Consider the following 288,358-nt stretch of genomic DNA (forward strand, 5'->3'; position numbering starts at 1 on the left):
CTATAGTCCAGACATGTGAAATCCACTATGAGAATTTGACTGCCCCAAACTCTCTCACCGCCTTTATGTTTTCCTTGAGGCAGTTTACCTCCTTCTGGTTGAAATGTTCTTTTCTCTCTTGATCGCCTCTTCCAAAAATCAACTTAAAATTTGATCTAAACTTTGAGGCCTTCTTTTATACTTTATTCAGATTTTATTATAATAAAGTTATGCTTCTCTTGGCATTTTATTTAACTGACTATGTTCCAAGAGAGTTAAAGTCTGCTATTACTCAGAAGCATAACTGGGGTGTCTGGGAAGTATAAGGGGATTTATCTAACAAGTATGAATCAATTCTTTTTTTCTTTTTTTTAATTAAATCTTTATTGTTCAGATTATTACAGTTGTTCTTCTTTCCCCTCCTCCCATAGCTCCTCTCCACCCAGTTCCCACCCCACCCTCTGCCCTTACCCCTCCCACTGTCCACATCCATAGGTGTACGATTTTTGACCAGTCTCTTCCTGCACCCCCACACCCCTTTCTCCCCGAGAATTGTCAGTCCACTCCCTTTCTATGCCCCTGATTCTATTATATTCCCCAGTTTATTCTATTCATCAGATTATTCACTTGATTTTTAGATTCACTTGTTGATAGATATGTATTTGTTATTCATAATTTTTATCTTTACCTTTTTCTTCTTCCTCTTCTTAAAGAATACCTTTCAGCATTTCATATAATGCTGGTTTGGTGGTGATGGACTCCTTTAGCATTTTCTTATCTGTGAAGCTCTTTATCTGACCTTCAATTCTGAATGATAGCTTTGCTGGATGAAGTAATCTTGTTTGGAGGTTCTTGCTATTAATCACTTTGAATATTTCTTGCCACTCCCTTCTGGCCTGCAAAGTTTCTATTGAGAAATCAGCTGACAGTCATATGGGTACTCCCTTGTAGGTAACTGACTGTTTTTCTCTTGCTGCTTTTAAAATTCTCTCTTTGTCTTTTGCTCTTGGCATTTTAATTATGATGTGTCTTGGTGTGGTCCTCTTTGGGTTACTTTTGTTTGGGGTTCTCTGAACTTCCTGGACTTGTAAGTCTATTTCTTTGACCAGGTAGGGGAAGTTTTCTGTCATTATTTCTTCAAATGGGTTTTCAATATCTTGCTCTCTCTCTTCTTCTGGCACCCCCATAATTCGAATGTTGGTATGCTTGAAGTTGTCCCAGAGGCTCCTTACACTATCTTCATATTTTTGGATTATTTTTTCTTTTTGCTTCTCCGGTTGGGTGTTTTTGTTTCTTTGTATTTCAAATCTTTGACTTGATTCTTGGGATACTGTAGTCTGCTGTTGGATCTCTGTATATTATTCTTTATTTCAGTCAGTGTATGCTTAATTTCTAGTTGGTCCTTTTTCATATCCTTGAGGGTCTCACTAGATTTATTGAGGGTCTCACTAAATTTACTGACAGTTTCTAGAAAATTCTTGAAGAACCTTATAACTGTGGTTTTGAACTCTGTATCCAGTAGTTTGCTTTCCTCCATTTCTGTTATTTGTGACCTGTTTCTTTGTCTCCACATTTTGGCTGCTTCGCTGTGTTGATATAGTGTCTTTGTGTGCTAGGCATACTATAGGGCCTAGTGGCTCAGCCTCCCCAATTACCCGAGGTGGACACTCTTGGTGCACCCCTTTGTGGGCTTTGTGCACAGTCTTGTTGTAGTTAAGCCTTGATTGTTGTTGGTATCACTGGGAGGAACTGACCTCCAGACCAATTGGCTGTGAGAATCAGCTGTGTCTACTGTGGGAGAACTTCTGTGCTGGAAGACACCCTTCTGGGGCAAGACTTGCTTCAGTGGAGCTTTGGTGCTCACTGAGTCTTCCCCCTGAGTGTGTCCCTTATGGATATGAGTAGTTGTAATCTGGATGGTCCCACTCTGACCACTGGGTACACTGGCTCTTGGATCTCTAAGGAGGTGCTAATTTAGCCTCGTCCTGAGGCTACCCAGCAGGAGGTATGGAGAGATATGCAGATTCCTCTTCTTTGTTTGGAGTTTGGAGGTTCCCAGATGAGGCCCAGCTGTGAAGCAATGCAAACTGCTGTGTGGCCTTGGGCCTTCTTTTGGATGTTCTGGGTCTGTCTGACCCAACTGCAGTTTGTTAGGTAATTTTAGATTGCAAAGGGCCAGGCCATTCATATGCAAAAGCCTCTGTGCACAGCTTGGGTGGGGCGGGGTCTCAGGGAATCAACAGGGTGGATCAAACAGCGATGGCTGATCCTCAGTCCTGCCCTAAGAGGCCCCGGTCTCAGTGTCCTGAGGTAATCCCTGCAAGCACCTCTGAGAGAAAGCCTCCCTCGAGTTCCGCCTGATGCCAGACAGTCCAGTTTCTCCCGTATGAGTCTGGGTCCCCAGAGACTCACCTGGAACTGGAGGTCAGAGCAGTCAGGAGCTTGAGACTCCCTCCCAATTGAAAAAGACAATGGTGTCCTCAGTTGCCAGCCCTTTCCCTGTGTGCCTCCGTACTTCTGCACTTTACTTCCGTACCTCCTCTGAGTCTCAGTGTGCTTTCCTGTTTCCTTCTAGTTGTAGAATTTCCACTCAGCCAGCCTTCCTGTGTTTCTGGATGAAGCCCGTTTTGTCTTTTAGTTGTAGTTTTGAAGTGGTTGTGCGAGGCAGCAATTTCAGGTGTTTACCTATGCTGCCATCCCTAAGTGGCTTCAATCTTTTTTTTCTTGTTGTTGTTGCAATAAACCAACTTGGGTTAGAGTTTAGGTCCAGGTGACATAGGTTTTTGTGTTGTGGGATGACTTAGCTAAGTTTTATTACTGAGTGTATAGTAAATTTCTGCTGCCTCTTTTTCCCCACTGCCATACTGACTGCAGTTTCTTATGATAATGGCTGATCTATGTATTTCTTCTCCAGTCTTATGTCTCTTTCTAACACTCAGTGTGGAATGGAGTTTAGAGATTGCTCCCCAGCCTATCCCATTTTCCAGAAGGATTGCCCTGGGTAAAGTATATGTCACTGTGTCCCATTGGACCATGCCACCTGCTTTGGGAGAACTCCAGGACTAACATGAGATATGAGTGCACTTCCCTTACCCGGACTTGTTAGTTTGGAAACTTTATTGTATTCAGCAGCTATTCCTCATAATTTGTGGTTTGGAATTATAGCTGTTAGCTATATTTAAAAAGTTTCCTTTATCACTTTATAGGAGGTTTTCTTTTTAGTTTTTCTTTTCTTGGCTTAAAGGAAGAGCAGAGTAGAAATGCCTTTAATGCGCCTTCTTAATGGCAGATGCCCTTTAAGTCTGACTTTCACAGTCACTGTCTTCCTCTCTGGCAAAGCTCTGAAGATTTCCCAATTGGCAAATCCAAAGTGTCTTCTTTGCTTACAGCCTCTACTTTGGAAGCTCTCGTTCCCGTCACTCCTTTCACAGTGCCAATCCCAGGTTCATCTCCTTTCTCATTCTCCTTTGTCTCTTCTCTCCCAGCCTCACTCCACAGTATCTCCCTTAGTTACTAACGAAAATACATCCCTTTGTTTTTGTACTCGTCGCAGGTTTTGTACCACTCTTAATAGCCCTTAGCACAGGCAGCGTTCTCAATTTATCTGTACGCAGGACAGCCTTCTTTCTGGAGTATTTGGCACTTGAGCATGAGGTTTTATCTGTCTTTACTGCCTTTACCATAGTAGACAATAACATATTATTAAGTTAATGAATTAGATTGAATTTGCATTGTCTCCATTCGCTAGGATCTATTACTACCAGATAAATTAGCAAATTAAATATATTAAAATATCACAAATTGTAATCAAGAGCAAAAAACACATTATGACAATGGAATAGGAAATTAAAAACAAAAAAAAACCAAACAAATTCTGAACCATGAACTTGGGGTCTGTTTACAGTCTTGACCCAACATTACTAGAAAAGAACATGGGACCTTAGGATAAGTAGGCCCACATGCAGTAGACAAAGGAGAAAGTTGTTTCACACACATTTTGATCTTAAGTTTTAAGTTCCTTTAACTTCAAGGATTTACTTTTGTTTTTCAAATTAGAAAGTATATTAAAATACTGCCATGTTGTTAGTCATTGATCTGAAAAGACTATTCTAGTCTATATTTTTACTAATAGAAAACATTTTAGAGTTAAAGGCTGAAGTTATTTTTTAATAAAACAGAGGAAAAACTCCACCAATAAAATCAACATGCCTTTTTCAGATAAATAAAAATACCCACCTGCTATTAAACTCTAGCTGAAGAGGAATCTTCTTCGTCAGAGCTTCTTTTGTCATATCACACCTCTATTATGAGCCATCAGAGGCATGGTTGGGGAAATACTCACACATAGTAGGAACTAATTCTCTTCAGTGTATGCCCACAGAAAGTATTGTGCTTATATTTTTAGTTCATGAGATTTTATGAAAAGCTTATTCTCTGCCTCTTTGCCTAAGAGTTGACCCAGAATCTGCTTAATAATTAATCTCTCATGAATTATGAGATAATATAACTAGTATGTATATTCCTATTGCTTCTTGTCCTGAATTACAGTACAACTACAGCACAACACAATAAAAGAACACTTGTTTCTGAGAGCTGAGGCTATTGACATATTGTTTACAGAACAGTGTGCTATAGAATAAGACCTTGTTAATAATCCAAACACCATAAGAGCACACTTTATTGCTCACTGAATTACAGAAGAGGGTTAACTTAGCTGTAAAGGCCTAGTGCATACACACTCCCTAAGTCCACAATAACTGGTAATCTACTTGATCAATTAATTAAATTTATTGATTAATATAATAAAGGCCCGTCACTTGTTTGAAACTTCCAATAAATAGTCATTCCATATTTATATTTAATCTATTAGATCTCCAGAGAATATGATTAGAATTAATTATTCAAAGTATTCTGAAAGTATATCTCCATGAAACTAGGAAAATGTAGTGATCATTCCTGGGGGCAGTCAGAGAGGGTTCTAGAAAAGAGTCTACATATACATAAAGCTTCTCATTGTTCTCTTGCATGTGCCAGTCACATTGACATAGGCCAGTAAGCCAGGACAAGTGGCATAGGGCAACTGAGACAGCTGAACAAACTGGCTGAGCATTTCCCAGCCAGATACAGAAGTTTACCTCTTTAGAGATACTATCTAGGCCTCAGTTGTATTTCAGCTCCAGGCTCAGTAAAGCAATAAAACCAGGTGGGTGATCCCAGAACCCTTTGCCCAATCAATGGAGACCAGGATGCAGAAAGAGCACATTTAGAAAACTGATGAATATTCTGCTGAAACTATCTCCTGAGACCTCCCCTAAAATTCCCACCTGTAAGTAAGCAGGAGATAAGACCCTCAAGACAAAGGAACCAGCATATACATGTCCCTCTGGGGAACAACCCACACCATTCCCTTCTGCCTCTTTCCCCCCCTTTTCTTCTCCCACAGACACACATTTCCTTAACTCTAAGGGTCCCCAGAAGGCTTTCCACTAGGGGAGCAATGGGTAGCAGCAGCTCATCCCAGGCTAACTCCTGAACCTGTCCCCTAGTTTTCTGACTTCCCAGAGAGGTACAGCAGCCCAGCCTAGGCTCTCTTGTTACTTCTTCTATGCTGAACTTTTCCTTGTTTTACTGTTCCCAGCTTAAAAAAAACACACTCTCATACTCACCTGCACTCCTGTTGTAAAATTTTTCCTGCACAAACTCAAGAACCCACACGCTATAAGCCAGCCCTGTGTAGAACCACTCAGGGCCTGTCCCTTGTCCGGTAACAACATCACAGCCAGTGGCGCTCACACAGCATTGATGTGCCTTGATGTGCTCTTTCATCTTATCTGACAGAGGGCTCCAGGAACTAATTTTAAGGGATGAAATTATAAATTGTTACTGTTATTAGGCAGTTATTAGAAAACAAACACGCAAACAAGGGAAGGCAGACATGGTTGAGCAGATTCAGCTGGGAAGCAGAGGCCTGTTTGCTTCACCAGGAGGCTACAGCTTCACACACTCCAGGAAACCACCAGTCCATTCCCTGCAGGTCACTGGTGGGAAGGATAGAACAAAGGAGGTGGTGCACACATTCACAATAAAGTCAAAATGATGCAAAGCGAGGGGTTCAACCACAGAGACCTGTCAGTCTAACCCGGGAAATATATAATTGGCTAGGTGGTGGACCCCAACTGCAAGCCCAAGAAATCTTGGGAAGCTACTTGGTTCTTTTGAAAACGCTCCTGGTTAAAACCACAGGAGAACAAAGCTCACTCTCTCTATCTCCCTCTCTGTCTCTCCCTCAGAGATCCCCGTTCTCCCCATGCATTCTCTCTCCATAGCCATGTAGCCTGAGCAGCTGCACGGCTGATTGCCACAGGGACTCCAAAGGCAGGCTCCACATGGGAGCCTGGATGCCGCAGCAGAACAATGGATTGCTGCTGGGAACACGAGCTAAACTAGCCAGATGCTGGACGGAACTAAGCTTTAATATGGCACAGAATCTCTGGACATTGACACTATTTTGGACCCCTGATTTGCCATGGCAAAACGGACAGAGGTGGGTATCAGGGGACTTCTTTAATTTTGCTTTCCAAATAAAGTTTGCCACCAGGACTCATCGTCTCTTGTGGGTCCCTGGCAATGCTTTTTCTCGCACACCACAAGAACCCCACATCCAGTGGGAACAAAATGTTTTTACCAACCTAGACTGAGCATATACAGCCAGGGAAAATGCACACCTTAGACTAATCTGATATATATAAATGAATATAAAATATCCCCCAGAACTCCTTGCTAGGATCAAATTTGTCTGAAACAAAGGTATTGATTGAAAGAGCCAAGAAGGGACACTGGAGTAGGAATTTATCAAACACTAGCAATTTACTGTAAGGATCATTTCCTGAGAACTTCTGAATATTTTCATTGTTTAGAGAATATTTTTAGTAACTGAAAGGAAAAGTTTCTGCTAAGAGAAAACTCTATGCATTTATAAGGACATTTCAATTTCCCCATTGTTTTCCATATCTATCTTTATTTGCCAATATCTATAATACAAATTTTAGGAAACATATTTTGCCTCATGAATTTATGAATGATTCTATTTCCTACCATGACATTAGCATTGTGCCTTTTCCTTTTCTTTCTAGGTTCCTCCTCAGTAAAAACAAACAAAACAAAAACAGACACAACTTAGACAATGTATTTTATGATACATTTTTTTTCCAAAATGTTTTGACATGTTGGGTGATAAATCATGCCTTAGGGACAAGAGTAATGACAATGAAAGTGTTGCAGTTTTGAAAATATATATATATATATATATATATATATATATATATATATATATATATAGCTTCAATTGTGCCCAAATACAGAGGGTGTGGGTCCCTCCATCATCGGCAGGTCAGGTGCTTACTGCAGAAAGGCAGGTCAGCTTGAAGGACAGGGTCTGCTTCCCACTCAGGCAAGAGCACCAGGCTAATGTGAGTTCAACAGCAGAGTAATGGGTCCTGGTTTCCCAGCTGCACCTCCTCCGTCCATCACTATAGTGTACACCTAAACACCCGGTGTCTAGCCTCAGAATTTGGTCCAAAATTAAATATAGTATATGACAAATCATTCCATCTAGACTAAATAAAATTTAAATCTAAGTTTACATATATATCTAGGTCCAAATACATATCAGTTTAATCTGAAAGAGGCTTAATAAGTAACTACTATGTATTGAATCCTCACTGTCAAATATTGTATGTGTTTTTTTCTGTATTATCTCATTTAGTCATTAGGGGAAGAAAAATGGTTACAAATACTATTACTGTTTCTAGTTTACAAAAGAGGAAACTGAAGTAGAGATAAAATAGATCCCTCTAAGAGAAAAGTAACAAATTAGAAAAAGATTAATATTGATAATATTTAAGGAGGTTCTGAGGAAAATAGAAAACACAAAGAAAATGAGTAAAGGATTAAAGTATGCAATTCACAAAGAAAAAACCTGAATAATAGGCAATACATGTTTGAAAAGATGTACAAATACTTCAAAGACACATTGATAGAAATTAGACATTCGAATGACATCTAGAGCTGGAGAGAATAAAGAAAATTAGGAATTTCTGTGCACTTGGTCAGTAAAGACACTTTTGGAGGCCTTTTTGTAATTTATTGAAATGAAACAGAAACATACCCTATGACTCAGCAATTCTATTTTGGGGGATCTATTGTTTTTTTTATCAGTTCGGATATTTAGACTCACCCAGACCCACTTGAGGCTTTTATTTAGAGAATGCAGGCAAGCATCAGGGATCTCAAAGACAGCCATAGTATGAGCTCCCTTGTTGGTCCAATTTCTGCATGCTGGGACTGGACTGAGGCTCTGACTTGAACTTTCAAGGTTTGCATGAAAAATTTGGTCTTTGGGAGAGCTCTCTCCCACAGAACTCAGTAGCTCTTTATGTAGTAAAGTCAGGATTATTTAACTGGTTAGGCCAGTTACAAACTATCGGTAAAGAAGCTAACTTAGGGTGTCATCAGGGGACTTTTCAACCATGAGTAGAACACTATAAAGTCCACTGCCCTTATCTTGGCCAAATTAAAGGTCAGACATCAGGGTATCTCCAGAGATAAAGACATAGCTCTTCCTGTCCAGTTGGCAATCAGCTCCATCTCCCACCTGAAAAAGAGAAATGTGTGATTATGTCCACCTCAGCATGCTTTGCAAAGCAAAGATGCAGAAATGCTGTTGAAAGGAATTTTAGAGACAGGACAGGCAGTTAGGGAATAAGGGGTGGGGGGGAGTCCATGGGAGAGGAAGACATGCATTCATTGAGGATAGAGAAAAGTTAAAAGATAAGAGGAGAAAAAGACATACTTTCACAGAGGACTGAGGAATGTTACAAGATAAGGGGAAGAGGAAGAGGGGGGCACCAGGTGGGCTTTGAACTTTGAAACTGATACTATGCAGGAGAATGATCAATTAGGAAAGCATGGGAGTCATAAATTAAGGAAGCGTCCAATTAGAAAAGGTCATGAAGAGACAAAGAGCTCCCAGCATTTATAAAGCCATAGACAAAGAAACTCAGGGAACAGAACTGATTTTTTCCCATGAGAGAGAGAGAACAGGTTTTTCCCATTTGGGGAAAACTCTTCAGAGGGAGTCTGTGTATGCTCGCAATAAACTTCTACATGGTTGCTTAAAAGCCTTTGAATCCATGAATTCTATTCCTCAAACTTCGTAGACAAGAACTTACAATGAGATAGTCTGAACTTGCCTGTGCTCACCAAACTCCACTGTCAAGGAAAGGAAGTTAATAGACATAATATATGATATGCATAGGATGGAATACTACCACTATACAATGACAAAAGAACATTTATCTATATAATCAAAGGTAGACATCAAAAGTGAAATGTTTAGTAAAAACCTGAATCATGACATTTTGAGATGTATTACATAATGAGAGGTATTGCATAATGCAATATATGAGCTCAAAGCACACAGACACATACTATATATTATTCAAAAATCCACATGGAGAAAAGGAAAACCAAGATGTCGGTGTAGGTAAACACCTTGCCTCCAACAAGCACATCAAAATTACAACTAAAATGTAGAATACTGGTAACCATCATTCAGAAACACCTGAAAGCTGCCTGAATGGAAGTCCTACAACCAGAGAAGTAAGGAAGAAAGTGCATCAAGACCAGTAGGAGAGTACATTGGTAATACTCTTAACAATAACGATTTTAAAACAATCCACATGGATGTAAGTCATGGATAGTGGTTTAGGAAGGATGTGAATTAGGAAAAAAGAAGAGGTGTTTATAGTGGGAAGAAACTGGGATTATGAGTGCATCAAAGGAAATAAAATAAAATGTATATGTGTGTGAGGGGAGGTGGAACGAAGTCTACCATGTCCTATATAGATCCCCAAATCAACAATAGTAGATAATATAATACAAGAAAAAAACAAAATAATCATTGCAGGAATAAAAAAATACACAAATATTTATGTGGATAGGAAATAGAAAACAGACAGATAAAGGGCTGAAGTTACAGGCCTACAGGGCTCTGAATAGAGAAAACAAAAGAAAGGATACAAGTTTGGCTCTGATAGAAGACAAAAGTTTCCCTAGCTTTAAGTTGGGTTGCCAGAAATATGACCTGGGGCTTTGAAAAAAAAGAGGGGTGAGTGGGTGGGCATGATTTGGATAAGGCAACTTAAGTGGAGAAAGAGAATATGAATAATCACATAAAATTATTTTTCTCAAAATTAGTTTGCAAATTAAAATTCAAATTGTATCAAGTAGTATGGCACTAGGAAAGACATACACAATGATTACACACATGATAAATTCACTTTGCATAAAATTATAACAGGAATAAATATGTTTTAGATAATTAAAAATTTAAAAAAAACATGAAAATCAAAACAAGCAGATAGAACATAAAAGTATATCAATTAAAATCTTGACAATAAAAAAGGTGGACACACACAATTTACAGATACAATAACTTGAGGCTGAATGCAATTGAATAGAGAATTAGTACAGACTAAGTCTTTGTTCCCTAATGAAAGGATGTAAGCTGACCAAACAATCTACTTACTATATTCTACAATTTGACTTCTGGCATCCCCAAACAATGCTTTCCAACAAACACATAATTCTAAACCTGTGGACCCAATTTGACTATTCAATGTGTGATTAAAGCACAATCACCCTATTTCCAGAGACAAGCTAAAATCTACCCAAAATGAACTTTCCTTCTGAAAAGCAGCAACTCTGGGATATGAGCATTCTTCTTGATTTTTACAAATAATTGTGTCTCATTTTTCTGACATTTATGACTAATCCCCAATTTAAGGTAAATTGGAGTAAAATTACATCATGACAATACTAACATTTATTGAATGAGAACATCATGGCCCTGACATAAAACATGCACAAACGCTGAAGGACAGGAATTACAAAATCCACTCTTCTTGCTCAGAAGAGCTCTCTTGCCCATAGTCCTCCATAAAGATACCTGAGAAATCTGTTTCACTTTTTTATTGTTTAAGTTTTAAGTCCTTTCTTGAGTGTTTCCTCTGATAGGTATAGAAAAATATTTAAATTTGAACATTTAAATATTAACAGATATGCTTCTTTTTTTTTTTTCTGGCGGGTGAATGATTCTGAGCTGGATATAGATAATTAGATGTCAATCCTTTTCTTTCATTAGCCTGTTGATGCACACACGTATTTCCTTTGGTATTGGAAAGAAAAAGCTCAAGGACAACCCAATTGAGTTTCTTTTGTAAAAAAAACCAAAACGTGTTGTTTTTGCCTGAAAGCCTTTAGAATTGTTTCTCTATTTTCAGAATTCATAAATTTTGGCCAAAGCATTCTTGGCTGTGTGTGTGCATGCACCCATGTACATTTGTGTGAGAAATTCCTCTGTATTATTTCTCTAAGTATTGTCTCCTCCCACATCTTTCATTATTTTTTTTTCTCTATAACTCCTGTATTTCACACATCAGGCTTCTTGGATATGTCCTTTGTCAGTGTCTTTGTGTTTTTACCCTTACAAGATTTCAGGATCATTAACCTCATTTTTAACAATCACCATCCTATTCTTTTATTCTTATAATAATTTTTAAATTTGAAAATTATATGCTTTAGTACCTGAAAGTCTTATTGTGATATAATTGAATTAATCTCTGTGTTTTTATTTCTGTTTCTGTATTATCTGTTTCTTCCAGATTCAATTTCAAAGCTAGATTCAAATTTAAATTAAAATCCAGACTCAAATTCACTAGAATAACCTGCCTGTTTGGATTTTATGGGCTGGCTGAGTTCCCTTAAGCATGCATCTACTATTGGCTTTATTGCCTTTCTAACTCAGATCAAGAGAGTGAGATAACTCAGTGGATACAAGTGATGGGAGGCGCTGTAGTGTCCACAACCAGGCATTGGTGATGGACCAGCTGGCAATCTGCCTGCCTTCATTTGAGGCTCCATCAAGAACACTTCACTTTATAGTCTCTTTCATTGAAAAATTTGCTCTTCTCCAAAATTCAAATTCAGGTGCATCCACTGGTATAATGCTCCAACTTCCAAGGCCAGAGTACTCCTAGGATAACACACGTGTTCAGGTGTCACCTGCTTCTCAGCAGTCTGTGGATTTCTGAGGGCAAGCTTTCTCTAGGAACCTCAGAATTTGACTCTCCACACTTGGTCCCCAGGCATCTATTTGGCTAAAATAAGATAAACCATCTGCATACATTTCTCTTTCTTTCCAGATTAGTTTGAGTTTGGGGAGAGAAGGCTGGTATATCTGGCCTCAGGGTTTCATGTGGAGGAGCTTCAGCCTGAGTTACATTTTCACTCCAACCACCTCTGAGTATTCTCTACTGCTCACCTGTGGAAAAGTCGCTCTTTGTTTGGCTCACTCATATGGTAAGATTATCAGGTCAAGGGTAAGGTCTGGTTCAAAAAGGGCAAAGGCTTATGTCTTAATGGGGGATTAGAGTTGATACATTGCAAAGGGTCTTGTAAGAGCCCACTGTCACTACACTTTTAGCCAGCTGAGCAGTAACAGAGAAATTTTAGAGCTTAGATAGTGGTGCGATTCACTATTTCTTCATTGTCTCAAAATCCATAAGAGCCTGAGACCTTAACAATTTATTCAGTAGTGATTCATTTAGGAACAGTAGTTGAGAATATGATTGAAATTGATAGGGTAGGGTGGTAGGAACTTGGATTCAGGCATCATTTTTTCAGAATCTCTTTTGATTTATTACTTTTAAACTTGATGTTTGTGGAGTCCCAACTCTTTTCCCCACAATAACAATGTATGGCCGATTCACTTTTCATAGATGTATTCCTATGAGGAATTCAACTACTTGCTGTGCTCATCATTGCATAGAGATGTTAGTCTGGCAGCTACATTTACAGACCAATGTCTCTGTGGTCTTTCCTTCCCTAAGCCACCTTAGGTTTATTACAAATGACCTCCTTAAAACATAACCAAAGAAAATAGTGCTACCATCATGCCTCATGTATCTTCTTCAGTAATAGCTTCAAGAAAAACACACATACCGATGTACAACACAGCCCTGTAATTACAGACTCTCACTGTGGTCCTAATTGGTGCTTTAACTTCAAACTGAGATTGAAATTAACTTGTTTTTATGCAACTGGGCTTATTCCTTTTTTAAAACACACACTCTCTCTCTCTCTCTCTCTCTCTCTCTCTCTATATATATATATATATATATATGTAAATATAGGTATATATATGTATCTATATTGATTTCAGAGAGTAAGGAAGAAGGAGAGAGAGATAGAAACATCAATGATGAGAGAGAATCTTTGATCAGCTGCCTCCTGAATGCCCCCCTACTGATTGAGCCTGCAACCTGGGCATGTGCCCTGACTGGGAATGAAAACCTCATCTCCTAGTTCAGTGGTTGGCAAACTGCGGCTCGCGAGCCACATGCGGCTCTTTGGCCCCTTAAGTGTGACTCTTCCACAAAATACCACGTGCGGGTGCACATGTACAGTGCGATTGAAACTTCGTGGCCCATGCGCAAAAGTCGGTATTTTGTGGAAGAGCCACACTTAAGGGGCCAAAGAGCCGCATGTGGCTCGCGAGCCGCAGTTTGCCGACCACTGTCCTAGTTCATAGGTCAATGCTCAACCACTGAGCCAGACCAGACAGGAGACTGGGCTTATTCTTTATTATAAAGTTGTTTATGTAAATGCCTCTGAGTTATAGTTATAATGGTCATCGATTTGTATATAATATACTCTTCTTAATGATGATAATTGCAGGCAGTGCTAAGAGAAGTCTTTATTATTACTCGGTTACAACTTGAATCTGTTCAGATATATGCACTATATAGTTCAGCTTTTTCAGGAGAATTTTATCTTACTTCTTTGTTCAATTTAAAAGTTTGATTTTTCCCTACTATTCAAAACATACTTAAGTGCATCTATGGATAAAATAATCATAAGCCTGCACAAAATGTTACAAAGAAAGAAATTGCATATAGATACAAAAAAGTTCAGTTATAGTTTATATAAATCTGCTTCCTTAAAAGCCAGATTTGTTACAAACATTGCGGAACATTTCATGGAACTCTCATTAGAGGGAGAAAATTACTTTTACAACTCAGGAAAATAGAACAGAAAGGTATAATCCTTTTGCATCAATATTCAATAGAATATTTTCTCTTAAAAGAAAACAATTTACATTTAAAATACATGAGCTTCAGAGGCACATGCAGAAACATAACAGCACCTGCTTTGTACCCTGAGGAAATGTACTGTACTTTCTTCTAATCTGTATTACAATCTATTATCTGGCTCCTGTATGAAAGCTATTTTAGCAATGTTGTTTTAAATATTAAACTATTATAATGTAGCTCAAACAAATGACAAATCTCAAACTCAGTATTCAGAGTATGGTTCTCCACCAGTGATAGAAAGTGATCATTCTAAATGTCCAAAGTCAGAACACATTCAGGGGAGAAAAGCGACAATTTTACTTTTAAAGTGGCATGTTTTATTCTGCCCAGACAATAATTCGCTGGTATTGTTTGGACACAAATTATGTGCAGAGTGTCAACAGACTATCAGTATGACACAGGATTTTATAGTTGTTTTAATTGCAGAACTTTTCAGTCAACAACTTTTGCTATTTGTCCCTTGAATTGTGGCCCCTGCACTGAGTGAATCATGACCTTTGATTGATAAGCAGGTCTTCTGCTACTTCAGGTTCTGTCTTGATGAAGGCTTCTCTTAAGTGAAATCTCATTATTTCCAGAATATGTCATCTCCAGTCTTTCTTCATCTTCTGCTTTATTGGTTTTCACTTCTCATAATACGTTACATTTTTTGTTTCAGAAACGTTCTCATCTTTAATTCTACTACAAAGTCCTAACCCTTAAAGTCATAATGATTCCATATAACATCACTATTCACCTTAATTAAGTGTCATTGTTGGCTCTTAAGTTTTAATTATTTAATAAACATTGGAATTTTGGAATATTTGAAAATATTGGAATAAATAATGGATCTGAAAATCAGAACTTTTAAGGCAAGAAAGGCCTGTTATCATCTCTCATGATGCCTAGCATGGACTCTGGTAGGAGCACCAAGTATCAGTGCTGACTGGTTCATTTGTTGTTTCTTCTGTTTTTCATGCTGTCATTCCCATTCTCTTCCTGCAGAAGGACTTGCTAAGTTTTCTTTTAAATCAAATTAAACTTTCTTTTATTTTAAAATCTTTATTTTTGAGGGTATTACATATACTCTCCTTTGTCCTTCATTGACCCCCATTTCCTGGTTCCCGCCCCATGTCTTCACTATCCTATTGCCTGTGTCCATAGGTAATGCATATATGTATGCAAGTTCTTTGGTTGAGCCTGAAACCTGTGCTCAACCAAAGAACTTATGTACATATATATTTTTATATGTCAGTCTGTTCCATGCTATCATGCCTCTGGTTCTATTTCATTCATGAGTTTATTTTGTTCCTTAGATTACTTGCTCCTTTATTTTGATTTTTATATTCAATTGTTCATAAATATGTATTTATTTCCATTTTATTGTTCATATCTTTTATCTTTCTTCTTCTTCTTTCTCTTTTTTAAGAATACCCTTCAATATTTCATGTAATACTAGTTTGGTGGTGATGAACTCCTTTAACTTTTTCTTGTCTGTGAAGCTTTTTATCTGATCCTTAATTCTAAGTGATAGCTTTGCTGGGTAAAGTAATCTTGGTTGCAGGCCCTTGCTATTCATCACTTTGAATATTTCTTGCCACTCCCTTCTGGCCAGCAAAGTTTCTATTGAGAAAGCACTTGACAATCACATGGGAACTCCCTAGTTGACAATCACATGGGAACTCCCTTGTAGGTAACTAATTGCTTTTCTCTTGCTGCTTTTAAGATTCTTTCTTTGTCTTTAATCCCTGGCATTTTAGTTATGAGGTGTCTTGGTGTGGGCCTCTTTGGGTTCATCTTATTTGGGACACTATGCTTCCTGGACTCTATTTTTTTCACCAGGTAGGGGAAGTTTTCTCTCATTATTTCTTTAAATGGGTCTTCAATATCTTGTTCTCTCTCTTCTCCTTCTGGCACCCCCATAATGCAAATGTCGGTATGCTTGAAGTTGTCCTAGAGTAGTGGTTCTCAACCTTCTGGTCCTTTAAAGACAGTTCATCATGTCGTGACCCAACCATAAAATTAATTGTTGCTACTGTTATGAATCGTAATGTAAATATCTGATATGCAGGATGGTCTTAGGCGACCCCTGTGAAAGGGTTGTTCAACCGCCAAAGGGGTCACGACCCACAGTCCTAGAGGCTTCTTACACTATCATCATATTTTTGGATTCTTTTTTCTTTTTGCTCATCTAATTGGGTGTTTTTTGCTAACTCATATTCCAAAACACTGATTTGATTCTCAGCATCCTCTATTCTACTGTTGATTCCCTGTAAATTATTCTTTGTTTCAGTTAGTGTATGCTTAATTTCTGACTGGTTCTTTTTCATATCTTTGAAATTCTCACTAAGTCCCTTGAAGCTCTCATTAAGATCCTTGAACATCCTTATAACCGTTGTTTTCAACTCTGTATCTAGTAGTTTGTTTGCTTTCATTTCATTTAGTTCTTTTTCTGGAGATTTCTTCTATTCTTTCATTTATGACATGTTTCTTTTTCTCTGCATTTTGATTGCTTCCCTGTGTTTGTTTCTATGTATTAGGTAGAGCTGCTATGTCTCCTGGAATTGGTAGAGTGACCTTGTGTAGTAGGCATCCTGTAGGGCCCAGTGACTCAGCCTCCCCAGTCACCTGAGCTGGGCCCTCTAGATGCACCCCTGTGTGGGCTGTGTGCACAAACTTGTTGTAGTTGGCATTACACTGCAGTTGTCATTAGTGAGAGGAATTAACCCCCAGACCAATTGGCTGTCAGGACCAGCTGCACCTACAGTGAAAGATCTGCTGTGCAGAAGGTACCTCTATGGAGCAGGACTTGCTTCAGTGGGACTTTGGTGTTCACTGAATCTGCTCCTTGAGTGTATCGCTCATGGATTTATAGAGTTGTAATCGTGTATGATCTGAAACTGTCCACTGGGTATATTGGCTCTAGGGACTCCTGGGAGATACAAAGTCAGCCATTTCCTTGGGCCACCTGGCAGGAACTACAGAGAGAGCTGCAGATGGCTGCTACTTGTGATGGTTTTGGAAGTTCCCAGGAGAGGCCAAGCTGTGAAGCAAGGCAGGCCACTGTTAGTTCTGGGTCTTGGGCCTCTTATTGAGAGGTATGGGGCATGCTGACACCAACTGCTGCTTGTTTTGAGAGATTTTACAAAAGTCTGAAGCCTGAACTAGGACAGGCCATTTGTTTGGAAAAGCCACTGTAAACAACTTGGGTGTGGCTGCAAATTAGGTGTGGCAGGGTCTCAGGGAATCACCAGGGTGGAGCCAGCTGTGTGAGCCTGGTTTAAGGATGCTCAGATATGGTGCCTCCTAGTCAGCTCCTTGTCAGGGGAGGTCTCAGCATAGGAACAATGATCCCTGTGAGCACCCATGTCTGGGAGAAAGCCCCCCGTCCCAATTTCTTGCCCCAATGCCAGACAATTGAGCTCCTCCCTGTATGTCCCTGGATCCCTCCAGAGCTGAAGCTCAGAGGGAAGGAGTGATTCCCAATAAGCCCATGTGTCAGCCCTTTAAATGGAATTGCCTGGGACTCCACTAGTCTCTGTATCACTCAGCCACAATCCCCGCTGGTTTTTATAGCCTGAAGTTATGGGAACTTGTCTTCTTTTCCTGGCACTTAAAGCCTGGACTGAGGAGTCTGGTGTTGGGCTGAGACCCCTTGTTTCTCACAAGAGGCCTCTGCAGCTGAGATATCCCTCCTGAAATTAAAAAACACCACATATGGGTGTTGGAGCATCATGTTCTGTACCATCACTCCTCCTATCAGCTCAATGTGCTTTCTTATTTACTTATCTAGTTGTAGGACTTCCATTCAGCCAGATTTCAGGTAATTCTGAATGATAGTTGCTCTGTATTATAGTTGTTATTTTGATGTGGTTGTGGGAGGTGATGAGTACCGCATTTACCTAGGCCACCATCTTGGTTCTAGTTAAGTTTGTTGCTGATATCCACCTTTAGACCTATACCACTTTGCAAGGTTAGGTGCCCAAAGGATTTACTCAGCATTGTAGAGCTGGGACTTGAGATTTTCATATTCAGTATCATGTCATATTGAAATTATGTAGTCATAAAGATTTGAAGAGAAATCCACAGAATTTTGGCATTAAGTGATGTAGGGAAATAAAAATTTCTTCTACTACCCATTTCGTTTCTCCAGCTGAGGACCTTTATAGTAGGCTGGCCAAGGACAGACTAATAAAAGAAAAAGAAACAAAAACTTATCAATATGTACATTATGCATATGGCATATGAGACTACCTGGAGATGAGTACCTCAAAGTTTTGGTTAGAACTTAGCCTTAGCCCTATCTGGTTTGGCTGAGTGGTTAGAGTGTCAGTCTTTAGACTGACAGGTCATGGGTTTGATTCTAGTCAGGCACACCTACCTTGATTGTAGGCTCATCACTGGCCTGGTAGGGACACACGTGGGAGGGAACCAATTGATGTGTCTTTCTCACATCAATGTTTCTCTCTCCCTGTCTCTCCCACTCCCTAAAAATCAATGGCAAAAATATCCTTGGGTGAGCATTAAAAAAAAAGAAAAAAGAATTTAGCCTTAGATATCATCTTAAGAAAGGAGTAATAAATGTTAAATGTTAAAGTGGAAATGACCTTGCATGTCTACAGGGGGAAAATTATGGAAAGGCAAATATATGAGAAACTAATGGTAGATAAAGATTTGTTAGTAAGGCTTGGTATGTAAATTCCTCTGGGTCTGTCTCCAGACTGCTAGAGTCTAAAATTGTTGTCAATTATTAACTTTTGTTCTTCCTGGTAGAGGCAGGAGGAGGGACAAACACCTTTGTCAATCTATGTCCTGATCTTGGATAAATAGGAGAGGATAGAGAACTTTTTGTATCTAATTTTTCTCAATTGCATTCAGCTCAAAATAATACCTATTTTTATTTTATTTATTTTTAAATGTTTTTATTGATTTTGAGAGAGAGAGAGAGAGAGAGAGAGAGAGCGAGAGAGAGAAACATCAATGAAGAGAGAGAATCATCAATGCTACCTCTTGCATGCCCTTTACTGGGGAGTGAGCTGGCAACCCGAGCATGTGCCCTGACTGGGAATCAAACTGTGACCTCCTGGTTCATGGGTTGGCACTCAACCACTGAGCAACACTAGCCAGACATTAATACCTTTTTTTAAAGTGGTACATTTTGGGGTGGCATAGTCTGCCTTCCTACAGTAATTAAGTAGAATAACTAAGTTTCCCTGACCATCTACTTATAAGACAGAGTTTAAAGTATCCAAATTGTTAAGATTGGGACAATTCATGGATAGGAAATCAAGAAGTATAAGTGTTACACAGCTTTTTTCTTTTTAGATTGACTTCTTTTAAAAAAAACCTTCAAGAGACGTTCAAAAAAATAATCCTCTTCCTCTCATTTCAGAAGAATACTAACCAAAAGGACTGTCCCACATATACAGGAAAAAGTTGAAAAAGCAGAACTAAAACTTCAAAAGTGATTGAAGGGATTAACAAGAAAATGTTAAGAAATATCTGATGAGTAATAAGAATCTTGAAGCAGAAGGAAGATGTACAAGCAACAAATCCATCAGACCATCAGAAAAACTCTGGCCAGTGGTTGCCTTTATTTCTTTAATGGGACAACTAAAGGAGATAACATAATACAATGTGTGGATAATATGGTTCAAATATTTGGAGTAACATGTACTCAACTCTCATAACAGATATTGGTTCAGTTATCTTCTACATATCATTTATTTCTTTTTATACAGCCTTTCCAAAAGCACTTCCAAATTTTGGTATGTATAAAGTGTTCTGGTCTGGCTGGACACTGACTTTCTATTAGGTTCATGTTCTGGTATAAGAGGAGTAGTAAGTAGGAGAGTTGCAGCCTGAGTAGAATGCTCATTTTAAGACAATTTCCTCAGCCTGCTACAAGTGCTACCATGCTGAGATGTCAAATGTAACATAAAAATAAATCCAAATGATGATATTCAAGAACCTTTGGGAATTCCACAGTTTTAAAATTATCTCCTATTCGTTAGCATGAGCTACCTATTTAAATGAAACTACTCTTTTTAACTGTGCAAAATGTCCTTCCTATTTTTCTCCTACCACATGCAGTCCCTCCCCACACAGACAGATGCCGCCCTGTCACATTCTTTCTATGCCATCTATCCCTGCTTTCCTAGGATGGCGTCTTCTTTCCTCTCAGCCGTCTGTGTTCTGATCCTCCTCTGGAAGTCGTAGGTTAGGTAACATCCACTTGTCAATACCGCTGCCTCTTTTTCCTAATCCTCTCTTATTGTTGTCAGTCAATTACATCAAACACAGTCAAGCGGATGAACACAGGACACACTCAGTCAACTTTACGATGATTTATTCCTTTGCAGATGGCATCATAAAAGCAGAGGCTGTGCATATAAGTCAAAGTATGATATTTGCCACACTGAGTCGGTTGGGCACTACCCTTATCAAACACTGTCACTTAGTGGGGCATAAAAAATGCTATGGAGAGACATGGTTGTACTTGATGCCAACCTCACATGCCAAAGAAGAGTCCCCGGAACACCACTGTTTTCCTTGAAAGCCTGTATGGAACCATCATCAGTGCATTTTTCACATAGTCACATGCCATGTATTCTTCTTACTTGCACAATTACTTGATTTATGAGTAAGGTCAACTATAGGAGAAATCATGAAATGGAGAGGCCTCTTTGGAGGTATGCTCCTTAATTCTCCTCTTTCTCTCACTTCAATCTCTAGAGTGCTCCCTTCCTGCTTGCCTTTCCAATTACGTAGGAAACTTTAATAGTTTCTGTGCTCTACTTGTTCCCGAAATACTAGTATTTGCATCTTGAACCATGAGAAGGAAGTTCCTAAGGTGAATGAATGCATTAGGATTGGTGCAAGGTGGAACTCAGTAGTTCACTGAGCTCTGTGACCTTGCCAGGTGTGCTGGAATTTGCTTAAGAGGTGATGATAAGACATGAGGAGAGAGTGCAGACTTTAAAGTCAAAATTAGAATTCATACAGAGAATCTGCCCCTTTCTAGTATGTAGCCTTTGGCAAAAGACAACCTCTTTGGGTCTCAGTTTCCTCATCTACCTCCCTCGGTCACAAGATTGTTGTGAGGATTACATGAGGTAATATATATGTAGGAATATCCTCATGGGAGGCCCACTAGATGAGTCCATGACCATAGGAGCACGATAACATGCTCACAGAGTGTCTCCTTCTACTCTGGCACATCCATCTCTTAATAAAAAGTTTCTATGGTTCTGGCTGATGGGCTCAGTTGGAGAGTCATCCCACATGCCAAAAGGTAACGGGTTTGATTTCTGGTGAGGGCACATACCCAGGTTGTGAGTTTGATCCCAGGTTGGGATGCATGAGGGAGGCAACCGATCAATGTTTCTCTCACCTCAGTTTCTCTCTGTCTCTCCATTCCTCAATCTAAAAATTGCCGGGAGCTGGTCCATCCTTGCTGTTTCAAGGGACCTGGCATATATGGCATACTGTTCTTAATATGTTTGCTCACCTTCTTGGCACTATGTGTTTTAACCAAGGTCTCTGAGAAAGGTTGTTTCCCCAGGTAGGGATTTTCCCCTGAAGTTAGGGAGGGAATAAAACCTCTTAACTAAGTGCCAGGCGGGTAATTAATCACTTTAACTATGAACAATCATGCTTAAGCTACATAATCTTTACTCCCTGGAATGGAGATAAGAAACGCCCTAACCTTTGGAATAGAGATTGATAGGATTGGAATCAACTGGTATAAATACAGATGTAAGAAGACAGAACTTAGAAGACAGAACCAAGAGGCACAGAATCTAGAGAAGAACCTAGAGACAGAACATGGCAAAAGATCCTGGACAGAAACTGGACACAGAACCTAGAGACAGAACCTAGCGAGAGAACCTGGCTGAAGAACCTAGAGACAGAACCTGGATAGAACATGGCAAGAGAACCTGACTAGAACTTGGTGACTGAACCTGGCTGGAGAACCTGGACAGAACCTGGCTGGAGAACCTAGCGAGGGAACATGGCTACAGAACCTTGCTGGAGAACCCGGAGAACCTAGCAAGAGAACATGGACACAGAACCTGGCTGGAGATCCTAAGCAGAACCTCTCTGGAGATCCGAACCAGAACTTCACTGGAGATCCTGAACAGAACTTGGCTGGAGACCCTGACAAGAGAACCCGGCTATGATGATCACCTGAACGCTGCCTCTGTGTCATTCCTTCTTCGCTGACTCCGTCCACGCCTTTGGGGACCCCTGGACCTGCTGGGGTTGGACCCCTGCAAAAAATCAATAAAAAAATGTTGTGGCTGTGAAAAATGAAACACCAGGTCTGAATTGAGAAGGATTGTCTTGGGGAAGAACTCACCTTCAGAATGTGGGTAATTTTTTACCATAGTCTCCTTTGAGCCAAAGGGAGTAGCTGTTTTTCTTTTAATAGTATGGCATAAGGTGTTAATGATATAGTATTTTATATATGTGTGCTCACTGGTTGATGAATCTAAAGTTATTGATTAGTTTTGCTTTGTTTTTCCCTGTGAGAGGAGAGGAAATGGAGAAGATTGGGAGAGATAAAGTAAAATACATTAAAGCTGTGTTGTGCAAGAATTTACCCTAGCCTGAAAAGAATAGTAGTCAAACTGACTTAATTTTGGCCTTGTAGATTTTTTTCTGTTATTCTACCAATAATATCAGAATAGAGGGACATTAGTTTCTGTAAGAAGGGCTTCTATAATCAGATTAAAGACTTCTGCTATTTCCTATTGTTCTCTGTCCACTCCCCTGCCTTTCACTCCACCATGTATGTGCAGGTGCACGTGTGTGTATGCACACATACATACACATACACATACACACAAACACAAGAACCCCACTAAAACCACCAAGAAAAATTTGTAATGTGTCCCTTACATCTATCTCCACAGGTATGAACACTGTATAGGAGAAGGCAAACACCAACATCTTTGCTGAAGTGGTAAACAGTGTTAATACTAGTACTAGCTGGTATGCCCCAGTACTAGTCAATCTTGATAGGTCAATAGCAAAATAAGGGAAAGAAATAGAAACAAAAGACACATACATTTTTAAATTATTTTTCTCAGTGTTTGGTTAACTATGACTTTAACAAAATCATACCAAGCCAGAAAATTCCCAAATACAAAACTAATTGTTCACTTAAAATACACACATGCTCCAAACACACCGAATATACATCACACTCATACATTAACTCATAAATGTGAATATTAATAGGTAAATAATGAGTATTCCTACCTCTTTAAGTGATTTATGAATTTATCTTTTTGAAAGTAAACTTAGGATTTTCACCAAAAGCAACCTTATATATTGCATTGTATTTTAAATTTAATACAGTCAAGAGAAACATTTGTAATAAGTATGTGTATTTTTATCAGATCATTACTTTATGTAATTACAAATTTTCTGAATGGGCAGTGTGGCAGAATTTTATTATATAATGATTTTTAATTTAAGAAAGGTAAAAGTTGATTAACTACTATATAAAAGTTCTGATAAACTTTAGTAGAAATACCAGTGTAAATTTCAAGGTGAAAAATAGACAATCATGCCAAAATTAAAGTTTAATGCTAAATAGAGTGAAAATATTAAAGAGATGAATAAGTTTAAATGGAAAGAAGAGCATAGCAAAAGGCTATAGAACTCATCAAATAGAAGAACTAGTAAAAAAAATAACCAAAATATATGAACATTAGTAGAAATTAATTTTAAAACTGAAATTATACAATATAAAATCTAAGGTATGATAGCTAAATGCATAAAATTAAATTAATATCAGTTAATGGTTATTGGAATCACTTAAATTTGTATCTTATGCTAGGGACAAAAAGTGCATCAAGTGTTATGTAATCTTATTTATTCAATTTTATGTTCTGAAAGCATATACTGTTATTAAAATAATAGTGTTAGTAAATAATTATATTTTAAATTACCATTATAGAAAAAAAAAGTTTTAAATGGAAAGTTGGTGTTTCTCTACCAAATTCTTTTGAAATTTTGATCATCCAGACAACCAACATATGGTAGAAAAACTATATAGAGTATTTTTTTCAGTCTTTGACTTTATTTTTTGTGTAGAATTTGGGTAAAGTTACCCAAAACACACAGGTGATTGTCATAAAACTTTTTAGGAAGCTCAAATGCAATGCCAATGGTAAATCCAGGTTAAACACTCTAAAATTTGGGTACTACTTACCATAGTGTAGATTTAGAGTTGATCCTGCACTTCAAAAGGTGATGAAAAATGCATTAACAATATATTATAGTTAACTGTATTTAAATCACAAATTGTACTACCTTCCTTGTAACTCTGCCCCTGGAAGCTCAGGGATCCTGATTCCAGCTTTCAGTATAATTAATGATGGCACTTTTCTATATCTACTTGTTGATGCCATCTACTGCCTGTGATGTCTCACTTAGATAAAGGGCTAGCCAATTGCATTTATGTATTCATATATATATATATATATATATATATATATATATATATATTTTTTTTTTTTCCATCAGAAGTAGGATGTGACACTAGAATGGAGAACAAGCTTACCCTGACTTTATGAATGGTAAAAACTTCCTTGCCAGAATGTGCAATGGTAAATGAAATTGTTAATATTGATTTCTATTCATGCAATGGTAACAATGTCAACAAGATCAATTCTTTTTGTCACATCTGTTGTTGTAGGATAAATAATATTTACTAAATGCCCAAACTGAATTTAATGTAACATTGTGGTTTAGATTTTAAATTTACTTTTAGCCCATCAGGTTTTAGTTTTTTAGGAGGAGAAAAAAAGTGAAATATTAATGCTTTTTACCATTTGCAATTGACCAAGGTCGATGTGCAATTCCACTGAAAAGAACTGAAGTAAACTAAGATTTAGGGCTATTTGTACAGAAAGTAATATCCTTGGGCTGGAGTAACTGTCATTAATTTTTTTCCCATATCCAGGAAATTTTAGGTTAGTATTAAAGAAGTGAATAACTTTTACACAAAAATTAACTTAATAAAATAAAAATTGTATTTGCAGTGCACATGAGTACAATCACAAAATTGTGACTTTTAAAGCATGGAAGACTATATATATATATATATATATATATATATATATATATATACTAGAGGCCTGTTGCACGATGATTCATGCAATAGGCCTTCCTTCCCCTGGCTGCCACACCAGTTTTCCTCCGGCACCTGGGACCCTGGCCTTTGCTCCAGCCCACAGCGAGGCTTGGTTTCTCTGCTCCGGCTACAGCGAGGCTTGGCTTCTTTGCTCCAGCTGCAGTGGAGAAGCCAAGCCTCTTCAGTCTTCAGTCTTCAGTTGTCTTCAGTCTTCGCTCCCTGCCTGCGTATGCAAATTAACCCTCCATCTTTGCTGGGTTAATATGCATACACATCCTGATTGGCTGGTGGGTGTAGTGGAGTGACAACCAATTTACATATTTCTCTTTTATTAGTGTGTGTGTATATATATATAATTTGTAATGGTAATTCAGCATATTATTTTTGTCACAATTTCTCAATGAGAAATATAACAGGAAAAAACCCTATATGTAATAAAGATATCCCTTCCCCCACCAGTACAGACCTTTTTCTATACACACCAGGGATATTTTTTAATGTGCGAAGTAAATAAAGATGTGTTACAGCATGAAAACTTCCAGCAAAGTACAGTGAACAAGAAACAAACTCTTTCCATAGTCAACAAGGCACTACATGACTTACCTGTTACCTTTCTGACTTCAACTCACATCACACTCCTCTTTTCTCAGTGATCTCCAGCCATACAGGCGTTCATTCCATTCCACAACCATGCTCATTTTGCTCCTCTAGTCTTTCATATTTGTTTTATTTGCTCAGAAAACTCTTATCTCCAGTCTTCTCATAGTATCTGCAAGTTCTCCATCACAATCTCAATTCAAGTCACCTCTGAAGACTCAAGACTCTTCCTAAATAGCTGATCAAAAAAGGCAAGATCCTCATTCCTCCCCCACCTTAAGTTTTCATTGTGTCTACCACTCTCTGAAATGATTCAGTTTGCTTGTTTGTTCACATGTGTTATTTGTTCACACGTGTTTCCAGGAGGGCAGCAGTATTTTCTTGCTTTTTCAGAGCTATATGCTTGACAGAGAGTAGATGCCAATAAATATCTGTTGAATTGACTATATGACTGTCACATTTGAATATTTTTAAAACCCTTACATAAATTATTTTCCTAGTGTTTTTCAACATTATATTTTAATAAAATATGTAAGTAATCAGAATTACTTATACACAGAAATTCAGAAATTCACTAGGCTTCTATAGGAGAAAGGAGTGATTGAGAATATTAAATGGGGCTACTTATATTGAGTGTTTAAAAATACATATGAAAGTTATTTTAAGAATTCATTCAAGATTATTTATTTTAAATTATCAAATTATTTATTGGTTCATTTGTGCACTCATTTACTTGCATATTCCTTGGTTTAACAAATATGTACTTAGCCCTTATGTGAAAGGTAGCATTCACTTTGTTTGCGATTCATCAGATAAAAAACAAAACAAAAAATGATCTTTTGGAACTTACCAGTTAGTGGGAATAAATAAGCTATACACTTTGTAAATAAGAAATATATATAGGATTGTTGATTAAAACTCTGGAAAAAAGGGCAGATAGAGGATGAGCAATGGGCTACTCTACTGGTATTGGCTCTTGCGTAAGCACAGTATTGTTCATATGCTGTATACTTTACTATGTGTACCTCGAAATCAATACTATTTTCAAAAGATTCACTCATACACACATGCCAAATTTGCCATTTTATTTACATATTTAATTATTTTTATTATTCTCACTTTTAGCTTCATTGTAGTGAATATTTTAACCTAGTATTTTCAACACTTACCCAGCTTCTGTACTGTTCAGGCATAACAGAAACAATGATATTCTCAAAAACAAGATCACAGCTCGAAAACACTGTTTAACCACAGAGTGGCTGAAAGGATCCCACGCCATCCCTAATGCCATCTGTTATTATTCTGCAATGCTCCCTGTCTCTTTCATAGAACTTGTAGCAAATCATATTCGTTTTTAAATGATTTTTTGTTTCTCTAACACATTTTAGCTTCAGAAGACAGGCTCATACATATTTTTTAATTGCTTTTTTTTTTTTACAAGTGCCAAACATATCTCCTGCAGCTAAAGAAATTTTTAAAATAAAATAAGTACATTTGTAAATGTTTATAATGTCCCATAGTGTACCCAACCATTGCTCTGTGGGAAGAATGTCTATTAACCTAAATGCAGAGGATTTAGATGGAGAGGCTAAATATTCAGCTTTGCAATATAAAATTGTGTACATTTTGTTGAGGCAGAACTTTCTGTCTCCACTGACTTTATTGCTGTTTTCTGCCTGTATAAAAAGAGAGATGGTAGAGTGTTTCTTAAAAAACAAAAACTAAACAACTTGGAATGGATTAAACTATATTAGATTATATTGTTATATTGTAGAGATGAGAGTTTTTGTTGAAATTTGCTCAGAGGAAAAGGCAGATTGCAGGATAAAAATGAAAATTCAAGACACAAGCCTTTGGTTGGAGTAATGGGAGACTTTTCCTCCTCTGGGCCTCATAATAATGAAACCAAGAACAGAATGTCACACTGCTTTTTTTTTGTTTAATCACAGTTTTATTTTTGTGTATACACTTGCTTAACAATCACAGAATTTCTAGGACAGGTTCAGGGAAGTGAAGAACCTTTCTAAGTAGTTTATATTGTCTAGAACCGAGGTACTTGCAAATCCAGCCTGGAGCGAAATGAGAAAGATCTTTCTAAAGACAGGCTTAGAAATTCTGACACAGTAGGGTACGATGTTCCTTTCTCTGACAGCAGGACGGAGGCATACCTGGTTCCTAGGCCACCATTCCTAGGTATAGCCAAGAAAAAGGTACAGACCACCAAAAACAAGTCCAACCAATCCTCCTTGTGCATGGTATAGATTTCACAATTTAAATCACCTGTATTCAATGGTAAACTTAATAAACCTTTGTAAGATATGTCCACTGTCAAAAATAGTAGCACTGCCATTGTTAAAACAGCAGCTACACAAGTCACATTTAAGATGCACTGAAAAAGACTTTGCTATTAGGCCAGAGAGCAGCATTAAGTCCAACACATGTCGATCCATGTTCAAGTAGATCCCTTCCTGCTTCTGAAAGTTGGTTGGCTTTTCTAGTCATTATATCAACAATTTGTTTTTCCTTGACAGTAGCATCTGGTTCATGATTTTCCATCTTAAACCTTATGCTCTCCTCCCAGCTGTCCCAACTGTCAGTGCTTCCCCCACTGCTCTTTTGATGGTGAGATCTTGCTACTGATAGGCAAGTGGTCAGCTAGAATGCTTGACTGTTAGGGAATTCATGAGCCTAATTTTGGGTCAGTGGGCTCTAAGAACCACATGGATCAATTGTTGTAAATACTGCTGATTATATATACCTTTTTTTTTTTTGTTAACCATGAACTTTCAGTTAATTAATTTTAAAAAATTAAGTTTTAATTCAGTCACAATCCAGCAGAGGGAGTTTTAGAGAGGGACTTACTTTAACCCTTTGTCAAAATGTTAAAGTGCAGAGCTGTGCCTCCCTTCCCCCCAACCCCCCTCAATCTGACTGTAGTTTCATAGCTGCAATGGTCCACAGGCATTGGGGCCTGGACAGGGAGCAGGAGGGTGAAGCAGTCATGCAGGCTGACGTTCAATACTGATAATTATAGCTAATTATAGCGACAACAGCTACAGCAAGAAACAAAAAGAGCTAAACTGTTAATGCAATTTGAAACTTACTCTGTTCTAAGTGCCATAATGTATTAGTTTATTTAATTCTCCCAGGACTGTATTATTAACATGTGAATTATGAAAAATTGAATAGAGAGGGAAAACGCATTGGATGAGGGCTTGCCACTCTGACCTTGACTCAAAGTCAACACAGTGTTGTTATTAATAGATGTGCATTCAAGTTGATTCTCATTAGGTTGTGAAGACCATCATACTTGCTGTAGAGGACTGTTTGTTGAGGGTGCCTTTGAGTCAGCATATAGGCAAGGTTAGTCTACTAGTAAAACAGAAAAGTGGGAAAAACTTCTATCAAAATTTAAAAGTCCTAAATTATCTAGATTAGAATATTAGTTTTCCAAAGGACTTTGTCTTTATATATATACTAGTGGCCCGGTGAATGAATTCGAGCACATTGAAAAAAAATTAATTAGAAGGTGGCCAGCGGGGTGGGACTGGGTGAAACAGGCCAGACACACCCTGGAGCCAACCTCCCCCCGCCGGTCCCTCCCCAGCCAGCTGCACCTGGGGCAGCACCACGGCTTGAAGGGCGTCTGTGGAATGAGCAGGGTTCCTCTGGCAGGTGGGTCCCTCAGCCTGGTCTGTGGGGATCAGGACAAAACTGTCTCTCCAATATCTCCTGAGAGGTCCCAGATTGCGAGAGGATGGTTCTCAGGTGGTGCACCCTGGAATCGGGCTCCCTCCTCTCTGGTTCAGCGTGTGTCACCCAAGAACCGCAGCTGCCAAGTCACCAGAGCTTGGCATCTCCTGCATTCAGTGTATGCCCCCTGGTGGTCAGTGCATATCATAGCTACAGGTCGGACGGTTGGACAGTCACTTAGACTTTTATATATATAGATCAATTTTTTTATTGATTTCAGAGAGGAAGGAAGAGGGAGAGAGAGATAGAAACATCAATGATGAGAATCACTGATCAGTTGCCTCCTGCATACCCCCTGCTGGGGATCAAGCCCACAACCTGGGCATGTGCCCTTGACTGGAATCGAACCTGGGACCTTTCAGTCGCAGGCCGATGCTCTATCCACTGAGCCAAACCAGCTAGGGCAGGACTTTGTCTTAATTATTGGTTACTCTGCATCTCCCATTCTCCTGGGAGCTTCTTTATGAACTACTCAGAAGAATAACTACTAGCATCAAGGCTGTAACTTATGAAAGTATTTGTAGCACCATAATTGTTATCTCTTAGCTCATAGGGCCTTCCCAAAGAGCATGAACCTTGCTGATCAATTTACCTTGAGTATAAACAAAAGATAGTTGGGGGCTAGATGTCCTGGTTCCTTCATTTTCTGTTTTTACCACATATCAAAACCAAGAAAAAGTTATTAAGGACATTTGAGCCTCAGGTGTCCCTCCTTATTCCTTCTCATATCTTCACCTGGGTCTAGGAAAGAGAGAAAGGCTGTTTCACTTTTACGTTTCACTTTTACATTGAAACTCTAGTCTCAGAAGTGGGTTATATCTGGAACCGTGACCACCCAGTTATGTAACTGAGTTAGGATGCAATGTAGTTGGAAGGGTGATTCTGACTATTGACATTCACTGCTATTGTCAAATGGATTTGGCAGTGATCTCTACTGATTATTAAGTTGGCTTTGTAAGCAGAATCAACTAAGCTTTAGTGATGTTTTGGTATATACTCATAAATCCACCTCTTTATTTTCATTGTTTTAGTATTTTATCACAGGAAAATATGTGTTTATTTTCTAACCCACAGGTTGAGAACCACTGCTTTAAGGGAACCTAAGAAATTCCAGATCCTACAAACTTCCTTTCCTTCAGAATTTATAACTTCCTCCTAATGATTGAATGTTTCTCTGATTTTCATTGCAAAGTTTTTAAAACAATTCATAATTCATCTACTTCTTTGTATGGATCATAAAAACAATTGTGATTTCTACATGTATCCAATAAATATGTACTAGTCTTAATTGTTTATTCAAGCTGACTGAACATTCATGTTTCATAAAATGGTCAAGGGGAATTTTTATCTGTGTAATTTTATTTATACAATTTGAACAATAGACCATTTCAAATGCTTTCAAGTATGTTTTTTAATCAATAAATAAATATTTACTGAAGGTTTCTGTGTACTCAGTAAGGTACTGGCTGAATCAAAATAGGGTGGAATAAATCCTTGAAATCCAGTTTCATCCCAATTTAATGAAAAACATTTTTCTCCCTATTTCTATTCCAATTGCTAGATGAATTTCATTTTTCCATCAAACGTGACATTTTTCTAATGTGGTTTGAGATGATCATTTAATGTTGTACCATTTTTAAGAATAAAAAATAAAAGAATCAGTAACTTCTGAAAACAGGGATAATGAATGGTTGCTTTGCCCTAGAATATATAGGTAAAGTCGAGATGTTATATCCTAATTAATTATTTAATTTGGTTACTAAGTAAATATTGAGAAAAATTAATGACTAATATAATATTTAATTTAATTCTGTTTTTTAAAGAAATAGTCATTGTGAAATCTATACATATAAAGAGGTAATATGCAAATTAGGCCAGGACACCGTAATGGGTCAAGACTAGATAGGAGGAGGTTGCGCACGCAGGTGAGGCCCGGAGCGGAGATGGAGACAGACACAGGGGGGCCTGCCCGAGCTGGCAGCCCAGAGTGGACACAGGCAGAGGGGCAGGGGGTGCCTGGGGCAGAAGTCAGGCGTGGGTCCCGGCTGCCCATGGTGCGGATCTGGCCTGATTCCTGCAGTGGCCCAGCACTGCACGAGTCAGGTGCAGGTCCTGGCTGCCTGCAGCGTGGGTCCGGCCTGACTCCTGCGGCGGCCTGTAGTGTGCTTCCTCACAGGGCGGGTTGTGGGGCGCTCCCTCATGAGATTTCAATTGCACGCTGGGCCTCTAGTACTATTATAAAAGTTAATGGACATATCAGTTAAGCAGAGTAAAGTGCCTAGATTCAATGTCTGTGTCTGTGTGTGTGTGTGTGTGTATGTGTGTGTAAGTACTGAATTCATATATTATATTGAATTAGAGGCCTGGTGCACAAATTTGGGGCCGGGCCAGCCAGGGGAAGGGGGCATAGGAGGTTGGCTGGCTGGCCACTCCCCCCAGTTGAACTCCCGGTCAAACTCCCAATCGAGGGGACAATTTGCATATTAGGCTTTTATTATATAGGAGGATATGTTATAAAATTGACATCTTACAGCTGTGTAGAAAAAAGATCACTTTATAATACACAGTGACAAGTGTCTGACACTTAGAAAATGATAACTTAGATACCCTACTTACCACATAAATAAAAATAAATTCTAGATGTAGTTAATTTATATTAACAATGAAATTTTAAGATGACTTAAAATTGCATGCATCTTAGGTAAGAACATATCAACAGGAGTCAAAAAGAAAAAGATAAGCCGAAACTGGTTTGGCTCAGCGGATAGAGCGTTGGCCTGTGGACTGAAAGGTCCCAAGTTCGATTCCAGTCAAGGGCATGTACCTGGGTTGTGGGCACTTCCCCCGTGGGGAATGTGAAGGAGGCAGCTGATCGATGTTTCTCTCTCATCGATGCTTCTAACTCTCTATCTCTCTCTCTTCCTCTCTGTAAAAAAATCAATAAAATATATTTTTTTAAAAAAAGAAAAAGATGAACATTCAACCATATAAAATTAAAACTTTTAATATGGCAAAAATTTTAGAATAACATTAAAAGTCATAAACTTTCAAAATATGTACAACATGTAATAAAGATCTAATTTTACTACAAAATGAATATGTTAAATACTTTGGAAACCATTTATAGTTAAGAAGAAAGGACTCTATTAATTGTACAAAGGCATTAAGAACAAAAGGCAACACAAAATGTTGATTTACTTGCATGGAAGCCCATTGATGACACTCAAAGCAACTTCATCTAAATTGATAAAATAATATAATTTCATGTTTGTCAATTACTCATTTCAGAGTCAAAACGCAATAATATATAAAGAGCAATTTGAATTTTGTAAAAAACATATGCATTCCCTTTTTTCATCTTCCTTAGACTAGAATTATCACTAGTCTGTATATAAGTGACTTTGCAGACATTGTAATTGAATTCTCTTCTCTGCATAGATAAATCCTACTTATTTTTTATTTACTATCCCCAATTCTTTGTGTATGTTTTAGTTTATTGTGATACACACTAAAAGGGAAAAGTGGAAAAAAAAATAAAAACAGTGAGTAGGAATTGTGAAAAACAAGAATATGAAATTATATAATGTGAGAAAGTTGCATTTAGGTCAATCATGGGGATGCAAATAAAGAAGCTCATAAAAGGCTTGGAGAAGGGAGTGTTTTAGGCAGAAGTGGGAGGGTAGCAAACATAAAGGCCCAGAGCACCAAGGGGCTTGTTATGCTTAAGGAGCTGCAAGGGAGGACATGTGGCTGGATAAGTGCTGAGATAATGCATGGCTCTAGGTCAGTGGTTCTCAACCTTCTGGCCCTTTAAATATAGTTCCTCATGTTGTGACCCAACCATAAAATTATTTTCATTGCTACTCCATAACTGTAATGTTGCTACTGTTATGAATCATAATGTAAATATCTGATATGCAGTATGGTCTTAGGCGACCCCTGTGAAAGGGTCATTCGGCCGCCAAAGGGGTCGCGACCCACAGGTTGAGAACCGCTGCTCTAGGTGAACTAGGAGAGATTGCCAAGGTTTGGATTCTGCAGGTCAAGGCTAGGTATCTGAATTTGTTCAAAGTATAGTGAGCAGCCATTAAAGAATTTTAAGGTTGGGGGTGGGGGAGTGGTGACAATATGATTTATGATTTCAGTTTCCTCTGGTAACCTTGTTTGTAGCTATGAAGCCCTGGAAACAATTACTACCAGATATGGACAAAGTGTGCAAAGCAGTTGTTGGTAAGCCCTAGAGAACAATCGAGACAGGCAGGGAGCAGGGCTCCTTTCTTTAAGAGAAGGGAAGCAAAACGGATGTGACTCTGGTATTTTGGCTGTTTAATCTGAAGGTATTTTCCAGTGTTCAGTTCATGGGAATAGAGACAAAGCAGAAAATTTTAGAGGGATGAGTTTGGTCCTTAGAAAATGGATTCAGCTTTAGAGAGAAAAATCCTGGAGAGAAGCAACTTCAGAAAAGTGAGAACAACAAATCTGCATGCAAATGTCTCCCAGTGTTGGCTGGTTCTTGAGCTATACACAGTGAAGCAAGGTTCCAAGAGACCTGGCAGAAAACACTGGCTAAAAGCTATACATAGTAAAGCAAGATTCCAAGAAACCTGGCAGAAAACAGTGGCTAAAAGCTAAACTGGTGTGTAGGGGTTTGAAGAACACAGGGCTGGAGAGGCAAACGCTGGCCTTCAGACAGTGCCAGGATGGACGGGTCCTGTGAAACTTCAAGTGCCTCCAGCTGAGTTCACAGAAGAATATAGTCTAGCAATAAGACTGTTGCAGGAGTACAGCCTTAAGGAACTATGGATAAATGGAAATAGCTGCTTGGAAATAGATTTCATCAAGAATAATGGCTTAGGACAGTCAAGAAGGAGGAAGGTGGTGGGATTGACTGCAACCTCATACTGATTTTTCTTGTAGTCGAAACATTCAAGATTTTCTTATAGTAGGAACATTCACAGAGAAAAATAAACAGTATTTCCTGGCTGTCTCTGAAGTGTATACTCTGAATCTTAGTCTAGAATAAAATCTATAGACTTCAAAGGATTTTCTTGAACTGGTATGTTTCTAGAAAATTTGCTCTGTCTTTTTCTGGATATGAGATACATATTAGTGCTTGCCTGCGAAACAGAACCAATAGAATGGGTGTAAGGGGTTTATTTTAAGGGATTGGCTTACATACTTAAGGAGACTGGCTGGTTTAAAATGTGCAATGCGGTCTGGCAGCCTGGAGACCCAGAAGAGCTGATGGTGTTATTCTAAACACCCAGCAGCCTGAACACCCAGAAGAGCCAGTGGTGCAGATGAAGTCAAAGGCAGGCAGTTGGAGAATTCCCTCTTGTTGGGGGGAGGGGACAAGTCTTTGTGTGTTATGCCTGCCTACACTCAATTGAATGAGGCCTGCCCATATAGGAAGGGAAATCTGCTTTACTCAAAGTTCACCAATTTAGATATGACTATATCCTCCCGTTAAACCACACTTCAAAAACACTTTCATCCCCTCAGAATGTTTATCCATGCACCTTCGTATTTGATCTCTCCCAAGCCAGGTAACCATTGCTTTGATTTCTAGTATGTTTTCCCAGTTCTGTTGCTGTATGTAAATAAAATGTTCAATATCTAGCTTCTTTGCCCAAAATAGTTTATGTGGGATTCATCATGCTGTAGTATGCCTTAATTATACTTTTATTTATATTTCTGAGTAATATTCCCTTATATAAATATCCATAATTTGTTTATGCATTTACATTTTAATTTATGTCCAGTTTTTAGTATTATAAATACAACTGTAATTAACATTCTTGTATAAGTATTTTGAGGTGCATAGTTTTTGATTCCCCTTGGGAAAATGTCTTAGAGTGAATTTTCTAGACCCTGGGGTAGGCATATTTTAATTTTACAGTGAACTGCCAAGTGGTTTTCCAAGTGATTGTACAGGTTTCTCTTTACCATAGATACATGAAAGTTTGAGTGGTTTCACATGCTTGCTTACACTTAGTATTGCCATTCTTTCTATTTTTAGCCATTCTAGTGATGTAGTCTTGTATTTCCATGATGAGCAATAATATTAAAACACTTTTTATGAGTTTACTAGAGGCCCGATGCATGAAATTCATGCAAGAGTAGGCCTTTCTTCCCCCGGCTGCCCGCACTGGCTTCCCTCTGGCACTTGGGACCTGGGCTGGCTTCCCTCCAGCCTCCGAAGGCACCCAGGATCTGGGCTTCCTTCCAGCCCTGGCTTTGTCCAGAAGGATGTCAGGAATGACATCTGGTCTAATTAGCATATTACCCTTTTATTATTATAGATTGACCAGCTGTATGTTGTTTTGGAAAATGTCAAGTCTTTTGTATATTTTTATTATGCTTTGCTTTTTACTATTGAGTTTTTGAGATTTAAGGAATAAATTCTAGATATAAGTTCTTATCATATATATATATATATATATATATATATAATATTAATATCCAAGTCTGTGATTACATTTTAATTCTTTAATGGCTCTTATTGAAGAGCACACCTATTGTTGTTAAGCCTTATTTACCATTTTTTTTAACTAATTGTTAGTGCTCTTTGTGTTCTTTTGAAATCTTTGTCTAATTTAAGATTACAAAGATACTCTTTTCTTTTATTCTAAAAGGTTTATATTTTCAGCCTTTACATTTCTATTATTCACTTTGAATTATTTTCTTTACTGCTTTGTTTGAGTTTAATTGGTAAATATTAAAGTGCACATATCGTGCAAGAAGCCAGGTATGGCAGCTTAAGATAGTTTTGTGTCTCATTCTAATGGAAATTATGTGTTTTCACAGTTCTAAGCACACATTTCAACATATACCTGCTAGGCATGCTAGGCATTTTTTATTTCACCAGTCTGATGTATACTTTCAAGTCTGGAGGCAGCATTTTATTTCGTCTTTTATCCCAAGCTTTTAAAGTGAGGCAGTAGTTTTATCTCATTCTATTTGATAAGACATACATTAGTCAGGAAAAGTGGTTGTTTTTCAAAGAATCAATTACTTTTTCTATTTAATTGTGGTTAAAACATATGCATATGACATAAACTTTATTATTTTAATCATTTTAATGTATTGTTTATTGGCATTATGTACATTCACATTGATGTGCAACTATCACTACTATCACCAGAATATTTCTCATCATCCCAAACTGAACTCTGTACTTATTAAACAATAACTCCCCATAATACCCCCCCCCCAAAAAAAAATCCATGGTAACCACTGTTTGACTTTTGACCTCCATGAAATTACCTATTGAATTATCTTTATGTATTGTATGAGATAGAGAAGTCCCCCCTCCCCGCCTCCACCATGAATAGTTATTCTAGTACCTTCTAACTTATCAATTTTTACTAAAAGTGGCTGTTGAGATTTTGATTGAGATGGAATTGAATGTATAAATCAATTTGAGGAGAATTGAGAGCTTAAAGATATTGAGACTTCCAATCTATAAACAAGGTTCATCTCTACTTATCTAGCTTCTCTCTGTGTATTTTTACACTTTTCTACACATTCATTTCTCATTAAATTCATTTGTTGTTTTTTGAAGCTATTGTAAATGGGATTTTAGAAAATTTACTTTTAATTGCTTCTTTCAAAGCAAATTGAAATCTTCAAATATGCCTCCTGTAAGCACAAGGTAAAGCATAGTTATAGACACTGAAAAATCATACCATGCCTGGCACATGAAAATGATTTTCTGCCCTATTTGGAGTAGCTAAAATATGTGTCTTTTAAAAATGTCGTAGGAGAGAATGGAGAGTTTAGGTAGTGTTTCTCTAGTAATATATTAAGCCAACAACATGGCCAAGAAAGTATCCAGATTTTCTGACTCCTAGTCCAAGGTTCTTAAGGGGAACAGTTATGAAATCGTCTAAATCGATGTGAATGCACTGCCAATAGAGATGTGGTGTTTATTTGCAGGTGGAAAGGACTAAAATCCTTTCAATTATACTTATATAAAAGCATCTAACATTTCTTGTTATAACTCTTATAACTGTTATAATATTTAAAGGTCATTCTGACATAAGGTTTTTTGTTAAATACAGAAATGCATTCACAGGCCCTTTATCACAGGGGCATTATCATCCGTGTCTTTGTGTTCGAGAGAACATTTTGATACCTCTTTACAGAGGTTGTGAAAATCTCAGATTGATTGTGTACTACTTGACATTTTCCCATGTCTGTAATTCTCTGTCAAAAAGTAAGGAACTTAAAACTATTTTGAACAATTTATCAGCAATATCTTATTTATTAAATAAATCACAATATCTTACAAGTTATAATGAGTGGTATATACTAATAAAGAAACTTTAGCCCAAATGGTGTAGCTCAGTTATTGAGTGTCGACCTATGAACCAGGAGGTTACGGTTCGATTCCTAGTCGGGGCACATGCCTGGCTTGATCCCCAGTGGCCTATCGGTGTTTCTCTTTCATCAATGTTCCTATCTCTCTATCCCTCTCCATTCCTCTCTCTGAAATCAATAAAAACATATTTAAAAAAGACAAGAAACTTTGTCTTTCACTGCCTCCACCCATATAGTAGTGGCTACATCTTCAATCCCTGATTTTGTCCAATATGTCACTATACAGTATAAATAGTTTTCTGGTCACTTTGAGTAAAATGCACCACTTCAACTCAGAAACTAGCCCAATTATATGTAATAAGAAAAATGTTGAGTTGAATTTCACATCAGATCTTTCCCCACCATCTCTGGCTGAAATCTGTTTCAGCGGAATAGACCAGCAATAGGAAAGAGAAAGTGGCTGGCTTTCCATCGGTCTTTTCACGTCTCCTCCCCGAACTGGCTCTAAGCTGTTTATGATGCTGGGAGGGGGACTCCATGGGGAAGAAGATGTGTGTGAACAGAATGGAGAAGAGAAAAAGGAAGCCAGAAAGTTCTTATCTACTTGATATACTTACAAGCTGGCAACTCACTTTCTGAGATCCGTGGGTATTTAACTCTGTCTTTTTCTTCTGAATGCTTTTGTGTCTGTCTCTGAGCACGGGACTTGGTTGGAAAGTCTGTAAGGAGGAATCTCCAAAAGGTCAGGGCCTTTAGGGGGACCTTGCCAAAGGTAGCAACTCCTGCCTTGACTTTTCCCTGGGTGTTATACTGGAATCTTTATATTTAGACTTAAAAACATCCTTGCTTAAAGGACACTACAGATGTATGTGTCTTCTCAAGGATGCTTATCCTGCTGATAGTATCTAACAGTAAATTTTAGTTCAAGCTGTTGCTACAATAAAAGCCTAAGGAGGCCTGTGAACGAGACTGCCTGGTTCCTTTAGCCAGGCAGTCCCTTAGCCCTCTCTTTCACAGAAATGTGTGTCAGAGTAATCATTCATCCAGTGCTCAGGGTCTGCTGGTCAGCCTCAGCAAGCACCTGGAATATCATTCAATCTCTCTTGATGTGGGTGACCACATCTCCATTAATATTAATATGGGCCTTAAATATCTTTCCTTCCATAGTTTCCCTCTGCTCCAGTCAATTACCATCTCAGCAGCTCTCTTATAGAATCTAAGACAGTCTCACAATAACTTTCCTTTATGTCCGTGGCCCACAATGGGTTCACAGACAATATTCATGCATTCTTACCCAAAAGACTCTGAATGAGTACAGAACTCAGGCTAATGCACTTACGTCCCCTCCAACCTAGGTCAAAACAAGTAGCTGTCACTTTAGACGCTTTAGATAAGAAAAGACACCAATCCCCTATAATATTTAAAATAGAGACACACATTTAACTCTCTAAGAGACATCATAGTTCAAATAAGGGGAGAAGTACCAATGCGAATGATACAAATTATAGCAAAATCATAATTTACTCCAAAAATTATTTTCACCATCTTCTCTTAATCTTTTGATCTTTTATATGGATGAGGGGTGTGAGGTGTTTTGTTGTTGTTTTTTTTACTATTTTTTTTAACACATCTTAAATTTCTACATGAATATCTTACTTCAGAATATATATTGTTTGTCTTCATTTATAGAAATGAAGTGAGACAGAAAGGTTCATTTTAATAGCTTTATTGATTTATAGTTGATGTGCAATAAACTACACATATTTATAGTGAACAATTTGATAAATTTTGAGATACGTAAACACATGTGAAACCATCACCACAATTGAACCATGAACACATTTATCATCTGAAAGTTTCCTCATGAATATGTATAATTCTTCCCTGCTTCTCTCCATCTTGCCCTCCCAAAGATCTGCTTCTGTCACTACAGATCAGTTGGCGATACAAAAACCAGATGATTCAGTAAAACTCCTTTTTTACTGGTTTCTTTTACACAATGTCAGTCTTTTGAGATCTGTTCATATTGTTTTATGTATCAATAGTTCATTCTTTTTATTGCTGAATCCTATTCCATTGTATGGCTATAATACAATTCATTTTCCATTCACTTTTAGGTATTTTTTCTAGTATTTGGTTATTATCAATATAGCTACCATAAAATCCATACACATGTCTTGAATGGACATATAATTTCACAAGTGTAAATTTCATGGGTAAATAAATATCTAGGAGTGTAATGGCTGGTCTTTACGGTATGTGTATATTTAAATTTTTAAAAAAGTGCCAACTGATTTCCATATTGCTTGTTATGTTTACTTTTGTGTTTTTTAACCATTCTAATAGACATGCAGTGATATCTTATTGGAGTTTTAATATGTATTTTCTAATGATTAATGATATTGAACATGTTTTTTTTGTGCTCTATATTATCCATATACCTCCTTTGTTTAAGCAAATGCCTGTTCAAATCTTTGCCCATTTCTTTATATAAGATTTTTGATTTGTTATTAATTGTGCTTTTGACAGTTAAATATTTACCCTTTATCTAAAATGTGTTTTATAAATATTCTTTTCCTGTTTGAGCCTTATTTTTATTTTTTAAACAGTTTCTTTTAAAGAGCAGATTTTTAATTTTGAGAAATCTGTTTAATTTTTAAATAACTTTTCAACATTATTGAGCTATAATTGACAAACAAAATTGTAATATATTTAAAATGTATGATGTGATGATTTGATATACATATACATTGTGAAAGGTTATCCCCCATTGAGTTCATTAACGCATCTTTTGCCTAATATATATATTTGCCCTTTTCCTCATTTAATGTTTTGTGGCTGAAAATATTTAGCAAATTTCAATTAGACAGTGCAGTATTGTTGCTATACATTAAATCTTCGGAGCTTATTCATCTTATAACAGAAAGTTTGTACTCTGAAAGTTTGTACCAACTTGTCTGGTGGCTTTACTAGATATAAATGATAGAAATTTATTTAAGGGTCTTGGAGTTTGCAAACTAGGTACACAACTAGGCAAAACCCCAGAAGTGTTTCAAAGAAGAAAAAAAAAGTTAAAAATTCTTATTGAAAAAAAAATACATTCTTGAGAATTATCAGTCCTGCATTCTTAGCCCTGGGATTGGTACAAGACAATTATTAGTCAGGTATCAGGAAGACAGAACAATGGATGACAGGTGGTCCAGAGATGATTGTCAGGAGGTCTGGTCAGGTCCTGGTGGTCTGAGTAATAGTCAGGTGACCTGGATATGTGAGTCCTTCAGGGGGTAACTAGAAGGTTACCTGGAGGTACAGACATTGACACAGGACTGCAAAGTTAAAAAAAAAAAAAGTTCCTAGGTTAGTTAGAACAAGAATGGGATCTTTCCTTATGCCTCAAACTTCAAGATATTAATAATTTTAGCATCTTGGTTAAAATGATTCCATTTTGTTTAGTACCTATATCTACTCTTTCCTCACTCTTATAGTTCTGGAAGTCAGCACTCTAAAGTGAGGGTGTTGGCAGCACTGTTCCTTCAGGAGGTGTTCATTATTAAAAATATTTAGTTAATATTTATTACATGACAAATGTTATGGTCATGTAAGAATATGAATATGATCTGCAGTTACTTTGGATGAACTTACATTCAAATATATTTATTTATTTTTAAAAAATATATTTCTTTATTGATTTCAGAGAGGAAGGGAGGATAAAGAGATTGAAACATCAATGATGAGAGAGAATCATTGATTAGCTGCCTAATGGGAATGGAACCCGCAACCCAGGCATGTGCCCTTGACTGGAATTGAACCTGGGACCCTTCAGTCCACAGGCTGATGTTCTATCCACTGAGCCAAGCCTGCTAGGGCACATTCAAATATATTTAGATAGTGTGATAAATTATAAGGCAAATGACTAATAACATATTTTTTAAAAAAAGGAGACCTATGTGGGTCAAAGGAATCACCCATCTATGCTAAAGGTTTTAATCTAAATTGTAATGTGTAAAAGACATAATGTGTTATTTTACTTACAATAACAGAGGAAGATATATTGGAGATCTTATTTAACTTACCGATTTGCTTAACATAGTGACTGGTATATTTCAGCTATTATGATAGTATATTTGCTACTATGGGTGGGTATTTTTCCAGATATAGCTCAGTTTAAGTCCTCTCAAGTGAGATGTTTGAAATGTAGGCCTGTTAGTCGACTGTAATAAAATTTTCTATATAATTGATGAAGTTGTATCTTGTAAGACAATGAATTATGGCATAGCATTTCTTTATAGCACCATGCTCAATATTTGGAATCTAGAGTTGGAGGCAACTGCAACTGTGTTTAAAGCTATTTATTCTAAGGCAAGTCTCTTTATATCTTGTGAACTAATAGAAACTATATATTGGTTTCTGCTCCCGGTTTCTGACACAGAGCCCTTAAAACCCTTGTAAATTCCTAAGTTGTGAGAGCATTAGGAGCACTCTTGTTCTACTGAAGTTGATCTGTGTGAGATCCTGGGAGAGGGCTGGTCACCAGAAAGGCCACACCATGATTAAAAGCTTGGAATTTCCAGCCCAACACCCAATCATCCAGAGTGGAGAGGCCTGGACACGGAGTTAATAATTAATCAAGCCTTTGGGAGGGAGCTTCCGTAAAAGCCCAAGACCGAGGGGAGGAGCTGGAAGGAGCTTCCAGGTTGGTGAACACATCTATGTACCAAGACAGTGATGCACCCCAATTCCATAGGGACAGGAGCTCCTGAACTCGGGTCCCTACCAGACCTCACCCTGTGTACCTCTTAATCTGGCTGTTCACCTGTATCCTTTATTGTATTTTTTTTAGTATGCTGGTAAACATGAGTACATGTTTTTCTGAGTTCTGTGAGCCTATCTAACAAATTAATGGAAGCTGGAGAAAGGGGTAATGGGAATCTCCAATTTGTAGCCACGTCAGATAGCGTCTGGGCAGCCTGAAGACCTGCTATTTGTGATTGACATCTGAAGTGGGGAGGGGACACTTTTGTGAGACTGCGCCCTTAACCCCTGGGATCTGACATTATCTCCAGGTAGACAGCTGTAGAAGTGAGTTAAATTGTAAAACCCAGCTGGTGTAGTGGGAATTGCATGGTGTGGGGAAAATCCCACACACATTTAGCGACCAGAAGTATCAGAAGTGAAGTATCCTGTGTAAAAATAAAAAAAGAAACACACAGGAATAGAACTATAGGTTTCTTCAAAACAACTCCCCATATTACTTTACCTGGACTCTGAAATATTACCCACTTTATGGGATTATTTTATGATCCAATGAGGTAATATGTAGGGAATATGTAGTGCTTTAGTTATGCATAGTTACACTGATGCTTAGTGACAAGTAGTTATGGCATGAAATGTTAGATGTAGTTAGTACTATTATTATGGACTGAACATTTTGACTTTTAGATACAAGGAAGTGTTCAATTTTTGTTAAATCATTGTAGAAGATACTTCATTGTATTAATTTTCATGTTAATGGAAGTAATCTTAGACCTTGAGATGAGGTTAATTTTTTTTTAAATTCTTAAGATTAACTAATGTTCCCTCTGCATTAGAGTGCATAAGAAGGAGAGGAAACATATGAAAATTATTTTAAAAATTAATTCTGTAACTGTGATTGGATACATACGCAAAAAAATCTTCAAAGTTTGGTACCTTTCTCTAAATGTCCATATATCATATTAGTTATTCAGCAATTGCTTTTTACAAAATTATTTAGCATTAGTCAAATGTATACAAAGGCATATAAGATTATCAGTAATTACAAAGGCATATAAAATCAGTAATTATCTCATATATGGGTAATATTAAGATCTAAATCTAAAGAGAAAGTAAAACATTAACTTATTTACATTAAATTGTTTAGCAAATAGGTTATTAATTTTACTTATAACTAAAACATATATTCCAAATTTAAATAAGAGGAGAATTGCAAAGTTAAAGAAAACCTCTCTTTTTGAAAGTTTAAAATATAAAAACATAACCATAGCAATTTAAAAGAAAACAGAGCAATCTAAGTTTCAGTAAGTATGATACAAAAATTAGACTCAAACTTCTGCTGAAAGCCATCACTAAATTGTTTCATGTCATAAAATAAATGACATTAAAATTTCTCTTAAACTATGTCAGGATGGAATGGAAAACAAGAAAAGCTGGAGAAGAGAAGGATCAAGTTTGATTTCCTTAACCCTTGCCTTACCCTATAGATTGAAAATATCTCTCCCTGGAAATCACAGATAAGTGTGCTTGCTCCCAGGTATATATTTATACTTTTAAATAGATGCCATCCTGTCCTTTGTCTCATTCGCAACAACTATTGCATTTATATAGAACTTGGTATTTTTATGTAAAGATTTTTTTCAAACACCTAATTTATTCATTCACTAGAGACCCGGTGCACAACATTCATGCACTGGACGGGGGGGGTGGGGGGGGGAGGGCCTCAGCGCAGCCTGCATCCTTTCGCAGTCCCGGACCTCATGAGGAGCGGGCCTAAACCGGCAGGACATTCCCTAAGGGGTCTTGAGCACTGTGGCCGAGACCAGAGAGGCTCCCGCCACCACCGCTTTGCACACCAGCTATGAGCCTGGCTTCTGGCTGAGTGGTGCTCCCCCTGTGGGAGCTCACTGATCACCAGGGAGCAGCTCCTGTATTGAGCGTCTGCCCCATGGTGGTCAGTGTACATCATAGTGACAAGTCATTCCACAGTTTGGTCTATTTGCATATTGGGGATTATACAAATATTTTTATTGAAAACTTCCTGCATATCAGACACTTACTAGGAAACAAAAGTACAGTAGTAAAGAAGCCTGACCTATATTTGCTCTCATAAAGATTATGCTCTCTCTTGAGAAAAGGCCATAATAAATAAAGAAATAATATAAAATACTAATATAATGCATGCTATGACCACAATAAGGCAGAAGCAAGTGACAGAGAATGACTAGGATGCTGCTTTATATGTGGTGGACAGAAAAATGACACAACTCACAGTTTCTACTTAATTGTAGTAAATTTTACTCTTCTATCAGCAAAGAGACAAACAGTATACTTTATTTGCTTTTCTAGATTTTCCAGAAGGATCATATTATCTCTGGTTCCTGAAGAGATAGTTTCATTGTTTTAAGAGTTGATATTATATTTGAGCTTTTATAGATCATTTGAAAGTTGATATTTGGATTGCATTGCCATATCTTTGGTAAAATAATTCCTATAACATTATGTGCCATGTGAATTATTGTTTTATATATAATAAAGCATACAAAAAGTTTATTAAAATGTTTGGGATATGGTTACTTCTGCCAGGTAATTTACTTCCTACCTAATTTTGCATTTACTTCCATTTTTGCATTTGTGACCAGCAAAATAAAACAAAATTGCATTGCTACATAATATCTCAGAAATTTATGTCACAACTAGACCTCTTAGGTACTACCAGCCAGTTCATGTCCTATGATATTACACTTTCTAAAGGGAATTTAATCTAACTTTTGATAAAAATCTATCACTTTATTTATTTTTAATTTATTTTAAAATATGTGTTTTTATTGATTTTAAAGAAAGGAAGAGAGGAAAAGATATATATATATATATATTAATGTGAGAGAGAAACATTGATTGATTGCCAGACCCAAAACCCAGGAATTGAGCTAGTGACCTTTCAGTGCACAGGACAATATTCAACCAGTATGACGAGCGCAAAGCCATAACTTTAAATTATGAATTGTATTTAATTGATTTTAAATTGCTATTTAAGATTCACTGTTACCTCTAAAAATGGTGCCGCCAATTAAACTACAATTCAATGCTTATTTTCACTTAAATTCATATTTTATACTTTTATACTGAAAATCTTCTCTAGACAATTACATCTGTGGTTTTATTTTTATAAATCTTATTATAAATGCATATAAGGAAACTATAATAAAAGTAAATTGGCTGAGTTGTTTCTAAAGTTTTACATAATCAGACTGCAAGTTTTCTGACAAATTTTCAATTCAGTCATTAATTTCTGCCTCAAAAATGTTGATACAGCATTCTTACAATCTCATGCAAAAGAATTAAAACTCTTTAGTAATGGGCTCTTAAGACAACTTTGCAATTATGATCTAGCTTACTTTTAAGTACCGTGTCAGGAATTGTGCTAAACACTGTCCGATTCGGTGTCTTGACCGATGTATCTGTGCCAGTATTAAGTCTGGGCTGTCTGACAAGGCACTGCAAGCTTTTCTGCAGGTTTTTAGAATATCAATTTTTATTGATTTTAGAGAGAATGTAAGGGAGAGAGAGAAACATTGATGTGAGAGGAAACATCCATAGGCCGTGTCCTGCACATTCCCTATAGAGCATCGAGTCCGCAATCTAGGCGTGTGCCCTGACTGGGAATCGAACCTGTAACCCTGTGGTGCATGGGATGACACCCAACCAGTTGAGCCACACCGGCCAGTTTTGAAATGGCATTTTGGTAGTTGCTCATGTACAGACAATAGCATCTATTCCACAATTGCTACCCAGCTGACTGCTGTTTGAAGACATTATTCATTTCCACACAATCACTCATTCAGCAGTAGACTCTGTTGAACTTTTTATCATTTACAGTAAGGTCTTAAAATCCAAGTCTAAAGTGTTATATTAATATACTATCTTTTGATAGAATATATTCCCTTTAGGATCAAAATAACAATTTCAGTGTACTTTAGTTTTCCTTTTGGTTCCAAAGGTTAAATTAACATCAACTTTCCTTGATGCTCATCTCTACAATATCAAATCACTAATTTGTCCTAATATATCTTGAATTCTCTGGAGTAAAATCTACTTGCGAAATGTATTTCTCTATCTTCTTTTTTTCAAGGTCTGTGAAATTTCTAGAAAACAAAATCCTCAGTAAGCGACTTCTCTAGTCAACTACGTTTCAATCTGGGCTAAGCTTCCTTGGCCGAAGTCTCTTTGTTTAGCTTGTTCTTTGCTAGAGGCTGTGAAGGGTGAACAAATGAAAAGGTACACTACGGTATACGGAAAGAAACTGAGTTGGGTAAGATTGCTTCCTTGTGCGTGCACCCGCAGGAAGATGAATGTGAAAGACTGTCAACCTCAGCCAGTTCCACATCCATACACCCGCTTCCTCTTTTGCTACTTCTTCTTTCCTGCTTAGAACATCTAAACAAATACTTTTGGAAAGAGCGGCCCTTACCTTTGTGCCTTTTCTCTTCCAACTTAAGATTGGGTGCATTAATTCTCAGTTCCAAGTATTTTCCCCGTCATAGTTTGAATACTTGAATGCAGGTAGATGCTGAATCATAGATGTTTTTAGAAAATGTCACAGGGTAGACTGGCTGGCTGGTTGCAAAGAGACTCCCTCCAAAATCCAGTCTTTTTCTCTTCCTTCTAGTCTACATTCAAGATCATAATTGTGCATGGCAATTGTGCTATCATACAGAGAGAAGGACGCCTAACCACACTCTGAAGCAATGATATAGTAACTGCACTTTTTATTATTAATTTACAATGAGATCTAGAGCAGTCATATATTAAGAAATATCTAACTCAATTGTAACATATTCAGCACAGCTCTTGATCATTCACCCAAAAGTGATCCTCATATCCTCTTTAGTTAATTGCCTTGAAATCCTTACAACTGATTGGACTAGTCTCTGAATTTCTCGTTTCTTTAAAACTTCGCAACCATCCTACATTCAAAACACATCTAGAATGTTAACAGTTTTTTACCAACCCCTTGTCATCACATCAGTCCAAACCATCATCTTCTCTTTCTTGGATTATTGTAGTAACCTACTAAAACTTGTCATTTCCACCCTTGCTCTGTTTTAGTGTATTCTCCACACAGCACCTTGAGGGATCTGAATAAAATTTTCTTGGCTTAAAACTCATCAACCACTTCCCACCTAACTCAGAGTAAGATTCAAAATATTGAGGATCACCTACAGCAACCTAATCACCCCGGTGCCTACCTATCATTCTTAATTAATCTCTCCTCAAATTTTGTTTTCCCCCTTTTTACTTAGTTTTTCTCCATATAATTTATTACCATCAACATTTTTATATATTACCCTACAATACTACTTTACAGGGCTAGAACTATGGCTTTTTTTGTTCAATATTAGAGCCCTATTATGCAGAACAGCAACTAGTGCATGGTAGACATCCAATACTTAGTGAACAAATGAACTTATTCTGTCAAGCTAAGGTTATTATTCCCTTGGAGGTAGATACCCAAATCATAAAATGTAAGGAGAAAATAGACTCAGAGGAAGAGCAATTATGTCCCATGCTATGACAATCTGGTGCATTCATTTCCATGAAGATATAATATATATTACATTAATAGTCCAAGTTAAGTGTGGGATTCAAGCTTCCACTTCCCGGAAAGTGCCTCCTTGGTCTTATTTAGTTATATCTTTATTTTATAAAATTACATAAATAATATGTTACTGCATTGGTCTTTGAAAATAATATAAATATTACATTTGAAACTTAAATTCCTTTTGGTCACTATCCTCCCCTTTCTTCATTCTTGCTGGAATATGGTGTGTCTCTTCATAGCAGAAACTACAAAGACTTTATATATACAAATACATGAACCAAAAATACAGAACATTTTTGTGCAGTTTTTTTTTTTATTTTTACATGAACAACAATGTAATGCACATATGATTTTGCAGTTGCTTTATAAAAACTATTGTTGAAAGTATTACATAGGTCTCCTTTATACCCCCATTGACCTCTTTTAGCCTGCCCTCCCCCCGCCCTCCAAGAGGCTTTCACCACCCTATTGTCTGTGTCCATGGGTTATGCATATATGCATACAAGTTCTTTGGTTGATCTCTTCCCACCGACCTACCCTCCCCCTGCAGTTTGCTTTTTCTTTTATTCAGATAGGTTTTGAATCTGTTTATGCTAACTCACATACGTCTAGTTGATTCCTTATAGCTGCTTTATAGCATTCCATCAAATGAACAGATTAGATATAACTATTTATCTATTTTTGAAATTATTGTTTTATTATTTAATTTTTGTAAGAAGTCTTCATAAAACACCTTAGTATATCATCACATGCATTTGTGAATTTGCTTTTTCAATCTAAAGACTTAAAATCAGAGTTGTTAAATACAGTATATGTATATTTTTTATATTACATATATTGTCAAATTCTTTCCCAAAATTATTCTACTTCAGGAATTAAAAATCACTATTTCTTACAATTAGTCAATGCATTGTTGGCATATGAATATTTATTTTTTTCATTTTCTTAATCAGAAATTTCTTAATTCTTAACAAAGTAATATTATTTCTATAAATTTAAATTACTATGATTAATACTGAGAATTAGTAAATTTATATATATATATATAATGTCACTTGAGTTTTCTCTTATACATATTGTTCAGATTCTTTGCTATTTTTTACTTCTCTTTTATTCTCAAATATTACCAATTATATATAGAGAGAAAATAAGTTTGATCATCTATAATGTACCTTTTAAGAAAATTTTTTCTCCTATTTTATAAAAACATACATTTTGATATTATATTTATCAAAAATTTTTGAGTGTATGTGGCAAGATCCATATTATAATACAAGAAATGATGACAAAAAAACAGGATAGTATTAAAATCAAGAAAGAGTACACAGGTATATAATGTTATAGGTTTTATGTTATTGGTGGATGGGTTCAGGTGTGTTTCTTAATGTACATATTTTTGTATGTATTAAGTACTTAAAAACAAAAGCTCACTAACTTATAGTTTTCATTTTTTTCAAGCACCTTCTAATTCTCACTGCTTTCTTTATGCACCTTGATGCCCTCATTAAAATATGGCCAGATCTTGTCTTATTTTTCTACCAGTCTCCACCATCAGAATGTTCTTTCTATGTTGCCTCCTGCTTGAAATTGGTCTCTAGGTGTTTTATTTGCCTCTATTATTCCTAAAACAACTGTATTTTTGTCTCACTTCTTATGATTTCCTTAAGCAGTTGAAAGTTGAGAGAGAAAACAGAGAAGCAAAGGTAGTGAACTGCAGCAAAAAGAATCTGAACAGAAATCAAGGAAGTTATTTTGTGCCCTATTAGTGTTTACCGCAGGTAAAGGATCAATGCTTCCACCCTTGGAGAGTTTGCATTTCCATTGTTATAAAATGTCTTTTCCATTTCTGTTTCAGCCACATGTTCACTGCTTGGGAAGGCATGTGTGAATTCTGCGCTGTCCTGGGTCACTTAAATCAGTTTCTTCAAGGCAAAATAAATGTTCACAGATTGTAATCACAAGGGACAATGGGCATATCTCATAGTTTTCTTTGTTTATTGCCTTGGACAGTATATGGTAGTGAGTATTTTCTGTGATTTACAGTAGTGAGGATTTTCTGTGATTTCTACTTCTTCAGAGTAAATAGTGGTTATTAACTCACCAGAATTTTCTCCTCTCTTTCTGCTGTGATGTACCCAAATACCAAAGCCTTTATTCATACTTTTACTGGAAAAGAGTCAGAACAAGTAATGCTTTTAAATCTCATTGCTGCCTTTATGAATTTAATATTAACATAGCTTGTAAGGGTGTCAGAGAAAAGACTTATGAATGTCAAATAGCTTTATTTAATATTTATGAACTACATTGTGTTAAAATTCCTATGGAGTTATTTAGCTATCAAACTGCTCTAAAAACAATATTTACACTATTTTAAAATCCAAAACTCAATATAGGAAAAATTCAAATACTCTACTTTTACCAAAACTGACCAGCAGCCCCTGAACGACAGATGAACTGATTACTCAAACACAGTTTGACTGTGAAAGAGAGGGCTAAGGGGCCCCTGGCTCTAGTAGCCAGGGGAGCCTCGATTGCCTGCCTCGTTAGCCTTTTATTGGAATTTTTATCTTTAGATACAATCAGTAGGGTGAGTAATCTTGGCAGGACACATGTGTTCACATTGTCCTCTAGGTGAGGGCATCCAGGGATTAAGCATAAGGATTCCAGTAAACACCTGGGGGTCTGCACATGCACAGGTTTGTTTAGAAAGGTCAAGGAATAATTAGGTGTGCCACCTTCGACACTCCCCTAAATCTCCCCTAAGTTGGAATTCCGATAAACAGGGCAGGCGGCCTTTCACACACTTCCCTTTTATCAGAATGTCCTCCTTACAACTTTCCAACCAAGTCTCTTGTGCTCCCCAACATACCTTTTATTAGGAACCATATAAATGTTTTTTAAAATGTTTTTTGGAACTAATCATATGAAAAAAATAATAACACATGTTTCTTTTGAGTTCCAAATTATGACTTCCTTAAATAGCAAAAATATATTTTTATATTTAATCAAAGCAATTTATATTAATAAAAATAACCCAGTTTTCAGATAGAAAGAAACCTATGCATAATCATTTCTTCTCTATTCCATGTTTCCTTTTTCTATTTTATTAAAAATTAGTGGCCCAGTGCATAGATTCATGCACATTGAAAAGAAATCAGGAGCCTGAGCCTGCATGCCCAGGGAGTTTACATGTCCCTGTGAGCCATCTGGAAGTAGTGTGGGGAGTCTGTACTCCTCCCAGCAGCTTCCTGAAAAAATATTTTCAAGTGTCCCTTCTGTAGCCAGAGTCAGGCCTTGACAACCAGGAGATCCCCAGTGGATGCCTTGGGCTGTGCTGGACACTTTCCACTGCTTGGAGCTGGATAAGAGATGCTCCAAAGTGAACAATACAAAGTTGGGGATCTTGGGGGGTAGGGGTGCTCTGTTGCCCACACTCCTCCCCTTCAGATCCATCTCTCTTTACATTTACCCTGATTGTCTGTCGCTGCTTGTGGCCACTGTTATGTTGCTGTCTTCCTCTGTAGCTCCGGGGCAATCGGTGAAGGATGAGATTTGATCTCGATGCCCGAGACAGAGTTCCAGGAGCCCGGCGGCAATATCGGGCTCATCCTGGTTACTCTGAGTGTCCACGCTTCAACCGTTCTCCGGAGATTGTACCTTCAGGCTTATGGGATTCGAGGGATGTAGCAGTGCGCTAAGCAGCAGGCAGCCAGGGAGGAGCCCGCGCAGGGGCTGGGAGCTGCACAGCCCTGCGTTGAGAGTATGCCCCCTGGTGGTCAGTGCACATCACAGTGACTGGTCGACCGGTTGTTCCAGTCATTCCGGTCATTTGGTCATAAGGGTCACTTAGGCTTTTATACATATAGATTTTTAACACCCATCCCCCACCCCTTACCATGGGCCATAAACATGAATACGTTTATTATGTAAACCAAGTAATCTACTAGAGTTAACTTTATCAATGTGGGAGACAAAATAGAACAGTGATTCTCAAAGTTTAATGTACATTAGAGTCACCTGAAAGGGTTGTAAAGACATATACTCCTACTTCTGACCCCAGGGGTTCTAATTAAGTGAGCTAGAACTAAGAATTTGCATCTTTAACAGATTCGTAGGTGATGCTGCTATTACAGGTATAGGGACCACACTGAGAATCACTGATATACAGAAAATTTAAGCTTAGGCAAGGCCAATAATATTCCCTTTACTGCCAATTTGAAATTAAGGAATATTACCAGTTATCTTTGAATAGCATCTATAAATTTGGGGCTGAAGTAGCCATGTTAGGTTATGTGCAATTACAGAAAGTCATTTTGCAAAGAAAGGAATAGAAAAGCACTCATCAAGCAAAACACAAAGCAGAAACAAAGAGACAATATAGCTTGAGGGGAAAAAAAAGAAATGGAGAATGTAGTTTTTGGGGTTTTCTAATTTTTAGTTTCAGTCACTTGACATGTCTGGATGCAGTTCTTACTGTTGGCTTCTAAAGGATAACCTTGTAATTTTCTAGTAAATGCCAACCTTTTTTGTCAGCAGGTACTCTGAAAGACACAGGAACTCTTTTAACAAAATTATTTATGAATGAACCAAAAATACTTTTTTCTGAACTAACTTCACAAGTAAACTAATTAAGATATGTATCTTAGCCCTGACTGGTTTGGCTCAGTGGATAGAGCGTCAGCCTGCGGACTCAAGGGTCCCAGGTTCGATTCCGGTCAAGGGCATGTACGTTGGTTGCAGGCACATCCCCAGTAGGGGGTGTGCAGGAGGCAGCTGATCGATGTTTCTAACTCTCTATCTCTCTCCCTTCCTCTCTGTAAAAAAATCAATAAAATATATTTTAAAAAAAAATTTTAAAAAAAGATATGTATCTTAATTATATATACACTAGGCACCCAGTGCAAAAATCTGTGCACCTTGAAAAGAAATCTGGACCGCGAGGCTGTGGTGGGCACAAGGGTGGGTCTTGGCCCATCCTCCATGCTCCCTCCCAGCCCCTCCCACCATGGACCCTGTTCCCCTGACAGGCAGCCCCCGCTCCTGCTGCCGCCACTCCCACGCGTTGATGGTGCTAGGCCTGCACATACCCACTGATGGCACAGAGCGATTGGGGCCAGTGCCAACAGGGGGTGCGAGTGGGGTTGGCATCTTCAGTGAGCGCGAGAGGCCGCTGCTGCCCCAATTGCCCCTCAGGAGCAGGGGGAGGTGGAGAAACCCTTATGGGTGATCAGGTCCAGCAGCCGCAGCTCGCACCCAAATGATCAGGACCGGTGCCAGGCGCCAGCAGATGGTTTGAGTGGTGGCTCCAGCTGCGGGTGTGAGCGGGACCAGGGCTGGCAGTGGGTGTGAGCAGTGGCTCTGGTGCTGGCAGTGGGTACAAGCGAGGCCGTTGCTGGCACCAGGTGCGAGTGCTGGGCGGGACTGCAGCAGGTGGGAGCAAAGAATTTTCAATAACCACAAGAAGCGACCGGTGTCCCCCTTTGGTCTGGTGCCCCCACTCACCTGAGCCACTATCCCGCCGTGGCCCATGCCCACCATGTTCTGCACGTGTCCCCTGGTGGTCAGCACACATCATAGCAACCAGTTGTTCGATTGTTCAGTTGTTCCACCATTTGGTCTATTTGCATATTAGCCTTTTATTATAGAGGATTAATAATATTTTATATATAAAAACTAAAATTAGTGTATACACACACACACACACACACACACACACACAGATTCTATAGTGTTTACTACAACTGTAGTAGAAGGTCAAAGGTCTTCCCTGATTACCTTGTCTAAAACAGCCTATGGCAATAAGTTAATTATAGATTTATTGGTTTATTTTTTTGCAGTCTGTCTTTACTCCTAGAATGAGAACAGTGAACTTCATTTGATTTGCTGTTGCATCCCCTATACTTGAAATAATGATAAATGAATAAACAAACAAAGGATAATGAATTTTTAGTTTAAGCAGGATCTAATATCTTTTTTTTTGAGAAAAGATATTATTTCTTGAAAGTGTTGTACAAGTCCTGAAAAGTTAAGCACATTTTCATTTCTTAAGGCTCTAAGTGAAACCACCAGACGTTGTGTAGCATGTCACAACAAGTCTGAATGGTTAGGTCATGGTTATAGAAATATTGATTGCAGGGATTATCTATGTCAGCAAATACATAGAGAGAAGTCAACAAGATAGGAAAAGCTAAAAGGTGGTAGAAATCTATGGCATTGGTAGCATTGTCTACCTATCAACAAATTGCAAAACCTCAATGGCAAATGACAGCTTTTATTCTCATGCTCACAGGCCTGTGGATTGACAGAGGCAATTTCACTTCATGCTGCAGGTGTACATGTTTCATGCATGTTCACTCTGAGTTCCTAGGCTATAGGGGCTGAAGCCAACTGGGGCATGACCTTATTCCAGTAACACTCATGAGCTCCCAAAGGGTCTCACAGAAATATGTGGGTGCCTCATAAGACCAAGGCTCATTAATGTAATGCTATCACGTGAACCAAAAGAAATCAGGTGACCATGCTCACTTCTACAGTATATAGCAAAGTAGTCTCTATTTGGAAGTAAGAGGGAATGGATTTTATTTAAAAAGACCTCAATCTACTTCAAGTACCTTTGGGGAATAAATATGTTGCTAAAGTTACTAATAAAACCAAGGCAAATATTTTCTGCTGTTATTTCATGGGCTAAACCAGAGTTGGAACCAGATTCTTCTGGGAAATATTTAACCTGTATTAGTCAGGATTTGGCCTCTCTTTGCATCTCTAGCAATCTTTAACAGCTACCAAATTCAAGGAGCCAGAAGTAGGAAGATTCTCTCTTCCTCCCACTTTCTGATCTCCTGTTTCATTTTCTAACTAGAGGCCTGGTGCACAAATTCATGCACCACTGGGGTCCCTCAGCCTGGCTTGCGGGATCAGGCTGAAACTGGCTCTCCGACAACCCCTGAGGCATCCCAGATTGCGAGAAGGCACAGGCCAGGCTGAGGGACCCCAGCAGCAAGCTAACCTACCGGTTGAAGTGTCTGCCCCCTGGTGGTCAGTCATAGCAACTGGTTGACTGGTTGACTGTCTGCCCCCTGGTGGTCAGTGCATGTCATAGTGAGCAGTTGAGTGACCTTAGATATCATTAGCATATTATGCTTCGATTGGTTGAATGGACCACTGGACGACTGGACACTTAGCATATTAGGCTTTATATATATATGTGTGTGTATATATATATATATATATATATGCCTAAGTGACAGTTATGATGGAAAGACTGGAACAACTGGTCAACCAGTCACTATGATGTGCACTGACCACCAGAGGGCAGATGCTCAAGGCAGGAGCTTCCCCCTGGTGGTCAATAGGCTTCCACAGGGGGAGCGCCGCTCAGCCAGAAGCCTGGTTCATGGCTGCCGAGCGCAGCTGTGGTGACAGGAGCCTTTCCTGACTCCGCGGCAGCACTACTGAGTGGCATCAGCAGGTGCAGCAGGCCAGGATGAGCGCGAGCAGTGCGGCGCCCAGCCCAGGTTCTGACTCCTCCCTGGCCACCTACCGCTTGGTGCACTGCTACATCCCTCTTGCAATCCAGAACCCCTCGGGGGCCTAAACCAGCAGTCGGACACCTCCCAAGGGGTCCCGGATTGTGAGAGGGCACAGGCCAGGCTGAGGGACACCCTCCTCCAGTGCATGAATTTCGTGCACCGGCCCTCTAGTAGGATAATAAGACCTCATAAAAAAAATTCAGCTGTCAAAGGGACATGGGAAATATAATGCATGTACCTGAAGACTTTTACAATATATAGCACAGCCAAGAAAGAGTTTAAAGATCAACAGAAAAAGATTTACAAAAAGGATTGTTATCTTTTAGCTGGAGGAAGACAAGGGAATTCTTCAGGAATATTTAATTGAAAGAAGAGTAAAGTGACAAAATTTATAATAATAAAAGTGTAATATGCTAATTAGACCAGATGTCCTTCTGGATGAAGCCGGAGCTGTGAGTGAAGCCCAGGTCCCAGGTGCCTGCCAGCAGCCAGAGGGAAGCTCGGTTCCTGGGTGCCAGAGGGAGGCCAGTGCTGGCAGCCGGGGGAAGGGAGGCCCACTCTTGCACGAATTTCATGCATTGGGCCTCTAGTATAAAAATAATGAGGCAGCATCCACTGCTGTACCAGCCAGTTGGATAAGTTTTGATCTCTGTTTTCTTTTGTTTTTGTTTTTTAAAAAATGACTGAAGCTAGAAGTTGAAATAATTCATTAACTGCACTGAGCCCCCCGGAATTAGCCTTGATATTTCAGGGTCAACGTGATAGCATGTACGAAGTACAGATTTGCAGAGATTTCATGGACTGGTAATGAGTCTCAAGACAGATATGTCTCAATGCCTAGAAAATAATGCCAGTGTAGAAAAACTATGCTAGAAAGAATTATACATGTGAGATACCACCAACTTCATATTTTCTACAATAACAGTTTGGGAGTACAGGGATTTTAGAAGGGATGCATGTCTTGCTTAAACTGATGAAAGTTTAAAGCCAGTGGAAATTAATATTTAATATGATACAGTGTTACTATAGCCTGATGAAATCTGAGACAGTTTCAAAACTATAGACCTTAAGAGATGGAATGAAACTAGTCGTTCTAATTTAAACCTTATTTATTATGACCCAAAGAAAGAAATATATCTTTGGTGGATTACATACACTGATACATAAACATACACTTAGAAAAGTTTCATGGAACAATACTTGGCCTGACTATGTGACACACTTTGATATTTCCTATTTTATACTCTTTCATTTTGTAAAAGAATGCTGGTGTGACCCATTTAACTGATTTCATAACTACTAAAGGAGGTGTCACAGTCCGGTTTAAGTTTAAAAACACTGATCTAATTCTCGTGTTATAGTTAAGAAAACTGTTTGATCAACAACCTCCTACCAGTTTCCTAATATTCCTATGTACACAATTGTGTCATATTGTTTTCAGTCACAAAGTCCTTAAATAAGTAAAGCAGTAGTTAAATTGTTTCAGGAGCACACAATTTTTCACCTTTGTTCTTAGGGAATGCTTCACAATGATTACAATTATGTATTTGAATCACACTGCCTTATGGGTTTATCTTATCTCCTCATATGAAATTGTTAGTTAGTTCTTGGAGGATAGAACCATCTCCAGCAGTTCTCTTTATCTCCCACAGTAATAATATGATTCTAAGCAGAGAATTATAGGGTTCAATAAAGGCATACGTAATTGAATAATAGGAAAATACTGAGCTTTTAAATTCATAATGGATCTGTGTGGTAGCTGACAGATCATGTCACCCTTTCAAAAATAAAATGTAAACCATAGGGTTTTCTCAATAACATGGAAAATTTAACATTTTATTTCTTTGTTCAATATAAACTATTGACATAATGATTCAAAACATTCTGGGTCTAGAGTCAACTAGTAGTAAGAAAAAGCTTTTCAAATAGATAAGAACAGAATGTAGACTAGCTAAACCTTCAGACAGTTTGACCAGCTCACGTTTTCTTAGACTAGGGGAGTGCTGGTACACCTAAACAACTGGTGTACCTCAATAGTTACCTAAGATTCCCGATCTGCTAAAGTGTTTGAAATCCATGCAGAAAACAAACAGGTAGCCTGATTTTATATGAAAAGGGGAAAATAAACAATCTCTATGGGTCTTTCAATTCTGCCTTTCTATCAAATAGAATTTTTATAGCTTATACATAAACCCTTGAAAAGCTGGGATTTTAATAGAAATGCCGATGTAGTTTTAAATATAGCACCCCGGGGCTATACTTGTATTACAGAGAAATTCAATGTCCCTCATAGCAACCAAATATTGGAACTATCGATGGCAGTGTTCCATTCAATGTTTAGCTATTTGACAATCTTCCTTTCGATAAAAATTGTGTTTGTTCCAGTTTACGTTTGTCAAGTACTGGATAATTTTTAACATCATTATAATCCTTTTAGGCCTGTACACTTACAACTACTACTTAGGCAAATGTAAGTTTTAAAGTGCATTAATATGGTGCAACAGTGTATTTATTACCCATGAACTGTATTTATGCATATGATGTAGTACAAAAGGCACAGCACTCTGAGAAAGAAAACATGATTGTTAGAACTAAATTCAACATTCACTATTTGTGCAATATTGGTAAATCACTTTATCAGTTTAGGTCTCAGTATTCTGTTAGAAATGTGGGAATAATAATGACATTCTTGGATGAGTTTTGTTAAAACGAGACATAGTGAGAAGTGATTTTTAAGCATAGACAATGTTTTACAATGTAAAGTATATATTTTACATATATATTCTTATCTTAAAATATATACTAGTTGTATATAAATATTATGATATATTGTAAAACATAGGACATACAAAATTATAGAAGTCACTAATTATAAATATAAATTGTAAACTTTATAAATATTGCTATTTTATTTTTTATATAACCACTCATTTTTTCTTATATATTTAAGTAACATCTGGATTTTTATTAGCATGAATACCCTGTGAACAAGTATATATGTATATATTTGTGTATATATGTGTGTGTATGCATATATATGTGTGTGTATACACACACTTACAATTATTCTTTTAAGAAAATATTTGAGGTGGATTTATTAAGTCATCTTATAGTCAATTGCCCCCTATAACTTCATATCAACTTTTCATCCCCTAAGTAGTGAGTCACCAGTGCTGGGTATTTCTTACTTTTTAAAAAAAATCTTTGAGCCCTGGCCAGGTGTCTCAATTGGTTGAAGCATCATCCAGTACACTAAAAGGTTGCAGGTTCGATCCTTTAAAATCAATAAAAACATACCCTAAGGTGAGGATAAAAAAAAAGTCTTCGATAAATTGGTAGTCAAAATAATATTGATCTTTAAACAATATTGGTCTTTAAGTTTGCTTACAAGGATAGTTTAATATTTAAAAAATTATTAGGCATTTCATTAATTTTTTTCTGTTTTGCAATTAGTTTCTTTTTTATAAATTTGTAGGAGTTCATTATTTGCTTATCCTCAGTTTTCTTATCAGAAACATGGGAAAATAATACTTCATGGATTTTTTAATTGTGATAATTAAAGAGATAATATAACCTAGCGTGTAGAGAAACTTATTGGTAGCATGTCAAAGGTATTATAGCAAATAAGAGGTAGAGTTTAAAGCTTAATATTTAGGTTCCACATTCCATAGCCTTTTCAAAACAGAGCTCTATAAAAACGACATTATGACATCAGTCACTATATATTGCTTCACAAAATGAATTAATCCACTTTTCTCATTTTTCTTTTCTGGACATCAATTAAACTAATAAATTAATAACCTAGTAACCTTGCTAGGAGTTGAAGATTTAAGGAAGCCCATATACTCTTATAATTTTAAAATAAATACACATATCTTACTTTAATATTATTAAATGTCAGTTATTAAGTATTCTATAGATGAATGTGTGAACAAACTCTGATATATCTATAAAGAGAATGGTATTCAGCAACAAAAAAGACCAAACTATTGGGACATGTAACAATTTGGGTGGATCTCAAGGGTATTGCACTGAATTAAAAAAAAAAAAATCAGTTTGAAAAAAATACTCTACGATTCCACTTCTATAGCATTCTAAAATCATAAAATGCTGAGGAACATATCAGTGATGGTCAAACATTAAGGTTTGGGAAAATGTGACAATAAGAGTGTAACAACAGGAATTTTGTGTGGAAGGGGGGAATATTAATGTATACTGGTTGTGGTGGTGGTTGCAAATCTATACATGTGACAAAACTGTATGTAACTATACACACACAAAGGTATAAAACCTAGAGAATTCTAAATAAGATCAGTAATTTAGTTAATAGTATCACATTAATGTCATTTTTTTGTTTTATAATTGAGTTATAATTTTTATTTTGTTGATGGTTTCCTTTGCTTTAGAGAAACTATTTAGATTGTTATAGTTACACTTGTTAATGTTTGCTTTTGTTACCTTCGCTCTTGGTGTCATATTCAAAAGTCATCACCTGCACCAATGCCAAGGAGCTTTTCACCTATATTTCTCCTATAGATGGGAAGCTCCTTGACATAGTGTATTCTTTCCCAATTTTGTATTATTGGCTGCTTTATTATAAATTATTTTACTATATATGTGTGAGTTTATTTCTGGGTTCTCTATTCTGTTCTATTGATCTGTCTTTGTACCAATACAATACTGTTTTGATTATTACAGCTTTGTAATATAAGTTTGAAATCATGGACTATATGTCTCCAGCTTTATTCTTTTTTTTTAAAATACATTTTATTGTTTTTTGTTTGTTTTTTTTACAGAGAGGACAGGAGAGAGATAGAGCGTTAGAAACATTGATGAGAGAGAAACACCGATCAGCTGCCTCCTGCACATCTCCATCGGTCAGCTGCCTCCTGCACATCTCCCACTGGGGATGTGCCCGCAACCCAGGTACACGCCCCTGACTGGAATCGAACCTGGGACCCCTCAGTCCGCAGGCCAACGCTCTATCCACTGAGCCAGACTGGTTTCGGCTCCAGCTTTATTCTTTTATTCTCACAATGCTTTGGCTATTTGGATTTTTTGTGTATGGTTTTATACAAATTTTAGAATTGTTTGTTTAAATTATGTGAAAAAAATACAATTGGAATTTTGATATGAATTCTATTGAATCTGTAGATTGCTCTGGATAGTGCAAACATCTTATTGATGTTAATTCCTCCAATTCATGAGCATTATTTGTATATTTTATTTGCATCTTCATTTTTTTTTCATTAATGTTCTGTAGTTTTTAGTGTACAAGTCTTTCACCTTCTTGGTTTAATATATTCCTAGGTATTACATTCAATTTCCTGGTTTTGACAGTTGTAATTTGGTTATTTAAAATGTTATCTTTGAGGTCATCAGGTGAAAGATGCATAATAATGCTCTGTATTATATTTGCAACTTACATGTAAATATTTTTAAAGTCAATGTTGAATAATTTATAACGATTGTTCCATGTATTTCTACAGCCTTCAAGATTATCATAATTGATGGTGAATATGTAGTTACTTACAACAAAACAGGCACCATGAATAATATTATACCACTTTACCTCCAACACTTAAGACATTTCCTGAAATAGTGAGGACAATAAGCTCTTGTTAAATAAATAAATTAATGTGAAAAATTTCATTAAGTAGGGGCATCTGAAATTAGCAAGCTAATTGCATATTGTTGGAATTTTTGTGTTGTTTGTAACATCTGTAAATATAAATGTTACAACAAAGAGCATCTTCATTTTATTCAGTTGATCTCCCATCACTTATGGTCTTTATATATTTTATTAAGAATCAATTATCAAGAACAAAATTACTGAGTTAAAATTATTTAGAACTTGAAGTTAATGAATTGTTTTCTAAAATTTTTGTATAAATTTTCTTTCCTTAAATATTATAATTTACTATAACTATTTTATTGAAACTGCCTCTTTCCCCACTTCATCCTTGAAATCACACTGTATACCTGAGCCTTACCTTACATCCTCTACTCAACTACACTCTCAAACCCATACCCAAACCTGAATCTCATTTAAGCACTATACATCATGATTGGAGAGGTGATGAGGAACTCTATCATGAAGATTACATTACCCTGTGTGTGTGTGTATGTGTGTGCATGCTCATGAATATCACCTATGGAAAAGTAATTAGGCAAATAAAGTTGAAATTCCTTAATGAAATTAACTCCAGGAATGTTTCAATTGAACTATATTTAATGCTATTAACTGACAAGTTCAAATTTAAAATCCTGAGTAAGTCTTGAGGATGAATGCTATTAATGTTATGAATTGAAATGTATAGGCATTTTATTTGTAGATAATTTACTAGCTAAGTGTGTCCTCAAGATAAGGTTAACACTCTTAGTTTACATACTAGTAGTTGATTATTTTTCTAGATTGTCTATTTTTATACCATTAATTGCATTTCTTTTGCAGAAAAAGCTGGCTTATATCATTGCCTTAATATTTTTAGCAATTTTAGAAAGGAACTGGTATATATTTGAAAAACTTAATTTTAAAACCAGGTTGTAAGGAGGCAAGAGCATACATTGGAGTCAAGGCAGTCTCTTCAATAAATGGTTTTGGGAAAATTAGACAGATACATGTAAAAAAATGAAACTAGATCACCAACTTACACCATACACAAAAATAAACTCAAAATGTATAAAGGACTTAAATGTAAGACAGGAAATCATGAAAATCTTAGAGAAATCCACAGGCAACAAAATCTCAGAAATATACTAAAGCAATATCTTCACTGATACAGTTCTTAAGGCAATGGAAACTAAAAAGAAAATAAACAAATGGGACTACATCAAAATAAAAAGCTTCTGCACAGCAAAAGAAACCATCAACAAAACAACAAGAAAGCCCACTGCATGGGAGAACATATTTGCCAATGTTATCTCCCATAAGGGTTTAATCTCCAACATTTACAGGGAACTCATATAACTTAACAAAAGGAAGATAAACAATTCAATCAAAAAATGGACAATGGACCTAAATAGATACTTTTCGAAAGAGGACATAAGGAATGCCAAGAGACATATGAAAACATGCTCAAAGTCACTAATCATCTGAGAGATGCAAATCAAAAAGACAATGAGTTTCCAACTCACACCTGTCAGAATGGCACTCATTAACAAATACAAGTGCTGGTGAGAATGTGGAGAAAAAGGAAGCCTCTTGCACTGCTGGTGGGAATACAGACCAGTGCAGCCACTGTGGAGAACAGTGTGGAGTTTCCTCAAAAAACTAAGAATGAAACTCCCATTTGACCCAGTGATCCCACTTCTAGGAATATACCCCCAAAAACTAGAAACACCAATCAGAAAGGATTTATTCTCCCCTATGTTCATAGCAGCACAATTTACAGTAACTACAATTTGGAAACAGCCTAAGTGCCCATCAGCAGATGAGTGGATTAGAAAGCTATGGCACATCAACACAGTGGAATACTATGCTGCTGTAAAAAGGAAGGAACTCCTACCATTCGCAACAGCATGGATGGACCTAGAGAGCATTATACTAAGTGAAATAAGTCAGTCAGAGAAAGATAAATATCACATGATCTCACTTATTTGTGGAATATAATGAAAACCATAAACTGCTGAACAAAAACAGAGACAGAGAAGCATCGATCAGTCAAACCTCAGAGGGAAGGCAGGGGAGGATGGGGGAGAGGAGGAAAGATCAACCAAAGGACTTGTATGTTTGCATATAAGCACAACCAATAGACAAAGACACTAGAGGGGTGAGGGCACAAGCGGGGCGGGGGGGTGGTGTCGGGGAAATGCGGGGGATAAGAAAACATATGTAATCCCTTAATCAATAAAGAAAATTAGTTGGAAAAAACAGGTTGTAATATTTTAAAAACATATATATCAATTTTTACTTTCTATGAAAACTATCATTCAATACTATTTTTTTCCTGAATCAGAGAAACCATTGAGACTTTGATTTAAGGAGAAAATTTTACTGGAAATAGTATTTAACTTTTCTGAGTCATGACCTTGCAGTATCTAAGGTGCCTTTATGTGATCAGGACATTTCAATTAGCAACTTCAATTGATAGATGTGCACACCAAAATTAATTTCTTAGTAACATATATTAATCTACAAAGCATTAAGGAGTTAAAGTTGATTCATTTTTCAGAAACATTGTGTAAGAGTCTATCTTTACAAAAATTCATCATTTCTTCATTTTAATGGGATTTTATAAAAAGTAAATTAAAAATGTATTTAGTTTCTTGAATAGTCAATGGAAGATACACCATTTATCATTTGTATGACAAAGATATGTAAAGAACACTTGACTGCTTGGACAGAAGACATTGAATAGTTAAAAGTTAAGGTCATTAACTTATAGCGCCAGATATTGTGGCAGTCTGTGAAGGCAGGATACACTCATTTAATAATGCTAATGCTCCTAGCATGAGTTTACTAATTATAAATCCAATATATGTGCAATGTTTAGTATTGAGACTAAAATGAGACTAAAACTCACAGAAGATAACTATGGGAAGTCATGTTCATTATCTGCTCATTCTAGCAAAATAATGATCATCAGTTTGTTAATGAATTGTCTCAACTGAATAAAGTAGATATTTTTCCCTCTGACAATTGGTCTTTATGCATTATTAGTGAAGAGAAATACCGATGCTGAGATGGGTGGATAAGCTCAATCAATATTAATTCTATCATTCACCATTATTAATATCACTAGGGGCCCGGTGCACGAAATTCGTGCACTGGGTGTGTGTGGCGGGGGGAGGAGTGTCCCTCAGCCCAGCCTGTCCCCTCTCACATACTGGGAGCCCTCAGGCGTTGACCCCCATCACCCTCCAATCGCAGGATCGGCCCCTTGCCCAGGCCTGACGCCTCTGACAGAGGCGTCAGGCCTGGGCAGGGGACCCTCATTTCCCCCCATCACTGGTTCTGCCCCCAGCCCAGGCATCAGGCCTGGGCAGGGGACCCCCAGACCCCTCCGATTGCTGGCTCTGCCCCTTGCCCAGGCCTGATGCCTCGGCCAGAGGCGTCGACCCCCATCACCCTCCGATCGCCTGATCGGCCCCTTGCCCAGGCCTGACGCCTCCGCCAGAGGTGTCAGGCTTGGACAGGGGACCCCCATCTCCCCCCGATCACTGGCTCTGGCCCCCACCCAGGCCTGAGGCCTCTGGCCCAGGAATCATGCCTGGGCAGGGGACCCCCATCTCCCTCTGATCGCTTGCTCCACCCCCCGCCCAAGCCTGACGCCTCTGACCCAGGATCCAGGCCTGGGCAAGGGGACCATCATATCCCCCCAATCCCCGGCTCCGCCCCCCGCCCAGGCCTGATGCCTCGGCCAGAGGAGTTGACCCTCATCACCCTCCGATCACCAATCACCGGATCGGCCCCTTGACCAGGCCTGAGGCCTCCGGCAGAGGTGTCAGGACTGGGCAGGGGACCCCCAGCTCCCTGCGGTTGCAGGCTCTTCCCCTGCCCAGGCCTAATACCTCTGGCCTAGGCGTCCAGCCCGGGCAGCGGGGACGCGCAGCTGCAGCGGCCCCGCGATCGTGGGCTCTGCTTTAGGCCCAGGCAAGGGACCCCTAGCTCCTGGGACTGCCGGCTTCAACCGTGCCCAGTTCCCATCGCTGGCTCCACCCCTACTTCCTGCTATCACTGGCCAGGGCGGAAAAGGCGCCTGATTCTCCGATCATGGCTGGGGGGCAGGGCAAAGGCCGTCCCAGGGCCGCCTTTGCCCTGCCCCCCAGCTCTTAGCTCCCCCCTGGGTTTCCGATCACTGTCAGTGGCAGGGGGCTTCTTCCTGCTTTCCTTTTCGCCTCCCTGCATTGTGCCTACATATGCAAATTAACCGCCATCTTGTTGGCAGTTAACTGCCAATCTTAGTTGGCATTTAACTGCCAATCTTAGTTGGCAGTTAATTTGCATATAGCCCTGATTAGCCAATGAAAAGGGTAGCGTCGTATGCCAATTACCATTTTTCTCTTTTATTAGTGTAGATTATTAAAATAGTATCTCAAAAATTGCTTCTTTCCGATGACTTCATAGTAGTTATTTTTCTACATATAAAATAACAATAATTAAGTCTTAACAGAATGACAGTATTATTTTAAAACAGTTCAACTAGAATACATAAATGTAAATGTAATTTAGTACACACATGTTTTATTAAATTGAGCATTGGAAACTTTCTTCCCTACCAGCTTTTCCCATTCAAAAATTATTTTAAAATGCTTAAAGACTTAATACACTTAGTGGCCTCAGGAATTGAACTGTAAAGAAACTCAGGACCAACATGTCTCACTGCCACGTTTTATTTACTCTGTTGTGGGGAGTAGTTCCATCTTTTAGATAAATGGGATTATGAAAATTTTAAATTGCTCCTGCCTTATGTAAAATATGAGCAAGACTGCTTATAACCTCAGTACATTAGAGAGGGGTATTGATGAAATGCTTCTCAGACATTCCAAGTTTCTTGAAACAAAAACTTCACAAGTATACATTTTTGGGTAATATAAAAACAGTTAAGCATCAATGGTGGCGTTAAAGATGTGCTATTATTAAAGTGCTATAATATTAAGCTCTGTGTACTTCTGATCTGATTTGAGATTTTGTCTATCCTCTTTTCTCAAAAGAATTCCAACGTCACTTAGCAAATATCTCTAGTCACTACATTCTGATTAACCATAAGCTTGCCTTCATGTTATAGGCACATTTATGGTACTTTTTGTCTGTAGTTGTTGTTGGAAGTAACAATAAATAAACTTGGCAAAAATTGACTTAAATAGTAAGAGAAATTTTCTAATTTATATAAATAGAAAATCTGATGCAGCTTTGTCCTCAGATGACATTTAATTTTGAGATTCAAGGACGTTCCCAAGGACAAGGCTTTTTTTTTTTTCTGACTTTCCACTTTGCGTTAGATTTTCTCCACTCATGATATAAAGATGGTTCCTAGCAGCTCATGGCACTGCATGCTTCCTTCTTCATATTTCAACCTCAGAAATCCTGAAAGACTCCAGACATTCAATTAGATTGGATAATCTTGGGGCTGGCTCTTATCCCTACACCCATCACTGGAAGAGTAGAATGTACTGATTGCCTTTGCATTGGTCCCAAGCGATCCTGGCACCATGGGGACAGTCAGCTTGCTAGGATAACATAGAACTCCAAATGCATTTCAGGGCCTGTTGTGAAGATTGAGTCCCTTTTTGACATGGGAAAAGTATATTATCAGCTTCAAAAGTTAATGTCTATTCAGAACAAGTTAGCTACTATCCTTTATTAAATGATACAAGTGTAAATGCTATGACCTGGGCTTGCTTGCCTATGAGTATCAAATTAGTTCATCATTTCCCTCAAAATTGGATTTCAATAATTACAAGCCTGATTCTTACTATTAAAAATATTTTTTCCAATGAATTCACCTTTTAGAGCAGTGATTTTCAACTCATGGCACACATTAAGTAATTACTGAAAAGAATTCTGCCACACACCAAAAAATATATGATTTTTTACCAGTCTGACAAAAAATAGGTATTATTTTGATTTATTCACACTGGACAGTTATTGTTGTGTTGGCTGTTGTCATTTTTAAATTTAACATCAAAAGGAAAAGAGATCAGTGCCCCTGACTAAATAGTCAGGTGTTGGATGTTTTAAAATTTCTTGGGGCCCACTGGTTGAAAATCGCTGTTCTGAAAATTTCCAGAGTTTACCTACATATTCTAGAGAAAAATCTGTTTTTCTTTTTTTTTATTTATTTTTTTTTATTAGTTAAGGTATTACAAATGTGTCCTCATCCCCCCCATTAACCCCCAATCTCCCCCCCACACACAAACTCATGCTCCCATCCCCCCGTTGTCCATGTCCATTGGTTATGCTTATATACATGTATACAAGTCCTTCGGTTGATCTCTTCCCCTTACCCCCGCCCTCCCCTACTTTCCTTCTGGGGATTGATAGCCTGATTGCTGTTTCTCAGTCTTTGGGTCTGTCCCTTTTCATCAGTCTATGTTGTTCTCTATAATCCACAAATGAGTGAGATCATGTGGTATTTTTCTTTCTCTGACTGGCTTATTTCACTTAGCATAATGCTCTCCAGTTCCATCCATGCTGTTGCAAAAGGCAAGAGTTCCTTTTTTTTTTACCGCAGCATAGTATTCCATTGTGTATATGTACCACAGTTTTCTAATCCACTCATCTGCTGATGGGCACTTAGGCTGTTTCCAAATCTTAGCTATGGTGAATTGTGCTGCTATGAACATAGGGGTGCATATATCCTTTCTGATTGGCGTTTCTGGTTTCTTGGGATATATTCCTAGTAGTGGGATCACTGGGTCAAATGGGAGTTCCATTTTTAGTCTTCTGAGGTAGCTCCATACTGTTCTCCACAGTGGCTGCACCAGTCTGCATTCCCACCAGCAGTGCAGAAGGGTTCCTTTTTCTCCACATCCTCTCCAACACTTGTTGTTTGTTGATTTGTCATTTACTATTTTACCTCCATATCTGGTTTGGATCTGTTAATTCTAGTTCTACCCACCAATTCAACATTACTGCTCTGCTGGTCCTCAAGGCCATGGAATCTTTTTACTTAGCTCCTCACAGGTCTCTCTTCCTTTCAAGTCTCTGTTCAACAGTCATTCCTAAGAGCGGCCACCCTTGACAAGCCTATGTAAATAATGTCTCTATCATGCAGTAACTTACTATATATTAACTAATTTTATTATTCTTTTTTAAAAAATTTATTGGGGTGACATTGGTTAACAAAATCATACAGGTTTCAAGTGTAAAATTCAACAAAACATCATTTGCACACCACATCATGAACCCATTGCCCAAAGTAAAGTCTCTCTGTCACTGTTTATCCTCCCTTTGACCTCTTCCACCTCCCCCATCATTTCTGTGGGTCTATTACCATACTGTGCTCTATGTGTTATACTAGCATCCTATATAATGAAGATGTAATATGCAAATGGTCATTATGTAATGACCAACCATGTAATGACTGGATCACGGATCAGCAGGAGCGTGGGGCAGCAAGCTACAAGCGGGCAGTGGAGAGCTACAGGACGGGGCAGGGAAGCAAGCTATGAGGGGGTGTGGGGGGCTGGGGGGCTACAGGAGGGTGGGGCAGCAGGCAGAGAGCTACTGGAGGGCAGCAGCAAGCTACTAGTACATGGATTCGTGCACAGGGCTACTAGTATGTATATAATACCTTCTCCTTTGTTTTCATCCAGACCCCTAAGTCCCTACCCATCTGACAGCTATCAGTCTGTTCTATGTATTTATGCTTATTTCTATTTTGTTTTTAAAATTATTTTGTTTATTAGATTTCACATATAAGTGAGATAATATGGTTTTTGTCTACCTCTGACTAGCTTATTTCACTTAGCATATTTTCTAGGTCCATCCACGCTGTCGAAAAAGGTAAATTTCCTCCTTTTTTTTTTACTGCCAGGTAGTATTCCATTGTGTAAATGTACCACAACTTTTTTGCCCACTCATCTACTTATGGGCATTTGGGCTGTTCTCAGAATGGAGAAATTCTAACACAGATGACCAATAGACATATAAAGAGATGTTCAAAGTCACTGATCACCAGAGAGATGCAAATTACAACTACAATGAGATATCACCTCTTACCTGTCTGAATGGCTATCATCAATTAATCAATAAACAACAAGTGCTGGTGAGGATGTAGAGAAAAGGGAGCCCTTGTGCACTGTTGGTGGGGATGCAGATTGGTGCAGCCACTGTGGAAAACAATTTTTCCCTCAAAAATTAAAACCGGAACCAAATTTTGACTCACCGATTTTACATCTGGGAATATATAAAAAATACTTGAAACTAATTTGAAAGAATAGATGCACCCCCCATGTTAATTGCAATTTTATTATTCTTATAACACCAACTAGAGGCCCAATGTATGAAGTTTGTGCAAGGTGCTCAGCCCTTGAAGGCCCTCCCCAGCCCCACTTTGTCCAGAAGGTTGTCTGGATGGTCGTTCTGCTATTCAGTCTAATTAGCATATTAGCTCTTTATTATATTAGTATCTGAAATTCTTTATATTATTTGTTTGTTTAATTTTAAATTTCTCATTCTCTATTTTGTGGGACTTTTGGAATAATAGCTTTATGAGAGACATTGTCTCATTCATCAAGACTATTTTGTTCAGCAATCTGTCCATTTTATCTGTAATAGTGCCTGGTATATAGCAGCTGTGACAAACATTTACAGAATCAACAAATGAGTATGCTGTCTCCGAATGTGTTTATTCCCTCTTGTTTCATCGCAAGCAAGGCCATAAACTTTCTCTTAACCTCCCACCGAGGTCATCGAAAATTAAGATATAATAGAAAAGAAGCAAACATTGGGTGTGATATATTTCTAGTACTAGATGTCAGTTCAAAGTATGCTGAACTAGACTTACTGTTAGGACATTCCTAACAAGATGGCTCCTATTCAGCTTTAAGTCTGTATCTGTGTGCTAATGGCCAATGTTGCTCCCTTCTAATTCCTCTGCTTCCCACATACTTAAAGGAGTGTTTTGAACATGACTATTCTCCCTTGTGTAGGGTAGACAATGTCTTTCTTTCTTACTAATCTATATTTACCAAGTTCATTGTGCCCAGTTTGACTTCTTCTTAAGATGGTTGTTATGAGTGTTTCTAATTCCTTTAAAGAAGATTTTATCACCAACCATAGAGATGCATTCTGGCCCAATGCATTCAATAGAACAATTGTCTTAGCATACCATAGAGCTGCATCAGCTGTTTTTCTGACAGATTATTTATCTTGAGTAATAATAGTGTGGGACATCAGCAATTCAATGCAACAGTCCAATGTTTAGCCAAGCCCGATTTACTGCCATTGTACAGTTTATTTTCAAGCTCGAGTTAATTGGCTGTTCCCATCTTTCATAAGTCCTCTGAGGTCTCTTTTGCTGACATCTTGTGGCCATTATTTTTACAAAAATTTCCCCCAAGGGTTTGCTATAATTTTCAGAGACAGCACATTCTAAATCCACACTTGGAAAAAAAAATTTCCTCAAAGGGAAGCACAATCTGCAGATATGCAACTCTACTTGCAGCACAGCCAATCCCTGCACATTATCTTACAGAGCAATTGCATCCCCTGAAATCACCTCTTTCCTTTACATCTTCAAAATTAGCAAAAGCACATTTTCAGTGCAAGGTCTTCCTGGAACAATTAAACCGGCTCTAACAATTAGAAAGCATAAAGTATCCTGAGTGCTGTAATGGACAAGTTTATTTAGTTTTCATTTGTTTGTTCTGCTCTTCTTTCAATTTTACTTATGCCAGCTTTCGATGTCAAAGGTATTAGTATGAAGTTTGCTTCTAAAGCTAAATCAAAATATCTGATACAGCAGTCCTCCACAGACATCTCTGCAAGTAGTTGTAGTTAAGTCCTAGTGTGCCTTCTCAGGGATCACACTACATTTTCTATCTCCCTAACTATTCTTATATTGTAATCAGCTAATTATACCACCTGGGGAGGGAGCATTCCTCCATAAATTTCAGTTTCTCCAGAAGAATTCAAATGTTTCCCCACAGGAAATTATGAGGGTTGCTCTCCTCTGAGAATACAGAGTTGTTAATACTGAACCTGATATAATTTGGAAGTTAAACAGGGAGGAAGTTTTAGCAAATGGTTTTTCTTCGGCTTTTAATGATAAAGCCCAAATACTTGAATTTCACATTTGGTAGCCTTTAAGGCCAAAGGTCTTGAGAGAGAAGAGCCCATGTTAATGGCTTAATGGAGAATAGTAGAAATATTTGACAAAGAGAATTCATTTTAGTAGCACTTTAATGAAGTGAGAATTTGGCAAAAGACACTGAAAGGCTGATGAGTCAAAGGTTGAGGTGATAATGGACTGGATGTCTCTTGAATTATTAGGACTTCAGTCTGTATGATTTAGTGAAAGATATACTTAAGGCCATTATGGATAGAGTACTCAAAGGTGTCATTATCTCAATCCTTTAAACTGCTATTTCCATACTTCTTGAAACTGTACTTCCTCTCACTTCTCACTGCCTTTGCCCTGCTTGCATAGACTACATTATATTAGCTTCTGAATCAGCATCCTACATATCACTGTTCCTTGTCATGTTCCAATTTCACACAGAAATATTTTTCTAAAACACAAATGCTTAAAATTATATATGGCTGACAGGAATATAAATTGCTTCTAGCTTAATGGACAGCTATGTGATAATATCAATCAACATTAATAATTCACATAACACTTAACTGAGCAATTTCACTTTTTAAGAATTTATCTTATAGAGATATTCACTCATGTAAAATGACGAATGCATGGAAATGTGCATTGCGGTGCAGTAGAGATAAAAAGATTTAGAAAAAGCTGAGAGAACCAAGATGGCGGCATAGGTTAACGCCGGAGTTTGCTGCTCTGAACAACTACTTCAAAAGTGAAACCAAAAAACGGAAGGGACATCACCCAGAACCACAGGAACGCTGGCTGAGTGGAAGTCCTACAACTAGGAGGAAAGAGAAACGCATACGGACACTCAGAGGAGGCGCAGTGCTGAAGTCAAATTCTGAGGTGCGGAGTGCGCGCAGCGGGCTGGCGGCGGAGGCGCGGTTGGCGTTTTCAATCGGGAGGGAGTCCCAGACTCTGAGCTCCAGATCCGGGCGAGTCTTTAGGGACCCAGACTCAAACGGGAGAAGCGGGACTGTCTGGCTTCGGTCAGAGTGAGTGCAGCTTTCTCTCTGAGCTTTGCAGCGGGTGCTGGGACTCAGAGAGGCAGAGCCCCTGGGGACAGGACTGAGAGCCGCCATAACTGCTCTCTCCGGCCCACCCTGTTGATCCTGTGCGACCCGCCCCGCCCAAGCCCTGCACAGAGGCATTTGCCGGATAGCCTCAGGCAAAGGCTAGATTAGCACCTCCCTAGAGGACAGAAGTTCTCTCACTGCTGACACAGCTGATTCTCATAGCCACTTGGCCTGGAGGTCAAACCCTCCCTGGATTTAACTACAACAATCAAGATTTAACTATAAGACTGCGAACAAAGACCACTAGGGGGTGCACCAAGGAAGCATAACAAAATGCGGAGACAAAGAAACAGGACAAAATTGTCAATGGAAGATATAGAGTTCAGAACCACACTTTTAAGGTCTCTCAAGAACTGTTTAGAAGCCGCCGATAAACTTAATGAGATCTACAAGAAAACTAATAAGACCCTCGATCTTATATTGGGGAACCAACTAGAAATTAAGCATACACGGACTGAAATAACGAATATTATACAGACTCCCGACAGCAGACCAGAGGAGCGCAAGAATCAAGTCAATGATTTGAAATGCGAGGAAGCAAAAAACACCCAACCGGAAAAGCAAAATGAAAAAAGAATCCAAAAATGCGAGGATAGTGTAAGGAGCCTCTGGGACAGCTTCAAGCGTACCAACATCAGAATTATAGGGGTGCCAGAAGATGAGAGAGAGCAAGATATTGAAAACCTATTTGAAGAAATAATGACAGAAAACTTCCCCCACCTGGTGAAAGAAATGGACTTACAGGTCCAAGAAGCGCGGAGAACCCCAAACAAAAGGAATCCAAAGAGGACCACACCAAGACACATCATAATTAAAATGCCAAGAGCAAAAGATAAAGAGAGAATCTTAAAAACAGCAAGAGAAAGAAACTCAGTTACCTACAAGGGAATACCCATACGACTGTCAGCTGATTTCTCAACAGAAACTTTGCAGGCCAGAAGGGAGTGGCAAGAAATATTCAAAGTGATGAATACCAAGAACCTACAACCAAGATTACTTTATCCAGCAAAGCTATCATTCAGAATTGAAGGTCAGATAAAGAGCTTCACAGATAAGGAAAAGCTAAAGGAGTTCATCACCACCAAACCAGGATTATATGAAATGCTGAAAGGTATCCTTTAAGAAGAGGAAGAGGAAGAAAAAGGTAAAGATACAAATTATGAACAACAAATATGCATCTATCAACAAGTGAATCTAAGAATCAAGTGAATAAATAATCTGATGAACAGAATGAACTGTTGATTACAAATAGAATCAGGGACATAGAAAGGGAATGGACTGACTATTCCTGGGGGGGAAAGGGGTGTGGGAGATGCGGGAAGAGACTGGACAAAAATCGTGCACCTATGGATGAGGACAGTGGGTGGGGAGTGAGGGCGGAGGGTGGGGCGGGAACTGGGAGGAGGGGAGTTATGGGGGGAAAAAAAAGAGGAACAAATGTAATAATCTGAACAATAAAGATTTAATTAAAAAAAAAAAGAAAAAGCTAAATAGCTATCAATAAAGAACTAGTTAAATCAATTATGATACATTAATAGAATGGAATTTATGTAGTCATGAAAATGAATAAAACAGGTCTAAATGTATAACAATGTACTGTCAGATTTGGAGGGAAAAGGTATAGAATAGTCTGTGGAGAAATATGTATACAAAGGGTAGAAGGATAAACAAGTGTTCATAGCATTTACAGTCAAACCTTGATTCTTGAATGTCTCCCATCACAAACAATTCAGTTCTCCACCAAGTTGTTCATGGAAGAAATGTCTGCATTGTTGAACAAAACTTTGGTTCTTGACCTGACAACCCTTTCATGCTAATACATCAACATGACAAAAAACATCTCTCAGGCCTCAGACAAAGGAGAGAATGTCACTCACTTTACCCCTAAACCTTGTTAACATCTCAGGAAATTGTTCTGTGAATATTTTTGTGTGTTTTTTTGGCTTTTGTTGCTGGTGAAATGGACAATTAGCACAATTTTAAAACATAAAGAGGCAGGCCATCATAGCAAAGTGCTACTGTTGCTAAGAGTGTGAAAGAAACAATTATCACAGGCAATTAAAGAGGTAGAAAAACTGTTGTTGATTTGGATAAAGTAAAAGCGGTTAGCCAGTGACAGCATTCTGGAAGCAGTGATGTGCGAAAGGGTGAAGATGCTGTATTTGACCTTCTGAAAAATACCCATGGAATGAATGTTGAAAGTTCCTTTAAGGCTAGTAGGGATTGGTCGATAAATTTTAAAAAAAAAAGTGTTTATTTATAGATTAAACAGTACAGTAGATATAAACTGTATATAAGAAAGATTAAAACGGAATCATTTGGAGGTCTGGAACAAATGAATTCAATTTACATTATTTCAACTGGAAAAAATGATTCGGTTTTGAACAAATCACTTCTCGAACAGTCTTTTGGAATGAATTAAGTTTAAGAACCAAGGTTTCACTGTTCATCCAGAAGGGATAGGAAAGAGACTAACTTGTCACTTTTGTTTACTTAGAAATTGAGCTTTGTACTGTAATGCTCATTAAAACATAATTTATTTTAAAATCAATGACTTTCAATAATCTCTTGGATAACCTTCAAAATATTAGTACTTATAAGTATGTATATGTGCTATACCTAATACAATAAAATAGTATCTATATATATAAAGAGGTAATATGCTAATTGCCGTTACAGTGTCCCCATAATGACCAATTTGCATATTGATGCGCTTGCAGCAGGGGGCAGGTGGCTGGAGCCAAGTTCCTGGGTTAGACAGACACCCTACCCCAGCCCCTGCACCCCTGGGGGAACAGGGAGACTGACCCTACGGGGAGAATACCCAGCCTCGGGGGTACTCCAGCCCTCACCTCAGACTCCTGATCTCTTTCCCTGTCATCCCCGCCAGGGGTGCCCACAACAATAACATGCTGGCGACCACCTGTCAGAGCCCGAGGCACCCCTGCTGGGACCACCACCAATGCTGGGCCCCCTCCACGGGGGCTGGGCATGCCTCTCTCTACAACTCCAGACCCAGATGGAGGCAGGCCTTAGTGGCCCCCCAGGGTCAGACCCTGAAGCCTGGCTGAACCTCGCTGGGGGTGCGGCTAAACACGCCCTCCTAGCCCAAATGGCTCCGCCCTGGCCCAGCCCCCACCCGGCTCCAGGAGATAGAGGCACCTCCCTGAGCAGGTACAGCTGCGAAACAGCCACCTACAATTTAAAGAATGGGGCCAAGCGGGAAGGTTTGACAATTACTCCCCCTTGCTGCCCCCAGAATAGGATAAATACATACACGGAAAGTCAGTTCAAACAAGTTGAATTCAGGAAACTGAGTGCAGTAAATAAAATGTTGAAAACATTGCAAATTCTATATATATAGAATTTAGAATTCTATATATATAGAATTTAGATTTTGAAGGCCTCATGCCCCATGGAAGAATGTTATGAGTGTATGTTTTATATTGAAAGTCTTTATCCATAAAAGGACAGACAAAAATGCCGTAAGTTAGAGATTTACTCATAGCAGGATAACCTTATATATTTTAACTTATTGAATCAGAACATCACCTCAAGGACTAAGAAAACAACAGTGGTGCAGAGAAAAGGCACTCTTTGTTCTCAAGATGAAACTGGAATTTTTCATTTGATATTGTAAATTGAAACGTGTCATAGTTTGGGGAAAACTGCAGAACACAGAGAATCAATATTTTTTTCAGATTTACAAGCATGGCACACATTCATCCATGGGTTAAATCTGTTTAATGTGCAGTATAATCCTGTGGATTTTAAAGAACAACATATAAAGTTTATTAATATAATTCTAATTTTTACAATGCAGTGTGCCTTTAAGCAATGACCACTTGTTGAGTTTTGTATAACCTCCCAGAATATCCACAATTATCTGAAAAGGTTATTAAACTACTCTTATTTTTAATTATTATCTCTGTGAGGCTGTATTTTCTTGAGACACATCAATCAATACAGCATTTAGCATTAGATTGAAGTCAAATTACATGAAAATCCAGTTTCCTTCTTTTATCAGATGTAAAAGACACTTGCAAAAATGTAAAATAGTATTCCTATTTTACTAACACTTTTATGTTGGAAAATAGCTGTTTTATCAAAATGTTAGCATATAATGAAATTATTGTCATTATTATTTTTTAAACCTCACCCAAGACTATTTATTTATTTATTTATTTATTTATTTATTTATTTATTTAGTCAAGGGAGAGGGAGAGAGAGAGAAAAACATTGATGTGAGAGAGAAACATTGATCAGTTACCTCATACTCCAACTGAGGAGAGAATCCGCAATCTGGGTATGTGCCCTGACTGGGAATCAAACCCATGACACTTTGATGCATGAGATGAATATCCAACCAACTGAGATACACTAGTCAGTACTGAAATTATTTTAAAACAAGTAACAAATGTTTTCAAACTTTCTCAGATTTAATTACCTATTTAGTAATATTGACAGATATTAATGACATGAATGAAGGTCTTTGGATTCCTCAATAATTTATTTTAACAGCTTTATGGGGATATTACTGGTTTACAATAATTTTCACATATTTATATGTGTACATATTTAGGGTATAACTGATAAATTGACATAAGAATGCACTTATGAATTTCTCACCACAGTCAAGATAATAAATATATCTATCACCTTAAAAGATTCTCTATGCCTCTTTGTAACCTTCATCCCTTCCCAGTGTAGTTTCTGTCCATCCAGATTAGTTCTTTTCTGAGTCTCAGAATGATGGCTATTGTTTCAGCTGTCTGCACCAGAGATGTTGTAAACACCAGATGATAACTGGTAACCAAATTCAGCTCACTAATTATAGTTATGAAATATCAAATACTGATTCATGCATGAATGAAGTAGAGGATCAAAGAATCACAGAATCTTTGTATAAGGAAGATAATTTAACTCTGGAATATAGAGATTATCTTGTCCATTTTGTTTTATTTTAATTCTATAGATACAACTAAACAATTTCTAAGAGTTAAGATTCAGTGATTTTAACATTTCAAGTCATTGTTACAAAAATCCATGAAAGAATCAAATGAATATTATGACATTTTAAAGAGACACATGCCTATAACTCCCTTTACTAGTTAGGATAAAACAATCAATTGTGTAGGTAAAGAAAAAAAACTGATATAATAGCATCTTTGAATAGAAAATTATTGTGTTTCTATTGGTTATAACAAGTGTAGCAGGAGTCAACACTGAAATTTACAATGACACAGAATTAAATCGCTTAATCAAAGTCTCATGTCCAGATAAAGAAAGTTATTCATTTCATCTACAATGCAGTTAACACTTGGAATGATTTCTCTAATACTATACACCATAATGTAAAAGAGACATTGGCAAATTAGCATGTGTTTAGAACAGTGAAGTGTCTAAAAACTCTGACACATAAAGAAAAATAAAAGGAACTGGGGAATTTCAGTCTGGAGATAAAAAGACTTAGGAAAGACACAATAGATGCTTTCAAATATCTGAGTAGCTATTGTGATGGAGAAAGAATAGAGTCTACATAATTCTATATATCTTTCAGCCATCTTTGGTGTGCTTTATTGAAGTTTTAGTCAAACACTTGCTACTCTAAAAGAAGCTCTTTGGAATAAGGAATGATTTGCAATGGTAGAATAGGCAGCCAAATTACATAATGAGATCACTTTTATTAGAAAAATTTGAGTAGCAGCTAATTCATTGTCTATAGTGAATGCTTGGTTAGCAGACAGGTTCAATAGTATTTATAATTTTGAGAGAAAATTTAGAAAAATATCACAATGAAATTGATAAAATTAGTCATCTGCTAAAATTGCTTGAGCCACTGCCAATGAATATTATAGGAGAAATATGGGGATATGCAGTCTTAAAGCGGAATTGGAAATTGATTCTTACTGAAGCTTCTATGCAAATCTGAGACTTCTGCTCAATATAGGCTCCCTATAGGATGCTGGCTAATTTAGTTGATTGCAATATTTTTAGGGAGCTTCTAATCTAAAGATGGATAAATAACTTTATACCGTGTTAGCAATGAATGGATCATTTGAGGAAAATGCACACATGGAAAGGAGGTAATAAGGAAAGCTGATTCATAAGAATGGCTAAAGAAATAGAAGTGCAGACCCGGATGTGAGAGAACATAAAGAAGGCTAGGCCACTAGGTGTCCTATTGGATTACCACAGTCGCTGTTGGACATCATGTCCTCCTAAAAACTACTTAAAATGTCATTTTACAGATGTAGCTGAGCATCTGTTAAAATACTTTTTCTTGTTCTTTGCTTTCCAGACCAAATTGATACTAAATCCTGAGGCTGAGTAACTATTACTTGCAATCTAAAGAATCCCAATTAGTATATGCCTATAGTTACAAATGTTTAGTATGACATTGGTGGAATGTGATCAGCATGGGGGTCTTAAAAAAAGGGGATGGACTGACTTATTTCAGAAGGTGGGGACAAGAAGATATTAAACAAAGAACTTATATGCATATATGCAGAGCCCGTGGACAAACAATACTGCGCGGAAGGCGGGGGTTAGGGGGGAGGTGTGCAGGAGCAGGATGGAGGGATCAATGGGGGAAAAGCAGCCATTTTCAATACTTTGAACAATGTAGTTTAAAAATGAAAAAAAGGGGGTGGGGGCTTTAAGAGCCAGGCTTTAAATGGATGCATGAAGTTAATACATTCTGAACATTCACTAATGTCATCACTCCCTACCAAATATGGGCTGATTTCTTTTTCAACATACAGTTTAGTTATAAAAGGGCCTCCCATGAAAATTACTTTTTTTTCCTTGTTAATTTTTTTAAATTTAAATTCTTTATTGTTTAAAGTATTACATATGTCTCCTGTTTCCCCCATTGATCTCTCCCCGACCACTCCCACCTCCCAGCACATGCTCTCACCCTCCTATTGTCTGTGTCCATTGGTTATGCTTATATGCATGTATACACCTCCTTTGGTTGATCTCTTACCTCCCTTCCATCACCTGCCTTCCCTTTGAGGTTTGACGGTCTGTTCGATGCTTCTATGTCTCTGGATCTATTTTTGTTCATCAGTTTATGTTGTTCATTTTATTCCACAAATGAGTGAGATCATGTGATATTTATCTTTCTCTGACTGGCTTATTTCACTTAGCATAATGCTCTCCAGGTCCATCCATGCTGTTGCAAATGGTAACAGTTATTTATTTTTTACCATAGCATAGTATTCCATTGTGTAGATGTGCCACAGCTTTTTAATGCACTCATCTGCTGATGGGCACTTAGGCTGTTTCCAAAACTTAGCTATGATAAATTGTGCTGCTATGAACATAGGGGTGCATATATCCTTTCTCATTGGTGTTTCTATTTTCTTGGCACATAGTCCTAGAAGTGGGATCACTGGGTCAAATGGGAGTTCCATTTTTAATTTTTTTTTTTTGGGGGGGGAAACTCCATACTGTTTTCCACAGTTACTGCAGCAGTCTGCATTCCCACCAGCAGTGCACGAGGGTTCCGTTTTCTCCACATCCTTGCCAGCGCTTGTCGTTTGTTGATTTGTTGATGATAGCCAGTCTGACAGGTGTGAGATGGTACCAGATTGTTGTTTGATTTGCATCTCTCAGATGATTAGTGACTTTGAGCATGTTTTCATATGTCTTTTGGCTTTCTGAATATCCACTTTTGAAAAATGTCTATTTTGGTCTTTTGCCCATTTTTGATTGGATTGTTTATCTTCCTTTTGTTAAACTATAAATTTTGGAGTATAAATTTTGGAGATAAAACCCTTATCGGTGATAACATTGGCAAATATGTTCTCCCATGCAGTGGGCTTTCTTGTTGTTGTGTTGGTGGTTTCTTTTGCTGAGCAGACGCTTGTTATTTTGATGTAGTCCCATTTGTTTATTTTCTCCTTAGTGTCCATTGCCCTAGGAACTGTATTGGTAAAGATGTTGCTACGACTTACATCTGCTATTTTGCTGCCTATGGATTCTTCTAAGATTTTTATGGTTTCCTGTCTTACGTTTAAGTCCTCTATCCATTTTGAGTTTATTTTTGTTTATGGTGTAAGTTGGTGATCTAGTTTCAATTTTTTGCATGTATCTGTCCAATTTTCCCAACACCATTTATTTAAGAGACTGTCTTAACTCCCTTGTATGCTCTTGCCTCCTTCGTCAAATATTAATTGAACATAAGGCTTGAGTTGATTTCTGGGTTCTCTGTTCTGTTCCACTGGTCTATATGTCTGTTCTTGTGCCAGTACCAGGCAGTTTTGAGAATAGTGGCTTTGTAATATAGTTTGATATCTGGTATTGTGATCCCTCTAACTTTGTTCTTCTTTCTCAGGATTGCTGAAAATTATTTATTAATAGCATATATACAAATGCTGCTCATGAACCACTTACTTAATTTTATTTTTTAAAAGATAAATGGACCTTTATTTATTTTTTTTTAATTTAGTGAGGAATGGGTCTTTAAAAAATTATTTAATTTATTAGGGTGACATTGGCCAATAAAATTATATAGGTTTTGGGTGTACAATTCTATAATACATCATCTATATATTGCATCATGTGTTTACCACTCCAAGATAAATCTTTCATCAATATTTATCTCCCTTTCCCTCTGGTAATCACCATATTATTGTCTATGTCTATGAGTTCTTTTTTTTTTTATTGTGTGTGTGTGTGCTGTTGTTTTACTTAATTCTTTCATCTTTTTTCATGCACCCCCCTAACCCTGCTCTCCTCTGACAGCTTTCAGTCTGTTCTGTATATCTGAGTCTACTTCTATTTTGTTTTTTTGTTTATTTTGACCATTAGATTCAGATATAAATAAAATCATATGGTCCTTGTCTTTATCTGACTGGCTTATTTCACTTAGCATAATGCTCTGCAGGTCCATCATGCAGTAACAATGGGTAATATTGTCTTCTTTTTAATGGTCAAATAGTATTCCATTGTGTAAATGTACCATTGCATTTTTATCCAGTCATTTACTGATAGACACTAGGGCTGCATCCAAATCTTGGCTGTTGTAAATAATGCTGCAATTAAGATAGGAGTGTATATATTCTTACAAAGTCATATGTCAGGCTTCTTTGGATAGATTCTCAGAAGTACAATTTCTGGGTCATAAAGTAGTTTCATTTTTAATATTTTGAAATAACCCCATATTCCTTTCCACTGTGACTACACCAATCTGCATTCCCACCAACAGTTCACCAGGGTTCCCTTTCCTCCACATCCTTGCCAACACTTGTCATTTGTTGATTTATTGATGATAGCCATTCTGACAAGTGTAAGGCAATATCTCAGTTGTGATTTTAATTTGAATTTCTCCAATGATTAGTGACCTTGAGCATCATCTCCTGTCTATTAGCCATCTCTATGTTCTCTTTGGAGAATATCAATTCAGGTCCTTGGCCAATGTCTTAATTGGACTGTTTTTGTTTGTTTGTTTTGTTTTGTTTTTTAGTGTTGAGTTTTATAATTTCCTTATAAAATTTTGGATATTAAGACCTTATCAGATGTATTATTGCTGAATATGTTCTCCCATTCAGTGAGCTGTCTTTTCATTTTATTGATCGTTTTCTTTGCTGTGCAAAAACATTTTAGTTTGATATAGCACCAGTTGTTTGTTTTTCCTGTTGTTTTCCTTGTCCAGGGAGATATATTAGGAAAAAATGTTGCTACGAGAAATGCCTGAGCTTTTTCTGCTTACATTCATTTCTAGAATTTTGTATGGTTTTGAGTCTAACATTTACATCTTTAATCTATTTTGAGTTTTTTCTTGTGTATGGTATAAGAAGGTGGTCTAGCTTCATTTTTTTGCACATATTTGTCTAATTTTTCCATCACCATTTATTGAACAAAGTATATTATCCCCATTGCATGTTCAAGTTTCCTTTATCAAATATTAATTGACTATAAAGATATGGGTTTACTTCTGGGCTTTCTATTTTGTGCCATTGATCTATTTGTCTGTTTTTACATCAGTACCATGCTGTTTTGATTACTATGGCCTTGTAGCATAGAGAATATAAACCTTGTAAACATTTATGCACCCAACATAGGAGCACCTAACTATGTAAAGCAAATCTTAATGAACATAAGTTGAGAGATTGACACTAATGCAATCATAATAGGGGGTTTTAACACCCCATTTACATCAATGGATAGATTTTCCAGACAGAAAGTCAACAAAAAAAGCTACCTTATATGTCACATTAGATCAGATAGATTTAGTTGATATCATCAGAGCATTTCACCCCAAAGCAGCAGAATATATATCCTTTTCAAGTGCACATGGAACATTTTCTAGAATAGACCACATGTTAGGACATAAAATAAGTTTCACTAAGTTTAGGAAGATTGAAGTCATATCAAGCATCTTCTTTGGCCATAATGGTATGAAACTAGAAATCAATCACAAGACAAAAAGTAAAAACACACAAAGACATGGAGGCTAAATAACATGATACTAAGAAAATGAATGGGATAATAACAGAACAAGGAAGAAATCAAAATATATCCTGAAACAAATGAAAATTAGAACACAACAACCCCAAATCTAGGGGAGACAGTGAAAACAGTCCTTAGAGGAAAATTCATAGCATTACAGGCCTATGTTAAGAAATAATAAATAGCTCCACTAAAATAATTTTGTACTTAAAGGAACTTGAAAAAAGAACAACGAAGTCCAGAGTGAGTAGAAGGAAGAAAATAATGAAGATCAGAGCAGAAGTAAATGAAATAGAGTCTAAATAAATATGAAAGATCAATGAAACCAAGATCTGGTTCTATGAAAATGAAACATGGGGTTTGGGGTGCAGACTTCTTCTCATGGGTTCTTGCCCTATGAAGTTTGAAGAATAAATTGGCATACAAAAAGGCTTTTTTAAAATAAAAATGAAGTTTATTGGAAACAGATACAAACTTCATCTGGGCAGGAGGGTCCCCTTTGGGAAGGGGCCCCCAAATGGGAAAAGCTTGCTCTCTCTCTCTCTCTCTCTCTCTCTCTCTCTCTCTCTAATGGGAAAAAGTCTAAAAGAATGTGTATCTCGTGTCCCTTTGTCTCCAGGTTTTATAAAGGCTGCAGTTCTTTGTCTGAGCCTGAACCTTTCTAATTGGATCCTTTCTTAACTTAGGACCCCCATGCTTTCCTCATTGGTCATTCTGCTACATGATATTAGTTTCAAAACTCAAAGCCCACAAGGTGCCACCCTCACTTTCTCCCCTTATCCTGCAACATTCATTTATCCTCTGTACAAGTAAGATAAGCATTTTGGTGTCTACAAGCCCCAATCTATGCATTCCTCTCCCATGAACCCTCTCTCTTTAGCTCTCAGACTCCCTAAACCTGCCTGTTTTGTCTCTAGAATTCCTTTCAAAAAAAATAAACAAGATTGAAAAACCTTTAACCAGACTTATCAAGAAAAAAAGAGAGAGGAGTCAAATAAATAAAATCAGAAATAGAAGAGGAAAACTAACAACTGACACCAAAGAAATACAATGGATTCCTAGAAAATATTACAAACAACTGTATGCCAACAAATTGGACAATATGGGTGAAGTGGCTAAATTCTTAGAAACATACAATCTTATAAAACTGAATCAGGAAGAATCAGATAATCTGAATAGATAGATTACAACAAATGAAAGTGAGGCAGAAAAAAAAAAAACTCCCAACAAACCAAAGTCCTGGACTGGATAGCTTCACAAGGGGATTTTACCAAACATTCAAAGAACTAACACCTATCCCTCTCAAACTATTCCAAAAAATTCAGTTGCTTTGAGCCATCAGCAGGTGTGATCAGGGCTGGTGCTGTCAGCACTTGGGGCTGCTGGCAGACAGGGGACCAGGGGCCATAGCAGAAGTGGCCAGGCGGGGGTGTGGAGGATGAGCCGAGACCCACCCCAGTGCCCACTGCAGCCTCGCAGCCTACAGTTCCTTTGAAGGTGCACGGATTTGGGCACTGGGCCCCTAGATTATAATAAAAACTCCCAAGATATTAGACTACTCATTTTATTTTTTAAAAATGTATTGATTAATTTTAGAGAGTAAGAAAAGGAGAGGGAGAGAGAGAGAGAGAAAGGCATCGATTTTGTTGTTCCACTTATTTATGCATTCATTGGATGATTCTTGTATGTGCCCTGACCAGGGATCAAACCCATAACCTTGGCTTGTGGGGACAACACTCTAAACAACTGAGGTACCTGGCCAGGGCCTCGACTTTAGAATTACCAAAGATATTTGTAAAAACACATAAATATGTAATAGTAACCTTCTCCTTGGTTCAGCATCTAACCCTGTAACACAATTATGTAGGTTATTGTTAATGAAAATGGCTGTTTTTCCACTGAAAACAGAGAGAGGTACTTCACAAGCATGAGTCATAAATAGAAGCACTTCAAAGTTGTGAATAACATTAAAGTAGAAGCTATCTTGACATTTTATAAATTCTACTGCATGTCAAAAAACACTTAGTTTTCAACTTAGATATCAGAGTAGGTTGGGAGAGTTACTTATTTACCATAGGTGTTATCATGTTTAAAGATGTTACTGTTATTTCTTTTAACTCAGGAAGAAAAAAATGTGATAAATTTGTTATTGAATCAATTTAGTTCATAGAGTTCAAGTGAACATAACAGAGAGAAGTGTGAAGCATTATTTCTTACAGGTCAGATTCCTGATTGTCTTGAGCAGAAGGAGTAGGAACTGTAGTAAAGACTTCTTTAGGGCAATGGGATTGACCTTGTTGGCTGAGAGTACATTCATTCTTTAGGGAAAAAATAGTGTCTTTCATTTCCAGGCAATATATTCAATGGTAGAGTTAAAAAGATGATCAAGACATATTTCCTTTTCTGGGCAATTGACTCATAATTGAAGGTATTGCTGGAGGTAGGAGGGGTAGAAGAAGGTGGATGAGGGCATGAGGAAGTAAGTGGTGATGGATGAAGATTTGAATTGGAGTGGTGCACACACAATGCAGTGTACAGATGATGTGTGTAGAATTGTGCACCTGAAACCTGTATAATTTTGTTAACCAGTGTCACCACAATAAATTCCATAAAAAGAAAACAGTGATAATACAAATTAAAAAATAAAATGACTCCTTCCTTTGTTATGTGTTATTTTTAGTTCTATGGAGAAAGCAGAGGAGGGAGACAATTTTGAGTAAAAGGGAAATTTTGTTAGATAACACTTTTTTATCTGTTTTATTTATTTTCTTTTTAAATTAATGTTGATATTATTGCAGATTTCCCCCATCCATCCCTGCCCTTTTGCCTACCTCCCCTTCCTTTGGTCTGCTCACACTATTGTCCATGTCCATGGGTTATGCATATATGTTCTTTAGCTAATCCCTTCAACTTCTTTATCCAATCACCGCCACCTCCTCCCCTCTGGCAGCCATCAGTCTGTTCCATGTATCCATGATTCTGGTTCCTTTTCATAAATTTATTTTGTTTATTAGATTTCATATATTAGTGAGATCATGTGGTATTTGTCTTTCTCTGACTGGCTTATTTCATTTAGCATAACACTCTCCTGGCCCATCCATTCTATTGCAAAGGGTATGAGTTCCTTCTTTTTTATAGCCAAATAGAATTCCATAGTGTAAATGTACCACAGCTTTTTTACCCACTCATCTGTTGATGAACACTTGGGCTATTTTCAAATCTTATTATTGTAAATAATGCTGCTAAGAACATAGGGGTACATATATTCTTTCTGATTGGTGTTTGGGATTCTTAGAATAAATTCCCAGAAATGGAATTGCTGAATCATAAGGCAGTTCCATTTTTAATTTTTACTGTTTTCCACAGTGGCTGCATCAGTCTGCATTCCCTTTTCTCCATATCCTCTCCAGCACTTATGTTGATTTATTGATAGTAGCCATTCTTACAGGTATAAGGTGATATAACCTCATTGTAGTTTTAATTTGCATCTTTCTGATGATTAGTGATGTTGAGTATTTTTTCAGATGTCTATTGGCCATCTGTACATCCTCTTTGGAAAAGTGTCTATTCAGATCCTTTTCCCAATTTTTAAATTGGATTGTTTGTCTTCGTAGTGTTGAATTCTATAAGTTCTTTATATATTTTCAAAATTAACCCTTTATTAGATGTATCATTGGCAAATTTGTTCTCCCATACATAGGGCTCCCTTTTCATTTTATTGATGATTGCTTTTACTGCGCAGAAAACTTTTTAGCTTGATGTAGTCCAATTTGTTTATCTTTTCCTGAGTTTCCCTCGTCCTTGGAGATATATAGGCAAAAATGTTGCTGTGAGAGAATCTGATATTCTACTGCCTTTGCTTTCTTATAGGATTTTTACATTTAAGTCTTTTATCCATTTTGAGTTTATTCTTGTGTACAGTGTAAGTTTTGGGTCTAGTTTCATTTTTTGTATGCCTATCCAATTTTCCCAACACCATTTGTTGAAGAGACTGTCTTTACTCCATTGTATGCTCTTGCCTTCTTTATGAAATTTTTATTGACCATAAAGGCATGAGTTGATTTCTGGGTTCTCTGTCCTGTTCCATTGGTCTATATGCTTGTTCTTATGCCAGTACCAGGCTGTTTTAATTACAATGGACTTGTAGTATAGTTTGATAAACACCATGGTGATACCTTTAACTTTGTTCTTTCTCAAGATTGCTGTGGCTATTCAGGGCCGTTTTTTGGTTCCATATACACTTTTGGAATATCTTTTTCTAGATCTTTAAAATATGCCATTGGTATTTTAAAAGGAATTGCATTGAATCTATATATCACTTTGGGTAGTATGGATATTTGTTTTTGTTGTTTTTAATCTTTATTGTTGAAAATATGACATATGTCCCCCTTTTTCTGGACGTTTTGATTATGCTAATTTTCCAATCCATGAACATGGTATATGCTTCCACTTATTTGTATCTTCCTTAATTTCTTTCACTAGTTTTATCTTTCATTCCTCAGCAAATTTTAAAATAGGTCATCATTATCATTGCTTTACAGATGAGTGACTATGTTTGGAAAGATTAATATGCTTGCCAAAGTTAATTTTCAAGTTTCCATTTGAGGCTACATGTCATTTCTTTGATCTCTGAATACTGGAGTGTTCCAAGGTTGAGTCCTCACTCCTCTCCCTTCTCCATCTATACTTCTTATATTAGCTTTTCTCACTTCTCATGGCTTTAAATATTATGTCACCACTATGCCGACAACTCTCATTTAAATCTCCAGCTCAGATGTCTTCTCTGCTCTCCAAACTCACAGATCCAACAGCCAAATTGATCTTTATACTTGGATGTATAATGGGCATTTAAATTTAACACATACAATATTGAACTTCTGTTATCTCTCATCTCTCAAACTACCTCTTCTTGTAGCAGTCTCTATTTGTTTTATTTTTTAATCTTTATTATTGAAAATATTACATAGGTACTCCTTTTTTTTCCATTAACCTCTTCCAGCCTTGTGCCCCTCCCTCAGGCCCTCACCACTCCATTGTCTGTGTCCACTGGTCATGCATATATGCATACAAGTTCATTGGTTGATCTCTTCCCACCCACCCTCCTCTGCCTTCCCTCTGAGGTTCAACAGTCTGTTCATGCTTCTATGTCTCTGGGTCTATTTTTGATTATCAGTTTATTTGGTTCATTAGATTCTACATATGAGTGAGATCATATGATACTTATCTTCCTCTGACTGGCTTATTTCTCTCAGCATAACTCTCCAGGTCCATCCATTCTGTTGCAAATGGTAAGAGTTCTTTTTCTTTATTATTATTATTTCTGGGTACTATTCCATTGTGTAAACATGCATGTCCCAACTGAAAAATATGAAGTGTGTAATTTCAGTGATTTCATGTATTTGGTAAGTGCTTTTATATTCATTTAAAACTGGTTTTGTGCAACACAAATATGAACAGTAATGGTATTATTTTCTCTGCTTTTTGAACCAAAGGCCCCATATTTCCATTTTGCATCGACCCAATAAATTATGCACTTGGCCATGATAAATGTATAGCATAGATATGTGTGTAACTGCTCATATATGTACATACATTAAAATATATTAAAATGCATTAAATTAAATTAATAATAAATTGAATTAATCATATTAATATGACATTAATAATATATTATATTAGATATATTTAATAGAATATACATATTAACACACATACATATATGTATATCTTCTTTGCCTCATTCTAATACTGACCCTGCATTTTATGAATATACCACAATATGTTTATTCATTCCTCTTGTTGATGGACACTAGAGTAAAGAAGTCTAGTTTTTCATTTAATGCATAGGGCCTCTATAACATTTTTGTACAATTAGTTTTTGGTAACACACGTGTGTGTGTGTGTGTGTGTGTGTGTGTGTGTGTGTGTGTGTTTTCTTTAATAAAAATCTAGTAGTTGAATTGCTCAATCATAGGGTAGATGCATGGGATGTCTAGTTATTCTATATAGTTACAACTATTTAGTAGTATCAGTCTTTTATATGCCAGCTATTTTAGTGGGTAACAAATGTCATGTCGTTGTGGCTGAATTTGCATTTACCTGATGTCTATTGAGCCTACTGGCATTTATTGATCTTTTTTTATACAGTATCTCTTTGTGACTTTTAGCATTTTTAATTGAATGTTTTCTTATTAATATAGATTTTTAAGTTTTTCACATATTCTGCATTAAAGTTGTCATCTAGATATATGTACTCTGAATATTTTCTCCCAGCTGCCTTATTTTTTGAGGTGAAAGTCTTTAGGCATTGCAAGATGAATTTTGAAGTTTCTTCCCTCAACAAGCATGTAATCACTGTTGCTAATGAGGAAGCCTGCTGCACATTTTCTAAGGATGTTAGCTAAGTTTCTCTAGTTATATGTTGACACAACCCTCGTTATGTTTAATGTTTGCATTTCATGATCTTCTGACTTTCAATTTTTATATAGTTTCTATTTTGGAGTCCACACCAAAATTTCAAACATTTCCTTATTTTGCACCCATTACATATGATCTTTGTGCAGCGTTTGTTAATTTATTTACATAGTCATAAACCTAAATAAATTGGCATCTTCTTAAGATCTGCCCAAATCAAGTGTATCCTGGTCTCTATACTTATATGCTCTTAGACTACAACAAATGCAATTTTACGTTAAAAGTTGTTTACTTATCTCAGTGATGACATATTAGGTAAATATTGCAGTTACTGAAGTCTAGCCACTAAATGAAAAAATGTTTTTGCAGTTTTCTGGGAATTTTATGATTTTAGCTGACAGTGTTAGGAAATGCTTCATTTCCCAGAAACACTAATTCACACTCCACTATCAATTGAAGATGTGAGAATGAACAAGAGTGATAAATTAGCTTGACAAATATTGTGTAATGAAATGAAAGTCCTAATTTTGAAGTTTTAATTTTTTAAATGACATAGGCCCTTATAATAGAGTTGATACTTTGTAAATTATCTGAAAGGGATAGAATTTTTTTCTACAATGAAAAATGTTTCTATCATTTTAGAATATTTTATAAAAATAACATCATATTGTTGATAAATGACTACCAGAAACAAAGTGTTAGTTTTTGAATGAATGTGTTCCTTACAAAAATAAAATTACTACAATCGCTCATAGTATCATTGATAACGTAAAGTTTTAAAGAATCTTTGTTTTTATATTTACATTTGATTAAAAAATAAAAATCCACTCCCAAGATGTCACTCATTTTTTTTTTAACCAGAATGATATATTGATCCAAGTGCTAACTTTTTCAAACATTTTCTACTTGAAATATTAGTCTTCTGTCAATTCCTCTCTCTACTGTATACTATTGGAATTCATAGCATTCTGCCTAAGGGGCTTAGCTGTCTTTTTTTACTCCATGTTTTTTAGCTGTGAGAGCAGCTGTAGCTTGTTTTTCTTTACAATCATTTTTTCCCAAATAATCTATTTATTTATCTTTCTAATACTGAATAAGCATTATCTCTCTATAGTATTTTTTTATTGTCTAAAGTTTTACATATGTCTCCTTTTCCCTCTATAGACCCCTCTCACCCCCCCCACACACACACTTTCTACAATATTTTTAAAAATTATTTTATGTTTTGCTACATTTGTTTTCTTTAAAGGGCTTTTACCCATGTCCCAAATGACTATGAGTCTTTTACTGGTTATTTTTGTTCAGGGTTCACGGTGTAGACAGAAGTGGAGGTAAATTTCTAATGGAGGATCATCACTATCACTTTGTCAACATTATCTCCTATCAATGATTTTAACAAAATTGCTTGCCTGGTATTCATTAAAAAGTAAATTGCTTTCCAAGAAATACTTTCCCAAGAAGACACTGAACTATTTGATATGTGTCATTGATTTAATCTCTAAGCACCCCAACAATTATCCCCAATTTACAGATGAATATACTAAGCCATAGAGAGGTTCACATCACCCCCATAGTTGCACAATTAAGAAGGATCAGATCTGGCCCTGGTGTGTGTGGCTCAGTCGGTTGAGCGTTATCCCATGCATCCAAAAGTCGCAGGTTTGATTCCCTGTCATGGTACATGCGCAGGTTGAGGGCGTGCGGGAGGAAGCATATCAATGTTTCTCTGTCTCTCTCCCTCTACCCCTCTTTCTAAAATCAATAAAAAACATTTTTTTTTTAAAGAAAGAAGAATCAGATCTAGATTCCTCCAGGTCAGTTGCAGGTAACTTAGGGCTTATGTTTTTAAACACTGACTTCTAAGAAAAAGAAAAATGAATTGTGGAAATACATCATTTTTTTTTTCTATAGAATTCACCATTTAAGAAGTAATAAAGGCAAACAACACACCAATCTTTTAACAGAAAATGATTCCTATTCCATTGCATAGTTATTTTTTTCACCTTTGACTTTTACTTAATTTTTAAAAATCACCTTGTGATCTTAGTCAACCAAGGTCCTACTTTGTCTTATTTTAAGAATTTGTCTGTTCTTATAATAAAAAATCTAGTTAAGAAAATAGTTTTTAACCATGAAGTGAATAAGTACATAGCTTATTATTGGAGAGAGGAGATAGTTGAGAGATTGGTTACCAACCCAGATTCTTTGCTCAATTTAGCTGTAGAATGTGCCTATAAACAAGACATATAAAAGATAGGACACATAACTTAATCTAGTCATATGTGGCAAATTATTTTATCCACGTAATTAAATTTGCTAAGTCTTTATTAAATCATTTGTAAAATCAGGCTAAAATGCCTCGTCACTCAGGCTTAACAAGACGATGTAAGAAAAGCTCCTCAATGGTATGAAACCCAATAATGGCTCTTATGTGTTTCCTACATCGTACTTTCTGACTCTGCCACATCAAATGAGTCCGATGACTTTACCTAATGCACCACACAATTGTCAGCGCATGGTAGCAAACTACAAACCAGCCTTCCTTTCTCAACCTCTGTACTTCCTAGAAACCTCTTCTCAGATCTCATTTGACTGGGCTTTGAACTTCTGCTGACCTTGGCATTTTAACTTTTGTTGACTGTGACTATTTTTCACTTAGTGACTTTTTATAATTGATTTTACATTCACTCTGTATTGCCCAGATGATCTCTGGTGGAGGCTCTCACTTCTTTCATTTTGAATTTGTCCTTGTGGATCCCAAATCTATCCCTAAGTCAATGAATGGTCAGCTCCCTAGTTAGGGCATCACCGCCCTGCATCCATTGCTTATGGGAGACACACTCAAATATCTTTCCATTTATGCCACCTGAAACCATAATTAATAGCCTAGTAAATCAATAGCCTATAAATTTAAAACTAATCCAAGTTGATGTATTTTAATACTTAAAACTTTTTTTAAAGGCTTGATTTATTTTTAGTGTTTTCAGGATATAGCTGTGTATTACTTTCTTAGTGGTCACTCAGACATTACAGTATTTTTATGTAACTTATTAAAGCCTACTGATATTGGGATTTTATTATTTCAAGGGAATTGTGGAAATTTTACTTCCATTCATATTCTCTTACCATCCCTACTTCCACCACATCATAGACACTGATATTTCTTCTACAAACATTGAACACCACATCAGATGGTATCATAATTTTTCTACTATCATTAAATGATTTAAGACTCTTGAGAGAGGGGTAAGACTCTATTTGTATTGACTCTACTTTTATTCATTCCAAATTTCTTTCTTTTTTGAAGTTCTTAATCTTTTTCTATGATCATTTCCTTACTGTTTATAGAACTTTCTTTAGCCATTCTTTAATGATAGATTTGCTAGTGGAAACTTCTCTTTGTTATTCTTCATCTTAGAATGTCTTTATCCTGAAGGATAATTTCATCAGATGTTGAATTTGGGGTTATTTTTGTTCAGCACTTGAAAAATGTTGTGCCATTTTTTTTTCTGGCCTTTATGGTTTCAGATGAGAAATCCTCTGTTATTTGAATTGGTGTTCTTAAGTAAGTAATGCATCATTTCTGCTGTTTTCAGTGTATTTTTTTTTCTTAACTTTCTTTTTCAGAAGTTAGATTATGTGTCTTATTTTGGATTTCTTTGGGTTTATCCTATCGAGGGTTTGCTCAACACACCTATACACAGGGAAATAAAAACATACACACATATATGTATACACACAGATCTCCTTAAAAAGAAAGAACACAGGTCAAGAATAGTGAATTTAAACACAGTGTGGGTTTAATTTCCAATCTTTGTTATTCATAGACCTGAACAAAGCCTAGTAAATTAATAGCCTATAAATTTAAAACTAATCTAAGTAAATTAATAATTGCATCTTTACTACTCCTAAATTATAAATGACTCATTAAGCATATGATTAAACTCTAATATTGATTTTGCAAATAAGTTATAGAGAAGTTGAAAAAAATTTAGATGTAAATGAGTATTTGATTTGAGACTAATGTTCAATTATGAGACTTTTAAAAATAATCTGGCGAATTCCTTTAAAAATGACGTCTTTTGGAAGGAGTCCAAATTTTTTCTTGAAATTACTTTCAAAAGATAATTGAAAAGCAATGTCTTCATATATAGTTGGTTGAATTTTAAAGGCCACAAATTCAAGTATACAAAATGAGAAGTTTCATGTGTCTAATAGAATTTTATTTATTTATTATGCAGCATTTTCTCTTTCAGTGAAAAATCATCTACTGGCTCAAAAAAAAATACATGGCTTCTAATGTTTTCTGAGTAAATATTTAATCAATTCAGTAATTTCTGTCTCCATCTTTTCCTTGGATTTTTGCCAGAGGGTGCTGTTAACTCGAGGTCAGGTAATAAATTTCACACTCAAAGAAGTAAAGGAGAGAGTTTGAAGACAGGATTATTTACAGAGGTATGGACAAAGTTAAGGTACATGAATAAGGGTTGGCAAATCACTGAGGGATTCAAAAGAAGAGGAAGTTGATACTACCCAATACCTAAAGAGCCAACATATGAGACAATATCTGGAACCCAGGGAAAATGAATAGTCATATATCATGGAGAAAAAGGCAGCCACTGCCAAAATTTGTCTTTGCAGGAAGAGATGGATTGGTGTGAGGTATGAACGGGGTAATTTAGATGTGTAAATAAGTACCCTCATTCATTTTTTTCCCCATCTGACTCATCTCTTGTTGTACTTCTTATTGTCCAAATCCAACCATAATTCAGATGTTAAGAGGGTCTGCCCAAATGAGGCAGTTCATACAACCAGCCTGTAGGTCCAAAGCAAGACAGAAAAGAGTAGATCTAGACTAGAGAAATACTAGTAAGGGGGGAAATCAGTCAAGGGCTCACATATTTTTCTCACAGAGAGGAAAGATTTCTCATCTATGCATTAATAAGCGTCTTGTTAGTCTAGATGATGGTGTACAATTCCACTGATGTTTAATCATAACCTCTTATTTTCATTGCTTAAATTCTGAGTTCTGTGCCCTCTATCACTGTGAAAATGTAGACTTTCTGCTCCCTCCTCACTCCAACTCTATAGCCCTTAGTTATCTTTGCCTTCTTGGGGTAAAAATGAAGACACATCAGAAGTCCTGTGATTCTCTGAATGGGTAGTAAGGATTTCTTCTGCCAATTCATACCCTGATATTTACTCTTGGAACTCGCTCCTTACAAGCTCCAATATAAGATAATAAATCAACAGACCTTCCGCAATTAGGGTCCTCTTGAACTATCGGTCTTTTGTCATCCACTCCCAACCCTTGGGGAGTAAAGACCAGTGACACAGGTCACAATAATTTGTGACCTTCAAATTATTTAATTTTCTTTCAAAAAGTTTCTATTGTGTACTATATAGCTTTATCTTGTTTGGAACAAGGAATTTCTCCTATATCATCAATTCTTTTTTCACTTATATTTTATGGTATATATTATTTCTTTCGAAGAAAAAACGAAAAATAGAAAACTGTAATAAACCATCAAAACTCCTTTCACATAGGTCAGATATTTAAACTCAAAAGTACCTTGGTTTAAAACTATAGTATGAGCTATTAGTTTTTAAAATAATCTCTTAAGAAACTTGGCTGATTACTTTGCTTTCACTTATAATGCCTCTCCCCAACCGCCAACAGCCCCAGCAATAGATACCACTAAAATATGGAAGATCTTCAATATTCTCTTTCCTCGGGCCCCAAATCTAATCAGTTGCTATGATCTGCGGATTTTACTTCATTGTTGGCTCTTCCACTTTGTGGTTTATTTATTTCCAGTCATTATATTTTTTACAATGCTGTGATTTCTGTTTACCTTGTTTTTTTCCATGCATTCCAGTGTCCATATTTCCAATGTTCTTTTGGACTGAGTGTTATTTGTATTTGCACTGTTTCCCCCCAAAACATGTATCTATACACTCATTTTGCTAGTCTGAAAATGGCACAGTTTATATTTACTTTTAGTGGTTACCCTTAAAATGTAATATAAATATTTGGATTTAGGAAACTAAGACAATACAGAACCTTACAATGATTTATTTTCATTTGCCTGTTTTCTCTTTGCCTGTTTTATTGATGTATTGGTTTTTTTGTTTGTATCATTTTACCTGCTTTTTTTATTACACTCCATATTTGTCATCAAAGTATTAATATTGTTTTATACTGTAAACGTTTATTTAGATTTGTTCATATTTGCAATTTTCCTATTTACCATTTCTCTTATTTATTTTTTTAAAACATAATTTTTGAGAGTATTATAGATGTCCTCCATTTTAACCCTATTGCCCCTCCTCCACCCAGTTTCCACCCCACCTCAGGCCTTCATCACCCTATTGTCTGTGTCCATAGGTAATGCATATACGTATGAATATAATATCTTTGGTTAATCTCTTCCTTTCCTCCTTCCCCATTTCTGTCTGAGATTTCTTAGTCTGTCCCATGTTTCCATGCCTCTGGTTCTATTTTATTCATCAGTTTATTTTGTTCATTAGATTCCTTGTTCATTTATCTTGATTTTTAAATTTAATTGTTGATAGATATATATTCATTACCATTTTATTGTTCAGATTTTTTAAAAATTTTATTTATTAAATTGATCGGGGTGACATTTGTCACCATGAACATATAGGTTTCATGTGCGAGTTTCTATGTTACAAGATCTGTATATTGCACCATGAGCCCACCACCCAAAGTCACATCTCCTGACACCTTAACAGGCATGTCAAACTCAGGGCCCGCGGGCTGCATATGGCCCACAATGAATATTTTTGTGGCCCAGCCAATATAATGGTATGTAAGATATGTTTTAAAAAAAAATTGTAACTTAAATTTTAGAATATCCTGTTATTATTAATAACAAACTATAAAGTTCCCTAATGACTGATTACTATAATCATGTGGCATTCATTTCCCTTACTTGCCTTACATGCAGGTGCTCCATTTCTCTCAAATACTTTAGCATCCGATTGCCACGTCATTAGTCTTGCACTGACTTGTTTGGTGTGCGCAAAAGGAAATATTTCGCTTTTGGAGAACAAGAAAAATAGGTTTATTGCATTATGCTTATTAATTTGTGCAGTTATTCAGTGTCTGGTAAGTTAATGTTCAAGAAAAAATATTAATTTTTATTAAAATGTTCTATTATTTTATGTTAATGATTACTCATTTATTTCAGCCCTATGTATTTGCCGGGGTCCAACCCCAGCAGGTCCAGGGGTCCCCAAAAGTGTAGACGGAGTCGGCGAAGAAGGAAGGACACGGAGACGGCGTTCAGTTGATCAGCAGCCTAGCCAGGATCTCTAACCAGGATCTCCAGCCAAGTTCTGGTCTGGATCTCCAGCGAAGTTCTGCTGTTTATTGTCTTGTTACATCCGTATTTATACCAGTTGATTTTAATCCTGTCAATTTCTATTACAAAGGTTAGGGCGTTTCTTATCTCCATTCCAGGGAGTAAAGATTATATAGCTTAAGCATGATTGTTTGTAGTTAAAGTGATTAACTACCCGCCTGGTACTTAGTTATGGAGTTTCATCCCCTCCCTGACTTCAGGGAAAAATTCCTACCTGGGGAAACAACCTTTCTTGGAGAGGTGACCTTGGTTAAAACACACAGCGCTAAGGGGAGCAAACATATTAAGAACAGTATGCTATATACGCCAGGTCCCTTGAAACATATGCTGTGCAGATGTTTCTTTCCTGTAGCGACTGTGTCAAGCAGCAAGGATGGACCGGCTTCCGGCATGTATTCAGCCTGTCTCTATTGAAATAAACCTACATTCCTATGAAAATTGAAACTTTTGTTTTTTTGCGGCTCACATACACTTACACCTTGTTTATTTAGAGGGGCCTCTGTTAGCCTTTGAGTTTGACATGCTTATATTAGGACCTTCTTCTCCCCCCCACACCCTTCCATCTAGTAACCACCACACTGTTATTTGTGTTTCAGTTTTATATCCCACATATGAGTGAAATCATACAGTTCTTAGCTTTCTGTGTCTGACTTATTTCACTTAGCATAATGTTCTCAAGGTCCACCCAGCTTATTGTAAATAGTGCTAGTTCATCCTTTCCAATGGCTGAGTAGTATTCCATTAGGTACATGTACCATATATTCTTTATCTAATCCTCTACTGCAGGATACTTTGGTGTTTCCATGTCTTGGCCACCATGAATAATGCTGCAATGAAATAGGGGTGCATATATCTTTGCGAATACGTGATCTCGAGTTTTTCGGGTATATACCCAGGAGTGGGATTGCTGGGTCACATGGTAGCTCTAGCCTTAATTTTTGGAGGGATTGCCAGACTGCTTTCCATAGTGGTTACTGGTATACCAGTTTACATTCCCACCAGCATTGAATGAGAGTTCCCTTTTCTCCACAACCTCTCTAACACTTGTTATTGCTTGTCTTGTTGATAATAGCCACTCTAACAAGTGTAAGGTGGTGTCTCATTGTCACTTTGATTTGTATTTCCCTAATTGCCATTGAGGTTGAACATCTTTGCATATATCTATTGGCTGTTTGTATGCCTTCTTGGGAGAGGTGTATTTTCAGGTCCTCTGCTCAGTTTTTCATTGGATTGTTTGTTTGTTTGGTGTGGAGTTTCACAAGTTCTTTATATATTTTGGAAATATATTAAACCTTTGTCAGAGCTACTGTTTGCAAATATCATCTCCCATCTGGTTGGCTGCCTGTTTGTTTTGTTGTCCATTTCCTTTGCAGAAACTCTTCAGTTTGATATAGTCCTATTCATTTATTTTTGCCTTTACCTCCCTTGCCTTTGGGTTCAAGTCCATAAAATGTTCTCTATGACCCAGGTCCATAAGTTTGGTACCTATATTTTTTCCTATGTAACTTATTATTTCAGGTCTTATGTTTAGGTCTTTGATTAATTTTGAATTAATTTTTGTACATGGGGACAAACTGTAATCCAGTTTTATTGATTTACATGCGGTTTTCCAGTTTTCTCAGCACTATTTATTGAAGCTACTATCTTTACTGCAATGTGTGTTTCTGTCTCCTTTGTCAAAAATTCTCTGTTCAGATACATGTGATTTTATAGCTGGGCTCTCTTTTCTGTTCCATTCATTTGTGTGTCTATTTCTCTGCCAATACCATGCTGTTTTGATTATTGAAGCTCTGTAGTATAATTTGAGGTCAGGTAGTGTGATACCTCCAGCTTCATTCTTTTTTTCTTTTTCAGGATAGCTTTGGCTATTCATTTTTTTTGGTGGTTCCATACAAATCTTATGATTTCTCATTCTATTTCTTTAAAAATTGACATTGGGGTTTTGATGGGGATTGCACGAAATCTATATATTGGTTTGGATAATATGGCCATTATAACTATGTTGATTCTTCTAACCCATGAACATGGGATATTTTTTCCATTTTTTATGTCTTTTTCAATCTCTTTTAATACTGCTTGGTAATTTTCAGTATATAGGTCTTTCACATTCTTTGTTAAGTTTATTCCTAGGTATTTTATTCTTTTGGTTGCTATTGCAAAAGGAATTTTTTTTTTCCATTTCTTTTTCTGAAGTTTTGTTGTTAGTGTACAGGAAGGCAATAGATTTTTGCACATTGATTTTGTATCCTGCAACTTGACTGTGTTTATTGTTTCTAATAGTTTTTTTGGTGGAGTCTTTAGGGTTTTCTATATACAGCATCATGCCATCTGCAAAGAGTGACAATTTGACCTTTTCCATCCCTATTTGGATGCTTTTTATTTCTTTCTCATCCTATTGCTCTGGCTAAGACTTCCAGCACTATGTTAAATAAGAGTGGACAGTCTTATTCCTGATCTTAGGGGAAAAACTTTCAGTTTTTCACCATTGAATATGGTATTATCTGAGGGTTTATCATATATGGCCCTTATGATGTTGAGCAATATCTGTATTCGCTCCATTTTATTTGCAGGCTTCCTTAGCATCAGTTCTATTCATCTCAAGTCTTTACTTCTTTCAGTCTTGTAAAGAAAGGGCTTCTTATTTAGGAGCTTGATTAAGAAAGGAAGATACCCTACTTGAAGGATCCTGAGATTCATAGTGACATAATTATATATTGTTTTACTACATGTCACTGACCCTCACAAAGTGTACAGATGCTTTAAAGGTGGGGCACACAGCTTGCCTTCATGTGCATCTCAAACAATAGCTAATAGTTGTTAAACTCTTGCCCCTGCTGTTGGATGTGGTCCACCTTGATAAATTTATTATTCTTTCAAATATTTTTTCTCTCAGGACCACAGTTGGTTACTTCATAAAATCAGGTTACTATATGTCATTCTTATCTATCAGACATGAATACCCTATTAGGTACCATGTTCAAGGTTTTTTGTTTTTTGTTTTTTTCATGACGGTTCAAAGTCCCAGCAGCTTAAAGTATATTGCTTGACCACTGTTTGTGTGTTTAGATATTACTTGCCCAATATTTATTTAATACCAGTAATGGAGGTTCTGTCTTTGTGAACATTCAAATAACCAAAAGATTTAAATAAGGTAAAAAAATATCAAATATGTGCTTTAGACATATCACTGTGGTATCTGTGTACATGTTAGAATAAATATAGAGACAGGCTGGAAGAAGAGGAATAAATTACTGCCATAATCCAGGTGAGAAATAACAGCCTGATTTAAAGCTAGTACAGTAGGAAATATAGCAGAGAGCTAACCTCAGAGAAAGTTTTAATAGAAAATTAAATATGTGTCATGAAAAAAAATGTGGAAAATTTAGAATGGTCCCAATTTCTGTCTGATTATCTAAATTTGTTATTTCCCTCTTGTCACTAAAGAACTATGTTTTATTAAGAGATGGCATGAGTTTAAGGTACCATTTGGAAATGAAGTTGACCTCATTAACCCAATGTACACTGTGTAAGACCAAAAGAAATTATAGCTACACTGAGGGGATCAGCTTGGGGCCCTAAATACAATGATGCAATGAAACTAAATAAGTACAATGCATTCTGCCTGGCCTTTCTACTCTGTTTGCTTCTTCAAGGGAATATTTATTTGGAGGGAATGCTAACATATATTATGCTGCAAACATTTACTGCCAGCACATACTCATGTCCTCTTGACCTGTAATGTAATGGGAAGAGAGAAACAAGGTTGTTTCAGAATTTGTATGCAAGTCTCATGTGCATTTTTTAAGCCAGAAAGATTTCCCAGAGATCTGAAGGTCTTCCCAAAGTACTTCAGAGTGGGATTTTGGGGGATTTCACAAATAGGTAGGTGTAACTTTGCACATGTAAAATAAAAAGTATCATCTCTTTCCTACAGCCATGCGCTGAACTAAGCAATTGCACCAGTTAAAAAATACAAGGGATTTAGGAGTTTCAGACTTTTCAGCTGCTCGTGAAACGGCTTGGTATTTGTGGGTTCACCTTCAGATGCTTGTCTCAGTGATGGTATAAGCTAAGGTTCAGTCTCATTTCTTAAAAAAATAAATCGACTAATCTAAGTGTTACCGGTGCCTGCTAATTCCTCTAGCGTAAGGTGATCTTTAAAAAACAAATCCTTATGCTTTCTCACATCAGGATATGAGAAATATTTTTGCCCAGTAAAGGGAAGTTAACAGCTGGTTGGATTTGGATAATGACTCTCTCACTCTCAGCGTTTGCTGATGGTAGGCTCTATAATGCGTTCAAAAGATTTTTTGTTTCAAAGAAGGCCAATCCACAGGCTATTCTCTCACCTAACACAGGTTTACCAGTGAGCCTGTTATTTTTCCACCTTGGGGCATGAGACTTTGGTTTAATCATTCTGGAAATTTCTTTGTCATAAGGTGCAGCTGAAAGCAGTTCTGTAATATGTCCTGAGATTGACCCTTTGGGACTGAGAGATTGTTTTGCCATTCTTGTGTTCAGAAATGAATCAGACTCTTTGAAAGCAACAATGTATTCACTAATGTGCTCATTGTATTTGTGAAATTCATTAAAACCTTGGCACGGGATGCCTTTGAACTGTGATGTTTCCAAACACGTGCAGTGGGTACCGCTTTATATTCAATAAGTTCTGAAATTTTTACTTCGTGTAATGTTATTTACGTACATTTTCCTTTTCCAGAAATGTGCTATTCTTCCCTTTCCTTATTGTTTGTCAGGATTTCAGAGGACGGTCAGGAATCCACTTGGACTCACTCTGGCGATGAGAGGAAACTTTCCCAAAGGGAGAGCCACAGCTGTATTCTCCTTTGAGTAAATCCCTGTGGAGTGAGGAGTGGAGATTGGCAGAAGCTGACCTTGCATCCTTTCAGCCCCTGTTTTCTGAACACACAAACTCCTGAGCTGAATGGAAAACACCGAATATTTCCTAAATGCCAAAAGCGCCAGTTGTGATTGGAATTGGCATTTGAGAGATAAGCTGACCCCTCGAGAGTGCAAAGAAAGCATGCTCTGTGTCTACCACTTGTGAAATGCACCTTTTGAAGTCTGTGTTGCTGGATTTGTGCCTCTAGACTGTTTTCTGCTCGCTGCCCTATTGCCCTTTAGTATCATAAGTGAGAGAGAAAAGAAACTTTTTCTTTCTTATTAGTACATTAGATATGTGCGGTGTTTTGCTGGCTGGATTTTAGAGTTCTGTTTGGGGCAGCCATGATATCAGCCTCCAGTGGCTAGAGCTTGTGAAAATAGCCCCAGGATGGAGATCGGTATCCCCTCTTTCCTCTACTCCGCTAGGTGCTCTGGGAAGCAGCTGGCAAAAACCAGGATCCCAGGGGAAGAATCTGCTTTGGAAGTAGCAGAAAGAGTCCTGTCATTTTCATCACTATTCAAATCACCATTCAGACGCCAAGGTTGGACCAATAACTCTATCTTCATTCACCTTTGGTGGCGATTCATAACTCCTCTGCACATGAATAAGTGTTGTGCTCTTGGTTCAAAGAATAACCAAATCTTTAAGGTAAAGAATAAATTAAGATGTGTCATGAAGTATTGGATTTTTTTCTGAAATCTAAATGAGATCATAAATAACAGATGAAATGCAACGGCTTAGAACTTAAAGATAAATGACTGCACAGAGTCCTGAATTTGCAATTAGAATCAGAAAAGCATGTCAAAATTTGGTCCTTCAGTGTATTCAAAACTGTGGTCAGTCTGGCTCTGGGTCATTTTTTTTTTTAATTTCATTATCTCTTCATGTTGTGGGTGTGTGTGTATATGTGTGTGTTATAGCTAAATTATTGGCAGGATAATAGTATTTTATTGATCAATCTGACAGCCCACGATCTAAAATACAATTCCCTCTATTAAGCTGATGGTACATGGGACTATTGTGGGTTTTCCCTCATTATGTTCAATTAAAATATGGAAATAGAGACATAAGTATCTCCTCTAGGAGTTAACTGAAAAGCACTGTGTAAATAGTAAAAAACTGGTATGCAAAGCCTTCTTAATATCAGAATAATGTCCACAACATAAAAAACTAATCAAAGAAGCAGTTTAATTACAAAATGACCAATCAAAATATTTCATAGTAGCCTTGCCTGCTGGCGAAGACCTCCACTTTAGAACTACATGTGGTAAGTAGAATAGTGACCCTCCCCCCTAAAAGGTATCCAGGCTCTAATACCTGGAATCTGTGAATATGTTATTTTACATGGCAAACATGACTGTAAGATGTGATCATGAATACAGACCTTTGAGGTTATCCTGAGGTAGGGAGTTTATTTTGCATTATCCAGTTGTCCTAATCTTCTCACATTAACCCATAAAAGTGGGGAACCGATTCTAGCTGGGTGAGAATGATGAAGAGGAAAGACGGAAGACAGATTCAAGCATAAAAGGGACTGGGCTATTGTGATGGCTTTGAAAAGGGAGAAAGGGGATGATGGGCCAAGAAATCCAGGTGAGTTCTAAAAGCTGGGAATGGCTCTCAGCAGACAGCCAGCAAGAAAATTGGGATCTTAGTCCTACAACTGAAATAAATTGAATTGTACCAAGAACTGAAATGATCAATAAAAAGGATTGGAAAGCCCAGAGCCTCCAGAAAGAAATGGAGTCCTGCTGCCACCTTGATTTTAGCCCAGTAAGTTCTGTGTTGGACTTCTAGCTTACAGAACTATAAAATAATAAATTTATATTGTTTACATCACTGTTTGTTGCTATTTGTTATGGCAGCAAAAGGAAACCAATACAGAAATATATATATTTATAAGAATGTATACAAATATGAATATATTTTTAAAATAAACAGGTGTGCCGAAACCGGTTTGGCTCAGAGCATCAGCCTGCAGACTGAAGGGTCCCGGGTTAGATTCCGGTCAAGGGGATGTACCTGGGTTGCGGGCACATCCCCAGTGGGAGATGTGCAGGAGGCAGCTGATCGATGTTTCTCTCTCATCTATGTTTCTAACTATCTCTCTCCCTTCCTCTCTGTAAAAAATCAATAAAATATATTTTAAAAAAAACAAAAAAATAAAAAAAATAGGTGAGATAGCTTGCTCTATATCTATCTATTATCTACCTATCTATCTATCTATCTATCAATCATCTACTTATATAATAACATTTTAAAATGGTTGCCTTTTTTTGGGGGGTAGAAAAATGGGAGTAGGGAATTGGGACAACAGAGAATTAAAATAAAACAAAGAGGAGTGTTGCCCAGATCAATGTGAGTCATAAACTGACTTGTCTGGTTAAAACAGCCTTCTGTATGTGAAGCCCAATAAATAGAAAAATAGTAAGAAATGAAAATAAATTTATAATTTTAAAAAGGTAACCTTTAACAAAGTTCATTTTGGTGTGTTATATAGCACAATTGATGAAAGATAGTGACAACTAAAACAGAGAAATACACCTCAGCCCTTTTAATATTTTCCCCATATATCCAATTGTGCTCAATATTTTGAGGGGTTAGAAGATCCAAATTTATCAAAAATGCCCTAGAATAGATAAAAGAATTCTTTTTTAAAAAAAGATCCTCACCTGATGATATGTTTTTAGAGATAGGAAGGGAGAGAGAATGAGAGAGAGAGAGAGAGAGAGAGAGAGAGAGAGAGAGAGAGAGAGAGAAACATTGACGGGAGAGAGAAACACCAATACACCAATCTGTTGCCTTTTGTACACACCCTGACTGGGGATGAAACCATAACTTAGGCATGTGCCCGGACCAGAAATCGAACCCATAACTTTTTGGTGTATGGGACCGTGATCCAAACAACCAAGCCACCCAGACAGGGCAATAAAAGAGCTATTGGAACACATCCCACATTAAACTCAATTCTTCTTTTGAAGTGTGTCTATCTGTGAGTTCTGTCAAAACATTAAAAACAATTTAATCCATATAAATGTATAGATAAATGAAAATTTAGCAAAATTAATGTTTACTTGGTACACTATAATTTAAAACATTAGAGACATTGAAAGTTAGTGTGTTATTATTATTTTTTTAGAGAAACTTACCAAGAGTAGTTTGCTTAGCACTTTTCTTTTCTTTTCCTTGTGTGACTGACAGCACGAAGTGAGCATCTTTTGTATGCTCTGGAGAGTTCCCTTACGCCTTTTAAGGTTTGGATCAGGTTCCAACATTTTATCCTTTATGCTTTGAATGTTATGAAATACCTCTGAGAGTTTCTTTAATGTGGAGTTTTTGTTGGCAACACTTCCTCTGAGACATCTTCATCCTTTTATCACAAGCACTTTACTCAAACACATCAAGTTCACCTTCACTAATTTACTATGCTTACATGCTTAGAATCTCTTGAATGGTGCGTCGACATACCCACACTCAGCTCTTTCTTCTGTAACCCCATTTACATCTGACTCGAATTTCACTTCCAGTGTTATTCAGTGTTCTTCCCCCCCCCCCCGTTCTCCTCTCCTCCTTGCCCTCCTCTTTCTCATCCTCCTTTATTTTTCCCTGCATTTTCATCTTTTTGACTATTTTCTTCAATTGCCCATTTTTTTGCAAAATGTCACATGGATTTTCCACTGAGAGGTAAGAAGGAAACACAATTACATACCTTGCTGTCTGTGTGTGGATTTGTTAACATTTGCTCAGAAATCAATCACTAACAGACTCTGAAACAAGTGACCCAGTTGGTCATGGATCATGACTTACATCTATTATTTGCTTAGTGATTTGTGGCCTGAAAAGCTAGTAGTGGAGTTTATACTTTTATCATATTACTTACAACTCATGTACCATGATAACTGAAACTTAAACTGTGTTGTTGGGGGCCTGGTGTTACTTAATTAAGTATATCATTGTTAATAGAATGTGTACATTTATTCTAATACCAAATTAAGGACTGCTTGTATTCAATTCATCTTAACCTGGTCAACGCTAATTTCTAGAGAGACTTTTTTGTGAATTAGAGAGAGGTGTCCCCAAACCTCCATGGATGCAATCCTTTAGGCAACATACTAGCAAGGAGAGCATTATTCACAGCACCGCCTGCATCGTTACAAGTTGCAGCCCCTGTTGGGACTATATCCCCAACTCATCTCAAGAGACACTTTAGCTCATGTGTATTCCTTCATTTCTGGGCGGAGGTGAGAGTGCTTTCTCCTTAAGTAGCTCCTTGCTAGTGTGCTCTGTCTCCAAGAGTGCATGTCACACATAATACTTGCTCAACTAACTGATATTGTCTGTAGTTTTTTGCTTAATTTGAAATGTAAAATTACTACCGGCCAAGGATTAAAATCTTGGAATCACTGCTATTTAATATGAATACTGGTTAATATGAGAACCTTTAATCATAGAAAAGAATCTTGAAGGAATATTGAATTAAACTAGACCAGAAGAGAACTATATACGTGGCCTCATCCCAAGTCCCCTACCTAATTGTTCTTCTGAGTTGAATGACAGCCTTTTCCCATTCATCCAGAATGAATGTGTAACATAAAAAACAGCACTACTGACCAAGTTGTTTTGTTTTCTATAAAAATTATTATTTGGATAATTAAGCACCCTTTTGTAAGAATTCACAGAAGTAATTTTTCTCTGGTCTTAATGGGAGAATGAGAATTCTTTTAAACAATCATTTTTCTTACTAAATGATGTTGATTATTATATTTATTATGTCACATTAATTATTAGAATTATATTTATATTATTAATTAATTTAGGGTCAAATTTTTATTCTGAAGCCAACAGATATATAGAACCCCCTTGGTGAGCTTTTCATGCATTGATGTCATGTTTGTTTTACTTTACCTTTCTTTTTGTCATTTTCCTTATGACCTACTTTTATAATCTATTAATTTTATGACTTTCTCTCTCTCTCTCTCTCTCTCTCTCTCTCTCTCTCTCTATATATATATATATATATATATATATATATATATATATGTATATATATGTGTGTGTGTGTGTGTGTGTGTGTGTGTGTGTGTGTGTGTGTATGGTGTCCCAAAAATGTATATATGTATACACACTTAAGAGCTAATAGCTCGATAGATGTTTCTTTTTAGATTTAACCCATTGGAATTAATAATTATTCAAAGTGTGTATTCATTTTGGGGACTATATAAAAAGTTTTCAAACAAGGTGGGTTGAAAATATGTGAATGGGTTTAAATAAAGACTTATTTTATAAATTACCTTAAGTCATAAAAAGGTTTTTGTATTTAAAACTTCCATATTCAAGTTTGGCATTGAACCATCTGATCAACCAATTTTGTAAGGAAAACAGTATTAAAAATCTTGACAAATTTAGAATATAAAAGCATTTACAGATTTGTTTATCCAAATATAAGGAGTGACCAAATATGTGTTTGAAAGTCATTGATTTGTAAAAATTATATTTTAGAGGATTAATTTGCAAAGAGCAACGTCTGTTTTCCATAAAAGTTAAACCACCTTAATATCCTAATTATGAGCTCAATTAGCAATTCTTTCCTTACATTGTGGTCACAGTTAACCTACTAAACAGCCAAGGAATAATTCAAGGGCATAATGCTTTTTTGTTTGATTTGTTTTATTTCAGTAACTAAAGACTATTTCAGTAATGAAAGACTATTGTGAACAAAGTAATACCTCTAAGTTCATAAATACAATGCAAGCAGCTTCTGCAGCATCAGAAACAGAATTGTTGCCAAGAGTGATTAAAAAACAACACTAGTCCTAGCCAGTTTGGCTCAATAGATAGTCAGTCTGTGGTCTGAAGAGTCCTGGGTTCAATTCCAGTCAAGAGCACATGCCCAGGTTGCGGGCTCATCTCCAGTGTGGGACATGCAGGAGGCAGCCGATCAATGATTCTCATCATTGATGTTTCTATCTCTCTCTCCTTCTCCTTTCCTCTCTGAAATCAATAAAAATATATTTTAAAAAAACATTAACACTAGTTAGCCCTATGTTCATTGAAGCATTATTCATGGTGACCAAGACATGGAGACAACCAAAGTGTCCTTCAGTAGAAGATAGGATAAAGAAGATGTGGTACAAATATACTATGGAATACTACATTTATAAGAAAAGATGAAATACTGCCATTTGCGACAACATGGATGAACTTTGAGAATATCATACTAAGCAAAATAAGTCAGTCAGATAAAGCTAAGAACCATATTATTTCACTTATATGTGAAACTCATAGATATAGACAATATGGTGGTTACCAGAGGGAAGAGGGTGGGAGTAGTAAAGGAAAAAGGAAGCCAAATATATGGTGATGGAAGATGAATGAATTTGGCTGGTGGTGGACACACAATACACAAATCATGTATCAGAGAACGGTACACTTGAAACTTATATGATTTTATTAACCAATGTCATCCCCAAATACTTAATTAAAGAAAAGAGAGAAAACAAACCCTAGAATGAATAGAAGGTGATTGATTAGGGTATTTGATTTAGATACCAAGACAATACTAGGCATAATTAGAAACCATTTTTTTCCCCTCACAATTTACAATGAGATAAAGTACTTAAGGATCCTTTACAAGAAGCAGTTTAGTTCTTGAAGAGAAAGGAACAAATTACATGGACCAGAAGGCTGTATGTACTTCTACACAAGCAATTTATATTACTCTTCAAATTTATGGTATTTATTACACAAAAGGTTTGCTCTAAAAAGTTACTTATTTTTTATAGCAAATGGTATTTTACTTCTATATAAAGACTTTAAAGACTGCTTTCCCTTATTTAGCTATATTTTTACTTTGAGAAAATTATTAAAATGAATGCCATAATAAATGCTCCTTTATTTCTAGTCTTATTTAAACTGATTATTTAAACAGTGTAAGTGAATTATTTTTACAGCCAAAGTGTTTTGAAAAGAATAAAATAAAACTTGAAAAAATTTCTGCCAGTTTGTGTTGATTACTTTGTGAACTATTATTGCAAACACTATCAGGTATCCATATTGCCTAGAATACTTCTATTTTTTGGCCCAGAAAAAAATTTGTAGAACTTTACCACACATGCCTTTGATGATTTAACCCTTATATTAGGAACAGTTTTATATAACACATATAAGCAACAGCCTATATAACATTATTTTCAGGCATAAATAAAGACCTGGATTTTTAAATATTTAGTTTAAAAATATTTTGTTTTGATCATGAGAAATAGTGCATGCCAATCTTACAGAATTTGTGAAATATTAAAAAAGAAACTGAAAAGGGGGGAAATAAATTATCACTACCCAAGTAAAATTACTGATTATATTTTGCGGTATTTCCTTTCAGGTGGATTTAAAATCATATTTTTATGATTTTTAAAAGTAGTATGGCTTTTTTATAATTAAAAAATAAACATGAAAATAAAAATCAACATTCAAAAATAACTACTATAAGTTTTTAGTGATTTGTTTCTTAGTATTTTTGATTTATAGACCTGCTTCTTTTATTTATATAATTTTAATTACATAATCTGTTAAATTTTATATTCTGAATTTTAGGTAGCATGATTATATGGAAACATTTTCAATTGCTAAATACTCATCCATTGTATGGATAAACAACAGTTTACACATTTCCCCCTTTTCTTTAATACATGATTTGTTTCAATTTTTCTTACAGCTTAAAAAAGTATAATTAATATATTTTTGTACAAAACGTTCCCATAGTTGTTTGTTTGTCTCTTTCCTTAAAATAAACTGCCATAGTATAATTGTTAGGGCAAAGTTAATATTTTTAAATTTTCCAATACAGATTTTAAAATTGTTAACTTCTTTCAAATATAATTTGTCTATTAAAAATTCTATGTAACTCGACATAATAATTTTCAGTCCCTCCATGCTGCCTCAAAGGGTAAGCAATCCTTTTTTTTATAGCTGCAAGAGTATGCAAATATACCACTGTGTTTTTTTTTAGCCAGTCGTCTACTGATGGGCACTTGTGCAGTTTCCAGATCTTAGCGATTGTAAGTAGCACTGCTATGAACATGGGTGCATATATTCTTTCTGATTGGTGATTTTTAAGATGTATTTCTAGAAATGGGATCACTGGGTCAAACAACAGTTCCATTTTTAACTTTTTGAGGAAACTCCACTTTTTCCATTGTGGCTGCACCAGCCTGCATTCCCACTAGCAGTGTACTAGCGTTCCTTTTTCTACACATCATCTCCAGCATTGTTGCTTATTGATTTACTAGAGGCCTGGTGCACTAACTCATGCATGGGTTGGGCTGGGCCGGCCAGGGGGAGGAGACAGCAGGAGGTTGGCCGGCCAGCCCCACCCCCCACAGTGCATGTCATAGCGATTGGTCATTCCGGCCGTTCCGGTTGCTTAGGGTTTTATATCTATAGATTGATGGTAACCATTCTGTCAGGTATGAGAAGTGAAATAAGCCAGGCAGAGAAAGACAAGTATATGATATCACTTATATGATATCACTTATATGTGGAATCTAATGAACAAAATAAACTGATGAATAAAATAGATTCAGAAGGGGGTGAGGGGACGGGAAGAGATTAACCAAATAACATATGCATTGGCCAGGGACACAGACAATAGTGTGGTGATGGTTTGGGGTGAGGTGGGAGCCAGGTGGAGGGGGACAATGAGGGGAAAAAGAGGGACATCTGTAATATTTCCAACAATAAAGATAAAAAGTGATTTGGATCTGCAATTTTCTAAAAATTGCATGTATGAATACATATATATTGTGTATATGAATTCATATATAGTTGTATTTTATTCTAAATCTATATACTTTATCAACTTAATTATTCATATTAATTGATAATATCATTTTGTAATATTTGCCTTAGAATACTAACATTTTTATTCTATTGGTCACAAGAAATAAAAACCAGCAAGTATGATTAACACTGTGCTGAAACTGGTCATTAGAACTTCCTCCTATACCATACAGTTTGTTTAACTATTATATAAATAACTGTCAGTAGAAATAAATATACAATTATTATTTTCATTTTTAAGAGTCTATGAAAAACTAGCATTTGAGGAAAATCCAATTCTAGCAACTGGTGACCTGTGATTCACAACAGCTGTTGCAAAAGGCACCAAAAAAGCTGAACCTAAACGCATCCTAATACACGGATGAGTTTCTCACATAATAATGAGGGAGACAATAAACCCCTTCTTCCTTAGAGATATTTTCAATCACTGCAGGCAGCCCAGAGGCAGGCAGACAGCAGGGTTCACAGTGCTGGGCCTTCAGGATCAGGGACTTTTCCTAAGAGCCAGGAGCTCACTGTCACCATTGTCCTGGGAACTTCTGCCAATCCTCAGGACGCATCTCAGAGAAACTCTATCATCCAGCCGCTCGCCCAGTGGGAAGGATGTGAGTTAATATTAGGTGTATGCTAAAGGCAGAAGTGCTGGTGTGACATTCCTGGCTCTAGTCAGAAACCTGGAGAAACCCGCTTCTGAAAGTGAGGTGTAGACTAGGTTCTCGAAGGCCACAAGCAGTTTTCAAGTGTTGGTCTTTTTATCTAGAACGAGCTTTTGACTGGCAGAAGAAAACAAAAGTTTTTTTTAAAAAAAAACACACACACAAAACTATAGAAACACCTCAGGATTCAAATTGTCCCTGAAAACAAGTGTTCAAAGAAACCATTAAAGATAATAAAGCAAATAAGAGAATAAAAATGCACAAACTGGAATTATGAGAACAATATTCAACAGAAGTTGGTGGAAACGAAATCTGGTTATGGTCATTATTAGATATAGATAGTAGAAAGCCTCCCTTTTATTATAACAGCATAAAGTATAATACCAACTAGGTAGAGAGATTACAAAAATAGGAATGAAATCACAATTTGCTCATATCTTCATCATGTTGTGTGGAACTGAGACTTGTAGAAAGGAGGAAAAATGAATCTGAAACCAATAGCCATTATCTCATAAGGTCTTCAGACAGACCTTTGACCTGATTAGCAATACATCAGGAAAACTGATGAAATTTGAGAACTTTACACAAAGTTCATGTTGTCTTATGTCAGAAGACTGATATCCTATAAACGGAGGAACTTAAAACCTCACACATTAAGTACATGAAAGGGCTCACACTTCTCAAGCACCTATAACAGTATAAAGAAGGTCTGTGAGTAGTGAAATGAGATAAGAGCAATTTCAAATTAGTTTATTTTTATGTATTTTTTGTTATTAATTTGCAAGAAGAAAACTTTTACATTTGCAGTAGGACAAGGTTGGGGAATTACAACTCTGAAGTGCTATTTTATTTTTGTAAATGTGTAAAAACACTTAAAATATCAGAACCAAATGCTGCATGTTTTAACAAGTAAAAGGAAAGCTATCAATAATTTATAATGTCACACCACATAAGAAATGTATTTTTTCATGATATTTAAATACATTTTCATAAACATGAAATAGAATGGCTCTTATTGTATTTATGTTTATAAACTTTGAATTTACTGGAATATTTGAATTTGATTTTTAGTGAGGTAATATTAGACAGGATGATGAAAATACTTATAAGACTACTAGAGGCCTGGTGCATGGGTTCATGCACCAGTGGGATACCTTGGTGTTGGGGAACACAAGAGACTTGGTTGGAAAGTTGTAAGGAGAACATTCTGGTAAAAGGGAAGTGTGTGGAAGGCTGCCTGCCCTGTTTATTGGGATTCCAACTTAGGGGAGATTTAGGGGAGTGTCAAAGGTGGTGCCCCTAATTATCCCTTGACCTTTCCAAGTCTGTGCTTGTGCAGACCCCCAGGTGTTTACTGGAATCCTTATGCTTAATCCCTGGATGCCCTTGCCTAGAGGACAATGTAAACATGTGTCCTCCCAAGATTACTCACCCTACTGATTGTATCGAAAGATAAAATCCCAATAAAGGCCTAACGAGGCAGGCAATAGAGGCTGCTCTAGCTACTAAAGCTGGGTAAGCCCTTAGCCCTCTCTTGCACAGTCAAACTATCTGAGTAATTTGCTCATCCATGGTTCAGGGGATGCTGGTCAGCCCTGGCACTTCGGCCTGGCCTGCAGGAATTGGGAAGACACTGGCTCTCCAACATCCCCTGAGGGGTCCCAGATTGAAAAAGGGCACAGGCCAGGTCGAGGGACCCCACTGGTGCACAATTGGGGCTGGGGAGGGACTGTGGGAGGACCCCAGGGTGTGTCTAGCCTGTCTTGCCCAGTCCTGATCGGCTGGACCACAGCAGCAAGCTAACCTACCGGTCAGAGTGTCTGCCCCTGGTGGTCAGTGTGCATCATAGCAACTGGTCGAATGGTCAAATGAACAGCCAGACACTTAGCATATTAGGCTTTTATTATCTAGGGTTTGGTCCAAAACTAGATACTTTTTTTTGCAATTATAAATGTCACTTTAACTAAAGGGACATGATTACTTTGCATCTATCAAGGGCCCACCTAGAGGACATAGCATATACCTAGTATATGCTCTAAGCATGTATATGTTTGCTGAATAAATGAAAAAATTACTGAGTATGAGTTTAAAAACCCCACATGATTTAAAAAATATATCATTACCAATAGTTCTTCACTTTAATTTTTGAAATTTGATGCAATCTATGAAAAAAATATAGGTTAGGTCAGTGGTCGGCAAACCGCGGCTCACGAGCCACATGTAGTTCTTTGGCCCCTTGAGTGTGGCTCTTCCACAAAATACCACGTGCAGGCACACATGTATAGTGCGATTGAAACTTCGTGGCCCATGCACAGAAGTCGGTTTTCGGAAAGGAGATAGGTGAAACAAGTATACAAGACGAGTGTGAATGGGAGAGTTGGAAAGGGTCGATCTCAGCGAACATACCTCAATCAGATTGAGGATGTTTTTAGCAAAGGCCAGCTTAGGCGTACCCTAATTAAGTTAATAACAGTGTACCTACCTATATAGTTTAAGTTTAAAAAATTTGGCTCTCAAAAGAAATTTCAATCGTTGTACTGTTGATATTTGCTTCTGTTAACTAATGAGTTTTCCGACCACTGGGGTAGGCCATAATGAGATAGATACATCTGGGCATCATGGAATGCATCTAATGCCAAAAAATATTGTGAAATTTCAAAAAAATACCTAAAATTCAAAGTATTGAGGTAGATTTTAATGTACTTTCAAAATTTTAATCACATGCTAATCTTTCTTTTATGATATTTCTAATTTATTAGACTTTAGTACTTGTTTGTTGATTTTTTTTATACTTCACACATATACTGACATGATTGTGTATATGTGGATGCCTACTGTGTGCTGTGCTATATTTATGTTATGTGAGCACAAGCACAAATTTTGTACATACACATTTGTCCAAATGATGGTGCCCCAGCTTAAATTTTAAAGACAGGGAATAAGATATATAATCACATATAATCAAATAAACCAACCTTAAATGTCTAGGACTTTGGCTCTTGGGGGTTCAAAGTCAAGAGATGAATTATTCAGCACAGGCTTATTCAACACTTACCTCATGCCAGATACTGTTGAAAATGCTGGAAATATAAAATGGCAAAAACCTCTTACATCACAAAGTTTAGTTTTTATTGAGTAAGACAGGCAATAAACATGATAAATACATTTTATATGTTTTACATAATGATGTGCTAAAAAGGAAAAACAAATAACCTTTTAAATTATTATTATTTTTTAATTTTATTAAATTTATTAGGGTGATAATAGTTAATAAAATTACATAGGTTTCAAGTGTAGAATTCTATAATACACCATCTGTATATTGCATTGTATGATCACCATCCAAATTCAAGTCTCCTTTGTCACCCTATATATTTGAGTCCCATTTACCCTTTTCTACCTCCCTCTCACCCCCCTTTCATTCTGGTAACCACCATACTGTTATCTGTGTCTATGAGTTTTGGTTTGTTTGTTTGTCTCATTTGATTGTTGCTTTCAATATATGAGTGAAATCATGGTTCTTGACTTTTTCTGTCTGACTTATTTGGCTTAGCGTGATATTCTTAAGATCTATCCATGTTGTCACAAATGGCAGTATTACATTTTTTCTGGTGGCTGAGTAGTATTCCATTATTTATATATGTTTCACATCGTCTTTGATTATTGTTGCTTTTCAGCTTTTGCTATAACTCAGGAAAAAGCAACTGTGTAAACAAAGGAAAACATTTATCTCTTTCCTCTTCTCTGCCTAGTTCCTATTATTAAATCTAGGTTCTTCTAGAATTATATGTTGTTAGGTATGATAGATCTTATACATTCTAGATTTTGGCAAAACTAAAACTACCCTGAAAACCCCTATTAAATGGATATATCCAATCTGCAAAAGGTTGTGAGGCACATGCTAAAATAAGAAATATATTTTGAAACTAACATGAAGGAAAAGTCCTTTAGCTTTGTGATCATATATGTACATCTCCACGTAGATTTATTTTATTTTATTTTTCTCTATAATTTCTTTTTTGAATTTTATTCACTATTTCCTCTTGGTATCATTTCATAGAGGTCTTTTCATCTTCCACTTTAAAGCGCTTCCATTCCTTGAGGTTCTTGATTCTTCATTATCAATTAATACTCTAATGTCTGACTTTTTCATTTCTCTGAATAGCAAAGCATCTTTTCCCAATGCTCCATACTCTTTCTATGTCCCCTGTGATCTGTTTCCAGGCAGTCTCACAACTTCAATCCCTACTTTGCTGTCAGTAAGAATTATATCTGAATCTTCAATGATCCTTTCTCTCAATTTCCAGCTCCATAATTTCACTATCTTCCGGTGAACTCAATGTTTATGTCTAATGTGTACTTTAAATCCAAAATATCTAATGATGAACATGACAGCTTCATTCCCATAGTGACCACTTTTCCTATGTCCCTTTCTTCTATTTAAATTAAAAGTCTCTCAGAATTAAAGTTTTAGAACCATCCTTAATGTCTCCTTCTCTCTAGTTCTCTATACTTGTTCATTAATTACTGTTGTTTGATATCTATGAAATCTCTTTCTTTTTTTCTTTTTAATCATCATCAGGGCCATCATGTTTGGTCACTTGTGTTGTGCACTGTACAATCCCAGGGCTCCTATTCACATAATCTAAGATGGAAACAACACCCATTAGAGGTGTAGAGTCATTTTCCTAGGACATTTATATGACTTGTTCTCTTCTTTTAATCAAATAACTTCAATATGAGAGTGTAACATTACATCTGATAATCCATGAAATCTGTGGCAAGCAATTTAATAGCTCCAGAACCAAATTTTATCTTCTGTAAGAATAATTGTAAATTAGGCAATTAAAAACCAAAAAAGCACAGGAAAAGCAGTGCTTTACCTTGAGAGGAAATGCCACTTGGATGTCATGATGGGGAATTCTGGGTACCAGTAAATAGAATGAAAGTCTCAGGCACTTGATAAAAGAATGAACCATAGAAAATAAAGGTAGCATAAAAATGTGAAAGGGCATCAAGCCAAACTTCCCCACATCAAAACTTTCCCAGTATTGGACTGCATAATCTACTAAAACTGCTAAATAAATGTAAATATGAAATATTAAAAGTATACCATCATATTCATCCTTGCTTACCTTGTAGTGAAAACTCAAAATAGAAAAAAGACACTGGAAAGAATAAATAATTAAGTTAGACCTTCTAATTGTTTTTAGCTCTATTCCCACCCCATATACTGAATGGAACTTCTATTAAGATAAGTGGTATAGTACAATTAATAGTAATGAGAAAATTTGGTGCTAAAAAAATGGTGCTTGCAAGCTATCCATTTACCTAACCCTGACACTGAAGTTAATTAACACATTGTTTGCGGGTAGTTTTTATCGCGCGCTAACAGGTGGCGCGGGCCATTTTTGCAGTTGAATAGATTGATTACTGTTATACCTGGAAGTACATACATAATTCACCATTTTATGTGTTAGAGACACAAATTTTTCCTTTGGAATTCGTATATCTGCATGTTAGCATCCCTTTAGAGCAATAAAAAAGTATAAAAATAAACATATTTATACGTTACCCGCATTCTACCGCTAGTCTATAAAAAACATATTAATACGTGTCCCGCACTCTACTACCAGTCAACGTAAAACATATAAATACGTTTCCCGCATATAATGTGTTAATTTGCATGGCAAACTAATACATTCCAAGTTTATAAATGTTACCATAAAATGATTGTCTTAAGATTATGATCTTTTTTCAATTAATTGAGCTAGCACTGAACATTTTCTTGTGATCATTAAAACGTTTGCTTTTATAGATAAACATGGCCTTTAAGATCTTCCAAATATTCTCCTCCAAACTTATAACCAGCTAAAATCCTATATAATATAAAGAGGTAATATGCGAATTGACCATCATGCCCTCACACAAGATGCCGCCCCCATGTGGTCAAAAGATGGCTGCCACAAGATGACCGGCAGGGGAGGGCAGTTGTGGGTGACCAGGCCAGCAAGGGAGGGCAGTTGGGGGTAACTGGGCCTGCAGGGGAGGGAGGACAGTTGGGGGCAACCGGGCCTGCAGGGGAGGGCCATTGGGGGTGATTGGGCCAGCAGGGGAGGGCAATTGGGGGCGACCAGGCTGGCAGGCGAGGGCAGTTAGGAGCAATCAGGGTGTCAGGGGAGCAGTTAGGCGTTGATCAGGCTGGCAGGTAGAAGCAGTTGGGGCAATCAGGCAGGCAGGCAGGTCAGCATTTGGGAGCCAGCAGTCCTGGATTGTGAGAGGGATGTCTGACTGCCGGTTTAGGGATCGGGCCTAATCTGGCAGCCGGACATGTCCCGAGGGGTCCCAGATTGGAGAGGATTCAGGCTGGGATGAGGGACACCCTCCACCCCCAGTGCACAAATTTCATGCACTGGGCCTCTAGTGGTTTTATAGGTAAGCAAATCAAGACCCAAGATATTTAACATCTCATTGAAAGAAAATGGGATAGAAGGTAAATATCTTATTTTAAAGATTGCATCAGCTTCGTTAATGATTTTGTTTTGATTATAATGAATTTTTATTTGGAAAAATAATGTCTTAAATGATTCAAAAGACATCTAATTAGTTTTTAAAGAATAAAAGATATTATAATGAATTATTCAAATATACATACTCTTGGAGAAAAATAATAAGGGCTTAAAATATAGGTTTGCATTAAAATAAAAACCAAATTGAAATTAGCATTTAACTTAAAATTTAACTTATTAGTCTACTTTCCCTGTCAACAATGAAATATATTTTAGCTAAATGTTGCTTTTGGTTTAAGGAGAAAATTGAAGAATGCTTTAATTTCTCATTAACTACAGCATTAATCAGTGGTTAATTGCAATCATTTCGCCTGTAGATAAAGTGAAAGCAGAATTAGAATCTGACTACAAGTCAAATAAACTTTGTCTTTCTCATTGATTTAAGCATCTTTAAGACAGATATTCAATAAGGTTTGCTTAGCAAAATTTTGGTAGTGTTTGGTCAATGTGCTGAATAATAATTAAAGTCAGTTGTTAAGTCAAACTCTGTACCAGTGTTAACTTGTGAACATGAATCTTTAATAATACAGAACAATTTTAGCATTATATTTCCCATATCAGTGCATAATTGCAGTTAAGTTTTTTAGTAATTATAGAACATATTACCTTGCTTTGTGGATTTCAAATTTTATATTTAATTCAATTATTTATCTATTTTTGAATATATTCCCCCGTATTTTAATTACAAGCAATTTAAAATGTTATGAATTCTGCAGATTTCCCCAGTACTATTGATATCTCTAGCTAGTTCAGATGTTAAAGATACAAATTCTGGATTTTATCGGTTTCAACTTCTCTGTTGCATTTAAGAGCACTCTTTTGTTTGTAATACAGAGGAGAAAAATTGAAGACCTAACCTTGTCTCAACAGAATGTCAGGAAATAAATAAAAATCCCATTTCAAAATGTGAAAATGTTAATAACATGCCACATCTAGTTTCTCAGTTTGGAAAAATGTGGTGGTTCTAAGCTCTCATCCTTTCCTAAGAACTATACTTAGAGCCTCCTTACACTGTTGTCTTAACAGAAATGGCTCATTGAAGAAGCAACACCCAAACTTGGCTTTCTTTAGCTTCCCTTTCCTCAGTGTCTAAATTATTCATACATTTTCTAAATCCTATGCCAACAGACCTCTGCAGTCAAATGCTAAATGTTATTAACCTCCAACAAATTGGAGTCCCGATGAACCCATGTTCTTTTTCGAAATGGCTTCTCTGGTGGCTCTGTGAAAAGGCTCAGGCTACTTGGTCTTCCGATTTGATGGTTTTGAGGCCATCTTTGGTGGTTTACAAAATTATTACAAACATTAAAATGCAATTTTGTTTCTATTCAGTAAATAGTTCTTTGGTATGTGTTACCAGCGGTGTGCTGGTGCTGTGCTTGGACCTGTTGGCTCTGAGAAGGCAAGGTGTCCACATTATTGCTTCATTTATTCAAGCACATTTGGGTAGGAGTCATTTTACAGAAGCACATTTCACATTTCTGTGAACTTCCTCAAACTGGGGCACTGGACATAATTTATCTATTTTATAACTTGAGTTAATAGTGAGACATGGAATTTTAATATAATCTATTAATTTGTATTTTATTTTCAGATGATTTTCCTACCTTCATACATAAATGCATACAGGGTATCCCCCCCCCCCCCTAAAAATATACACATTATAAAGGCAGTGCTTATTAAAACACATTTCATTTTCAACATGCAATAGAATCTACAGCTATCAGCTGTTAAAGTGTGTATACATTGTTGGGGACACCCTGCATATTTCTTCTCTAGGGCCAAAAATAGCTTTCAGGGTGCATGGTTAAAATGTTGACTTTTCCAAGCACATAGAAAAAAGCTCCATCCAGCCTACTCAGCCTTTTGTCTTCCAAACCTTGGCGTATATTGTCAGTAAACTTCCTGAGAAAGCTGACAGCTCAAAGCTTTGGACTAATAATAAAAATTTACATCTGCCATTTCTTTCTTTTTTTTAAATATATTTTTATTGATTTTTTACAGAGAGGAAGAGAGAGAGATAGAGAGTTAGAAACATCGATAAGAGAGAAACATCAATCAGCTGCCTCCTGCACATCCCCCACTGGGGAAGTGCCCACAACCCAGGTACATGCCCTTGACCAGAATCGAACCCGGGACCTTTCAGTCCGCAGGCCGACGCTCTATCCACTGAGCCAAACCGGTTTCGGCTACATCTGCCATTTCTTAAAAAGTGCCCAATGTAGCCTAAGCAGCCCTAAATGCTGGGTTCTCTTCTGTGATTTCTACCTCTCTTGACCTCTAATTCTTCATTACCTTATCTACTTATATAAAAACCATGGGTGGTGTTCATCACATATGAACAGCTGCGACCAAGCGGAAGGAAGTCAGTCCTACAGGGGTTGTCTTGGCAATGGCTGCACCCTCCCTCAAGCTGTTTTCCGGAGCTGTTTCCTGTAAGGGTGGAGTTTGAGGCAGGAGCCCGCCCTGGGAGCGTGGAGGCAGATCTTTCTAAAGTGTGCCACGCCAGCACGAGGTGAACCTGAGTGGGGCAGCTGAAAGGCTTAGAAAAGACAGACAAGAGAATGAAAGCCGGGTCTCAGTGGGACTCTCCTTCTCTGAGAGACAGCGACCAGGCCCACAGGCATGCCTTTAGTTTACAGCAGACGCTATGAGGCAAAGTAAGGGCGTGACCAAGATGTTTACAAACATTCTGGGTTTCAATCCTACTCAACTACATGCACCTGAACTCTACCAAGCCCCCATCACTCAGGCACGTGGGGCCACTTGTTTGGACCATAGGTTCAAGCTTACAACTACAGCTGTTGGCTATAATTGTGCTGGGTGAGCCCTGCCCTCCAAGCTGGGACTTGCACGTGGCAATGAGAGGACTGTGCCCTCTCATCAGTCCAAGGCTTGAACCTGTCCAAAACACTGTAGCAGCTCCCCACAATAAAGTTTTAATTCTGTTTCTTTGTTACTAAAGTTGTGGCCCCACCCCATAACAAAGAAACAAAGGAAAATATCCCCATCGAATTTCTGAATAGTATTACTCCTTCGGTAATGCCGTGTCATAAATTAAAATTGAAAGTGGGTGCAATCATCATGCTATTGAGAAATCTCAATAGTAAATGGGGTCTTTGTAATGGTACCAGATTTATTATCAAAAGATTACAACCTAACATTATCGAAGCTGAAGTATTAACAGGATCTACAGAGGGAGAGGCTGTTCTGATTCCAAGAATTAATTTGTCCTCATCTGACACTGGCCTCCCATTTAAATCGATTCGACGACGGTTTCCCGTGATGCCAGCATTTGTGATGACTATTAATAAATCACAAAGACAAACTCTAGACAGAGTAGGCATGTTCCTACCTGAACCCGTTTTCGCACATGGCCAGTTATATGTTGCTTTCTCTCGAGTTCAAAGAGCGTGTGATGTTACAGTTAAAGTTCTAAGTACTTCATCACAAGGGAAATTAGTCAAGCACTCTGAAAGTGTTTTCACTCTTAATGTGGTATACAGGGAGATATTAGAATAAGTTTAATCACTTTATCAGTCATTGTTTGCATTACTGTTGTTTTTATATCATGTTTTTGTCGTTTTTATATCCTGCCTCTGTTGTTGTTATATCCTTTTGTTACTGTTTATTTATTAATAAATTTATATATGATTTTCATATACATTTTAATAACTTCCTTTCCTCTCTCACACTTTCTACCCTAGTCATTGAGAATGGATGAGATTGGCCCTAGCTGGTTTGGCTCAGTGGATAGAGCGTCAGCCTGCAGATTGAAGGGTCCTAGGTTCATTCCGGTCAAAGGCACATGCCTGGGTTGCAGGCTCGATGATTCTCTCTCATCATTGATGTTTCTATCTCTCTTTCTCCCTCTCCTTTCCTCTCTGAAATCAGTAAAAAGATATGTTAAAGAAAAAAAAAGAAAGGATGAGATCGGGCATTTGATTCAGTAACTGTGGCTGTTAGGAAGAAGTTCTGAAATGTCTGGCTTGTAAGGAATTTGTGTACCATGTTTCAAATGAGGGTTGAGGAATAAACTGTACATATACCCAAGAAAATAATTCCAAATGTCATTTATACATGGCATGATCAGAATTGTGAAAAAAATAGTTTAATAATGAAAATCAATTTAGGTTCAACCTATTTAACATACTTATTAGATATTATATTAGGTTTACTAGAAAAGCCATACAAATTACAACAAATTACATAGCTTATAAAAACAGAAATTCGTTCTCTCGTACTTCTGGAGGCTGTGAGTCCAAAATCAAAGTGTGGACAAGGACATGCTCACTCTGAAAGTCCTAGGAAAGAATCTTTAATTTCCTCTTCCTGGCCTCTCGTGGTTCCCCGCAATCCTTGGCACTTGGTGGCTTATGGCTGAACTACTTCAGTCTCTGACCCTGACAATGGCTTTCTTCCCTCTGTGTCTCTATGTCCCCTGTCCTATTATAAGGACAGTACACATTGAATTTGGGACCCATCCTAATCCAGTATGACCTCATTGTAATTAATTGCAACTGAAAATACCTCATTTCCAAATATTCTGAAGTTCCAAGTGGGCATAGGTGTTTTTTGTTTTTTTTTTTCCTAGGGGGGCGGGGTCCATTCAAACTGGTACAGGTATAATTATCACCATTTACAACAATAGCTAAGTGTGCATATTATTCCATGTGCAGTACTGCCTTTGTTATTTTATTTTATTATAATCCTGTGTCCTAGATTCATATGCCTGGTCTTAGTTTATTTCATTTTTTCAATTATGGATTGGATTCAATTATCCATTCAACAAGCATTCATTTTGTCTAGTAGATATTATGTACTTTGCTAGGCACTTAGAATATAACAATGAATAATACATAATAGATGAAAAAACAGAACATAATGGGAGAGTTAAGCATCTAAATATCCAGCAATAATAAGTTGAGATTTTGAATAGCTATATAAGAAGTGATACATTCCAAGTAGAAGAAACGGCATGATAGACAATGACAGCTTTTAAATAGCACAGTGAGTTTTGAGAACTGCAAGCAGCTTTATATGGGGAAAAGAATATAAGGAAAGCTTTGCTGAAAAGTGAAGCTAGGGAAGAATTCAACAGCCATATTATTCATATCTTTATAATCTCCTAGACAAGCTGACCCATAATTCTCTAGCTATTGAATAGTCCCTAAAGGGTTTTAAGTTGGATGAGGAAGATATGATAAAAATGATTCAATTGATGTTTCAAATTTTTTCACTTGCTTCAAAACTCTATAAATTAAAGTTATTGTTGTCTACTAACCTCTAGGTTTGCACATTCTAACAGTATGTGGTATTTCAGGTTGCTTCTAAATTTTGGCAGACTATTTCTAAAAGAGACGATGAATTGGCTGACCACCACCTTCATCCCAAAACTATCCACCATAGTAAATTTTAAAGATTTGATTATTACATGGGTCTCTACAATTTGAATTATTTAATTAAAATTGTGTTTGTAGTATTTAGTGTCCTATGTATACTCTTAAACAATAGGAGACATCATGAGATTCTTTGAATTCTTTATTTAAGATATGGGAAATGTCACCATCCTGCTTCTCACTCCCATTATTATTGCTGTTGGATCTGTTTTAAAGTGGAAATAGAGGAAAAAATAGCGAGGGAGTTTCTGATCCCCTAATATGATACTATCTTGTTCAGAGTATCAATTATACATGAGACATAAAATCTATTCTTTTCTCACTGTCTTTTAACTGCCTTGCTCTGGTAAAACTCTTTAAAGGAGCTGGTTATAAGAAGCAGAGGATATTTTCTGTTGGCTTTAGATGATAAGAGCACTTAAGGTCAGTTATCCAAGTGACATTGTCAACAGATATGAAAGCAAAGGAATGAACATCAACCTGGAATTTATGTGAAGATACTCAGAGATAGAAACACACAAAAGAGGAAAGGTACAGAATATAATTTTTTTAATGTAACAATAAGCCCACAGATTGTTAATGTAGGAAAACATGACCTTGGAGAGTTATGCATTTAAGAGAATTGTATATACATAAAGCTTAGCACTCCTCTAAGACCATACAGATTTCTAGGAAAACAATCCCAGGAATTCAGAGGTGCACTTTCTTTTCTCTTTCAACTGGCTTCAAAGTAATAAGTATTGTTAAGACCTTTATAAAACCAGTAGAAAATTATAAAAAGAACAATATATATATATTGTTTATATTTGCATTCTCATGTGAAATGTAAAGAAGCAAGTCTTGCCTAATGAAAATGCCATATTGTGTGTATTTTTGTTCAGCTAGTAGGTGGGGAAAAAAATGTTACCTCTTGTTAAGTTCTTGACATCAGTTCTCACCAATGTAAGAACAAGTAAATAAAACTTGAATTTTTTCAGAAAAAAAAATATTATATATCTCCTATATAATAAAAAAAAGATATTATCTATCTCCTATATAATAAAAGCCTAATATGCAAATTGACCAGTGGAACGACTGGTGGAAAGACCAGTTGCTATGATGCACACTGACCACCAGGGGCAGATGCTCAATGCAGGAGCTTCCCCCAGTCCGTAGGCCCCAGGCCAGTCAAGGAGGGTGCCAGTGGGAGGCCCCCAATCATCCCACCGTTCACTGTACAGATTGGCCCTGATTGCTGGCTAGGCCTAGAGACCCTACCCATGCACACATTTCATGCATCAGGACTCTCATATATATATATAAAAGCCTAAGAGACCCAAACGACCAAACGACCAGTTGATTGGTCACTGTGACGCGCACTGACTACCAGGGGCAGACCCTCAATGCAGGAGCTGCCCCAGGGTGGTCAGTGTGCTCCCACATTAGGAGTGCCACTCAGCTGACTGACCCATCCAGGGGCCCACAAGCCTGGCGGCAGCCACTCCCTCCCTCAGTAGTCCTGCCAGTCCAATCTCCAGAGAAGGGTCCAGTCACTGATGGACCAGTGCTGCTGGCATGATCTGGACAGTGCCGCTGGCCTCCTAGAAGTCAGCCTCAGGCACCATGGCTGCTTCCCCTCCTTAGATACTCCTCAAGGAAGAAACGATATAAAAGCAGCCACCAGGTGTCTCCCAACAACCGGCACAAATGTCAGCGAGACTGATCAGGATCCCATGCTGGCAAGGGCGTTCGAGAGTTAGAAACATCGATAAAAGAGAAATATTGATCAGTTGCCTCCTGCATACCCCCTACTGGGAATGTGCCCACAACCAACGTACATGCCCTTGACTAGAATCGAACCTGGGACCCTTCACTCACCAGGTTGACACTCTCTCCATTGAGCCAAACCAGTTAGGGCAACTCCTTATTTCTTAAGTATAGACCAAGGGTGGGCAACCCCTGGCACGCGTGCCAAACATGGCACGCCAGTAACTTTTGCTGGCACGTGAAACCCTCTCTTATAATCTTCCATTTACAATTTTTGTGAACATTTGAATGACTTAAATGTTAAGTTATAAGGAACTGGCAAGACACTTGATGTTATGTTTGGTTACATAAAGGCTTTTGAAAAGAAACTGGAAGTCTTTAAGAGGGATGTGGATGGTGAGAGATTCAGATATTTCCCAAACCTCAAGAGACACATCAAAGACCTCCCAAAAGGTGACAGAACAGACTGTCAAAGCCTTCAAAAGCTGTTTTTAAACATCATTGAGTCAACTACTGAGCAGTTCTTCTCAAGATTTGCGAAATTCAGAGAACTGGAAGAGACAGCAAAATTCATGAGGTTTCCAGACAGCATGAAACTGGAGGAACTAAACTTACAAATGTTTTCATGGATAGACATGGCTGACTTTGAAACGCAGTTGATTGAATTTCAGAGTAGCTCAATTTGGAAGCAGAAATTTATTGACCTTAGAGTTGACTTGGAAAACATTGAAAAAAAGCAATGAGAGACAGGAGTACCAGAGAGAAGTGTCAAAAACGAACTATTGAGGACTTGGAATGCCATTCCAGAAATTTTTTTCTGTTTAAAAAACTTTGCAACAGCATTACTCTCCATGTTTTCATCCACATACACTTGTGAATCTTTGTTCTCAATGATGAATTTTGTTAAATCTCGTAATAGGAGTAGCCTGATGGATGTAACTAGTAGCTCGTGCATATCTCTGAAGGTCAAGAAATATAAACCTGATGTAAAATCTCTGTCATCAGTGATGCAGCAGCAAAAGTCCCACTGATAATATCAAATGGAGTCATAAAGTTTTCTGTCGGACTATCAGTGTATATGTATTTATTACAAAATAAATGTATTTTTCAACATCATATACTGTGTTTTTGTCGCTCAAATGAATTTTATTATTTCTTTAAGGTTCTTCACATACGTATACCTTAAGAGATATCAAGTAGACATAACATGTTCTTAAAAAATTAGGTTTGGCCGAAACCGGTTTGGCTCAGTGGATAGAGCGTCGGCTTGCGGACTGAAGGGTCCCAGGTTCGATTCCGGTCAAGGGCATGTACCTGGGTTGCAGGCACATCCCCAGTGGGAGATGTGCAGGAGGCAGCTGATCGATGTTTCTCTCTCATCGATGTTTCTAACTCTCTGTCTCTCTCCCTTCCTCTCTGTGGGAAATCAATAAAATATATTTTAAAAAAAAAATTAGGTTTGGCACAAAGAAGAATTTTGAGTCAGAGATTTTGCTGGTTTTGGCACGCACTTACAAAAAGGTTGCCCACCCCTGGTATAGACTGAACATAGTGACTTCAATTCTTTAATTCAAAGAGCACAGTATGGAAATGATGGAGTTAGAGGGAGGAGAATAACTTTACAACGGAGAAACCTGACAAACACTACCTCAGCTAGGTTATCGAGGTCAACATAGTGTATTATGTTGGTAGGATATACCCTTGTATAATGTATTGAAATGGTCTTCCTTCAAATAACTCATACCCCCATTCTAATCATGAGAAAATGTCAGATCAATCACAATTGCCAAATATTATACAAAAATAGCTTACCAGTAGCCTGTCAGGGTGTTTAAAAACAAGGGAAGTTTGAGAAACCACCTTGGTCAAGAGTAACCTAAGGAGACATGGTGACTAAATGTCATGTAGTATCTTGGATAGAATCCTGGAAAGGACAAATGATATTAGATCAAACTGAAGAAAAGTAAATAAAGCCTAAACTCTAGTTATAATTTTATATCAATATTGATTCATTAATTATCACAAATGTACCAGACTAAAATAAGATGTTAATAATAGGGGAAACTAAAGTATATGGGAACTCCCTTACTATCCTTGCAATTTTGCTGTAAATGTAAGCCTGTTCTGGCCATGGGAATATATAGCCTAAGAAATTAAAATACAACATGTTTCTTAAGTAGCCAGTTTCTCACACTTGAATATTAGTGTTAAACTTCCAAAATTTTGATTCTTTGAGGTTGACATCAAAAGTGCTAATATTTTTTTAACTAAAATGAATTGTAATAACAGCTGAGTAATTTTAATCTTTCTACATTTCTATATATTTCCATGAATTCCAGCTCAAATTCATAATAACTACTTAATCTTTTTTTTAATTTTTGCTACAAAGCTAATGACATTTTATTAGGTTGAAAAAAGAAGAATCCTTTATTGTGTCTAATGCACTGGGTCTCACTTTTGTCATCTGATTTCAAAGCTCCCTTCCTATTCCAGAGGAAGTTGAACAGCAAAAACAATGTCTTTGATATGATTAGCAGACAGATCTAGGCCATCATTTAAGGTGGGATTCAAGAACAAGGAAATAGCTTTTAAGAAGCATGCTTCTACTTACACATTCAAATTAATGTTTTCTTCTAAGTGGTCACCTTTGGAGGGGTCATTTACTTAGTCTATGACACAGCTACCATTCAAAATATTTCAAAGCTTTTTGTTTGTTTTGTTTTAATTTGGCTTCAGAACCCATTTATGAGATATCTAAGAAACGTGTTTGTTTCTGTGCATATTATTTATTTTAGAAACACTTATATATGCTAAATATGATGCAGGCCTTGTCCTAATACAATATCCTTTCTAAATATTTACTTACTCAACTCTTATAACAACCTCATGAGGCGGGTAATATGATAATCCCAATTTTATTGATAAAGAAACGAAAGCACTGTCTAATATTACACACCTAAGAACTTAAGAAATTAGACATCTGGCCTACGCAGTACCTGCTTAATGGCTACATCTTGTTACCTCTTACATCTAACTTTTATTTAAAAACTTCTATCCATATTTTTATGAGTGATAAAATACCTATTAATTTTATGTTTGTATTTAATATAAAGAGTCTTCTTCAACAGCTCTTCATAGTTAAATTTAAAAATTTGAAGCAAAACAAGAACTTGGATCACGAAAGAGTCAACTATCTATGTACTTACTAGAGAAGAAAAATGGAAAAATTTCTGCTAGAAAAGTTATTTGCTTAGCCTTATGGTACTCAGAAGAAATAATATAGACATTGCCTTCTTTCTTGTAACTTCTAGCGAATTGAGGTTTTACTGAGACAAATGTAGCATCAATTCTCTTAGGCATCAATTCAAAACTATCATCATTCTTGAGTTGAAGATGTGCTATGTCAGCACTATGTTGACTTGCACCGACTTGATCGAACCATTAGTGAGTTGATCTTGATGAATCTATACTACTTGAATGAATTTGATGAGCTCTAAATCAACCTATCAGCATCAGTGTTTGTTTGTTTCCACTTAACTCTGTATTGGTAGACTATAGAAATAAGTAGCTAAAAAATATAGAATTTGAATTCTAGATTCAAACAATGCAAAGAAAAAGAATTAATTATTGATATATATTCATTTGTGCATTGTGATTTATTCTATTTCTTTATTTTTCTATGTACTAAGAATCAAAGATTTAATACAAGGAAGGGAATTGAATGACTTCAAATTAAATATGTTTTTATGAATTGTTTATAAGTCTAAATTTAAAAAGTAATTGCTTCTCACAGGAAAAATTATTTGTAAAATGGTTTGTTTCACCATAAAATGTAACCTTTATCAGGATAATGATTATGTCTATTTCATTCACCATTGTACACAGCAAGTAATATAATGACTGGTACATAATTCTAGGTATTCAATAAATATTTATCAATGAATAAAGATTGGATTCTTACTATTATAATTAATATCCTTTTATAAGCTGGCAGGAGCAATTCATATAATCAGAACACTCTCATAATATTTTAGGATTGACTCAAGTGGCCTCAGTAGTAGAGAAGCAACTGAATTGGAATGCCAGGATTAATCTCAATACCTTATATTTTTATAAAATTTTAACCTACTCTAGCTGTATAATGCACACTCTAGTATTTGCCAAAACAGTCATAAAAATAGTAAAGTGGGTCCTGCTGCTTCTGCTTGTACAGATGATAAAACAGACTCAGGCAGTTTAAGACACTGGCTCAAGGGTCATTTACTGAAATCAAAAACCTAAGCAAGGAATAAAGCTTCCTCCCACAGAATTTAAAAGGGTATAAATCTCTGATAGCATAAATTATTTCATGACCTAGATTCATCTTTTTGCATCTCCAATAAGGCTACTATATTTGCATCGTTGTGACTGCAGAAGAGAGAAAAGCTCCTGGCAGCAGGCAAGTAGGGCAAGCAAATTAATCAGCTTATAAAATGTTTATAAACTCACAAACATTTCAGGAGCCCCCTGAAATTTCAGAAGTCCCCTGTCTTTGGTTCTGCTCTTACTAATTCTACATATAGTTTCTTGCAGAGTTTAGATCTGATGACCAGTTCAAATTTACTCAGTTTATTTATGTTTAAAATACTTTGAATTAAGAAACTGAAAACAAAACAAAACAAAACAAAAAACTGGTTGTCAAAAGCAATGGTATTTGTGAAATGTGTTGTGAAAAGGCCAATTATAATTTATTATGAAGTTTCCCTACACCTATTGTGCATAAAGTAATGTGCTCTTCACAGCAGGCCCCACTTTCATTAACCTTTTCATAGAGGCAGTAACCTCATTCAGAAATCTTATTTCTGAATTGTGTGCTTATAACACACACTAATTCCTTCTTACGTAGAGGGAAGAGGACAGCATGCAGTTGTGGATGATTTTTTCTGTTTAAACTCTTAAAGGAGACAGGAAAAGATGAAGAATGACAAGAGGAGTAATTTCACCAGTAAAGCTATTGATGCTCCTTTTCAAAGCATTAGTTGCTACTTTCTGTTCCTTATTGTTTCCTCCATTCCAAAGAAAATGTCATTTTCTAAATTAAATTTGTTGGGATGACATTGTTTAATATAATATGTGATCTGTATATGATGTCATTTTTTAAAAATATATTTTTTATTGATTTCAGAGAGGAAGGAAGAGGGAGAAATGGAAACATCAATGATGGGAGAGAATCATTGATTGGCTCCCTTCGGCATGCCCCATACTGGGGATGGAGCCCACAACCCAGGCATGTGCCCTGACTGGGAATCTAATTGTGACCTCCTGGTTCATAGGTTGAAGCTCAACCAGGCTATATGATGTCATTTTAAAAGAAAAAAAAAGTTGCAGTAAATGAAAAAGTGACACAGAGTGATCCCGTAATAATCAAGATAAATAATGAATTACAATTTATTGAAGCTTTTTTTTAGAGAGAAACATCAGTTTGTTGTTCCACTTATTTACGCATTCACTGCTTGATTCTTGTATGTGCCCTGACTGGGGATTGAACTGGAAACCTTGGCTTATTGGGATGATGCTCTAACCAACCGCTACCCAGGCAGGAAATGACAAGTATTTAAAGGGAAAGGAAACAAATCACCAGGGTCTCTCTCTTTCTGTGTCTCTCCCTCTCTCCTTCAGTTCCTTTTTCAGGTAGTGAGTTAATTCCCTTGGTAACTGAAAGGTAGTGAAAATGCCAAATTATCCATCATTACTCTACCTCAGGTATAAATCTTTTCTCTATTCAATATTCTATCTTGTTGGAAAAGACAGAAAATTCCTGATTCCTTTATATTGTTTCTAAAAACAACAACAACAAACAAACACATTGGGAAACTAAAGGTATATTCCCTTTGCACACTTTTACACAAAACATTCTAGACAGCCATTTAAGGTTTATAACCTTTCCCTCTGTTGTAAATGCCCTTAGGTTTCTATAATCTTTGTGGACACAGTAAGTAGAATGGATTCAAAGTTTGCCAGGCTTTCAGTTCCTGGAGCCTTTTGACTCTTAAATGATGCTGAAGCCACTTAAGTTTCTTATGTAAATTTATCTCTTCCAAAGAATCTGAAACCCTTCATTAGGTTTTAAAAAAATCTCTGGGCTATTATTTATTTTCTTTAGCATCAAGTCAGCCAGGCTTCTGGCGTTACTTTGATCTTATAAACCAGACCTAGCAGCAGGGCTTTTCAGTGACCATGACTAGCAGCTGGCTTTATACTACATGTCTGCTTATTGCAAACCTATTGTATCCGCATATAAATGGGTTGTCCTTTAGTTACTTTAACAATATTTAAGTTCCACTGCATCAAAATCCTTCATTCTCATGTCCTACATTTTTTCAGGGTTATATTTCCTTTCTTATTCCTTTTCTCCATGGTAGGGTCTTCACTACTGATTTTCAGATCCTTCTGAGGCCAATTGCCCAGCAAAGTTCTCAAAAATTTTTTTTTTGAGCATGAATGCCTATCTTCCATGGTCATTCCCAAATATTTTAACCAACTTGGTTCCCAAGTCTTGGTCTTACAGACAAGACCATTTTCTTTCCAACCAAGTCCTAGTTAAAATAACACTCATTATATAAGCAATGCATTTGCATAAATGTCTTAAACATACTCTAATGTCAAATAATTCTATATTGGATGCAAGCATCAGCTATGAGCAGTTTTGCAACGGTTTGAAAGCAAGTCATATTTGTTTGAATAAGTATACACTTAATTTAGACAATATACATCTTCATATTCTTTCATAAAGCTTTTTACATACCATCATAAAATGTATTACAGTGAAAGCTGAATTCTGTTGCTTAATCACAAAAGTGCCCTAACTTAATAAATCATGAAGAGAATCAATGAGGCCTGAATTGAATGCCTGAAAGAAAGCTGCAATCATTCATAGGAGTAACTTTGGATGATTACTGAATTCTCTAAAGTAGTTGAGACTACAGAAAACCATAAATGCTTTGTACAACAATTATCACTATCCCATACACCAATGGAGCCATTTTGGAAGTATTTCCCATAAATCCACAAATGCCTTAACTGGAACTGATGTGGACTATTTTTTCAGAACTCTATTGTAACTCTCAGTTACAAAGATTGCTCTCTGAATGGAATAATAATGTTCTTTTGTCAGGATGATAAATATTTGTTTGCAGATCTCTTCATCAAATGCTTTTGCTCAAGAGGAGAAACAACAAAAGGAATGCTGTTACTGTGTAGAATATAGAAATATTCATACAGAAATATGACAGAATCATATAACTGATTTGGTATAGCCTATGGATGATTAAGGGGCAGAGACTTAATTGATTAATTTCTCCCCTTCATATTCAGGAAAATACATCTCTTAAATATTGTGTTCTATGTGATAAGAACTGCGGTAAATAAAGATGATTACAATTGTCCTCTCTCCTCAAAATACCTCAAATATGAAGAAAGCTCACGATAGAAGCAAGAACACAATAACATGAACATGGCTGGAAAGAAGGTATTTCCAGATATAGCCATTCATATAGTCAATTTACACTTTTCGCCATCAGTGTAGAGATTGTGCCTGAGTTTCTAAAGAAATTATTGAGACATTGAATAAGCAACTACAATGATTGTTGAAGAGGACTTTCCAGTTCACTTGAAGAGAAAAATATACAGACTCAAAATACACAATCTTCATATGAGGGGATAGAAGTTGCCTCCAGAGCCAAAGGATTTTAGAGGCCTTAATTAACTAGCTGGTGACTGAATGAACTTAAAATAATTATAAATCTTGTATGAGAAGTTATTACTCATGTCATATGGCCTGTGTTCATGACTTTGAATATATACAAATTAGTGACATATTTATTGAAGGAAAATGTTATAAAGAGTTAGCAGAAAGAAGCTATTAGGTATAAATGAAGGAAAATGTGTTGGTTGTATTTAATTCATGGATATATAGGCCACTAATCATTTTAATGATTGATAGATTCACAATGGCAAACTTAGTTTTAAGTGTTTACTGTCATATCAAAAGAATGATTTGTAAAAACATATTTACTGGAGTACATGATTGAGAATCAGTTAATTCCAATCTGTTCCATGAAATGACTTACTTTGCAATGTGTTTTAATACGTGAGAATGCTTGGCCTTAGTTCACTGGAATCTGGAGTGTAGAAGAGAGAAGGCATCTGTATCTGCTCCCAATGGCAACACTACTTCATTTACATAGTTCTCTGAGTCCTCTTCACATCTTTCTTCACACACCCTGGGTAACAAAATAAGCGCTGAGTATTCTCTGAAGTCAATGAGAATCTGTTATTAGATTAGCTTGATATGGGTATTGCAGAAATTATGATATTTTTTGCTTATGACCAAGAAAAACAGATGGTTGGGTGAGGAATGTGGAGGTTGTCAGAGAAAGCTCTTGCCAAAAAGATTTGGTGCTAACAGAATATATTCAGTCAATTGTAACATCTTGATGACACCAAATATAGAAAAGAAAGATGCTTTGGGTTGTCTTTGTAACTTATGTGATGACTGAAAGAAAACTGACTTAACTTGAGCTGAGTGATATTTTCCAATTCTGGAACAGAGGTTCACATTATTAAATTAAAAAAAAAAAAAGGTGTCTTTGCTCATGTATCTGACTTTTACAATTAACTAATGTTTTTCACTTTTAAACTAAAATAAAATTGTTAATAATTAAAATAGTCTTGATTATGTGATCAAATTAAACTTACTTATTTTAGAGACTAGAGGCCTGGTGCACGAAATTCATGTGGGGGCTGGGGGGCATCCCTCAGCCTGGCCTACACCCTCTCCAATCCGGAATATCCCTCTTGCAATCCAGGACCACTGGCTTCTAATTGCTCACCTGCCTGCCTGCCTGATCGCTCCTAACCACTCTGCCTGCCTTCCTGATTGCCCCTAACTGCCTCTGCTTGCCTGCCTGATCACCCCTAACCCCTCTGCCTGCGTGATTACCCTTAACTGACTCTGCTTCGGCCCCGCCACTGTGGCTTTGTCCAGAAGGATGTTCAGAAGACTTCTGGTCTATCCAGTATAATTAGCATATTACCCTTTTATTAGTATAGATAGAGATAGACAGATACATAGCTCATATACAAAAAAAACCCACCAATTTGAATCATTATATGATAGAAATAACCAATTTTAAGTTCAGAAAAAAATTTCTTATCAGACTAGAGCATATAATTCAACATACAACAAAGCAATTTTTGTGTATAATCTTCACTGAATCACAGTACAGGGTGGGCAGTCTATGGTGCAGCATGACACTAGAACAAATTTTAATGGCACTGGCCTGTTATATGCTCCTCTTTATGCTCTTGCCTTCCTCTTTCTTTGGTCTACATTCCAAGATTATCATTCTCTTAGGCAAATTGTTTATATATATAACAATTGTTATATATATACATATATATATATATATATATATATATATATATATATATTACATCTCTGTTCTTCTTATGATTGTGTTCTATGATTATTTTCCCTTTCTTTATTCTTATTTTTTATTTTCTTTGACAAGACATACCACGGAGATTTTTAGTGATTAATACCCTATCTCTGGTACTAAAGCCCTAGAATAACAATTAGTCATTCTATTATACTTTGTGATGAGCAATTCAAAAAACAGTGGAAAACAGGCAACCTTGTCCAGGACCAAATATGATCAAGGATATCTCCAGGAATAGGAAGACATACACTATAACTTAGCAGAGAAACAAATCAGATCTATTCATAACAGAGGATCCATTTAATGGATATGGAGACACCATAGAATCTTTTAAAAAACATACAAAAAACATGGAATAGGACAAACATAGATTTTAAAATAACACAGACCTGAAATAAAACTAATTTATTTTTCTTAACAACTATATTATCTTAGGCAAGTCCCAGCTATGTGAACCTATTTACTCCCCTCCATAATAAACACAGTGATACAGTTCTTTAAGGTTGTTGAGGAGCTGGAAATAATGCATACAAAGATTCACTATAGGACTGAAGATTTTCTTCTATTTCTTTTTATAATTTCCTATTCATAGTTGCTGATCAGAATAGGTGAGATAAATGACAGTAGTGTGGCATCCCTGATGAAAGCCAGATGCTTATTTTACGCTTATGCTTATTTTTGCATTTTCTCAAAGTATAATTGATGCACTAAAATAACATTAGAAAAGTTAATGCTAGGTTTTGAATTTAACTTTGACAAGTCTAACTTTTTTCATTTTAAACTAATCTTACATATTAGCCCTCTGTTTTATTAGACTGCTTAGTTATGAATTTTTCTTGAAGCTATAGACTTATGCTTGTATAAATTTAGTTTCTGAAAACTGACATGCATCAATATACATTTTTACTGTAGCAATTCTAGAAACTATTTCTATTTTTTTCGTGACCTAGGAGTGCTTATACTTTGCATACATTGTGAAAAAACAATATTTGTTTGATTTTAGATGTCATAATAGAGATCTTTAGATTGTCTGCCAAGCTCCGGGTGGGGGTCCTGGCAGCTGTGATTGTTCTCGGCAACTTCACTTTCCTGGACATAGGTTTTGCAATTGGTTTAGACACCTGGATAGAGCAGGAAATTTTAATTGAGAATTCAGAGACACTAGTCAATTTTGGTTGTTTTCTGAACTGAAACTTGCAAACTACAAAGCATTTGGGCAAACATCTTCTGCATATAAAATAGGAACATAGAAAGATGTCAAGCAGAAAGAGTAGAATTTAACATACTCAGATGAGTCAGAATTGAAAGGCTCAGTGACCCAAAAATTAGAGAGGAGGGAAAGGAAAGGGGAGATAAAACAAATGAGAATAACCAGAGGAACTGCCTTATTTCAGGATGATTTTTTAGTTCTGCATCCCCTCTCTCCCAAAGGCTGTCATCACTACCTTCCCCTGAGGTCCATGAGCTATCGCTTTAATTTCATCCTATATTTCTTGTTTTTTAACACTAACTTGAATAGATTCCTGTTACTTCTTAACCATGGAACCTTAACACAGACACATAGCTATGGATGTAAAATGGGGAAAAAAGTAAATTGCACAGTTAAAAGAGGATAATTTAATGTGTTACACATATTAATATGGTCAAAACTTCATTTTGCTTTGAAAATCATTCAAGTCTGAATCACAAAGCAAGGGTCTATAGAAGTGTTTCTCCTTCGCAGGTAGAATGGAACATGGAAGTAATTCAGCACCTACCCACAGAGAAACAGTGTGAGGGATCAACCGAGAACAGCAGCAGTGCACAAAGAGACAATTCCTAAGTTGAAAAGGTGTTAACATTCTGTAGAAAGAACAGAAATCAAGCAACTTTCTTACATATTACTGGAGTTGTAATAGCATGTAGAATCTGAATTCTGAGCAACCGCAAACCCAAAACTTAGAAGCTATTTTAGTTAGTATAATGTACTGATATAATGCACACCTACCATTCCAATAGAGAATCTACTACCTCTACAGGATGAGATGTTGTGATAATCAAAGAGACAATCTGGACTGAGCCATTAGGAATTAGCCTGGCTAAGAATTCCCCTCACTCCTAACATGTTGACAAGTTTGTTCCTGTACCACACTGCACAGGATTAATGGATTTTCATGTATTTGACTCAAGTTAATTACATGGTTGATATTCTATAGTAAGAATATAGTCTTTCTCATAGAATTATTTTGTGTTTTTATGTATGAGTTTTTTTTGTTTTGTTTGTTTATTTTTAAAATACACTTAAGACAAATGAGAGCTGTCAGAGGGGATTCAACACATAATTCCCCTTCAGACTGTTTACCCTAGAAAGGCAGACATAATAAGGACTCTTAGAGAGTAGCCTTTATTAGAGCTTATTCCTATCTGTTGCCTCATACTACATATATAATTTTTTCCTACCTGCAATTAAGAAACAAGGGATAGTACTAAAATCAAATAGGACAAATTGATGCCTTGATAGCCTTACAGAAGTATTTTGTCCATAAACACAATTTGTTGTTTCTTAATCAGGAACATATAATATACAAAACTAGAATGTAAAGCCATATTCTTGCAAATGATGAAAAAAGTTTTAGTATTAAAATACAGTCATTTTTGCGATATTCTTCACCCATAATCTTGTTGGCAACATTTGCTTCTCATTAGTCAGCATCACTGCTACAATGCTTGAGGCTATTCACAGCCCTTATGGTACTTGTTCAGTCTGTCTGCACACAGAAATATCATTGCAGCTCACAATTGATGACAGGAATTAGGCTGTTTTCCATTTTATGCACCTACCTAGTTCATTCAAATTGATTAGAGCCCCTAACTGTTGCTAACAGATTTTTTCAAAACTTTCTGCTGACTTCATAGCAGTCAATATTACCTCAAAGCATCAATCTTGTTTAGAGGGTTGGTGAAGGCAGGAATGAGTCAATAGTAAGATGCATTTTTTTAACTTACTAGGCACCAAACGTCAGGGAGCAGGTTTAGAATCCTTTTGTGAGAAACAAAATACAGGGTGGGGCTAAAGTAGACTTACAGTTGTTTGTATAAAAATAATGCAATAATAAATGAACACGGCAAGGATAAATGCTGCATTTTGCATACTCATAACTGTACACCTACTTTTGCCCCGCCTTGTAGGTATACTAGCACATGTAATAAATGACAGAATGCTATTTCAACAATAGAGTTGGGAGGTTTCCTAACTGAAAAATGGATTACCCGTGGACACGGACAATAGAATGGTGAGGGCTTGGGGTGGGAGCAAGCTAGAAGGGGCAATTGGGGAAAAGGGGGACATATATAATACTTTCAACAACAGAGATTTTAAAAATGGATTAAGTGAAAAGAAGAGGCTATGGAAACTCTTAGTGGAGATGAAGCCAATGAGGTGTAGGAGGGAGAATAAGAATGCCTTTGGGACACTTCTCATTTTACAGAAATGCATAGTTAGCTCTCTCTAAGCTGAGGACCTACAACGTAATTGGAACTAAATAAATATTACATGAATGAATTAATAAATGACGAATAAGAAGAAGAATTAATGTGTGAGTGTACTTTCCCTGTCCATTCTGCTAAATGAAGTTTCTAAACATTGAATTTCTCCTTTGTCAAGTGACAAAAGTTTTCATGGAAATTGAACACAATAATAGCAATGGAATTTAAAATAATACCCTTTGTCTATAATTTATCATTTTCTGCTTATTTGCATGTTTCAGTAAAATGTTTTAACCTTGTGAAATCTAGGTAAATGAATGAAATAATCTTTTTCCTGGAACACTTCCCCTGGAAGAAATGCAATTATATAATTTTATACAAATGAGAGAGGGAAGTAATCAAAAAGAGGAAAGGGTGGATGTTCAGACAGTAAGTTGAGAAATATGTAAACATTAAAGTAGCTAAATTTGTGCTATAAACTTTAAAATTAACTTTTAAGTATGGTTTTACTATTATAAAATGTCCACTTATTATATAAATTTTTCATAGACAATGAAGCAAAGCAAAAGAACTCCCATAACCTCACTCAATTTATAGATATTAACACATATGTATCTTGACTTCTAGAATATGTACAACTAGAAGGATAACTGCAGCAATATTTAAAATAGCAAACCTCATATTAGTCAAAAGGTTTACTAAAGTTTACTAAATGGTTAGTTAACCATTGGGGGTAGTCAAACAATAAAATATAAGGCAACCATAAAAGAGATTTTTTTAAAGCACATTCAATACTATGGAAAGATTCAGATGATAAATGCATTATATATATATATATATATATATATATATATATATATATATATATATACACACTAGAGGCCCAGTGCACAAAAATTTATGCACTTGGGGGGTCCCTCAGCCCGACCTGTGCCCTCTCGCAGTCTGGAACCCCTTGGGGGATGTCCACCTGCTGGCTTAGGCCTGCTTCCAGTGGGATTGGGCCTAAGCTGGCAGTCAGATATCCCTCTGACAGCCCGGGAGCCCTTGGGGGATGTCCACTTGCCAGCGGGGAGCAAGCCTAAGCTGCAGTCAGTCATCCTTAGTGCTGCTGAGGAGGTGGGAGAGGCTCCCACCACCACCACTGTACTGGCAGCCATCAGCCTGACTTGTGGCTGAGCAGAACTCCCCATGTGGGAGCGCACTGACCACCAGAGGGCATCTCCTGTATTGAGCATCTGCCCCCTGGTGGTCAGTGTGTGTCATAGTGACCAGTCATTCCCAGTCATTCTGCTATTAGGGTCAATTTGCATATTACCCTTTTATTATATAGGATAGAGGCCTGGTACACAGGTGGAGGCCGGCTGGTTTGCCCTGAAGGGTGTCCCGGATCAGGGTGGGGGTCCCACTGGAGTGCCTGGCCAGCCTGGGTGAGGGGCTGAGGGCTGTTTTCAGGCTGTCCACACCCCCTTCAGGGTGGGGATCCTTGCTGGGGTGCCTGACCAGCCTGGGTGAGGGGCTGATGGCTTTTTGCAGGCTGGCCACAGCCTCTTCAGGATGGGGGTACCCCCTGGGGTGCTTGGCCAGCCTGGGTGAGGGGCTGATGACTGCAGGCTGGCCACAGCCCTTTCAGGGTGGGGGTCCCCACTGGGGTGTCTGGCCAGTCTGAGTGAGGGACTGATGGCTGTTTGCAGGCTGGGCAAGACCCCCAGTGGGGAACCTCGCCCCATGAGGTTGTGGAAATCCTGGGTGAGGGGCTGATGGCTGTTTGCAGGCTGGCCACAGCCCCCAGCCACCCAAGCTCCCAGTGGAGGTTGGCTGGAAGCAGGTATCTGGGATTTATTTATCTTCTGTAATTGAAACTTTGTTGCCTTGAGCAGAGGCTACAGCCGGCCAGGGCAAGCAGGAAGCTTGGCTTCCTCCATCGCCAGGGCAACCAAGTCTCCTGCTTGCTCCAGCTCCGTGGCTGCCAGGCACCATCTTGGTTGGGTTAATTTGCATATAGTAGCTCTAATTGGCTGGTAGGTGTGGCTGGTGGGTGTGGCTTGTGATTGTAGCAGAGGTACAGTCAATTTGCATGTTTCTCTTTTATTAGATATTTTAGAGGCCTGGTGCATGAAATTCGTGCACTGGGAAGGGGTGTCTCTCAGTCCAGCCTGCACCCTCTCCAATCTGGGACCCCGGAGGGATCAGGCCTAAAGGGTCTGTCGGACATCCCTCTCACAATCGAGGACTGCTGGCTCCCAACCGCTCGCCTGCCTGCCTGATTGCCCCTAACTGCTTCTGCCTGCCAGCCTGATTGATGCCTAACTACTCCCCTGCTGGGTCTATTGCCCCCAACAGCCTTCCCCTGCCAGCCTGGTTGCCCCCACAACTGCCCTCCCCTGCCAGTCTGGTTGCCCCTAACTTCCCTCCCCTACAAGGCCTGGGTCCCTCCCGATTGTCCTCCCCTGCAGACCTGATCACCCCCAACTGCCTTCCCCTGCTGGCCAGATTGCCCACAACTGCCCTCCCCTGCTGGGCATCTTGTGCCAGCCATCTTGTGGCCACATGGGGGTGGGCATCTTTGACCACATGGATGTGGCCATCTTGTATGTTGGAGTGATAGTCAATTTGCATATTACCTCTTTAAAAAATTATATATATATATATATATATATATATATATATATATATATATATATTTGGAGAGTCAACATAGCAAAAAATAATAACTTACTGGAAGAAACCAAATAGTTCCAAGAATAAATTAAAAGGGAGCATTATCACTGTTGAGATTTGAATGGTGGTCTGGGAAATCACGTAAAATACTAGTAATAGCTCAAAATACTGAGCAAAACATAGAGATGAAAATTACGAAGTTGAAGAAAAGAAGCAAGGATTCAGACACAGAAAACACAATATGTGAATAATGGACATTTCAGAAAGAGAAAAAAGAACAGATAGAGGGGAGAGCATAATTAAACAAATAAAAATGAAAATTTCCCTCATGTGAAGAAACACTTGAATCTGCAAATTAAAATTTTTCACTGAATTCCAAGCAGAATTGGTGGAACACAGACATAAGGGTATCTTGTCAATATTCCTGAACTTAAAGAAAAATCTTGTAGTCTGCCATACATAAAGCTGAAGCTATACACAAATGGAATGAAACATTTCTCATCAGTGAACCTAGGTATTACAAGGGAATATAATATAGATTCTTGAGAAAAATAGATTTCAATCCAACAATCTTCTATCCAGGTAAGAGAGCTTCCCATGGAAATAAAATATTAGAGCATATGTAAGCCTTCATAAGGTATATTATCCTCATACATATTCAAGCAAACAAATTAATCAGTGATCTCAGTGGGGGAATAGAGGAAACAATAGTCTGGTGAGTAGTGAGTAAGGTCATGGTAACTAATAATATATACCCAGTCGCAGTTATTGTTTCTTCAAGTAGAAGATACCAAACTGCTATAAGGAACTGAAATTACTGAACAGTCACAACAAAAACTGCTAAATGAGGATGAAGTAGAGAATAATTAAAATACTTCCCAAAGCCTCATCTTTGCATGGGAATGTTAGAAGTAAATGTATTCCATGTCTTATTTTCTTTATAGGAGGGAAAGAGTATAGGAAAAAAAGAGAGTTGGTGTGGATAAATAGTTGGTAGTTTGTGTACAGTGGCTGAGGCTGTATGTGTGGTCAGGAACATCACTAAAAGAAATACAATCATAATGGAAATCAACCAAGTCAAGCATGTTAGTTATTAAAGGTAGAGTCTTACCTTTAAATGGATAAAATCTGTGGAGTCTTACATGACTTCCTGTGTTATCTGTATTTCTATCTTAAAACAGGAGAAGGAAATAAAATCTGAATTCTAATTCAAATATCCTTAGAGAAATCTTGTGGAATTATTAATTTTTTGGTCCTAAAATAAAGAATATTTAAGATATTTTATAGAGCTTTATGTTCTTGACTTCTCTTTAAAATCCTATTAAAATAAATTATTCCTTTACCTTCCCATATATACTATCTCAATAAAAGTCAGAAAAGTTAAGAACAAAATGTCTAAATTTCCTTTCAAAAATGATGTCCTAAGCAAGGTTCCCACCCTACATATAGGCAAGGATCACCAATGTCCCTTCCTGAGTAAAAAGGAAACAATACTCCTCTTTCATCATTTTCACAATAAAGACAACGAAAAAAAGCTTTCTGAAAAGAAACTTAAATCTAATTTGTTTGCCAAAGTAGATTTTATTTAATTAAAAATTATATTGATTAAACAAAGTTTTATTGAGTGCCAGTTATGTGCATAGCACTGTGATTGCTATGGGAGAAATACAGATGAATATTCTGCCCCGTTAAAGGATTTACACACACACACACCACCACACCACACACACACACACACACACACACACACACACAAATATATATATATATATATATATATATATATATATATATATATATCCCTAATATGAAAGTAGACTGAAAGGTGGAACAACTGAACAACCAGTTGCTTTGATGTGCGCTGACAACCAGGGGGCACATGCAGAATATGGTGTGCATCAGCAGCAAGCAGCAGAGCATGGAACATGGTGAGCATTGGCTGAGGTGGGATGGTGGAGCCGGTGAGCAGGGGTGCCAGACCAAGGCGGGGCGCCAGTCACTGCCATTAGGGTGAGCTTCTGATGGTTACTGAAAATTCTTTGCTCCCATGCACTGCGGTCCCACTGGGTGCTCACATCCACTGCTGGTGCTGGAGCTGGCCCCAATCACTCAGCGCCATCAGTGGGTATGCATGGTGGCTGCTGGCCCCGATTGCCCCTGAGGGCTTCTCCACCTTCCCCCTGCTCCTGAGAGGCAATTGGGACAGCAGCCACCGCTCACACCCACTAACACTAGCTGCTGGTACTATCCCCAATCACTCCACACTCTCAGTGGGTGTGAGCATGGCTGGCACCATCAGCGTGTGGGTACAGTGGTGATGGGAGCAGGGCTTCCAGCAGACAGGGGACTGGGGGCTGCGGTGGGAAGGGTCAGGAGGGGGCACTGAGGATGGGCCGAGACCCGCCCCTGTGCCCACCACAGCCTTGCGGCCCATAGTTCCTTTCAAGGTGCACAAATTCATGCACTGGGACCCTAGTAATCTTATAAAATGGCTGCTAGAAGCGGTGGTGGCTAAATGCAAACATTTTTATATGTAGGTTAGAAAAGTCTTCAGAGAAGAACCACCTGGAGAGGGGTTTTAAGGATACTGAGGAATATTCCTTGGAGTCTACAATGGGAAGAGCATTTGTCATACCACAAAAGTATGAAATAGTTTGAGAATATTGGCCAGTATTGCATTGTGTATGGTGGTGATATATGGTGCAAAACAAAAGCTGAGATGAGATGCTATAGGGGAGGTAGAAGCTTGGCTCCAGTCTGCCTGTAGTTCATGCTGAGGTTTTGCACTTGCCCCTGTAGGCAATGCAGAGCCATTGTACAACATTAATCAAGACCTTCCATATTAAGACGGGTGACTTGGTCTCTTATTCCAAATTGCTGATAAGCTACTATGAAGTTTTCATGCCTGGACAATAAGATAGCTCTTTTTAACAAAACATTTTAGTTGCTAGTATTGGTTTTAACATAGTGTAATTAAGCTAAGTTAAAATCAGAGTTGTAGAGTTTAATATTTGTTCTAATAAAAAGTTTTCCAAAGGACATAATATACTTTCTAGTAGCAGTGGAGTCAATTTGTATAAGCCTCTCTCACTTTTGGAAATAATGCCAAGAGGAAGAGAGATGTACTATATGATGTAGTTTATATCATCAGTCTCAGGCTCACTAATTTACACATTTTAACATCTCTAAAATCAGAATGTGTTTTATAATCAATGTCAGTTCACAACTTTCATTCCAGATTGTTGATTTCTCATTTTTTCAGCAGGAAATAAAATAATAATACACTCTCTCAGATTTAGTGAAGCTACTGGTGATAATTTCAATGGAAATTTATACTCTACAATAAGGAGCAAAGTTTTCATTCAAGTACAGTCTCTGGAGTTTGGTTGGGAAGAGTAGAGCTCCCTGTGAATAACTCTGATTTTGATTTTAACTCCATGACCCTTTAATATAGTTCCTCATGTTGTGGTGACCCCCCAGTTTTATTGTTACAAATTGAACATGGTTGAAGCATGGTGATTGATCACAAGGACAATATGTAATTGTATATGTGTTTTCCGATGGTCTTAGGCGACCCCTGTGAAAGGGTCGATCGACCCCCAAAATGTTCTCAACAGGTTGAGAACCGCTGTTCTAGACAGTTCGTTATAAAAGAAAAAATTTAAAAAAATAACAATAATTTTAATTTTTTATATTTTTTCAAACTGAATAATTGCAAAATCTTCAAATGTGTAGATAAATCAGAAAGACTTGAACTTTTTTAAATTAAATAATTTAAAAGAGAAACAAAATTGAATTATGTAATTCTTAAAATTGAGCATGGGAATAAGACTATATTAGGGAGAAATGTATAAGTAAATATATTTTTAACCCCAAATCCAGAAATTTTGGTTTTAGTCTTAAGTTTTATAATATGTGGTGAATACAAAATGTTGAAAGCATTTTTACCTGCTGGGTATAAGAAATATAATAAATAATTTCAAAATTGCAAGTTATTAATATCCTTTAGTTGAAAATTTCACTGCATATTTATACCTCATGAATTGATAATGATTCATCATCTTGCAAATGTCTCAGTTTTTGTGTAAAGACTATATGTCAGAAGGTTTGGAAAATAAGCAATATGCTAAAACTAGTTTAAATATTTCAATAGAATTAAAATAAGCCCAGAATTAACATTTATATTTGCATTTATGGAAATTGTTGTTTGAGGATTTGCAACACATATTGGCTGTCATATCAAGATATATACTATATATACATATATATATATATTGCATAAAATATCTGATTATTTTGTTTGATGTCTTGATATCTTTAAAGTTTGCCTTTTTTATTTAATTTATATCTCTTTGAAAGAAAATAACTGTGATCCTCTGTCTCTGAAGAGAAAGGTGACTCCCTCCTGTGGGTTTATAAAAGGTAACAGAAATCACTGATAGGATTATAGATTAGTAAAATATTATTTTTTATCTGTGCTCAATATTAAATAACTAGAGGCCCGGTGCACAAAAATTTGTGCACTCGGGGGGGGAGGGGGGGTCCCTCAGCCCAACCTGTACCCTCTCTCAGTCTGGGACCCCTGAGGAGATAACGACCTGCTGGTTTAGGCCTGCTCCCGGGTGGCAGAGGGCAGGCCTAATCCCTAGGTGCAGCCCCTGGTCAGGCTCAGAGCAGGGCCGATTAGGGAATTGGGGTGCTGCCCCATGTCATGCACAGAGCAGGGCGGATCGGGAGGTTGCGATGCCACCCTCAGTCACACTCAGGGTAGGGCCGATTGGGGGGTTGGGGCACCGCCCTCTGTCACACTCAAGGCAGGGTCGATGGGGAAGTTGCGGCGCCACCCCCTGTCACGCACAGAGCAAGGCCAATCAGGGGGTTGGGGAGCTCCCCCCTGTCATGCACAGAGCAGGGTCAATCAGGAGGTTGGGGAGCTCCCCCCTGTCACTCACAGAGTAGGGCCGATAGGGGAGTTGGTGCGCCACCCCCTGTCACACACAGAGCAGGGCGGATCAGGGGGTTGGGGCGCCACCACTGTCACACTCAAGGCAGGGCCGATGGGGAGGTTATGGCTCTACCCCGTCACACACAGAGCAGGGCCCGTGGGGTGAGGGGGTTGGGGCGCAGCACCCTGTCACACACAGAGCTGCAGGGTGATCAGGGGTTTGGGGAGCTCCCCCCTATCAGGCACAGAGCAGGGCCAATCAGGGGGTTGGGGCACCTTCACCTGTCACAAACAGAGCAGGGCCGATAGGGAGGTTGTGGCCCCGCCCCCTGTCACACACAGAGCTGCAGGGCAATCAGGGGGTTTGGGCGCTGCGCCCTGTCATGCTGATCCCGGTGCCGGGAGGCCTCGCAGCTCTGCTGTTCCCGGTGCTAGGAGGCATATTACCCTTTTACTATATAGAATAGAGGCCTGGTGCATGGGTGGGGGCTGGCTGGTTTGCCCTGAAGGATGTCCTGGATCAGGGTGAGGGTCCCCACTGGGGTGCCTGGCCAGTCTGGGTGAGGGGCTAAGGGCTGTTTTCAGGCTGGGACTGAAGCTCCCAACTGCTCCTTTTTTTCTTTTTTTTTTTATTCTGGGCCAGCTTTAGCTCTGAGGCTCCAGCTCTTAGGCCTCTGCTCCTGAAAGCAGGTATCTGGTTTGTTTTGGTTCTATAATCGAAACTCTGTATCAACTCCAGCTCTGAGATCCCAGCCGGCTGAAAGCTGGTTTCTGGGGTTTTGTTTAGCGTCTATATTTGTTACAATGTTTGAAACTGCAGGCTCAGAGAGCTGCAGCGGCAGGCGGGGAACGTTGGAGTCCTCCGTCACTGAAGCAAGCAAGCCTCATGTTAGTTTCAAGCTGCCTGGCTGCCAGCCGCCATCTTGGCTGGCAGTTAATTTGCATATCTCGCTGATTAGCCAATGGGAAGAGTAGCGGTCGTACGCCAATTACCATGTTTCTCTTTTATTAGATAGGATTCTATATCAAGACTATTAATATTGTGCCATTCTGTAAGAAATCATTGATGAGGCAATGATTCTCTTCAAAGAAGCAGCCTTGGGGCCTAAGAATCAAATAATTTTGGACCTATGAGATTCCTTCACCATAAGATGCCCTCCCGCTCATGTACACTGAAGATGTCTTTTAAACTGGTTTAAGAAAATAATGCAAGAGAATTAATATATATACTAGTGGCCCTGTGCATGAAATTCATGCATGGGGGCTGTCCCTCAGCCTGGCCTGCATCCTCTCCAATCTGGGAACCCTTGAGGGATGTCTGATTGCTGGTTTAGGCCCAATGTCTGTGGGATTGGGCCTAAACCGGCGGTCAGACATCCCTCTCGTAATCTGGGACTGCTGGCTCATAATCGCTCACCTGTCTGCCTACCTGATTGCCCCTAGCCACTCTGCCTACTGGCCTGCTTGCCCCCAAGTGCCTCCCCCGTCAGCCTGATCACTGCCAACTGCCCCCCCCCCATCAGCTTGATCAGCACCAACTGCCCCCGCTGCCAGCCAGCTCGCCCCCACCTGCCCTCCCCTCTGACCTGCTTGCCCTAAACTGCCTTTCCCGCTGGCCTGATCGCTCTCAACTGACCCCCACTGATGGCCTGCTTGCCCCCAACTGGCCCCCCCTGCTGGCTTGCTCACCCCCAACTGCCCACCCCTCACCAGCCTGATCACCCACAACTTCCGTCCCATCCTGACCTGATCACCCACAACAGCTCTCCCCTCTTGGCCCCTAACTGCCTCTACCTCGGCCCCGCAACCATGGCTTTGTCCAGAAGAACGTCCAGAAGGTCTCCTGGAAGCTCTCCCAGTCTTATTGGCATATTATCCTTTTATTAGTATAGATAATCAAACATATAGTATATATTATAAATACAATAATACAATACTATATGTATAGATAGATTATATAGATGATAGATAGATGATAGATAGATAGATAGATAGATAGATAGATAGATAGATAGATAGATAGATAGATAGATGATAGATAGATAGATAGATAGATAGATAGATAGATAGATAGATAGATAGATAGAAAAAGGTAAAAAGTAGAGGGTGGTAAGACAAAAATACTGATGGTTTTCCATCCAATATTTGTTCCCTCATTGTGTGCTTTTCTGCTTTCCTATTAGAACATCAGTTCTGGCTTTATAATACCTGGGTCTAAAACACACCTAATTCTCAGGTATTCAGTTGGTCTGAGATAGGACCTGAGAACTCCCATTTTTAACAAGTTCTCAAAAAGTTACTGATGCTGCTGGTTCAGGGAACACAATTTAAGAACCACTAGGCTAAGCCGATAATAGTAATTCCAGTGCTATTCAGATAGCAGACACCTGAATATTCATACATACACGTTGATGACTGTTGCCCATTCTAATTAGTAATGTTCTGTTCTAACCGAAAGAGAACCATGCTATACTACTTAAGTAGTTAAATATCACCCCAAATAATTCATTTTCTTTTTCATTACTGGCTTAAAAGTGTCCAAGAAATTTAATTCTGGCCAATAAGTAATGAGAAGAGCTCCACTGAGAACTTGTGAAGAACATTCTTGTTATTGTTGTTTTTTAATGCATAGAGAGAAAGACTGCTGGATCTGGGTATCGTCTCCTATTTGCATGTGACACCTGGAGATATGGAAGCTGCCTTTGTATAAAAACGGGAATGAACTTAAGAAGATAAGCCACTCACTGTAAAGGCCTGAGCATAGACACAAAGGGAGCTGGGGCCTTGATGATACTATTGAGAGGTCTAGTGTAGGGACTATTCAATCTTTATTTGTTTATTTTTTGTTATATGAGATCATATGTGTTCTTAATTTTAAGCCCTTTCCCATCGTTTTATTTTTGTTGCAGCCAAAATCATCCTAACTGATGCAACGGTTAATCTATCTAGCATAATTAAATTAAAAGTACTACATCTCAGAAAGGATATATGCACCCCTATGTTCATAGTAGCACAATTTACCATAACTAAGATTTGGGAACAACCTAAGTGCCCATCAGCAGATGAGTGGATTAAAAAACTGTGGTACATCTACACAGTGGAATACTACACTGAGGTTAAAAAAAAAGGAGTTCTTACCATTTGCAACAGCATGGATGGAACTGGAGAGCATTATACTAAGTGAAATAAGCCAGTTGGAGAAAGATAAATATCATATGATCTCACTCATTTGTGGAATATAATGAACAACATAAACTGATGAACAAAAACAGATCCAGAGACAGAGAAGCATTGATTAGACTATCAAACCTCAGAGGGAAGGGAGGGGTGGGCGGGGGTAAGGGGAAAAGATCAACCAAAGGATTTGTATGCATGCATATAAGCCTACCCAATGGACACAGACACCAGGGGGGTGAGGGCATGAGTGAGGAGGTGGGGGGGGGCAATGGGAGGAATTCTTACCATTTGCAACAGCATGTATGGAACTGGAGAGCATTCTAACTGCCCTTAACTGCCCCTGCTCCCCCCTGCCTCAGCCTCGGCCCCCGCCACTGTGGCTTTGCCCTGAAGGAAGGCTGGGAAACCAGAAGATATCTGGCCCACCCAGTCTAATTAGCATATTACCCTTTTATTACTATAGATTTCCAATGTTATGTGATTTATTTTCATCTGTTTGGATTTAAAAACAAATCTAACAAGGTCAAACTGTTGTGATTATTTTCTTTTTGACAGAAATCAGGTGAAGCTTGCAAATTAGCAGTTTTAAAATTTAAATAGAGTTTCATTTGTCAAAAAATATTTTTCGGAAGAGAAACCAAGATGGCAGCATAGGTAAACACCGAACTTGCTGCCTCCTACAACAACTTCACAAATACAACAAAAAGACAAAACAGATATCATCCAGAACTACAGGGAGGCTGGCTGAGTGGAAATTCTACAACTAGAAGGAAAGGGAAAAGCACACTGAGAGTCAGGAGCTGCGGAAGTAAAGTGCAAAGGTACAGAGGTTCGAGCGCACGAGGAAAGGGGCTGGTACCTGAGGACGCGGCTATCTTTTTGAATCAGAAGGGAGTCACAAGCTCCCAACTGCTCTGAACTCCAGTTCCGGGAAGTCTCTGGGGAGCCAGGACTCATACGGGGAGAAACTGGACTGTCTGGCAGCGGGCAGAACTCGGAACTCGAGGGCAGCTTTCTCTCAGAGGTGCTTGCAGCAATTAAATTACCGGGACACTGAGACCTGTGGCCCCTTAGGGCAGGGCTCAGGATCTACCATAGCTGCTTGCTATGCCCTGTTGATTCCTTGAGACCCCGCCCCACCCAGGCTGTGGCAGAGGCTTTTGCATATGAATGCCCTGGCCCTTTGCAACCTGAAAATTACCTAACAAATTATAGCTGGTCCAGACAGACCCAGAACTTCCAAGAGAAGGCCTAAGGCCCCACAGCAGCTTGCATTGCTTCACAACTGGGCCTCATCTGGGCACCTCCAAACTCCAAAAAAGGAAGGGGAATCTGAAGATCTTTTCGTAGCTCCTGCTGGGTAACCTCAGGAAGAGACTAAATTAGCACCTCCTTAGATCCAAGAGCCAGTGTACCCAGTGGTCAGAGTGGGACCATCCAGATTACACCTACTCAGATCCATAAGGGACACACTCAGGGGGAAGACTCAGTGAGCCCCACTGAAGCAAGTCTTGCCCCAGAAGGGTGTCTTCAGCACAGAAGTTCTCCCACAGTAGACACAGCTGATTCTCACTGCCAATTGGCCTGGAGGTAAATTCCTCCCAGTGATACCTACAACAGTCAAGGCATAACTACAACAAGACTGTGCACAAAGCCCACAAGGTGGTGCACCAAGAGTGTCCACCTCAGGTAACTGTGGAGGCTGAGCCCTATAGGACACCTAGCACACAAAACCACTCTACCAACACAGGGAAGCATAAAAAATGCGGAGACAAAGAAACAGGTCACAAATGACATAAATGGAGGAAAGAAAATGACTGGATATAGAGTTCAAAACCACGTTTATAAGGTTTTTCAAGAATTTTATGGAAACCACCGATAAATTTAGTGAGACCCTGGAGGATATGAAAAAAGACCAACTAGAAATTAAGCATACACTGACTGAAATAAAGAATAATATACAGAGCTCCAACAGCAGACAAGAGGATCCCAAGAATCAAGTCAAAGATTTGAAATACAAAGAAACAAAAAATACCCAACCGTAGAAGCAAAAAGAAAAAAATAATCCAAAAATATGAAGATAGTGTAAGGAGCCTCTGGGACAACTTCAAGCGTACCAACATCCGAATTATAAGGGTGCCAGAAGAAGAGAGAGGGCAAGATATTGAAAACCTATTTGAAGAAATAATGTCAGAAAACTTCCCCTACCTGGTGAAAGAAATAGACTTACAAGTCCAGGAAGTGCAGAGAATCCCAAGCAAAATGAATCCAAAGAGGACCACACCAAGACACGTCATAATTAAAATGCCAAGAGCAAAAGACAAAGAGAGAATCTTAAAAGCAGCAAAAGAAAAAAAGTCAGTTACCTACAAGAGAGTACCCATACGACTGTCAGCTGATTTCTCAACAGCAACCATGCAGACCAGAATAGAGTGGCAAGAAATATTCAAAGTGATGAATAGTAAGAACCTACAACCAAGATTACTTTATCCAACAAAGCTATCATTCAGAATAGAAGGTCAGATAAAGAGCTTCACAGAGAAGAAAAAGCTAAAGGAGTTCATCACCACCAAACCAGCATTATATGAAATGCTGAAAGGTATTCTTTAAGAAGAGGAAGAAGAAAAAGGAACTCTTACCATTTGCCACAGCATGGATGGAACTGGAGAGCATTATGCTAAGTGAAATAAGCCAGTCAGAGAAGGATAAATACCACATGATCTCACTCATTTGTGGAATATAATCAACAAATAAACTGATGAACAAGGACTGATCCAGAGATGAAGAGGCATTGATTGGACTGTCGGGCCTTGGAGGGAAGGTAGGGGAGGGTGGAGGTAAGGGGGAAAGATCAACCAAAGGATTATATGCAAGCATATAGGCCTAACCAATGGACACGGACAACGGGGGGGGGGGGGTGAGGGCATGAGCGGGGGTTGGGGGGTTGTAGGGGGTAACGTGGGGATAAGGACACATATGTAATATCTTAATCAATAAAAAATATATTAAAAAATATTTTTCTACTTGCTGATTACTTTGAAGTAAGGTGAATTTAGAGAAAGAAATACTACCTTTTGAAAATCAACTAATTACTAGTTTTTCATAATTTAAACAAAATTATCTCTTTTGCCAATATATTTTTAATATTCCTCATAGATTCCTCTATATTGGAAACTCATCTCTCTCTTTTTATCCTATTACTAGAGGCCCGGCACACAAAATTTGTGCGTGGGTATCGTCCCTAAGCCTGGCCTGTGATCAGGGCCATCTCTCCCAGCTTCCCACAGCCAGCCTCACCCCCTGGCACCACCCTCTCCCAGTTCCCTGGTCACCATCGGGTGATCCGTGCCTGATAGCTGGGGGAAGGGACTGAGAGGTTGGCTGTTCCCGCCCACTCACTGGCCCCACCACTGCTGCGGGTAGCCATGAGGCAATCAGACCCTGCTGGCAGGGGAAAGGGACCAAGAGGTGGTCAGTGCGCCTCATAGTGACCAGTCCAGCGGTCATTCTGGTCATTCTGCCATTAGGGTCAATTTGCATATTACCCTTTTATTGTATAGGATTACTTATGTTTGGCTTTGATATCTCTGGGCAGAAAACATTGAATTTTGCACTGACAACTCTCTGTCATCTTGACAAAATTAAAGAATAATAATGGAGCTGAGGTGGAAACAGTGAGACCTTTAAGGTATAGCGAAAGTAGTGAGCCCCATTACTTGACATGAACCCCCATAATTCATCATGAAAAGAATTAATGCCTTCACTCTCACTCTCCTGAGTTCACAACCAATTGAACTGTACACATGGATAAAACATTTGGAGATCAGACTTATAGATATATTTACTGCTAATGAAGTTAATTGAAGAACATGATTTGGGAGGTCAACAGGGAAGTTGGCCAACACTTCTAAATTCAGCATATTTATCTACCCAGTTGGACAACCACATCCTGCCCAACGAATGTCTTCTCAAGAAGGCAAATGTGGAAAGACTGTGTAGAGAAACTAAGTTCCTTCTGCCAGGATCATTCACCAGCTAACACATTCCTCCCGGGGAGAAGCGAGCAGGGCACAATGCAGATGGAAATGTTTCTTCCATGCAAGAGCAGTGATGAGTAACTCTCTCCCTCACACCCACACCCAATATGGACTTTTTAGTTTCCTGTCTCTGATCCAGCTTAACAATTAGGCTAGTAGTCAATAAAGAATGTGGAAAGATTAGCAATTCAACCAGCTTTTCCACGATACCTAGTATTGTACTGCTTCTTCTATTTGGTAATTTAATGTTCTAAAATAAGTCATAAAATAGTATGAATATAATAACTCTAGTACTAAAATATTCTATTTTAACTCTAATCTCTAATTGTATCCAGGTACCTTGTCCAACAGAACTTGTCGGGGTTATGCAACACAAAGGTCAACATAGAGATGCCCATGATTTAAGTTAAAATCTGAAGAAATTAAAAATGCAAACTTTTCTCTTTGTAAGTGAAAGTAAAATGTAATCAAGGTCCAAAGTAATTATACAAATAAATAAAAAATTGAAGTCTGAAAAAATGTTTTAGCCAAAGCAGCCTTTTCTCTTTCTTTCTCTCTTTCTTTCTTTAATCCTGGGTAGATTTGGTGTTCTTTCATCAGCAACCAGCTGGATTGTGTTTAAGTACATTATGTAAGGCTTCCTCAGCACATTCAAAATTTGAATTAATCTAATGCAAATTCATTAATATTTAAATGTTTGTGTATTGTTAGTATTAACTTGTAATTGAATACACATATGTATAGTACAGTCTCCCATCATAAATTTTAGAAACGACTCCCCAGTTGCTAGAGTCTTGTCCTGGGCAAAAATGATCTTTCCAGGCCTCAACACTCTATGCCAACCAGACAACTGAGGCTCATCCTAATGAAAACCACAGGAGAGCCTGTGGGAGGGATAAAGCCACAGCAGCTTTCTAGGGTGCAGTCTCACTCATCTGCCTATCACAATGGTCCACAGATCCTGACTTATAAACTGAAACTCAGTGGGGAATACATATCTCATCAAGAGACTATTTATGACATAATGTCTGCCTTATTTAATGTTTCCTTGTGGTGGGGAGTGGGGTCGGGTCGGAGAAATTTACCTTTATATATTGTGTCTTCTCTCTGAGTGAGCCCACTGAGACACTCTAACTTTCTTACAAAGTAGAGACATTTATAATTTGGCAACTACAGTTACCTGGATTTACTTCATACGCCTTCCTTCCTATCCAACATATTCAAAATCTCTTAATGTTTATTTGCCCATTAGATCTATTTTTCTGTTTCCCTGGAATTTACTTACTCATTTCAGTATTCTTTTTGAGATCTTGCTTTTTTTTTCTGTTTTATAACACCAATTTTCATTCTTTATTTCATCATAATAATAACTAAAATACCTTTCCCTCTTTTCTTATCACACCTTACCAGCAATTAGATACAAGCACATCTTTTATATTCCTTACCTCACTCCTGGCTCGTTCTGTAAGATGATAACTATTTTCAAAAGAAAATCTCTATCTTAATCTTTTTTTACCCTGATATTTTTATAATTTCCATTGCTTCTATTCTGAGAGTTGTACTGAAATATATTCACAGTACAAATGGTAAGTAATTTAATTACCATTTGAATTCCTGAAGAAATCTGCTTGATAGAGATCAGAATTTCCAAATACAGGTCCATGTAATTGCTTTATTCATGTTTGAGTATGCAATAATTTCATTAAACTACTTCCTTTCTCAATCAGAGAAGATTTGTTATACTCCATATCAACAATCTTTACACAGTTATGAGCTAAATAAGTATAATGGTTGGGTCAAAGATGGACCACATTATATGAGGCTGGTCCCATAAAATTATGATTAAAATTCCTATTGTCTAATAATCTTATAACCATTATAACATCACAGTATAATAGAATAAAAGAATCAGTCCTTCTGACTTCATCTTGTTTAAGACTGGCCAGTTCCTATAGCATGTTGGTTAGCAAATTCTGCTTACTTGTGAACATAGATATGTTAATCATAAAAGGAATCTGACTTATATCCTAGGAATTACTCTGCTCTAAACTACTTGTCTAAGGAGATAAGGAAAAGTATGTGCAAAAATAATTATTATTTATCAAAAAATTTATAGCATAGCTTTATGGGGACCATAACAACTGGAATTTGTTGACCAAAAGCAAAGCAGTTGCACCCTCCTCCTCAGGCCCTTGCTAGTGTCCAGATGTCTCTAGTCATCCCTTCCCCTGACACAAAATAAGCCTGAATTTTGTATTTTCTCAAGATGGTTCTTTAGGAAACAAGTCCCCTGTTTTCATAGCTTGTTTGCTTTCTAAATACATTTGTTTTTCATTGCCCCCACACCTTGTCACTTGACTTAGTGCCAGGCTTATGGCTAGTGGTATGAGCTTTCACTTGGTTATAATGCATTATACAAATACCATTGTGTTACAATTGTCTGCAGCATTCAATACAGTAATAAACTAAAGAGCTTTGTAGCCTAGGTACTGTGGAGAGCAGTATTTGTCACCCCAAAATATGTCTCTTTGGCATAAGGGTTATTTTAGGCTGGATAATTTTAAGAAACAGCAGACAAGTGAAACTCTGCAAACCATGTAGAAGTTACTTTTTGTAAAAGGCATTTACATTTGTAAGGGAAATCTCTATTTGTGAAGGTATCAACCTCCTTGTACCAAGAAGAGGGAAATGACTTTATCTTTAGAAATTCTTATTAATGCAGAAGGCAATGACTTAAATCTGCATAACAACCTTTCACTTATTTACTGTGCCTTCCCTGGTAAATTCCATGATGCTATGATGTTTTAATTAAATTATTTTGGAGTTGATCCTTATTTCTTTTAGCATGGTTCTTATTTAGCTACATATTAAAGTTGAATGCTAGAAGTAAACACAGTTGTGCACCAATATTTACCCAACAAACACAGTGACAATTAACAAATTCTTCGCTTCAGAATGTTGACAAAAGAACATTCAAATAAAACTGAGGGTGCTAGTTTAATATCTAATTTTTATTTAACATGTAGCCCAAAAATTCAAATCAGTTTCTTCACAGAATGCGCCAAAACCACGCTTTCCCTTACATCCCTGAGGCAGTATGAAAGAATGGCCATTCCCTAACTTTCACAATAATTCTTAACAAGATTCAAAGAGTTACTGCCAAATTTTATAATATATTTCTATTGCTTTTAGTGATTGAAATTAAGAATAATTATAGTTATAATTTAATTTAACATTTTTAACTTAGAGCCCTATGGTAAATACAAATTTAAATATTTTTAAATTTTAAATTATATGTATATCTTTTGTTGCTGGGATATGTAATGAGCGATCAACAAAAGTCTTTCAAGCATGAAAATATAATATAATAAAAAAATTATATGAGGAATGTAGAATGGAAATATAAGATCAAGGAAAAAATAAATGATATAAAATATTTATTGTTAAAAAATAAGCTTATTTATTTTACTTTTTAAAGACAACAGGTATTAAGTTACTATGATACTATGATACTTAGAGTACCTAGAGTTTTATTTAAGCAGTTATTTTATTTGTTCTATTAAGCAGTTATTTTATTTTAAAATAATAATAGCTACACTTGAAATCATAGTCTTCATAATTATTTTAACCTATGATTAAATTATAATGATTAATTAATAATTTTAAGAAATACATAGTTTTTTAAATTACTGTTTACATATATGAGCAAAATACAAAAAAAATGAAGACACAACTTTATGTAATAACTAGAGGCCCGGTACACTAAATTCATGCACTCACGGGTGGGGAGGGGTCCCTCAACCCAGCCTGCACCCTTTTGCTCTCTGGGAGCCTTTGGGAAGTGGGCCTAAAACACCAGTCAGACATCCTTAGTGCTGCTGTGAAAGCAGGAGAGGCTCCTGCCATTGCCTCTGCGCTCGCCAGCTGTGAGCCTGGCGTCTGGCTGAGCAGCACTCCCCCTATGGGAGCACACTGACCACCAGGGGGCAGCTCCTGTGTTGAGCGTCTGCCCTCTGGTGGTAGTGTGCTTCATTTCATCAATTTGCATATTAACCTTTTATTATATAGGATATCCCCACTTCCTTTAATATGCTCGCTAGTAAATTTATTCTCCGATCTCTGCATGAAGCCATAGGCTAGGTCCCTGGAGTTGTCAACACTCTTATACTTTATACAGATGGAGCCAACAGGGTGACTCCTCAGCCTATGGATGAGACACCTCATTCAAAGATGTTAGCTTTTCCTCAGTGCTTTCTACTGATCCCAGCTGCAGCTCCAAACAACATTCAATGAGCAGAATTCAGACAGCTGATCCAGTGCCGATTGACTAAGCTTGGCACGCAGCCACCTTGCTCTGTAATTTCATAGCTCCTGCAAGTTAAGGGCCAGGCCTAGAGGCCTGACTGAGAAATACAATAAAAGTAGCCAAATATTAATCCATCCACAAATGCCTAGAAGGCTCTATAGGAGCATTGTTTTACTAGGACTTCAATGCTTTCTATTCTGTACAACCTAACATTGGCCTCATGGTTGCCTATTTTGATGTGTACAAGAGTCAGGTGAAGGTCAGTTGAAGACATCCACCCCTTATACCCTTATTAAGACTATTCATACTCAAGCCAATTCCTATTACATAACAAATGGCCCTGGGTCTGTAATGATAGTCACTCACTAGTAGACAAAGTATCCATAAACTGCAATGCTCCACAGAGGACAATCCCATTTAGGCTTTTACCTAAATTAGTTACACTGATTAAGGTGGAAACTTAAAGCAATCCCCATGGCTTCCCATAAACTTTGATGTCCACTTGTTATTTTGGTCACTGAGTACCAATCTGTTTATTTCTCGATTTCCTGGACAAAGATCAAACTGCTATGGTTTTAGAACACTGATACTAGTAAGTATACCATTTCCCCCCTATTCTGAATTTAGAACCATTCAAATAGCAATTTCTAGGAGGCAAATAAAATTCAAAATGTCAGCCAATTGGATACATCCATTGGAAAGCACGTCTTTATACCTGCAGTAAAAAGAACATGCATCTCTCCTCAGTCTAAATCCTAGACGAGCCTGCCCATAATACTAGGCAAGAATTGCCTCATATCTGAGATGCCAAAAAGAGAGAGAATGAGTCTATAGTATTTTCAGATTTTCTTTGGGTTAATTCCATTAGTGACAAGAACAGATACACCTCTGCCATTGGCAATCAGATTCTTACTTGTTTTCTGTGAGGTGTAAATATTAGAGAGAGACAACAGATCTGCTACTCTAGCCAAAATCCCTCCACATGAAAATATTAGCTCTAACATGATAAATATTGATAGTAAATTTAAGCTACTACAATGGTTAATTTTGTGTCAACCTGGTTGGGTCATGATTTCCGATGTTTGGTCAAATCTCAACATAGAAGTTTCTGGAACAGCAATTTTTAGGTGTAATTAATATTTAAGTCAATAGACTTTAAGTAAAGCTTATTACTCTCCATACTGTGGGTGAGCCTCATTCAATTAGTTGAAGGTCTTAAAAGAGCAGTGTCTCCTGAACAGCGTCCAGCATGGTCAGTGGTGAACCTGAAGAGGGGCCATGAAGGATTAAAGAAAACAGACAAGAGAATATAGTTGGGGCCAGGTGGATCTCTGCACCTGGATGAGGACAAAGTGAACCCGCCTGTAAGCCAAATCTTTATTTTATAGTCAGATCACAGAAAACAAAACAAGGGAGTTGTCAAGATATTTACAATGTTCTTGTGAGTTTTAAATCACTTATTTCCTGCTATTGCAATCCTCTGAACTCTATCAAGCTTTGTTTTGGCAGCACTTGCTGCACCTCCCGCAGTCCACATCTCTCAGCTACCTAGGACTACAAGGTCGGACTATAAGGTCAACCTTACATAAAACCATAGTCTTTGGCTATAATTGTGCTGTGAAGGCTTTGCCACAAGTGTATGTGGCTTTGCCACAAGAGGACCATGCCCTCTCATCAGTCCGAGGCTGGATCCTGTCCAAATGCTGTAGCCACTCTCCACTGTCTCCCTAGGAAAAGATATCTGCCTTTGGACTAGAACTGTAATCTTAGCTTTTTCCTGCCAAGCCCCTACAATCAAATGAGCCAAATCCTTAAAATTATCTATCATCTATCTATCATACACATCCTATTGGTTTGGTTTCTTTTTTTAAAATTTATCTTTATTGTTTAAAGTATTATAAATGTCCCCCCTTTTCCCCACTAACCCCCCTCTTGTCCCCACTCTTGTCCCCTCCTTAAGCCTTCACCCCACTATTGTCTATGTTCATGTGTTATGCATACATGCATGTAAGTTATTTGGTTGATTTCTTCCCCCTGTCCCCCTTCCCCGCTTCTGTTTCTGTGGAAAATTTAGACTAATATACTTAGTACAATCTTCTAAATATAACTCTGGATTTCAGTGGAATTTCTCTCTCTTGTTGGAAAATAGAACTTTTTAAACTAAAAAGTTCTGAGTTCTTATAATAGTTACCTTGATCTTTATATATATATATATATATATATATATATATATATATATATATATATATTATTGATTTTTTTACAGAAAGGAAGGGAGAGGAATAGAGAGTTAGAAACATTGATGAGAGAGAATCATCGATCAGCTGCCTCTTGCACACCCCCTACTGGGGATGTGCCTGCAACCAAGGTACATGCCCTTGACTGGAATCGAACCTGGGACCCTTCAGGCCACAGGCTGACGCTCTATCCACTGAGCCAAACTGGTCAGGGCAACCTTGATCTTTAAGACAATAGATCCATATTGAAAAATGTCATATTAATGACCACACTTGAAATACATTGGGGGGGAAACTCTCTGGGTCCTCAAAAATAACCTATAATTTTTCAGGTTTAATATCTATCAACTTGAATTAATCTATTTCTACATTTGTTTCCCCCCCTGGATTTCAATCTCCTTAAACTCTGAATTTGTTCCTTCTTCCTATATACTTAAAGTGAATGATACTCAGGAGTATAATAAGCACTCAATAGTTTTTCATATAAATAAATTAAATGACAACAATCTAGAATACTGAAATTAATTTAAAAAATGTAATATACTTCTTTTATCTGCATAAAATTCAAAACTCTTGCCTGCCTAGTGATAGTGTTGCAGCATTACTTTTCCAAGAATGGTTGTTCTTCATCAGGGATGAAAGCTTTTGAAGTACATGAAGGATGGGGACACTTATGATGAACAAAAAATGCACTGAATATACTTATTAATAGTAGAAGTTAACTAGTAATGCTATAAAATTTAGGTTATGCCAAAGCAAATATATTTTAGATATCATATATTATATATTGCTTTAATTGCCATTTGAAAAAGTATATATGAATTAAGCTTTTCAACTCCCTTTCTTCCTTCTTTTTATTGTTCATTCATATCTTTTAATATTTCTTTCGCCTGTAATGTAAAATTGCTGATTTCAAAATTATCTTTGTTTGCAACATCTTTCTCTACAGACAGATCTTCATTAATTGATCTGACTGTGTAATTCCATGGCTTTATCTATATTATTCAAAACATGATCATAAATTAAAATCTTAATAGACATTATAGTCATACTAGAGGCCTGATGCATGAAATTCATGCAAGACTAGGCCTTCCTTCCCTGGGCTGCTGGTACTAGTTTCTCTCTGGCATCTGGGACCTGGGCTTCCCTCTGGCCTCAGCTTCATTTGGAAGGACATCTGGAATGATGTTTGGTCTAATTAGTATATTACCCTTTTATTATTCTATATAATAAAACCCTAATATGCAAATTGACTGAACAATGGAACAACCGGTCACTATGATGCACACTGACCACCAGGGGGCAGACACTCAATGCAGGAGCTGCCCCCTGGTAGTCAGTACACTCCCACAAAGGGAGCATTGCTCAGCCAGAAGCCAGGCTCACGGCCAGCGAGCACAGTGGCAGTGGCAGAAGTCTTCCCCGCCTCCACTACAGGCAGGCAGTAAGGAGTGAGGGGTCCCAGACTGTGAGAGCCCCGAACTGTGAGAGGGATATTTGACTGCTGCCTAAGTGGGCAGTCTCGGGCTGCGAGAGGGCACAGGATGGGCTGAGAGACCCCCCTCCCTCCCTCAGTGCACAAATTTTGTGCACCTGGCCTCTAGTTATAGATAAATTGTAGTATTATTTTTTGTGCTGATTGGGCTATTTGAAGGTTACTATGCATACATAAATATATTCCTAGGCTAATAATAGTATATTATTTGGTTGAAAACAGTTTTTTCTACCACTTTGAGACATTACCTGAACTTCTGTCATCATTATTCGGTGATTATGGTTGTCCCCACAATGACCTTTCGATGTCATTGCTTTGGGAACATCCATTTTCACTGGAACAGCATCTTTGAATAGGAGACCTTAAAAGCCAATACTGTTCTTCCTGTGACCTACTTTCCGGATGACAATGTGACACATGGGAAATACACTTTGATGAATGAGGGTCTTTGTTGAACATTAGAACAAAAAGAACTAAATTGGGTCTCCAGATATTAATTATTCTCAAAGGCACAGACCATCCAGTGATCTTCAAATTGAGGGACAATTTTACACTTTAACATGATTGAGCGTGGAAACGTTTTAGACCTGGAGTGCAGTAAGCAATATTACAAATGGGTTAGGAAGAAGGAAAAAAAAACTCACGACCACATTTATAAATTAAATTGAGAATGGTAATGTTCCCAGCCCTTAGACAGTTTGGCTAAGCAAAACTATCTAATTCAAAATCTAAAAAGAAAGGATAATTTACCCTCTTCTGTCAGTCTCTTAATAACCCATGGGCAGCTTGCTTTGTAACAGATCAAAGCACTTTGAAAACAGATGGCTCTTGATCAAAGTTAACATAAATGATTTGGATGAATGCTTGATATAGGTAAAATAACAAGCAAATGTGTCTTTTGCCTTTTTATTTTTGCATAATGATAAGTTATTGTAATCTTATGTGTAAAAGTATATATAATCAATTTATCTTGTGAAATGTATACTCTTTATGTTGATTATGCAGATCTACTCCTGTTATGAGATCAGATTAAATAATGTATGAAAATGGTTTTGGAAAATATAAAACATTATACAAATGAAAGTGATTATTATGATTATAATCTTAAATAGTGAGAGTAATTGCTGTGAACATCTTAAAATATGCTTGCAGCTAGGATAATCAGTCTGTCAGTTGTATTTATTTTATGAGGAAACACACAGAATTCTGTATTATGCCAACTGATAATCTTAAATGAATATGTAAAAGATACATGCGTATTACATTCCAAATGCCAACATATGAATTATGGTAATATTAATACAGACTATATACTCTTGAGTAATGGTAAGAAAAACAGCTGCAACCAAATAACTTCAATAAAAGGGGCTAAGGAGACAAGTTTGTATTTTCACAAAGCAGGGTAACTCATAGGTTGAGTGGTATAGCACCATGGTGGCAGTTCAGTATACTATAATCCCAAATCTGATTAGAACTGTTGGTCTTTTTATTTGTTTGTTTGGTCAATACTGTGTCACATTTTTTCTCCCTCCCTCCATCCCATTTTCCCTTCTTTCCTTCCTTCCCTCCCTCCCTCCTTCTTTTCCTTCCTTCCTTTGTTTATTCCTTCCTTCCTTCCTTCCTTCCTCCCTCCCTCCTCCCTCCCTTCCTTCCTTCCTTCCTTCCTTCCTTCCTTCCTTCCTTCCTTCCTTCCTTCCTTCCTTCCTTCCACCTTCTTTCCATTCTTCCCAGAGAAAATGTAAGCTCTTTATACAAAAGATTATAAATCTGTATTGTGGCTTACAAAAACAGTTTTCAATAAATAAAATGTACACTGTTGGCTGTGAGGTTTTATTTTACCCTAATTAAAAGCTAAAAGACTGTCCTGTTACTGTTTCATAGATTCTTGCAGAAGACACAAGACTTCTGAGTTAGAGACAAAGAAAGTTTACAGTCACAGCTAAGGAAGCAGCAAAGAATTACTATATTTGTTTTAGTCACCATAATCCGCATCCCCCCAAACCCGGTGAGATGATGGACCCAGTGAGATGCAAACAGTGAGCTGGATTTTGGGAGAGAAACAGTGAGTTTAGGGAGTCCACTGCTTCCACAGCAAGCAGTAACTGAGCTGGTTTTTGTTTGTGTTTGTTTTTCAGGCTGATGGTTTTTATTTTTCAGGTTGGAACTTGATCCCAGTGGGAGGCGTGCAGGAGGCAAGAAGATGTGAGTTAACTGTGATAACGCTCAAAAATCCAATGTGCAATAAAATAAGTTCCAGCTAGTAAACAACACTGGGGAATGACTAGAGAGCAGTCACACCCAGCAAGACCTGTAGTAGGAATGAAATAAACCCAAGGATAAATGTCTCTCCCAACATGTACCATGTTCATAAACATAAATGGTATATATATATATATATATATATATATATATATATATATATATATATATATGATAAATATAAAGGTACACATAGATAAATAATATAACTATGCTCTCTCCAAATTAATTCATCAGTTTATTGAAAGTCCTGTCAAATATCCAACTGGCTCACTTGAGGTTATAAAAAATATATAGATGGCTGGAGGGAGTGTATATTGACACATTTTTTATGGAATTTTACTTGGTGATATCTAGAAAAATAGTAATAGTCATGTGTGATTAGAATCTCTTTTTGTAAAGTGTTGACCTTAGTGGAACTCTCTTATATGTATACTAGAGGTGCGGCGCAAAAAATCCATGCATGGATACGGTCCCTAGGCCTGGCCTGTGATCAGGGCCATCTTCCCTGGCTTCTCACAGCTGGCTCTGCCCCCCATTGCCACCCATCCCCGGCTCCCCATTCTCCATTGGTGATCGATGCCTGATGGCCAGGGGAAGGGACTGAGAGGTCGGCTGTTCCTGCCCGCTCTCTGGCCCTGCCCCTGCCATGAGTTGCCCTCTGTGTGAGGGGCAACCAGCAGTTTGGGGGCCTTGGCCTGGCACTGCCCACATCCCCCACAATCCACTTCCAGTTCCCCATTTGCCATCAGGCAATTGGAGCCTGCCAGCTGGGGAAAGGGATCGAGAGGTGGTCAGTGCACCTCATAGTGACTGGTCCAGCAGTCATTCCGCTGTTAGGGTCAATTTGCATATTACCCTTTTATTATATAGGACTAGATTCCTGCTGCATGAAAATTCATGCACTTGGGCGTAGGGGATTTCCTTAGCCCGGCCTGCGCCCTCTTGCAGTCCAGGACACCTCAGGGGATGTCCACCTGCTGGCTTAGGTCTGCTCCCCAGGGGACTGGGCCTAAGCTGGCAGTCAGACATCTCTCTGGCAGCTCAAGTGCCCTTGGGGGATATCCAACTGTGGCTTAGGCCCCCTCTGGGTGAGTGGGCCTAAGCCATAGTAGGACATCCTTAGCGTTTTCGAAGAAGTGGAGAGGCTCCCAACACTGCCACTGCCCTTGCAGCTGTCAGCCCAGCTTGTGGCTGAGCAGAGCTCCCCTGTGGGAGTGCACTGACTACCAGGGGGCAGCTCCTGCATTGAGCGTCTGCCCACTGGTAGTCAGTGCTCATCACAGTGACCGGTTGTTCCCAACCATTCTGCCGTTAGGGTCAATTTGCATATTACCCTTTTATTATATAGGATACGGGTGCTCATGGTGTAATGTTCCTACAATATTGTTTATCTTGAAAAAATTCTAAATGCTTGCTAATATGAGAATGGAGACATAAATTATTAAATACTAGAGGCCCGGTGCATGAAATTCATGCATGGAGGGACAGTCCCCTCAGCCCAGCCTGCACCCTCTCCAATCCAGGACCCCTCGGGAGATATCCAACTGCAGGTCACCCCTAACTGCCCCCCCTGCCGGGGATCGGGCCTAAACCGGCAGTCGGACATCTCTCTCACAATCCTGGACCACTGGTTCCTAATTGCTCACCTGCCTGCCTGCCTGCCTGGTCACCCCTAACTGCCCCCCCGGCCAGCCTGGTCACCCCCAACTTCCCCCCCACCAGCTTAGACACTCCTCATCGCCCCCCCTTCCAGCCTAATTGCTCCCAATTGCCCCTCCATCAGCCTGGTTGCCCACAACTGCACTCCCTCCCCCCCCCCGCCACCAGCCTGGTCACCCCTAACAGCCTCTCATGCTGGCCTGGTCACTTCTTACTGCCCTCCAACCCCTGCTGGTCTGGTTGCCCCACACAGCCTTCTGTTCAGTCATTTGGTTGTAGGCAGCCATCTTGTGAGGGCATGAGGGTTAATTTGAATATTACCTCTTTATTATATAGGATTGATTAAAATAAATTAGCTAGATGTGGCTAAACTGTGATAATACTAAAAAACCAAATGTGCAATTAAATAAGTTACAAAATTATATATGCCATTTACACAAGTAAAAAAGCAGAACAATATTATTTTTTATGAACTTAAAATACTACAAAAGACACTATACATAAGGAGAGTATACAACCAGTTGAGGATAGTTATTACCTTTTGATAAAAAGGAAAAGGGGAAATAAAATCCATTGGGAAGCTTTCACTGTTTATGAACTGTTTTATTTCTTTTAAAATAGAGAAGCAACAATGGCAAAATGTTGAGTTTCAAATCTGGATGGTGGGAATATAAATATCTATCATAATTTTTGTTTCTGTCTGTATGCTGAAAATATTTTAATATAAAATTAAAGAAAAAGACAAAATATAAACACTTTGCTTGCCTGTCTGAATAAATGAATGCCTGTAAAAGCATTAAGATTGTTCCTCAATAGCTACCCCTACTGTGTGATTAGTTTTGAGCATGAGCTATACTCTTATGTTCACGTTTACAATTTAATCATAATCACTGTGAAAAATAGAAGAACATATGTTAGTTGAAAGACAGCATTTTCCTAGGGCAAATGAATGTGAATAAGCAAGACAAGTTCTGCTCGGAAGGCTATTTGAAATAGGAATTAAGTATTTTAACCCAAAACAATGTCAGTCTTAATATTAAAAGCTCTGCAATAAGGAGCAAAATAATTTCTGGGATCTGTTTATCTGCACTATTATGTTTTAACATTAGATTGTATTAGAGGCATTCTTCTTTTTACAGTTTCTGATTCATTCTACTAATGTATTTTTTTAATATATTTTATTGATTTTTTACACAGAGGAAGGGAGAGGGATAGAGAGCTAGAAATATTGATGAGAGAGAAACATCGATCAGCTACCTCCTGCACACTCCCTACTGGGGATGTGCCCGCAACCAAGGTACATGCCCTTGACAGGAATTGAACCCAGGACCCTTGAGTCTGTAGGCCGATGCTCTATCCACTGAGCCAAACCAGTCAGGGCCTACTAATGTATTTTAACAATGCAATCAAATATTGATAAATTGACATAATCCTTTTGAAGCCCTTGTACATTTTGAGGTTTCAAAATAGTTTTCTCTGTTTATCTAATGCTATGTATTTATGTCTGTTTTACTTTATTTTATAAACTTTATTTTATGATTTGAAAAATAATGCCATGTTTATCTATATATTAAAGAGGTAATATGCAAATTGACTGTAACACCCTCCCACAAGATCATCGCCCCCACGGGGGCACAAGATGGCTGCCACAGGGTGGCTGGCAGGGGAGGGCAGTTGTGGGCAATCAGGACAGCAGGGAAGGGCAGTTAGGGGCGTCCAGGCCAGCAGGGTAGGGGAGTTGGGGGTACCAGGCCTGCAGGGGAAGGCAGTTGGGGGTGACCGGACTGGCAGGGGAGGGCAGTTGGTGGGGACCAGGCCTGCAGGGGAGGGCAGTTGGGGGCAATCGGGCTGGCAGGGGAGCAGTTGGGTGTCGATCAGTCTGGCAGGGGAGTGGTTAGGGGGTGATTAGGCTGGCAGGCAGGCGAGCAGTTGGGAGCCAGCAGTCCCAGATTGTGAGAGGGTGCAGGCTGGGCTGAGCAAAAACCCCCTCTCATGCACTGGGCCTCTAGTTGCATAATGAAAAAAACACTCCAAAATAAACAAAGAAACCACCACCACCACACATTTAACACACACATGCACAATGATTCTTAAAAACATTTCGTTCCTTTTAGTACTTTTATATGCAATGTATACCATTGCTTTTAACATATTTGCAATCATAATATACAATATAAACTATTATTATTGCTTCTGAAGTTTATTTTGAGATACAGTCTATCATTTAAAAGTCTTCCTATTACTTTAAGAAGGTGGATGGGTGGGTGGGTGGGAAGAAATTATTAACTGAAGAACTTTTATGCACACAGACAATAGTGTAGTGAAGGGTGCTTAGGCAAAAGATGGAAGAAACTGTCAGAGAAATTACACTTTAAGACTAATTTAAGGTTTGAGTTGGAGGAAAGTTGTGTATCATCTGAAAGACCAGGCATTTTTTCCTTACCAAATACTACTATGTAAGTGATCAAAATCTCTACGTTATACAAGCTGCCAAAAAGAGAATGAAATTTTGTATCTCATGAGTAATTGCTGAATACTATGACAAACACACAATCCCCTGTCTTGGTTTGATCTATATTGTCTCTTAGTTTGATCTATTTGCAGTTTTAGTTTCTGCATTCAAAATTTTGTAGAATAGGGTTGAGAGAATCAATAAATGCAGTAAGCCTCAATATATTGATAAAAACAACAAAACACTCAATTCCCCACTATGATAAATCTCTGAGGTATTTAAAGCAACATGTTGTGTTACAGAATAGTTGAGAAAAAGAATTTATATGGGCTAGGATTGCATAGTAGATAAATTAGTCTGCTTGCATCTGTACTTTCTCTTGCAAGAAAAGAAAACTTAATCTCACTTTAAAACTATAAAATATTTTTGCTAAATTACTTCTATATATATGTATATGGAAACAAAACAACCCAAACATTAGTCAATCAAAAAAATTCAACTGGAATTTTTCATTCTTCACTCATTTTAATTATTGAAGTTTTACTTAAATAGGTCTGAATTTGTGTGTGTGTGTCTGAGTGTCTGATGTTTGACATAATATTCTATTAAAGGTCTGCTCATGCACTACTACCAAATGCAGTACCCATTAGACACATGTGGCTAATGAACATTTAAGTTGTGGCTAGTTCGTCTAAATTGAGATAAATGTAAAATACACACCAGACTTTAGGATATTTTATATAAAAATGAATAAAAAGTAGCTCATTGATGTTTTATATTGATTAAATGATAATATTTTGGATATATTCAGTTAAAGACATTATTAAATTATATTTCACCCTTATAAATTTTTAAGAGTGGCTACTAGAAAATTTAAAATATATGGATACGAACTTTACACATTTATGACAAACACTATATTTCTATTGGTCTGAAACACAGTTAACAATGACAAGGATACACGTAACATGCTACAGAATTTTCTTAATTTTTGAGTATAGGACTCTAAAATATTTATATCTATGTGCGAATTAAGTATCATTTTAACCCTGAATTAATTTTGTAAGATTCCTGCCAGGACTTGTAGAACACGTGTTGAACTTATTAGTAGTCTCTAAGAGATGCTCTACCAAATTACAGCAACTGATTTTTATTCATTTTGTGACTTTTAGTTTGAATTGCCCTCTGATTTGATTATATATATATATATATATATATATATATATATATATATATATATATATATATATATAATATTTATGTTGAGAGTTTCTACCTGGGTCTGAAAAAGATAAGCTGTATTTTAAATTATACTTATGGATGCCAATTGCCACATAAAATCTGTAGGTGAGCATAGCACGTGAGCCAAATCAGTTTCCTAAATAAATCCCAGAAACATGCAGTCTCCCACGCAGCCACAGCAGTGCTGGGACAAGGCTGGACTTCCCCTGCATGGCAGCCCTTCTAAAGTCTCTTTAAGAATACATTTGACACATATTAATTGAGCATAGTGGCTTGGGTTGATTTCTGGATTCCCTGTTCTGTTCCATTGATCTATATGCCTGTTCTTGTGCCAGTTCCAGGCTGTTTTGAGCACAGTGGCTTTTTAGTATAATTTGACATCTGGTATTGATTCCTCCAATTTTGTTCTTCTTGGTCAAGATTGCTGTGGTTCTTCAAAGTCTTTTTTGGTCCCATATAAAGTTTTGCAGTGTTTGTTCTAGACCTGTGAAATATGCGGTTGCTATTTTAATACGGATTGCATTGAGTCTGTAGATTGCTGAGGGTAGTATTGGCGCAGAGACAGTCTCTTCAATAAATGGTGTTGGGAAAATTGGACAAGTACAGGCAAAAAAAATGAAACTAGACCACCTACTTACACCATACACAAGAATAAACTCAAAATAGATAAGGCTTAAATGTAAGACATGAAACCATAAAAATCCTAGAAGAAACCATAGGCACCAAAATCTCAGACATCTCTCCCAGCAATATGTTTACTGATACATCTCTTAGGACAATGGGAACTAAGAGGAAAATAAACAAATGGGACTATAGCAACATAAAAAGCTTCTGCACTGCAAACGAAACCATCAGCAAAACAAAGAGTCCACTATATGGGAGACCATATTTGCCAATGATACATCCAATAAGGGGTTAATTTCTGAACTATATAGGGAACTCATACAACTTAATAAAAGGAAAACAAACAATCCAATTAAAAAATGGACAAAGGACCTAAATAGGCACTTCTTCAAAGTGGACATACAGAGGCCAAGAAACATATGAAAAAATGCTCTAAATCACTAATCATCTAAGAGATGCAAATCAAAACAACAATGAGGTATCACCTCACACTTGTCAGGATGACTATCATCAACAAATCAACAAAGGACAAGTGTTGGGAAGGATGCGGAGAAAAGGGAACTCTAGTACACTGCTGGTGGGAATGCAGACTGGTGCAGCCACTGTGGAAAACAGTATAGAGTTTCCTCAAAATATTAAAAATGGAACTGCCTTATGACTCAGTGATTCCACTTCTAGGATTATACCCTAAGACCGTGGTCGGCAAACTGCGGCTCACGAGCCACATGCGGCTCTTTGGCCCCTTGAGTGTGGCTCTTCCTAAGCCTTAGGAGTACCCTAATTAAGTTAATAACAATGTACCTACCTATATAGTTTAAGTTTAAAAAATTTGGCTCTCAAAAGAAATTTCAATCGTTGTACTGTTGATATTTGGCCCTGTTGACTAATGAGTTTGCCGACCACTGCCCTAAGAAATCAGAAACACTCATCAGAAAGAATGTATGCACTTTTATGTTCATAATATCACAATTCACAATAGCTAAGATTTGGAAACAGCCTAAGTGCCCATCAGTAGATGAGTGGATAAAAAAAGCTGTGGTAGATTTATACCATGGAATACTATGCAGCTGTAAAAAAGAAGAAAACCTCTTACCATTTGCAACAGCATGGATGAACCTGGGGAGTATTATGCTAAACAAAATAAGCCAGTCAGAGAAAGATACATATCACATGAACTCACTCATATGTGGACTCTAATGAACCAAATAAACTGTTGATAGAAAATAGACCCAGAGACAGAGGAGCATGAACAGACTGTTGAGCCTCAGAGGGAAGACAGGGGAGGGTGGGTGGGAAGAGATCAACCAATGAACTTGTATGCATATATGCATAATCTGTGGACACAGACAATGGGGTGACGAGGGCCTGGAGGGGATGGGGGAGACAGGAATGGGCTGGAAGGGGATAGTGGGGGGAAAAGGAGGATCTATGTAATACTTTCAACAATATTTAATAAATAAATAAATAAATAAATAAATAAATAAATAAATAAATATAGAGTTCATTTCTAAAATAAAATAAATTAAAATAAACACATTTGAATATAATTTTAAATGTTTAAAAGATGAAAAATTATGCCAGGGTAAACATACAGCCTGGGCATGTGACCTGACCGGGGATTGAATCATGAACTCCTGGTTTTTAGGTCAACACCATACCACTGAGCCACACCAGCCAGGCAACAGTAGTATTATTTTAATGTATGTCCTTATAAGTTTAAAAATGGTGCATATTATTTGCCAAATCTGTTGAAATTTATCTTCTATTTGTTAGGTAAATCCTTTATTAATGGAATTTTTGCTTAATTAAGAACTATTAAATCATTCCTGCTAACATCATTATACAATTAGGTCATAGATTAGTAAGATTTATTTTTTTTACATGAGTCTGAGGACTTACATTTCCAACCTTTTTGTTATAATAGAGAACCTGTTTGGCACTTGTTTCTTTTCATTTCATACCATTATTGATGTATAATTTAATGATGAACAATTTCTAATGCATTTGTTGATAAATAGATCAGCTTTGCTGTCTATAGGATTACTGTGTTTTATCTTTTCTTCATTAAATTGTCAAGGCTGCTATCCTCAATCACAAGTACATCCTGTACAACAATGATTGGTAATATAAAAGTGCACTGAAGCGCATTTCAATTTTTGAACTTCCTGGGTTTAGGTTTTAGTTAATTATTCTACAATTGATTTGAATGTAGGGATGTCATTGATCTCCATCTCCCAAATGACTCACTTACTGTCTGATATTAAACATGGCATTCAGGGTGGTATGTTAACTCTCTCAAGCAAAAGGAACACTACTGAGTGAATTATAATAAAGTTGTTATTATATTTGGGCTTTCTTTATTCAGGTCATTTATGGAAAGCTTCTGAGATGATGCCACGACCCTATATTCTTGGCCAATTATTCTGTCAATGTGTGCCCCAGTCTGACTCATGATGTCATAGAGTTGCAAAGCAAATGAGAGCTTCTAGTCAGTCTCATTTTAGGAAGGCCAGAATGATTAACAGTTTTATAACATCATAAAAGTAATGATGTATCTGGGGAGAAAGGGAAAGTGACCTAACCCTTAATGCACAGTTTTAGAAGAATCCAAAATTCTTTTATGTACTAGCTACGTGATATTTGGCAAGTTGTATAACCTATCTAGTTATTTTTTTTTCATTTAGTCTAAACCGATAATGCCTACCCCATAGGTTTGTGCAAAAAATAAAAGCAGATACACAGTGATTGTTGAATTTCCTTCTTTTATTTTTATTGTTTCAGAGAAACCCACTACCAGAAATTAAAAATGATTTCTTGGTTATTGTCTCTTGGAAATATTACCCTTTATTATTTTCTAGATTAGCAAATTTTATTTAAAATCATTCTTAATGAAAGAATTAAAATATTCTAAAACATTGTATTGTCTTTGGTGGTTAAGCAGAGGGAGGAACGGAAAGATATCATGACAGTTTGAGCTCCAGTCTCACGGCAGTAGAAGTGAACTGAAGCTAGAGATATCCCAGCTTTTATATTTCCCGGAGTAGGGGGGTCTTTACAGATTGTTCCTTTATTCCATTGCAATTCCATGAACAACAGTGAAAATGAGGGCTGATTCACTTGGCACCTGTGTAGCTCCCTTTGCCTCTTCTCTTGTCCTACAAACATAGGCTCCCGGGATCCTATTATTGCAGTTATTTCTTTTTTCCACTGAGAAAAAACTTAGTTCTGTATGTGATATTGGTGAGATATTTCAAAGATGTCAAAATTCAGTTGTTTGATTGTTGACTTGTATTGTTGTTAAAGTTTAGGAAGTAGAATATAATGGTTGAAAACCAGGTATTTGAAATTGTACTTTACATCCTATAGCTATCCTAAAGTTAAAATATGGTATGTGTCAAACCATCTTTATTTCCATCGTCTAATTCTAGAAGAGAACTTTCAGAAGTGAATCTAATTTTTTTTTTTTAATTCAGCCAAAACTGGTTAACTTCACTCTAGACTTGTGGGTTGTTGAGAAAAATACCTGGCTCGAGGCCACAGCATTGGAAGAGCACTGCCTAAGTGTGATAAACGTGCCAGTAGAACTCCTCCAAATAAGAAGCAAAAGGGCGATGCCATATTTTTAAAATCAGGTTATACCTTTTTAAACATTTCATGTTTGACATTAAAAAGTTTATTTATTATAATTATTGACTAGTCAATACAATGCACCCTTTTGTTTTAGAAAATAATTATGGGCAAACTTTTTTTTGGAACAGAAATTCATTAATGATAAGTTAGTTTTGAAATATGGGTAACAAAAACATTACATGTTAAGATAGAATTATAAAACATTAATTTACAATCCCCAATAAATTATTTGTACAATAGCAATATCGTTGCTTAATGGTATTTTCAATTTTTTATACATTTTATGAGGTGGTTATATATTAATTGATGGCTAGCCAAACATGATATTGTTCTAAATCATCCCTTTGACATTATCTTCATTTGATAAATAACTGAGGTTCAGAAAGATTAAATAAATTTTCCCATGTTACTCACACCAGAATTTGAACCCAGGAGGTCTTCTAATTCCTAAATCCTTTGATTTTACATTACACCCCAACACAATAAGAGATACAGAAATATTTATGCAACAGGTTGGGTCATGCTCTCTTCCTGCTGTCATTTTGGTTCCTCATTCTGCACATAATGCACAGAGCAGGTGTGGCCACAGCCCCAGGCTAATCAGGGTCTGGAGCAGAATCTGACAATGATGGAACAGTATCAGAGCTTCAGGAACAAGATTTCACACCGGCAACCACCTGAGCCTCGCTGGCAGCAGCCGCTGAAATCAATGAAAAAACAGCCAGTAAGGAAAAACAGAGTGAAGTGAAAAGAGGACACAAGAGGCTATGCCCAAACTGGGTCTTCAGTGGGGCACAGGGGTTACTAAAATCCCTAATCTAGAAATCTAAAAATATCCTCTTTATCATCACAAAACCAGATATCCATAAGAGCTCAGCTTCAGATACCTACATAGTTTTTGGCGAAGTCAAGATTGAAAATTTATCCCAGCAAGCACAGTTAACAGCTACTGAGAAATTCAAAGTTCAAGGTGAAACTGTCTCAAATGTTAAACAGAACACTCTGACCCCAACTGTACAAGAAGAGAGTGAAGCGAAAGAGGTTGATGAGACAGGAGTGAAAGTTAAGGACATAGAATTGATTATGTCACAGGAGAAATGTGTTGACAGCAAAGGCAGTCCCAGCCCTGAAGAACAACAGTAATGATATTGTAGCACTGTTATAGAATTAACAATGTAACCATCTAAATATGAGGACCTTTTTTGTGTGTTTTAAAATACTAACTGCAGCTTGGTTTGAAATTTGTACTGTTTCTATTATTAATAAAGTAATGATTTATTGTGATATATATATATATATATATATATATATATATATATATATATATATATATATATAACAGTGATAATGTGGAGAGAGAAGTGAATTGACTTAATGCTAACTCACCTGAACTAGGGAGAGAACTTCTGAATCTACAGGAAGAAAACTGAAGCCCAAAGAACTTAACTTGCCCAAGTCTACCACTTGGGCTGTGATAGCTCTAGTACTTTCACAGTGAGATTAAGAGGAAATGATAACTACAAATTAAAGAAAATACAAAGATTAAGAAAGATTGCTGAGTAGTGTTTAAAAACCAATATATATTGAAGCTCAAATAAATAACCATTCTTTCCTTATAGTCATATGACCAAAGCAATATCTTCTCAGTCTAATTTTTCTACTCTATTTTCCCCAGAAAATGGAATAGTTATCTTTTTTGGTTCATATTTCCTCATTTGATCTTCTTTCTTAATATTTTCTATTCCTTATCTCTTCTTAGGACCTGTTTTGTTCTTTAGATATTCAGCTAGTTTGCTAACAAAGAGAAATTCGGTAGCTGAAATATCATTGGCCAGGTTATTAATTACAGAATCAAGGTTCAGTGTACATAGAGCTTGGGAAGTATGCCTCAGGCTGCGGCTGATGCAATGGTGTGAGCACACTCCACCATGACATGCTTCCTCGGCACTCCAGGAAGTAGAAACGCCCGCCTGAACGAATTCCTAGAGCCACGTGCACAGTACCCCAGCCTTTCAACCATTGGTCTCCTGTAGCAACGTGTCTCCCTCTGATTGGTCCCCTCATGCTATATATACCCCTGTAGTTCCACAATAAAACGGATCTGAGTCACTGAACTTGGTCTCCGGAGTCGTGCATGCAGACGCCCTAAGTGCATTGGGGCTCCGTCATCCTCACCTCCGAAGGACCCCCTGCTTCAGTTCAGTTTGTATGGTTGGTAAACAACTTTTATTGACAAACTAGAGGCCTGGTGCATGAAATTTGTGCACTGGTGGGGGGTGTCCCTCAGCCCAGCCTGCACCCTCTCCAATCTGGGACCCCGAAGGGGATGTCCTACTGCCAGGAATCGGGAAAAAACTGGCAGTTGGACATCCCTCTCACAATCCTGGACTGCTGGCTCCCAACCGCTCGCCTGCCTGCCTGCCTGATTGCCCCTAACAGTTATTGCCTGCCTGCCTTATCACCTCTTAACCACTCCCCTGCCAGCCTGATTGACACCTAACTGCCTTCCCCTGCCAGCCCAGCCATCGCTAACTGCCCTCCCCTGCTGGCCTGATCACCCACAACTGCCCTCCCCTGCCGGTCATCTTGTGGTGGCCATCTTATGACTAGATGGGGGCAGCCATCTTGTGCGAGGGCATGATGATCAATTTGCATATTACCTCTTTATTATATAGGATACTGTCATAACAGAGCATGGATTAAATGCTCTTTCTTGTGCTGCTGAGTTCCTGGGTCACATATTTGCTTGGGCATATGTATTAAAGTATTTTCTCTAAATTTACACTTCACTGGATTACCCAAGGCTTTCTGGGTGACTTCTCATTACTTGCTACTCGGTATGTGGCCCACTAACAAGCAACACTGGCATATTCTTATCTAATGCTCATTAAAATGGGGACTCTTAAGACCCCAGGACATACTGAGTAAAAACAGTATCCCCAGATGGTTCTTCTTCACATTAAAGTTTGAAAACTACTGATATTTGCTATTCATTATTTCATAGGTAGATATTTCTTTCCACATCTCCTTGGGCCTGTTCTTCTAAGACTTTCATGTCATGGTTATATGGATATTATCTTTTATGATATTTACTTAGTACTCATGCATAGTTGATGCTCTGATGAGTATTGCAGAATGCAAAGTGGATTGGATAAGTATATTATTCCTCATGGATGTTTCAAGTAATATCTGCAGAAACAGATAGAAAGACCATGAAAGAATTTCATTTTAGAGTGAAGGCTTTACTGCCAATACAACCTCACACTTAATCACTCCTTGTGTTTCTCTTAACACTATAAAATTTTACCCAATATATTTTTAGTGGATGCTGAATGCTATTAAGCTAAAACCCACAAATTTAAAAATAATTATCAATTTTTTATAGTAGAAATTGTAAATTTTAAGTTAAACCATGAGCAATTAAAAAATGCCTTTTCCTTTTTAGGCAATTTTGTTATAATACTACAGATGAACACTTTAAGATATGGTATCAAGTTCTAGAAAGTAAACCCTCTCCAATTTTTTTTATATTTTTATTGATTTCAGAGAGAAAGGGAGAGGGAGATAGAGATAGAAACATCAATAATGAGAGAGAATTATTGATTGGCTGCCTCCTGCATGCCCCCTACTGGGGACTGAGCCTGCAACCCAAGCATGTGACCTTGACTGGAGTCAAACCCAGGACCCTCCAGTCCACAGGCCGACACTCTATCCACTGAGCCAAACCAGCGAGGGCCCCTCTCCAATTTTTGAATGAGAGCTTCATTAGCTCTTCCTGACAAAATACAGTGTTTAATCTAGATAGCTTATGTAAGCCTGAAAGCTGTTTGCTAAAAAACATTTTAAAAAAAATCATTGGAAAAAATAAAAACACCAGTGGATTATATTATGAAGCTCAACTGATATGAAATTGACTCCAAGTTTGCAATCTTCTCTATTCAAACCTAACCAAAGAAAACTCTGGATCTTAGCTTAAATAAACATACTTATAATGACAGGAAACCTAAGTGAATTAGCTCAATGTGATAGTCAGCTTTCTGAAGGAGAGTCGCATAATATGAAAGATTCATCAAATAAGAAAAGAGTGCAGTTCAGATGTCAGCAGTATTTCAAAGTGAGCAGTAAGTGAGTAACTGAGTCCTGCAATCCTGTCAGGAGAACAATACAATGGCATGCAGAGGAGCTTCTTGCTCTAAAATATATTCAGACTCCTCCTTTTTACCCCCAAAGATAATCCCATCTGTCTCCACAACTTTAAATTTTTTTTTCTAAAGTTCTTCCTCTCTCCTTCATATCTCCTACCTAAATTCTCTGTATCAACCAAGTAAAATTCTTCACATCCATTAATATACCATAATAGATGCATTTTTTCCCTAGTATATTGAAAACATTTCCTCTGTTGTTTAGTAGCTTCTTCTGTATTATACAAAGTCAAAACACTATGGTCAACACAAAATTACATTTTGCGGTACTCATATATCCTCCCCTTTCTACATGGTTGAAAGCAAAGAATTTTCCTGGTTAATTTTTGAAGTTTGTACATTATCCAACATATTTCAGAGCAATAATATGTTTTTCATTAGTAGTTGTTATATTGAATTCACATTAAAATATGTATGGCTATTCAAATGTTGTATGTCATTATTCTTCTCTGACCTTGCTGTTCTGAGATCTTTTCATTACAAGAATTTCAACATTATATTTTGAAAGAAATATAAAAAATTAGCATTGCATTTTCCAATGAAGAATACGATATCTTTATTTAATATCTTTTTTCAAAAATGGTGAAAAGAGGGGAATTTTGGATAGCTTAAAAAGAAAATGAAGGCTAAATATAACACATATTTTTCCAAATTTGGTGATGTCAAAATGGGTATTCTCTTTTACAACTAATTTATTTTATCATATTTTGAACATTTTTTGTCCAAGCATAAATGACTCTTTCTTCATAGGGTCATTCTCTTAAAACTAAAAAAAAGTCTTAAAAGCTTCTGTGAAAACAAATAGCTCTGTTTTATACTCATTAAATAATTAATATGTGAATATATTATATAACTTTATTAGCAATAATGAAGTCTAATGGGGTCTTCTGTTTATGTTTTATTGCCAAAGATATTCTCTTACTACATTTTTTTCTCTTTGTTAAGAAACGTGTGTATTTTAGATTTACTTTAAAAATTTTTAATTAATAGTTTCAATATATTTTTTGTTTTACATATTTTTCCTTTTTTGTTTTACATATTTAAAGTGTCTGGTTTTTCTGTAATTGGATTTTGGTCTTAAAATGTTATTACTTGGTGTGTATTACAATTAAGAATTTCGCTTCTAACATATTGCCTTCTGTTCTTGTCCTTAAAGCTGTTTCTTACTTTTTAAAAAAATACATATTTTAATTGATTTCAGAGAGAGATAGAAAACATCAATGATGAGAATCATTGACCAGCTGTGTTCTGCAGGCCCCCTACTGGGGATTGAACCCACAACCTAGTTCATAGGTCGATGCTTAACCATAAAGCCACACAGGCAGGCTGTTTCTTACTTTTAATTTCACTTTTTTGTCTGACCTTGAATAACTATTTTTCTTCATTAAATTTGATGACTCAAGTTCACACATTGTAATGCTTAAGAACCTCAAAATTAAATAGAACATCAGCCAGCTGGCATGGCTCAGTGATTGAGCATCTACCTATGAACCAGGAGGTCATGGTTAGATTCCAAGTCAGGTCACATGCCTGGGTTGTGTCCTAGATCCCCAGTATGGGGCATGCAGGAGGCAGCCGATCAATGATTCTTCCTCATCATTGATGTTTCTCTCTCTCACTCCCTCCCCCTTTTTCTCTGAAATCAATAAAAATACATATTTAAAAAATTAAATAGAACATCAAGTTGTACATTTCTAAAACCTCATAGAAAAGTGAATATAAATATGAAGTGAGAAAATAAAACTAACACACAAATAATTTTTACACGGCCTTCATCCTCACAAAAAAACTTACAACTGAGTAAAGAAATACTCCTTTCCTCATGAAACTTTTCTAAATTTCAGTCTATATACCATTTCCTTTCAATTCTTATTTCTATGTATATATTTTTTATATTGGCTTCTAATTGCTTTATAACTATAAATATTAACTTGGATAAAATTGTACAGTCCTTGAAGAAATGGCTAAGGCTGTTTTGTATATTTCCAATATTTAAACATTTATATCACTTATGATTATGTATTTTAGGTATTCAGCACATTGATATACCTAAAATACACATTGATGAAAAATAAGGTAATTTCTGTAAAATATGCTATTCATTTGACTTCTATGGACCATGTTTCAGACATTGTGCTTTTATCACAGTTGATCATCCTACCTGCTATAACCCCCCACCTTGGTTTTATTATTCCATTTTAGGGAACACAACTTAAAATACTTTAGTTTAGGTCGTTCTAGTAACAAGTTCTATAATGAGAATTTAAACATAGATTTGTTTTCTTTAAACCCACATTCTTGAATAAATCAAATATAAAATGTAAACTAACTAATGATAGTTCTTAACATCGGTTCTTTTGAATCAATTTATATTTAACATATACGATTGGCAACAAAGCTATGTGCATTATTTAGCTTTAACAACCTCTTAGCTATGTCTAAACAGACAAACAGCAAATTTCATCTTCTAATAATTAAAACATTAGACAACTATCCGCTTCAGTGCAAAAGGGACCTTTCCCCCCCATGGCTCTCTAATCAAAGACACTTTCCTTCTGTTCAAGTACTCACTCCAGAGGTTACAATTCACAGGATGCAGAGAAATTTCCCTGACATCTGCTTCTTACTCAGTATAACACTTCTGCTGGGACAAAATCATGAATCACAAGATTTTATTGAAGCAAAGTAAGGAGTTGTGACTCATCCAATCTTGCTCACGTAAGAAAAGTGTTGTGTTTAATTACACTAAGCAAGAATCTCAGGCATCAAATCTCTGCAACCAGGCCTTCAAGTATAGTTATCTCTAGGTACCTATTATTGTAATAGCTTTGTCACCTATTTTAAAAATAATAAAAAGCATTCATGAAGCCTTCTCCAGGTTTCAGACATTGTGTTATTATCACAATTAATCATGCTACACCCTCTACCTTGGTTTTATAATTCCATTTTAGGGAACACAACTTAAAATACTTTAGTTTAACTGGCTCTATTTACAAGTTCTATAATGAGAATTTAAAAATAAATATGTTTTTCTTTAAAGCCACATTCTTGAATAAATAAAATATGAAATGTAAACTAACTTACATTTACTCTTTACATTTATCCTACTGTGACAATTGGAAAAAACTGTTTTAGAATATTAATTTTGGAATCTAAAGGAAGTTTTGAAGGGATTCAGATATAGCTTTGTGAGTGTGATTGTTTTGACTTAGTTTTCCAGATCAATGGTTGACATCAATTTTACCAGTATAGATATCTCTTAACCTTTGGAGATAAACATAAATAACTTTATGACTAGTTTTTAAGCATTCACTGCCATTTTAATTTGAAGAATACCATTTAAATCTGACATTTTGATTATGTCATTAAACGGCTACAATATACATCATATTGAGTCAACAGAAATAGCATAATTAGATAAATTGAGTAATGATATTGCCATCAAATTTTATTAATGCTGATATCAACTCAAAAAGCTTTTATGAAGTGATTCTCTTAATCCAATAGGAATTCTGTGTCTGTTATTTTTATCATGTGCTTTTTAACAACAGCTAAATATTTTGATTGGTTGATTGATTGATTCATTCATTCATCCATTCATTAGTTGCTTATTTTGCCTTTAAGACAATGATTCCCAAAATTGTTGACTGCACAAGTCATCTTGAGAGTTTATAACCTGTTGCATCACAAAGATTCTGATTCAGTAATTGACAAACAAAATTTGTTAATTCTGAAGCAGATTAAATGCATCAGGGAATAAAACTTATTAATATCAGTCACCAAATATATTTAGTGAAAAACACTCTATTAGTTTAAATAGCATATATTTATGTCTGTATTTTTTAAATTTTTTCTTATTAAAAGATAAAACCTATTATTATATTTTATTTTTAATTACTTATGAAATTTATTGGGATTACATTGTTTATCATTTTATTTCTCAATTGCAGATGGTATTAAATATTACATTGGTTTCAGGTGTATAGCATAGTGGTTAGCATATAATTTACAAAGTGATCCACCCAATATTTAAAGCACCCACATGGCCCCATACATATTTATTACAATATTATTGACTATATTAGAGGCCTGGTGCACCAAATTCATAGGGGGTCCCTTCAGCCCAGCCTGTACCCTCTGCAATCTGGGACCCCTCAGGGGATGTCCAACTGCCAGTTTAGGCCCAATCCCTGGGCCTAAACTGGCAGTTGGACATCCTTCTCACAATCCTGGACTCCTGACTCCTAACCGCTCACCTACCTGCCTGCCTGCCAGATCGCCCTTAACTGCTCCCCCTGCCAGCCTGATCACCCCTAACTGACCCCCACCGGCCTGGTTGCCCCCAAATGCCCCCATGCCGGCCTGGTTGCCCCACACAGCCTGTTTGGTTGTCCGTTCGGTTGCGAAGGTCACTTAGGCTTTTACACAGACAGATTTCCTATACTTTATTTTGCATCCTCCTGACTATTTTGTAACTACAATTTATACTTCTTAATCCCTTCACTTTTTTCACCCAGTCCCCCAACCCACCTTTGCTCTGGCAACCATCAGTTTGTTCTCTGTATCTATCTGTTTTTGTTTTTTCTGGTTTATTTTGTTCTTTAGTTTCTGCATATAAGTGAAATAACATGGTCTCTGTATTTCTTTGGCTGACTTCTTTCACCTAGCATAATACCTTCTAAGACAATCCATGCTGTAGCAAATGGTAAGATTTCATTCATTTTTTAAAAATTTATATAGGGAGATAAATTTGTATACAGATGTAATTACTCAGTAGTTTTAAAAAACCATAATTTTCAAATACATATATTCTTTATTACCTTTATTTCAGTTATTTTCACTGAAAATTTCCTCTTAGGTAAGTACAAAATATAGGTAATGTCACATCTTTTCCTAAAGGTGGCATAAAATATTACAAGCTGATTGAAAATTAGAGAGTTCATATTTATACATTAATATTGTTATTAAATATAAATATCTTATAACCCTGTTTAAGCTGTAGGTCTTTCTTTTTTTTTTTTTGTCTTTTTTCTACTGTTATATTTAATTAGAATAAAGCCCAGAAAAATATGTGGTTTACTCATTTTCAGTTGCTTGTTCTAATTTTTGTAGTCATAAAAAATTTGGCAAAATATTAACTTGTATTTTATAATTACATATATTTAGTTTTGATATAAGCATACCATCTGGATTTATTTGGTGTGCACTGTGAAAAGTTAAATAATCTTTGCCAAACTAAAGTATTGAAGTATTAATGAAGGTTGACAGGTATCTTTCATTACTAACAAAATGAGCACGAATATCAAGGAAAGAACTCACTATGGGAAAAATAAACACAGAAATAGTTAATTGTGGGAGAAATAAGCAGGATTACCAGCTATAGACTTGCAGAAGATCTTATTGTATTAATTATCACCGGGTTTTGATGTGTCTTATTAAATTTTAGTCAAGTTTTACTCAGAGAAGCTAATTTAAATAGGCTTTGTGTTGAGCTCTGTCATAATGTTTAAAATCAGAGTGATGCACTTGAATCGAAGAGCGGTGGTAAACAATGCCATGTTCTCTGGGTGCCATAGGGATGAATGCCAGTCTGGTTTTATGTGAAGCCTCGTTAATGATCTCAAAGACAGAGTAAATAGGGTACTAATGAAATTCTGAAATGAGCTCAGATTAGCAGATAGTGAAAATTCTGCTTAAAAAAAAGTCACTATTTGAAACTACCTAAAATGGGTAGGATCTTGGCCAAAAAGTTAAAACATTTAATTTTAAAAATAAAATATAGCTGAAGAAATTAATGGGAACTGTAGATAGTGTGAGCTCAATCGTTCGTTAAAAGGCAGTTTGGAAATGGGTAAGAGTAAGTAATAAATTTGAATATTTTATTCTAATTTCATAATAAAATAGTTTCATAGATATTACAGCATAACATTCAAAAGTTTAACAAATTAATAGTTCATGCCATCGATATTGATATCCACATATTTATTTGAAAGTCTACATGTGCTTTTCTATATTTAATACTTTAGATATATCTACATTATTGCCCCTCAGAAACTGAACTTTAAACCTTGTTGTCAATGTTGGACAACTCATTCCAAGGAATTAGAATGAGAAACTTTTACTATTAAAAAAATGAAGTGGCAGGAGAGAAAGAAAAAAAATGCTATCAAAAGCAATTAAGATGTGAAAAAGGAATAAGAATTAGGAAAGAATAGCACTGTTATGACACCGTTGGGAAAAGAGAGCGAGCTTTAGTGAAATCATTTATACAGACAGGAGAAGGGAAGATAAACAGGAAAATCAGATTTAGAATTAATATGAAGAGGGGTAAACTAATGGGAATAGTAGTATTTACAAGTCAAATCAGTTTGAAAATAACTTCTCCTTCAAAGATTACCTTTTTAGAGCAAACAAGTTTCAGCCTCTAAGTTATAAGATCAGTTGGCCTGTTTATTTCTGTCCAGGTATCCTTTTTGCTCTACTGATTTAATCATTTCTGTAGCAATAAAACTGTGATAATTCCAAAACATTAAACATTCATTAATTTTAAAACAAATTTATTTAGAAACTATCAATTTATTTGTAGTTTCTGAGCATGTTTTGCCTTAGGCAACTTAAAAAATTTATTTGGTATTCTAGAGTTTGGCTGAGTTTTTAAAAAAAACACGTACTAAAAATGCATTTATTTAGGGCATAGAGAAGAGCTCTGATTTTGGTGTTTTAGCAAATATATTTGAGAGAGTTCTGAATTACAACTCTGGGAAGATGGATTTCATTACTTAAGTCACTAACCAGGATGACCTTGTATAAAGTCCTTAAACTTTTACATTTAACTAGAGGCTCCACGCATGGATTCATGCACTGGTGGGGTCCCTCGGCCTGGCCTGTGGAGATCAGTGGACCTCTGCATCGCCTTAGCCGGGCCTTACCAGCTAGCTCTTCAGGCTCCAGGCCACTGTCTGCATCAATCCCAAGCCCGGGCTGGGCACTGTGCCGCTTGTACACATCCCAGCTCTGCTGTGCCTGCCACTGGGACAACTCGGATGCTCAGGGGCAGTGTCTGTGGGAGAGGCTCGCTGCAGCTACGCTTGCCAGTCGTGAGCTTGGTGTCTGGTACCCGTCTGTCACCTGAGTGGTGCTCCTGCTGTGGGAGCTCACTGACCACCAGGGGGCAGCTCCTGCATTGAGTGTCTGCCCCCCCCCCCCCCCCCCCCCCCCCCCCGGTGGTCATAGCTACCAGCCAGCCTGCAGGTTGCCCAGTCATCGGGTCATCTGGTCATTTAGTCTTTTATATATATATATAGATTATAAAAATGCACGAGTGGGGTTAGATGGTCCTACAACTCTAAGATTCTGTGAGTGGGAGAGAAGTTCTTTGTCCCTCTTATCTTTTAAGATACAGCAAATAGCTATATTAGAACAATATTTCTAAGAAGACTACTGAAAAGAGAGACATGATATAACTAACCAAAATAGATCCTACTGTACAAATTTAACAGAAATAAAACACTATCAGCCACCTAAACACTGTCTCAAGAGAGAATTATTAACATGTTAAAAACAATATAGAATTTGGGGGATAAATGGGGCTTAATTGTAGGTATTTAATGACACTTTTAGATTTTTGTATTTAAATTTTTCATATGGAATTTTGATAAATGCCACTTGGAGGCACTCTTATACTGTTGTACTATACAATGTATGCTATCAGGATGTTGTATAATGAAATTTTCAGTTTTTATTTTCTTTTTTAATTCTAATAATCACTTGGGGATGGGTAATTAACAGTGGTTGTGCTATTTAAACTTTGACATCATTCATATTTATTACCTTGTAAATGTTTACTGTTGTAAATAATCTCCTGTTCATCTAATCAAACATATTTTATTCATTCCTGTAAGGAATGAAAGACAGTTTGGGGACAATACTTAATAATTAATTTGAGGATAAATTTTGGTTTACAATTTAATGGTTATTTTCCAAATTAGAAATTTTTACTATTTAAAAAATAGTGGTGATTTAAATTTGCTGTTATTCAAAGTAGACAACCAATAAGTACATAGAGACATCCTTGTTGAGAACCAATCTGATCAATACTTTTTTTAAGTTTCCATAGAAAATATAGATAACTGATAGCATTATGTTAAAATATCTAATGGAATACAACATTTACTGGGGCAATCATTAACATTGATCTGTACAGGAAAACTAAAGTTTATAGCTACCAACTTCTGGTAAGAAATTTATAAAGCAATGGAATCATTATTTGAGATTTTTTCATTTTTATAATGTCCATTTAGCTTAAAAATATATAAGCATTCTTACTATACATATAAAGGTGGGTTATTAGTCCACACTTTTCTTAGTTTTAAAAATATTTAAAAGATGCTGAATATTACATGAGTAAGTATATGTGTTTTACTTAACTTCTACTTTATTCTAGACCTGGAATCTGCAAAACAATGCATTAAAGTACATAATCATTTTTACTATTACTTCATAGGCTATTTCATTGTGTTTTTCATTATGAGTGATGTCATTATAACATTCAAACTACAACATAAAAATGTTGATTTTGCTCAATATTATATTAATTCATAATATATAATAGTAATTAAAATAATCTATTTGACTATGAACTAAATGAGTAAACACCAACAAATTCATGTCTATGTTAACCCACCTACATGTTTGCAAAGGTCAATAAAGTTTTAATTCTTTAAACTCTTGCTAATCCTGTGACACATTAAAAAGGAAAAGTCATTTGGATATCTTCAGGTGGCAAAGAGGTTCTTCATTATTCTGAACTGTCAATTATGCCCCCACTCACAGTTCTGGGCACTATTTTACTATTCTTTTTTTTTTTTTTTTCCAACATTCATTTCTTCTGGAGAGAGTTACTCATCTGCAGGCTCTTAACAGCTAAGTCATTTATATTTCTCAGCACTACAGAGGTGCTAATTATTTGTCCTAATGGAATACTCTCTTCCATTTAGGAATTTGATTAACGTTTGAACACTTATATATACATTCATGTATATCTCCTTTTTATTGATTGGAGTTATATCATAGATTACAAACAAACAATAACAGGAAAGCTCTGTTCATTTAATTTCATACACAAACCATAGTTCCACAAAGTAACTGAAATTGTACTTTCTGCAGTAAGTTAAAGGGAAATTTTACTTAGATCTGAGAAAGCCAAAAATGCTGATCAATTGACTGGATTTTTCTCTTTTCAAGTCAATGGTTAAGCATTGCATAAGGAACACATGATAGTGAAAATGTGTGTGTTTGTGTGTGTGTGTGTGTGTGTGTGTAACAAACCATCTTAAAACAGTGGCTTAAATCAATAGAAATCACTTATTTTACTCAAATCTGGGAGTTGATGGGATTCAGCTAAGCCAGGTTTTTCTCAGGGTACCTCATGGAGCAGCAGTCAGATACTGGCTGGGCTGGGGCATCGTGAAGGCTTTACCCTCAAGAGTCTGGTACTGTGCTCTGTGGGCGTCCCTGTCTCTCTCTACATGGTATGTCCGTGTAGCAGCTCGGGGTAGTTGAACTTTGCACATGATGGCTTCATGCTCCCACACAAGTTTTCCCAGAGAAACGGCAGAATGTACATGGCCTTTTCTGAAGTGTGAGCGTATCCTGGTCCTCTTAGACCAGTGGTTCTCAACCTTGGCTGTACATTAGAATCACCTGGGAGGATGAGGCCCAGAAATCAGGATTTTAAAAAGATTCCCAGGTGATTCTAATGTGCAGCCAAGGTTGAGAACCACTGTCTTAGACCTTCAGAGTATCCAAGACAGTGAATTCCTGGTCAGATCACCTGCATGAAATAAGGAATCCTACAATCTAGATCAGGCATATATCAAAAGGCCACTTCCCATTCAGCAGAAAGATTCACCTAAACAGCCCCACCCCCAACCCTGAATATCAGGAACAGGTTATGCTGGCTGGAAAACATGCTGCTTAGATAGAATAACAAATGCAAGAGACTGACATACAAACGAGACACCCATACTGTGGGTAGCGAATAGAATGTTGGGCTTATTCGTTTGGTGCAGAGGAAGATCCAAGACTTAGAAGCTGACAGAGAGCCTCTGTTCCATTAAAGGACTTTGGATGCTGTCTTTGTCCCAATGTCCTTAAATTAAACATTGTTTGGAACATTGAAATCTGTTCATTGTGTTATGTTTGAAACGGAGGAGAGGAGGCAACTACTCTTTCTTCTGCCTCCATGCTATTGCCTTCTACCTTCTTTTTCTGACTAGAAGTTGAAAGAGAACAGTAAATATGCTTTCAATTTACACAATGCCTACCTTATCTTGCATTCAAAAATTCGATAAATATTTATTCAACAAATACATATTTGCCGAATGAATAAATTAACCTATTTTGGATGTTTCTTTACTATCAGAAATATCTCTGACCTGCAATGAATAAACAGAAAAGACATTGCCACTGAGTCTTTTCTGGAATAGAAAGGGAACTGGAAAAGCACAGACAAGAGCTTTTTAATCCCAGAATAGTCTGCGTTTTAGAAAATGTTGGTACACATCTAAGAGAGAAAACCGTTCTCACAGCTTCACGGTTTCTGCAAAATGTGTTTGCCTGGTCTCAGTGAAGGAGGGTAGAGGCAGGAGAGGCAGTTAGGAAAAGGGGGTCCACGGGAGAGGAATGCATACCTGAGGGGCAGAGAGTGCCCCAAGTCCCCAGATTGTTCATCTCACCGACACACAGGACAGAGGAATGTTACAAGATAAGGGGAAGAAGGAGAGGGGGCACCAGGTGAGCTTTGAAACTGGTACCATGTAGGGAAAAGGGGGAAAGTGACCAAGTAGGAAAAGCACAGGGTGCAGAAAATGAGGAATGATCCGATTAGCAGGTAGGATATACAGACAAAGAAGCTACCAGCATTTATAAACCCATAGACAAAGAGACTCAGGGGACTAGGATTTTTCCCATTTTGGGGACCCCCCCCTAGGTGGGTTCTCCTTTGAGGACCCCTCCCCAGGGGGAGCTTGCAATGAATTTCCACACTTTTGCTTAAAATCTTTTAGTCCACAAATTTTATTCTTCAACCTTCATAGGACAAGCACCTGCAGGGAGAGTCCCAGCTTGCCATTTGGGGTATCATGAGGACATCTATGCCCTCTGACTATTCTTAACCAAATAATACAAATGGAGAGGCCAGTACTAGAGAAAGATTTAAACAGTATCGTCATGCAATACAGCTTTCCTTATTTAACAAAGCAGATAAATTGGTGGTCTTATTGCTGGTATAGGTGACTGAGATTCCTGCCCAATATGAAAGTAAGTAGTATATTAAGGGAAGAGGAACAAAAGAGAAGGAGGACCATGATGATTTTTCATGGGGGTGTCTTTGCTATACATTCTCATTGTGGGAGGGTCACGGTGGAACTGAGGAAATGCGCAGCATTTGGAATCAGGTAGACATGAGGTCAAACCTCAGTTTTAGCACTTTCTTTGAAAGCTACAGAATCCCTCCGAGCCACTTAATCCATCTGTCAATATTTTTGTGTGTGACTATTATATAATATAATGTAAGCATCATTCCTAGAACAATGTCTCTCTCACTCACCTATTCCTCTCTTTTTTGTCATTAGTGGCTTATCTTGGATAATCATCATATCTAGATATTTATAATGCTGGTGTGGGTGTTAACAGATATTGAAAGAATAAAAGAATGTTACAAAATGCACAGGCCCAGCTGCCAGGCCTAATTGCCCGTTTTAGCTCAACTCCCCAGGCTCCCCCTCCCCACTAGAGATAGGAGCAGAGGGAAAGACGCCCTCCCTGAGGAGGTTCCAGGAGATAGCCCCAACAAAGGGCAGGCTTCAATCAACCATTGAGATAAACAGGTTGTAAAAACACCAAGCGGGAGTGCCTTATCCCTATCAAGACACAAACCAGACCCCTTTGGAATTCCTTTGTTCTCCTCTTACCCTCCTGCATGCCACCCCTCCCTGATGTGTGATTTTTGCATATAAAAAGATGAAAAACCCCTGACTGGGCGCCCATCTCCTCTGCTCCTGCGTGAGTATGAGCTGAGCCCCCAGCGCGCTGGAATAAAACCTCTTGCTGATTGCATCAAGGGACGTCTCCTGCGGTTGATTGGGGTCGCCGTTGGTCGGTGGGACGGGGTGAGGATCCCCCTCTGTGGGGTTCTCACAATATCAGAATATGATATCTACCAAAATATTTAACTTGGACCTGGTGACAACAGCATACTCATGTGACACCTCTTTGTGCCTCCTTAGACCTTTGAAGTGTATAAAACAGTGAGTTCCTGGTCAGAATACCTGCATCAAATAAGTAATCTGTACAACATTGATCAAGCATATACCAAAGAGCCATATGACTGAACCTTAAGGAGTTCTCTGTAGAGTGGGTGAGAAAAACACAACATAGAGATAGTTTCAAAATATAGAGCAAAGGGAGCAAGCTATGAACACAGGGCTTGGATTCAGAAGACATGGACTGGCTGTGTGCTTAAGTTCTAGGGCGATGGCAGTCATTTAAACATTGCGTGTTGCCTTGATTTTCTTACCTCTAGAGAGTAGGGATGGGTCATATAATCATAAGCTGTATTGGGGGTCTAAATCCATGATTTGCTAAACCAATATAAAATTTTATGCTTTTAAATATAAAGGCAAATGTTATTCCTTAATTTTTTTTTTGTTCTACTAATGCAGTGCCAATGAAAAGAGAAAGAAAGGGAAGTCTATAAAGACAAATGGAGGATTAGCATGGGTTTAATAATTGGCCTGTTAACATTTCTTGATTCTCCAATCTAAACCTCAATTTATTTTCTAGTGTGGAAAATTATAAAATCAACAAATCAAAGGGGTTCCAATTAGCTAACTAATAACTGGTTACATTTGAATACAATATCCTGCTGTCCATTTTCACTCCTTTCTGAAATGTGAGCAGAATCTGTTTTTGTTGTCCCTGTGAAGCATGAATATTTTCAGACTCCCACCGCAACTGTTGCATTTGCTTAATATTCCACCTACACGGCCACATTGCTCGCCCCTTGGCCATGTGATGAGTTCTGGCCTGTGGACTGGGGGCAGAGTGGTGTGTCCTTCCCAGCCAGTGCCTGGAAAAGCTGCATACAGCTCTCTAGTCTGCTCTTTCCCTGAGGCAACAGCAGACAATACCTCATGCTGCTGTGGTGCAGGCAAATACAGTACAGTCTCAATTGCTGGGGCCCTAGCTATCCTGAATGAGGAAGAAAGAAACCATTGTTTTGTTAAAACAGAAGCCTTGGTTTTGTTAAAACTACAGCATAGCCTACTCTGTACTGACTAGTTCTTCTGTAAGGTATCAGTTTGATGGCCTCCTTACTATATCATCTGACACTTAGTTTGCCTATGCAGCCATTCAGTACATGTATCAAAATTCACGAGAGGAACTAAAATAAGTTACACATTTAGGAAAATATACAGTGAGTGGCCAGATTATTATGACCACCTGACATTTGTAGGCAAATTAGCTATAATTTTGCTCTGAAGTTGCTAGAGGGCCAGATCATTATAAACATCTGAATAGCACAACATACCTAAGTATCCTTGCTGATCAAGTTCATCCTATCATGTTGATGATGTATCCCAATGGAGGTGGCTTCTTCCAACAAGACAATGTGCCATGCCACGGTGCTCATGTTGTGCAGGAGTGGTTTCAAGAACATGAGGGAGACTTTACCTTGCTTAGGTGGCCCCCATAGTCACCAGATCTCAATCCAATTGAGCATTTGTGGGACGAAGTTAAAAGAGCCATCAGGCAGCTGGTTCCACAACCATCAAATCTCACAGAACTGGACAGTGCTATTCATCAGGCATGGTGTCAGATTCCTTGCATCACCTTTCAACATCTTGTGGAGTCAATGCCAAGAAGAATCGCAGCAGTATTGAAGGCAAATGGTGGCACAACGAAGTACTGATGAGGTGGTCATAATAATCTGGCCACTCAGTGTATATGCACATGAACAAATTGCTAAGAGGAAACTGGGATTTTTGAGGACCACTAGGTTCAATAAACATATTATCATTTCTAATTACACAGAAGAAATCAGTAAGGGTATGATAAAGCTGGGAAGTTGTATAAAGCATATAACCTTATATTTTGACTCCAACAGATCCACTAGCAGACTGAGGTAACCAGCAACATTCTCACAGGAGTCTAAACCTGTTTACTAACTAACTGGTAACTTTTTACTGAGCCCATTGGACAGGGTTGAAAGTTGAAGAGTCTCTTTTTTCTTTTCTTTTTTCTAGCAAAATTATGTTATATGTTAAAACTGTGGAAGCAGCAGTTGTGGCAAGTTTTACCTAAAAGGCTTTTTTTTTTTTTTTTTTTTTTTTTTATGAAAGTGCCTTTAAAATGAACTACATTGAAATTGAATGGATAAGTTACAGGAGCTTTCAAATTTTTCTAACGAAAGATAGGTGAATTCATAACTACATTTCAGATTTGAAGTTTTTTACTAGAATTGTTTGAATGGACAAGTTTTGGGCTGCTGATGGAAGGGGCTGTATAAGAATACCAGCAATGCTCTACATATGTTTGCACACTCTTAAACTTAATGAACTACGGATATGTGAGTGGGAAATGACATTTCTTCAGTCATCGCAGTTGATTTAAATCTGGTATTGAGGAGGTACATATCTTATTTCAGAACATTGTGAAGACTAAACTCTAAAGGACTTAGATTACTTTGGGTATTTGTGATTTTTTTAAAAAAATATTTGTGTGACTAGTTTCAAGTAGACCTGTATCATATGATAACTATCACTAACCAGAAATTAAACAAATGGGAGGATTTTTTTTTTCATGCAGCTTTCTAAATTATTAATTCATGATCTTCTCTACCAGACTCTTTTGCAGATATGGTTTTACTTGCTCATGAGTCACTAGATGGATTTATACTTGTGGTTTATGCCTTAAGTTGGTGCCTGATGTTAATTTGACCAGCCAACAGATGAAATACTTAAATAATTTCTTTGTTAAAATGACTCAACAGAAGTAAAATTATTTACTAGAGCGTTAATCAAAAGACCATCTGCTCTTACAAGAAATGTTATAGTTTCCTAGTTGTTCTCTGAAAGTTTAGTGAGACCACTAGATTAGAAATCTCACTGTTTGCATAATATTAACACAGATAACAGAGTAATCTAAAGTTTTCTAAGAAGGAATATATAATAACATGTATATATAAAGATAATTTTAGCTCTTCTAAAAATACCCAAGCTTAAAGTCTAATTAATTCAACATTATTTACTCTTCTACACTTTAAAATATGGTGCCTCACTACGTAGTTACCAAAGTTTAGTGAAAAGTCCTGATTTCAGATTTAAATGCCTAAAAAGAACAGCACATATCATTCCAAAATGTCGCCCTTTAGCAGCATCACTCATATTATTGGGGAGAACGTTTGATCTCTGAGAGCAGGGATTCAACATTTCCTTTAAAAAAAAAAAAATCCATGATCTTGAAAGTAACTAAAATCAGTTAGTAAATATGCATGGGTCCTAAATGTAAGATATTTCAGTCTTTCCTGCTGCAGATAACACCACACCCACCTTAAAATTGTTTAGACAATAAGAACATATGACCTCATGTAATAAGAGCCCTGAGGGAGGAGGTTCCAGAATTTGTTAAATTAGTAGCTCAATTAAATCATCAAATTACCCAATTCTGTTAATTTTTTCTGTGCAGGAATCCTCCCCCTGTCAGCTAAAATTCTCAGACATGAGCTCTTTTAGTATCATGATAACTGAGTAGCTCTCAACATCCCATCCTCATACAACCATCTAAATGTGAAAAGGGACAAAGAGAATTTGAACCTGTCTAAGGACACAATCTTTTCAATAAGGCCAAGAAAGATTTCCTTAGCACAGTCCTTGTCTGGATTGCATGAAAAATCATTTGTAAAGCAATCAGTGTTGAGAGGAGTAAAATTGCTGTGACATTCAATAAGCAAGATTCATCCTCAAGCTAGGTCTGAGGAGGAGACCATCTTTCTAAAGAAGGTGGCTACTTGTGTGTGAGTAAATCTGTAGATAGATTACCAAAGGAAAATTGGGGAAACATTGCTATTGGGTAGTGACCAATAGTTTCCGCCGTAGAAACTAATAGTGTTATTTCAAAGAAGCCATAAATAAATACCAAGTGGAATGCAATGAGAAGCAAAATGAAATATTTTGATACTGTTTTCTATTCATAGAAATATCCTTTTTCTTAGATGATAATCCTTTCACTAATTAGTATTATTGTTAAACTAGAGGCCTGATGCACGAAATTTGTGCAAGGGGCTCAGCCCTCGCAGCCCTGGCTTCATCCAGAAGGTCACCCAGAAGGACATCCAGAAGGTCGTTTGGCTGTCCGGTCTAATTAATATATTACGCTTTTATTATTATAGATTAATAATATGGATAGTAAGACTGAGAATTTGAAAGTAAAAGGAATTCTAAGGACAAAATAGGCAGGTTTAGGGAATAAAGAGGGGCTATGGAGGAGGAATGCACATGTGAAGGACAGAGGTATCTCTGGCCTGAGCAATTAAAGCAATTATAAGGTAGACCAAAAGCAGCCCTGACATGAGCAGCTTGTAGACGCCAGAATACTTACCTTACTTGTACAAAGGATAGGAAAAGGCCTCAGGATAAGGCAGGAGGAAGACATACATTCACAGAGAATAAAGAAAAGTCACAGGATAGTGGAAAGAAGGAAACATATTTTCACAGAGAATAGAGGAATGTTATAAGACAAGGGGAGAGGAAGAGGGGGCACCATGTGGGCCTTTGAAATTGATACTATGTAACAAAATAACCAACAAGGAAAGCACGGGGGTCCTTAATTAATGGAAGGTCCAATTAGAAATGGTCAGGTTCAAACTAAGAACTGAAGCATACATAAATCGGAGACAAAGGGACACGAGGCAGGATTTTTTTTTTTCCCATAAAAGAGAGAGAGAGCAGGCTTTCACATTTGGGGGCCCCTTCCAAGGGATCCCCTTTGGGGATACCTCTGCCCAGATGGAGTTTGTATATGCTTCCAATAAACTTCTGCATTTATATTGAAGGAATCTGTTAGTCCTTGAATTTATTCTTCATCTTCATCAGATAAGAACCCATGAGAAGAAGTCTGTCCCCAAACCCTACATTTCAAAAGGAAACATTTCAGTCACAAAACACTAAAGAATATATGTGAAGAAACAAAATAATGCTTTCTAGAGTTTTTCATAGGCAAAGGATATACTGTTTCCTTGACTCAGGTAAAGAGAATAATAAAGTTGTAGAATATTGGGACAATAAACAGTTTCTGGATAGGAGAAAAAAATGGCGGAGGTTTAGATGGATATGTCGATGCCTTGTCCCAGAGCAGATAAGGGCTAGCAGCTGAAACGGGTAACATACAGCCCGAATAAGCAGAGGAGATTCAGCTGAGAGACAGTCTGCAGCCAGGAAAGACAAAGAACTCCTAGAAAAAGGGAGCAGTTAGAGACTGAGGCTGAAACCTCTCCCTGTGAGCCGGCTCAGGCACAGACACCGCGCCATCTTGAGTGGCTGTTACCAGCATCCAGAGACCAGCTACTAACCTGGAAGCAAGGGCTCTCAAGCAGCGCGACTACGTGAACTCAGAGGAGCTCTGCTTCTCCCCACAGAAAGGTTAGACTTCCCCCAAAGGTGCGGTTTGCAATTTAGGTTGGAGAGTGGAACCCATGCGGGGGGGGGGGGGGGGGAGGGGGGGGGTCTGTGTCCCACAAAGTCCGTGGCTGTCGTGGCCAGCGTGACCCACGAGTGTGGAAGGGCTCCCCAGGGCTGCTGGCAGAAGGGAATGCTATAAATAAGCCCACAGTTGGACTGGATGCCAACGGGCAGCCTCAGATTTTGCCAGTTAGCCAGCTACTTGGTGCCAGGGGCCAGAGCGTGAGCAGAGACTCTGCACAGATCTGGAAGGTGGAGCCCTGTTCGCACAGCTTCCCAGGCTCTTGTTTTTACAGTTCCTCTTAAATCTGTGCATTTGATTGTTGAACCCAGTGCATGGGATTACCCAGTTGGGGTCAGTGGCAGAGCCTGTAAGGGAAGGTTTTTTCTGGGGAGCCTGGGAAACAGAGCGGGGAGTGACGACTGGGGGAACCAGCTCTGGGCAGAGGACTTTCCCAAGCCAGTTTCAGGTACAATAGAGAACACCTGGTCAGAGAGGACTTATAGCCTCAGAGATCAATCCCGACACACTGCCACCCAAAGGCAGAGCCATGAACTGACTCTTCTGTAAATACAGATAAAGGCTGTCTGAGAAACCAATACGGCCTGCTTTAAAATCAAGACTGTGGCTTACAACACGGAGGAACAGTGTATCAGAGGGAAATTCAACATTCTCCTGAATACCTGGCATGCCAAAAAGAATAGTAGAAGATCTGAAGCACCTTCATTACTGCACATTTTTAATTATTTTTTTTTATTATTTTTTCACCTTTTAACTAAGAAACCACTTTTTTTTCTTTTTTCATCACTTGATTTTACCCTTTTAATTACTACATTTTTATTTCTAACCAGTATTACTACTGCTACCATTTTACCATTTTTTAAAGTGTCATTTTATTTTCTCTTTATTTTATTTTGGGACTAGTGTTCTCCATTCTATTTTCATCGTTCCTTTAGCATCATTTTCCTCTACCTCAATTTTGCCTCTGTGCTAAAACCCTCTTCCCCACTTTTCCCCTTTTGCTGTCCTGTTTCTCTTACCCTATTCCTGCTTTAGAGTTTCCCTATTCTTTTTACCCCCTGTCTAAATTTCACCCTGCTTATATATCCTATTTCCAATCACCTGCTCTAAATCCTTATACACCTCTCCTGTATCTTTCTTCACTATCCAAATTTTTTTCTTCTTCTTTTCTCTATTGTTTTGTTGTTGTTTGCTTGATTGTTGAGTATATTGAGGTTTTTTTAAGGATTGTTTGCGAGGTTGTTCTGCTTTTTCTTTTTCTTTTTCTGTTTCCCACCCTCCGCCCCCCCCCCCCCACCAGTTATTTTTGTGCTTCTGTTTTCCCTTGCCTTGCTTGATATTATTGGTTGTTTGTAGTTTATTAATCTCCAGGGATCCGTTGCTGGAATTTGTTGGGGTTAGTGGCGGTTCTATCGGAGTTTTCTCCTCATATAGATAGTCTCCTCCCCTCTTCTACTTCATTCTCTTTTCTCTCTTACTTTTTTCTTTTCTTTTCTGTTTTCTCTTATCTTTTTCTCTTCTTTCTTCCTTATCCCCCAACTCTCTTAGCTCAGGTGGCCACCTTTATTTGGGGTTATTAATACCGTAAATACATTTGTGTTCAGTGCCTGGTACGTTGTGCCTTGTTGTGTTGTATTTTGTGCCTTTAAATCAACGCAGCAGATCCAAGCAACAGCAGCCTCCTGATCACCACACCCTCTGTCTAAGGAACAGTTGCTGTGTGTGAAGCCTCCCTCCACCAGCCAGAAGAGCCACCACAGCTGTGAACAGCACCCACCAGAGGACCTGCTACCAACGGAGGAGCAGCTCCTACCACAACAGGCCAAGGAGCAACCACAGCCCGAGGAGCCACTGCCACCCAGGGAGCAGCCACTGAACGACTCAATATCTATATATGTTGGTGAGATCAAACATGGGTAGACAAAGAAACCCCCAAAGGAAAGAAGAGGAGGACTCGCCTGGAAAGCAGCTAAGTGATATAGAGGCATGCAACTTGACAGAAAAAGAATTCAGAATAAGGGTTCTAGAGTGCATAAGCTGGATGGAGGAAAAAGTCAACAACATATACAAGAAGCAAGAAGAAACAGATGAAAAAATCAACAACTTAAGACCCAAGAAGAAATGAAGAGCGATATAGCTGCAATAAAAAACACCATTGAAAGTATCAAGAGTAGACTAGGAGAAGCGGAGGACCGAATTAATGAATTAGAAGACAAGGAAGCAAAACACACCCAAACTGTACTTCAATTGGAGAAAAAAATTAAAAGACAGGAGGACAGTCTAAGGGAGCTTTGGGACAACATGAAACGAAACAACATACGAATAATAGGGGTGCCAGAACAACAGAAAGAGGAACAAGGATTAGAAAACCTATTCGAAGAAATAATATCAGAAAACTTCCCTGAGGTGGGGAAGAAAAAAGTCACACAAGTCCAGAGAGTCCCAAACAAGGTAAACCCAAAAAGACTCACATCAAGACACATCATAATTAACATGGCAAATGTTCGGGACAAAGAGAGAATCTTACGGGCTGCAAGAGATAGACGGAAAGTTACATACAAGGGATCTCCCATTAGATTATCAAATGATTTCTCAACAGAAACACATCAGGCCAGAAAAGAATGGACTGAAATTTACAAAGTGATACAAAGCAAAGGACTGAATCCAAGAATACTCTATCCAGCCAGGCTATCATTCAAACTTGAAGGGGAAATAAGAAGCTTCACAGACAAAAAAAGGCTAAGGGAGTTTATCACCACCAAGCCAGCAATGCAAGAAATGCTAAAGGGACTGGTGTAAAAAGAAGAAATAAAAAGCTCAGAAAGAAAACAGCCACACAAAAACAGAAATGGCTACAAACAAGTACCTTTCAATAATAACTTTAAACGTAAACGGACTAAATGCTCCAACCAAAAGACATTGAGTGGCTGAATGGATAAAAAAACATGACCCATACATCTGCTCTCTACAAGATACCCACCTCATTAGAAAGGACTCACACGGACTGAAAGTGAAGGGATGGAAAAATATCTTTCAAGCAAATGGAAATGAAAAGAAAGCTGGGGTAGCAATACTTATATTGGACAAAATAGACCTCAAAGTAAAGGCCATAACAAGAGATAAGGAAGACCACTTCATGATATTAAAGGGATCAATACAACAAGAAGATATAACCCTGGTAAACATATACGCACCCAATGCAGGAGCACCCAAATACATAAAAAAACTCCTGGAAGATATCAAAGGAGAGATCAACAACAATACAATCATAGTAGGGGACTTTAATACACCATTGACACCACTGGATAAATCATCTAGACAAACAATCAGCAAAGAAACAGCAATTCTAAATGACTCACTAGATCAGATGGACTTAATTGACATCTTCAGAACACTTCACCCCAAAGCCATGGAATATACATTCCACTCAGATGCTCATGGCACAGATTCAAAAATAGACCACATATTGGGCCACAAGCAAAGTCTCCCCAAATTCAAGAAGATTGAAATCATACCAAGCATCTTCTCAGACCACAAGGGAATAATATTAGAAATAAACTACAATAAAAACAACCCAAAATACTCAAACACTTGAAAGCTGAATAGCATGTTATTAAATATTGATTGGGTTACCAATGAGATCAAAGAAGAAATTAAAAACATCCTGGAAACTAATGACAATGAAAACACAACAATCCAAAACCTATGGGACACAATGAAAGCAGTCCTGAGAGGGAAGTTTATAGCTCTACAGACCTATCTCAAAAAACAAGAAAAAATGGTAGCAAATCATCTAACTCTACAACTCAAAGAATTAGAAAGAGAGAAACAAGAGAACCCCAGAGTGAGCAGAAGGAAGGGGATAATAAAGATTAGAGCAGAAATAAATAACATAGAGATCAAAAAAAAAAATACAGAAAATCAATGAAACCAAGAGCTGGTTCTTCGAAAGGATAAACAAGATTGACAAACCTCTAGCCAGACTCACCAAGAAGCAAAGAGAGAGGACCCAAATAAACAAAATCAGAAACGATAGAGGCAAAATAACAACAGACCCCACAGAAATACAAATGATTGTTAAAAAATACTATGGACAGCTCTACTCCAACAAACTAGACAACATGGAGGAAATGGACAAATTCCTAGAAAAATACAACATTTCAAAACTCAATCAGGAAGAATCTAAAAATCTCAATAGGCCAATAACTATGGAAGAAATTGAAGCAGTCATCAAAAAGCTTCCAGCAAACAAAAGCCCAGGACCAGACGGCTTCACAGGGGAGTTTTACCAAACATTCAAGGAAGAACTAAAACCTATCCTCCTCAGACTACTACAAAAAATGCAAGAGGAAGGAACAATTCCAAACTCATGCTATGTAGCCAGCATCACCCTAATACCAAAACCAGGTAAAGACAACACAATGAAAGAGAATTATAGGCCAATATCCCTCATGAACATAGATGCCAAAATCCTCAACAAAATCTTAGCAAATCGGATCCAGCAGTACATCAGAAAGATCATACACCATGACCAAGTAGGATTTATCCCAGGGATGCAAGGATGGTACAATATCCGCAAATCAATAAACGTGATACATCACATAAACAAATTGAAAGAAAAAAACCACATGGTCATATCAACTGATGCAGAAAAAGCATTTGACAAAATCCAACACCCATTTTTGATAAAAACTCTCAGCAAGGTGGGAGTAGAAGGATCATGCCTTAACATAATAAAAGCCATTTATGACAAACCCACAGCCAACATCATACTCAATGGACAAAAACTAACACCATTTCCCCTAAGAACAGGAACAAGACAGGGATGCCCACTCTCACCACTCCTGTTCAACATAGTACTGGAAGTATTAGCCATTGCAATTAGACAAGAAGAAGAAATACAAGGCATCCAAATTGGAAAAGAGGAAGTAAAACTGTCCTTATTTGCAGATGACATGATATTATACATACAAAACCCTAGAGACTGCATCAAAAAACTACTAGACTTAATACATGAATTTGGCAATGTAGCAGGATACAAAATTAACCCCAAGAAATCTGAGGCATCTCTATACACCAATAGTGAACTTTCAGAAAGAGAGATTATAAAAACAATCCCATTTACCATCGCACCAAAAAAATTAAGCTGCCTAGGAATAAACTTAACTAAAGAGGTAAAAGACCTCTACTCAGAAAACTACAGGACGTTGAAAAAAGAGATAGAGGAAGACATAAACAGATGGAAGAACATTCCATATTCATGGATTGGTAGAATCAACATCATTAAAATGTCCATACTACCCAAAGCAATCTATAAATTCAACGCACTTCCCATTAAAATACCAACGGCATACTTCAGAGATCTAGAACGAACTCTCCAAAAATTCATCTGGAATAAAAAAAGACCCTGAATAGCTGCAGCAATCCTGAAAAAGAACAAAGTAGGTGGGATCTCAATACCAGATATCAAGTTGTATTACAAAGCCACTGTTCTCAAAACTGCCTGGTACTGGCACAAGAATAGGCATATAGATCAATGGAATAGAATAGAGAGCCCAGAAATTGGCCCGAACCAATATGCTCAATTAATATTTGACAAAGGAGGCAAGAACATACAATGGAGCCAAGATAGTCTCTTCAATAAATGGTGTTGGGAAAATTGGACAGATATATGCAAGAAAATGAAACTAGACCACCAACTTACACCATACACAGAAATAAACTCAAAATGGATAAAGGACTTAAATGTACAATGGGAAACCATAAAAATCTTAGAGCAATCCATAGGCAGAAAAATCTCGGACATATGCCGAAGCAATTTCTTCACTGATACAGCTCCTAGGGCATTGGAAACTAAAGAGAAAATGAACAAATGGGACTACATCAAAATAAAAAGCTTCTGCACAGCAAAAGAAACCATCAACAAAACAACAAGAAAACCCACCGTGTGGGAAAACATATTTGCCAATGTCATATCTGATAAGGGCCTAATCTCCAAAATTTATAGGGAACTCATTCAACTTAACAAAAGGAAGATAAACAATCCAATCAAAAAATGGGCAAAGGACCTAAATAGACACCTTTCAAAAGAGGACATTTAGAAAGCCAAGAGACATATGAAAACATGCTCAAAGTCACTAATCATCCGAGAGATGCAAATCAAAACAACAATGAGGTACCATCTCACACCTGTCAGACTGGCTATCATCAACAATTCAACAAACGACAAGTGCTGGAGAGGATGTGGAGAAAAAGGAACACTCGTGCACTGCTGGTGGGAATGCAGACTGGTGCAGCCACTATGGAAGACAGTATGGAGTTTCCTCAAAAAACTACAAATGGAACTCCCATTTGACCCTGTGATCCCACTTCTAGGAATATATCCCAAGAAACCAGAAACACCAATCAGTAAGGATATATGCACCCATATGTTCATAGCAGCACAATTCACCATAGCTAAGATCTGGAAACAGCCTAAGTACCCATCAGTAGATGAATGGATTAGAAAACTGTGGTACATCTACACGATGGAATACTATGCTGCTGTAAAAAAGAAGGAACTCTTACCATTTGCAACGGCATGGATGGAACTGGAGAGCATTATGCTAAGTGAAATAAGCCAGTCAATGAAGGAAAAATACCACATGATCTCACTCATTCATGGATAATAGAGACCATTATAAACTTTTGAACAATAATAGATACAGAGGCAGAGCTGCCTCAAACAGATTGTCAAACTGCATCGGGAAGGCCGGGGAGGGTTGGAAGGCAGGAGGGAGGGGGGTAAGAGATCAACCGAAGGACTTGTATGCATGCATATAAGCATAACCAATGGACATAAGACACTGGGGGGTAGGGGAGGCCAGGGGATTGTCAAGGGTGGGGAAAAAAAAGGGACACATATGTAATACCCTTTGTAATACTTTAAGCAATAAAAAAAATAAATAAACAGTTTCTGTTACATTATAAAAGAAACTTCATTTTAGGCCACACCCAAATGCTATTCTTAAATTTTATTAATGTATATTTAATTTCCTGGTTCAAAATCAACTACAATTAAGAAATTCAAAACTAGAATAGTATTCTAAATTGTTATTAATAAAAAGTAATTACATCAATTTGAAGCGTAACTTTTAGGTCCAGAAGTTTTTGCACACCAAATCATGAACAGCCTTAAAAACATAAATAAATAAGTATGTAGTGGAATACTGTAGCTAATAATTTTTGCTCATAATAGTAATACTTTGGGATTTAAAAATGAGCAGTGAATTGAGGAACAGGAAAATGTTCTTTCCATAATATCCCTTAAATACTATTACATCCAATTTAATGTGGTAGAAATATTTAACTCCCAAGCAGACCTGCAACACTGTTGCCTCAGAAATCACCCAGAAGGCACCCTTCAGGCTAGTAGACAGAGCTATGGGGACACGACTGAGGTGCCTTTGTTTGAACAATAGACAACTGAGGCTAGCTTATTTGGAAAATCCTCGCAGCCCACAATTGTAAAATTTCCATTACATATTATTTTCTATTTCCTCAACTTGAATACCTTTGTTCTTAATAACCAGAGGATGGGAGGTAAGGCTTTTGATCTATTCAAAGTTTGTTGCACACTTTGAACATTTGGTTTGGATGAGTCATTGACTAGGTGGCTATTGTTATGAGACAGATAATGTGTAGGTAGTTGGGAAGCTGTCTTAATGTCTGGAGGATTTTTCTTTTATCCCTTAGAGAGGTAAGTGCATTTTTCTCCTCTGATCCTCAAATAGGTCCTAAAATTCCACCTCTTTCTAGAAGACTGAATAATAGGAGGAAACCAGAAATACAGCTGTGACCTTACATAAAGCCTTAAAAACCCCCAAATTAGCTGTCATGGCACACTGTCTCAAAAATTTAAGTAGAACTTATTTTTTTAGATTGTATATTCTTCTATTCTTACTTTTTCTTCTCAGTCTCATCTGTTTATAGATGATGATTAATATGACTGTACATGCTAAATGTTTTTGGACATCAAATTTTGCCCCATTGTGCACATAAATGTGCACTAACTGGTCATATCACTCATTATATAAGTTTGCCAAGTCACAGTCTCATCCAAGGGTAGACTATGTGCTCACTCCTCAAGCAGAACACTCTTCCTACACAACAAACCTCAGGTAGAATTATAGTTCCCCAAGTCCACAGGTGAAGTTGGTGGGACTTTAATGTTTTATGTCTATTAACATCTGGTCAAATAAAAAATAAATTAAAAAGTGGTGTAGGATGCTGATTTTCCCAGAGAACATGAATGCAGGGGGGTTACAACAAATGTAAGGATGCTTTATGTTGCAGAAATACTGCCTTTGCTGCAATTCAGGTATGTCTGGGCATTTTTGGAGTCCTGGTGGGACATCCCAAAGAGAATTTCCTTTATATGGTGACTGAAGAGATCCTTAGGAAAGAATTCTACTTAGGAGCGTTACCAGTTGGGGTTACCGGCCAGGACCTTGGTGCTTTTCATCGATGCAGAAAAGATTTTAAGGTCAAGGAAAATAAAAGTAAAACAAAATGAGGTTTATTGAAGATACGTTACGAATGAGGAGCAGGCCAGTCAAGAGGGTGTGGGAGATAAAATGGCCGGGCTGCTTACATGCCAAAGGAGGAGTGGGTCCGTCCAGAGACAATGGCCAGGCTGCTCCAGCAGACTGGGAAGTCAGAGAAAAGGGGAAAGGGAGTAGCATGGGTGTGCTCCTTGGAGGTAGAGCATGAGAGCAGAAAGCGCGAGAGCATGGCCCAGAACTCCTTGGTTTCAAAGAGGGATTTTCTTGGTGGAGACTTTCATTCAGGGATGATTGAGAGAAGTTATCTTTCTTCTGGGCATGCTCTTACCCATGATGCACACAGGAAAACCCAAAGGAGGGCAGGGTCAAAACCGAAAAGTAAATTTTATTGTAATTAGTCCGGGACTCTAGTAAGGCCGCCTAAGTATTGAGGTCATGTCGTGTTCCGCTGAACTTGGACTAAGAACCTGCTGCCTCAGAACCTGCTGCTGGCAGCCTGCTGGCTGCTGGGCCACCCATAGAGAGGCATCTGAAGGCACTTTGGTTTCACCCCTGTTCAGGACCCCAGGGAGGGCCACCTCACCACCCCAGCTGCTCACATCTAACTTCCTACCTGACAGGAGCAGAATTGTCTGGAGTAGGCCCTGGAAACAGAGTACAAGAGACCACCTTGACAGTAACAGAGGGACAGAGGGAGAGAATTCATCCAAAGAGAACAGCTGTGTATGAGAATTGTGGAGGGGAGTCAGGATTCTGATCACACCATGGTGAGCACTTCCAGCCCAATCCCATAGATACCAGGGAGAAAAGGACTATACATGAAAAATTGTACAGAGCTGTGTAAAAGCCTGGGGCACAAGCAACTCTGCTTAGAGAGCTCTCTGGGAGAGAGCTGTCAAGCTGCCTGACAGGGAGGAAAGGAGAGGGGAGGGGAGGGGAGGGGAGGGGAGGGGAGGGGAGGGGAGGGGAGGGGAGGAAGAATTAAAGAAAGAGAGAGAAAGGTAGGTTTATTCTAAGAAATTGGCTCGCATCATGATTGCAAGGACTTCAAAGTGCAGGAGAAACAGTTTTGTGTTCTATTTGGGCTTTCAACTGATGAGGCCCACCTACACTGTGGAGAGCATTCTGCTTTACACCAATTTCACTGACTTAAATATTAATCTCATCCAAAAATACCTTCTAAGCTGACACAAAATTAACCATCACAACTGCAACAACTGATGGGAGACAATATGCTTAGTGAGCATATTTGATGCCCCTTGGGGATCCCCATAACTAACGCTGAGAAACAGCGGATACTATAGGTTGTTAGACTTAAAATAGTAGTGGAGCTATACATCAATGGAATTTAAATCATTCTACAAGGGTGGACAGACGTAGGTTTACAGTTGTGAGTACACAAAACACAGTTAATAAAGCTTTTATAATAATCACAACCTGCATGTCATTTTCCATATGAACAATTGTAAACCTACTTTTGCCTGCCCCTGGAGTTAATTCCTCACTGTCATGTAAAGTAACTGTTAAAGTCAATACAAACTCCAGTTGCATGTTGTTGTTTTTTTAATGCATGGTGGGCATCTTGGGCTATAAACCATTAGATAGTGTCTGATTTAGAATGTTTAGCAAAATACATTGTTTTTAATGATATTTAATAATTATTTCTGTGATAAGGGTGACATTATATTACAGTACTAAAAGCATAATAGAATTATTTCACTTGGGTTAAAGTCCTGCCTCTTATTGCTAACAGGGTGGTTTTCTGTAAATCGCTTGATTTTTCTATGCTTTTGTTTCTTTATGTAAATGTAGAAATACTTATGTATCCTTCTTCACATGGTTTTAAGAAGAAACATAAAATAATTGATATGAGTACCTGATATAACTTTTAATACACAAGCAGTACATGTTAACTATAATTATTTTTACTAGAGCATGGTGCATGAAATTTGTGCACGGGTAGGGTCCCTAGGCCTGGCTGGTGATCAGGGCTGATCTGCGGGGTGACTGGTGGGGCAATCAAGGGTCCCCTGCTGGCACCTGCTTTGTCTGGCCTGGTGCCACCCACCTGCTGGCCCCACCTCACGCCACCACCTGCATTGGGCATCTGCCCCCTAGTGGTCAGTGTGCATCATAGCAACCAGTTGTTCCACCGTTCAGTTGATTTCATATTAGGGTTTTATTATATAAGATAATTTTAGGAGAAACAAGATGGCAGCATAGGTTAATGCCGAATTTGCTGCCTCGAACAACCACTTCAAAAATACAACTAAAAAACGGAACGGACATCATCCAGAACCACAGGAAGGCTGGCTGAGTGGAAGTTCTACAACTAGGAGGAAAGAGAATAGCATACTGAGACTCAGAGGAGGCGCAGTGCTGAAGTCAAATACTAAGGTGCGGAGTGCATGCAGAGCTGGCTGGCGGCTGAGGGCGTGGTTGTCTGTTTCAATTGGGAGGGAGTCCCAGACTCTGAGCTCCAGATCCGGGTGAGTCTCTAGGGACCTAGACTCAAACAGGAGAAGAGGGACTTTCTCTCTGAGGTTTGCAGCAGTTGCTGGGACTCTGAGAGGCAGAGCACCTGGGGACAGGACTGAGAGCAGCCATAATTGCTTGCTCCACCCACTGTGTAGATCCCCTGGGACCCGCCCCTCCCAAGCCCTGCAAAGAGGCATTTGCCGGATAGCCTCAGGCAAAGGCTAGATTAGCACCTCCCTAGAGGACAGAAGTTCTCTCACTGCAGACACAGCTGATTCTCACAGCCACTTGGCCTGGAGGTCAAATCCCCCCTAGTATTAACTACAACAATCAAGGCTTAACTACAACAAGACTGCTCACAAAAACCACTAGGGGGTGCACCAAGAAAACAAAAAAAATGCGGAGACAAAGAAACAGGACGCAAATGTCAGAAATGGAAGATATAGAGCTCAAAACCACACTTTTAAGGTCTTTCAATAATTTTCTAGAAACTACTGATAAATGTAGTGAGATTCTCAAGAAATCTAATGAGACCCTAGATGTTGTGATAAAGAACCAACTAGAAATTAAGCATACACTGACTGGAATAAAGAATATTATACAGACTCCCAACAGCAGACTAGAGGAGCGCAAGAATCAAGTCAAAGATTTGAAATGCGAAGAAGCAAAAAAACCCAACCAGAAAAGCAAAATGAAAAAAGAATCCGAAAATACGAAGATAGTGTAAGGAGCCTCTGGGACAGCTTCAAGCATACCAACATCCGAATTATAGGGGTGCCAGAAGATGAGAGAGAGCAAGATATTGAAAACCTATTTGAAGAAATAGTGACAGAAAACTTCCCCCACCTGGTGAAAGAAATAGACTTACAGGTCCAAGAAGCGCAGAGAACCCCAAACAAAAGGAATCCAAAGAGGACCACACCAAGACACATAATAATTAAAATGCTAAGCACAAAAGACAAAGAGAGAATCTTAAAAGCAGCAAGAGAAAAACAGTCAGTTACCTACAAGGGAATACCCATATAACTGTCAGCTGATTTTTCAACAGAAACTTTGCAGGCCAGAAGGGAGTGGCAAGAAATATTCAAAGTGATGAATACCAAGAACCTACAACCAAGATTACTTTATCCAGCAAAGCTATCATTCAGAATCGAGTCAGATAAAGAGCTTCACAGATAAGGAAAAGCTAAAGGAGTTCATCACCACCAAACCAGTATTATATGAAATGCTGAAAGGTATCCTTTAAGAAGAGGAAGAAGAAGAGAAAGGTAAAGATACAAATTATGAACAACAAATATGCATCTATCAACAAGTGGATCTAAGAATCAAGTGAATAAATAATCTGATGAACAGAATGAACTGGTGATTATAATAGAATCAGGGACATAGAAAGGGAATGGACTGACTATTCTTGGGGGGGGGGGGAGGGGTGTGGGGGATGCGGGAAGAGATTGGACAAAAATCGTGCACCCATGGATGAGGACAGTGGGTGGGGAGTGAGGGCGGAGGGTAGGGCGGGAACTGGGAGGAGTGGAGTTATGGGGGGAAAAAAGAGGAACAAATGTAATAATCTGAACAATAAAGATTTAATTTTAAAAAAAGATAATTTTATAGTATGATTAAGCTTCTCAAGTGTCCAACTCATTATCAACCCAACCATTTGTATGCATATATTATGTAGCCAAAGGTTTATAGAAAGTTAACATTTAACATTAATAAGAGGACTGGGTGATATTAGCATAAATGGGTAGCAATGACAAGTGACAGCTAATAATACCTGTAATCTGTACTTAATTATCTATCATAAAGATAATGTTCTCCGCATGAATATGTTTTGCAATGTATACAGTATAGATTATATTTAGTAGATATCAGCATATAAGGGTAGTTCTTTTTCTTTTTTAAAAAATATACTTTATTTTTTAGAGTAGTTTTAGGTTTACAGCAATATTGTGTAGACTTTACAGAGATTTGCTGCATACCACCTGCCCCAACACCCGCATATCCTTAGCCTCGGTATTGACATTCTAATCAGTGGTACATTTGTTAATAATTGATGAACCTACATTTACACATCATTGTCACTCAGAATCCACAGTTTACATTAAGGTTCACACTTCATGTTATACAATCTATGGGACTGAAAAAATTTATAATGACATATATCTAATACTATCTATACTAATAAAAGGGTAATATGCTAATTAGACCGGGAGACCTTCCAGACGTCCTTCCAGATAAAGGCATGTCTCGGGGCCAAGGCAGAGGCAGTTAGGGGAGATAAGGCCAGGAGGGGAGGGCAGTTGAGGGTGAGCAGGCTGACAGGGGTGGGGGCAGTTTGGGGCAAGCAGGCCAGCAAGAGGGACAGTTAAGAGCAAGCATGCTGGTGGGGGGACAGTAGGGGGCAATCAGGCCAGCAGGGGCAGGGAGGCAGTTTTGGGAGAGCAGGCCGGCAGGCAGAGTGGTTAGGGGTGATCAGGCAGGCAGGCAGGTGAGCGGTTAGGAGGCAGTGGTCCTGGCATCCCCTGAGGGGTCCCAGATTGGAGAGGGTGCAGGCCGGGCTGAGGGACACCCCCACCCCATGCACGAATTTCATGCACTGGGCCACTAGTAGTATCATAAAGAGTAATTTATGCCCTAGTTGGTTTTGCTCAGTGGATAGAGCATCAGTCTGTGAACTGAAGGGCCCAGGTTCGATTCTGGTCAAGGGCATGTACCTTGGTTGTAGGCTCCTCCCCAGCCTAGTCATGGGTATGCAGGAGGCAACCAATTGATGTGTTTCTCTCACATTAATTTTTCTCTTTGTCTTGCCCTCTCTCTTCCACTCTCTCTAAAAGTCAATGGAAAAATATCCTTGGGTGAGGATTAAAAAAAAATAAAAAAGAGTAATTTACTGCTCTAATGTCCTCTGTGCTCTATTTGTCCTTCTCTCTGCCTTAACCTCAGGCAACCAGTGAACTTTTTATTGTTTTCAAAGTTTTTCCTTTTCCAGAATGTAATATAGTTGGAATCATACAGTATTTAGACTTTTCTGATTGACTTCTTTCTCTTAGTAATATACATCTAAGGTTCCTCCATGTTTTTTCATGACTTGATGGCTCATTTCTTTTAGTGTTGAATAATATCCTATTGCCTAGATGTACCACCGTTTATCAATTTGCCTACTGAAAAACATTGTGGTTGCTTCCAAGTTTTGGCAATTATTAATAAAGCTTATATAAACATTTGTGTGCAGGTTTTCATATGGACATACATTTTTGGCTCCTTTGGGTAAATTCCAAGGCACATAATTGCTGAATTGTTGTGTAAGAGTATGTCTAATTTTGCATAAAAACTGCCAAACCACCTTCCAAAGATACTGTACCATTTTGCACTCTCACCCACAATGAATGAGTTTCTGTTCTGCATCATCACTAGCATTTGGTGGTGTCAGTGTTTTGGATTTTGGTCATTCTAATAGGTGTATAGTGGTATTTAGTTGTTGTTTTAATTTTCATTTACATTTCTTCAATGACACATGTTGTAAAGCATATTGTCATATGCTTAATTTCCATCTGTACATCTTTGGTGAAGTGCCTGTTAAGGTCTTCAGCCCATGTTTTAATCAGGTGGTTTGTTTTCTTATTATTGAGTTTTAGGAATTCTCTGTGTGCTTTGGATAACAGTCTTTTACCAGACATGTCTCTTGCAAATAATTTCTCTCAATCTGTGGATTGTCTTTTCATTCTCTTGATAGTGTCCTTCATAGAGCATAAGTTTTTAAATTTAATGGAGTCCAGCCTACCTATCATTTCTTTCATGTGTCTTACCTTTGATGCTATATCTAACATGTCATCACCAAATACAAGGTCATCTAGATTTTCTCCTATGTTATCTTCTAAGAGTTCCACAGTTCTGCATTTTACAGTTAGGTATGTGATCTATTTTGAGTTATTTTTTGTGAAGGATATAAGGTCTATGTCTAGATTCATTTTTTTTTTAAAAAAATGTGAATGCCCAGTTGTTCCAGGACCATTTTTTGCCTTTCTTTTGTATGTGAGAATAAGGTTTTATCCAACATTTTTGTTACTCATTAATTTATTGAGCAACAAATGATTTTTAATGGCTCATACATACAAGATACTGTGCTAGACACTGAGCTTTCAAAATGAAAAACAAAACATATTCTTTGCCTGCAAGGAATTCCATTATCATAAGGGATACAGATAAGCAAATCAATAATTGAAATAAAATACACACATGTTGTTTTTTCTGTAAGGCAAGTAATTATGTTGATAAATATAAATTATAATGCACACATATATTACAATCTGACATTTTATATAGCTTAAGTACAGAAAGACAGTGGGGATATTCATCAACAAGATTATAGCACATATTGTCTCCTTTTAAAGAAAAATATCTGTTAATTTACTCATTCAAAAATACTTATTAAACTACTACTCTATGGAAATCACTGGGCGGTTGGGTTGGAGTATAGAATAAAATCAAATATAAATCCTGACTTCAGGGAGCTTAATCATATGCCAGAGATAGAAACATAATTGGTCATAATTCAAGAGTGAGCACAGTACATGCACTAAAAGAAGTGCATTGAAAGAACTATGGGAGTGCAAAAAAAACAAACAAAAAAAAAAACAGAGAGAAATTGGATTAAAAAGCAATAGTGGGTAAAACTGCTGGTATCTTAGCAGGAATTAAAGCATATGCCAGTGGTAATTATATTTTTAACTGCTATGGGTTTCCAGTACTACAGTGACATTTTCACTTATAAATTTCCCTAGTAAAGAGTATTAATTCTATTAAATCTCCACCTTAAACTACACATTTTTAATCTTCTGCGTGACAAAATGGAAAGTGTGCATAAAATACTCCTGCAGCATACAGAAGCAGGATGGTTGCCTAAAGGAAAAGCACTTGTGTGAGTCCGTTGTGAGCTGAGCTAAAAGCTCTTTTTATGGAACATCATATTGTTGTTTTTTAAATAATGACAAACTGATAAACTACGGATGTCTTGACTTAGTTATTTGTCAGATATTTTCCAAAAAATAAACAAGTGATAGGTTACCAAATATAAAATGAGAGTTTTTACAGAAAATTTAAAACTTTGGAAAATGTTTATCTGCCACAGGGAGCCTGCCAGCTTCACCTTATTTAAACACTTTTTTAATGAGATAAATGGTCCTATCTGTGAAAGTGACTGTTTTTTATATCCTATAAAAATGTGTCAACATTTAAGAGATCTGCAGAAATTAATGAGCCAATATTTTCCAAATGACCAAAACATTGTTATAAAATTATGTGTTGATAGCATCCATTCAGAAATCAAGATTGATCAATTCCAGAAGCCAATTCCAGCATGTCAGCAGGGCTGAATCATCTGGAAATGGCTGAGGGCATTTCCCCAAATCTGAAAAGGATGCATTAAATGATTGCTTGCTGCCAGACAGCTCAGGGCATCTCAGTCTACATGTTATTGCCTCCTACTGGCCAAACACCTGAACAGCTGAAGGCTATTCTTCCAATCTGACAATGGATTGTGTATTGGAAACCCTACCCTTTGATGTGTATATCTCCACCTTGCCTTAGCACAAATTGTGTTAATAAATAGCAATGGGTCCTGAGACAAGGAGAACTTAGTTCCTTTAGCTAAGTCTTCTCTAACTCTCCATAATGCCTTTCAAAATTATGTTTCATCTCTGGACTCTTATTTAATTTACACACAGTGCCTTCTACAAGTTCCCGAACCCTTCTAGATGCTGGATCAACACACACCGGCATTAGATCAACATGTAATTTTTCAGTAGAGTGTGAAAGAGTCATTGATTTGGTTTCTGATTTCACAGTAGTGCCAACCTTCTAGAAACTACCTTTTATGGATTTTGGTGTTGTATCCAAGATGACCCACAGTCATATGAAAGGCTATTAAAGTATCCCTCCATTTTCCAACTACATATCTTTACGAGGGTGAATCTGATTCTTTTCAATATACTGCAACCAAAACTACATTATCACAATAGAGTGAATACAGAAGCATATATAACAGCGGTTCTCAACCTGTGGGTTGCAACCCCTTTGGCGGTCGAATGACCCTTTCACAGGGGTCATCTAAGACCATCCTGCATATCAGATATTTACATTACAATTCATAACTGTAGCAAAATTATAGTTATGAAGTAGCAACGAAAATAATTTTATGGTTGGGTCACAATATGAGGAACTGTATTTAAAGGGCCAGAAGGTTGAGAACCACTGGTATATAAGAATTAAATTGTCTTCTTTTAAAGCAGACATCAAAGATATATTTGCAAAATGTAAAATAACATTACTCTTCTCACTATTTTTATTACCAATTTAAACAAATCAAAAATATTTTAAAATTTCTATCGTTTTAATTCATTCTAGATTTAACTCACATAAACAAAAGCCCCTGTGGGTACCAGTGCCAGTTATCAATTTATTGCCTCTTAGCCCTGTATTTATCTTTTTGCCTGCTCTGTGAAAATGGAGCTGTGCCTTGTGTAAATTTTTTCTTTGCCTGTCAGCAGAAAATTAACTTCCTTCAGTAAGGGCACTGGAGTGGCATTAGAGGTGGGAGAGGTTTTCCTTCTGCTTTGGGGGTGGTTTTGTTCCCAGGATCCTAGACAATGTGCTTTTTGTAGCTTTCAATGTAGGCAACTATGGTGTCCCAGCACCTCCAGACACTGTGGGATCTGCAGCCCAGGCACATGCCAGAGGTCCAGTCAGGGTGCATACAGTGAGCAGACCACCCATCCTTTACCTCACACAGCCCAGTCCAGTTACAGAGGGCACTAGGTTTGTACAGATGGAGGTCTGTCCAGCTCCTGGCTTTAGCAGTTCCTGCAGTGGGGCTCTGACTGCCTCTGGGAGTTTAGACACTAGCTTCAGTTCACCTGCACCTCAGAGGGCTCCTCCACTTGCCCAGTGACTCTGGACAGGCTCTTCCCAGGCCATTCAGCAAAGTTTCCTACCATCCCCTGGATTGCACCAGACTTTCTTCAAGTAGGTCTGAGCCCCAGCCTTGGGCTCATAGTTCCTCCTAGAAGTTTGTCCTGAGTTGGGAACTAACCCTCTGCTCTAGGTACCGTTCAGCATTGCCTTTCTACCTTTATAGTTACTCTACTGCAATAGCTTGATTATATTATTTACATTAAACTTCTCCATTTAAATTATTGCATGGTATCTGACTCCCAGTTAGACCCAGAGCCTTTAATACTTTCTAAGATGGTAAAAGTGACTTGAGACCAAAACGTTTGAGAATGACTGCTAAAAGTAAGCGAAGGTGATCATCACTGCCCAGAGGGACTAGGGAGCAATACCAGTTAAGCACTTGTCCCTCTAGAAATAAGTTAGTAAAGGTTTGAAGATTAAAATGTCTTCTAAAATAGGAGAGACAAATCCTTTTGTGGTGATAGGAATTTCAGAACACTCTTCTCCCCCCCACCCTCCCTGTGGTTTTAGTTAATAAAACTGCATCGATTCTGGGACATTTAAAAAGTGCAAAACCTGTTTCCCCTTCATTTTTTGCATTTCACTTAATAATCCAGACTCTGACCCCTTCTTACCACCATTATCACTATTACTACAAACCAAGCTCCCCTCATTTCTTGCCTACACAATGACAATGACATCCTAACTGGGTTCCAGGCTTCTGCCCTTACCCCTTCCAGGCAAACATCTACATAGCAGGCTGTCATCTACATAGCAACCAGGGTGATCCTGATAAAATATAAGTAAGACAATGTCACTCCACTAGCAAAACCTCCCAGTGGTTCCCCATGTAGTTCAGAGTAAAAAACAAAATCTTTCCAACGGTCCAAAGGTTTCTATACAATATTACAGAAATTGCCTCATTACCTTTCTGCCCTCAACAACGGCTACTTCCCCTGTCATTCCTGTCTCAGCCACACCGGCCTCCTTGAAACAACAGGCACAAATAAACCACTGATAGCTGGTAGTTTTTTCTTTGCTTATTTATATAAACTCAGCATCCAGAACAATAACTGAAAACATTAGTCAGTGTAGAAATCTCTTTTTGAATGAAGAAAGAACCCCCAGTCTGAACTGTAAGCCTTGAAAAACCTAGATGGAATTTAAGCTATGGTTTTCTTGAAAGTGATATTAATTCCCAAGTTTTTCCCTGTTTATGCATATGTTGTTATATTCTACACCAGGGGTCCTCAAACTACGGCCCGCGGGCCACATGCAAATACAAATATTGTATTTGTTCCCGTTTTGTGTTTTTACTTCAAAATAAGATATGTGCAGTGTGCATAGGAATTTGTTCATAGTTTTTTTAAAAACTATAGTCTGGTCCTCCAACGGTCTGAGGGACAGTGAACTGGCCCCCTGTTTAAAAAGTTTGAGGACCCCTGTTCTACACCCTAGAGAATACTGTTGTTTCATTCCAGTTTAAAACTATATTTCCAATATTGTGTCAGAATAAAACTGTAAGTCAGAAGCAAGGCATTTAATTGCCATTCAAAAATATTAATTTAACACCTAGCATATTTAAGAGAATTCTTTTAGCTACTATGTAAGTCAAGATGATAAAAATGTGATACCTGTCAATTATGTGAAAGACAACTTAAAGTATACAGTGGACAGTTTCACTATCTAAATAGCAGACCAAACACACATTGAAATCACTGTTTGCCACTCCAAATCTACAAAAGTACAGGAAAAGAATAGTAAAAACAAATTAAGAGCATACAGCCATGATCAAAATAAAGAGAAAGTCTTGGAGGCACTGAATTTGAGTAACATATTTTTAAAAGGGGCAACCAACTGAAATTTATCACTACAGCAATAAGCTAAGAGCCCAAACAGAATGTCACAGTCCGCAGGGAGATCAGATGGTCCAAACGCAAATAAGAGAATTCTGTCATAAAACTAAAGCATGTAATTATGACTAGCAAACATCTGAGAAAGTTCAACACCTTGAGAAAAAAATAAAATGTACAAAAATGTTCAAGAAAATAGAATTAAGTTGCTAATCTAGAAATAGATTATAAGTAACACAAAACATATAGAAATATGTGTCTCATTCTCATTTAGCTAACAGAGTATATGATTAGAAAACACTCCTTTTCTGGGAAACTTAGGCTCAAAGAAAAAGAGACCTGTGAGACGGGAGGTCAAAACAATCTTCTGGGAGAAGTTAGGTCTTTAACCATTTGTGGTAGCAAACATAGAATTGAACCGATGGAGAAGAAAGATAGATTGGATTCCTTTCAAAATAGAAAGATAATCAGGACTCAGACATTATGAGGGCACATAGGGAGGACTGAAATTTCTGGACTAGAGTATTGATGTTAAGGTGAAAAAGAAAATAAGAATAAAAATTCAAGGCAGAGACAAGTGAAGTTTGAAGACGTTAGATTTAAGTTAACAGGTAATGGGAAATGTAGGCTCGTTAGTAGAGTAGAAACATATGTCATGGGCAGTATAGGACTAGTTTTAAAGACAATTACTCTTTTGTACTGAAAAGAGTGGTAGCAAGTCATAGAATAAAGACTCCTGCATATATTTTAAAATGTTAGTGAATACTTTTTTAGGTCTAAAAGATTTCTGAAAAAAATTCCAGGCTGTTAGTATTTTAGTTAGCTTCACACATTCTCTTCAATATTACACATTTTTAAAATGGTAATGAGTTGATGAATATCATCTGTGGAAGTTTAAATCAATGGTTCCAAATTTGTTGGAAAAATTTGTTGGAAATTTTCCTGTTGAATCTTAGGGTCTATGCACTCTCGCCTTGGAAACTAGATGGGTTAGGGGTCTCCTTTGAACATGAGGGCAGAGCAGAAGTGTATGCATAAACACAGTGCAATGGTTGTTGTATGCCCTTTGCTTAAGAACAGTTCCAAGGTAGCAACAGTAATTGAAATGAAATGTGGTACCTTGAGGTGGGGTGAAGTCATAAAACAAAATGAAATAAAAAAATAGACTAAACAAAATAATCTAAAACATAAAGTGAAAATCTAAAACATGTGTGATTAGCTTTGGGACTGGGTCATGAGTAGATGCTTAAATGGGCCTTGAGGAGGTTGTTAGGAAGGCTTAAAGGAAAATAAAGAAGCTGATATTGGAAACTGGAGGAAAATAGATTTCTTGTTACACAGTGATGAATAACCACAACTGGCACCTGCAGTAACATGGAGAGTAGACTAGGAACAGATAGATCTGGCAAGGGATATTTCTAGACAACATGTTGAAAGTGACAATTACTTTCTTGTAGGTGCACATCACAAGGTGAGAATACACAGAGATAAGCTAACAATAACCTTATTTAGTTTTTCAGTCAGAGCTTAAAGAAAATGTCAGCACTTCCTGCTTCTAAAATACATCAACTCATCCCCAGGGCATTGGTTTGAGTCCTCTGAGAAGCAGATGTCAAGTATCACATTGTAGTAGGTTACAGGGAGAAATACCTGTGCTATAAACAGTGGAGGGAAACTGGAGAAGGAGAGCTGGTAGACAATGATGCCAGTAATGCCCTGTGAAGAAGAGAGGAAAAGAAGGAGGATTAGATAAGAAGAGTCTATAGTGCCATTCTAAGAAATTCTGGCCAGGTCCAAGTTTCTCACAATCAAAACCATAAGACAAAAATAGTGGTAGCTTCAGAGTGTAGCAGCCAGGATCATCTGTCCATTGGAATCTCTGCAGCACAAAATCTGGATTATTTTAGTCACCACAGTTCACTGCTTGCACTGTACGGATATACTTCCCCACAATGTTCAAAGAGCAGCTTATTCAGGTTCCCAGGGTATCTTTTCTTGAAGATAAATGTAACTTAGAAGGGGGAGGTAGTGAGACATATTTTAGCCCCCATCAGTGTAGCTTATCTTGGAACCTTGAGAGTTGCTGTACTCTCCCTCCTCCATACTCCATTCTAAACCCTCATTTTCAGCTTTTCCTTGGTGGCCTGCTAAGGTGACCAAAGCTTCATTCTGGAGAGACTGAACCCTTGGCCATCATACCCTTATCAACTCTGGGCTGGGACATGTGCTCACTTACAGTATCAATGGAACAAGGAAATGCCAGGAGGTGCCCAAGTCCTTCATTCCACATATCTCTCCATTTCCTCATTGAATAAAAATATCCCTGTCTCCTTTTGCTGATCAGGGCCAATTATTCTTGGAAATATGGTGACTCCTCTTCCACCTACTGGTTCCTGGATATAAGAAGTTGCAAGCGCTCCCAACTGCTCCATGGTACAGCCTAGTTTTGTTAGAGTGTTTCCTCTAAGTCAACAGTTCCTCTATGTTTTTAGAAGCTTGTTTCAATGTACTCTACCAATGCATCTCTTTCAGAAGCATATGACATAATAAAATAATGGATCCCATCATCATAAGCTCAATACAGCTCCTTCATTGTTAGAAAATACTCGCAAGTCTGCAGACCAGATATTACCTGGGATTCCTCATTTCAAATCAGGCAGTTTATAATCACTTGAGTTGTAAGCTCAAGCTTTCCTGGAAGGAAAGGCAAACTCATATTCATAATAGGTCTATATACCTAAGAGGATAAACTATTGGCCTTTTCAGAATGAAAGTGGCCCAATGCCCAAGTTGACTTGTTTCCAATGCCTGGTTTGTCTCTTTAAGGAATAGCGTCATATCGGTAAGTAGGCATTGATCTAGATTGCTGATAAATTGTTCATTTAAAGGCAGCAGTAGGCTCTGGCTGGTCTAGGGTTTGATTCCCAGCCAAGGTCTGTTACCCAGCCCCCATCAGGGCACCTGTGGGAGGCAACCAATCAATGTGTCTCTAACATTGATCTCTCTCTCCCTCTCCCTCCCTCCCCTGCTTCCACTTTCTCTAAAAATCAATGGAAAAAATATCTTCAGGTGAGGATTAACAATAATAACAAAAGTCAAGGCAGCAATAGCTAGGTAAGTGTTGGACTGTGCTTTTGAGTTCATATCAATAATTTCTCTCTGCAACCATAGCCATTCCAGCCACTGCCCCACCATGGTAGGTCTAGGATGCCTAGTAAAGAAGGTTAATTATTGTCAACTGGTCAAGTCATTTTGAGTCCTTGGTTTTTCACTACCATTTCCATGGTGGATCCTTTCTGGTAAGAATTAAAGTGTGCTACATAAATCTCCAAACCATGTGTCCACTCCTGTATGCCCGTCTCATGCTTCCATCCATACTTCCTTATCTCTGATCTTCCACTAATTTCCCTTTTAAGCTTCTGATCAGACAGAAAACTAGGTCACTGACCACTGCTCAGCAATCAGTACATATTCATTTCCCAAATAGTCACTTTTCCTTTCTCAGATGTATATATGCAGGTGTACCACTCAAAGCTCTGCCCATTAAGAAGAATTTCTCTGTCCATTATCTTTTATGGGAAAACATGAAATGGTTGCAACACAGTTGCTAGTCAATTTTGCTTTGCATCCATCTGAAGAGATGGCCTATTCATAAATCAAAACAGGATTTTTCTCTTCCTCAACTGGTCTTACAAGACCCCACACCCCGCATTTGCACAGTGAAAGCTGGAGTAGGGGTGCTGTTATAGATGTGATAGGTGACATAAGAATGTGGGATTCCTGCTCATACAGCTTTCCAGGTCCCAGGAAATCCCTTCGCCACGGGCAAACTGACCTAGACAGTCACACTAAAACTAACAGGGATGCTAGCCAGCCTGATTGAAAGTGGAAGATCTCCCATGTTATTTTGGGGGTGGGGTATAATATGAGATATGTTGTCTCCTGGATGCAGAGGGGCTTGTTACTGTGTTCTGTGCTTCTTTGTGATAAGGGATACGGATACATCAATGCGTCTTTTATTTTGGAGAAGATTCCTTGGCACGTGTCTGAAGTGTGGACCTCCAAAATTCACAGAAGTGGCAGGTCTCTAAACTTTTGTAGCATTTAATTGTCAGCTTCTGAGGCTCCTGTACTTCTACCAAGGCCTCCAGAATATCAGCCTCCTCTTGCTCATTTTATCCGTCAACCTGATATAATCAGTGTAAGGATCTGTGTAACGTTCTGTTCTTTGGGATGTTCAGGCAGTACTAATCCCTTCAGACTATATGATGGCAGAGAGTATTATTAACATAATCTTGAGGCAAAACTAAATGAATATTGTTGTCTGACTTACACGAATACAAACTGTTTAATATCCCTTCTTAATCTGAGTGGAAAACAATGCATTTGTCAAATCGCTGTCACATACGGTGTATTTATTTGTCCTTGCAATGATACCACATGTGGCACAGCAGCTATAATCGGGGCTATGACTTAGGTAAGCCTTCAGTTATCTACAGTCATTATTCAGGATTCATCAAGTTTTTGCAGAGGCCAGCCTGGTGAATTAAGTGAAGGTACGATAGGACCATCATCCCTACATCTTTACGTCATGAATGAAGGCTCTAAACTCTATTCATGCCAGGATATGACATTTTCTTGATTTACTCTCATGGCAGGATAGGGGAAGATAGTTTTAGAAGTTTCTAATTGACCTTATCCACAGTATAGTTTTTACTCTCAATGTCATTTGTATTAGTCAGTTACTCTAAGAAACAGAAAACAAGAAGGCATTGAATGTGCAAGGATTTTATTGGAGTAAATGCTGTACAAGGAAACAGTGGGGAAGCAGAGGAGTTGGGGAAACCATCCGATCAAGAAGCAACTCTGTTCTAAGAAATTTTGCTGAACAGATGAGGAGTCCTTGAGTCGAAGTCCTCCATCAAAGGAGTTTTGTCTCTCCCAGGAGTGTGCTTAAGTTATCTTGCCTCATGTAGTCACTGAGAGCAGCCCATGGAAAACATGGGCTCATCACATTTTGGTGGATTCAAGTGGATTCAACGACTGTGCTAGAGGGATCACACCCAGGAGCCTCATCCATTCCTGGACCATATTTTGATGACAGAATCCTGGATTTGAATTTAAAACTAATTTCACAAAAAAAGTTGAGGCATTTCTGGAGCCTTAGAAGAGCCTGAGTCTTTTTCAGATGTAATAAATATAAATAAACTGTGTTAAGATATAGCACATTGTATGACTCGCCTCACATGACAAGTGGTCCAATGAGTATGAGTATGGGTGAGGTTTGTAGTTGCTTCAACTAATAGAGCCCAGCACAAGTGACCCCATGTGACTGGAGTTAGTTTGTAAAAGCCATGTAGCTTCTTTCTGACTCACTTGGAATGTTCACTCTCATCACATTTTATCTTAGAACCTAGCCAACATATTGTGAGAATACCAAGTCACATGAATGGCCGCAGGCAGGTGCTCCAGTTGACAGGTCTAGCTGTGCCTATCCTTGGAGCCATCTCCTCTCTGGAACAAGAAAAGCTTGAGGAGAAAACTCAAGATGATTCTGTTGCCCTGCTGTTCCAGTATTCCCAGGTGAGCCCCAGGCGCTGTGAAGCAGAGAGGCAGTGACCAGTACATCCTGTCCTAATTAATGTCTGACCTATACAGTCCTTGAGAACAATAAAATGAGTTGCCTTCACTCCACGTTTTCGATGCTTTGTTTTACAGCAATAGTAACTAAAATGTCATCCAATATTCCTTATTAGAAAAGCTAAAAAGAAAAAAACAACAACAACACAATTCAAAATAAGTATCTAACTTAAAACATATTTTCTATATTTCAAATCATTTGTATTTCTGCCCCAAAATTTGAAACTGCAGGAGCTACTATGGCTGTAGGATTTCTAAATCATGTCTTTTTATATACTACTAGAGGCCCAGTGCACGGGTGGGGTCTGGCCGGCCAGCCCCAAAGGGGGCCAATTGGGGCCAGGCCGGCAGGGGAGAGGGATGCGGGAGGTAGGCCAGCCCCACTCCCAATCAGGGTTGGGGTAGGCAATCGGGGTGGGGCCAGCAGGGGGAAGGGGCCAGCCAAGAGGAAGGGCTGTGGGAGGTTGGCTGGCCTCAGTGGTCATCATAACAACTAGTCTTTCTGATTTTTCTGGTAGTTCCAGCATTCTGGTCACTGGCTCTTTACATATATAGACTAGGGACTCAGTACACAAATTCATGCACCTTGAAAGGAACTGTGGCCACGAAGCTGCAGTGGACAGAGGAATGGGTCTCAGCCCATTCTTTGCACCCCCGTACAACCTCTCCCACTGCGGCCCCTAGTCCCATCTGCTGGCAGCCTTGCTCTAGCTGCCACGGCTCCCACATGCTGACAGCGCCAGCTCCACTCACACCCGCTGGCAGCACGGAGCAATTTGGACTAGCACCACCAGCCGATGCAAGTGGGGATGGCACCACCAGCAGGTATGAGCAGTGGCTGCTGCCCCGATTGCCCCTCAGGAGCAGAAGGAGGTGGAGAAGCCCTCAGGGGTGATCGGGAACGGCAGTCACTGCTCGCACCCACTGATGACGCAGAATGATCGGGACTGGCACCGGGCGCCAGCAGTGTGTGCGAGCAGCGGCTCCAGCACTGGCAGCAAGTGTGAGCACCAGGCAGTACCATGGTGTGTGGGAGCAAAGAATTTTCAGTAACCACCAGAGTCTCGCCCCAATGATAGTAACTGGCGCCCAGCCTTGGTCTGTGCCCCCTCTCACCTGCTCCACCATCAACCGTGGCCACCACCCACCATGTTCCATGCTTTGCCACCTGCTGCCAATGCCCTCCATGTTCCACGCACCCCCCCTGGTGGTTAGCGCACATCATAGTGACTGGTTGTTCTGCCGTTCTGTCTTTTTGCATATTATGATTTTATATATGTAGATACTCTTGATTTTGGAATTTGAAAGAGACACCTAAAATGATGCTATTAGAAGATTTTAATCCCAAAATAGTACATTTTGAAATAAAAATAATATTTAATAATTAATCTTGAGACATAAAATAATTATACCTTGCCAAGATTATTCTTAGAAAGGGGGAAAATAATACTTATGTTGCTAGAAGACATTTAGAAATGTAAATATTCACTGAACATTTTAAAAGTCTAATAAACAGAAAAGCAAAGTTCATTATATAAAACTCATGTATCTACTCATAGAAGTGGAAGTATTTATACATAGAGAAAGAGTTAACAGGGAGACATGAGTGGGAGATGGGAAAGAAAGCATAAAAAGTATGAACACAGTAATTTTGCATGTTTCTTTGATCATATTTTTCTAACATTACACTATGTGAGGCTACAGAGCCATGTGTTTTCTCATCCATCAATTAAAATTTAGTTATTTTCACTCTACTATATATATATAGTTTTTCTTTTGAGTAGCAATATTTTCAGAGCTTAATGTGCCATTTAGGTTCTCAGAAGGGCCTTTGAACAGCCTGTGGTGATAGAACAGGCCTTCAGTCAGTGAAAACTTGCTGACAGATGAGAGCAGAGCATTGCATTTTGTACCCTTAAGATAATATAATTGCTGGTATTCAATTGCTCTTCTATCTTATGGTGATAATCCATCAGCAATTGACAAGTTTAATTAGAAGCATTGGTATGTACAACATGATAGTACTTCCTAACAGCATTGTAGCCTAATGCATCTTTTCAGCAATCCTATAAGAAAAACATATTTTACAGATAATTCAATTTACATTGCTACCATTATTGTTTGCAAATATGGAAAGGTCTTATTGGGGTAGAATAATACCACCTTTTGATGTATAAATATATTGCTCTAATGGTTTTATGGTGTCTCCCAAGGCCTAAGCATTTCTGCTCTAAAGGTTTAATGATTTCCAATTTGGCAAAGATAGATTATTGTACATATATGATTTTGAACTGTCTTCAGATTATACTGTATTTCAGGTGCACAGATTTATATTAAATTTTGATAAAAATTTCCCCAAAGAAGTAATTCATAATGGGATAGAGTAATCAGAAAAGAAATGGCATCTGCTAAAAAATATGTTGTTTGGTTACATAGTCAAAATAAAGTACCACATTTTTAAGCACTAAAAATACCTAGAAAAATCAGTGCTTATTTCTTTCTATAATACGACATGTGTTTAGAAGTCGCCGAACAGATCTTTTTCACATTAAAGTATCTTTAAAATGTTAAACTTTAAACTGTATAATTACACTGTATATTTGTCTTTTAGCATTTCAATTAGAATCTGTTCATCTTGAACTTGTGCAACTTACTTTGTATGCAGGAGAAAGTGGAATTACAGGAAGTGTTAAACTGTTCTTTTTGTTCTTTGGTAAAATGATAAAATAATGTACAAAGTGCTTTTCTTCACTTTTGTGATATTTCTTTTAGAAAATGAGGCTTTCCATCATACAGAAAGTGATAAATTACTGAGAAGGCATACCATTCTTTCTCGCGGTCTGCGGATAGTATCAAAGACATGGATTTTTGTGAGATGCCAGAAGAAAAGACAATCTAAGGAATACAATTATAGCTGTGCTGTGAATACCCACTATAATAATTTGGATGTAATTGCCTCCTTAGACATTTTGTAAATTAGTGAACACATATTTTCAAAACTAAACTAAAAGCTGAAAGGTAAGCACAGCTGTCTTGAGCCAGGTCTGGATGAAGAGATGACTGGGGGACCCATTTGAAACACCAGCTTCAAATGAACAAGATGTAAAGCACCACAGAACAGATGCAACTCGGCAGTTCATTTTTTAAAGGTGATTTTGTGCGTGTCATGTGAAGTACTGATCATTTTCCATATTTTATATCACCGCTGTGTTCTCTTTGATACTGTCACTTCACACGCCATTGCCGTGCACCTAGAACTCAGCAGTGATATCCTGCTCTTGCTGACTTCATCTCAGCTATCATCCATGACATGCTAACTTTTAAATCCAAAGTAAAAATACTACCTGAATATGATATTTAATCATACAATCCAAAAAGCATGCTAAAAGAAAGCAAGAGAAATGTGTGTATTTTTGCTTAAGAGAAATATGTAGAAAATATTCTTGGAAATTGGTCTGAGGACTGGCAAGGCAATCAAAATAAAGATTCATTTATAACATACATTTATAAAATGCATTTATAAAATGACTCCAACATATTTCTGAAGGAAATAAAAATATCTAGAATTTATAGTCCCTTGACTTTCTTCATCATTCTATTCTGTGGATTGTGTCCTTTATTTTTCTTCTATTTTGTACCTGTTTGCTTTTAGATATATGTCAAAATGCTATTTCCAAATGTGCAGGTGACTTCCACAAAATCTTTGGTTTTCATCTTGGTCACTGCCCAGAGGTCCTATGCAGCCTTAATCCTATATAGTAAAACCCTAATATGCAAATCGATCAAACAGTGGAACTACCAGTCTCTATGACAGGGGTGGGCAAACTTTTTGACTCGAGGGCCACAATGGGTTCTTAAACTGGACCGGAGGGCCAGAAGAAAAGCATGGATGGAGTGTTTGTGTGAACTAATATAAATTCAAAGTAAACATCATTACATAAAAGGGTACGGTCTTTTTTTTTTTTTTTTTTTTAGTTTTATTCATTTCAAACGGGCCGGATCGAGCCAGTGGGCCATAGTTTGCCCACGGCTGCTCTATGACATGCACTGACCACCAGGGGGCAGATGCTCATCGTAGGAGCTGCCCCCTGGTGGTCAGTGCACTCCCACAGAGGGAGCACCTCTCCATCAGAACCCGGGCTCGCAGCTGGTGAATGCAACAGCAGGAGCAGCAATGCTAAGGAGCCCTTGTGCCCAAGCCGGGCTGAGGGAGCCCCCTCCCCGCCAGTGCACAGGTGTCATGCACTGGGCCTCTAGTTTATACACAAAATAAGGCTCCATAGCACAATCTATTTGGTACATTTACCTAGTGTTCATGAAACAATAAGGCCATGGGAAAACAATGCCATCTTGCAGGTTATTTTGTTTGGATTGTGAGTGTGCCATAGCCATAAAGTAGTTTCTAATGGGAGCTAGGCATGGGGGGAAAAATACTTGGCAGGTCAGTAATAGAGGACAGTGTTCTAGACAGCACTCATTCCAAAAGCCATTTGTGAGTCTGCCTAGACCAGGGGTTTTTTAGCAGGCTTCCCCTGATGTAATTCACAGGCAAGGGCATTTGTCCAATATGCTCACATTTGAAAGGATCATTCACATCGAATCTTCAAATTATTATTCTTTTTCCCGCTGAGATTCGTTTAATGACAACTAAGAACAGATGAGAACATTGAGCAATAGCAGACATATGCATCAATCTATGCTGAAATGATGCAGGAAGACTTTATACTTAAAATACTGACTTTTGATTAATTATAGTCAGAAACTAAAATATGATTGGTATGGATACTGATGTGCAACAATAATAAGAAGTAATTAATTTATACTTGGGGGGAGAGGCCAGAATGATAAGAGGAGGAAAAATTTCAGACTGGGAATGGGACACAGACAACTCTTATCACTCCTTGCTTTAGAAATATTTTTAAAAGATTAGTAGGAATCAACTTGAGATCCACAGTATAACTGTAACTATATATTGTTTGGAATTTGCCACTAAACAAAATTTTTTCATAAGATATTTGTTAAAGCACCTTTAAATCTTTTCAATCAAAGCTCACTTGACATTGTATGGTCTTGAGTTTTTAAAGGCAAAATAAACTTCAGGAATTTTAGGGAAAGTTTCCAGAACTAAAAGGACTTCCTCAATATTTCCAATATTCACCTTCTCCCCACCATCCTGTTAGGTATTCCAGCCCTTACATGAGCTTCAACTGCATCATCATTATCATTTTTTACCTGCTATAATCAGTCTTCATTGACTAACCATCAAAAGAGACTAGGCATAGGAAAGATTTATTTAAAAATATCATGTTGTAACTTGATTGTGTGAGAAGATAATTATTTATAGGAAATGTTCTATCCATCCACACCTTATCAACTGTTTTTTTTTTTTTCTTTTCTGCAATTCAACTTGTTTCCTCTACCTGAATTTTCATAGTACAAAGGCTTATTTAAAAAAAAAAAAAGTTTTTGGAGTCAAATTCTCAGTTGAACATCCTAAAAACCTGTATATATATTTGATCATCGAAGAAATGATGTGTGTTAGCTCATGCTACTAGTCATACCAGAGAGAAGATTGGTTCATTCCTTTTCACTGGACTAAATAGTACCATATATATGAACATACATATATTCATAAACTCTTTATTTGTTAATGCAACTTTAAATCTTTTTAATAATATTTTACTTGGCTTTATAAGGTCCTGAGTTTAAAGGAAAAATAAATTTGATGTATGTATATGATATAATGAATTAGTAGCATCTATACTAATAAAAGAGTAATATGCTAATTAGACTGGGAGACCTTCCGGAGACCTTCTGGACGTCCTTCCGGACAAATCCGGGGGCTTGGCTGGCCTGTAAACTGCTCCCAAACGGCCCTCAGCCCCTCTTCCAGGCTGGCCATGCACCCCAGCAGGGACTTTCACCCCATGGGGGCATGGCTAGCCTGCAACACCTCCCCCCAGGCCCTTCACCCAGACCAGCCTCATCCCCCTAGAGGACCCCCACCCTGATTTGGGACCCCTTTCAGGGCAGACCAACTGGCCCCCACCCTTGTGCCAGGCCTCTATTTATACTAATAAAAGGGTAATATGCTAATTAGACTGGGAGACCTTCCGGTAGACCTTCTGGATGTCCTTCCAGACAAAGCCATGGTGGCGGGGCTGAGGCAGAGTCGATGAGGAGCTATCAGGCCAGGAGGGGAGGGCAGTTGGGGGTGAGCAGGCCAGCAGGGGAGGCCAGTTGGGGGTGAGCAGGCCAGCAGGCAGAGTGTTTAGGGGTGATAAAGCAGTCAGAAAGGTGAGCAGTTAGGAGCCAGCTATCCTGGATTGAAGAGGGTGCAGGCCGGGCTGATAGACACCCCAACCCCCATGCACAAATTTCATGCACCAGGCCACTATTATATTAATACTGTTGAATATATATATATATATATATATATATATATATATATATATATATATATAAATCTATATATAAAACAGTGCCATTTCTTATGAGTTTAATACTTGTGAGTGTTGCTTACCTTCTAGTAAGAATAAAGTGAGAAAAATAAGTATCCTTATACTATGAGATCTAATGCAATTTCCTATCTTTTTTTTTAATATATTTTATTGATTTTTTACAGAGAGGAAGGGAGAGAGATAGAGAGTTAGAAACATCGATGAGAGAGAAACATCGATCAGCTGCCTCCTGCACATCTCCCACTGGGGATGTGCCCGCAACCCAGGTACATGCCCTTGACTGGAATCGTACCTGGGACCTTTCAGTCCGCAGGCCGACGCTCTATCCACTGAGCCAAACCGGTTTCGGCACCATTTCCTATCTTATCTTGACCTTCAGTACTTTACAATTTAATGTAAAGTCCCCAAAATTTTTACAAAATCCTACAAATCTGTATCTGATTATGTCAAAAGCAAACTGAAAAAGAAAAATCGTCAAGATTGGACATGTATTTATTACCTAAACTGTCATTTCACAAAGTAGAGAAAACAAAGTATAATATAAGCCCCAAATTTTATTTTAGCATAGAGAGACTATCTCCTATTTTACCTAGCAAGGGCTATCATATAGGAGGAATCCTAAGGGTCTTTAACATACAGATTCAGGGTTCTTCTGAAGGGAAAGGTCTCCTTGGTTTAAGAGAATGAAAGGTTCAATTGTTTTTTCATGTGCACTTGACATTTTTTAAAACCAGCTGACATGTTATAATTCCCTATGTTTGTGTACAGTGAGGTTTTATTACTTTAACAAAAATTCAAAGATTGTCCATACCATGATAAATGCTCAGAAGCATATTTGAAAGGCAGATGCCAAATGCCTATTGTATATTCCTGAGTTCACCGGTGCAACTGCCCTATATCTGAGCATAAACCAGAAGCATTCAGATGCCCAATCTAATCCTGCACATCTCAATTGCTCACATATGCTGCGGGACTCCTCAGCAATATTTTCTTCCCAAATAGTAACTTGGAGAACTACAAAGAACATCCACTGCACTAAACCCATCGACAAAAATAACCCAGGGACCCATGGTGCCTGATTAGAAGGGCAGCTAAATTTAATTGTAAAATTATTTGAACACTGAAAGAGATTAGGTGTTTTAAAGGGAAACAGAGGAACCATTTACTGATATTACTCTTCAACTGTATAAAATTAAATAAATGGCTAATTTTCCATTGAAATTTCGTTTCTTTATAGAAGGACAGACAATTCTCTTAGACTCAAATCTTAATGAAGGCCATGAAATACTGTCTGAAAATGAAGTGTTGCCCTCTACTTTTCCAATATAAGTTGAAACTGTTGACCTAATGGGCAAATGTTGAAGGAGAATATAAACCTTTTTGGAGAAACGTCAAAGAAGTAAAGCGTCAAGATAAAATGAAACGAAAAGTAGCAGCTCCAAATATTTCATTTTTATCTGTTTAATTTAAAATGGGATAAGCTTTTATTAAATACTTAGCAAATCAATAATATAAGAAAATCAAAATAAATAAGACATACTCCTTGATCTTTAAAAGGTATGATCTACTAGAATATTAAAAACCTAAATGATTACATAACTATCTCTACTATAAGACAGAAAATAGTGTGATGAGAAAGGTAAAAATGCTTTCCTCTGAGAACTCCAAGGCGCAATAAACAATGTCTATCTACTGAGGGTCTGGAAGACTGCATGGAAGAAGTGACATTTAAATGGCCTTGTAGAGTGATAAAAATGTTAGTAGTCAACATATGGAAAGGGAAATTATTCCAGGAAAATGAGCTAAATGAGTAAATCAATAAAGTTTACAGTTAACTTAGAGAACTATGACTGACATATGAAGGAAATTAATGAGGTGTTGAATGTTCTTCAATATTCAACCGTGAGTTTTAAAAATATTTATTAATTAATTTAATAAGCAATGGGGAGAGCCTATGAAGATAAATAATAGTATGTGAGCTACACTTTATAAAAATGGATCTTCTAGCCATGGATACAATTTATTGGATATTCTTTCAGAGACTATTAAAACTTGTTATATGTAAAATATATTTTATATAAAATATTCTGTATATAATATATAAAATACTCTCTATATAATATGTAATATATAAAATATTATATGCATAATATAAAATATATCAATGTTATAAAATAGAAATGTACAAAATATATTACAATATTCCATATATAATATAGTGACATTTCTTACTACAGTGATGTCATTAGAGTGGAAAGCAAGGGCTATTACAGCAGATACAGGAAAATAGAAACTAAGTCTTAATTTAATTGGAGAAGAGATACAAGACAAAAAGGAGACAAAATAAAATGAAAATTACTTTGAGTATGAAAGCTATTCCAGATGATGGTTTAGAGACATTTTAAGAAATAAGCTAATAGGGATGTTAAGCAGGTTGAGGCCAGAGGAGATTTTGAATAGTACATTTTTTAATAAAAGGGCAGCTGGGTGCCTAGAATGAATCTCAGAGGGTGACTGAACAGTGGAATTGGTATTAATAAGATATGAATATAATTTATACATCCCTCCTCAGATGAGCCTGGTCTTCATCTTTACACTGGTCAGCACAAATATCAGGAAATTAAATTTCTCATTACAAATTAATACATTGACATTTTGGTGTACCAGATATATATATATACTTGATTAGCATGAATACATTTTTATGCTGAGAGGATATGGTCTGATTATTTTCTGAGTGAGCAGAAACAAAGTTCTTGAACTTCTTCAGATGAGGACCAATTCACATTTAAAACTAAAGAGGGAGGGATGTATAAGTTATGTTCATATCTTATTAACAACTTAGCAATTCAATCCTATATAAATTGTTTCATTCAAGGAAAGCTTGGGCAGATTCATCTATTCTAAGATGCCTGAGTGTTTTTAGCAAATAAATATGTAGGAAGGAAAACTATAAACTTTTGTTTACTGTTTCTAGTTTGTGCAAAGTGGGATAATGAAAATAGCGACCTTGTTGTGTAGGTATGAATAATAAGTTAAGATAATGCATGAAAACAAGAATAACAGTGCCTGATACCTAAGTGGCACAAGTAATGTTTTTATGATGATGATGATGAAAAAAGTGACAATAGAAAGAAAAGTAGAAGAGCAATGAAAGAAGATTGAGTTCAAAAAGATAGGTCCTACAGTTAGAAAATTAAAAATTAAGCTACTTAATGGAAAAGTCAACATTTTCCCTTACGTTCTGTTCTGAAAAATAATGTATTTAACCCAATTTCATTTCACTATTAAGTGTGTATGAAGTTTTGATTACTTGTTTGTTTCTGGCAGAATGTTAATACCCAGTGTAATGAAAAGAATTCAAACCACATAAATAATAATGTATATTCAAAAAACAAAATTTTAATAACATAAATAAAAACAAAATAGATCTTTACTGTGATGCTCATATTTAATATGGTTAAAAAACAATAGAAATTTGGACTCTCCACATTTTATTTGTTATTTAAAATTTGGTGGATATTAGATTAGAATAATGTATTTGAAAAGTAACTAAATTGCATTTAAGTATTTTTTTATTACTTTGGCCAATTATACATGTAAACATTTTGTAATAAACCTATTTTATGGTAGCTTTAGAAGAAGAAACAGACCTAAAAATAAGCTGCAAAATTTCAAAAGGAAATAACAATCCAAGCATGGAATGAAATATTTTGCTTTTTCTCTTAATCTGAATGGGCTGCTTAATAACTTGGTATTAAAAGTCAGTTGTCAATTTGGTCTAAGTACCAACTTTTTTAATTTTATGGTTGCTTATAAACCTGGGTTTAGTATATTACTCTTTCCCCAAAACTGTAATTTTTAACTTACTGTAAGTAAATTTAAATCCGTATCTACTAGAACGGATGGTAAGATATCTTTCAAATATGGGTAGAGTCAGGTCTTCTAAAGGATTTGGGTAAGGGAGGTGGTGATATCTTTGATAAGCAATCACATTTTCCCTCACCTAGGAACAATGCTTATAGGATAATAACCATTCACATTTTGGTCCATGATTGTAATGTTTCTGAAGGTTAATTGTTTTATGCTGTCAACTTATAGTACAATGTCAGCAATTAGTAAGGAACTAATAAGTACTAATTGAACTGAATAGGTAGAAAACATGAAGACAATATAACCAAAGTGTAAAATATAGAATTTTGTGATAGTTATACAATATAGGTAATTTAAGCTTAAATCTTTTTTTTTTTCTTTCTTTTTAATTTGTTTATTTTTTTCTGGGGCAAATGTAATTTCTTGGTTCTGAAAGATCAAAAAAAAGAGCCATCTGGATTTTTCTTGGTGGGCAATGTGAGGAGGAAAATCTAAAGGCAAACTAAGAATGAAGTGGAAAACAAGTATATATTCAAAAAGATAAAATAAAATGATAAACAATGGATTTAAAGTGAAGTGAAAGAATAAACCCATGAGTTCATGTGGCACAAAATAAATTTATATCAAAAGATAAGTAGATTCTCAATATATAAAAAAGATGACATTTTCCTATTAAAGACTATAGAAGTAGAGGGTGACAATATTTGGTGCTGTTATATTTTGTCCTGAAATATTCTGAATATTTTTAGCAGCCTATGATTTTGAGTAGAAAATTCTATTTGGGGGAAAAGGGGAAGTAGGAGTAAAACTCTGGAGGTTTTCCCTGGCCCAATCATTTATAATTGTGTGAAATATAAAATAAAATAAAAAATAACTTGATTGTAATGATGCAATGAACCTAGGACACAAGTAAAGAACAAAAATATACAGTCAGGTAGCAAAGAGGCAAAGAAACTTCATCTCTAGGGAGCCTTAAATGTTTCTATCTAGTGAAGAAGGAATATGTTCTCTCTTCCAGATTGTAGAGGAGATTCTCATAGCTTGTGAATGCCCCATTAATTCAGTCGCAGAGGTCTGATCTTAAACTTTAACTTCCTTGGTATAAACTGTGAAAGTATGATTCTCAACCTGTCTTCATGAATCAACTTCAATGATTTGTATGCAAATTCAGTAGAAATTCAAGACAGTTTGGAACCACCATACACAGATTGGGATGCATGTCCTATGCAAATTATTTGGGTATAAGTAGGGGAAAAATATGAGGTGAGGATGACTTACAGAGCTTCATATCCAGAGATTCAAAAGCAGGAGAATTTTAATTAGAGAGCCTTTCTTAACCATTTCATACATGGCAATTTTCCTCTGGTACTTTTTACCTTTTTATTTTCTGAGACTAAAAATCTCTAGATTTGACCCTTTGCAATTTAAATTAGCTACTGGATTGAACAAAGCTTGGTCTTCTAGAGTGCATTTTTCAGATCAATGGGGACAAAGACCATCCTCTCCGCATCTGTCAAACACAGTAATAATATGCGTACGATAATTAGGGAATATTTTTCTTGACTTTATTGCAAATAGAAGAGGTTGTAGACTGATAATTCCTTCTGGTTTCAACTTGAATACTAAAAGATTCAGAATTCAATGGGATAATAGTAATAAGGTATATATTATGCAATAACCAACTAATCAAACTATTTTTATTTTTGGGTAACGATTTAAATAATGCACTTACAACTTCAAATAGGAGTCTCTTGTTGGAAAACTAAAAAGACTTCTAAAAGAGTCACATATGGATTGGATTGGATTTCCATTTATTTTTAGATTATATTATATTGACTTAATTAAAGAAGAAAATAAGGATGAAAATGCTCTTAAAGAAGTATAAAATATCTATAGCTTTAAAATAACTTAAGAATTTTTATTATTAAAATCATATAGATGAAGTTAAAGATTTACTATTGATTTTTCAACTTTGGATTAAAAGTACTTCTGCCTGTCTGCAAATATACATACACACAAATGCACTAGTGCATTAAGATTATTGCTAGAGCCAGGCTGGTGTGGCTCAGTGGTTGAGCATAGACCTATGAACCAGGAGCTTACAGTTCAGTTCCCAGGGCATATGCATGGGTTTTGAGCTCCATCCCAGTGGGAGTCCAGGGGGACGTACAGGAGGCAGCATCATTGATGTTTCTATCTCTCTCTATTTCTCCCTTCCTCTGTGAAATCAATTTAAAAAGAAAGATTATTGCTAGAATATGTAATACCCTAAAAAATCATAGAAGGATAAAACTCTGGCAGTGGAACCCAATCATCAGCATTCTGATTTTTTTTTTTTAAGATCTGTCAGTGACTATAATGTACAATGAAAGTTTAAATCACTGGGTAAAATTTTTGCCAGAGTTTTACTGTGTCAAAACCTGAGTTAGATTACAGCCACCATTAAATCCAGAACAATAATTATTCTAGTCACTATGCCACAATTGCTTACCTTGTTTTGAGATTAGGGTATGATGACTTTGGTATATACAATTTATCGTGTAATCAAGAGTGGAAAATTGATGGTAAATTGATATCCTGATATGAATAGACTGGTTTCTTTTCTATATTTATACTGTGCTTATCAATGGCTATATCTGCTGTGCCCAAGTAATACTGGAAATAGCTTCTTGGGATCAGTAATATCAGCCAAAATAATGAAATAGTAGCTGCATCAGGAAATAACCTCACCTGACTTCTCTATTAGTTGAGAGAGAATATAAAGTGACCTGCCCTCTCTAACATGATCTTAGACCAATTATTGTAGAGCATTGCTTCCCAAAAGGCCAAGCTATCTTAAACCAATGCCCTTTGATAAAAGCTTTTCCCATAAACTCTCCTTATTAATGAAATCAATTGCAGCTTTTAAATTGATGAGACTGCAAAAATAAGTTGTCCCTTAAACTTAGTGTATGTATCAATAAAATAATTTAAAACAAAACAGTAAGTAAGAGTACTAAAACCCTAAGAAAAGAATCATGTTATCCACATTCAATCATCATTGTGCGTTTCTTTAATTGAAAGAATAGTCACTGAGGAAAAAACAACAAACAAACAAACAAACAAACAAACAAAAAGCAAATCAAACATAACAAAACCCTACCACTTGGCTAATATCCAAAGCATGAAATGTAGTTGCATGTCATGTCTATTTTGGCTTCTACTGCACAGAATAAGCCTAAAAGTAGACTTAGAGAAGATGAAGGGCCATTAAACTAATATCAAAGACTTTAGGTTAAAAAAAAAAAGTGTAACATTGTTCTAGCGAAGTGAGATTTATATAGTGATGTACTTAAAACATCAACTTAGACACAGAAGTAGTTGTGGAACCTACTGGGAAGCCAAAGCATACATTTGTGATGCTCCCGAAAATTAGTACAAAGCCACATGTATATGCTAGTTTTTTTTAAAAAACTACTAAATATTAAAAATAAATAAAACAACTTATTTTACCTATTTTAGCTTTGAGGCCTCCTTCAATTCAATGGATATTTAAGACTGAATTCCTGAAACTTATTCATAGTAAATTTGAAGATTTCTTGGAAAATTCTGATGCCAACCAATATTTATTTAACAATAACAAAAACAGCAACAACAAAAAACACTTAACAATATTCCTAAAGCTTTATGCCATTCAGAAGTTGCCTTCAATTTCCAGAAGGATGTGTAAAGTTAGTCATGACACCCTTGAGCAGGGGTCCTCACACTTTTTAAACAGGGGGCCAGTTCACTGTCCCTCAGACCGTTGGAGGGCTGGACGGACTATAGTTTTAAAAAAAAAACTAGACGGCTGCTAAGCAACAGGCAGCGGCGGCAAAAACATCCAGCGGGCTGGATAAATGTTTTCGGCGGGCCGCATGTGGCCCGCGGGCCGTAGTTTGAGGACCCCTGCCCTTGAGGAATATTTCATTAGGACTGAATTTTAGACAGGCAATTTTATGTATTTTTTTGAGTTTATTTGAAGAAAAATCTATTCATCAGGCAGCACCACACCAGAAATGGTTAAAAGTGCTCCCCAGTTTCATTTATCTTGAAACTAATAGAAAGTACCTCTGCATTTAAAGTAGGCCTGAAAGTTTTTCCTATCTTTCAAAAATATTTTAAATTAATTGCATAAAAGCAAGAGGTTAGGGAAAAGTTTAGATTAGATCAAGGTAAAACTTCTCTAGGTAGAAGCTTTAAGCTTTCAAAATATAACATTAGCATTTCTATAGAATAATTTATGGTCTTTTAAAAAAATTGATATTACTTCTCAAAACCAAGGAACATGTTCTAGCTATTGAATAAAAACGGAAAATCAGCCTTATCAGCTAATCATATTCTCTCTCCTGTGGATTATTAAAAGTACTAGACTCTCACCAAACGTTGGACTCAGTAACTAACACATGTGGAAGGACAAAGTAGGCTTTCCAACCAGATGAAGTGTCATCTCTTGGTGTCACCTCTTACAAGACTGGCAGCCATGAGTAAGGTCATAATAAAATGGTAGTCACATTTTTATTACCTCACACCCTTTTCTCAAAGCCTGCTTGTTGAGTACAGGGCTCCTGTGGGGTGTAGTTGTGAAGAGAACAGGATAGAACCTCTGCCCACATGGAGCTTACAGCCTAGTGAATGTTTCTTATAATTTTTGTCTCCTATGTTTTATTGACGTAAATCTTCTGAAATCCCCTTAGTTACTAGGATCTTACATCCTGTATCCAAAATACATATCATTGTCAGTTACTAGTCTCTTCAAAAACCTCCCTGGCAGAGACCTGTTTGGCTTACAGAATTTCAGACTTTTGTTTATTTATTTATTTATTTATTTAATTTTACTTTGTGTGTCCTGAGGCTTCGTAGGAGTAGATGAGACACCACTTTGATCTCAACTCAAAAAGGTTTATGGAAAGGTCTCTTCGTATTCCTTCTTCCTAACTCCTTGACCTCATTTTCCCCTCAATAATTATTTAAATATGAATACATTTAGAATATTTTTCCTCCAAATCAGTTTTAATTTAGATGCCCATTTACCTAACTATTATTTTTATTAATCACCTAGGCTCAAATCAGCAGAACAGTATTAGTGATTTTATTACTACAAATTCTTCTTACCTACCAGTCACCGTGTAAGAAATTAATACGTATCATCTCACTTAGACTTGCTAATGAAATATGTGTCATTTTTTGTCCCCATGTTACAACTGAAGCATTGAGAATAAGAAAATACCAAAAATCCACTAATTAGTAGAGAGATGGAAACTTGAGCCCAGAGCATCCCTCACTTTGTATTACTCTACATTCTTGATTCCTGACTGAACTATCTTTGGCTCTTGATTGTTATTTTTTTTTCTTTATATCTACTCTAACACCAAAGCAGTCAGCAATCTAAATTTTTATTTATTTTTTCAATTGTTCACTTCTTTTGTGCCATCCCAGTCACCATTTGCATACAGGTTTCCATCAGCTCATCACATATTTAATCTTATGTCTCTTGGTTATGAATACCTGTCTAATTACCCATACTTCAAATTAAAACCCACTTTGTCTAGGTCCCTTCTATCTGCTTTGACAAAGACTTGGCAACTTAACTGGCTTTCAATGATTCTCTTGGCTTTACCCCTGTCTATACAGTCATGAGCCATTTAATTACAAAATACATTCTGAGGAATGCATCATTATATGATTTTGTCATAGTGTGAACATGAGAGGGTGCACTTATACAAATCTAGGTGGTATAGCCTAATGCACACAAGTGCTGTAGGGGATAGCCTACTGCTCCTCGGCTCCAAGCCCGTAGAGTATGTTACTGTACAAAACAACACGAGATTAAATCAGCACGAGAGTACATGAGGCGCTCAAGAGGCAAGCTAGACAAGAGACCTACGAGGCTGCTGCCAGCATAAACCAGCACACAGTTTTACAGCAAATTTTTTTTTTTTCAGTAGAGAGAGTACACTCTAAAACAGTGATGGAGAACCTATGACACGCGTGTCAGAGGTGACACGTGAACTCATTTTTTTGGTTGATTTTTCTTTGTTAAATGGCATTTAAATATATAAAATAAATATCAAAAATATAAGTCTTTGTTTTACTATGGTTGCAACTATCAAAAAATTTCTATATGTGACACGGCACCCGAGTTAAGTTAGGGTTTTTCAAAATGCTGACATGCTGAGCTCAAAAGGTTCGCTGTCACTGCTCTAAAATAACAATAGAAAGTACAGTATAGTAAATGCATAAACCAGTAACATAGTCATTTCTTATCATTATCACGTATTATGTGATATACATAATAGTATGTGGCGCATATTTATTCCATAGGTAGGGCAGATTTGTTTACACCAGCATCACCACAAACATGTGAGAAATGCATTGTGCTACTCTGTTAGCAAGGATACTACTACAATATCCAATTCAAGTGTTACTTCTTCTAAACATTTTCCTATAAAAAATGTCTAATTTATCATCACTTTCTTCTCAAAATTTAAGCATTAGTAACTTCCTTTAGTATCTTACATACATTTCTTATCTACTTATATGGCAAACATTAAACATTAGCATCAGTTGACCATGTACTCAGTTTTGTAAGCTATTCCAGGATAATCCACATAATCTTCAAATAATTTTGGTCCAGTAAAAAATTATTAACCTGGATATATCTAGTTAAAAACAGAACACATATTTCCCCATAGCTGATAAACCAAATGTTGTATCATATGCATCATTGATTTATATCATCTAATGGCTAAGAACACAATTTCTGGAAGACAAACATTTTGGTTGCACCACTTCCTAGGGATACAATCTCAGTAAAGACACTGAACTTTTCATTACCTGACTTTCCTCATCTGCAGAATGTGTGCAAAATACAGCTCACCATATAGGGATGGAATGAGTTAATATGTGGAAGTCACTTAGACAATACCGGGCATACACTACAACTCTATGTTAGTTATTATCATTTTTATTAGTGATCTCACATGATAAATTTGGAAAATATGCACACTTTAGAATAGATGATATTCAGTTAAAAAATAAATCTAGCCTTAACCGGTTTGGCTCAGTGGATAGAGCATCAGCCTGCTGACTCAAGGGTCCCAGGTTCGATTCCAGTCAAGGGCGTGTACCTTGGTTGCGGGTACATCCCCAGTAGGAGGTGTGCAGGAGGCAGCTGATTGATGTTTCTCTCTCATTGATGTTTCTAACTCTCTATCCCTCTCCCTTCCTCTCTGTAAAAAATCAATAAAATATATTTAAATAAATAAATAAATCTATGGGGGGGAGGGGTAACATAGTGCAGGAATCCACATCTAATTCAGTGAATCAGTGCAGGTGTAGAGTGATTTCAGGGAGTGCTGATAGGTAGGCTATCCTACATAATAAAAGGCTAATATTCAAATTGTCTCCTCGACCAGGAGTTTGACAAGGGGGCGGGGCTGGCCAGCCAACTGCCTGAGATCCCTCCCCCTAGCTGGACCTGCCCCCAGCTGGCCCCCGACCCTGATCAGGGGTGGGGCCGGCCCACCAACTGCCCACGGCCCCTCTCCCTTGCCTGACCCCACCCAGGCACAAATTCATGCACCAGGCCTCTAGTAAAATATAACTGTCTATATAGTGTGGAGTATATAGAAGTAATTTGACATTCATATATTTTTCCCTCAGGGTGTGTGTATTATCTTTTAGAACAAAGTGATTGTGTTAGTTTTCTTTTTCAGATTCTAAGTACTCATTCAAATATTATGGCCATAGTAGGCCTTCAATAATGATTGAATGAAATTGATTAGACATTGTGCTGAAAATTACTGGAAATGTGCACATTAGTAATTATCTCTATAAAAATTATCAGATTTTCAACTGCAAGGTAAGTAGCATTGGTAATAATGATTTGTGCACTATATCAATTTTTATGAAATAAAAAAGTTTGCAATATCAGCAAGTACAGGGATTTTCTCTTTTAAAATAGTAGTTCTTCAATGTAGAAATTCAAATAAAATAAAAAAATTAATAGTGGAACTTCAGGGTCAAAGGCAAGGACATTTTATTTGCCAAAATATATTACAGAAGAGTTGAAATTAGATATTTCATTGTCCTTTGACCTGTGATATTTTAAATACAATTTTCCAGAAATAAAAGAAATGAAAGCAAATGTGGATATCTATACAATGTTCTGTAGAACATTTTAATTTTATTTTTGGCTTTCTACTCATAGTTACCCATCACTATTAAAGATAAGTAAATAGTCAAAATTAGTCAACACCAGGTCCTCTGTTAAAATTTGACCTTCTATATATTATTTCTACAGAGCCAAAATTAATACAGACATATAGTTTATTGTATTTAAATTTTTAAATGTGTGTTGAAACTAAGAACATAATTAATAGAAATGTTTTCTACCTTTCTACATCTTTTTAGGAAAAAATATCCAAGAGTACCTTGTACATTAGAAACCTAAAATAGTTCCTTTAATTTTAATTTTCTTATAGAAATATCACTTTGATTACTATCTTGGGATTTAATATCTTAGGCATGCTGAGTTCTCAGAAAACTTATAGATAATCATGGAAAAAATGAATTAAAGCTCACCCATGATTATCTTCAGTAAGGTAAAATAATATGAACTGAATGGTATAGGTTCTTTTTTTCTTTTTTTTTTAATATATTTTATTGATTTTTTACAGAGAGGAAGGGAGAGAGATAGTTAGAAACATCGACATGGAGAGAAACATCGATCAGCTGCCTCCTGCACACCCCCTACTGGGGATGTGCCCGCAACCAAGGTACGTGCCCTTGACCAGAATTGAACCCAGGACCCTTCAGTCCGCAGGCCGACGCTCTATCCACTGAGCCAAACCGGTTAGGGCTGAGTGGTGTAGTTTCTTTACATACTAGTGCTAATCAAATAAGTCTTAGAATATAGGATTATGTTTATAAAATTACGTTTTGAAAATATACATTATTTTGTACACAAGTGGGAATGCAAAAAGGTTTTTAAAATGGTGTTGATGTTTCATTTTAACCTAAGACATTTGAAAATTTTCTACCAGAATTGACAATATTTTTGAGATTAGCAACTCTTCATTCTCTCATTCTCTATAACATGTAATATGCAGGACATCAATGCCTAAGGTGATGGGACACTGGGTTGTCAGCATTGTATGTAATGGACTATGTCCATCAGAGTGACCAAATTGGCTCTGTTTAGTCAAAGTTTATAATATAGATTGCCATCATGATCATCTGCAGTCCCATTTTAGCTATGAAGACTAAATGTTTGATTTGGATTATTTTTATTTATTATTATTATTATTTAATCTTTATAGTTGAGAGTATTACAGGTGCCCCCTTTATCCCCCACTTGCTCCCCACCACCAGTTCCTGCCTTGCCCCAGGCCTTCACCACCCTATTGTCTGTGTCCATGGGCAATGCATGTATCAAATAAATTCTTTGATTAATCTCTTCCTGCTCCCCTCTTCCCCCATCCCTCTGAAACTTGTCAGTCTGTCCCATGTTTCCATGCCTCTGGTTCTATTTTACTCATCAGTTTATTTTGTTCATTAGGTTCCACATATAAGTGAGATCATGTGATATTTGTCTTTCTCTGACTGGCTTATTTCACTTAGCACAATCATCTCCAGGTCCTTCCATGCTATCTCAAAGGATAAGAAATACTTCTTTTTTTTACAGCTGCATAGTATTCCATTGTGTAAATGTACCACCGTTTTTAATCAATTCACCTACTGATGGGCACTTGGGCTGTTTACAATTTAGCTATTGTAAATAATGCTGCTATGAATATAGGGGGTGCATATATTTTTACTAATTCGTGTTTTGGGATTTTTTAGGAAATATTCCAAAAGTGGGATCACTGGATCAAATGGCAGCTCCACTTTTAATTTTTTGAGGAAACTCCACAGTGTTTTCCACAGAGGCTGCACCGCTCTGCATTCCCACCAGCAGTGTACTAAGGTTTCTTTTTCTCCACATTATTTTTAAATGTATAGAAAGTGACCTATAATTAATTCTTATTCATGATGGTTGAGAATGAAGATGGCTGATATTCTCCTTCTCTGAAGAAATGGAGTTCAAAGGAGCTATTAGAAGTTCCCTAAGAGATGTCTGAATTTACTCTCTTTGACATGTTCTTTGCCACTTTTAATTCTGAAGTCAGAAATCAAGCATTAATTTCTTTTGCATCCTTTAAACCTTTTTTGATAGATTAGCATAGCCCCTATATGCTACTTTATACCAAAACACAGAAAATATTTTCAATCAAACAAATTCTAAATATCAATTTTCGGCAATCACATTCAGATATACAATGCATATTCTGATACCTTCAACTTTGCACAAATTCCTTCTCTTGCTATAAATTTTAATCAGATATTTCATACCTAGTTGTACTTTTGTCTGAAACTTCCAAAGTGCTTTTGTTGCCAAGGAAACCATTTCCTCTTTATCTGTGTATTCAACACTTTCTCGCTTATTTTTTCTTATTCTTTCTTTCACTTTCCATGACTCAACTGGAAACTTTATATCATACATTAGCTAAAATAAAAATGCTATTTTCCTCCTCAGAGTAGAATGCTTATTTAAAAGATGGAGAACTTAAAAGTTTCAACAATGGCTTTCTGGCTGTATTATAATTTTTTTAGTGTGATAAAAGAGAAAGAAATTAAAAATGTAGAAAAAAAACTTTTGTTTCATGCTTCGTTTGACATTTGATAAGCTGAAAATGTATGAAGTTTTTCTTTTGATCTCTTAGCTATTTATGAATGCTATGAAAGTTTAAAACAAGCACTCTTTGAATAATTTTTAGCCCTAAATCTTTGCATACAGTATAGAAAGAAAAAAATGTAGAAACATGACACAAGCATGAAAGAGAACTTTAAATCACAAACTGTTTTAGGGTCAATTGTTTTCTAAATACTTTTTGTCTGCTTACCCTTTCGCACCCTTTTTATTGTTCACAAATTTCCACTGGCAGACTACTTTATTTTCAGTCTTTTTGAAAATACACTTGTGTATATTTTAATTAAGAAATCATTATCAGTTACCTTTTAATTCAAGGATTGATTTTTTCTACTAATCTATGTATACTTAATGCATAGAATAGCACCACAAACAGAATTCTGAAAACATATTTAGACTGCCCAGGATATTAATTCTGTCTATTGAAGGTAGAGGCAGAATCAAGACATGATTGGTGATAAAAATTAAATAAGACAAAATTCAAAAAATTCTAATAGATATAGACTCCTGATACATACATACATGTTTCTGATTTATTTAATTATACTTTTCAGATATTATAGAAGCAGATGGAATTATTATACTAAGACATTTTTTATGAGAAATAATATTTAATTACAAAGTATACACAAATTGAGATTTTTTTCCTTCAAAAGCATACACACACAAAATAGATACAAACTTGATCATCTGTAGCACAGAGGTATAATTCATTCTGTGAATTCAAGTTTACCAGATTGTTAACAATTATCATCTTTTTAGAAAGTTCTAGTTTCTGTCTCATAGAATTATTTTTTCAATGTAACTTTTTACAATGATGGGTTAACTCAGTTCAGATTCACTGTCCCATTGAAATCCAATAGAAATACTAGACAAAGTGTTAGTTTTGTTTGGTTGATTTCTGCTTTCAACTATCTCATGAACTGGTGGGAATGAAAACTGCAGTTCAAGGTCAAGGGGGAAACTGTATTTCTAGTTACCTCAGACTTACAGTTCAGACTGTGTTTTCTAGGTTCTACATCCTAAAGATAAAATATCAAAAATAGACAACATATACTGAGACAGCTGATTTTAAGTCCAAAGAATTCAGTGATTGCACTAAATGTAATAGAATAAAGATTTCAAATAAATAACAAAAAAAGTTGAAACAGATACAGCAAAAGGAAGCAAAACCTACAAGAAAGACATAGAACTATTGAAAGCAAAAATTAAAAAAAGATATTCATGTAACCCAAAACAAAATAAAGCTGGTATCTGCATGTAAAATTTTAAAAAAGAAGACTCTAGGGCAAAAAGCATACTGACTTAAAGAAAGAAGGTATATCCCTGACCCATTTGGCTTAGCGGATAAAGCGTCAGCCTGGGGACTGAAAGGTTCTAGGTTCAATTCCAGTCAAGGGCATGTACCTTGGTTGCGGACACATCCCCGGTAGGAGATGTGCAGGAGGCAGCTAATAAATGTTTCTCTCTCATCGATGTTTCTAACTCTCTATCCCTCTCCCTTCCTCTCTGTAAAAAATCAATAAAATATATTTTTTTAAAAAAGAAAAAAAGAAAGAAGGTATAGAAAATTTTAATTTGTATATATATAAAAATATTTAAACAGGAAAAGAATGCATAGAAAAAGATAAACTATCATTACAGTGGGGAATTTCAATACATGGCCAGGAGAGAAAAGGAATGCAAAAGAATCAGTGAAGCTATGATTTTACATGCATAAAATTTGTTTCTGGTTTTCTTTTTTTTACTTAGGGTTTTAAGTTAACATTTATCAAACACCTACTGTTCTAGGCAATATTTTAGTAATAAAATGATCAATAACATAGAAAATTATCTTGATTCCATTAAATTTATATTCTAGGAGAGAAAAATGAGAGATAAACAAATAAACAATTAATTTGAATGAGATAATTTCAGATAAGTGCTATGAAAAAATCAAGATCACGTGATATGATAATAAATGGTATATGGTGGTGGCCTCCTAACTTCAATGAAGGATTCTCCAAGGAGCTAATATTTTATCAGAGACCAAGCATGTGTAGAAAGAATCAGACATCTTTAAACAGAAAGCACTAAATATAAACAAGTATTTGAAGTCTCAATTGAACACCTCTTATGAATATAATTGTGATATATTGGAGGTGTTACCATCTAATATTATTCCTCAGCTATTCTCATTGCTGACTTAAGTCATCTCAAACACTAAAGATTTTGAATTTCACTGTTTGCAAAGCACTTAATATGATGCTTGACATGCAGTAGACACAGAAGGGCAGCGAACATGTATGTTCTGGGCTCAGTTTTCAAATGCTACATTATGTACACACAGCACCATTTAACCAGAATAAATTAAAAACAGTATTTCAGAGTCATTCATATGTCATGTTTCTGCTTAATGAAACTTACCGGGGATCTATTTGCATCCTCCTCTGAAAATATAACAGCTTTTTCCCCTTTGGTCAATCCTTTAACCAATTATTTCTATAGGCATGTTTTCCTCTTACCGTTATTGGCTGTCTCCTTTCTTTCTTTTTTATTTTTCAATCTTTTTGTTACTATCTTAGAAAGCTAACCTCTTTTGTCTTAGCTAACAGAAAAAGTCCCTGTTTGAAAGCAGTCATTTGTACATGGTCGTTTTCGATTTATTGTTGAAAACATCACTTAGATCCTCAGATGGTTTCTTCATGATGCTTGGCTAGGGAAGCAGAGCAGATGATTTCATTTGAAAGCAAGAGAATTGTTCCCTGAGCTATGAGTAAACAAATTAATGGGAAATTTTCCTTCCTTTAATCTGTGGCAATCTGTCTGCTATGCTGGACCCTTTCAGCACCTTGCTTTGTTCAGATATATGGATCATGATCTCTTTTACACCTTATCTCTTGAGCCTTCTTCTATTTGATAACTAGAATATGAATATATCTGTCAAAACTTCATAGTTGTATTCTAATGGCATTTAGGTGACAGGGGGTCTGGCATTTAGAAACTGAATGCTAGAACTAGAATGGTGCTGTCAGAGAAGGTGACCGGGGCAAAGCAAATGTTTATTTCAAGTAAAGGGAAACATTCTAACAGATTTCAGAGCATATTTGTCAATTTTATTTTGACATTAAAACTTATTTTTTCTGATTTGAAATCTTTATTAATTATACTAGAACATTTCTTACCTATTGCAATAAGCCAGCTATTTTTAAATCTACATGAAGAACCAGGCTAAATATAATTTTGTGTTTACTTTTTTCTTTTTAATATTTTTTTGTTTTGAAATTACAGTTTATGCATAATATTACATTAGTTTCAGGTGTACAAACCAGTGGTTAGACATTTATTTAACTTATGAACTTATCACCCCTCTCAATCTAGTACCTATCTGACACCATTCATAGTTATTACAGTATTATTGGCTGTGTTCCCTAGGCTACACTTGACATCTCTGTGACTATTTTGTAACCACCATTTTTTACTTTATATCTCTTCACCTTTTTCATCCATCCACCCTACACCCCCTTCTCACCTGGCAACTGTTACAATGTTCTCTGTATATATGAGACTTTCTGTTCTGCTTTATTGGTCTTATTTTGTTTTTATTTGTTTGTTTGTTTTACATTCAAAATTTAAGTAAAATCATGCAGCACTTGTCTTTCTCTACTTTATTTATTTCACTCAGCTCAGTACCCTCTGGGTCAGTGATGGCGAACCTATGACACGCGTGTCAGAGGTGACACGCGAACTCATTTTTTTGGTTGATTTTTCCTTGTTAAATGGCATTTAAATATATAAAATAGATATCAAAAATATAAGTCTTTGTTTTACTATGGTTGCAAATATCAAAATATTTCTATATGTGACACGGCACCAGAGTTAAGTTAGGGTTTTTCAAAATGCTGACACGCCGAACTCAAAAGGTTCGCCATCACTGCTCTAGGTCCACCCATGTTTTTACACATGGCATAATTTGATTTGTTTTCATGACTGAGTCATATTTCCTTGTATATATGCACCACTTCTTTATCCACTCGTCTACTGATAGAAACTTAGGTTGCTTCCATATCTTGACTATTGTAAAATATGCTTCAATGCACATATGGATGATAGACAAACATTTATTGCCATTTTACTATTCATATTTTTCATCTTTTATTTTCTCCTTCTTAAAGAGGACCCCCTAACATTTTTTGTAATACTGGTTTGGTGGTGATGCACTCCTTTAGCTTTTCTTGTCTGGGAAGCTCTTTACCTATCATCTATAATAATAAAAGCATAATATGCTAATTAGACCAGATGTCCTTCCAGACTAAGCCGGGGCTGCAGCCATGGGATTGAGGCAGCCATAGCAGCTGTGAGGGAGGGATCCAGGCAGCCGCCCACGGCTGTGAAGGCCCACTCTTGCACAAATTTGATGCATCGGGCCTCTGGTCTATAATAATAAAAGCATAATATGCTAATTAGACCTGACGACCTTCCAGATGAAGCCAGGGCTGCAAGGGAGGCCTGGGTCCCAGGTGCCAGAGGGAAGCCGCTGCTGGCATCCAGGGGATGGAAGGCCTACTCTTGCACAAATTCCATGCATCGGGCCTCTAGTTTCATCATAAATGATGGTGTTGCTGGGTAGAGTTGTAGGTCCTTGCTTTTCATCACTTTGAATATTTCATGCCAATCCCTTCCAGCCTACAAAGTTTCTGTTGGGAAATCATCTGACAGTCTTGTTGGAACTCCCTTTTAAGCAACTAACTGCTTTTCTCTTGCTACTTTTAAGATTCTCTCTTTGTCTTAACCTTTGGAATTTTAATTTTGATGTGTCCTGTTGGGCTTCTTTGGGATCATCTTGTTTGGGACTCTCTATGCTTCCTCAGTTTGCATGTCTATTTCTTTCACCAGGTTAGGAATGTTTACGGTCATGATTTTTTCAAACAGTTTTCAATTTTTTTCTCTCTCTCTTTTCCTTCCAGTATCTTCATGATGCAAATGTTGGTATCCTTGAAGTTTTCCCAAAGGCTCTTTAAACTAGTCTCATTTTTTTTATTATTATTATTTTCATTTTACTGTTCTGAATGGCTGTTTTTTTACTTCCTTATCTTCCAAAGTGCTGATTCGATCCTCTACTTCATCTATTCTACTCTTGAATCTTTGTAACATAGTCTTCATCTCAGTTAGTGTAGCCTTAGTTTCTGACTATTTCTTTTTTACGTTTTCTATCTCTATTTCTATGTTTCACATCTCTTTGTTGAAGTTCTCACTAAGATCATTAAGCAACCATATAACCAGTGTTTTTAATTCTGCTTCTGGTAGATGTTTGTCTCCATTTTGTTGAGTTCTTTCTCTGGAGTTTTGTTCTGTTCTTTCATTTGTAACATATTTCTTTGTCTCCTCATTTTAGTCACCTCCCTGTGTTTGTGCCTATGTATTAGGTAGATCTGCCACATCTCCCAGTCTTGGTAGAGTGGCCTTATATAGTAGATGTCTTTAAGGACCCAGTGGTACAGCCTCTCTAGTCACCTGAACTGGGTGCTTTGGTTATACCCCACTCCCCCTTGTGGACTGAGTGCAGCCTCCTGTTGTAGTTGAACCTTGATTGCTGTCAGTGAAAGTGATTTACTCCGAAGCTGGTTGGCTGTGAGGACTGTTAGTGCCTACAGCAGAGGATCTGCTATGCGGGGACCAACCCCATGGAGCAGGACTCACTTTTGTGGGATTCTGGTGCCTGCTGAGTCTGCCCGTTGAGTGTGCTGATTGTGGAGGTAGCTGGGTGGTGCTTTGGTGTAATCTAAAACTGTTCACTAGGGGCACTGGCTCTGGGGCCTCCCAGGAGGCAGAAGCCAAGGTTAGCTTCCAACTGTGCCCTTTCCAGGGTCACCCAGCATGAGCTACAAAGTGATGTATGGGTGATTGCTACTTGTGATGGGCTTGGAGGTGCCCAGGAGAGGTCAACCTGCTGACCAAGGCCAGCTGCAGCTAGTACTGCACCTGGGGCCACTTAATAAGAGGTATGGGTCTTGCTGAGGCCAGATGCTACTTGTTTTTCACTTGTGAACCCTTGAGAGCAGTGGTTCTCAACCTTGGCTACACGTTAGAATCACCTGGGAATCTTTTTTTTCTTTAATATATTTTATTGATTTTTTACAGAGAGGAAGGGAGAGAGATAGAGAGTTAGAAACATCGATGAGAGAGAAACATTGATCAGCTGCCTGCTGCACACTCCCTACTGGGAATGTGCCCGCAACCAAGGAGCATGCCCTTGACTGGAATCGAACCCGGGACCTTTCAGTCCACAGGCCGACGCTCTATCCACTGAGCCAAACCAGTTACAGCACCTGGGAATCTTTTTAAAATCCTGATTTCTGGGCCCCATCCTCTGGAAATTCTGTTACTTAGTTACTAATATTGTGGCCCCACCCCATAATAAAGAAACAGACTTTCCGGAAGATGAAAAGGCCCAGAAATCAGGATTTTAAAAGATTCCCAGGTGATTCTAATGTGCAGCCAAGATTGAGAACCACTGTTTGAGAGATTTTAGGAAATTCTGTAGCATGAGCCATGGCAGGTGGTTTGTGTGGGAAAGCCACTGGAAATGGCTTACGTGGGCTCCAAAGCTGGGTTGGGTGGGGTTTCAGGGAATCACCAATGCAGGACAAACAGTGTGAGCCAGGTTGATGGAGGCTCAGATATGGCACTGGGCTGCTGGCTCTGTGAGGGGGTGGGCTCAGCAAAAGGAACCATGGTCTCTACCACCCCTTGTGTCTAGGACAGTGATGGTGAACCTATGACACGTGTCAGAGGTGACACGCGAACTCATTTTTTTGGTTGATTTTTCTTTGTTAAATGGCATTTAAATATATAAAATAAATATCAAAAATATAAGTCTTTGTTTTACTATGGTTGCAAAGATCAAAAAATTTCTATATGTGACACGGCACCAGAGTTAAGTTAGGGTTTTTCAAAATGCTGACACGCCGAGCTCAAAAGGTTCGCCATCACTGGTCTAGGAGAAGCTGCCCTCTCACCCTCATCCTGAAGCCAGACAATTCTGATCATCCCCAAATGTCTCTGAAACTTTTGGAGCTGCTGCCCACAGCCCTGGAGCTCAGAGCAAGGGGCCCTTCAAGAGGAAAGCCTGGGACTCCAGCAGCCCCCATCTCATACAGCCACGATTCCCACAGGTTTTACCATGGGAACATGGTTTACTTAGTGTTTCTGTGTAGGAAGCTTCTAGATGGCCCAGATATGTGAGGACTGAACAGGAAAAGTCTTTCCAGCAGGCTAACTTTCCGTCAATTCTGCATACTAGCATAATATTAAAACCATAGAAGGTTGACAAGCAACATCCTTTGTCTCTTAAGTACCCAAATTTACCTCTGCCCCCATCACTCCAATTCTCGCTGGTTAGCTGTTTCAGTGGCAAACGGAATAAAAATCCGTGGTATTAACCTGTCTTATTAAGAACCCCGTTTTGCTCTGGTGCATACATTTGGCACAGCTGTGCATTTTGCATTTAAATATCGCTCCAACAGTGGGCGGCTCAAAACTATTGCTTTTCTATGGGAAATTAAACAGGGAGCTGCTTAATGCTCCTTGTTAGTTTTTTAATAAAAATTAGAGTGAAAAGCCAGCAGTACCAGGAGCAAATGTCTGCAGGACTCCATGTCTGTGCTAAAAGCAAAGAGGAGGAACCAAAATGCATATTACCTTAAACTGCCCCTGCCCTGGTGACTTGCAGTACCTACTCCACTGTGGCCCTACAAAATTGCCTCTCGAATGTTGTTTAGAGGTTATGTTAAATTGAAAGTCCTCTCCTGGGATCATTAGGCAGCTCTCAATTTGGTTTCCTAATAAAATATTGAAAGTATAATGTAAAGGCAAAGTTACAGCTACTGAATTTGTGTGGCTTTGGTGGAAGAAAAGGAAGAAACAAAATAGCAGAATAGAGAAAAAAAGAGAGGAAGCAAAGACTGGGAAAACCAGACACAGAAAAAATAATTCAGAGAAAGTCAGAGAGAGTGAGAGTAAGACAGAGAACAGGAGAGAGAGAGAGAGAGAGAGAGAGAGAGAGAGAGAGAGAGAGAGAGAGAGAGAGACTAGCATTCTGAATGTGTGCCATGGAATCTATACTAATTCTATACTAATAAAAGGGTAATATGCTAATTAGACCAGGTCAACCAGACATCTTCTGTTTGTCCAGTCCTCCTTCCAGACAAAGTCACGATGGCTGGAGCCGAGGCAGTGGTGGTTAGGGGCAATCAGGCCGGCTAGAGAGGAAGTTAGGGGTGATCAGGTTGGCAGGGGAGGGCAGTTAGGGGCAATCAGGCCAGCAGGCAGAGGTGGTATGGGGTCTAAACTGGCAGTCGACATCCCCCAAGGGGTCCCGAATTGGAGAGGGTGCAAGCCAGGACCTCTCCCATGCAGGAATTTCATGCACTGGGCCTCTAGTTACACATAAACAACTTGCTTAAGCTTAGCCTTTTGTCTCAGCAAACTCATTTCTAGGGCCAAATACCAAACTTTCAGAGAAAATAATTCCAAATTAATCTAGCTGCTGTGCAGTTATTTCAATGCAAACCCTGTCATTGTAATGGTTTGTAATTATAAACATGAAATTAGTCATTGGCAACAGTGTCCAAAAGCAATAAATGTTTTCTTTCTTTTTCTTCCTAATCTTTGTCATTTCTAACACGAATACCATTAAATTTATTGAAATGACAAAATCTAATTATTCAATTTTAGAAATAGTGATATGAACTAACCTCAAAAAATTTGATATACAACACATTGTGGCCAACTTTCGGTAAAAGGCCAGAGAATAAGTATTTTGGGTTTTGAAAGCCATATGGTCTCTGTTGCAACGACTCAATTATGCCATGTAGGGTGAAAGCAGCCACAGACAATAGTAAAAGATGGGTATGGCCATGTTCCAGTAAAACTTTAGTTACAGAAACAGGCAGCAGGCTGGATTTGGCACATGGATCAGATCCCTGCTATATAGAAACTCTTCTTGAGTAATACAGGAAACAAGCATGCCAAGCTTCTGGGGGGAAATAAATGTCCAGTAGGAAAGATTTTCCTTATTATCATTCTAACGCTTTTGCCTCAGAGAACAAACTCCCTTACAATTTCTGATGTTGCCACAACATTTACTCATTTATTACCCTCAGACCACTAGTAACTGTAGTTTACACTATTGAAGAGTAATTTGTATTTATATTCCCAAATGCTCTAATTTCTATTGGAAGACTGATTAATTTTGACAGTCTATTCATCATTTTAATTTCTATCAATTATAATACTTTACTAGCTTCTTTGATAATGTCTTCTGTTTTTATTCTTTTCCATGTTTTTAAGTAAACACTTCAGTTTTTAAGCAAACACTTCCATTTTTAAGTTTGTGTTTTTAATTTATCTTTTCAGCAATGCCTTTATATATATATAAAGTTCAGATAAAGGATTTAAATACAGTTCTACAAAATAGTATCCATGAGGTGTGTATAATTGGTCTGTATATGACTATGGTATTTCATAATTAGGGCTTATAGTTACTGGGTATGTAGTTATTGCTGTAAGAAATATTTTGTTGTGATATCAAATATTTGAGGAAGAAATTAAACTGTGTCAAGTTGTCTTAGGGGATTTTTTTCCTGTCATTAAAATTTTTCAACATTATTCCCTCAAAGAACAGCATCAAGAAATACTTGGTAAATATCAAGGGTTGATATTGAGGAAAGACATTAGAAGTGTTCTTCTGATGAAACATGTAGAATTTGACCACAATTTCATGTAAATTTATTTATCAACTACACCTTGGAGGTTAGGTGGAGAAACCTAGCATTGTTACTGGGGAGATGAGGAGAACTCAGTTCTTGTCTTCTTGAAGGAAAGATTTTAATCAAAAGACAAAGTGTAGAAAAGCAAGCAAGAATGTATTGACGGCAGCCAAATATACTTAGAAGAATGAAACAAGGAAGGGCATAGAAGTAGCAACAGGAGAACCTAGGCAGGGCTGCATTGGCTCACTGGGAAGTCAGAGGACAGGGGCCTTGGAGACAGGTGCAGGGGGTTAGCCCAGGACGAGCTGCCACTGCTCATTGCTCCCCTGGTGGCATGTCGCCTGGGGTCCCTTCAAGGTTAGGGGATACATACAGGGGGAGTAGGGTGAGGGGTAAGGGAATGGCACAGGCGTGCTCCCTGGAGAACCTCCTGGGACCTTTGTTTTTATATGGTTTAAAGGCTGGGCATTTAGGGGCGGTCTTAGGGGCTGATCAATAGAATATTCATCAGCTTTATGCTAATGTACCAAAATAAGATATATTCTCTTAATTTTTTTGTCCCTGGGTGTGGTTGGCAAATGGCACTTAATTGGGTTTCTATTATATGTCTCCCTAAATAGGGTGATTTAAACTATTTAACTGTCTGGTTGGGAAGAAGTGTAAACTATTTACTCTTAAGGTTCTTGGTTTAGGGAAGATAGGATTTACTATGTGGCTGCAACCTGCTGTTTAGCTATCTGTCTTAGTTTCCGTATCCTCTTGTTCTGGAATTTTCCTAGCTTCTTACTAGTTTATAACAGCATTACTAACCAAAAGTTGAATTTGTAGACAACAAATGATATGAAATTTTTGGACTAGAACCCTAATTCTTTGTCTGCTGGAGTTGAAGAATGAATCCACGGACAGAAAGTGGTCCAAACAGGTACAGACTCCCACGTCGGGGAGAGGGAAAGAGTCCCACAGAATGGACTCCCACGTGGGGAGGGGGAAAGGGTCCCACTGAGTTCCTTTTCCCTATGGCTCATAAAGGCTGCAGATCCTGGTGCCTTGATATCCCCTCTGATTGGCCACTATTCCCCTTGGCTGGTTACTATAGTAACTCCTGGGCTCAAAGGTTGAGTCTCACATGGGACGTGTGAGGTTCTCCCTCACCCTCCTTCATTATTGTTTTTCTATTTCCTTTGGGCTTTCTTCCTCTCCTTCTGGATGAAGGGCTTCCTTCCCTTTATTTTGTAAATATAGACCTTTTGCTGTTCCCAGCTCCCTCATTCTATGGAAATGCATCTGTTGCAGCGCCCCCGCCCCCCCGCCCCCATTCTATGGAAATATACCTTCTGCTGCTCTGTAGCCCTGTGCTCTTCTCCATGTTCCCCTTAATTCCAAAATTTCTAAAATTTCCTAAACCTGTCCTATCTTACCCCTAAAATTCCTGTTTCACAAACACTGTCAGTATAAGATGATGGTGACATCTGCATCATTCCTTTTAGATCAGTGATCAGTTTTAATTCATCCACACTGGAGAGCTATTGTTAGCTGTTGTCATTTTTAAATTTGACAATCTAAGGGAAAAAGACATCAGTGCTTCTGACTTAATAGTCAAGTTTTGCATGTTTTTAAAATTCTTGCATACCAGTTGAAAATAGCTGTTCTAGATTACAAGAAAAGTTGGGGGTTCCGGTCCAGTGTAGTGTCATAGGTGCCTTCTGAACTCACCTCCTCCCACAGACAGTGAATTTATAGCTACACACATGGAAATTCCCTCTGAAACTAGCTGAGTGACTCTTACCCGCCAACAAATGTGAAAATAACCACATCATATACATTAAAACCATTAGAAAAGTCTAAGGCACGCTCTCACCATGAACCCCCCCCTTTAGCATAGCATCATATAATCAAAAGGCAATTCATAAATCCCAGGTTTTCTCTAAGTAATAAAGGGTTTGGACCCTATACTAATGGCCCCAAGTTTTAGACTCCACCTAGGAATGGGCTGCCAAAACACCTAGTCCTGTAAACCAACAGGTCTGTGTCCATGAAACCCAGGACTATGACAAACAAGGGAACAGTTCTTAATGGGCTCATGATGATGCATTGGGCTAAGCCCCCAGGGCTCAGCACAGAGGAAGCAGTCACAAAGCTCATGTGCTGTCTTTCCCTTGCAGAGGGCTATTTACATAGTTTAAAAGCTGTGCCTGAGGGTCGGGCTTCTAAGTCAGCACACATATAAGGTTTGATTAATTGGATTTCTGTTATCTGTCTTCCTAAATCCTCCTTGGAGACTGGGGGAACTAGCAGACAACACTTTTGCCTTCCTATTCAAGACTTGCTTCAAATTGCTAATATCTCTTTGGAAGAGGCTTGTACATGCATCTGCTAGGTAGGAAGTTAGTTAGACATGAGCAGCTGGGGTGAGGCCTGCCCTGGGGTCCTGAACAGGGGTGGTACCAACAATTCCTTCAGATGCCTCTCTCTGGGCAGCGAGCAGCCAGCAGACCGCCAGCAGGCAGGTTCCAAGCCAGTGGATTCTTGGCACAAGGTCAGAGGAAAATGACTTGACCTTTTGACCTCAATGCCACCTTACTAGGATACTAGATTAATTATAATAAAATTTGCATTTCAGTTTTGACACCCCCTTCCCGTCCCCCCTCCCCATGGCTATTTCTGTATGCATTATGGGTAAGGGCATGCCCAGAAGAAATATAGTTCCTGTCAATCATCCTGAATGCAAATGAAAGTTGCCACCCAGGAAATCCCCCTTTTAAACCCAGGAGTTAAGGCCACTCTCTTTCTCTTTCCCTTTCTCTCAGCGGGCCCTCTCCTCATTTGGAGGGCATCTTCAATAAACCCCATTTTTCTTTACTTTCATTTTTATTGACCTTAAAATCTTTTCTGTGTCAACAAAAAGGACCAAAGTTCCAGCCAGTAACCCCAATCAGAATCATATCTAGCTCCCCAACTTTGTGGTTGCAGCCCAAGGGACAGAGCCCTAGATTGCCTGGCTTTAACAGCAAATAGAATTGCATTCACAAGTCCTACAGGACTGTAGTGAACAAAAAAGGTGTTGTAAAAATACTCCCATTGCTACCCATCAAGGCCCAGCTCAGATGAGAAGGGGGAAAAAACCCATCTCCTAATTCTTCCGTAGATGGAAGTTCTAACTTCATGTTTCCTAGCTACTACCTGAAGGTTTGGCTTTCCAGTCAGCCTGCATCAACGTGAAAACAGATTTTCCTTTTGGGATACTGAAAGCTGTTGGCACACCTTCAAACTGGGAGCCAGTAAGAAAAAAGAAGGTGGCTTGGAAAATCACAAAAGATTGAGAAATAACCAAGAGATGGAGTTGGGCTGATTGAAAGGGTTATTCTCCTTCCTGAGATCACCCTGTGAAGATTTGAAGTGGTGGCTGTCTTATCTTTACATTAATAAAATAAAGATTCCAGAAAAATGAAGAGCCAAAGGGATATATTCCAAACAAAGGAATGAGGTAAACCTCCAGGAACAGACCATAATGGAATGGAGATAAGTAATTTACCTGATCAAGATTTCAACATAATTATCATAAAAATGTTCACCCAAGTCGGTAGATGATACATGAACAAAGTGAGAATTACAACAAAGAAAATATCAAACAGATATCATACTGGAATAATGCAATAACTGAACTGAAAGAAAACAATAGAGAGGTTTGATAGATTAGAAGAAAGGGTCAGTGAACTCAAAGATAGATCAGTGAAATTTATGCAATTAAAAAATCAAAGGAAAAAAAGAAAAGAAGGGAAGAAGAAAGCTTAAGGACCATATGGGACACTGTAAGAGGACCCGTATATTCATTATAGGGAGCCCAGAAAGAGAAGATGGAGAGAAAGGGGCATAAAGATTAATCAAAGAAATAATGACTGAACACTTCCCTACCTAGGGAAGGAAACAAACATCCATATCTGGAAGCTCATAATGTTCCAAATAAGAGGAATCTAATACCAACACACATCATAATTTATTTTTTAAAAGCTGAGGGTAAGAAAAGAATCTTAAAAGCAAGGAGAAAAACAACTTGTTAAATACAAAGGAACCTCTACTTGACTACCAGCAGATTTTTCAGCAGAAGCTTTGCAGGCCAGAAAGGAGTGGCACAATATATTAAAAGTACCTGCCAACAAAAACTACTCTACCTAGCAAAGTTGTCCTTCAAAACTGAAGAAGAGATAGCATTCTCCAGACAAGCAAAAGCTAAAGAAACTCAACCAGCCTTAACAGAGGCTTCTTACAGCTACAACGGAAGGTTGCTAATTAATAAAAGAAAAACATGTGACAGTAGCCATAAGAAAAGTCCACATATTTATGATTCTATTCCCATGAAACATCTAGAATAGACAAATCCATAGAGATACAAAACAGTTTGGTGATTATTAAGGCTGGGGGCAAAAGAAGTTGGGGAATAACTGCTAATGAGTAAGGTGTTTCTTGTGGGGATGATAGAACTGTTTGGAATCAGAGACTGGTGATGGTTGCACAACACTGTGAATGTACCAAGTGCCACTATACTGTACACTTTAAAATGGTTAATTTTATTTTATATGAATTTTACCTCAATTTAGAAAAAGAAAAAAAAGGGGGGGGGGTCTTGATACCTGCTGCAACATGGATGAACCTTGAAAACATGCTGAGTGAAAGAAGCCAGTCTCAAAAGACCATGTATCATGTGATTCCATTTATATAAAGTGTCTAGAACAGGCAAATATAGTCAGAGGTAGATGACTGGTTGCCTGGGGGAAGTGGTAGGTGTGGGAAGAGTTGGAGTGTGATAGCTCAACAGTATTGAGTTCCTTTTTGGGATGATAAAGATGTTCTAAGATTGATTGTGGTGATGGTTTTATAACTCTGAATATTCTAAAAATCCTTGAGTTATACCCTTTAAATGTGTGAATTTCATAATAAATTGTACCTCAATAAAGCTCTTTAAAAAAGAGAGTAGCTGAGGTAATCTTTTGTGCACTTTTACTTCAATAAGATAATGCTTATTTTATGCATAATGATATGAATACATAAACTTAATAATAATATGTCCTAGCATTTACTCAAGGAAAATAAAATGTGAACTTTAAGACTCTAAAGATAGATATTTGGTGAGAAAGAATAGGAGAGAGAAGAATGTTCTTTATAAATTATTTCTATGGAGCCCTGGCCGGTGTAGCACAGTTGGTTGGGCATCCTGTGCACCAAAAGGTTGCTGGTTAGGTTCCCCTATCAGGGCACAAGCCTGGGTTGCAGGTTTGATCCCAGGTGGGGAGCATGCAGGAGGCAGCTGATTGATGTTCTTCTGGCACACCCATGTTTCCCTCTCCCTCTCCCTTTCTCTCTAAAATCAATTGAAAAATACTTTTATTAAAACAAAAATTATTTCCATGGAAAAATACATGTGTGCCCCATTGCTTCCTCATCTACCTCTCTGCCTTGGTTAATGCTTCAAGTCACAGGGAATAATGAAGAACAGTGTTCAAATAAATTTTACAAAGTTTTAAATTTAATTTAAAAACTGAATAAGAAATCTAATTTAAGCATTTCTATTATGTTATCCTGGAATATCAACAAAGAGTGTAATTTATATATACTAGAGGCCCGATGTATGAAATTCATGCAAGGGGCTCGGTCCTCATGGCCCCGGCTGCTTCTTGACCCTGCCCACTGGCCGTTCCGCCACCCAGTCTAATTAGCATATTAGCTCTTTATTATATAGGATGTATATGTATATATATGTGTGTGTGTATGTGTGTGTGTGTGTGTGTGTGTGTGTGTGTGTGTGTGTGTGTGTATTTCATTTGAAACTGAGGATTTATAGAGAGTGGAGCAGCACTCTCTGAAGGTCCAAGGTCCCAAGAAGGGTGCTGCCTTTGGCCTTCCCACAGGAAAGACAACTCAGATGAGTAAACATGGAAACCAAGAGTCATGGGGAGAAGGCATTATAAGGGGGAGATCAAGAAAAAAAAAATGAAAGAAGATGATTTTGAATAGCTGATATGGAATTTCTTCTTTTATCCTTAATGAAAATTAAAATCTATCTGATTAAGAGACAGAAAATTGGGCTACAGGATGGTAGAACTAAAAGAACCAAAAGTTTAAGGATGATAAAATGTTTCAGGCAACTCTTCAGGATAGTTTTAACAACATTTCTGTCTCTGCTTTTTCCACATTTTCTGGTTACGTGATAAAGGGATTTATCCAATTCCAGTCTTCCTTTGCATCTCCAGTGAAATTTAATGTTTCAACACAGTTAACCCAGTGTGCCAATGTCACTCAAGGGACACAATTTCTAATCTATATTATTTGTGTATATTTGCCTCCTTCCTCCCCCACCTACTACTTATAGGCTAGAAAACTTAGGTACCTTTTATTTGATGTTCCTGCTAGGAATTTAGAATATCTTTGGAGTTTTCAGGTTGTAATGTGGTGTTCAAGTTGTCTAACTTAATATCAGAGAAAGTTGTGCACTAACAGAATTTTGCAAATGAAATCGCTTAAAGACAAGATGATGACACATCACAATATTGCTTTCCTAGTCACAAGCACCACAATGCATTAGGTGGAAATTATCAATGTCTCAGGAAGATGCAATAACTCAAAATTGCTACCGCACAGTGAAGAACTACAATTGGGGTGGGGGAGGAGGAATAAAACTGTCAAGAGAGCAACAAGAAGTTGAGAAAGTGATAAAGTCTGGAAATGCATTTATGATTGGTAAGCAAATGGGTTTTTATCAACTCACTTGTAGAAAAGTTGAAAAAAATGCTGAGATTATGTTTTATTGTTCCCCTGTTCCCTTTATTATCAGTATTTTTGAATTATTCTAGCAGCAGACCACTTTTTCTTTAAAGAAATCCTAATTTCACTGAGAACTACCTGATTTCATGTCAGTTGGTTATTTTCCTCTCAAGGCAGCACAGGACAGAGCTGGCGCCTGGTGGTGAACCTCCTGGTAACCCATGCAGCTTTATTTGATGACTAACGATTCAGTGAGCACCTACTGTGCCCAGGGAAAGTCTGGTACTCTTGCTAGTAATGCATAGCTTACTAGGCAAACACCAACCAAATGAGGAAAGCGAAAATGTGACAAATTTACCCTTGTATGGGATCTGGATCCTCGAAGGGAGAGTATACTTCCAAGATGGAGTTAGGGACTGCATCATTTTAGAGGTTTAGCAAAATCATTTGAAAATGACTAAGATGGCAGTTTGATAGCATTACAAATCAGGGACAATTCTGTAATATAGACTTTCTTCAGAGGATTTAAACTCATAAATATACTAGAGACCCGGTGCACAAAAATTCGTGCACTCATGTGGGGGTAGGGGGGTCCCTCAGCCCGGCCTGCACCCTCTCACAGTCTGGAACCCCTCGGGGGATGTCCACCTGCCGGCTTAGGTCTGCTCCCGGGGGTATTGGGCCTAAGCTGGCAGGCAAACATCCCTCTGGCAACCTGGGAGCCCTCGGGGGATGTCCGACTAATGGTTTCCAGTGGTTCTCAACCTTCCTAATGCCGTGACCCTTTAATACAGTTCCTCATGTTGTGGTGACCCCCAATTTCATTGTTACAAATTGAACAAAATTAAAGAATAGTGATTAATCACAAAAACAATATGTAATTATATATGTGTTTTCTGATGGCCTTAGGTGACCCCTGTGAAAGGGTTATGACCCACAGGTTGAGAACCACTGGCTTAGGCTCACTCCCTGGGGAGAATGGGCCTAAGCTGTTAGTCGGACATCTTTAGTGTTGCCGCGGAAGTGGGAGAGGCTCCCACCACCACCGCTGCGCTGGCCAGCCATGAGCTGGACTCTGGCTGAGCGGGGCTCCCCTTGTGGAAGCACACTGACCACCAGGGGGCAGATCCTGTGTTGAGCGTCTGCCCCCTGGTGGTCAGTACACATCATAGCAACTGGTCATTCCCGGTCATTCTGCTGTTAAGGTCAATTTGCATATTACCGTTTTATTATGTAGATATATACTAGTGGTCCAGTGCATGAAATTTGTGCACAGGTGGGGTCCCTAGACCTGGCTGGTGATCAGGGCCATTCAGGTTCCCTGCCTCCCTGCCTCCCGTTCTTCTCCTTCCCTCACCTCCACCCACCCCAGTTCCCCATCCCAGCCCAGGGAGGATCCAGCCCCGATGAGGTGATCAGGGCCTGCTGGCTGGGGGGAGGGGCCAACTGCCATCACAGTGTCTGGCAGCGGGCCAATGGGGGGTCTAATGGCTGAGGGGAGGGGCTGAGGGAGGGACCCGGGAGTTTGGCTGCCAGCCCCAAGGAGAAAGCCAGCCCTTGGAACCCCCGGGAAAGGGGCCACATCCAGAGCCACCCATCCCCAATTCCCCATCCCAGCCTGGGGGCCTGGCCCTGATCAGGTGATCGGGACCTGCTGGCCGGGGGAGGGACTGAGAGGTTGGCCAGCAAGCCCCATCAGCGATTGGGACCTGTGGGCTGGGGGCAGCTCCTGCATTGAGCATCTACCCGCTGGTGGTCAGTGTGCATTGTAGCAACCTGTTGTTCTGGTCCTTCCAGTTGTTCTGTCATAACGGTGGCTTAGGCTTTTATATATATATATATATATATATATATATATATATATATATATATATATATATATATAAATGCCGTGTTTAGTACATATATGTCTGTCTATATATCTATCTGTTATCAATCTATATCTATATCTATACCTATCATCTATCATATGCCATCTCTATCCATAAATAAATATGAGGTCTACAGGTAGGAAAAACACAAAAACTATTCACATGGCAAAACATTTCCAATCTTTGGTGTTCTTGTGTGGCTTTGAACACAATACCCAGCAGTTATACCTATTATGAACAAGAGTGCAACTAAAAACAGGCAGATAATGCAATTTTGAGAGTTGCAAACTGAGGGATGAAGCTATTCTAAGGCTTTTGCCAGAGGGAACACAGTTAACTAATCCCTGTGGCTGGAGATTGAGGGACATTTAGTTGCAGTTCAGCACCTCATTCTCCAGACCGGTGCGGATTGCTCTGTCAAGCTCTGCCGCATGAAATCCGGGTTCTCCACATGGATTGTTGCCACAAGTCACCTTATTGTTCTGCCTCGTTGACACTTGTGATTGCAAATGTTTCAGAGAAAGTGTAAATGCCAGGGAATGCACAGAGTTTTGGCATTCCTACTATATTACACACCAGTTTACCAGTGAGAGAACGAAGGTGGGGAGGGGCGTGTCGCTCTTAAATTTAGGAAATAAGTGTATGTTCATCAGCATGAGACTGCAGGGCCCTCGTCGTTTCCTTTCTAACTGGGGTGGCATTTGGAGTCCCATGCTTATTAACTTAAATGTCTAAAGCTACCGGGTTCATTGGTTTTTGGGAAACGTGCCCTTTTAGTTCATTTCCTCCTCTGTCAACAATAAAAATAGTAAAGTGCACAGCTATACACAAAAAATCAGGAAGGCTATTTTGTTTGTAACCCCGAGAAGACCTTCAAAATAAGGCTTATGCATACAAAGAAACACTGATTGAAGTGAAGTCTGAAGTCAACACCAAATAAAGATCAGCCGATGCCACTCACTCATAAAGGCTAGAAAACCTAAGAGTTGGAATGGATAGGATACGTGGGTCTTTGCATCCTCGGTGAGAAAGGCAACATTATTTATAGAAAGTACTGAATTTTCCTCCAAAGAACTGAAACAAGAGGAGCCACCTCACCCTTATTTTAGGAGAATGTCTTTTCTCTCTCTCTCTCTCTCTCTCTCTCTCTCTCTCTCTCTCTCTCTCTCTCTCTCTCTCTTCATACCTAATGTGCTTTGGGCTCAGAAATATGTTAACCCTTTGGCTAATATAAGAGATGTTTATTTTGATATATCCATTCTTTTTCCTGAAGAGTTATTGAGCCAGCATCTTACTTTCTATATTTCCAAAATATCTTCTAGATGATACACTTTCTAGTAGGTTTGACAAATAAAGATAGAATCCCCAGATAAGGAAATTTTTTAAAGCGTAAGTATGTACCATCAATATTTTGTTCATACTTACCCTTAAAAAAAACATTCATTGTTTATCTGAAATTCTAATTTAGCTGGGCATGTTGTCCTTTTATTTGTAAAATCTGATAGTTCTAATGTGGTCATTATAAATACTGCATACACTTTTAAAGGATATGTTTATCTTAGCCAAACCTATCCTCTATCCTTAGCTCTTCTGATTATCAAAAATAGGGAAGTGGTTTGTACATACTGATGCAAACAATATTTATATTTCTTCCTAGCCCTGAAATCTCCAAAGAACCAAGCATTTTCCCTCCCTGTGATGCAGATGCCTTTAGTAGAACCATTTCATGTGGAAGCTACTGCCTTCTGTGGCTGCAAAGTGAGAGTCAGTTAATCCGACCTCTTCACTAACCAGAGCCATCAATGTATTTCCCCTTCATTTATTTTCATTCCCCAAATAACAGCACAAATGGAAAGCCTTCAGCAGAGTAATTATGTGACAGTGGGTGCAGAAGAAGGGGCGCAAAGTGACATGCTTTGGGGCATGATAATATTGTAATCAATGAGACTTCAGTGATGTAATTAATTTATTTTAAAATATCTTGTGACCATATTTGGTCTTAGACTGCAGACAGAATCATATAATCAGTTTTGGAGGAGACTTCACAGAGGTTTGTGATAGTTAACTCTTGAAAGAATTGTTTTTGTGTAGTCATTGCTGATTGCTACTTCTGTAAATTTCTGATGGTAAAGTCTCTTACATTTGCAAAAAAAAAAGAAGAAAAAAGAAAAGAGAGAGAGGGAAATAGTTTCATAGCAGTTTAGAAATCTTTGTCTAATTTGTCTAAGAAGTTCTTTTTCTTTATTTTTATATGTCTGGATCTATTTCCTTAATGTTTTTATTCATTTTTTAAAAACACAGAATGAGTGTTGGTTCGTTTTCTAAATTGTACTCCCTTAGTTGTCATGAGGTTCACATGAGATAAATATCATAATTCGTAGCTTAGTTCTGAACCACTGTGGCTTATTGTTTGACTAAATGCATTCTGATGTGCTATGTAGATCATTTTGCAACATATTAACTTATTAACATGCTTTCTATATCATGTTAGATGTGCAAATAACCTGATTGCCTACACGTGGAATTTGGATTCTGCCATTTTTCTTGGCATAATTTGAAGGAATAATTGTTATAATTTCAGTGTTATTATGCATTTGCCCTAAAAAAAAAAAAGTCATGGCTTGTGGGTTTTAACTTTTGTTTCTGTGTTCTTAAACTTCTTTACTAAGTTGAGCATCATTTTCAAACATTCCATTACCAAATTTAATACACAGTAGATGTCCTTAACATATGGAAACATTCAATGTGATCAGTTTGAACATGCCTAACGGCTGCCCTTTATTATTCAAAATTAAACACTTTTCAAAGAACATCTCTACAAAGTATAAAATAAATCACTAATTCCTACACTGAAAGCATAATCTGAGAAAGGTGATTGGTTAAGAGTGGCAGTCGTATTTATTATAAAAAGTGAATTGATAATACAAAAGATTACACCAAAACACCCCCATTCTCCTTAAAACATTGACAGCCTAAAGAATGGGGTTTGTTCAGAATAAAATGCTAGCAAAACATCACAGTAGGCAACTTTTAGTAATACAAGATTATTATAAACTCTCCATCTAGGAAAATGAATACATAAACAAATGCAAAAACTCACTGAAATAGGTCAGAGTATTATAGATGCAACCTCAGCGAAGACTTTTAACTGTGGCCCAACTACACCAGATGTCAAAGTCTGTGATCATAATACATTTAAAATATTCAGGTGCACAGACAACTTACTAAACTTGGTCCAACAAGAGGAATTAGTAATTATTTCATACTTAGCCTTTAATTAAAATGAATTTATTCTTGAAGGGTAATTCATTTTTTAATTTATTTTTCTCAATGATGGGGGTTATATTTTTTTTTCTTGTAATTAATTTTAAAAGCTAATGAAAAACTCTGTGTGCATCACAAGTACAGCTAACCAATGCAATGCACACTTCTTTAGGAATGTGACTTATAAAAATATGAAGCTGGCATGGCCCAAATATGTTAGAGATATGTCTAACTCATAACTACTAGTATAATGGATCAAAAGGCAGAACATCATCATGAATACATTTGAATTTAAGGGAAAAAACAATGACTCATTTGGATGAGCTATCAAATAAGGGAGGATTCAAGCAGAAGATTTTGACGTAAAGCATAAAACCAGGGAATTTGAAAGTAAGGAAGCAAGGAAGAGAAGCAGGTGGCATTAAATAGGTGAATGGAGGGCAGTCTTGTATGACACTTATAAGAACAAGTGTCCTGGCAAGTAACATAATGAATAAGAACATAAACTTGGGACTTACACATGTCATTCAACCTTGACTCTTCTCTTTACTGTAAACTGTGTGACTCGTTACCAGTTCTAGAACTTCACCTCTGTAATGGAGATGAATATGACGATAGATCTTCATAAGTTTTTCCATTTTGAAGTCAGAGGGTGCATGCCGAGGACACAGCACCCATTACGCATAACAAATGGCAGCCCTTTCTATTCCACGGGTGGACAGATCAATCTAAAGAGACCTGGAATGAGCAGGCTGTTTGTCACTCTACATAATGAAGGAGGGAATAAAACTGTGCAGTCAGAGGTGGGTAATGACACTCAACTAAAAACAGAATTCAACATGGAAAAAATTTATAAACAAAAAGTTAATATGTAATCAGTATGAAAATTATCCAAATTAAAAAAAAATTAAAACTTTATAATATAGAAAATTGAAAATCACTGCCATAAATCAAGATATGGTCACTTTCAACATGTAGTTGTTTTTTTTTCTCTCAACTTTTAAAAACATACTCACTTACACACATACTTATTTATATACTTTATTTTTCTGCTAAAAATACAACCGTACTAAGAATAAGTTTCTTGCTTTTTGCACATGAATATCTTTCCATGTCAACATATATATTTATGTTGACTTATAATATGCTATATATTACTCTATTGCATAAAATTTCATACTTTATTTAACTAATCACTAATGATGAATATTTAAAGGATTTTTAAAAATCGTGTCCTTATAAATGACATCAAAATTAAGCTTCCATGATGATAAGTTTGAGTCCATACAGATGTAAATAAATTATTTAAAAAATAAATGAATGGGAGAGTATAGACGCATTTCCTATCTAAAAGGATTCTAAATAATTTATGTAGATATTCTGCCCTCAAGAAGGTAGGCTGCACAGAGTGACATCCTCCTAAAAACACTGTATGAACAGAGGAAAAGGAATCACTTTACAGAAGAGAAATCTCAGCAACAGGTCCTCATTCAAGTGACCAAGTTTCACATCGATAGTGAGAAGCTATGCTGATAAAATGAATAGCACTTTATCTCTGGGGTGTTCCCCTCAAGCACAATTCCAACCTAAAAATAAAAACCATTTCAGACAAATCTTAAGTGAAATAGAGCCCTCTGCAATAGATTTGGGGTGTTAAGGATGAAGCACATATTTAGAAAATATGCATTTTCAGAACATGGCCATTTATATCTGGTATAGGGGATAAAGAAGAAAGAGGAATTGGAACTACTGAAATTCTAATTTTCTTATCTTAATGGGTGGTGGTCCCATTCATTAAAACAGAATACTAGAGTAGGGCATATTTACGTGGGAGGAAAAAAGTTCAACTTTGGATATGGTGAAATACAGTTGCCTTTGATATATCCAAATGCCATTACCACAGAGAGAGAGAGGGTGATAAGAGTTCAGAAGTCGGAAGTGCACTCTGGGATAAATACATTTTAAAAGTCAATAAAACAACATGTGTGAATGCGATTGCCAAGGGAGAAGGGACACAATGAAAAGATAATGACTGGGACTAAATCTTGAGTATTTCTAATACCTTAAACCTCAAAAAGCAAGATAAAGTAGTAAAGATTAACATGGATGAACCAGAAAGACAGGGGTGTGTGGTAGATCAGAGAGTATATTGTTCATGAAAGCTAAGGGAAAAGGGGATTACAAGAGAAAGAGAATGAGTAATACCACCTAATGCTACTGTGAGTTCAAATAAAATACAGATTTAAAAATAATCATTGAAAATATTGACCTAGATAAAATAAGTAATTTTTTAGTAAGCTGCTAGAAAAATTTCATTATTCTTTACTCCCTCACTGTCTCTTCCTCATTTTCCCATAAACTGTGTGTTTTGTTAAGAGAGGTGAAGTGGGTGTAGGCTGGAGAAGAGTATAATCAAGGGTGCAGTCTACTTCTGGCTTGCACAAGGCAGCATTATCAGTGCAATAAGTTATCTGTACACTCTTAACATGTATTTCCGTCTTAGCTTAGAGCAACGTGCTCATTCTCAAATTAGCCATAAATACCCTACAGACAAGGCATTTAAATCATTTAAAATGTGATTTTCTCAGTTTGCAAAAATTAACCACGTATTCTTACAAAACAAAAAACAAAAAAAAACAACCCACAAAAGAACATGCTGTCCATCTGGTGGGTGATGAAGGGACCATCATCCTTGGCCATCTACCCTGCTGCTCATGGGCAAAAGTTCAGTGGGGATTTAATATGAAAATTTGGAGACTTACTGTGCCCAGGACGGAAGCTGATTTGGGCACCAGAACACACTGAGATGAACTGTAGCAACTGAAAGCAGACTTGTGATGGAGGGTCATGTGGCTCTTCGTGATACGGTAGGGACAGAGGTGCTTTGCCTTTAAGCTCCGCTCAGATTTTACGCTAAGGATTGACTTTCCTTTCACCTCCATATCCCCTCTAATCGTGATCACACATGTTCTTTTCAGGTGTGGTCATTACTACATGTGGATTTGTCATTCTAATTTTCTGGGCCTTGTCAGACATTTAATAATTACCTTACATGAGCTAAGTCCACCAGACCCCCACACAATAGGCTAATGTTTAGAAATGAGGTATCCTCAGAAGCAAAATAAATAGGGAGATGGGGATTATAATAACTCAGGGTACTGACTCAACAATCCTTTTCTCACCAGTCAGCTACAGAACTAATGTTCTGGCTGTTCATGGCCACTCAAAATAGCAGAGAACATAATGTTATTTTATGCCTAAAAACAGAGAACATTGCTATTTTAGGTGTGTGTGTGTGTGTGTGTGTGTGTGTGTGTGTGTGTGTGAGAGAGAGAGAGAGAGAGAGAGAGGCTCTGTCTTCTGGCCAAATTTCAAATTGGAAAATTCTCTACCAATTTCCTGAATCTTTATGTTATTTTACTGGAGTGATATCTATTCCTCTCTCCCTTATTAATCAGCATTGTTTGCTCTTAAATATTTGCTGTGGTATATTTCAAAGCTTATTCACCTATACTCTGAAACAGAAAGTCTTAGTTACACTTCTGAGAGGTGATAAAGCAGCCCAGTATACATCAATTGAGTATTTCCTTTGAGCAAGACACTTTGAGTCGATTAGAACATCTGCAAGTTTGTTATTTCAAAGAGAATTTCATGTTTAGTCAATGGAGCTTTGCCGCAGTGCTTTAGCTTCAGACCAAATGTTGACATTTATTACTATCAAACAAGAACTCCCTGGTTGGACGATGTATCTGCTCTCAAAGGCACTAACGATACTTGAAGTTATATTTCCAACTTAAACCTTTCTCCTTCTTTGCTTTACCACCCCCCCTCATCTCCTTCCTGCTATATACTTTTAACAGAAGTACTCAGAACTACTTGGATGGAAAAACTATCTTGACTTTCTATAAAGACCAACATCTTAAGTGGTTTCAAGTTGTTTTATGTATATTGTTTATCACATCGTGTCTGTCTCTCTGTTTAAAATACACAAAACCAAATGTACTCCGAGCAATGGTAAAATAAATCAAATAATATGTATTCAGCCCTTTCCCACATGCCTGAAAGAAACAAGCGCAGCACTTATGGAAAAATGATAGGTGCTTTGCTGGCTTTACGTTTTTTCTTTATCGGTCTTGAAATCTTTTTTGAAAGGAAAAAAGAGTCTACATGGACATTTCTATTTCAACAAGATAGCTTGCTATTATGCACCAAGTGGAACCAGCAAGGTAAATACAAAAAAAAAAATAACTTTAAACGAACAAATTTAACTGTAAGATCTTGAATGCAATTGATACACTTCTAAGAGGCAGTTCCTGAAGTAGGAAACCCAAATACTCCACTTTCCCCTGGTGAGTTAGAGATATAAGGGAAAAGGGAGCATTACCATATTTATATTAAAAATATTTAAAACATATCTTAAAATATTTTAAAAATATTTATTGACTAATTGGCAGGATATACATTTTAAGGAATATTTTACAATTTTTAAGCTATCATGGCTTGGCAATTATACAAAAATACCATGTATTTAGTATTTGGAATCAAAGCAGCAAAAGGCGCTACAATTCAAGATGTTACTTAAACATCTCTACGTAACCAGGATATTAATGCTATATAAGCAGCGTGTTAATTCATTTCACCTTTAAAATATCTAAGTGTGAATATCTAAGTCTAGTCAACAGAAACTGATATTAAAATAGCCAAACATACTAGTTTACAGGCCTCTACCCAGCTGTTAGTGTCTAGCTCCTTTATTACGCTATGGTCTGAAGCCAGTTTCCCTTGCTCATCTCCCACATTTGTCCATTTCACCCTCTCTGCTTCAAATGCAACCTTACACACACTTTCTTTCTCTTCCTCCTCACTTTCCTATTTCTCTTCCTCCTACTTCTTCTTCTTCGTACTCCAACACACATTCGCTAATTGCATTCCCTTTACTTCAGCTGGTCAAATATTATTCATTCCTCTTTGAAAACTTTGAAATCTTTTTCTGACTTTGGAAACCAAAGCAGGGGTTTACCATGAATCCTCTCTGCCTGAAATTATAATTACAGTGGGGCCTTGACTTACGAGTGTCCTGACTAACGAGTTTTTCGAGATATGAGCCATCTCTCAGCCGATGTTTTGCTTTGAGTTGCGAGCTAAAATTCGGGTTATGAGCCAGCTTCAGATATCCCACCGCTAGTTGGTGCAGCGAACGTCACAGTGAACGCCACAACATCAGCCTAGCATCACGTGTCTCACTTGTTCACTGTTGATTTGACATATGAATAATTTGAGTTACGAGCTCTGTCACGGAATGAATTAAACTCGTAAGTCAAGGCCCCACTGTAATAAAAATACTTAAAAATCATATAATTGGTTATCTATATCCTATGTGGACCTATCAGTTTATTTGTCCTAATCACACCTGCTTTAGTTTAAATCATCCACATGCAGTAATGATGTTTTCTGACATAAGCATTTGAGGTTATTTTTTTCTTGCTCTTTTTCCTGATCCTTATTAAATTACAGATTCCTGCTGTGACAGATTTCAAAAGTTAAAACTTTCAGCAGTTAAGAGGCCTCTTAGATTTTCTGTCTTCAAGTGGTGATGAATATATAAGGGAGGACAAAATCAGGGCATGGCAAAGACAGCAGCACATCATCAGAGTTAAGAAATACCGAGGTGTGTCTGCCTCACCCACTGTTTAGAAAGGAAGGACCCTCATTACTTGGAATAGAGATTCTGCAGAATTGAGTTAGTCATGCCATTATTATTATTATGAAATTTGCACACAAGGGGTTGTCCCTCAGCCCCGCCTGCACCCTCTCCAATCTGGGACCCCTCAGGGGATGTCCGACTGCGGGATTGGGCCTAAACTGGCAGTCGGACATCCCTCTCACAATCTGGGACTGCTGGCTCCTAACCACTTGCCTGTCTGCCTCCCTGATTGCCCCTAACTGCTTCTACCTGTCAGCCTAATCACCCCCTAACCACTCCCTTGCCAGCCTGATTGACACCTAACTGCTCCCCTACTGGCCTGGTCACCACCAGCTGCCCTCCCCTGTCGGCCATCTTGTGACAACATGAAGGTGGCCATCTTGTGATGCGAGGGTGTGAGGGTCAATTTGCATATTACCTCTTTATTATATAGGATCACTATTATTATTTTACTTTTGGTCATACATTTAATAGAAACTACAAGAGGGGAAAATGTTCAAATGGTAGATTCATAAAACAAATAACTAAAGTACTTGTGTATTTACAAACTACATTCCCAATAAAATCACTTGAACAGTTTTCATTGTTTGGGCATAGCTATTGTTAAGAAGTTTATAGAAGTTAGGAAAGTAGCTGACATTAGTGCCAAGTGTCCATAAGAGAGAACATAACTTATATTAGTCTATATAACTAATGACTCATGGTTGCATGCTGTCCCAGTGTAAGCATCAGTGAGGAGTCTATTTGATAGGACTCTATTATACACAAAAATCTGAACTTTTTATTTATTTATATGTGTGAATTTATGTGGTCTGTGTAGTGTATGCTCAAAGACATAGTACACCCATATTTATTATTACAGCTAAATGTTTACATGTTATGCAATCATATCTTAATGTAATACCATTCTTTAGTTTTACTAATTTGGCTGAATACAAGCATTGCTTCAGTCTTCTTCTTGGTCTTGGACATCATAATCTTGTTTTGGTCCTTAACCATCTTATTCTGTATCATCTTATTTTCCAGTTAAACATCCACACAGATCTCTGTTAGAAAAGCTAAAATGGGCTTGCCTCAATTTTAGGCACTATTCTTTAAACAAGTCTTGTACCTCTAGTAATTGTGCCCAGCTGCTAATACGAGAAATAGAAAGTCATAGTGAATGAAACAAAATTGAAGTTTATATCACTCTCTCATAAAAGAAGTACAGAGGTAAATACCTGGGCACTGATAGGGAGGCTACGTATTGCCAGCAAAGATGCAAACACCTTTAATATTTAGCTCCTACCGTCTCAGCTCTCAGCTTTCATCCTCAAGGTTGGGTCCAAAATGACTAGAGATCTTTGTTCATTGGGTTTTATTTCTATACTAGAGGCCCGGTGCACAAAATCCATGCTCAGGGGCAAGGGCTGTCTCTCAGCCCAGCCTGCACCCTCTCACAATACGGGACCACTGGCTCCTAACCGCTTGCCTGCCTGCCGTCCTGATCCCTAACTGCTCTCCCCTGCCAGCCTGATCCCCCTAACTGCCCTCCCCTGCTGGCCTGATCCCCCTAACTGCCCTCCCCTGCCGGCCTGATTGCCCTAACTGCCTGCACCCTCTCACAATACGGGACCACTGGCTCCTAACTGCTTGCCTGCCTGCCGTCCTGATCCCTAACTGCTCTCCCCTGCCAGCCTGATCCCCCTAACTGCCCTCCCTTGCTGGCCTGATTGCCCTAATTGCCCTCCCCTGCCAGCCTGATCCCCCTAACTGCCCTCCCTTGCTGGTCTGATTGCCCTAATTGCCCTCCCCTGCCAGCCTGATCCCCCTAACTGCTCTCTCCTGCCAGCCTGATCACCCCTAACTGCCTCTGCCTTGGCCTGCCACCATGGCTTTGCCCGGAAGGATGTCTGGTATAATTAGCATATTACTCTTTTATTAGTATAGATCAGCCGTGGGCAAACTACGGCCCGTTTGAAATGAATAAAACTACTGAAAAAAAAGACCGTACCCTTTTATGTAATGATGTTTACTTTGAATTTATATTAGTTCACACAAACACTCCATCCATGCTTTTGTTCCGGACCTCCAGTCCAGTTTAAGAACCCATTGTGGCCCTCGAGTCAAAAAGTTTGTCCACCCCTGGTATAGATAGAGGCTTGGTGCATGGGTGGGAGCTGGCTGGTCTGCCCTGAAGGGGGTCCTGGATCAGGGTGAGAATCCCCTTTCGGGGGCAAGGCTGGCCTGGGTGAGGGGCCTGGGAGGTTTGCAAGCTGGACACGCCCCAATCGGGATGGAGGTCCCTGCTGGGGGGGTGGTGCCAGCCTGGGCAAGGTGCCTGGGGCAGTTTATAGGCCAGCCACACCCCCAATTGGGGTGGGGGTGTTCCTGCTGGGGAGTAGGGCCAGCCTGGGCAAGGTGCCGCCAGGGGTTTGCAGGCCAGCCACACCTCCATGGGGTGGAAGTCCCTGCTGGGGGAGGTGCTGGCCTGGGCGAGGGGCTGGGGCCATTTGCGGGCTGGCCATGCTGCCATAGGGATGGGGGTCTCCGCTGGGGGACATGACCAGCCTGGATGAGGGGCTGATAGCCCTATGCAGGCTGGCCATGCCCCATTAGAGGGAGGGTCCCCGCTGGGTGTGGGGTGGGCCTGGGTGAGGGGCTAATGGCCGTTTGCAGGCTGGTGATGTCTGCGGCTTTGTCAGGATGGACGTTTGGAATATGTCTGATCTAATTAACATATTACCCTTTTATTAGTATTTATAGGAAAAATGAAATGGAAGGTAGTAATGGCAAATAGATGCACATTAGCCTCTGCCTCACTCTTAAGTAGTTTCTCAGAAGTGTCATCTTGTCAACAACTCCCTCTTATGTTCAACTGAGTACCTTAGTTGCAAGGAACTTGAGAAATGTACTGGCTTAATTGGGCACAAAGCCGGGTACAATCAAATAATACTTTCTTAAAGAAACACAGAATAGATTTGAAACAGTATTCTCTGATTAAAGTGTTTTCCTCCCTTAGTAGTATTCCAAGCAATACTCCAGCTTTCACTGAATTTTGCACTATCTCTTTAAATTTGTAGTTATCCAAAACATCACAATATTAAAATGTTTCTACTCTATGTAATTTTCACAACGTAGGAGATGCAATTTAAAGAACAGATTTAAGAAAGAAAAATAATAGCTTTCTTTGTTCTAAGGAGTATGTTAACAAGTGTTGCTGATTTTATTATGCTTCCCGATTAATTGTTTCTCTCCTTTCATATTAGAGGTTTACATTCCTTGGCACATTGCTATGTGATTAGCATTCCCTTCCCACAAGTGAAATACATTTCCTCTCCAATGGTGAGTGTGGTCAAGTGACTTACTTTGGTCCATAAAAGGGACCACAGTGGGACAAGCCTATCGTTAGAGGAAGCTTTATGTGTTGTCTTTTTCTACCAACTGTTTTGCCCTTTCCCTTTGCCATAAGAATAGCATGTCCCAAATGAGGCTCGTCCTGCAGCCTGTGTTGAGAGCCACCAACATATCACACAAGCAAGCAGTAAATTAATGTTATTTGTATGCTTCTAAGATGTTAGAGTTACTTAGCATCATTGCATGAGTTAGCAAAAGTTGACTAATACTCAACTATGTATATGTGTATGATAGACAGAGGTGATTTATAATAACACACAGGTATACCAACAAAAATCCTACTCTTTTTGGTCTTTCTTCCTCCTCATACAGGCACGTTGTAACCATTACCAGAGGCTGTACATGGTGAGTTTATCTTACAGAAAGCCCATCTTTATTCTCCACACAGGTAAGGTGAGGCGAGAGAAAAGAAAATGTCTAGAATTACTGATCCCATTGTCTCTCTTCTTTTTTCAAATGTGAATCCTCATCCTTTCTCCAAATTCTTCTATCTACAAAGGAACAAGAAACAAAGCATAGTGGAAATCAAGCAGAGGGCTTTCAAACGGGACTTTCATTTAGAAATAGTTGAACTAAATCAAAGTTGCCTGAGGAGAATAAAAAATGTGTGTGTGTTTCTCATTGGACACCACTACATTGTCTGAACGTGCCTCTAAACAACTAATAATTTTGCAGTTAATAATTTTAAAATGAGAAAAAAAAGGTAGTGGATTTTTTCTTTTTCTTTTGGGGGGTACCAAATGAAACTGCTTAAAAAAATGTTCTGCATGAGTTAGCAGGCTCACTTTTATCAACATTCAAAGCAACTGCATTACCAGAAAGAGATGATTTTAAGAAAAATAACCCATCGGTACTAGATTTAACTCTGACTTGGTGTGTATGATATACATATGTATTTTTTCCTTTTTCCCCCTCACTCTGAGTCTATTTCAGCAATTCAGTGTTCACTCAATTCAAATGTGTTCCTTTTAAAAATAAGATTAGTCACAACAAAGGTAGAAAAAGAGATCTAGGATGAAGTGATTTAATAGACCGTCTTTAAAACAGCAGCCATATGCTCTTAAAAAGGAAAACGTCGTAGGCAGAATGTATAATGGGAAGACAGCACCAGAGCCATCACTGGAGCCCATGATATCTATGATGTGACACTGTTTTAATTGGGAATAATTACATTCAGAAACTAAATTTCATGGGGTAGAATTCATTAAAGAAATATGCTACACTAGATCCCACAATGCAGCAAGTTGTAGCAGAAACCATGCCATATGCTTACTGAGGTAGGCAGAATAATGGATCCTCATAATACCCATGTCCTGATCTCCTGGACCTGTGAACATGTTACTTCACATGGCAAAAAGGACCATGCCAATGTGATTAAATGAAATCCCAGGTGAGATAAGCCTGGATTATCCAGGTGGGCGAATATAATTTTATGGGTCCTTCAGATCATACTCGGATTTGGTCAGAAAAGGACATGACTCAGGAAGAATCATCAGAAAGATGCTGCCTTTGAAGATGGAGAAATGGTCTATGAGCAAGGGGACAGTGTCTTTAGAAGCTGGGAAAGGCAACTAAATCGATGTTCCTTTAGAGCAGTGGTTCTCAACATGCGGGTAGCGACCCCTTTGGGGGTCGAACGACCCTTTCACAGGGGTTGCCTAAGACCATCGGAAAACACATATATAATTACATATTGTTTTTGTGATTAATCACTATGCTTTAATTATATTCAATTTGTAACAATGAAAATACATCCTGCATATCAGATATTTACATTATGATTCATAACAGTAGCAAAATTACAGTTATGAAGTAGCAACAAAAATAATTTTATGGTTGGGGGTCACCACAACATGAGGAACTGTATTAAAGGGTCGTGGCATTAGGAAGGTTGAGAACCACTGCTTTAGAGCATCCAGAAAGGAACACAGCTCTGGCAACAGCTTGGTCTCAGGCCAGTGAGACCCATTTCAGGCTTCTGACCTCCAGAACTGTAAAACAATAAGCCTATATCATTCAAGACACTAAGTTTGTGGTAATTTGTTACAGCAGTCTTTGGTAATACATTAACCAACCACCATTGCCTGATTCATAGTTGGGCCCCACTTCCCAGTTTCTCTGGACTTTACATGAAACTTAGGGCCATTTTCAGGGGCATGTGGACGCTGCAGTCACATAGAGTCTGCACATGGAAAGGCCTTGTGTTGGTTCAATGCTCTGTTGCCCCCGTCATGAACTTCTTAATAATGTTTGAACAAGAGGCCTCACATTTTCATTTTTTTTTAAATATATCTTATTGATTTTTTACAGAGAAGAAGGGAGAGGGATAGAGAGTTAGAAACATCAATGAGAGAGAAACATCGATTAGCTGCCTCCTGCACGCCCCCCACTGGGGATGTGCCCGCAACCAAGGCACATGCCCTTGACCGGAATCGAACCTGGGACCCTTGAGACTGCAGGCTGACGCTCTATCCACTGAGCCAAACCGGTTCGGCACATTTTCATTTTTTACTGGGCCCCCGGATGATGTAGATGGTCCTGTTGAGACTGCAGGACATGGACAGAGCTAATCGTGTCACTTTGAGGGATGGAATGTAAATTGATTACATTAAATTAGACCAAATAAAATTAGATTCAAAACTTCCCAATTTTCCACTGTGTTTCTCCTCCTTTATTTCTTGCAGGAACTAGAGGATCCAGCAAGAATGTGAAGGTCCTAAGAAATGCCAGGCCCCTAGATTGGGAGAGCCAGTGGGAGTTCTGGGCTCACGGGCTCTGTGAAGGTGGCTGATGGAATGGAACTGAAGGGAAAGAGGCAGACACACATATTGGGCATCAAGCCTCTGCTCATGTCTATGCCCCGCAGTCCCTTCAACTTAACTTACAAAACCAAGTTCAAAGCCAAGTCCAAAATTTTTAAGAATTTTAAGATGCCAATAGTAAAACCAAGCACAGTGCCTTTCTGAGGGAGGAGCCTTCTGGAACTACATGGGTCACATGCGTATGAAGCTAGCCATCCCAGGATATCTTTTTTCTTTTCTTTTAAATAATAAAAGGAGAAAGCTTTTAATTCTGCATGATGATGGCTCCTTTAGGATCCAAACATTGAAAATACAGCCTAGAAAAGAAATATCATACTTAGAATTAAAGCTATTTTTTTTTTAAGAGCCAGATTTTGGGCTAGCCTGATTATCAGATAAAATAATAAGCAAATAAAATCTTTTAAGAAAAATGTGGGTGATCAAAGCAGCTGCTTCCCCTTGACCAGTTTTAAAGATTCATTAAAAAAAGAAAAAGAAAGCAAAACCAAAACTAGGTTCCCTGAATGACACGGAGAAACAAAAACCCTTGATTTTCAATATGTTTAGCCTGCACTATTTTAGGATTATTTGTTACAGTAGTTGGCCTCTTTGAGTTAAACATAGTTTATACTAAGATGAGTGGCTCTACACTAATTATTACCAGAGCAAGAAATAATATTTCTAGAAATAATAATGGAAGGAATACCAAAATAACAACTGCTTATTCAGTTGTTCTAGTTAATAAATAAGAATAATTAAAAGATTAAAATAACCTAGACTCTTTTTCTATTGTGTCTCCTCTAATCTCTAAGGTCTGAAGGCAAGATAAATAAAAATTAAACTGAAATGTAATTTTTCTGTAGCTCACACCATGGAAAGTAAGCCATTTCTGGATTCACACTGACTTTGAGAGAGTTAACCCTTCACAATGATTTTATAACTATAAGAATACATTAACTGACTTCTTTAACTTAGATTTTTTTCCCGATAAACTGTACCCCCCTTTTTAAAAAATATATTTTTATTGATTTCAGAGAAGAAGAGAGAGGGAGAGAGATAAACATCAATGATGAGAGAGAATCTATTGGTCGGCTGCCTTCACGCCCTCTACTGGGGATCCAGCTCGAAACACAGGCATATGCTCCTGACCGGAATTGAACCCGAGATGCTTCAGTCCGCAGGTTGACGCTCTATCCACTGAGCTGTATCCCTTTTTGTATAGCTCCATAAAGAAACCAGATAAAGCCATTGTGTCAATGTTTAGTTATAGAAAGCCAAACTGTTTTGTACACTTGAAACTAATGTAACATAACATTAAATTTCAACTGTAATTGAAAAACAAACTTAAAAAAAAATGTTAAACTGCTTTAACCCAAAGTTTCCTGTTCCTCTTTTTCTTCACTGCTAATTAAATCTTTATAACAGCCCTCCCAATGATAAATATTATACCATAACATAAATATTCACAGGAAGTGGTTAAATCAGGAGTGTCCAAAATTGCTTTTCCTTTGTAGTTTTCCTTGGTTGTTATTTTCATCATTGCCTTGTTTCAGTCTTCTAATCAGGAACACAGCGTTCCATAAAATAGCCTCACTGAGAAATAAGGTGTCAGGCAGAAAAAGAAAGTGATTTAACTCAAGTTTTTTTTAACTGATAAGAGATTGAAGGGCTCGGAAATGATTTTGCTATTATTGCCATGGTTAAGATGACTTGGATGTTTTGGTTCTTGGACGAAATGAAATAAATGTGCGACCTGTAAGTAGTTCCAAACAATGATTCTGCTTTTACTTTTCTGCCCCACTGAGATGGATGACTTTACTGTCAGTGAAACTTAGGACAAAGATGGAAGGGAGATTGATTTGAGGGTGATGCTACAAGAGCTACTGAGATTCACAGAACACAAAACGACACATTAAAATTACACTTGTGTTCATTTACAAATAAATATGAATTGATTGAATACTGCATGCCTAGCATTGATTCAGTAGCAAACAATATGGAAAAACATTTCATATGTAATCAAAATCATTGCTAATAAGGATTTCAAAAATACTTTGGCAAAAATTGAACTTATTTTTAATTGTGAAAGGCTAGTAGTTAAAAATCACATGAAACATGAGTAAGGTAAAATAAATCCATGCTTCAATTACTTGTTAGCTTGGCAAATATAATTATGGCTTTAGTTTTCAATTATATTTCTAGGGGAAAGAGAAATATTTATTGATTTTTAAATTACCACTGGTAAAATATACATTATATTTTCATTTCTAGAATACGTTAATGGTGACTTATGTTTGAAAATTGCAGACAGCCCAAATACATATTTCCTCTTTCTCTTGACACATTAAAGCAATAGTAAAACCAAAAACAATTAATAATATAAAGCACAACAATAAAGAATACCAAATGGTGGCCATGAACAAATGAGTAATGTTAGTAAATTTCCAGAGGACAGAAACCAGTAGAGACAGAGTTGACTAATGACATGACAAAGCCACAGTTGTTGACAAGCAGAAGGGGTTATAACTGATGAGCTGGATCAACTGCCTGCCAGGCTACACAAGGCAGGAGTGAGAAGTAAGGTTGATTGCAAGGTCATAGGAGCAATAGCCATGCCTATACACAATTCTACCCTACATATGGGATGATCTAAATCAGGTTTCATTGCTTTGAATAAGACAGTGGTTCTCAACCTTGGCTGCACATTAGAATCACCTGGGATCTTTTTAAAATCCTGATTTCTGGGCCTCATCCTCCGGAAATTCTGTTTCTTTGTTACTAATGTTGGGGCCCCATCCCATAACAAAGAGCCAGAATTTCCGGAGGATGAGGCCCAGAAATCAGGATTTTAAAAAGATTCCCAGGTGATTCTAATGTGTAGCCAAGGTTGAGAACCGCTGTTTTAGGGCTTTCCAGCAAAATGACCATGTGCCAGACGCTCACCCAGGAGAAACATCCTCTGGGTGACAAAATTCAGATACATGAAGGAAGCTGCAAATCAACCTTCCTTTGGCTCATTTAAATGTGAATAATTAACCATTGGCCTGAACACAAGATTCTAAAATAAAATAAAATGACCAAGGTTGAAAAAAAGCAACTATGAAAGAGACAGAAGTTAGAAAACAGAAAAAAAGTAAATAAAGCACCAAAATCCTCATTAGAATCTTCAGAGAGAGAGTTAAAAAAATAAAAAACAAAAAGTATTGTGTCCATTAAAAAAGATAGTGAAAAAGAAATAATCACAAAATAAATGTGGTTTCTTGGAAACAAAAAATAAAATTAATAAGATTACAAGATAAATTTGAAGAAATCTACCTGACTAAAATACATAAAGGTAAAATTATATAAGGGAAAAGATAAGAGGTTAAAAATAGCCAACTATTAGAAAGTTATCAATAATAACTATAACATTAATACAAGAAAAATTATTTGTGTTAAATGCTTTTACTTTAGAGAGGCCTAAATCATAAACAGAGTGAGTAAAAAATTATCAAAACAGATACATTGAGGAAATCTTAAAATGCTTCAAAAAAAACAAACAAACAAAAACTGGTTGTAGATGAGAACAGCATCATTGTTCTCCTAAGACAACAAATGGAGTTCTATCTTCCTGGTACCAAGTGAACAATGATTTTCGCTGTAAGTCTTTCAAACTAATTGACTTTCATATATTATTTTTAATTTTTTTATTGAGCTAATTTTGGATTTGCATGCAGTTAGTAGAAAAAAATACAAAGAGATCCCTTGAACACTTTGCCCAGTTTCTCCCAATAGTAGTATTTTGTAAAGTGTCATACTAGTATACCATCCAACCAGGTATTGACATTGACACAATCCTACAATCTTATTCCTATTTCCCCAGTTGTTTTACTTCTCTCAGTTTTGTGTGTCCGCTTCCATGCGCATGCATGCACATTAGCTCCTATACAATACTGTCACTCACTTTATATGTACTTGTATCTACAAACTTAGTCAACATACTAAAGAATTCCAACACCACAAGGCTCTTTCATGTTGCCCTAACATAACTAAATCTACTATTCTCCTATTCCATTGATGCCCGTCTCTACTCGCTGTCAACCCCTGTTCAATTGCTATGACAACCACTGGTGCCAGGACAGCCAAGCCTGGTGCAATGCAATTGGTTGGGGGCCTGGCCATCGCCCATGATTGCCCTGCAGAGGGAGGCCCAGGCTACCTGGCAGTGGTGCTGCAGTGGGTGGGCGGGGCCTCCCTCTGGGGGGTGATCCATTTCGGAGCCAAGGCGGGGTGGGCAGGACCTACCTCTTTGGGGAGATCTATCATGGGGCTCCGGGACTGTGAGAGGGCACAGGCCGGGCTGAGGGACCCCTGACCCAGTGAATTTCATGCACCAGGCCTCTAGTGTTATATAAATGAATCCTAAAGTATGTAAAATTTTGAGATTTTTTTTTACTCAACATAACTCCCTATTATACCAAGTTGGTTTGGGTATCAATAGTTTATGCCTTTTTATTATTGAGTAGTAGTTAGTTATACATATAACTCAGTTTGCTTAACCATTCACCTATTGAAGACATCTGGGCTGATCTCATTTTTTTGGCTATTGAAAATAAAGTTGCTATAAAACAACTGTGTACAGATCATTCTGTGAGTATAAGTTTTTATTTCTATGTGAAAAAGGCCCAGGAGTTCAATTTCTGAGATGTATGATAGTTGCTTATATAGGTTTCTAAAAAACTGGCAAACTCATTTCCAGAGTTGTTACACTGTTTTACATTCTCACCAGCAATGTATGAGTGAACTGATTTCTCTACAACCTTGCCAGTATTTGGTGCGGTGACAATTTTTTATTTTTATTTTGGTCATTATTCTAAGTATGTAGTAATGCATCATTGTAGTTTTAGTTTGCATTTCCTAATAACTAATGATGTTAAACATCTTATCATGTGCTTATTTGCCATCTATATATCTTCTTTGGTAAAATCTGTTCATGTCTTTGCCAGTTCTCTAATTAGGTTTTTTAATCTTCAATTTTGAGAGTTCTTTGTATATTCCAAGCATCAGTGCTTTGCCAGGTATATGGTTTGCAAATATTTTCTCCCATACGGCAGGCAGTCTTTTCAGTATCTTTATATGAGATTTAACAGAGCAAAAGTTTTTAATTTTGATGAAGTGCAATTTATCAGTTGTTCCTTTTATGGATTATGTTCTTAATGTCAAGTTTAAGAACTCTTTCGAGCCCTAGATCCTAAAGATTTTCTCCTGTTTTCTATAACCATTAATTTTTTTTTTTAAATCCTCACTTGTGGATTTTCTTTCTTCTGATTTTTTTTGACAGACTGGAAGGGAGGGAGGAGGGGGAGAGAGAATCAGAGAGAGAGAAAGAGAAAGAGAGCGAGCGAGTTCAATGTGAGAGCGACACATCAGTTGGTTGCCTCTGCAAGCACCCTTAAAGAGTCTGCGATCAAAGTTGCAACAGAGCTTTGTGCCCTTGACCGGAGATGAAACTCCCTACTTTCAGTCCATGGGTTGACGCTCTAATGTCTGAGCCAAATCAGCAAGGGCTTCTATATCCATTAAATATGTATATATATATATATATATATATATATATATATATATATAATTTCAGAGAAGAGGGTAGAGAGACAGAGAGAGAGATAGAAACATCAGTGGTGAGAGAGAATCATTGATTGGCTGCCTCCTGCATGCCCACACTGGGAACTGAATCATCAACCTGGGCGTGTGCCCTGACCGGGAATCAAACAGTGACCTCCTGGTTCACAGGTTGACATGCAGTCACTGAGCCATGCTGTACCGGCTTCTCTATCCATTTTTATGTTTCCTATCTCTTGATTGTAGTTCTCACTGAAGGTCCTTCTAACCAGTGTTTTGAACTCTGCTTCTGGTAGATTGCTTGTCTCCAGTTTGTTTAGTTCTTTGTCTAGCATTTTGTTCTGTACTTTCATCTGAGACATGTTTCTTTGTGTCCTCATTTTGGCTGCTTCCCTGTGTTTGTTTTTATGTATTAGGCAGAGCTGCTAGTCTCTCAGTCTTGCTAGAGTGGCTTTATGTAGTAGATGTCCTGTCAGGCCCAGTGGCAAAGCCTCCCAGGTCACCTGAGCTGAATGCTCTAAGTTCACCCCCTTGTGGGCTATGTGCAGCCTTCTGTTGTAGAGACTTATTGCTGTTGGTGCATATGTGGAAGGAATTTACCTCAGTCCATTCAACTGCAAGAACTGATTGGGATCACAGCAGGGGATCTGCTGGGCAGGGGCCAACTCCAGGCAGCAGCACTCTATTGTTTGGATTGTATGAATTATATTGTTCACTGATTCCTATCCTCTGTCAACTAGTCCCAACTAAAAATATTTTCTGTTATTTTACCTTTTAGTTTTTAAATTTCAGTTTGGTTAATTATAATAAATTCTATATTTCTGCTAAATGTCCTACTTTTTAAAACTTTCAAGAAATTTTATAACTGCACATTGAAATATTTTTGTGATAGCTGCTTTATAATTCTTGTCAAGTAATCCTATATAATAAAGAAGTAATATGCAAATTAACCCTCACACCCTCACAAGGTGGCTGCCTACGACCAGGCAGACAGGGGGATTAGTGAAGGAGGACCAAATGACTGAACAAGCAGGCTGCATGAGGTGAACAGGCTGGCAGGGGGGGCAGTTGGGGGCAATTGGGCTGGCACTCAGAGGCAGTGAGGGACGATCAGGCCAGTGTGTGTGTGGGGGGGGGGGCAGTTAGGGTTAATCAGTCAGACAGGGAGGTGAGTGATTAAGAGCCAGTGGTCCTGGATTTTGAGAGGGATGTCCAACTGCAGGTTTAGGTTTGATCCCCGGGATGGAGCCTAAACCAACAGTTGGACATCCCCCGAGAGGTCCCAGATTGGAGAGGGTACAGACTGAGCTGAGGGGATCCTCCCACCCCCCTGCATAAATTTCGTGCACCGGGCCTCTAGTTCTAACATAAGATTCATTTTGGTGTTAGCATTAGTTGATTGTTTTTCATATTCAACTTGTTTTGTTGTTGTTGTTGTTGTTGTTGTTGTTGTTGTTACTATATGCTATAGTGGGTTTTTTTGTTGTTGTTTTGTTTTTTATTTTGTCTCTTATGTTAGGAGACTCTTGATCCTAATTCACTTGCTGTGACTTTGTCCCTTTTGTGGGTAGGAGAGACTTAGTCATGCAAGGATCCAGAGGTTTCCTGGATCAGACCACTTGTTGTATCTTGTTTCTTCCACCAGCTCTGACATTCAGGTGTCCATTGCTGGGTAAGGGGAGTTTCTAGGTTGTTTATTTCTGGCAGGGCTATCAGTTGATCCCCTTACCAGTGTCAGACTCCCCAGACATTGTCAGAGAGACTTCTGTGTGAAGAGGAATAGTCTGCCTTCTGTTATTAGTTAGGGTTTGGGAATCCAGGTCTAGTGGCCTTCCTCTGTTGCATGGAGGGACACAAGATGTCTTACTGTCATCTGTATCTTTAGCCTGTTGTCATAAAACAGCGGTCTTTCTCTTACCTCCTTTCAGAGTTCTGAGCTTTTTCTTGTAACATTTCCAGAGTACATAGTTACTTTAGAGGAAAAATGCAGGGAAAACATGACTTCATACCTTCTTGCTTGGATCTATATCATCTTAAAGTCTCTCAATTTGCTTTTTAGCATGTACTGATATTATATAATAATTAAGAAGACTTGTTTTTTGAAAGTGTAGTTAAATTTTTTTGGAAGTAATATAAAAACCATTATAGCTGTAACCTGTTTCAAAACCTTTTTTTTTTTTTTTTTTTTTTTTTTTTTTTTTTTTTAAGTCCACATGATTCTCTAGCTTCTTCTATTGTTTTAATGGTTTAAAGTGTGGTCTGGCCACTATTGATGTTGAAATAAAAAAAAAAACAGCTATCATTTTACAAAACACATGCAAAATAAAAAATATTTTCTTCTTTTTTTAAATATATTTTTTATTGATTAAGATATTACATATGTGTCCTTATCCCCACGTTGCCCCCTACTCCCTCCCACCCCCGCTCATGCCCTCACCCCCCCGTTGTCCGTGTCCATTGGTTAGGCCTATATGCTTGCATATAAGTCCTTTGGCTGATCTTTCCCCCTTACCCCCACCCTCCCCTACCTTCCCTCCAAGGCCCGACAGTACAATCAATGCCTCTTCATCTCTGGATCAGTCCTTGTTCATCAGTTTATTTGTTGATTATATTCCACAAATGAGTGAGATCATGTGGTATTTATGCTTCTCTGACTGGCTTATTTCACTTAGCATAATGCTCTCCAGTTCCATCCATGCTGTGGCAAATGGTAAGAGTTCCTTTTTCTTCTTCCTCTTCTTAAAGAATACCTTTCAGCATTTCATATAATGCTGGTTTGGTGGTGATGAACTCCTTTAGCTTTTTCTTATCTGTGAAGCTCTTTATCTGACCTTCTATTCTGAATGATAGCTTTGCTGGATAAAGTAATCTTGGTTGTAGGTTCGTGCTATTCATCACTTTGAATATTTCTTGCCACTCTCTTCTGGCCTGCATGGTTTCTGTTGAGAAATCAGCTGACAGTCGTATGGGTACTCCCTTGTAGGTAACTGACTATCTTTTCTTGCTGCTTTTAAGATTCTCTCTTTGTCTTTTGCTCTTGGCATTTTAATTATGATGTGTCTTGGTGTGGTCCTCTTTGGATTCCTTTTGTTTGGGGTTCTCTGCGCTTCCTGGACTTGTAAGTCTATTTCTTTCACCAGGTGGGGAAGTTTTCTGTCATTATTTCTTCAAATAGGTTTTCAATATCTTGCCCTCTCTCTTCTTCTGGTATCCCTATAATTCTGATGTTGGTACGCTTAAAGTTATCCCAGAGGTTCCTTACACTATCTTCATATTTTTGAATTCTTTTTTCTTTTTCAGTTGGGTATTTTTGGTTTCTTCGTATTTCAAATCTTTGACTTGATTCTTGGGATCCTCTTGTCTGCTGTTGGATCTCTGTATATTATTCTTTATTTCAGTCAGTGTATGCTTAATTTCTAGTTGGTCTTTTTTCATATCCTCCAGGGTCTCACTAAATTTATCGGAGGTTTCCATAAAATTCGTGGAAAAACCTTATAAACGTGGTTTTGAACTCTATATCCAGTCATTTGCTTTCCTTCATTTCTGTCATTTGTGACCTGTTTCTTTGTCTCCACATTTTTTATGCTTCCCTGTGTTGGTAGAGTGGTTTTGTGTGCTAGGTGTCCTGTAGGGCCCAGTGGCTCAGCCTCCCCAGTTACCTGAGGTGGACACTCTTGGTGCACCCCCTTGTGGGCTTTGTGCACAGTCTTGTTGTAGTTATGCCTTGATTGTTGTAGGATCACTGGGAGGAATTGACCTCCAGGCCAATTGGCAGTGAGAATCAGCTGTGTCTGAAGTGGGAGAACTTCTGTGCTGAAGACACCCTTCTGGGGCAAGACATGCTTCAGTGGGGCTTTGGTGCTCACTGAATCTGCACCCTGAGTGTGTCCCTTATGGATCTGAGGAGTTGTAATCTGGATGGTCCCCCTCTGACCACTGGGTACACTGGCTCTTGGATCTAAGGAGGTGCTAATTTAGCCTCTGCCTGAGGCTACCCAGCACGAGCTATGAAGAGAACTGCAGATTCCCCTTCCTTTTTTGGAGTTTGGAGGTGCCCTGATGAGGCCCAGCTGTGAAGCAATTCAAGGTGCTGTGGGGCCTTGGGCCTTCCCTTGGAAGTTCTGGGTCTCTCTGACCCAGCTGCAATTTGTTAGGTAATTTTCAGGTTGCAAAGGGCCAGGGCATTCATATGCAAAAGCCTCTGCCTCAGCCTGGTGGGGAGGGGTCTCAGGGAATCAAAGGGTGGAGCAAGCAGCTATGGCTGGTCCTCAGCCCTGCCCTAAGGGGCCGAGTGTCTCAGTGTCCTGATAATTGCTGCAAGCACCTCCGAGGGAAAGCTGCCCTCAAGTTCAGAGTTCTGCCTGCTGCCAGACAGTCCAGTTTCTCCCGGCATGAGTCCTGGGTCCCCAGAGACTTCCCGGAACCGGAGTTCAGAGCAGTCAGGAGCTTGTGATTCCCTCCTGATTCAAAAAGACAGCAGCATCCTCAGGTACCAGCCCCTTTCCGCGAGGGCGCTCTAGCCTCTGTACCTTTGCACTTTACTTCCGCAGCTCCTCTGAGTCTCAGTGTGCTTTTCTCTTTTCTTCTAGTTGTAGAATTTCCACTCAGCCAGCCTTCCTGTAGTTCTGGATGATGTCCGCTTTGTCTTTTCGTTGTATTTTTGAAGTTGTTGTGGGAGGCAGCAATTTCCCGGTGTTTACCTATGCCGCCATCTTAGTTTCTCTCCAATATTTTCTTCTTGAATGAAGAAAAAACTAAACCTCAGAGAGATTCACTTAACTACAAGGAGTGTGAGGCTAAATGGTACTCATGGACTAGGACTCAAATGAAGATCTATTTTGCTTAATATGTTACTTTTTTCCTTACAACCCAATTTCATGATTTTAGACTCAGCCTTCTAAAATCCCACATATATATAAGAAAATATTCACCTGGAAATTCTCAACATGAATGAGTTGTTTTTTCTCAAACTAGATATGTTCAATGGGAGTATGAGCCTATAAGGTATGGTTTGAAGTAGACTTCTAAATTTCTCATTTATTTTCAATAAACCTTAGATTTAATCATTTGAACTCTCAATTTTCTTACTGTATATCATAATAATTACTTCATAGTGTCATTGTGGTGATTAGCCAGAAAAATAATGCAAAACATCTAGAATTATTTCTGGCACATAAAAGGCACTCAGTAATGATATATTACTTTTTTATTATTGCTATTGTTATAATGGTGATAATAATAAAAATGATGAAGAAAAAAAATAGGAGAAAGAGTGAAAAGGATCTTCAAAAATATAGAGGTATAATAAAAGGAATATTCTAGCCTAACACATCAACTAGAGTTAATTATGTTAGTACAGAGGAGAAATATGAGAAAACCTGAATATATAATGAGAAAAATCATTACGTTAAAATGAGTGAAGCAAGAGGAAATGAAAATAATTTTATAGACTCCAATCAAATTTTTCTCAGCAGCATTTACTTTCCATGCAAAAGCAGGAAAGTGAGGAAAAATCACATTGGGAATTCAGGGAAAGGAGAAAATGAGTTGAATACATTTAAAAATCTTCAAAAATTTTTATCAACAACTAGTTAAAAGCTAAGAATGGGTCACCAGCTCAGCTTTACAATTGTGGAAATTTCATGTATATTCTGTTCAGTTAAAGTCTCCAAAAGCAAAAGGCTCTGCCATGTTGGAAGAGCTGAAACATCTGAATAATATCTCCATTAAGTAAGGAGCTGAAATTTAAATGTTGATGGCAATGTAAAGGAGAAAAGGAACACGCAGAATCTGGCTGCTGCTGAAAATCAATAGCAAATATCCAATGCATAACACGTTTTAGGAATTAAATGGAAAATTATAAATAATCTGATCTAATAGAGTTATTTTACTGACACGGGATCTGAGGCTAAAAATACACGAGATGAAAATTGTGATATTTCTCACTGATGCAAATTGCTGAGGGAAAAGAGAAATAAAACAAAGCAGAGCACCCTATTTCTGAAATCATGTCCATAGATAATGGTAATTACAGAAGACCACTTGTAGAAATACTAATATAGATGTACCAATCATCCTGAGACAGATATCCTGAAAGTATACCGTGAAGAAATTTGTTCTAAAAGATCGTAAAGTTTTCTCAGAATATTTTGACATAAAAACAAACAGGTAAACAAATTAAAAAATATTTGCAGTTAACTTTTTGAAAAGTCAATAATTATTTCATAATTTTACAATAAATTCTCAATGATCTCTTTTAAATATGTTTTTATTCATTAAATAAACATGTACCTGGTATAATTAATACATGCTGGACATGGGACACATAAAATGGGGTATGGTCTTTCCTCACAAGCATTTTAACAACTAGTGAAACAGATACGTCATTAGCTATACTGTTTAACCCCATACAAGACAAAACAAATAGTTCATGTTGGTGACATAGTGATAAGAAAAGGCTTTCTAGAGGACTTGGTTTCCAAATATGGCATGACTTTGTGGTGGTGATGGAGGAAGAAAAAGGTGTTTCAGATATGAACACTAGCACAGAGATATAGAAATTATTTTGTGCATAACCCAAAAAAATAGGTTGGGGCAGTGGGAGCCCAACATTCTGGAGAGGATTGGGTATATTGATATCTGAGACCATGCTACAATTCTAAATTTAAGCCAGTATTTAAATGTGTTTGGTGCCATTTTAAGAGCTAACAATTATTCTAAGTACAAAAAGAAGGCACAGAACAGTTTGTGGGAGAGAAATGGCAATTTGATTTTGGGTTTTGGAGAACAGCTGACTGCTACATGATAGGTTGATGTGAGAGGGTAGAAGCTAAAGAGGAGTGCCCATCTGGAAATCAACCAAACAATTCCAAAATGACCTAGAAATGATAAGGACCTGGATTCAAATAGTTACTATGGGCATAAAGAGAAATACATAGCAAATGATATCATCAAAAAGTAAAAACAAAATCTACACAATTGGAGTTAATATTTTCAAATCATGCATTCAATACAGAAATTGTATTAAGAACATATAAAAAGCCCAGCTGGTTTGGCTCAGTGAATAGAGCATCAGCCTGCAGACTGAAGGGACCCAGGTTTGATTCCAATCAGTGGCACATGTACAGATTTCAGGCTCAGTCCCCAGTAGGGGGCATGCAGGAGGCAACTGATCAAAGATTGTCTCTCATCATTGATGTTTCTATCTCTCTCTCCCTCTCTGAAATCAATAAAAGTAAATATTAAAAAAGAATAATTAAAATGTAATAATAAAAAGTTAACAATTACAATATCAGGAAATTATCTGAATAGATATTTCCTCAAAATTTTGCAAATACCCAGTAAACACAGGAAAAGACAATCAATAGCATTAGCCACTACAGAAATGCAAATCAAAACCACAATGAGATACAGAACTTCACACCTACTAGGATGGTTATAATGAAAAAGAAGGCTAATAACAGATTTAGGGAAAGATGTGAAGGAACTAGAATCCTCATACATTGCTAGTGAGCATATAAAACCTTACAGCCACTTTGGAAAACAGTTTGGCAGTTCTTCAAATATTAAAGTTAGAGGAGTTAGCATATTACCCAGCAATTCCAATCCTAGGTATATTAACAAAAAAAATGACAATGTGTGTCCACACAACCACTTGTACATGAATGTTCAGAGAAGCATCATTTATTACAGCCAAAAGGTATAGTAAACAACCAAAAGGTCCACAAATTGATGAATGTGTAAGCACCATGTAGTATACAAAGGAATATGATTTGACAGAAAGAGATATGTGCTACAACATTGATAAACATGAACAACCTCATGTTACATGAAAGAAACAAGGCAAAAAGAGAAAGATTACATTTTATATGATTCCATTTATATGAACTGCCTGGAAGAAGCAAATCTATGAACAGCAGATCAGTGG

General features: G+C 37.6%; 2 pseudogenes; one reads left to right on the forward strand and one right to left on the reverse strand.

Annotated features, from left to right (window-relative positions):
- Positions 1-27,897: 27,897 nt before the first annotated feature.
- LOC118662066 lies at positions 27,898-28,473 on the reverse strand (annotated as a pseudogene).
- A 23,434-nt stretch (positions 28,474-51,907) lies between these two features.
- Positions 51,908-173,922, forward strand: LOC118662067 (annotated as a pseudogene).
- The last annotated feature ends 114,436 nt before the right edge of the window (positions 173,923-288,358 follow it).

This window comes from Myotis myotis, unplaced genomic scaffold, assembly GCF_014108235.1.
Source record: "Myotis myotis isolate mMyoMyo1 unplaced genomic scaffold, mMyoMyo1.p scaffold_m19_p_8, whole genome shotgun sequence".
NCBI lineage: Eukaryota > Metazoa > Chordata > Mammalia > Chiroptera > Vespertilionidae > Myotis > Myotis myotis.